Source organism: Cupressus sempervirens, chromosome 5 (assembly GCF_028749045.1).
Source record: "Cupressus sempervirens isolate cs-2001-9-10 chromosome 5, ASM2874904v1, whole genome shotgun sequence".
Lineage (NCBI taxonomy): Eukaryota > Viridiplantae > Streptophyta > Pinopsida > Cupressales > Cupressaceae > Cupressus > Cupressus sempervirens.
This window is the reverse complement of record NC_143122.1, coordinates 713,961,691-714,250,048: the sequence shown is the minus strand read 5'-3', so window position 1 is coordinate 714,250,048 and position 288,358 is coordinate 713,961,691. Positions and strand designations below refer to the sequence as shown.

At 36.6% G+C, this 288,358-nt stretch overlaps 1 protein-coding gene across 4 annotated transcripts; it reads right to left on the bottom strand.

Annotated features, from left to right (window-relative positions):
• Window positions 1–48,990: 48,990 nt before the first annotated feature.
• Window positions 48,991–284,127, bottom strand: LOC149557985 (Protein kinase superfamily protein). 4 transcript variants are annotated; one of them, XM_089832437.1, is made up of 15 exons: window positions 283,792–284,127; window positions 283,116–283,424; window positions 282,325–282,421; window positions 281,812–282,049; window positions 227,317–227,358; window positions 125,699–125,770; window positions 121,859–121,994; window positions 121,541–121,698; window positions 108,995–109,079; window positions 90,892–91,118; window positions 90,424–90,585; window positions 88,470–88,622; window positions 58,323–58,583; window positions 50,219–50,743; window positions 48,991–49,857 (listed from the first exon to the last, which is right to left on the bottom strand). In XM_089832437.1, the coding sequence occupies exons 2-15, from the start codon at window positions 283,174–283,176 to the stop codon at window positions 49,621–49,623; spliced, it is 2,454 nt and encodes an 817-aa protein (XP_089688563.1). In that variant the 5' UTR covers window positions 283,177–283,424; window positions 283,792–284,127; the 3' UTR covers window positions 48,991–49,620. The 4 variants fall into 4 exon arrangements, with proteins under 4 accessions (XP_089688563.1, XP_089688564.1, XP_089688562.1 ...); XM_089832438.1 differs by having other exon boundaries at window positions 283,116–283,398; XM_089832436.1 differs by having other exon boundaries at window positions 283,116–283,179.
• Window positions 284,128–288,358: the final 4,231 nt, after the last annotated feature.

Below are 288,358 nucleotides of genomic sequence, written 5' to 3'. Positions count from 1 at the left end.
ATATTTAATTTGGGTCTCTCAATATTCTCAACATTCTGAAGAACTGACATATCCATGATTACACCAAAAATAAATTTATCAAAGAATTTCTATGCGAAAAATGATAAAATACCTCTTTTTTCGGAGTAAGGTTTTGCACAAAATCAATTTTCTAAATTACTTCTAGGTGCTCTTAGCTTCTGAGATTATTGCAATGAAGAAATAATCAATTTTTTACTCCTTTTATTCATGCATTAATTGTGTACTTCATTCAATCAAAAAAAAGTTGTTTATTTCACTTTGAAATCAAATATCTACTCAAGATCAACTGTCTGATCTTTGAATGCTATCTAAGGTTCACCATAGCTTCCTTCCATCATGGCAATGCTCCACAAAACTTCACATCATGAAATTTTTTGTAGAAACATAGATTCCATCTTCTATCACAGAGTAAATTATCTTTGTTATAACAATAGCTCTTAATTCCTTCCTAACTTGTTCCAATAAGCTCCAAATTGCAAGCGAGCTTAACTATAGTCTAAACATATTATAATACATCTTTTCTCAACCTCGCTATGAGTATCTTGATCTCTAAATGAAGTTTCCAACTCCGATACTGTGAACAAGCTTAATTCAACTTGGTTGAATCAAACTCGATTGCTGACTTCAATTTCCCTGTCTTAGAATCAACGAACTTTTCTTCTAAAATATCTTACCCTTTTACAAATGCCTCATTGAGTTCTTCTTGAAGTTCACTAACTACGTTTTTTCTTAATTGTCTTTCTTAGTTTTGAAGTTACTCTCATGATTCCTTCTATCATAACTAAAGTTCCTCCCATTGTTGCTTCTATTTCTGAAGTTTCTTCCATGATTCCTTCTATCATTTCTGAAGTTTCTTCCATTATTGCTTCTGTCCATTCTGCAATATTTTTTTGTATGTCCAAATTTGTTGCATAACTGACATACTTGGGTTTTGCTTCTAGGATTTTGCTAATCAATAGGTGCTCAACAATTTTGGGCAATGTGTCCAAAGTTGTTAGACTTATAACACATGATCTGCTTTCTTTCTTCATAAGGTCTACTTTCTCTTGATATTATTTCATTATATCTTCTTCTATTTATAGGGTTAGTATTTCCAAACATTCTACTATTTCTTTTATCATTATCATACTTAGGTTTCCTACAATCAATTGCATTATCACCAATACATTACAATTATGATAGTAAAATTTTGTTAACATGATTAAATGATTTGTTTGTACAATCTCTTTTCATATGACCTATTTCATTACATGAAAAATATTTGGCTCTGAATTCATACATGGTTTCCTTAGGAGATTCCACTTTCTTAGGTTCATCCAATTTCATAGTTTCCTTTTCAACTTCTTTGGATTTATTAGAAGATTGACTAGATTCAATCTTATCATTAGACTTATCTTTCTCTTTTGGATCTAATTTACTTTAAGGTTTTTTTGTAGACATGTTAAATAAATAAACAAGACCAATCTTATCATAAGTAGGTCTTTGTATTGACATTGATTCATCAAGCTTTTCTCTGCTAGTGTAAAGCTTCTCAATTTGTTGCTTGCACCGAGTTAGTTTACATTTCACAATAGTGTTGTACTTATGAAGTTCTTTATGATCTTCTTTCAAAGTTTCAAATTTAGATGTCTTCTTCGACAGACTCACTCTAAGATCTGTATTTTTAGTCTTCAAATTAGATTGAATTTTGTTAGGATCATTGTTCAAAGTCAATTTTAGATTGGTAATCTTTAATTCATGCTTCAAGATCTTGTACTCTATTTTCAATTTTGAATAATAATCATCACTAGTTTTAGATTTAGTAGATTTAGGGTGGGATTTGAGATGTTCAATCTTGTCCTTTAATTGTCCAATGTATACTTTAGAGTCTTCATATCTATCTTTTAGCTTATCTCTTTCTTTAGTAAGGAGATCAACTTTTTCAAGTGCCTCTTCAAGGTTCTTCATCAACTATTCCATATCCATAGGGATCTTAGTCAAGTTGTTAAGTCTCTTCTAAGTAATTGTGCTTTGATACCAATTGTTAGAAATAGGGAATACTAAGAGGGGGGGATGAATCAATATTCTACAAAATTTTGTCACCAACTGGATATTATTAATTATTTTGAACCATGCATAAAAAAGTAAACAAGTAATACTTAACATAAATAATAACCATGCATAAAGAGAACTCATAACACCATATTTTGTTAACTAGGGAAACCCTGGCCAAGGGAAAACCCTAGTGGGGATGATACCCACTTGATGATAATTGATATATATGGTCCTTATTAAAGGATGCACCCTATTAGGATTCAATGAGTAAATTCATTATAGAGAGTCCTTGTTAGGAGACTTTGAATCCTTATTAGGAGATTCCAACCCTATTAGGAGTTGTAGTATAGTAGATGCAAGAAGAGCTCACTGCCTAAACAAGTAATTAGTCCTTAGGTATAGGTGTTGTAACTTCTTTCTTGACTAATCTCTAACCTCATCTTGACCTAGGATCACAAAATCAGGTTCTCAAAAATTTCACATATATCGCTTCACAAAAAGTTCACATATCACTTATTACAATACAATTGCGCCCTTATTTTCGTAGGATGTCCTTTGCATAAATATCATGCCTTTACACAAATTTCTACTAGGTTAGCTAAGACCGTAATATATTTTTCCAACTTAGAGTAAATGCCTAGGATGTCAACCCTAATTGGTCAAGTAATTATTTTATAAACAAAATAATTTATTTACCTTTAATTTCATTTTTTTGTTTCACTAGTAAAATGTGAATATCTCTTTTCTGTACTATCTGTACTAATGTCTGAGGTTATACACATCATCATCAACATGTATACTATCTCCACCTAACTTTGCTAGTCATAATATGATGTCAGAAATATTTTACATATAAAACAATGTACTGTTGTAAACTAATTTCATACTTATACAATTTTCTGAGTACCAAAAGCTAAGTATCTTTACTTCTAAGGTTCACCACAAGTGTGTACATCATGTGTTGCCATTAATGACAAAAATTACATCACTGTATATTGCCAATTGTCAAAAATGAAAGACTACATGGTTATTTGGTAAGAATTGGTTTTCAAAGAACACATGATAATAGTAGTTTGTATATTAAAGGACCACAGAACAAGATATTGATAGCAAAAATATTTGTAGATAATATTTTATTTACAAGAAATGATGACTTATGTAAATCATTCATCAAGTAAAGGATGGCATCTACATCACTCAATTAAATTACATCAATGAAATATTGAAGACTTTTGGAATGGAAGATTCCAAACCAGTTGGAACACCTATGTCTACTAGAATCAAACTGTCTAAGAATAATGATTCAATGGAGGTAAATTAGACTACCTAGATATCCATGATTGAGAAACTTTAGTACAAGGTACACACAAGGCCTTATATTGCATTAGCAGTTGGTATAGTTGCAATGTTTTCTACAAATCCTAAAGAAAATCATATCATGGCAATCAAAAGAATTTTGAGATATCTAAAAGGTATTGAAGACTATGGTTTATGGTACAAGAAAGGAGGAAACTTTGAGTTAAAGTTATTTACTGATGTAGATTGAGCTAGAAGTATTGATGACAGGAAAAGGATCAATGGAGGAGCATTCTTTCCTGGAAAGAGGTTAGTTTCATGGACAAGCAAGAAGCATAGTTGCATCTCTTTGTTTACAATAGAGGTAGAATATGTTGTTGTAGTAGTTAATTAATCTAACATAATATGGATCAAGCAACTATTGTTAGGAATGATGGAAGAAATCAAGGAACCAATGGTTATCTATTATGATAACCCTAGTGCAAGACAAAGAAGTGAGATTGGAATATGTGAACACCAAGGAGTGGGTTGCAGACATATTCACCAAGTCACTACCTAAGGATGCATTTTTGTATCTTAGAGGTAAGCTAGGGGTCATCACCTATCTGATGCTCACTAGAGTATAGATTAGTGATGCATCAACCAAGCTTCATTCAAGAATTATCAAGTTGATTCAACGTTGTCAGAACACATTGCATATGAATTGGTACATCGAGTACATTACAATTTCATTGTATGAAGTCTTTGGCATTTGATGTCAAAGAGGGAGAGATTGATGTCATGTCAAAGAAATGAATAAGAGGGAGAGATTTGTATAAGAGCAAGAGGGAGAGATTGATAAGACAAAGTTTGAAGATAGATGATAAAGGGAGGATCTCAAAGGGAGTTCTCATGGATAAAAAATCACAATCAAACTAAGGATATTATAAAATCTTATAAATCATTCTATTGCTCTAAATTTTCTTTGCATAATGACATGTTGTGTTGCCATCAATACCAAAGAGGGAGATTGTTGAAAATAATTATTCAATTTTATATTTTCATTGATGTTACACAAATGTCAAGCTTTAACCGAGCACAGTGTAAGCTAAGCTTAGGATATTCTAGTATTAGCCAAGCAAAAGTTAGTGTTACCTGAGTTTGGTCAGTTAGTGAAGAGAGTTAATGTTAACCAAGTTTGGTTGGTCAATGAAGATAGTTAATGTTAATCGAGTTAGGTCAGTCATCAAAGGAAGTTTTGTATTAACTGAGTGATTAGTCCAGCGTTAGCCTATTGTCAGCAGATTACTTTTGTTAATTTATTGGTTAATTCAATCCGACCATATAGATGTTAAATGTTTGTATGGAAGGATATTAAAGCTAATCTAACATTGAATATCATATATATGAAAGACCAAGTTGTGGATTGAATTAAGAAATTTGGAATAATGTAAAAGAAGCGAAATGAGAAGGATATATGATTAAGGAAAGAGCCTCTGAATTAAAAGACTGAGCTATAAAGAATATTCTAATTAGGAAGGATCAAGATGTTAAACTAGAACAATGATCTAAATCTGCAAAGTCAATTGCTTCAACAATCAAGTCAATCATTTTTACTCTCTAATAATTGTAGTAGTAAAGAAAAATCTTAACAGAGTAGGCTTAACAATCATTGTGTAAATCCTCTAACAAGGTGGCATTTCTTGATTGAAGTGTCTAAAGACCTCTAACAAGGCCACTCCTAACAGGGTGATTCAAATCCTCTAATAGAGTCACACTCAATAATTTATTTTGTAACCTTTAACAAGGCTCACTTCAAAAGAGTGAAAAGTTGTAACTAGTTGCATTGGTGGTTTTCTCAAATTGGGTTTACACATTAAATATTGGTGTCTCATGTGTTCATGTTATTTGCTTAATACTTTATGTTTATACAACTAAGTTACTAAAGGTTAATACACATTAATATCTTAAGACTTCTTTGTTAACCAAGTTTAAGTGAATATCTAATTCTAACTGAGTATAGCAAGGATTTGGTTTATTAAGTGAGAAGTCTGCATTGACATCTAATGGAATTAGAATATTTTTGATGGTAACTGATTCACCCCTCCCATCTTAGTTACTTCTTGCATTTCCAACAACTAGTACCAATATTAAATACTAATTTTTTAATTTTAATATTTTTTTTAAAATAGTATAATTCATATTTTAAGTTTAAGTATTTTTCATAAACAGTGCTATAAAGACAATATACAATTTGAAAGAACTAGTGACAAACCTTAATTTATTTGACCAATTCCATCATATTTGAAGAAAAGGTGAAAGTTGTGAGAGGTTTGAATGGGAAACTCAGTAGACTAATATGACCCACATAATCTGTTTACTTTGACATGGAGCATACATTCATTTGTACATGCAAGGGATGAATATAAATATAAAATACATAATGTAAGAAGTAAGCACATTTTGTTGCAAATACAGAACTCACAGAAGTAACGACACTAGCTAATATGTCGATGCAAATATTAACCTATTTAGCCAGTGCCCTAGAAAGAAATATAGGAGCCACTATGTGGGAAAGGTGACATTATGTGAGCATTGGGTAAGACCCTAAAAACCTATGATGAAGTATGCTCGGAAATGATGTGAAAGTAATTATAAGAGACCCCCCATTGGTGAAACCTATTAATGAATTGATGTAGAGTAGGTAAAAACAAATACAAGTATCAAATAGTAAGAAGGAAAAAAGATAGGAAATGTAGACAACAAGCACAATTGATGGGACCCAACATTCATGTGAATGAAGGACAAAGGTTAAGTGGATATAATAAAGGCAAAGCCATTGAATATAAAATGTGAGAAAGACACACATCATCAAAAAGGGAAAAAGAATCATATATAAAAACTAAGACATTAGTAGCGATTGATGGTAAATAAATGAAATGAAAGATTTTGAATGATGTCCACAAGACCAATGGTCTAAGGGACCAAAAGAAGACCCATTAATCAATTTGTTGAGATTTCTCTAGGATGTCCCTTTTGTTGTGGATCTGTGTAAGTAAGATCGGCCCTTTGTGAAGCCTTGGCCCTTAAAAAATCTCTTTTATGATGTTCACCTATAAAGTTTCTTTGTACTAGTTATGTATATCCTCATACACAATGCAATATTTCACATAATGTCATTCTGTTTCCATGACTCTCTCATTGCAAAACCTACAAATTATGTCCTCCCACTCTTCTTTAGGAACCTTCCATCTGCTAGTTTCACATCTCAAACGGTGTGATCCAAACCTCAATTGGACAATTAAAATTTTTGTCTTTCCTTTGATCTCGGCTCCTGAGTATTATTTGTTGCCATGTTCACATGGAGGGTTAAATTCTTTGACATAGTAAGAATTTTTTCTACCTATCTAATTTTTCCACATGGAAGACCTAATTTTTTCTACCACCCATCTTTTAATTTCTAAGTTGGTTTCTAGGCACTCTTGGTAGTTAATGCTCTATTTGTTGAACCATTTGTTGTTTTGTTTCTTCCATGTCCTCTTCTGATAGCCTAGCTCTTTGTTAGCCACCATTCTAGGCTTGTTTTCTTTTCTCCATTTTACCCACTTTTTTTAGATAGCTCAACGGTTGAATAATTGTTGAGGCCTCCACCGGGAACATGCCTGCTTCTACCAAAAGAATCTCGTAGGGAACTATTGACTTGAATTTGAGATTAGTGGTAATGAAATTTTTTTGTATTCTTTCTATTTGTCATCATTTGTGGTTTGATATGCCAATCCCCCAAACCTTGTTGTTGTAAAGAATAACTGGAATCACCAACAACCTAAAGAGGATTTTCCTAGTATTCTAATCTCATAACTATGCTTTCATACATCTATTCTAAAGAAGGTAAGAGGTCTTCCACCCCCCTGTATTCTTTTTGATCTGCATGCCTCCCAACCTAGCCAATAATGGAAGTCAATCCCCAAATACTTGTATTCTTCTACAATTTCTAAAGCATTACCCTTAAATATGAAAGTAAGCTATTTTTTTCTTTTTTTCAAGGAAAAGACCATGATCTTAGTCTTCGAGATGTTGACTTCCATCCCTACCTCCATGCAAGATTTTTTTAAATTACTCAAATGTTCCCTCAGCCCATGGGTCATTTTAGAAATGAGGATAAGGTCATTAGCATAAAGAAGCAATCTAGTCAAGTAATTAGTTACCCAAATTCCTTCTCCATTGGCTTTGTTTAGTCATTCCTCCATCTTATCAATATAGAAACCAAACAAGGTAGGGGATAATGGACAACCCTATTTGACACCCACATTGCTGCCAAAGCACTCTGACATGCCCTCTTTGGTTCTAATTTTTGCTTTAACCTATTCATAAAGTTGATAAATAGCATCCCTATACTCTGCTAGGACTTCCAATTCTTCCATTTTATTCCATAGTTTATCCCTAGGGATGGTATCGAAAGCTTTCTTAAAGTCAACAAAGAAGAAAAAATCCTCCTCTCCCTATTTCTCCCACTCTCTCAATAAGATATCTTAGAGTAATGCAATGACCAATGGTGGAGTGTTTTGGTCTAAAACCCACCCACCCTTTAGCTCTTTTTTCCTCTTTTTCTACCCAAACGGTGATTCTATGCTCTAACATACTCTTGTAAACCTTGCCCAAAAGAGGGTTCACCATGATGGTGTATTAATTGGAAGGGTTGTTGACATCCCCTCTTATGAAGAGGGATAATTATGTTGGTGGTCCAATCGGTGGGAAAGAAGTCATGTATGGCCTTATTAAAAATGCTCTTGATGTACGAAGCCAACAAATCTACCCCCCACTTTAAAAATTCAACATGTAGTTCATCATATCTTGAGCTTTGTCACTCACTAACGTCCTCATCCCCAAGTTAATATCTTCATCAAAGAATAATTCAATCAAATTGTTGATTGTGGGTAGTGAAACTTTACCCTCTAGTATCTCATATAATATTTTTGTGTATTCTAGCCATTGAGGATCCGTAATATTTTTTCAACATATTTTCAAACTTCTTGTAACTCCCTCCAAAAAACCTTAGGATTATGCTTTCCTAACATGATTAACTCCTTCCTTCAGTTAATCACATATTCATCTTTTTTAGATTTGATCAATTGTTTGTATTCTCTTATTATTTCCTTGTTTTCTTTTCTCCCTTTGAGGTCTCTTTTTCAACCTTGCATTCTTCATCATGCCATGGATTAGCCAGAAAAGTGCTTGAGATGCTCTTCTTTTTTCGTGTTCTCTTACAACCCTTTAATGCTCTCTAAATTAGGGGAATCATTGAGCTATTGCTGATGTGTTCTTTCTTATCATTGTAAACATTGGGATTTATGTTGTCATGGATCAATTGGATCTGTTGCTCAAGGGTGGTGCAAAATAACTCTTTATTCTCATTGTTTATAAGATTTTTTCCCTCTTTATGTCCTTTTGTGTTGTCATCTTGGACCTGATTTCTTTTCATCCTTATAACTCTCATTTTGTATTTAATAAAGAGAGGAAAATGATTTGAACTTAGTTCCATAGGACATCATTCAATCCTAAAATCTACTACCTTGGTGATAGATGAGTGAGAACACATCATATAGTTAACTACACATTTTTTGTTATATGTTTTGCAAATTATTCTATTTGATTTTGATCACATCTTTGTGCCATTACAAACAACTAGCCCATGAAGGCTACATAGCCCTAATAGTTTAGCCCCAAAGTGAGACACACTACCTTTCTCATCTTGTGAGGTCCTTTTACTAATATTGTCTTCATCCTCTTTTAGCCACAAGGATTTTTTGTACTCTATTAAGTCATTAACCAACTGAATAGATTGGTTACTCATAGTCCTAACATTAAAATCCCCTATAACGTGCAAAATAGCATGTTGCCAGCAATGTGATCTCCCCATCATCCTCAATCTTTAGCCATATAAATTTTTTATTTGAGTCCTCTTTCTCAACTTTTATGTTTTTGTTCCACATATCATTTATCAAGATAGTAATCCCTCCATGACCTTTACCTATCTTTGTTTCTTCATTCCACACAAAAAATTTATCATACCCTTCAAAATCTAGAATCCTACACCCTTCATGTTCATGTGTTTCTATGAGGCAAATAATGTTTTTTCCTTCAACTATGGGCCCCAACCCTGGTCCTCTTCTCCATGGATAACTTCTACAATTCCAAATCACCATGTTTAGATACTCTTGTGGGGGCCTAAGTTCCTATTTTTGAGTTGTTGGTTTATCATCAATCTATGTTTTACTATTTTTCATCCAAGCCCATTTGCCTACATCCCTTGCTAATTTTACTTTCTCCCACTCCTTTCTCATTTCCTCTTGTTGGATAATGGTCAAATCCTCATCTAAATATATTTGGGTGTCTTTCAGTAGCTTTGTGTTCTTCATGACAACATTATTGTCCTCTATGCTTCTTAAATTGACTCTCACATGTTTGTTTTTCCTCATTCCCATACTTCTTCCAATCATGTTTTCTTGCAAAATTTTCCCCATCCAATTTAACTTGTCCCTAAGGATGTCATGTGTTAAAATTTCTATTTTTTCACATTCCCCGTAGTCTTTTAAACCTTAAATAATGAGGTTTACTATCTTTTCTTGTATCTCCTTCTCCTCTCTATTTTGTTTCCTAATTTTTTTTTCAATGATTTCCTTTTGTCCCATCAACAGTTTTTTACCCATGATTTGGCCTCTCTTTTTTTCTCTTTTAGATCATTTTCTCTCAGTACCATATCAGCTAGCACTACTTCAACCTCTTTGATTTTTGTTGTGGTGTCTGATTTTTCATTGTTTCTGAGTTGATTTCTAATGTTGTTTTCCCATCACCTAAATCTTGTTTGACACAGATTATCTTTTTCTAACCTCTCAATTTCATCTTGAAGGCTTAAAACATGATTTTTTAGCCATTTATTCTCCGTTTTAATCTCCCAACTAGTTACTGTGACCTCCTGCATCTTTTCACTCTCTTGTTGTCCCTTCTCCTCCAAGTTCTCTATCCTTCTTTCAATGTCCATAAGATCATTCACATGTAGTTCTAATGATCAAAGTAAAGGACAAGAGGAGGGGCTCTAAGATTATTGTAGGAAGCCCCCCTTGTATGTTCCTTTTTCTACCTTAGCCTTTATTTTAGGAATATCTATCATAGTCTCCTGGATTCCCCCTTGGGTTGCTTGGTCATCAATTGTTTGATCCTTTGGAGTAATCAATGAAAGAGATTTAGCTACCCTAGGAAAAATCATCATAAGTTTTTTCTTCTATAGTTATTTTTTCTTCTTTCAAATTTACCTCCATTTAAGTATCCATAGATATTGTTTTTCATTCACAAAGATGAACTTAGTGCTTACAATGTGATATTCCTTTTGTTGAGCCTCTGATAGGATGGGCTATCAATCTAAACTAACCCCTAGTTGTAACCTTCTCCATTGAGGGTTACAAAGTGACCATTGTGCCAATCGTAGGTTGTTCAGACAATAGTTTAAGTTCCCATGCTGGTGACTATCATGGTCTTGGGTTTTTGATAAAGGACACCCTATCCTTAACCTCGTTATGATCTAAATGACTCTAGAGGAGCTAGCAATCAAGCAGACCCTCAAATCTCAACTTTCATGTTTCCCTAGACCCTCATCCTATATGGTTTGGTAGAGAAATGAACCCCAACTTCTAACTATAGTTTGACTTTATGATGAGTTTACGGAGCCTCGGGATGAAGCTAGAAAGTTCAAAACTTCAACCATAAAATCATTCACCACATATCCATCTCACTAGTGTGCATGTAAAATGAAATACCAAATTAAGCATATACATCCATAGCATGAAAATAAATAAACATTCACACATATGACACAAGATATGATTACCCAAAAATGCTCTAATGAGAAGGTAAAACCAAGGTGGGGATGGCACCCACTAATCTTCACTATTGTAGTTGTAAAGTGTATCCAATGAAGGTTACAATGTTTGATCATGAAACATGAACTACCTTGTGAAAGGTCTGCCTTGATAAAGGCTTACAAGATTGTTAGATCTTACCCTATTAAAGAATTTCAACACCTTGTTAGAAGTGTGTCTGGTTAAAGGACTTCAACTTACACTGAAGTAAGCACCCTATTAAAGGATTTACAATAGCCTATTAAGACTACTCTATTATGTAATTTAATTGATTCATCTGTTAGAATGTCTCAACGATGATCCTACGCTTAGCACTCCGCTACTAGATAATAGATCACCACTTGCATGTATCCTTGATCCTCCTCTGATCAAATGTATCTCTTTTTTCCTCTAATTCCTTTCCTCTATTCTCCTCTAACTAATTGTGCAATTCATACAATATGATCACTCTTCCTTAGTCACACTTGAATGTTCTGTTTGCACATGCAAACTTCTCTCTTTTCTCACACCATGTTTTAGATTTTACCTTCCTTAAAAAGATCTAGGTGACTAGGGTTAGGTATGAATCAATGATTGTAATTCATCCATCTAGTCACTCAATTCATCCCTTTAATTGATTGGTTGCATGTACTGCATAGGGATTCTCAATTAAGATTGGTTCTTATCATCTAGGATTGCAAAACAATCCTTAAGTCAACTCCAAAATGGTTTACATAGTAGTTTGTTCCATTACAAATAACTATGCAAAAATTATTTTACTTGGCATCTCAAGACCCTAATGCTTGGCATCAACTACAACTTCAATGTTGTCACTTGACATCTAAATGACTCAACACATAACGAATGCTCGACACTTGAGTGACTTGGCACTAATTGTTTACTCGATACTTACTAAGTATCTCACTCAACATGCACTATCTGACATATTATGCTTAGCATACATTACTTGTTCAGCATGAATTAAGTTCTAACTTGTAAATGACTTAAGTGTATAGACACTCATATCTCAAAACCAATCTATGATCAACAATCTCCCCCTTTGACATGAGTGGCAAAAACACTTGGTCATGCATGAATGATCTTAAATCATGAGCATAACTTAGATACTCACTATCTTTGTTTAGCATATGTACAAAATTTTGAAATTTTGAAATTTAGCAAAACTTGACTTAACAGTTATACCTCAAAATCTTATAACTCCCCCTAAGTTGATTGTGTTGTTCTAAATCTGAATCAATACTCCTTCTGAGTAAATATGCATATGTTGAATTATGTTGTACTCTATTTCTATCTTTGACTCCCCCTTAGTTTGGTCTCCCCTAAAACTGTATTCATTCTTTCCTTGGAGTCATTGTCTCTCTCAAAAACTTATTTCTCCTTAGTATTTCTCCCCAAAATTTATTTTTCCCCCTTTTTGACACTTATGTCAAAGGTTTATACACATATATAGTGTTTTTCCAATAAATTTTTATGGGCCTCAAGTATTATCTTCATAGTTGCATCCCAATTATCACATGCTACCTCCAATGATTTGATTTGGATAGTTAACTCAGCAACAAGGTGAACTAAGTCTTCATGTGTAGAAAGATGGGGATCATTCTTCATCATTGTTTTTGCAAAGGCTAGTTCCTTGTGTAGTATCTCCATGTGTGGAATCAATATGGATTGGATGTTGATCAGTGTGGCATGAATGTTTGCATCTTGAGCATGTAGGGTTGCTAACTAACCTTGGGATTTTATCAAATTCCTAAAGTTCCTTTGACTCTAAGCTGGACAATTGGGTATAGTAGTACATATGTTCTTCATAACTCCCTCAAGATTGTCAATATGTCATTGCACTTCTTGTGTGAATAGAGTTGTATCACACAACTTGGTGTAAAGAGAGAAAATATTCTCTAATACTTTCTTTACACTGTCAATCTTTGTTGTGAATTCAACCTGACTAAGTGCAATGGTACTTGATATCTTTTCATTGACTTTTCTTTCAAATTTCCTTTTAGACCATTCAAGTAGTTTTAAATTTGAATCTAGGTCTATATCATTAATATTTTCTACTATGTTTGCCAACTGCTCCATGATAGGCTTTTTTGCTTCAAGTGCGAGTAGGTTGAATGCATCAAGAAAAATGTTCTTGATATTTTGCAATGCTTGCTTCTTCCTATGCTCCCTTCTGAGTAGTTCTTGGTGCTTTTTCTATGCAAGAGCATACTGAAGTATGCTCATTTCTTCAATAGTGATTGTTGAAAGATCAAACTTTGGCAACATAATCACTTCATCAAAGTTAACACCACCAAGTGATGTAATTTCATCTGCCTTGGATGTGCTAGGGCTAGGCCTTGATGACTATAATGGTGTAGCTTCTACACTTGGCCTATGAAGAGCTTGACTTGGAGGAGTACAAATTTCCGGCAAAGTAACTAGTGCTTTTATTGCTAATTGGTCCTCACGTTTGGTAGTCAATACCGACTCTTCAATCCTATCCTATTCTTTCTTTTCAATCTTAGTTGCACCTTGAGTTTGTGTTGTAGGTACATGAGTATCTTCCTAACCTATTTGAACTTGTGTCCCATCTTTCTCATCTTTTCCATCTTCTTTTTCATTTTCCTCATCCTTTTCATCTACTAAGACTATTGGTATTGGATCATTTTGCACCATTGTGCTGACATTAGATGTTGTTGTCTCCTTCCTTTGATACACTACAATAGGCATTGTAGGTTACACCACTATAAATTGAGGAGGGGCTATAGATATTTCTTATTTTTGTGTTTTCTCCCCTACAAATGCCATGTCTTCCTTCTCAATCTCATCCACACTCACCAATATAGGATGACTGCATAGTTGTGCCTTGGTGGTGGGATCTACCAATATCTTCTTCATATCTTCCTCTATTAGGGGATTTATATTCTAAATGCTAGTATCAAAAACATCCTTGATCTTTATTGTATCTTTTTCTGCATCTAACCCATGTTGTGGACTAGCACTAGACACTAGTATATATGTTATACTTTGTTATGTTTGTTTCTCAACTTCAGTTGTTGCCTATGCATATGTATTCTTTTCAGTGCCTTCCATATGTGCATCTTTTTTAGTTTCATTTGTAGTAACCTTAGTCACTTCTTTCTCACCTTTGTCTACACCTACCTCAACAATTGTTTGTTTAATTTCCTTATGTGTTTTCAGTCCATATATTATATTCCATATTTGGGTGGACTTCTAAACAACATCCTCAATGTGATAATGATTTGTCAAATGCTTGAATTGTACAATGTATGTGTTGTTAAGGGCTACTAAGGGCTTGAAAGCCACAAATATGTAAAGAGCTTCACCAAAGGTTTCCAATGACTCCTAGGGTTTCTCCTAATCCAAACACATTAGTTCAACCCACTTGTAGAGTTTTGATTGGATATTCTATTGGCAAACTCAAAATGCAGATACACTAGGCCTAATTGACAATTAGCCCTCTAGTGATTGAAAACAATTTTTTTCTCCAACATTTTATAAAGAACCTCTAAAAAAATGACCTTTTAGACTCCCATTTGGCTCCAGTCCAAAATGCCAAAAGGTATCTACCCAGTGTTTGGGGCCAAATATCAGAACTAGTCAACTGTGACTATTTTTTTACCTAAAACGAGGGCACATTTACAAAACTATGTACCAAACTTACTCCCATACTCCATAAATTTGTATAGAACCTTAGTTTGATCCTAATTAAAGGATTGTCACATCAATTTCGATCCACAAGTAATCTAGACTGAGAAGCCCCAAAATATTTACCAAACCCTTACCCAAAATAGGGCTTCCTCAATGTCATGGTTTCCATTCAAATTCAAAACACCCAAGGGTTTATCCACCTCATCATTAACATACAAAACCACTTCCAATCATAAAATAGATGCCTCCAACGGTCAAATAGGCTACTGTTATAACCACCCCTCTAATTCATGTTAAAAACATATCGAGAGAGGTAGAGATTGTTGGAACAATTGATTAATTATGTATTCTCTTTGATGTTACACAAATTTCATAGTAGTTTCAGTCATTGTATGTCAACCTCACTCGGGCAGTGAAGATAGTTTTCTGTGTCTACTGAGCATTCCTAAGTTTTCCTAGTTCAGAAGATAGTGTTTACCAAGTTCACTTAGGAGATAAAGGAAAGTGTGCAGAAGGTGAGTGTTAAATGAGCTCACTCGGTTAACGAAGGAAATGTTGGATGGAACTAGTGTTAACCGAGCTCACTCGGTTGCCAAAGGAACTTTTCAAATATGTAGTGTTGACCGAGCTTCACTTGGTTAACATAGGAAATCATTTCTGAGTTAGTGTCTACCGAGTTGGATTGGCTAATGAAGGATTTTCTTATTTTGGCATATTGAGTTTAATGATTTATCTATTGGTTCTAGCTGACTAAGAAGATGAATATAAGTTATTCTAAGTTGTATATGAGCCAACTTGATAAAATGAATGATATAAGGTCAGGTTGTGGATTAAAGTGTGTGAGAAGTTGTGAATATATTGAAGATTTAATGATGAAGACAGGAAGCAAATTTGAAGGATAAGAAGAATATCCTTATGGAGCTGAAAGGATATATTCAATCAGAAAAGATCAAGTATACAAGCCAGAACAGAGTTCCATAATCAGCAATTCAATTGCATCAGAAATCATCTCATCTCATTGTTACTCTCTAACCATTGTAGCAGTGATCTAAATCTGTTAATAGAGTTAGCTTGACAATTATTTGTAAATCCTCTAACAAGGTGGCAATTATATTGAATTGTCCTAAGACCTCTAACAAGGCCACTCTTAACAGGGTGATTAAATACTCTAAGAGGATCACACCTAATAGTGTGTTTTGTAACCTTTAATAGGGTTGGATCCTAACAGGGCTCACTACAGAAGAGTGAAAATAGTAACTAGTTGCAATTGGTGGTTTTTCCCAAATTGGGTTTCCACATTAAATCATGGTGTCAAATGTGTTCATGTTATTTCCTTTATGTGTTTTGCAACTAAGCTAAAGTAATGATAATAACAAATAACATCTTAAGATTTTCAAGTTAAGTATTTACCAAGTTACAACATTTTATGTGTGTTTGTCGAGCATCAATAGTATTCAGTTATCAAAGTTTATTTTGTATTGACATCTAAGGGATATGGGATTTATTTTTGTAGTAACTAATTCACCCCTCCCCTCTTAGTTACTCCTCTTATATTTCCAACAATTGGTATTAGATTTTTTGGTGCTTGCAGAGGAGGTTTCAAGGAACTAAGCTAAAGATCAGGATGTCTTATAGAAGAGAGATTCTCAAGCTGAATAGAGACAATTTTGTAGCATGGCAAGGACTTATGAGACTACAAGCTACTATTAGTGATTTAGATTGCAACTATATTGATGTTGAATACAAGGATCCTATTGGAACATTATCAATTGAAGACATCGTTAAAAATAAGAATCATAACATAATGATGATAAATATTGCATTTGCTCTCAGTTATGTTGAATTTGATGAAGTAAAAGATTGCAAAACAGCTCATGCAATGTGGACCAAATTGAAAGATATCTATGGAGGAGATGACAATGTAAGAAGAGCTAAGGTTGAAAGTCTTAAAGGTCAATTTCATCAAATGAAAATGAGAGAAGATGAGAAAATTTCAAAATATGTGGAAAGAATCAAGGCAAGTGTGAGCACAATCAAGGCATTTGGAGGAGACATTGAAGAGAAAATAGTTGTAAGAAAAGTACTCAGAACTCTTCTTCCTATTTATGCATTTAGTGTGTCTTTCATTCAAGAGATGAAATGTGATCCAAATAATAAAATATCTTTGGATGCTCTAGTTGAAAGATTGACAACTTTTGAATTAGATAACTTTGATAACTATGTTCCTAGCTCAAAAGTTATTGAGTTTGCATTTGAAGCCAAACTCTCACTCAAGAAAAAGAGTATGAAATCAAAGTCCATTCAATCAGGAAGTGAAGGAGAAGAAGAAATAGAAGAAAGTTCAGACAGTGACCTTGAAGTTGTTGAAGCCCTACTTGAAAGGAAGTATTCCAAAGGCAGAGAAAATTACAAAGGTAAAGTTTCTCTGATCTGTTTTTCTTGTGAAGAAGGTGGTCAAATTGTTGCAAGGTGTCCAAATAGAGAAAATAAAGATTAAAAAAAAAAGAAATAAGCAAAAAGGAAAGAAGTATTTCAAAAACCAAAAGAACTATAAGGACAAAGGTAAGAAATATTGTTTTATAGCTAAAAATTTTGATAATAGTGAAGATGAAATGGTGTATATTGTTGTAAAAGATGAATCTAATGATGAAAGAGATAAGATGGCACTTATCTCTCATGTTAACAACAATGATACATGGATTATTGATAGTGGTTGTTCACATCATATGACTAGAGATAAAATAAAATTTGAGAACATGAAACCTTATGATGGAGGTAGTTTGAGATTTGGAAACAATGAACCTTGTTGCATAAAAGGAAAAGGTTGTATCTCACTAACCAATGAACTTGTATGTGACAATGCTTATTGGGTTGGAGGACTAAAGCATAATCTACTAAGTGTGGTACAGCTGAACAACATTAGATTCAAGGTAGAATTCATGGATGGAAAGAAAAAATTACTAGATGGTAAAGGAAATCTGGTTGGATTTTGCAAACAAACAAAAGGTAATCTATTTTATCTTGATCTCAGTGAATGTTCATATTTTATTGCTCAAGTAGAAGAAAGTTGGTTATGGCACAAAAGATTATGTCATGTAAACTTTAATAATTTAGTTAAGATAAGAAAACATAAAAAAGTAAGAGGTATTCCTAGTTTTGAAAAAACCTAATATGGGTCTATGCAAGAATTGTCAAATTGGTAAGACAGGAAATACTAGTTTCACAAGCAAAAACTATCAGTTTGAAGAAGCCTTAGAAATTGTGCATACTGACCTATGTGGACCTATTGGAATAGAGAGCTTCAGTGGAGATAAGTTTTTCATTATGTTTGTTGATGATTATTCTAGAATTATGATTGTAATGTACTTAAAAGAAAAATTAGAAGCTTTTCAAAAATTCAAGTGGTATCTAGCAAAAGTAGAAAAAGAAACTGGAAAGAAGTTGAAATGTTTAAGATCAGACAGAGGTGGTGAATTCGCCTCTAATAAATTCAATAATTTTTGCATTGAAAGAGGGATCAAAAGACAAGTATTAGCCCTTGGTACACCTCAACAGAATGGTACTGCCGAAGGAGGAACAGATCCATCATGGATTGTGCAAAAACATTGATGATAGAAAAGAATGTTGCTATCAAGTACTGGAAGGAAGCTATCAGCATTGTAGTTCATACCTTGAACATAGTATAGCTGAAGAAGGATTCAAACAAAACTCCTTATTAACTATGGTATGGTTATAAACCCAATGTAAGTTACTTGAAAATACATGGCAACAAATGTTATATCTTGAAAGAATTTAGGAAAAAAAAAATTGATGTCAAAGGTGATGAAGGCATATTTCTAGGATACTCCTGCAAAAGTAAAGAATACAAATGTTTGAACTTGTCTACTCATAAAATCATAGAAAGTGCACATGTAAGAGGCTTGCAAAAAATAGTGAAGAAGAAAGCAATAAAGAGCTAGAGGATTACAGAAGATTTGTCTACTATGAACCTAATACTCTGCCAAATCAATCTGAAAGAAAGAAGCTTCACCTCTTGAATCCCCAAAATCTCCAACAATTACTGAGTTGCAGACAATCCAACCCATGCCAAAGTCTAAAGGACTCGACTCACATGTCAAAGGCTATCGAACTAGTTCAAACTAAGTCTGAAGGACCCGAGTCACAAACAATGGGACCCGAGCCTAACATTGAAGTTCATGATGATAACAATGGAACTCATTCCAAATCCAAAGAACCTATGTTAGCAAGATATGTTAGAAGGCATCATGCACTTGATCAAATAATTGGAGACAAATCTAATGGAACAATGACCAAAACAAATTAAAAGGTACATGTTTACTTGTTGAATTTGAACCAAGAAATATTAAAGATACATTGGATAATGAAAGTTGGGTTGAAGCAATGAATGAAGAAATAGAACAGATTGAAAAGAACAAAACCTGAACTCTTGTTGCTAGACCCAAGGATAAAAATATAATTGACACAAAGTGGGTGTTCAAAAACAAGCTAAATGAAGATGGAAATGTTTCCAGAAACAAAGAAAAATTGGTATGTAAAGGTTATTCTCAAGAAGAAGGTATAGATTAAGGTGAAACTTTTTTTCCTCTTGCAAGATTAGAAGGTGTTAGAACTCTTCTAGCATATCCAGCACATGGAGGATTTAAAGTATATCAAATGGATGTTAAATCTGCATTCTTGAATGGAATTTTTGATGAGGAAGTCTACGTTGAACAACCAGAAGGTTTTGTAGATCTTAGCAAGAGAGACATGGTCTGCAAATTACACAAGGCATTATATGGTCTCAAGCAAGCTCCTAGAGCTTGGTATGAAAGACTTCTTAACTACTCATTATAGATTGGTTTTCAAAGAATAAATGACAACAATAGTTTGTATATCAAAGAAGGACCAGACAAGAAGATTGTGTTGGCTAAAATATTTGTTGATGACACTTTATTCATAGGAAATGATGACTTGTGCAAGGCATTTTCAAAATAAATGAGTAAAGAATTTGAAATGTCTATATTTGAAGAGATAAAATTCTTTGTTGGATTATAGATTCAACAAGAAAAGATGGTATCTACATCACTCAATCCAAATATATCAAGGAGATACTAAAGAAATTTTGAATGAAAGATTCAAGACCAATTGGAACCCCTATGTCTACTGGACATAAGCTTTCCAAAAATGATGATTCCAAGGTAGTAGATCAGACCACATAGAGATCAATGATTGGAAAATTGCAATATGTAGTGCATACAAGGCCTGATATTGCATTAGTAGTTGGTATGGTGGCAAGATTCTCAACAAATCTTACAGAAAATCATATGATGGCAATAAAAAGAATATTGGGATATCTAAAAGTTACGGAAGACTATGACTTATGATAAAAAAAAATAGGAGGTAATTTGGACTTAAATGTATTCATTGATGTTGATTGGGCAGTAAGTCTTGATGACAGGAAAAGCACTAGTGGTGGAGCAATCTTTCTTGGTAAAAGATTGGCGTCTTGGACAAGCAAGAAATAGAATTGCATCTCTCAGTACATAACAGAGGTAGAATATATGGCAACAATAGTTAATTGTTCTAATATTGTTTGCTTCAAGCAACTATTGGTAGGTATGAAGATAGAGATCAAACATCTAGTAGTCATATACTATGATAACACCAGTGCAATCAATATATCAAATAATCCAGTGATGCATACCAAAACAAAGCACATTGCTACAAAATATCACTTCTTAAGAGAGTTGGTACAAGAAAAAGAAGTCAGATTGGAATATGTTAATACAAACGAACAAATTGTAGACATATTCACCAAGTCATTATCTAAGGATGCATTTATATATCTAAGAGGTAAGCTAGGTGTCATTCCCCTATCTAAAGATCATTAAATGAAGTTTTGTGATGCATCAACCAGAGTATAATGAAGATCAATTAGTTGATGAAAAATTGGCAAGAGTATATTGCAAATGAATTAGTACTTAAGGTACATTAATATTAACAGAGTTGTTGTCTTTGGCATGTGTTCTCAAAGAGGGAGAAGTTTACTGTCATATCTCAAAGAAATTTTAGAAAGAAAAGTTTTCTATAAGAGGGAGAAGTATGCTATCATAGAAGGGAGAATGAACTTGGCAGAAGTTATCGCAAACAAAAGTTCTCTGATGGAGAAAAAAATTGAAGATAGATAGAGTTCACACTAACAGAGGGAGTTCTCATAGATGAGAATTAGAATGAAACTAAGGATATGTTCTTGCTCTAAAATTTCATTGCATTATGACATGTTGTATTGCCATCAATGCCAAAAAGGGAGATTGTTGGAACAATTGATTAATTGTGTATTGTCTTTGATGTTACAGAAATGTCATATTAGTTAAATAGTTAGTGTATGCTGAGCTCACTTGGGTAATGAAGACAGTTTTCTATGTCTACCAAATTTTCTTAAGTTTGCCTAGTTTAGAAGATAGTGTCTACCAAGTTCACTCAGGAGACAAAGGAAAGTGTATAGAAGGCGAGTGTTAATCGAGCTCACTTAGTTAATGAAGGAAATGTTGGATGGAACCAGTGTTAACTGAGCTCACTTGGTTACCAAAGAAACTTTTTGAATATGTAGTGTTGATCGAAGCTTCACTTGGTTAACATAAGAAATCACTTTTGGGTTAGAGTCCATCAAGTTGGGTTGGCTAACGAAGGATTTTCTTATTTTGGCATATTGAGTTTAAATTATTTATCTATTGGTTCTAGCCAACTAATAAGATGAATATAAGTTATTCTAAGTTGTATATGAGTCGACATGACAAAATGAATGATATAAGTATAAGGTCAAGTTGTGGATTAAAGTGTGTGAGAAGTTGTGAATATATTGAAGATTTAATGATAAAGAGATGAAGAAAATTTGAAAGATAAGTAGAATATCCTTGTGGCTGAAAAGATATATTCAATCAGAAAGGATCAAGTATACAAGCTAGAATAGAGATTTGTAATCAACAATTCAGTTGCATCATAAATTAGGTCATCTCATTGTTATTCTCTAACCATTGTAGCAATGATCTAAATCTCTTAACAGAGTTGGCTTAACAACTATTTGTAAATCCTCTAACAAGGTGGCAGTTTTATTGAAATGTCTTAAGACCTCTAACAAAGACACTCCTAATAGGGTGATTAAATCCTCTAACAGGGTCACACCTAACAGCATGTTTTGTAACCTTTAACAAGATTGGCTACTAATAGGGCTCACTTTAGAAGAGTGAAAATAGTAACTAGTTGCAATTGGTGATTTTTCCCAAATTGGGTTTCCACATTAAATCTTGGTGTCAAATGTGTTCATTTTATTTCCTTTATGTGTTTTGAAACTAAGTTAAAGTAATGATAATCATGGATAACATCTTAAGATTTGCAAGCTAAGTGTTTACCAAGTTACAATATTTTATGTGTGTTTGTTGAGCATCGGCAATATTTAATTCTCAGAGTTTATATTGTACTGACATCTAAGGGATCTAGGATTCATTTTTGTAGTTTTTCATTCAACCCTCCCCTCTTAGTTACTCATCTTATATTTCCAACAGAGATATGTGTTAAAATTAAGGTCAAGTTTGTTTATTAGTGACTCACACTTAGTTAATTGGTTAAGCTACTACTGAGCTCAATAGTTACTACTGAGTAATAGAGTTGTTATCGATTTCTACAATTGCTACCGAGTTTTAGAATCTACATTTAGTTCACGTCGAGTAGTATCTACTGAGTTGATCAATAACATTCTATCCAAGCTTCACAGTATTAACTAGGTTGCACAGTATCAACCATGGCCTCTAGTGTATACCGAGCTCACAGTGGTAGCAATGTTAATCTAGTGTTGACTAAGCCAAGGAGTGTCAACCAAATGATTCAGTTTACACTGAGCTCGCAGTGTTAGTGTTGACCGAGCCACATAGTGTCAACCAAGTGATTCAATTTATATGTCAAGTTTCACAGTGTTCAACAAGTTCAAGCTACTTGGAAGTCATTAGTATGAACCGACCTTCTACGTCTACTGAGTGCATGACTATGCCAAGTGTTGAAAATGGTTGCCAAGTATTAGAACATTACCGAGTTTGTCTTTAGAACTTGAGTGCTAGCAGTTGGGTCAACATTGTGATCTTGATGGAAATCTATGTTGTAGCTAATGAATTGTGATTTGGATTGATATATATGTAATAAATTGTATCATATCCAAACAAGTATGAAGTGAATATAAAGAGAAGAAATGTGAATTTAAAAGGTTACAAGTAGTAAAAGGGATAGCAAAGATTTATCTATCACAACAAGGTGATCTTCACATTTCAAAGGAATCTCAACCAAAAAATTAGAGTTGTAGTTCAAAGATCAATCACTAGTTCATCCTAACAGGTGCATCAGTCAAATCCTTTAACATGGTAGACTTAGCAGTCTTTGACAAATCTCTTTATCAAGTGCATACTTCATTGTATGTTTTGTAAATCCTAACAAGGTGGACCTAGTAGTCCTTATTACTCATAATAGGACAGATCATCAAAAGTGATCAATTGTAAGCCTTAACTAGCCAAATTTATACTACAGTAATAAAACTTCTGGGTATCATCCCCACCCCAGTTTTACTTTCTATTTCGAAGGTTTATGGGTGACCATATCTTGTGTCAAAGTGTTATGAATGTTTTACTGCTTTCATTCTTTCATGCATGCAATTTGATCAGAATATTTTATGAAAGATTAAATGGTGAAATAAGATAAATTTTTATTGGATTCAAGTTAGCTCCTTTAGGAAGAGGATTCAGGTTAGCTCCAAGGGCTAGGGGACCTACTTGTGCACCCCACGGGTTAGTAGCCATTCTTGGTGGGATGAAACTCAAAGGTTGAGCATTAAAATGGGAAGGTACTAGTGTTCTTTGTAAGATTAAGGCTTGGAGGCTTATGGTTACAGGGGTAGGTTTTTTATTAGATGGTCTACTTTTTCTTTTAACAGATTTTTTGCATTTATTAGAGAGATTAGGAGCAAAATTAAGACTCTTCACAAATTTGTAAGACTAATCGATAAACCCCTTCCCTTCTTAACTTTGAGTATACTTCTTACTAGCCAGTTTATCAAAATAAAACAAACATTCAACACTCAAAATGGCCTTGGAACTAGTCTATCGACTATTGCTTCTTCATTAGCAACTCGTATACCTCTAATGAGTTCGGCCCTTTCTTCTTCTCTTTTGAGTACTTGGTTAACTTGTGTAAATTGTTCTAGGCTTGTTATGAGTTTCCTGGCTTGTGCATTTAGATCTGAAATAATGTCCTCTTGAGTATTATCAAACCCTAAGCCTGGTTGAAGTACTAGGAAAATTTCATGATGAGGTAAAACCATTTCTAGTCTTTCCCCAATAGTCACCAAAAAACTATTAGTAAACAGTTTTTCTCAAATGGTGTTATATTCAAAAATAGAGAAAAATGTATACCAACAAATGAATTCCTATACAGGACTAAGGAACTCTCTGCTTAAAGTTTCTTCAATAAAATAGGTGCACCTACCTTTGTTGCAAATAATGATTTTTGATCTTTTAACTCAACAGAAAGATATTTTCAAAATACAATCTATTGACAATGTTGAATCAACTTATTCCATCTCATCAATATAAAATAGAATTTTATGCTAAAGAACCACTCAATCTTAACTAATAATATTATCGACATAATTGAAAATTAAATAATCAAGCAGGTAGATTCAATAAAACTCACTTCCCACAGCTTCCCAAATTTTGAATTGGCAATCTCAGAATCGAAAACAAACACAACAAAAGCCTTTTATATAAATAGTATCTTTAGAAATATTGATTCAAACAAGTAGATAACAATATCTACTTCAAAAAGCTTTTAACAAAATCAAACTACAGAATTTTCTTTGTATTTGATGAAATCTAAAATGCTACTTCTAAAACTTAAGATTAAACCTGAAACAAAAAGAGTTTTTTCTATTGATTTGTTGGAGATTAACCCTATGTCATACTAATTATTACATATTTATGAGGCATGGGCCTGGACAGTTGCCAAAATTACCCCGCCAGGAGTAAAATAGTCTTTTGGTTAACACAACTATGTTAACTAAAATGCAAGAAAAGTAAATCCCCAAAAAAGAACAACTAAGCCTTTCCTCATGTGTTTCCAAATGTTTCAGATTCATTATCAACATGGCTTTAGTGTGGGCTACATTCGAAAAGTCTTGCTTAGTTGGTGTCTTCTTGTCTTGGAGTTCCTAGAATTTCTTCTGAACTTCTTTGATCACTTCCTCGGATTGGGCAATGAAGTCTTCTTCTTTACCTGTGAAATGCTTGTTGAACCATTTGAGGTCTCCCTGAATTATCTAGTGTATGACTTTAAGCTCTTGCAGGGTTTCCCTGATTTCAGTTATGCCTTGTATTTGATCTGAAGAACGAATCTAGACTAATTACAGTATTGAATGCTTAAATAAAATCAAATTAAATAAATCACAACTTAGCGGAAGTCTTAATTCATTTACTATCAATGAAATCAAAACTTAAGATGAGAAACAGAATTGAGAGAGAAGATAAGAAGATGCAAACAGAGTTTGATTTCGGAGTTCGCCACAAACGTGACTACGTCTCCAAGTCGGCTCCAATAGAGTACGACCGATCCGATTAATCTCCAAAATAAATTACAAATGCACCAAGACTTATTCCCTTAAACACATCAGCATAGTAGGCCCTAGACGTGCAAAATAATCTTCAAAAATCTCTTAAACATTCTCCTGTTCTCACCACCTGAATCCCCTTCCAAAAGGCCTAACACCCCCCTTTTATACATAATTTTAGCCAAAATTAGGCTAAAACCAATTAATGTAAATATAGGGTCTTTAACAAAATTTATCTTCGAAATACTCCTTTTACAAGTTTAGGAGATTCGGCACCTTACACTTATGGGGCTAGAAATAACACCCATATAACCAATTACCCTATTTAAAATAAGGTTAGGTGGCGGTTTTCTAACAATATATAGCAAATATGCCATATAAACAATCAAATGCTAAAATGGCGCACCAGTTGTTATGCATTTTACAAGGTCGCCGGTCGGTGGTTCAAACCCCGCCGATGGCTATTTTTAATCCTCAATTTTCGGAAATCACACTTTAAATAGCATTTGCGCCCAATAATTTATGAAGTCTACATATAATGCAACGGCTATCGCTTGAGATTTGGAGTCGGGAAGTCATGGGTTCAAACCTCACTAAAATCCTTTTCTTTTTTTTTCTTTTTGGTCTTTAAACTGCCCCATGACGTCGTGATGACGTCATCAAGATTCAAATGACATTTTTACCTCCAAAATTCAAACTGCCATAACTTTCACATATGAAGTCCGTTTTTGATGAAACCAACGCCGTTGGGAAGCTCTCGACAGGATCTTTGATTTGAAACCAATTGTTGACCACTTTTGAGATGGTCCAATTTTGCCCCTTATCTAGCCCTCTTGTCTACCTATTGACCAGAACTTTGACCAAGCATAACTTCTCCATTCAGACTCCGTTTTTGTCCGTTCAAGTTGCGTTGGAATTAGGACGCTGAGATCTTTCTCATGGTGTAGATTTTGGAGAGAAATGAGACACTTCAATTTTCACTAAAAATATCCATCGGATCAGGCCTCCCCACTGAAGACCTTTTGGACCTCCAAAAGTGACATTTACTCTGACATAAAGTGAGGACTTGGCCTCCCCACTTGTTCTGTATCATCTGTACATCTAAATACCTGGCTCACAAGCACAATGAAGGCTGCAACAACATTGTTGATCATAAACATTATTTTATCACTTCCATAAGCATCTACATCAGTTGTCGTAGCCACTAACCAACAAAAATTGACTAGCATCAAGCTGAACAATAATGCTAAAATGAAAGAGAATAAGTCAACAACATATCGATCCTTCACAATAGGAACATTTTTACCCAAGGAACCATCAATGCTTTCAATCATCATTCCCTCATGTTGTACTGCAGGTGCATCCTGCAACATCTAACCCTGGTTAGCTACTCCAAGTTCAAGTGTAGAACCACCTGTACTGATAGACATAAGAGTTAACTCTTTACTCACATTAATTACCCTCTTTAACTGCCCTGTGTTTGCAAAAGAATGATCAGTCTTAATCCTGTGAGAATGTACAATATACTGAATGCCATCTTTAAACAAGTGATAATGATTCTTTTCCCTATAGAAAATTGCTTTTCAATCATAAAGATAAGGGCTACCAAGCACTATCCCACAAATATCCAGTGGAACCACATCAAACTGTACTCCATCCAAAAATTTACTAGTGATTGTGAATCTTAAGGTGCATTGTCTTGTTACTTGCAACTTATCATTTTCACAAATCCAGCTTAGTGGATAAGGTTTCTTATGTAATGTAGTTTTCAATCCCAAGTTCCTTACAACACTTTCGGAAATCAAGTTCACTTGAGAACCACTATCTATGAGTGTTAATTTTAGTGTTCTTAGAAACAACCCTTAAATGAAACAACTCATTCCTTTTTTTATCTTCAGGGAAATCATTAACTTTAGATGAAGAAGCGCAACTATGAACAGAAACACTAGAGATAGGAGCTTTACCTTTTACACCCATAGCTGTTATCTTAGTCTCATCATCTGAATCTGAACCAAGATCCATAACAACATTTGTGGCTTTCTCCTTACCTTTTTGTTTCTGATTCTGTCTTTGAGCCCACTTAGGCTTCAATTCGGGATGAAACTTCCAACAATGTTCTTCATCATGACCCTTCCTGTCACAATGAGTGCAAGAAAGTTTCTCATCCTTCTTAACTATAGCTGCCTTCTTTCCTTTCTCTATCTTTGCATTCTTAGAAGATTTCTTTACAAAGTTATCATCATCAAACTTATCAATAAAAGATCCTTTACCCCTTGACTCTAAGTGTGTAGCTTGAACTGACACTTATCCAAATTACAAGGGTTTAATACCAAAATAGAATGTCTAAGGTAGGAATGAAGACCTCCTATGTACTTCAACAAAGTATCTTGGGTGTACAAAGGAACATTCAAAGCAATAGCCCTTTTCCTAAATTCATGGGTGTACTCTTGTATAGTTTGCCCTTTTCCTTGCCTAAACATTTGTCAGTCCATCATTAACTGTTGCATATGTCCTAGGGGATAAAACTACTTCTTAAGAGCATTAACAAACTCTGCCCAAGTTAAACTGACTCTACCATGCCGTGAAACTTCTGCCTTAGTCTTACTCTCCCACCAAGTTAAAGTTGTACCTCCTAACTGAAGAGTAGCTAATTGAATCCTATCAATATCATCTAATAGGTTTTGGACTCTACAGTAGACTTCTACTTGCTGAATCCAATCATCCAATTTTTCAGCATTAAGTTCACCACAATACTTAGGCAATTCAAATTTTACATCCAGTTTGATCTTAGGCTTATACCCACTCTTGAAAGGATTAGAAGAAGCAGAATGAGGAGAAGATGGAGAAGAAGGAGAAGAGGGAGGAGAAGAAGAAGAGGGTGGATCTGGTTTCTTGTCACCATCTCCATGATGTATCCCTTTTTTGTCTTCACGCTCTTTCCGCTCTTGCCTCTCCTGAAAAAGAATGTCCACCTTAGCCTTCATCTCGAGGAATGCTCTTCGGAATTCCTGCTCACTAATCTCATCAGGAACCTCCATTCCAGAAATAGACATCTTTGGAAATGTTCTTCGCTTCCCGATCTCAGGATTAAATTCTTCAAGCTTTCCTTCGCCCTTCTGAATCCTGGATCTTGTTAGCATTCAAGAAAATAACTGCAATAATAGTCAACTGGGCTCTGATACCACTTGATCTGAAGAACGAATCTAGACTAATTGCAGTATTGAATGCTTAAATAAAATCAAATTAAATAAATCACAACTTAGCGGAAGTCTTAATTCATTTACTATCAATGAAATCAAAACTTAAGATGAGAAACAGAATTGAGAGAGAAGATAAGAAGATGCAAACAGAGTTTGATTTCGGAGTTTGCCACAAACGTGACTACGTCTCTGGGTCGGCTCCAATAGAGTACGATCGATCCGATTAATCTCCAAAATAAATTACAAATGCACCAAGACTTATTCCCTTAAACACATCAGCATAGCAGGCCCTTGACGTGACGTGCAGAATAGTCTTCAAAAATCTCTTAAACATTCTCCTGTTCTCACCACCTGAATCCCCTTCCAAAAGGCCTAACACCCCCCTTTTATACATAATTTTAGCCAAAATTAGGCTAAAACCAATTAATGTAAATATAGGGTCTTTAACAAAATTTATCTTCGAAATACTCCTTTTACAAGTTTAGGAGATTCGACACCTTACACTTATGGGGCTAGAAATAACACCCATATAACCAATTACCCTATTTAAAATAAGGTTAGGTGGCGGTTTTCTAACAATATATAGCAAATATGCCATATAAACAATTAAATGCTCAAATGGCGCGCCGGTTCAAACCCCGCCGGCGGCTATTTTTAATCCCCGATTTTCAGAAATCACACTTTAAATAGCATTTGCGCCCAATAATTTATGAAGTCTATGTATAATGCAACGGCTATCGCTTGAGATTTGGAGTCGGGAAGTCACGGGTTCAAACCTCACTAAAATCCTTTTTTTATTTTTATTTTTTTGGTCTTTAAACTGCCCCATGACGTCATGATGATGTCATCAAGATTCAAATGACATTTTTACCTCCAAAATTCAAACTGCCATAACTTTCACATATGAAGTCCGTTTTCAATGAAACCAACGTCGTTGGGAAGCTCTCGACAGGATCTTTGATTTGAAACCCATTGTTGACCACTTTTGAGATGGTCCAATTTTGCCCCTTATCTAGCCCTCTGGTCTACCTATTGACTAGAACTTTGACCGAGCATAACTTCTCCATTCAGACTCTGTTTTTGTCCGTTCAAGTTGCGTTGGAATCAGGACGCTGAGATCTTTCTCATGGTGTAGATTTTGGAGAGAAATGAGACACTTCAATTTTCACTGAAAATATCCATCAGATCAGTATTAATGTTTCATTCCTCCATTCAATACAATCTTTGATTACGTATAAGGCTTTCTCATCTAAACCTGTCACAAGACATTCAGCTTGGAATTTCTGTAGTCCAAACTCTTGGATATCTTCCAGCCATATCACTACTTTCGCCCAATTGTTTGTTTCCTTCTCATATCCTTCATTGCTCAGTTCTACCTTTTTAGTAATGGTGGAGATTTCTTTTGAAGCCTTATCCAGGAGACCTATGTGTTTCACAGTGTCATCTAAGACACCTTGCACCCATTCCCCTATTGTCTCCGCGACTGCTTTGCACTTGTGCGGGTTATCAAGGGATTGTTGATTGGTTGCAAAGGACACGTCAACAATCGCTGACATCTCACTAATAGGTTTTTCTTTAGGATGAAGGATGGTGTTGATATCTGTGCCATATTCTTTATTGTCTCCTTCATCTCTTGTTTATCCTATCCATCCTTCCACACCCTATGTGCAATTTTCTTATTAAAGGCTTCAAAGAATTCTATATCCACTTCACTGTTTCCTTTTCCCAAATCAACCTTTGTTATTTGGTAATCCAGAGGAGCCAAGGATTCACATGAGCTTCCATCCGGTTGCATGGCTATTTCAGCCGACCAATGCCCTGAGGTTTTATCAAATCTTATCCTTGATTCTATCCTAGCTTTCTTCACCTTAGGTGTTTTTCCCAAGCATTTACTGACTAAATCATCAATTGGCATCGAAAGGGGAACCATGCTCTGCTTCTTTTCAACAGAAGTCTCCAACCATTTAGGTGTGACTGGTTCTTTTTCGGTGGCAGGGGAAAATTTAGCCAAGGCAAGATTACTCTTCTGGCTCTCAGTATTCACCGGTGACTTCTGGGGTTCAGGTACACTGTCTGCCATACATGGTTCTTCTGCAACCTCAAGATCAAATGTCACTATACTCTTGCTTTTGGTTGTTGATGCCTTCTTTGTGCTCAAATGGGTCACCCTTTTAGTTTTAGTGGTCCCTGCTTGAACTTGAACAAGTGGTTATGGAACTGCTTCAACTTCAACTTCAACCAAACCTACAATAGGATCATGAATATCTTGATTAGTGATCACTTTTGGCTTTTGAGGAGCCTTTTTACTTTTGATTTTTGAAGACTTCCCAGTCGGGTCAGGGGTGGCCACAATTTTTTATTTTATCCAACTTGTAGTCCTAGCCAGCACATCCTTAGTGCGAGAGAATACATCATCCTCTTCTCTTCTTCCCCAATCAATTTCGAGAATAGGTATGCACTCAATCTAGTCAATGTAAAATGGGTAAAGCACCTCTTTAGAATCTTCCTCTTTCAGCCTGCATGTATCAAGATCCACATTAAACATGTTGATTTGTTTAACTATTAGTCTTGACCACAATCTTTTTCTTTCTTCAAACTCATTAGTGCAATTCGCCCAGTAGTCATCTAACTATGGAATATGAACAAGAGAGACCACATTCTACACATTATTCCTGACAAACCCTATATAATCAAAATCTTCCCAAGGGGAGAAGGGTTTAAAGCACAAACGGGTCAATGATGCTTTTGTTAACATGGCTTGCTTTAGACTAGGACATTTATAGTGGATGATTTCAATAGGAAAGAATACAGAAGAAGACCTCTTAGAAATCTCAAAAGACTCTATCATAGAGACAAATTCTCTGCACATTTTAGATAAAACAATAGAGTCTAAGTAGTGACGAGGCAAGTTCAATGGTTCACCAAAAAAACCACCTATCTTGAGATATGTGAACCTAGGGAACTAAATGTATAAGCAGCCATAGACTTGTATAGCTTGAATAGCTTCCTCAAACAGTCTATTGTTTTCGTGACCTTGAAGTTCAAAGACTAGCCTTCCCAGAAAGACATCATTTACCTTTCTGAACTCTTTACACAAAGTAGCTTCTTGAAGGTCACTATAATATTCGTAAATGGGCATTTCATCTATCCATGGTGAATGTGGGAGGTTTTCCCATTCTTTAGACACTGGTAGGACATAAATCAAAAATGAGGACAAGAAAAATGGACCAAAGTTGTTGAAAGCCAATAAACCCTTGTGCAAATTCTCAACAATTAGGTCAACCCAGTCAATGAACATATCTCTTTCAACAATCTTTTGGATGAAGAAATACATCCATGTCTCGCAATGAAATGCATGTTCATTTCCCTTGATTTTGTTCAACAGAATTACAATGTCTGCAATTTCCTTGATGAAATGTTCAATGGTTAACGGTTTAGGCAACCTTGAACCACCCTCTGTCAAATTTAGAACCCAAAACTGGGCTACTTTATTATCATAATTGCTTTTTCTTTCGGCATATAGGTGTTCTACTTCTTCAAACGTCCATGGTTCATAGGGTTCTTTGTGAAGGATCTTAAAGGCCGAATAAACATTGGTTTTGTTGATCTTAACTATCACTTCCCCAAAAAATTTCTTGATACACCTTGTGCTAGGATCATAATGATTTGCGCACTCAATAACTAGCTCTGGGAATGTGATTGTTGCAGGAAAGGTGGCAGCTTCAAGCAATCCACTATTAACTAGTCTTTGGTAAATGGGGCCTGATTGGGTGTTTCTGGCTCTTTCAATGATATTGGTTAATTTTTTATTAACTAGAAATGTGTCATGAATTTTAGGCAAAGTGCTAAGGAGACATGGCTTTTCAAATTTGGGCATTTTGGGTCGAAACAACATCATGGCTTGCTATGGGATGACAGGATCTAAAAGATACAAATGGAAATATTTTAAAACAAAAGCAAGCACAAATAAAATTGCAGAGGGTAATGGCAGTGCACTTACAGTTTGACAGAGCTATATCTTGCGACTCATTCTCCCTACTAGATGACGTTGGAATTTCTTTTGCAAATGGCGGAATGAGCAATGAAATGGTAAAATAAGTGCATTTAAGGGATAATTTATAAAGCAAATTGCAATACAGATATGGCAAGTAAATATAATAATTACTATTTGTGTGTTGCGCATCGGAAAAGACCCTCTGAGTGATTTGTTATAAATGCCCATCAAATATGCATGCCTATTAATGCTCCATGTCATCATGAAATGACAAATTTGCCTTTTCACCAAATCTTGTTGTATTAGAACACGTGCCACCTCAATGTTCTTATTTATTATCTCGCATGCCTTTGGAAATGTCTTTAGTGGGACCCACCTTGCCTTTTTATATTTCAAACATTGAATGCCTGCATGAAAACATGAGGTCAGTATACAAAATCAATATTGAAGTTGAAGATGAAGTTTGAGATGATCAGGCTTCAACTTCGACTTCGACTTCACTAAAATTGACTCGGGTAGAGATTGTGAACTTTGTCATACTAAAGACAGAAGGGAGCGCGAACTTGAACTTGAAGTTAACTGAAACTTCAAGTTCAACTTCACGATTTAAAAACTGACTCACAACTAAATGCCTTTGGACAGAAGAAAAATGTAAGTGGTAACAGTAACAGTGAAGAGTTATTCTCAACTAGAGAGAAGATAATGTTAATGGATTTTTCTTTGGGTTGGTACTGATAGTCAACCATTTTAAGGAATTTAGATAATAACATGATAGTAGTATCTATGATGGATCTCATCTCTCCTTCTCTACAATTCATTTTTTTTCCTTAGAATTTATGTTAGTCTTTCATCAATGTGTGAGTATTTTTAGGTTGTTTGTCATGTCTTTTGTCTTTCTCCTTCAAGAAGTTCTTTGGTTGTGTTTAGTTGCTCATGTTGTTGTGAATGTTTTCCAATGTGAAGCACACCCACCATTTCATATACCTCCAACATTTACAACCACTCCTATCCATCTTTAGTCGGGTTTGAGGTGTAGCATTGCTCCTTGACTCTAGTTATATTACTATTATATGTATTTTATGCTTTGTACTTCTTTAGTATATTACATGCATCTCACATTTTATTAAAAAAAAAAACATAATATAGGAATATAAAGGTCTATGAAAAATCTTAAAAGAAAAAATTTGATACATACTAAATCTAGTCAAAATGGTGGGGGTTAAATTGGGCCATGTATAGGGAGGGGGTGACATGAATGAACTTGAGAGAAATCTTTTTGTGATATTGATAAGCTATGAAAATTATCTCCTACTTAGCAATTGATAAGCTTAAGGGACTTTCTAATGAATGGTTCATAAGGCACAACACTTGGTGAAGGTTTTGCAAATGGGGTTGCAAGCCTTGGGTTTAACTATAAGGGAAACTCTGTAGTTAGTGCGCTCAGGCTGGAGTAGTATTGGGATGGGTGACCTCCCGGGAAGTCCCGGTGCTTCACTCCTGTCAATGAGTTTGACTCAAAATCACACACTTAAATCCTGATAGCAATATCACAATTTGACTTGATGTGGAAATTATCTACTACTTATCAATCAGAAATCTCTTTTTTAAATAAGGGGATATTTTAACATGTCATGAATGCACGTTCACTATGTGAAATCCCTACGATTTAATCATAAATCATTAGAAAATGATAACTCAATATATAGCTCCACCGCATTCCCCATAAACTAGCAGATATATTGCATGATTTAAAAATAACAAGACATTATCTACTGGAGTTCTCCCATCGCTGATGGTGAGAAGATTGTTCTAAACAAACGCAGAAATTAAGATTTGGAACATGAATAAAAAATCTGAGTTTTATTTCTGTTGTAGCAGCGTATTCTGTTCGGGATATATTCTGGTTTCTGCTATTTATTATGAGATTTATGCCTTTGAATATGTGTTGTAGCATATACGTTGAATGGTTATCTTTGATTGTTTAGTCATCTCTGCTAACAAGACGGAAACTTTAAAAACATTGATGAGGAATCAAAAGTATCTAGTCTGAATTTTTTTATATACTGAAATTCCCCATTTTTAAAACAACGAAATGTTGTCTTAAAGAAATCAAAAGGCTTGAATAAAACAGAGATTTCAAAAGCCGCTCAACACCAAATCATCTATGTTAATCTCACTTTTGAATGCTCTTGATTCCGTTTCCATATGCCACCAAATTTGGTACCATACTTCATCTGTATAATCGGTCAACAATTATTTGGTGCAATAAAGCTAGAGCTTTCTCTTCTTCCCCTTCACTCACCATCGCCTTAATCCCTTTATTTTTTCTGACCTTGCCATGTAGCCTAGCTTGAGTAACATGTGGGGTTTGTATAACAGTAATCATTCATTCACATCCAGATGGAAAGTAAAGCCAAGCGCCATAATATCCACTTGTTGTGTGAAGACTAAGATGGAAATGTTTGCAGAGAAGAGGGTAGCGTGAGGGAGGAAGGAATACTTCCATTCAATTTGTTGTTGCTGAGATCAAGAGTGAGGAGTGAAGACAATAGAGCAAATGACAAGGGAATGCCTCCACTCATCTGGTTGTTGTAAACGAATAATGTTTTAAGTGACCGCAGATTGCCTAGCGAAGGAGAGATTGGACCACTGAGCATGTTGCCGCTAAGATCTAAATAAGAAAGACTACCACCATTAGTGTCTATTTCCCCTATGCCAATCAATATGTTATTAGACAGGGCCATATATCTAAGACTCACGAGATTTGTGATAGCCTGGGGCATTCCACTGAGAAAGTTGAATCCAAGGTTTAAATAAGAAAGACTGTGCATTTCCCCTAAATCTGAGAGTATTCTACAAGCAAAGCATATATAGTGATTTCATGTATATGGTGATTTCATTTTATATGTCCATGTAAGTTCATAACTCACACACCTACTTGGAATTTGATATCACCACTGAAATAGAAAGGTATGCAATGTTTAACAGTGGCTAATCTACAAATCTATGATACAATCAATAACAGTGGCTAATCTACAAATCTATGATACAATCAAGAGCATGAGTCATACAATATAGAAGAAATGGGGCACGGAGATCACAAGGGAATGACACGACAACTCCTCGTAGAGAAAGGGCATGGCACGGCAATGATGCAGAGCAAGGGCACAACACAACAAAAAGAACGTAAATCCACACTCGATCGGAGCTCTCCAAACGCTTTCGCAGCTGATCTCCACAATCAATCAAATGGGGAATGAAATGATGTCGTTTTTTCTTTTTTGTTTATAATCAGACAGACATCGCAATTATGACACCAACATCAGTATAACGACGGCATCAAGGACGCTTGCAAAAAAAAAACATCAAAATCACTAACAAATCACACTACCGACATAATTCGACCCCATATGTTGTAGTGTGGTATTAAAGTTAAAGCTTGTTTAAGTTCATGGAGTTTTGGACACAACTGATTCATCCCCTCTCTATCTGTGCCCATATTTCCTTCAAGATGTTTGGTGATAATTGGATTTGTGCTTTCTTTTAAGTTTATCTATTTAAAAAAGATAAAACTTTAGTATTATCATTAAAAAGGGAATCATGGGTGTGCATTTAAGTCATCAATATAATTATTTAAATGGTATAACCACTAACTAATCATCATTTTGTTAGATGGTTGCAGAATTATTATTATTTTGCCTCAATTAGAATGTCATTAGAAAAGGAATGTTAATGTCCTTTGGAAGGATAGAAAAAGCCATTTTTTGGAAAGAGGCACACTTTTTTGATTAGGCGAAAATAGGTTTTAAAGGGTTGCTAAGACCCATTGCACAACAACTTTTGGAAGCGAGAGAAACACAAATCCAAAGATATTCAAGACTACTCAATAACTAAAAATGGACAAAGTCAAGAGTGGGGAAGAAAAACATCTCAACTCACCAAACCAAGAATATGCATAGAAAGACAAAACACATGAAAGAAAAGCATGCAGTCCAAAAAACCCGAACAAATTAAGTTTTATGTACATATTCACCGTTACGAGAAGGAAGAGTCGTATCCAAACCTAATGAGCAAGATCAACAAGAGCCTTAGAAATAGGACCCAAGATAGAACCCAAGAAAGAGGGACATGTTAATGACAATAAGGTAGTAGTTTTTTCTAATATCTTTTCATACATGTTTTGATTAAGTAAAAACAGGTTTTGAAAGGACCCGAAACCTTGTACAAAGGAATAAGAAAAATATAGCAATGAAAATCAAAGACAACTGTGAAAAACCACCCAACAAACTAGAGGGACACACTAATGATCCCAACAAGAGGGCAAACAACCCAAGGCACAAATAGACCATCAAGATTTATATTTTGGTCCTTTCTTATGAGATCGTAAGGCCATATCAAACGAGGGAATGGAGGACTTTCCTTTTTTCCTTTTAACTACAGTCCAACCATCCTCCACCTTCCCCGCCAAATACTGTGAATCCTCACAAACCCCCAAAAACCCCCCAGCCGAAGAGCCAGAAGCAATGTTCTGGACAAGAGGGACATCAACAAAATTCTAACTCAAAGCAGGCAAAGAGTCAAGAACCACAGAGTCAACGGGAGACGTAACATCAACTACACTTTGAGCCAAAACCGTAGAGGGGACACCAAGTACAACATCTGAGATATCAACGGAATCCTCAACCAAAGTGAGATCATTGTGCGAAGGACTATTCAATCCCTCCTCAACCAAGGCAACTTTCTAAACTATATAATGATCATCTGAAGCCCCCGACCACCAAGACGATGATTTCTTCGATCTAACCTTAGCACAAGAGCACCGAGTAGCAAGATGACCAATATTGTGACACTTCCTACATCTAAAGGAGATACCTTCATAATCGAGAAATTTGATCCAAGAACCACTAGCAGAAGGCAGCTTAATCATAGCAAGGAGCCCTTTAGAGATATCCATCTCCACAAGGATATGAGCATACATTGTCTTGAAGACATTGGATGAAACCAAATCAACCATTAAGAAATCCCCAAGGCCTTCCCTCACAGCCTCCAAGACCAAGTCCTGCCATATATGAAGGGGAAGATTCGGCAAATGAACCCAAAGAGGAATCTTATTGAAGGATTCCTTAGTCAGGTCAAAAGCCGGATACCAGGGTTTGGCCATCAGGGGGAACCATTCCTCCCAAGATAATCCACGACATAGGACAACATCCCTATCCTCCACATTAGCAAATTTCACAATAAAAAAACCCTAGCAACAGGGTAGATCTAAACTAAATATGAGATGAGTGGTTCCCAAACTTTGAATATCCAAGCATGCAGCTCTACGAGAGAGGGCCAAAAACCCCTAAAGCGACAGATAGCAGACGTGTTAACCTTATCAACAAATCTTTTCATACATGTTTATGCAACATTGGTCAATAATATTGGAAGTATATGTAAGTTCTCGTATATAAAAAATTGGCACTCCTGACTTTATGAAATTATTGATGTGGAATAAAGTTTTGACATATAAGTTGAAATTACAAAAGGGAGGGACTTCAATAACATCTCTCTTCCTTTCGTAGTTTAGAAAGAGAGCATACCTTTGGTTTGCATTCCTATTTTTGTATATAGAAGTGTCGTTCTTGTGGAACAAGTAAATGTAAGGTTAATGATTGGCAATTTGATAGATTAAATAGGACATTGACAAATATATGGATTGTTGGGTGATTAAGGAATACGACAATATGCATAAGCACTAATTTGATTAGGTTCTGGCATGTTGAAAAAACTTAAGTAGCAAGAAAAATTTAAATTATATATATATATATATATATATATATATATATATATATATATATATATATATATATATATATATATATATATATATATATATATATATATATATATATATATATATATAATGAGACAAGCAAGTTATATCTACTAAAAAAATGACACACCATACAAAGATGCCAAAGCATGATTAGTATGGAATGGTTTACTAAGAAAACATAACACTAAATCTTGAATTTTTTTATACATTTGCATATTCCTTGATTAAAATATGGATGTAGAGTAGAGTAGGAGAGTAGTATCCTCCTTTCTATGTGAGATGAAAGGATTAATTCTCCATCTATACTTTAATAAAATAAAGGCTATTTTTCTTAACTTTATTTATGCAATGCTACGCTGAAGTATTAAAAGCTTTTGATAACCACTTATATGTAATATGTTTCTAGATTCCTTAATTTCCTGTAAGAGGACATTAGAATAATTGTAAGGTTTGAACTCTCTTGATAATAGTTGTTTAACATATTAACCATTTTAAGCTATAATTTAGGGTTGGTAGTTATTTTTTATTAAGTAAAAGCAAGATTTGAAGGGACCTTGAAAATTTGTACAAAAGAGGTTTGAAGGGGGCCTAAAACCCCAATACATATGCTATTCGAGACTACTTGCTACATACAACAACACAACTAAGAAAAACTAAACAAAGATTAGGGTGCCAACCCAACATAGTTCCCCCCCAAAAAAAGGTTGTTAGAAAGAACAAAAGAAAGAAAAGCCCAAATGCAGCCCAAAAAAGACTAAGATCATTAGGATTTTCTCTTTGACTTCCTCTTATGGGGGCGAAGGGTCATGACAAATGGGGGTTCAAGATGTCTAGATTTAACCACTTGACAATTACTTAGCCCTCCACCACCTTGGTAACCTCATTGTGCCACAAGATTGAGTCCAAAATAGAACTACCCCTACCTTGGGAGGGCAGACAAGGTCCTACAGATAAGCCAACCAAAAAGACAGAGACAACAAAATCTAAAGAGTTGGCTAGAACAATAGAGGTATGAGAAATCAAGCCCTCGGAAGAAGCTAGACAAGAAGAAGTATTAGGACCTAGAGGAGAATGTAGAATAGAGCTAGTAGCACCCAAATCAGCCTCCACCCGCACAAGATGTAACATCTATGTGATTCTATGGTAGGAGTAGGTGGGGTTTTAATGCAACTAGAATGCTTTCATTTCATTTTACGAAGGGGAAAACTATGGAGAGACCCATATGCTTCCATTATGATACCAAAGGCTCACTAAGTACAGTAACTATTTAAATGATAATTCATATGACAATCTTATGTATTTGATATTAGCATTCCATCCTAGTTAGGAACATGTCAAAAAAATTTGGAAGGTGTTCCTATGTATTGTGCAGGTATAGGGCCTATGATTATTAAATTAGGACATAATTCCAAAAGGTCACTTAGAAGGTGAAGAAGTTTGAATAAATTCCTAATAGTATTTTAGATGAAAAGGAGCTAAAGTGGAGAACTTGTAATATATCTCCTCTTGTTGTAATATGAAGAAATGGTTACACCATTAACATTATCTTGTAATTCCCTTACAAGTTGATTTTTAAGTAATGTAACTCTGAAAATATTCTATTCTTTTATTTTTATTGGCCATACCAGTGGATTTCTATGCCCAATTCTTTCCTATTGGTGCCTACACTTAAGGGGATTTGTAAATATTTAGAAACAAATAAAATATATCAACTACAACCAATTCTATATCAAACAAAAACAGACTAAATACCTCTTAATTATAAACTATTATAAAGGACGGTGATATATATAAACATATTAACCATTTTAAGCTATAATTTAGGGTTGGTAGTTATTTTTTATTAAGTAAAAGCAAGATTTGAAGGGGCCTTGAAAATTTGTTCAAAAGAGGTTTGAAGGGGGCCTAAAATCCCAATACATATGCTATTCGAGACTACTTGCTAGATACAACAACACAACTAAAACTAAACAAAGATCAGGGTGCCAACCCAACATAGTTCCCCCCCGAAAAAAGGTTGTTAGAAAGAACAAAAGAAAGAAAAGCCCAAATGCAGCCCAAAAAAAACTAATATCATTAGGATTTTCTCTTTGACTTCCTCTTATGGGGGCGAAGGGTCATGACAAATGGGGGTTCAAGATGTCTAGATTTTAACCCCTTAGCAATTATCTAACCCTCCACCACCCTGGTAACCTCATTCTGCCACAAGATTGAATCCAAAATAGAACTACCCCTACCTTGGGAGGGCAGAAAAGGTCCTACAGATAAGCCAACCAAAAAGACAGAGACAACAAAATCTAAAGAGTTGGCTAGAACAACAGAGGTATGAGAAATCAAGCCCTCGGAAGAAGCTAGACAAGAAGAAGTATTAGGACCTAGAGGAGAATGTAGAATAGAGCTAGTAGCACCCAAACCAACCTCCACCCACACAGGATGTAACATCTATGTGATTCTATGGTAGGAGTAGGTGGGGTTTTAATGCAACTAGAATGCTTTCATTTCATTTTACGAAGGGGAAAACTATGGAGAGACCCATATGCTTCCATTATGATACCAAAGGCTCACTAAGTACAGTAACTATTTAAATGATAATTCATATGACAATCTTATGTATTTGATATTAGCATTCCATCCTAGTTAGGAACATGTCAAAAAAATTTGGAAGGTGTTCCTATGTATTGTGCAGGTATAGGGCCTATGATTATTAAATTAGGACATAATTCCAAAAGGTCACTTAGAAGGCGAAGAATTTTGAATAAATTCCTAATAGTATTTTAGATGAAAAGGAGCTAAAGTGGAGAACTTGTAATATATCTCCTCTTGTTGTAATATGAAGAAATGGTTACACCATTAACATTATCTTGTAATTCCCTTACAAGTTGATTTTTAAGTAATGTAACTCTGAAAATATTCTATTCTTTTATTTTGATTGGCAAAACTAGTGATTTTCTATGCCCAATTCTTTCCTATTGGTGCCTACACTTAAGGGGATTTGTAAATATTTAGAAACAAATAAAATATATCAACTACAACCAATTCTATATCAAACAAAAAAAGACTAAATACCTCTTAATCATAAACTATTATAAAGAACGGTGATATATATATATATATATATATATATATATACATGCAAATAAACTATGAACTATCATTGGCAACAAGCCTTTTAGAAATCAAGTAATGCAAGCAAAAAAGGAAAGATAGTTTTGGCGACAAAGATTCAAAACTTCAAAAAAAAATTAGACTAAGATCTAATCATTATCTTGCATAGAAATTTCTTAAAACTTTGTTAAAAAATGCTACAAACCTAAACTAGAACCAAAATCTACACAAAACAAGTTAGAGAAGAAACATGTGCTTCTCTTACAGTAAAACCAAGAAGGATGATCTTCAAAAAGTGTAATGGCAACCTTCATCAACTTTATCTTAAATAAGAAATAATAACTTGCTTTGGTACTATTAAAGGAAATACAAGAAAAAGAAATTGAAAATAAATCAAACTATGTTGTTTGAAATAATATTACCAATATAAGAAAACAACTTGAGAGCAATCACCCAAAGCTTGAAGAGGGGACATCAAAGCTTTTAAAAGGGGAAAAGCAAAGAAAAATACCATATATATATGAATGAAGGTAAACCCTACAGAGACAAAGAGAAGGGAGAATAGTAATTTCATTGCAATAATATCAAAAAGTGAAGAATAAGAAGATTTTGATCTCTTATATAGAGATGGAGAAAAGAGTTACAAAGTAACTCCTATATCTATGAATGTCACAATTCAAAATATGATGTAATCTGCTACCACCCTCATAAGGAGGATAAATTAATAAAATAAAATAAAATAATTGGCATGTCCTTACACATCTACAAGAGAACAAATAATATGTATAGATTACAAAAGAATATTCAAAACTAAATATAAATAAACCTAAGCTAAGTAAAGATTAGATGGTCTAACAATATATAAAAGATAAGTACATATAGAGATGGAAGAATGTGTTGAGGCACAATGAGAAGGAAAGTATATGCAAACTTAAAGAACACTAAGAAGGGCATATAGTTTAAAAGTTTAAATCAAGGAAGATTTAATGAGGAAGAAAACAAGTTTGGTCTCCTTCAAAAGGAAACTTTAAAAGGCAAAAGTTATGATGGATTGTGACTTGTCCAAGGATGGTAATTGTGAAAGGTTGTGAGAGTAGATAAGATAAAGAGGTGACACTCTCTTCACGTAAGACGACATAAAGGGGAGAAGATTTCATTTATGGACATCGAAGGGTGATCAATTTGGGGATAATATGTTAAATCTCAAAGGAAACAAAAAGTGGTGACTCCAGTGGGGATATTGTTGGCCATGATTTCATTATCATCTCTAAGTAGTCAAAATTATATCTTAAACTCCTTGAGTTATGCCCATGTGGCAATTTTCATTTTATCTACATCAAAGAACCAATCGATGGCTACCCCCTGCAAGATCAATGAAAATTGTTTTATCTAGTTGTCTTAGTCTATCACCCCATTGGTTGTCTAAATTGTCGCACGCGTTTTACAGTGTTGCAGACGATCTTCCTTCTCGTCACTTGTGAACTTGGGTAGTTATTAATTTCACACCACAGTAGCTGGTCTAGATACTAATTGTGTTGGTTCCACTAGTTGTGTTAGCACTATTGTGTCCCATAGCTAGAATTGTTTGGCACCCTTGTACTTGGTATCCCCAAACTATTGAAAGTTTTCAAGCCTGGTAGGCTAGTCTAATTATTGTGCCCCTCTATCACTCTGACACTCATGGTGGCACTAGTATCCTCAACTTCTCTTTCCTTCTTTCAAGCCTCCCTTGCCTCTATAAGTGGGGTTAAGGTTAAGTTCCCAAGTAATTTTCTTGTTTCCTCAATAAAATCCTCCTCACTATTCACCTTGATATTCTGCTCTTCACAGTGGAAAAATTTATCATGTTCACTCTCAACGGCCTTGCCTTCACCAACCACTTCCTCTGCTAGTCCCTCAACAAATTTCCTAAACCTTTGCCTTATTTCTACTTGTTGCTGCAATAATATTTCTTTTTGGGTCCCCTTGTGCACTCGTCTACTTATTTATTTGAATTCCTATTTTTATTGAATTGATTTGGCATAAATATTTTCCTTCACATCCACAAGAAAACAACACATGATAAAGTGAAAGAACACTTTTATTTATTATTACTTGTATACAATTTGTCTGTACATACATAATCATAACTATGTGTTCTCATGTAATCATCTTCCCTTTCAAGGTTCACTGCATACTTCCTTGTGGTGGGATTCATCTATCCTCTTCCTCTTTCTATCGCTCTTCCCTTCGACAAAACTTATTGTCGTCAATTCACGTTGCTATTTCTTCACATCGATTTTGCACGATCAAGATTGCATGTGCTAGCAAACATGTGAGACGACACATCAAGTAGTCTACAATTAGACTTACTCCAAGAAAGCTCCAAGTGACACCTTCTAGGATCCCTCGTCATGAGGCTTCTCTTCGCATGTGTGTCTCAATAGATGCTTGGAACCTAGAGATGAAGTCTGTCGTCAATTATCACTCTCCTTCAAATAACTCGACGTTCTCATCTTCGTGTTAGCTACTCTTGTCGTAATCTATTGGTTGCCCCATCACATTATGTTTGTCATCTACTCCTTGCTTCTTCAAATAGATAAAGACAATGGTGCCAAATGTTTATCACCAACAATAAACTAGTTTTTTCCATAGTACTATATTATAAAAGTATAACAAAGAAAGTTAATGCAAATGAATATGAGGAACCCAACATGTATTTCATTATTGTTCTTCAAGTACAACAATCACATGTGACATAATAATTCTCCCTCTCATCTATGGAGAGAGTGTACATATATGATCTGAAGGGGTGTCACTCAACTGTCACAACATAATAGCTTACCCTTCGATCACTACTGACTACTTAAAAACAATCATAATCATTCCCAACAAGTACAATTATGCTAACAACAATGGCCCCAAATAATCTAGTATGAAAGGATAGACATTTGCCTCACTAAGTTGGAATTCTCCAAGAATGAAGCAAATCCTAACCACTACTTCAAGGTAGCTATTCGTGGCATGTTAATCCTTGTTCTTTATGTTGATGATTTACTAATAACAAGTGAAGTTCATCTTATCATGAAATGCAAACAAGATCTTGCTTTTGAATTTGATATGAAAGACTTGGGTCTCTTGCATTACTTCCTAGGACTAGAAGTATTATAAGAAGACAATCGTGTCATTCTAAATCAAGGTAAATACACTATCAATATTCTAAACAGATTTGGAATGGACACAAACCTATGTCTACACCCATGGAAACGAATCTACATAAACTAACAGGTGCAACCTCTAAGTAAGAGCTCGAGAAATAGTATGGTTGAGGAAACTATTGGTAGGGTGGTAGGGTTGTATTGACAAACCGACCCCACTATTATACATTGTGATAATCAAAGTTGTATAAAACTTTTAATGAATCCAATATTTCATAACATATCGAAACACATTAAGATCCACTATCATTATAGCAAGGACATAGTGGAAAGAAATCATACAACTGAGATACATCAGCACAATTGAGCAAACTGGTGACATTCTAACCAAGCCCCTCTCAAAATTAAATGTGGATCACTTCAGAGGTAAACTTGGTACGCTAAAAATGTAATTATATTTTATGAGGTTGAGACTCAACTAATCATGTGAATTAGATTTTACCGAAATATCATTAAAGGTGATGATCTTTCATTGATGTTTAACTATAGTTACTATTGTAAGGTGAGGATCTTAACAATAGTTTAATCTACTATCATGATGGATGTCTATGGATATCATGGTAGTGTACATCTCTTATGTAACTAAGTAGTGGATACTATGAGACACAGTATTATTGGGGACACCATGAGTAGATATCTTCTTCAATAGGAAACATGAGACTTAATGTCAGTGCACATACCAAAGAAGATATAAGTATGGTGAATATCTTATGATTGATATTCATCAATGTAACATACTTCTGATGATACTATAACATAACATCTATATGATGAATATTGTTGTTATTGTTAAAACACACCATCTAAGGGTCTGTTTGGTTTTGGAAGATTACAGGGATTGGCTTTTTCAAAATCCGAATTTGAAATTTTTTGCGTTTGTTTCAAAATTGGCAAAGTGGAATTAGCGTACTGGACTTCCAATTTTGCCTCAAAACCAAGTTTTCCAACTTCCTACTAACAAGTAGGAATTGAAAATAAAAACCTGGTTATGTTTTTTAAGGAGTGTAAAAACAATAGATTAGACTACTTTTTGAATTTTCCTTCAACTCCAAGCTTGTGCATAAAAATGTGTCTTCACATGCATCTTCCAAGTGAAACAAACGATTCAAGAAAAATCCCAAAAATCGAAATGAAGATTTAGAAAACCTTCATTTGGCTAAACCAAGGTTTGTAGAAATTGCAGTTTTTTAAAATCTACCAACCAAACAGACCCTAATATTATATTGGGATGATATTTCGCTACCATAACTCAAGAGTACAATGTGTTGATCTTACAAAAAATCCTCTCTAAGAGAGTGCTAATGTTGTAGCTTCAGTCAGATTAGTTTGATCAAGAGTTAAATTGTTTTAATCAATATATTGAAATCATTATATTTACCAATTAAACATTATTCACAATGATTAAAAACTGTTAGATAATAAACACACACACAATGACAAATCATTGATCAATACTATATCAAACTGAATAACCAATATGGTTGAATTGACTATATAAACTTTGTACACAAATAATCAAATGTTGTTATCTATTTATTGACATCAATATATTTATAAGAACTTCATAACATGACAAGAATGGATCATATTCCCTGATTTAGTAGTTGCTTGTCAACGACTATCGATGTTTTGAAACAACGTTTAAAATAAGGGCATGTTTAGTTCATGGAATTTGATCGGGATTAGCATTTCTCAAACCTGGATTTGTCAAATTGGGTATTTGTGTCCAAAATAGGAAAATAGAATTTAGAATTCTGGGATTCTAATATTGCCTCAAAATCAGGTTTCTACACTTCCGTCCAAATACCCAGAATTGGGAATTGACTTCCAAAATCAGGTTTCTACACTTCCATCCAAATACCCAGAATTGGGAATTGACTTCCAATTTCACTTTTTGAGGATTGGTAAAATAGTAGAAGCTATTTATTTTTTAATTTTGGTAAAAAGCGTTGCTTGTTGTTGCTGGGAATTTCGCTTCCTATGCCTCACATCGAAGGCCTCCCTTCTGGAATCGAAAGCTGCGAGAATATTCCCCTTCATGTGGCCAAAGTTTTCATGATGTCATTCTACAACCTAGCCGGACAATTTGGACAATGGCTGGAGCGGGAGATGAAATATGCAAAGGATTAGACGGAGAATTTCACGTCTGTTCCTGTTTGTTTGATCAACGACATGTTTACTTCCTAGGTTCACAAATCTGACACTATTATGGGCTTCCCACAATGGTTTTTGAGACATCGGGAGCATTTGGCATCTGTTTTGCACTCATTGCATAAGCACAAACCACACAAGAATGTCAGAGGAGACAAGTATTTCCAGGTCCCCAACCTCTTGTTCGATGTCAAGCTGGAGAAACCCAACCTGCCAATAGATGTGCACGATCCAAAAATGAATCCCTTGCAGAGCTGTCTCAGAAGAGTTAAACTGCAGCAAGGGAGGGAGCGGGATGATTTTCAATACGTTTTATGAGCTGGAGCCACTAGGGATTGATCACATCAAGAGCTTGACAAAGAGGCCTATGGTCAAATTCCACAAATCAAATAGGAACCAAACATAGAAGATGTTCTTCCCACTTATCTTCCAAGTGAATCAAACGGGACCAACGATTTTCCCAAAACCCAATTTTGAAATACAAATCTAGATTTTGACAAATTTTGGATATGAATCAAAACCCAGTTTTGCTAATTCCACAAACTAAACAGGCCCTAATTGTTATGAACCGGTGGTATTGTGATCATCACGCACGTCTCATTTAGACACGTCCTTACATGTACTTGTGCCACTACATGAGACATGCCTCCTTGATATGTATATAATAGCGCTTGCACCAAAAACAGGTTCAAGGGTAGCCGATATAAATAAATCATTTTGAAAATGTAACGAAATATATATGAAAATTGATGTTGTAGGAAACATCTGCAACACTTCTTGTGCGCAATCTCTCTATTGATGGCAATTGCAGTGTTCTTGCTATCCCATATTTTTGCTGCAATTATTGTATGTCACACCCTCCTTTTCCACACTTATATTACCCACAATCTGGTAGTACAAATCCACTGTTCTTCCTAGACAGCTGGATTCTCCAACTAGCACATGATATTATCATGTCATAATATCACAAAATCTCTGAAACGTTGATTCTTGTTGCTTGTCACATTGAGCAGCCCAGACCACGATCACTCTGGTATGAATTCATGCATCTGTGACCACCACCACCATTGAAGGTGATGGCGATTGTCGTACTAAGCCAACTGATATTCCGAAAGCCCAAAATTGTGCCTCTTTATCTTATGATATGTAAAATTAAAACGATTTCAGCAATATATAATCATTGTTTCATCAAATTATTACAGACCACTGATTACACAAATCTACTTTGAAAATTGCTCATGTAGACGCTTTTCTTTCGCATCCAGAATTATTACTTATCATATCCACTGTAGTTTTAATCTCCTTGTCAAAACAACTGTGCTCATTAATATTCCAAAGTCTACAGCCATGGACGTGCAAGTTGCGAAAAATCAGGGAGCGAGAGTAGAGGTTTGCTATGACAGTGAAATCTGCAAGGAGATTCTTCTTTACCCTTAAAATAAATCTGCAGATGTGCGAGACACGATTTATATTCCATTGCATGTGAAGTTCACTCTTGTCAACAGACAACCACTTTTCATCAATGGACAACCACTTTTCGATGCCAACAATTCTAATTTTCCGATTGTGTGAGAATATTCTGGCTGCAGGTTGCCCCGATGAAAAAGCCTATCGGCTAATAATCAAATCTGTTGAGTACTTGAAACACAACAAAAACAGTGTTACTGGAAGTTGGAGCGATCTCTAACCTTTGTATTTGCATCTTATATTGAAAGCAAACATACAAATATACTTACAGGTTGGCAGCCCAATCTATTTGTACGAATCTGCAAGAAGAATTTGATCAATCACATCAACAAGGAGATTCAAGTGAGAGTGCATTCATTACATCAAGAGATATATAGATAAAATTAAAAAAGTATTAAATCTAATGCTATTTCCTTAACACCATCGTCACACTCATTTAAATTGATAGATACTCGTTCATATTATTCCAACAAATGTATGTTTTATGTAACATCAGCACTGTAAGTGGGAATAGACTCCAAATTTTACTACCACCCAAAATATAGATGAATGGGATTTTATTATTAAAGAATAAGTTGACCATTACAAAGAGCTTAAATCAACCGCCCATCAAAGGAAGCAAGCTCTGGATTGGTCCAAAAGAACATGGATTAATTGCTAGTTAGCAGAACCGGTTGCATTAGTATTATCAGATGACTGAATATTTATATTTGCCATAAGGCTCCAAGAAATGTTTCTGATGCCATGCATTTACTCTTACACCTGAAGATATATCATCAATCGTGTGCCCAACGATAGCAAGAAATCTTCTATAATTCGATAATTACAGCATCTTATAATCAAAGAATTGCACCAGTTTGTGCTAGGAGCTCGTGCAAGGCTTACAAAACTTTAGAAATCTTGATCGGCTCTCTTAACTGGAAAGAAGCCTGCTAATAAGCTGTATGAGAACAAAGAATACGAAAAGATGCAAAATGATCGACACTCAGAAAAAGGTTCCAAATGAAGATAGACAACACTTTTTATTATCCACGTCTAGAAATGAATTCTCAGGCTATATACATTTTTGGTCATGCCAGCCTGCCTCCATAAAATAGCTGCATGTCCATTGCATCAAACAGTTCAATTAACCAATTTACCTCCACAGCTGTATCAGTTACTTGCTTCAAAGGAATTGTGAATAGCTCTTGAAATATGAAGCCAAGCAGTCTCAGGTACTCTTTGACAGGATTTCTTAGCCAAGGCTTTGAGGACATTTATATAAAATTTACATACCTCAGGCTTAACTGCAGTACTAACTAGCAAAGGTATCCATACCTCAGGTGCAGAATTCACAGCTTTTGCAAAAGCACGTAGACCAGCAATAACCCTAATGAGGAAAAAGCGCTTCTGCAATAACAGAATAATGGGATGCTTAGTGTGTATTCACTCAATTCAATTACATAGTTGTACTAACCACTTTCATAAAATTGTAACAGATGAGGAACTACGCAGACAGGTCCATTTTTATGTACATCATTCTTGACACAGCAGATTGTTTTGTATAATGGCATCTCAGTATTTAGGACAATAAACTTAAACATCAAACATGGTTGTACTATGAAATATTAAAAGCTCGTGTAATTTTCTTTACCGCTATCTACAGATTCAGAACATCCACGTGCATAAAAAATGAACCTAGAAAAACCATATGCACCTAAAATGCAAAAGAAAAGCAGATGTCATTAATTTATTCTAACAGTCTACTGACCTGTTCATTGTCTGCATCACTGTCTTCTCTTGTTTTAGAAGATTTTTCAGATCTTTCTGACCTTTTCTGTCCCCTATTATTCTTGTCTCCATAATGCTGCCCATTGTCTCCCCTTGATGCAAATTTAGAATTTAAGTTACCCTCAAATTTTACAGATTGATCGCAGAATGCATTCCTTCTTTCACCTGAATCATTTTGGGGGACATGTTCACTGTTTGACCAATCTTTTTGATAAGGGGCATTGCTGTCTTCAACAGCTTCAATTCTGTCAAGATTAAAATGATTTATAATTTCTTGCTGGCAAAATGAATCCACTGCACTGACAATATCTTGAATTAGGAATACCCGGACCCTTTCACCTTTGCCTGAGAAAATGAAATCAAGTAAATCTACTGTGGATGCAGCTACGGCCCGCATATCAAAGGATAAAACAAGCTCTCTAACTTCAGAGGATTCCACATTATCTTGTGCTTTGCTGCTTTCATCTTTTTCCATGCCTGAACTTTGCTCTGCAATTGCCATTACCTGAAAAGTGAGCTATGAAATTAATAAAGGTTTTAAGAAGAATCATTTTGTGAGCACACAGTTTAAATCTTTTGCGAATCCACCCTCAGGTGCGAGTTGTAATCTCAGAATTTCCTGAAAGCTCATGGAAACAGTCAGAATATCATTTCTACCCGTTAAGGCTATGGAATGGGTGTAGACAGCCAGATCAATTGGGTGAGAATCTTCAGTCATGTTTGCTTGATCAAATCAAAGCACACATCCTCATGAGCAGATCTTTTCATGGCCTCAATTTTTTTTCTTTGTTTTCTATTTCCATTCTTTCATGATGCAGATTCTCTTACGGATATACTTATCAAAGCTTCTTGATCTGTTGAAAGAGTGGTACTAATTTAGTAGCAGAGGAGTATTCCAATAAACACTGTCAAAATCAATTGAATCCGTTAACCTTGTTAATCCTAGTTTGTGATGTAAGAAAACTACAATAGATCCATGGGCATGTATTCCCCTTAAAATTGCAGAGTTTCGAAAATGGGATGGATGCAGTGATAAATCATCCCCCCACTGCCCCTGTTCTGTATTTACACCACAAATAGAGGGGGGTCATTTTTCAGATGCCCGCTGAAGTAGGGGACATGCTCACCCCTGTTGGGAACACTGCAGGAATGCCATGTCCCAGTCATGGACCTGGCATTTCTAAAAGTCTAAGCCATCTTGGAGATGTCTAACCAGTTTTCTATGTCATGATAATGATAATGATTTTGATAATTTATGAGGACTAACGAGAAATTCTGTGGACCATTGCACCTATGCGCAGATGCTACTGAAGTTTGTGAGAAGATTTCAAGAAGCTATTTGTGCAGATTTGTGGAGGTGGTTTGAATAAAATTCAAGAAGAAGACCAAACAGTTATCCTATTTGGAGGTTGGTGCCTCATTCCAAACACACTAGTAAATCCTTGAAGCAATCCATAGAGAGTGAAGTTTGTAGGACATTGTTTTCTATGGGTGGAATTAATGGGCAACTATGTGTTCGAAGGGAGAGAATTGCCTTACGGTGATACGGCAGAAAGACTTGGTCCTAAGGTGAGAACAACTTGGTCCTACGATGAGGACAACTTGGTCATAGTGTAGGAAGACATGGCCCTATGGTCTGACGGTCCTACATGGTCTGACGATCTGACAGTCCCTACATGGCCCTATGGTCCTACAATCCTAGATGGTTCTACAGTTCAACTGTGGCCGCAGCTCTACAGTGGGACAGTCATATTTCCTATGTGGCCCTATGGTCCTATGCGGCCCTTCTGTCCTACATGGTCCTACAGTCCGTCGGTCTTATGGTGCTACAATCCTATGTTGCTACAGTGCTACATTGTCCTACATGGTCCTACAATGCTAAGGTCCTACAGTGCTACAATGAGAGAGGATAGGGAAATTGTATGACAATGGTATATACCAGCGGTATCAAAGTTGGTGATCTTGCCAACTTGTCGGGAATAAAATTTAATCATGGCACCAAGTGATGGATTGGAAGATGCATTGAGGGAGCTAAGAAGTGAGTACACACTCCACCAAACTTTCAACACAAGTTCATCGATGCTGACCTTTCTAGTGATAGATTGTATCAAGGCAATGTTGTCTTATCTTTCCCTCTATTCATTGTACTGTACTCTAGTGATAGATGTAGTTCTTGAGAGGTATTGTTGATACCACAATACATTGCATGATCTATCACTTGCATTATTTTTTAATTTTTGGAGAGGAGTTTTGTCCCACAAGGTTTTCTCCTCTCCATTTGTGAGAGATTAGTTGCATGATTACATGGGTACCTAACATAGTCAATTGTTTGGGACCCATGCTACAATATTTTTATCAGTCTTGCATAATTTGCATAATTGTTATTTTCCCTAAGTTGCACTAGTGGGGAGGGGGCGAGTGTTCAAGTAAATAAATCTTTACCCATTTACATTTGCCTGAATTTACTTAGGCAACCAATATTTAATATTTAGGTAATTTTGATTTTACTTTTGGTCTATTACCTACTCGCTCATGCTCTTGTCTACATTAGATAGACTATCATACATTATAATATATCCTTTTCACATCAATTGAAACATTTCTTCAAAGTTCAGGTCATTTCTTATATCCTTTCCACATTATAATATATCATTTTTTCTCACATTTACAAATAGTACATTATCGCGACTTGGATAAACCCTCCAGGGGGTCTCTGGTAGAGGATGGCCCTTTATGCTAAGCACTACATGGATATTCAAGACAAGATCATTGTTCACCCTTGGTATCTCACTCGCCATTGGACCACGCCCTTTGCATCTCTTTGGGTTCTTTTACAGTTGGCTCACACTAGCTTCACATTCAAACGGACCATCAGATTGCCAGAGTGGACAAGATTTTTCACATCTATTCTCTTGGGGAGGTGGAGTTGGAGACAAATTTTTTTTTTGCTAACCCATTTACTATGAGATAAGGGGGAAATTCTACTACACATTCAGAGGGTGCAGGAGCCTATTCTCCTCCTTCAGATAAATCGATCAGCAGTGCCTTGCAATTTATCTGTAAGAAGTCATGTGGCTCTGCGTTCACATCCTCAAGTCCTAGTGTCCACCGAGATAGGATTCTTGCCCGAGGGATGAAAAAGGTCGCTCAACCTTTCCTCAAGCTCTTCAAGCCACACCATATTTGTGAGACCTCGCAGTGGGTATGATGGAGCCCAAAAAGTTGTACCTCCATTTTTAAAAATTAATGTTAGAAATTCTTTGCTAAGACTTATGCGTGTATTGACATATTACTTCAAGAGGAATCAAGCATCAGTATAGTAGGTGATTGCAGTATCGATTTCAAAGTGATCAAGCAAAACGCAGTATTGGTTCCTTCCAGCCATCACCTTCAGTCCGGATTATTGGTTGATGGATAATCAAGTGTTTTTCAATTCTCACGTGTTCATCTTAGTTCCCTATTATTGACAAAAAATGGGAATTGTGGAGTTATGGATAAAGGATGATTGGGATATCCATTATATCTACATCGACAAAAAGCTTGTTGATGACAGCCAATTCTTGCAACACTACTTGCAATATTTATGAAGACAATATGAATAGCCCAGCCTTCAGAAGAGGTTGATGAGAATAAGACATCCTACACATAACAGATGTGCATTTATATTAACAAATGTGATATACTCAAAAGGTCACCATGGGTTCCTGGATATGTTATCAAGGAAAGAACATAATCCGCCGTTTGGAGTAACACCATTGCCCTATACTCGACAAGGATAATTTATATCTTCCGACAACAGTCATTGCATATGGATAACTAGACACTAGAAACCGCTATAAGTGATATCATCTATGCAAATAAGAGGCATGAGTGCGTGAACGAGGAGGCCCCGATGGTAAAAGATTAATTTTGTGTCGCATGAAACATATGCCGAATTTTGCCTTCATTGAAGAGTTCCACATCCTACATGTTTCTTGTTGCCCACACTATGATTAAAATCTCAGAGGAAATACTCTCTAGAATCGCATGAACAATGGATATGTCTTATTCATTATTAATCTTATGTTATGTGTTTGATGCAAGTTTGTAACACGTTTATGGGAGCTTGCTTATGGGATAGGAGTTCTTTTTCCGATGCTGTTAAAAATTTGTGAACATTTGCGAAAGAGGAATAATTGTATCAAATCAATTTCAGACCACCAAAGGCCACTCTCAAGATACACGCAGAAGGATGAGCAAATTAAAAGTTTGAAGAGGGGCCCACGGGAGTGAAGGATATGGTTTCCGACTTTATAAGTCATAGAAAACATTAACCATTGATTAATGTTCAATGTAATTCAAATCATAAATATGGATTAGTTTTTAATGAAGAGGTGCAAGGCTTGGAATATAACCGAACCCTTTTCATTCTTTATAAATATGTGATGGAAAAATCAAACCCACCATTCATTACAATTTTGAAAACTCTTGGCATTTCCTGAAGCATACATGTTATTATAATTCCTTTTTTGGAAGATATTGAAGTTGAACTAAGCTCTTGGATAGCGAAATTATTGGGCATATATTTCAACATTGTGTGATTTAAAATTGTGTTGAGTGGAGCATCAACATTTGGGTGTCTTCAACACGAATTTTTCCGTAGTATAATCAGTAAGATTTTTATTTGCTTTAAGAGTTAAATACTATATAGTTCGTCCTTTGTGACCATTTTTATTTTCTATTAATAATTTATTACTAGGATAAGTGGATCAAATTATTCGTTGCTATTTAAACCCGACAAATACAAATATTGTGAAATATTGTTATTGTTTTCTTTATTTGTATCTATTTTGTCCATATAAGGGTTAAAACATTATAGACAGGTTTAAATACACATAAAACGAAATAATTTGATGCATCCTGATAACTGAATTGTTTATAGATTTAATATACATAATATTATAAAGTTGTATGTGAAAACATATAGTTTTGACTCTATTGGCCTTTTAAATTTCAGCACTAATCATTAATTCACTTATATTTCTTAATCTATATGTTGGCAATATAAATTTCTAATCTTTCTCTGTTAAGGGTTTAATATCTATTTGTTTTAGTAATTCACTTTTAATCTTATTTCAGCATTTCGCAAGTTTATTAAAGTAATCATATTTCGAAGATTAATACTCATCATTATCAATTCAGAAGTTTCCTTAAAATCTTGCCATTTCGGGATTGTCTTTGCATTGAATCTATCTGCTATAAACGTCTTGGATCCAAGTTTGTTGTCTAGGATCAGGTGTACAAGCTTTGGTTTTGCAGAGCCAAAAGCGCAGAGGATCTAGATCGAATTGATTGTTCCTGTCAAGTTGGCCACAACCAATTAGATATCCCAACATCGAGCAAGGCAGGCTCGTAGGATTCTAATCTGCAGTTTTGGGAACCAACAGGGTACACTCAACAACTCCACCCTACCTCCAACATTTCCTTGAGACAACCAAGGACAATTACTCACTTTCGCCTTAGGTCATATCCTTCTCTTCTGGGGTACTTCTCGCCTGTGAGAAATACTTATGCTCTTCTTGCCTCTTTCTTTCTCTCCTTGCTTTTTGCTTTTTGCTTTCCTGTTTTGTTCTCTCTACGAACACCGTTTGGTGTTGTTGCTACCAGTTGTAGCCATGGCATAATCTCTTCAATCCCTTAGATCCATTGGTGGTCTCTTGTAGGACATTAATGAATTTATCTTATCTTTACAGGGGCTCTTGCTCAAGAATTCTTCTTCTAGTTCTTTGTGTCCAAGTTTGATCCCGAAAGTCTGCAACTTCATGATGGGTTCCTGAGTTTTCCTACAGATTATAAACTTAAAAGTTCAATTAGGAGGCAAAATGGATTAAGGATGTTATAACAGATTAGCATAAGGCAAAGGAATACAATTCTTTAAAAAAGGAGCTTGAAATTGTTTATGAAAAAAGTTGTAGTAATTCATTGAATAAGTGAATTGAAGCTTGAAATTTGACAAAAGCACCAATACATTGCATGATATCATCAATTCGCAAAGGTCAATATTTGTTAAGACTAAACTTGGTTTTGTTGAAGATCAAGAGAATACAAAGGAAGTTAAAAATTCCAAGGTTACAACTTCGCCACAAGAGGAAATTGAAGAAAAACAAAAAAACAAGTACAAAGTTCTCAAATTTCCACCAAAAGGGATGACAACAAAAGGGAGGAGATAAAGAAACAAAAGAAAAAAGAGGAGAACTATATCCCATAAAAGAACAATCCACCTCCAAAGCCAATGAAGGACAACTTTAAAAGACCATTTCATCAAAGACAACCACATATAACCAAACTCCATCACTCCTTTTATGACCATTGTTTTTCAAGCAACAATTCTGGTGACAAAGCAATAGATTGCAGAACTCTTTCAAGGGATAATACTAGTCTCAGCAAACTTCTACATGTGGATGTGAAATTTGCCTTCCTAAATGGAATCTTGGAGGAAGAATTGTACATTGAACAATATAAAGGATTTCTTCTATCAAAGAATGGGGACTACACTTGCAGGCTATAAAAGGCACTTTATAAGTTTATAGACTAAAACAAGCCTGGAGGGCTTGGTACTCAAAGTTAGACAAGTACCTTGAAGACCAAGGTTTCAAAGGGTAATTTTGGATAGCACTCTTTATATGGAGATAACAGCAACAAGATGTGCCAAGAATTTGACACAAATATGTGGAAGTTGTAAATGCAAATGTTTGGTAGGTTATCTTCCTCCTTGGGTTGTGAATTTTCCAATTATTAAGATATAAGAAGTTATTTTAAACCACGATCACTTTAAGATTGCAGACTAAGTCAGAGGGAAATGCCATTATTTTTAAAAACATGTGATGGGAATTTAATGGATATCATAGTTGTAAAATTCAGCGAATACTTGCAAAACTTGAGAGTACATACACAACTAATGTTATGGTAAATTGATGTTGTTGTATTAAACAAAGGAGATGAAAGCGCCTTGTATAGATTTACAAAAACGATGTTTCTAAGAGAAACAATCGTGAACTAAACACAAAAATAAAAACTGCCTAATAAACTAAAGACTAAGATGACCATTAACGAAACATTACAATATTCTAATACCTTCCTCACCTAAAACATTCTCCCCATTATATCTTCCAATGTGGGGAAGAGACACACCTCTTCTTCATAGCTTCCCTTTATGAAGGTCCCAGCCTTCCACAATTACCATCCTTTGGATCAGTCACAACCCTTCATCATTTATACCCTTCAAAAGAGTCACATCCCTTAATAATTGTCCCTCTTTGAACATGTCCCAAGCCTTCATATTTACCACCTTTTCAAAGAGTCACAACCCTTCATAACTTTTGCCCCTTCAATGAGTCACTTCCATATTTCCTTCTCATTTCTCTTTCCCTCTTCTAGTAATCGTCCTTGATTCACACCTTCCCTTTTCTCTTCCTTCCTCTCTCCCTCTTTCAAATGAAGTTCTCTTCTCCCTTTTTATATCTCATGTTCAAGGGAGTCACAAATTTTCATTTCATGCCTTTTGACCCTTCATCAACTTCACCAGTTTTTTATGTTATATTTTGAATTTTGAATTTAACTTTTATTTTGATTCTTTTCTATTTTAACTTCTTTATTATTTATCGTTAAATCCTATTTCAAAAAGGGGATATCACATATAGAGACAAAAAGAAGCTTCCTCTGTAGTCTCCAAATGTCCTGAACCAACTCCATACACACAATGACAACACATTTCTAGTAAAGGAGATATCCTAAGGATCAAGGTACAAGTCTTCCTAGTATCTATGGTATTATTCTCACAAAAAGCTGTTCACCTCTAACTGAGAAATAGCACTGCGTTATTAGCTTTCACTGCCTGAAGAAACATTGCAATAGAGTGCTTCATACTGTCTTTGCAATATTTGATTCCAACATTAGTAAGTTTCCAGCAAACAGGTGACTTACATCAGTAACAGCATAATTTAGTGGGTTATATTATACCTCAAAAATTGCATACAAGATTTTTTACTTGCCTGAACTTTTATTTCAACGACCTTATTTATTGAAGTGAAACTTGACAGACATACCAGGCGCTCAAGGCGATGCCACCGAATCGATCCATTGTTCCGTATAAGAAGCTCCCTCAATATTTTTCTCATGTCAGGGTCAGGATCTGCAAGTAGTCTGCCTACAATATAAGGATATGCGCTTGCTACAACTTTGAAGTCAGGATCAAGTGACTTTGCTGTCCCTTCTAATGATCCTAATGCTCTTAGCACCAATGCATAGTCAGGAGGCAAAGAAAAGTTGTATTCATACATCACATCAGATAACTGGTTCATAATGCCCTGATAAAGTAAATAAAAAGTATATTAATGAATAAAAGTCTGTTTGTTAATCCTAATAATAAACCTTTCCATAGGGAAGGTACTATAAAATCTGAAAGAAACAAGATCCATTTAAAAAATTTAAAAAGATTAAGAAACAAACATAAAGATGTTCAAGTGCAACCACATTCAAGAGAGACAAATTAACTAGGTTCACAATAATCTGGTACTGTTTTCAATTTTTGGCCATATAATCATTTATGATTAAGAAATTAACACCAAATATACAGAATGAATTATGCCACCATGGAATTGAGCAACCAAAGGTCACAGAAATGATGCAAAAATCAATAAAACTGACTAGTAGAGAATATCAATGTTTTACTGCCCCAAATGGATAAAATTCTTAGACGAGCTTGGATGAAATATACATTTTTTGCCAAAAGGATAAAAGGAAAATAGATTGGATAAAGAATAAATGGCTATTGCCAAGATGATATGAACCTCTCAATGATTCATGTGAATAGTGCTTAAAATTTCAGTGACATTATGGAGGTACATGCTAGTTCTTTCATCTATATGCAAAAGACGTCATTTTCCAAGATTTTTAATTTGGCTACTCTGAAGCCTGGGCCTAGGTTTGGTTTCCACCTGGTCTCAATGCAATTCGAAGCACACGGTCTGCAAAACAGTCCTAGACTTGTCCAGATTTTCTCTGCAAAAAATGTGAGTGAACCCAAGTACATTCTTTAATATCCTCAGAAAACCTAGGAAGAAAAATATATCTTTTTTTTTTTTTTTTTGGACATGCTAAGTTAACTATCAAACCTATATAGATAACCCCTAGCCTTAAAATTGACCCCTAAAGACCTTAAAACACAGAAACAAACTCATTTTAACTCAACTAGAAAACAAAGGACACAAACCAAATGCACTTGCTAAACTTTCATTCTTGCTTGTCATTGCCCAAATAGAGTTTGAAGATTTTGAAGGTACCAAAGTGGTCAGATTGATATCTTTGTGCATGTGTAGATGCCCATTTGCAACCATGAAAATCATAGAGAAATATTCTAGGATTAAATGTTAGTTTTTGTGGTGTAATTTCTTCATTTCTGCTTTATACAACAGTCTTGTTTTTCTTTTCATTGTTCTTCATTTAGATAAGATACTTTCCCTTTTGTTTTCACTTATTCGGGATTTCTTGTTTTCCAAATTTGCTGCTATAAGGATTAAAATGGTCGACAATTCTAGCTCCGTGGGCCAAACCCAGATCAGAATAGACCCCAAATACAAAACTATGAAAGTAGATTGGCATGATACAGAAAACTCTAGGTGGTAGTGTATATATGCTGGTATGCTATGGGTGTAGTGTGAAACATATTATTAGAAATAGTTAGGTGAAAACCCATTTGTGTAGTATTCTTCATATGGGCATCAAACCTTGCATAAATAAGAAAGATGCACTTGTGCCAAAACCTGAATTGTCAGAATATTTTGTGGTAGGAGCAAGCAAAAATAGGTTTGATGCAAAAGCATCCTAAGTTGCCTCGCTATCCTGCTCATCTTTGTTCATTTTGCCTGTTAGTATTGAGTTCTCGTGGTTGCCGAGCTGCAGTTGCTGCCAAGTTGTTCAGTGCTGGCCGAGTTGTTCAGTGTTGGCCGAGTTGCCTAGTATTGACCGAGTGAACCTGATGTTTGCTGATGCTTGGTTCCTTCTTTGACCGAGTTTGCCTATGATTGGTTCCTACTGTGAACAGACTTATGTATTTAATTTAGGTCATGAATTTAATGTAAGGATCTTGTCTTTGGATGTGCGCAGACAGTTTTGGGGTCAACCTTCTATTATGTAAAGATCTAGAATCTTGTGTAAGTCATTTTGGCAAGTATAAATAGGGGTGTTTAGGCTTAGGTTAAGTGTCACTAAGAGAGTCTAGATGGGAGAGTGAAGTGAAGGGAGCTAGAAGTCAGAATTAAGGACCTATAAAAAATTCTAAGGCTGGAATTTCGTAAATTTGGTTGGCCATTACCTAGAAGACCTCGTAGTTGAGCATGTATGCAAACCATTTGATGAATTAATAAAGTATTTGTTGTTTCTTCTCTCCTTGGTGTTGTTCTCTGGGTTGTTGCTTCCATTGTGTTTACTCGGCAAGATGTTTGAATAGTTATGTGTGCCTCTGGCCATAGCTTTTCAAATTCTCCTTGCATCAAGGTTATCCTTTGGCAAGGAGAGGATCTTCAAGAATGAGGCCTTGTCTTTCCCCACCTACACCTAAAGTTGTGGTGGCCATACATAAAGAAAAACCTACTACACATAAGAGAAAACAGGCCCATTGGATCACGCATTTTTAAACCAATCCTCATAAGATTGTAGATCAAAACTGCAAGATTCACCTATCTAAACTAGCATTTGCACCAAAAGGAGGTGCAATATTTAGGCCGAGAGTAAAATATAGTTAAATAACGTTTCGATATGATAAATTTAAAGAATAATGATAACAATTTATGATGTAATGCGCATTTTAACTCTTAACAGTAACCTTCACATTTATACTAATTGTCCCTCTAATTGAGTTGTAAATGCTAACCCTTATTCTGGTTCAACTATTCTGATTATATACCAGCATAATCACTATATATACCCATGTTGAATCAACGTTATATAATTATATTGGAATAGAGATACAACATTTAAATTTTAGTTTTCTAAATGACTATATGAGCCTTGATCTCTTGCCTATTTATATTTATGATATAATTTATTCGTAATTTTTAAATTATTGAAACTTCAACAATTATAATATATTTTAATATAATATTTTAATTTCTTCTTTGATGGGTAATAGATCGAAGTCGAGATTTATTATTATTATATTAATTTTACCTTTAATTATAATACCAATATATTATTTTTAACAATAGTACTATTTTTTTAAAACATTAATATATTATATATCACCAAGTATTTAACAATATTTTATGAAATCCAATAATTATTTACCATCCTACTTTGAAGTAGTCATTTTAAGCAAGCATATTTCTTTAATAATTTCTTATGTCTGTAGCAGAGAAAAAGGATCCTATTGAAAATGTTTTGTGCTCTTTATGTTGATAGGATCATATTTAACATACTACCAAAATTTCTTTGTCATACCATTCACTCACAATACATCCATTGGTCCAATGGCTTTCAGCACGACAATTCTCTCTCAAACTTGGACTCTCAACTGTTTGTTGCTGCAAACCACGAGAATTTCCTGTGACATCGCTTGAACTAGCACTAAAATCTTCTGCACTTTCTTCCTCAAGCTTTGGGGAGGCTAATGCACAAACACCAAATCCAACATTATTTTTACCTTTTTCTGACATTGTCTTTGTTTTTCCCACCCGGATTCTTTTTACATGTGATACATTACACTTTCCGGTTAAAGTCCCCTGTATAATAGCCTATTAGCTAATAATCTGGCTTTCACTGTTTTTTGCTTATCATATTAGCAAGAAATGGTGAAAAAAAATAGTGTTTCTTTAAAAGGGACAAAAGTTAATTTCTTGAGGTTTGTAGCACCTTGTTGACAAAGGAGGTGAGCCTTGTAGAAGATTCATTGAAATCCATTACAAATTCTTGGGTCAAGACAAGTGTGTCCTCTAAAGTAGCGTAATGATCCCTTATTACAACCATTCTTGATTTGTTCTTCAACTCCAAATTAGGGTATGAATTATACTTAGGAATGGCAATTTGTAATGTTTCAAACTAGAATACCAATCCCTAATAACTATTGTATAGAATTACGCACTTAGATCATATTTAGGAACAATACATAGTTAAGCCTCAATACCTTAATCATCACCTAATCACTAGCACTAAGACGGACGGTTGGATAGAGACAGTCTCCAAGAGGCTTCCTCACGAAAAAAGCCTATTTTAGGAATCTTCTCTCGCTATGACTAGATTACTCTCCCCTTCGCAAAACATTTGTCTGCTTGGCCGTATTAGTAAGTGATTAAGGAATTAGCTTAAGATATATATGTATATACAATCCCTTCTTATAAACAATATAAGAAAAAAATTGTATTCTAAATATATATAAAGTCATTGGAATTATATGCTCTTCAATATATATATATACTTTTAAGATTAATGATATAGATAATTCTGATTATATACTTGCATAATCACTATATATACCCATGTTGAATCAACATTCTTTTGCAATAATGAAGAATATAACAAATGGTGTTAACTATTGCTTAAACTTGGTTTTCTATCTTTGACTAAAAAGAAATATCCCTTAGGAGCTATAATACTTTCTTATGTTCTTCGTGAGACTATCAATATTGGTTTATGGACTACTATCGAAGTCAACTAATAATACTTAGGATGTTGTTTTAAGACTTTGTTGTACGCAGGATAGCTGACTGCATTTTAGGGACTTGTTGTTGTCACTGTTAAGGTCTTGTTCCTCTCTTATTTTCTAAGGAATTTCACATCTCCCCCTCTATGCAATACATACTTCCTATTGTTAATTTGAATTATTCAACGTCCATTTAAATATACTCCAAGCTCACTGTGGTTGTTTGTTTGATGCTATGTTTTTGGCAATGTAATCTATATATTTCTAGAAGATAAAGTTCTTGTGAGGAAGAGAGAGAATTCATATTTCTCGCTATTCATAGACCAACACGTATATGTGAGATCTTGTTCCTTTCTTCAAATTGTATGTTGGTTGTTCTTCGTATTTCCCCCCATTCTAATACAGATTATGCAAAATCTAAGCTATTCAATTTGGCAATAATTATTATTGTAGTGTAATAACTCATTCATTTCATATCATATTTGCAAGCGCATTGGGATGAGTATCAATTATACACTAGTTCTATATGATTCTCCATATCACCTTTAACCACTCATCTCCATAAATATATCATTGTCATTCCTCCCTTTTTTCTTCTATTTTTTCTATCCACTTTTCTCTCCTTTATAACATTCTTGAGCTTCCTATTTGTAAGCTTGTCTCTATCAACTAACACAACTATTGTATGTGTGACTAGCCAAAATTCATCAAAATTGACACCATTGTATTATGATAATTCATTGTTTTGCTAATAACATCTACTAGACTATAATTATTTCCATCTATCCATTATTGGGCCAACGAGATTATTTTGTTATTTACATTGTTAATCTTATTAATAAGTTGGGTAATAATATCAATTAATTGATAATATTAATTTCATTGATCATATTATCTAGATCAATATGAAAAGTTACTTGTACATCGATTAATAGAAAGATGTATCAATTATGGGTTCATGACATACCACCCCTCCCAAAATTGCTTGCACTCAAGCAAATATTATAATGATCTTATCTAAAATCATCATTTGTATGATAACAAGCATTGTTGCTCTAAGTTTTCTATATCAAAATTAAGGCCACACATCTAAAAGATACAGTGTAACCCGGATGCGCGCACCCGGGTCAAAACCTCCAAGCACCTAATGCATGTACGCACTCGGTGCAGGTGCATCGCGCACACGACTACCCTCGCTGGCCGAAAAAAATGCAGCCGTGCCTCTGCTGCATCGGTCGAGGGCCTAAGTGGGACATGAGATGCGAGTGCATCGCAAGTGCTCGGGTGCGAGGGGGTGCTCGCGGGGTGCGGCTAGCCGAATGGGCAAAAAAGTTTTTTAAAAATACTTTCTTGCATTTGTTTTTTAATTTGTTTTTTATGCAAGCTAACCCTAATTGGGTGTGGGTCCCATGTGGTCTATTTGAAGGTTTAATAAGACCAATACACCTCATTTTCATTTCATTGTCTTGGAGCAGCAAGGAGCAAAGTGAGCAAAAGAGTTTGGAGGAGTTTGTGAGAGCTTAGTGGGTGATTTTGCAAAGGATTGCAAGATCAAGAGGAGCAAGAGGCACAAGAAGATTTGATTTGGCAAGTGTCTCATCAAGTTCAAGGTAGGTTTTTTTTATTTTACGACTTTTTTGGTTCTAGAAATCAATTTAGCATTTAGCATTTAATTTTACTTTCAGCTTTAAATTTTTGAATGTTTCATTCTTAAATCTTGTTGATAGTAGATAGTTGATAGTTCTATGATTTTTATTATCTATATTTATTTTTTGTTCTTAAAATATGCTGAAACATATTTACTATTTAGCTTCCTTTTTTTTATATATAATATTTTTAAATAGTTAATGCTAAAATTTAATAGGAAAGTTTTAAGTAGGCTGAAACTAGTTTGTTATAACTTATAACTTATTAATTATTTGGGTTGAAATGTATCATGATTCATAATCATTTTTATAATTTTATTTTTATTTTGTGAAATGCAGTTTTATAAATGGCATCTAGATCTGGCCAAAGTGCAGAAGACATAAAAATTAAAAGGGAAGTGTGTCCGATTATGAGCCTGAGCCTGAGCCCGAGCCCGAGGGAAGTAATCATGGGGCTAATGTAGATGATCAATTTGAGGAAGAGCCTCCTTATGTTGCACCAAGGGTGCCTTCTATTGATTGCCCTTTAGAGATTTTGGCACAGTATGCTAGGGGTCCTTATGATCCAAAATCCCCTCTAAGACAGTTTGTTGTGAAATTACATGCCCTACACCTATAGCTAGTCGCATACGTAAATGGAAGTGTAATATATGTGGCGCAAAATGGTTTGGCAGCATTACAAGAGTTAATGCACACCTTTTCTGAACTGGTTATGGCATGAGCCCATGCATATTCTTGGCAAATCCTGAGAATATGAAATACAGGATTGAAGTGAACAAACTATGGGGCATTTCTAATGATATTGAACTCCCAGTGCCTAGATCTTTGGCTGCTAGGCAACAGGTACAGAGTATATAATAGTTACAGGGGCAGCGAGATACATCTACTCATATCTTGCATCAAAGAGCAGGGAGTATGTCACCTACACCATCCTTTTCCTCGCCTACGCACAGTTCAGCAGAGCATAACAGTAGGGGGAAACGGAAAGCAACTACAAGTCGTAGTGGTAGTAACCCCATTGCTCATTTATTTAGCATGCATGCAAGGGACTGGTTAGATGATGTTGGTGATTTCTTCTTTTCCAATGGCATCCCTACACATGGCCCGATTTCCCTATTTTGTGAGGATGATGTCTGTGGCAGTGAAAGAAGGAGAGCCATCATATGTGCCACCAGGTGACCACAAGTTGAGGACCACAATGTTGGATAGAGCCTATGACAAGGTTGGGATCTTGATGGAGCAGATGAAGACATGTTGGATGGATTCAGGCTGTAGCATTATCATGGATGGGTGGACAAACATTAGTCATCATCCACTCATCAACATTATGGTTACATGCACCGAGGGCCCATACTTTTTGAAGGCAATTGATTGGTCAAGGCATCATAAAGATGCTGATTTTCAGTTTCATGTGCTTAGGGAAGCTATTGAGGAGGTTCGACCACAAAATGTGGTCCAAGTTGTGATAGATGCAGCACATGTGTGCAAAGCTGCAAGGAGGCTTGTTGAGGCAGCTTATAGGCATATTTGGTGGACTCCATGTTGTGTACATGCCATGAACAATGCACTCAAAGACATGGGGAAAATTGACTGCATTAGATAGGTGGTTAATGATGGGAGAGAGGCGTAGATGTTTATCTGCAATCACCATACATCACATGCACTTTTCAGGAATTTCACAAAGAAGCAATTCCTGAAACCAATTGAGACCAGGCACACGTCATATTATATTCTCTTGGAGAGAATGATTGAGTTGCAAGAGTCACGACAACTCATGGTTATGACACAAGAATGGACTTGATGGCCTGAGTCCAAAACAGAGCAAGGGAAGAGGGTAAACAGTGAAGACTAATCAATTTTGGAGTGACACAAAATACATAGTCTCCATCATTACTCCAGTGTTTCAAGTGATTAGATTTGGAGATGCAAATTCACCTAGCCTTTAGGAGGTTTATGAGTGCACTGATTCCATGCTTGCGTAGATGAGGGTTGTTGTGCGTAAGAAAGACTCCACTCTAGCATTTTATACGGAGCACATTAAGCCTATCATTCACCGCAAGTGGGAGAAGCTAAACACTCCTTTGCACATCGCTGCCTATGCATTGAACCCGAAGTGGTACATACCTAGGCCTAGTAGAGTCATACCACTTCAGGATGATGAGGTGAAGAATGGGTTCTTTTGATGCATTGCCAAGATGTATGATACTTAGACTGCTAGTGAGATTCGCATCGAATGGTCTGAATTTGCTAGTCTTTCAAGTAATTGTTAAATCTTGATTCAGTGCTCTAAACTCTTTCTAGTTATAAGTTTTTTTAATTGTTACTTATAACTTTATTTAAGTTATTTTAATATTATGTTGTAAACTTGTAACTTGTAGGATACTCAGATATTGCAAAGGTGGATCTCAAAACTATGGCACAAAAGAATCCCATTTTGTGGTGGGAATGTCATGGGTGACAAAAGTCGAAGATCGCCTCACTAGCCATCCAACTGTTTTCTCAGGTTTGTAATTCCACCCCTTTATAATCTTAACTTTAAGAGTTTTACTTTACTGATTTTAATTTATGATTCATTGACTTACCATTTATCATTTGTTACAAATTGTATGAATGTTTGTTTGTAAGTTGTAACTTTCAACTTTGTTATCTCAAGTATCTAGCTCGTCAACTGCAAAGAGTGTTTACCGTACAGGTTAAAAAAGACAATGCATACAGATAATAGAACAGAATAGCAGATAAGAATAGCAAAACTCCTTATTATATTCGCATACGCCAAGATATTACATTATGCTCTGATATGATGATTACAATGATCCCGAAGGGGGTATAAATACTATCCGACGAACCTTCTCGAAGGTATCCGTCAGCCACATACATGTCGACTACAACAATAGAACCTTCTGGATACATCCCGATACAAATACATGTCAACCTTATGGCATACCTCCCAATACCCCAACAATTACATCCCGTTACCCCGACGGGTACATCCTATTACCCTGACGCATACATCTCGTTACCCCGATGGGTACCATCTCGTTACCCCAAAGGGTACATCCTGTTACCTTGACACATACATCTTGTTACCTCGACGGGTACATCCCGTTGCCCCAACGGGTACATCTTGTTACATTATTTCCTGACAACATCATCCCCCTCAAAAAGAAAAGTCGTCTCCCGACGACTAGACAACAAGAAAATCCAACCACTAACTACATTATTCATAAAGCAAAAAGAACATGGATTTATACATCATGAACCCAAATGCTGTGTCTCTGACTGTGAAGACCAATTGCGTCGAAGCTGATACACCTTGATAGCCACCTGTGCTGCTTTCGTTGCTTCCAACTCTGAGTCCACTGAGCCAAGTGTCGCTGAACTGCTTTCAACTGGATGATCAACTCCTCTCGAGCTCTCCCTGCATCCACCAAGACAGCTTCACGGCCAACACCTACTCCGAGTGTAACACCCCTCTTGAAATGCTTATTCTATAGATCTTTTCACCTCTGGCACACTATGCCTACAACAGCTCTAGGTCTCATCAACTGATCACACTTCCCACAACTGATATCCGCAACGACTGGGGGTCCAGGGGGCAACGCCACAAAACTACATGTAACACACCATTTTTGCAATTTCTTCTGATCCCACACTCTTTCTAGTAATCGCTGATAATTCCTTTTGCCTTTGGCATCATCCGTTACTCATTCTGAGCATTCTTGATTTGTCGACTTTTTTTTCTTTTTCTTTTTTCTTTTTTTGCTGCTCCTTCAAAGTTTTTCTTCCACTGCCCCTCTCCTACAAAACTCTTCTCCTTCCCTGGTGTCCTCATCAACGACTTCTGGCTTCTACTATCTTCACAGGAAATGACTATGCCAACGTACAGGGTTAAAATATTGGATGCCGTACAGTCGTGGTGGCCTTCCTTGTTCGTATGGAATTCAAGAATGTGCTTCACTTTTTTCTTGCCGTACAGATATAGGCCACAAACATATGGTGCTTCAATTTTTTCTTGCTCTTTCCCTTGACTATGTACAACGTTAGAGGTATAACAAATGCCGGCGATACACTTGGATCCGCATGGTGCAGACACTCTTCAAGCCGTTCGGTGCCTCCAAAAATGTCTTTTGCATCGTACGTAAGAAGTTTCTTGATATGCCTTGGCACCACCATACCCGTACGGTGATATACTTGCTACTACCATACGGTAATGCGAGCTAGAACGCCGTACAAAATTAAAACTTTATTGCACAAACAAAAAAAAATGCCTTCAATGTTTCAACGAATGGCTTAATACAAGAGACGTACGGACTTTACATAGGAATCTCTATCGTACAGTGTTATGAAGCAAACACCGTACGGTGGTCATTGCTTTTCCAGAAAGCCGTACGGTCGGCAACCATACGGTGCTCTTTTTTTTTCTTTTTTTCTTTTTTCTTTTTCTTCTCTTTTTTTTTTCACTTTTTTTTTTCGCTTTTTTTTTTCCTTTTTTTTTTTAAATTTTTATTTATTCTTTTCTTTTTCTTTTTGAATAACTCTGTACAATATTTACATATATACAGTACTTACAGTCGTTCTTTTGTTTCTTCAGTTGTTCGACCACAGAGGTGCGTTATCATGGTAGACATTCAACTTTGACCTATTCACTGCGTCAGCGACTCCCTTTCCGTCTAGCATCCATAGTTTCATTGCTCCATTACCACCCACTTTCCGAAGCTGATACGGCCCAACCCATTTTATTTGAAACTTGTCTGAGTTGATCTCATTCCGTCTGTCATACCTCAACTCCAACTGTCCTAGTTGGAGCTTGTTCAATTGCAGGTGTCTATCATGCCATGGTTTGCACCTATTTTGTGTCACCTCCATGACCCTTCATGCCTACAATCGTCGCTCCTCAAGTTTATTTAAGGTACATGATCTCTCCACTCGGTTTTCTATGTCGCCCAATTTGTTCCCGAAGCTCAGTACCATGGACTCTGTCAGCTGCCTCTTCAGGCCATCAATAACACCTACAACTTTTATTGAACCCTTCCTCCTTGTTTCCTGTGCAAACCGTATGATGTGTCTTCCTTGTTGCCGGCACCTTTTTGCTATATCTGTGGGTCGATGTAACATGTCCTTTTTGCACGGTTGCACGATGGAATCTTTCCTTTTTATGGGTTCGTACTGTATGTTCTTCCCTTCATCTTCAGTCGTAACCATCTTTCCTTCTTTGGCTTCTCTATGCTCCTTCGGCCATTCATTTCCTCCTTCGGCTTCTCTGTAAGGACTTACATCAGAATTTGAGATAAGGACTTGGGTATTTTACACTACTACCTAGGTTTGGAAGTCTAGTAGAAACTTGATGGTATTCTTCTAAATCAAGGAAAATACACTATTGATATTCTGGAAACATTTGGGGTGTTAAATTATAGACCAATGTCCACACCCATGGAAACTAACTTACATAAGTTAAAAGAGGCAACAACAGAATCCAGATCTGCAGATCCTACTCTTGATAGACAAATTATCGGATCACTAATATACTTGGTTAACACTCATCCTAACATTTGCTATGCAATGAATGTTTTGAGCCAATTTATGTGTAAACCACGGGAGATACACCTTGTTGCTGCAAACCATATATTGAGGTGCCAACAAGGTACTATTTGATATGGGCTCAAATATAAGAAAGATGATCTAGACCGACATGGATACTCAAATTCAGATTGGTCTGAAAGTGTGATTGATCAAAAGAGAACGTTTGGATGTTCTTTCAGTTTGGGATCAGCCATGATCTCTTAGATAAGTAGGCACAAAGTTCTATAGAAGCAGAATAATTTGCAGCCACCATGGGAGCTAGAGAAGCAGTATGGCTTCGGAAGTTGATTGTGGGATTATTTGGTGAATCCCTAAATCCTACTACTATACACTACAACAATCAAAGTTGCATCAAGCTCTGAGTTACTCATGTTTTCCATGCTCCATCGAAACATATACAGATCCATTAGCACTATGTGAGAGATATAGTTGAAAAGAAAGCAATCAAGTTGGAATATATTGGTACAAATGATCAAACAATGAACATTCTCACCAACCCTCTCTCTAGAGTTGAAGTGGAGCACTTCATAAAGAAACTTGGTATGGTTGAAATGTAATTTATTGAGACTAAACCTCAAACTTTGTTCCATTTGTACTAATATATATATTTAAAAGATGTTTAATGTAATGTCCCTTGGTCTTTGAGCTGATGTTCACAAACTCCTGGCTAATAAACCTTCCAGAATGTTTAATCCTTATCTTGTTTATGTTTAGCCTTCCCTAGAAAATGCTTGCCAAGTCCTTCAAAGATCCGTAGATATCTTCCTTAATTCCCAAAACAACTTATAGAGAATTTTCCTATCCTCTTCATCTTTTAAAGGAGTAGAGTCTCTCCTTTGTTGTTTCTTGAAGGTCTTATTACAAGAGATCCAATATTTTTGTGTCAATATTTAGTTTACACTTAAAATATGTAATCAAATGCCCCCTTTAATATATAGATGTTGTTGCTGGTTTTTTGTCAAGTATATTCAGACTAAGGAAGTTGTTGCTAACTTATTTTATATCTTTTTACTGACTTAGAGATGGTTGGTTAAGTTATTTTGTATCTTTTGTCTTTTTCCTTATTTTGTCATGCCTTGTCTTTTCCTTATAAGCTATCTGTGTTGAATAGGATGCTTTCTTTGTAAAGCTCGATGGTTGTTGCCTTTGTTATTTTTCTATTTTGTCCGACTATAGAAAAAATATGTTGTGTTATATTTTCCTCTATAGTTGCATGATTAAGTTGGTGTCTTTTCTATCAATTGGGAATGTTGACTAGACTGTTATTCAATATAAATTTGTGTGATAAGTTAACAGAATGTTGAGTCCAATATGAAAAAAAAAGTTTGGAACTATTGCATTGCTGATTGTAAATGTTTTGCAGTCCCCTATGAATGTTAGGTAGCTTAGTGTATTGTGTAATCGATTGGCATGTGATTCTCCTTATCGTGTCTAATTGTGACCTCATACCAATCTGCATGATATCTGAGCTAACTTTGTTGATTACTTCCTTCTATGCTCGAACGGTAATCGATCACTTAGGACGATTTGAGGTTTGTTGTTTTCACTCACTAATGGATGCATAACACTGACTCAAATCCCGTTAACTCTATCATTGTCTAAATTAATAAGTATTTGATGGGCTAATAAATAAAAAGAATTTCCATTTGTAATCCCTAATTGGTAGCTCGACTTATGCCAAGTCGGACAGTGTAGCACTGAAGCAAAACCCGTAATCTGTGGTGTTTGCTCTGAGCAATCCCTCTAATTAGCTACAATCACTATTCTTGGTCCATAACAATGGAATAGGCCTTGGCTCTGTCACCTTCCTTATCACTGACTGGCTTAATGTCTCTCCTCCACTTCCGACAATTATTCTCCCAACCAATGTAATTGCTGTTTGTAAATGCAAAGTTTCCTGATTGAATGATTGAGTACTGACTAAATTCTCCCTTCACTGGTAGCATATTTCTCCCTTTCTATGTCAATCTAAAAGTGTACTATCCATGCTTGAAGCTACTCAGATAATCCATATATTCTGACAACTGTAATGTGTTTGGAGTGTTCGCCATTTTTCTTTTCCCTCCGTCTAGAGTGAATGATTTGCAGTTCTTAAATGTTTCTTAGTTCTTTTATTAATCCTGACTCGGATTTGCCTTTGTCATTTTTCCCAAAGTCTAAATAACTATTAAAAATGAATGATGCCCCCTTGTTCGATTGACTGGATAATCCATTTATAGTTTAGTTGTGCTGGATGGAAGAGAGAGGCACAGCCTTTCAAAGGTTGTTGCATCAAAATTTAATTGCTTACTTATATTTATCATTTAGAGAAATTATTAGATATCTGGTTGATATTTTATAATATATTTATATTGCAGACTTTCAACTTATGTTAATATTTAAATAGTGATATGTATCATAAGATGGCATTAGAAATATTATTTAATGCATTATATATTATTTATTCGTTGTGATGGAGCCCAAAAATTCAAAATTTTAGGCATCCATTTGAGCATATTTTATCAGTATCAGCGTTCATGATTAAAAGTATGACGATATATATTCTTGTTCCCTACTGATGTTAAAGACTTAAGAGAGAAGTCAAAATATTGCGAGCCGAGAATGAGCATGTGAATGCAGTCCATTTCAGCAATGCATTTGAAGATGATGATGGTTATGTTTACATACAGATGGAGTTATGAAAAGATGGAGAACTCCTTGGTCAAATACTAAAGTCAAAAGGATATAGTCGCTAAAAGGCATCAAATTAATGTTATAGGATTATATGACCACGTGAGAAACAATAATTGTATCATTGCTGAAGCCATATTGATTTCAGACATCATTACATTTATAATAAGGATTAGATTGAGAACGTGTTCATAAAGATGGAACTGACAGTCTAGAAAACCAGAGGATGCCTGAGAAAGTCACTTTGATGGATGTCTCACTATATATACCAGAAATGAAAATATACTACCATCTGCTTCAGTATGCTTTCAGTATTCTAGAAATCATCAACAATATTGAAGTTTTGCTACATACACTTTGCTTATTCTAAAGGAGAGAGGGGATAAGAGATACCTGTTCATTTCTAATACAAGTCATCAAGTCTGCAATGGAAAGCCTCCAGACTACCTTTATATATCACTGACACCATAATATATTCAAAAGTTCCTATTGCTCTTAGGCTCTGAGGGCAGCTCTTGCTTGGTGTAGTGAGGGTGTATTCAAAGAAAGTTACCTACCTCTATCAAGATTGTGATGAAACTTTACTTCAAATTAAATGGGTATTTCACACAACTCGTGTTAATCTGCCATCAAATGCTATCAGGGCACCATTTCATGCAATGAATTTACTCGAGACTTCTGAATTTGAGTTCTTGGAGTTTGATGATATAGGATATGAAAGTGCCAAATATTTAGAGACTCATGTTAGCAGTCATGATGAAATCACATTATGTGGAAGGCCACAACCTTTTAAAGCTAGATCTTGGCTGCGACCATTTGACCAGGTTCATGGTACCAAGGCCACTTATACAACGTTCTCCTTCAGTGAGTTTTTGGGCTTACATGGAAACCAGAGGCAGATATGCAATCATCATCTACATTCATCAAACCAGGAGCCAATACCCGAGGTCAAGAAAGAAAGACGATTCAGAAACATTCGAAGAATATGCATATGGAATTGTCTGCTCTATCGAACGGCTTCCAAAATCACAATCCACGCTCGAAACCTTCATACGCAAATATCTTACATCAGGGGTTCGATGCCATGATTTAAACGCAAGCGAAGTCTTTCATTTTGCTTCGATAGTAACTACTCCTTTGTGTTTGTTGCAAGCTCTCAAGCGGATGAAGTAGGCACAAGATTTTTTAAAGGCCCGCAGGACAGAGACTTATAAACGATAAAAACTCGTTCCGAATGTCAGAAGAAATATATTAGGGAATGTGGTGGATTGTTCTAGAATGATTTAAGTCACCCGATACCTTGAATGCAGATCTTGATCGAAGTCTATGCATTCCAAAACTCGAGAGATTTGAAGGCCACATAAATCATTGCCCGTGATTTTATTGTTGTTCGGAGTATATGAGGATAGTCGGGAAGTATTGGTTTTAATCCCTTACAACAATACCAAATTATAAATTAGAAACCCACACTATGTAGACAAGAATTTAGTTATTTATTTTGAAAGGGTGTGTCATTTGGAAATAACAATATGACCCATTGTTCTCTATAAATAGGAGATTGAAAGCAAATGGACAGACGTAATTCATATTCCTATCAGAATTTTATACTATAGATGCTCATTTGATATTTTCTTTTATTTTCATTGATAAAGAAATGATTTTTTGAACTAAGCCCGTGCATGGTGGATTATCGAATGAATTCTTGTGCGATTTCTGGAGTCGAACTGTATTGGATGGATCATTCGTAAGAGTGTCTTCAGTACAATTTTATTTCCGGATCAGTAAGAAATATTTATTTTATTTTATTTGATGAAGCTTTAGAGTTAAATTATTATATGGTTTCGTTCTTTATAATTATTATTTTAATTTTATAAATAATTTATATGATAGATAAGTGGACGAGATCAATTATAGCATTTTAAAATCGAATATCATACATATTGAGAAATATTTAATTGTTTCCGAATCTATGTTTGGTTTGTCTCCGAACCACATGAGTTAAAATACATTCTAGACTGTTTTAAAATTGCATCCATATATTTGATCTGTCGCATCTTGATTATTAAATTGTTTATAATTAATGTGCGTACAATTTTTGTTTTAAACTTATAATACTGAATCTATCGCCCTTCGGCACTAGTCTTTATATTTTTCATAATTCGCAATCCATACGCTGGCAATTATTTCATATCTTTCCTTTGAAGAGTTAATATATTCATTTGTTGCATTAATCTATACTTACTTTTTCATTTTAAAAACGTTCATACAATCATTTACTTTTTGTTCTTAGTTCATAATTTGCGGGTTAGAAGCTTTCGATAATTCTTGCCATTTTAGAAGCCTTCATTACATTCGCATTCTAATCGATTTGCTTTAAGCATCTTGGATTTAAGGTTGTTGTCCAGGATCAAGTACACCCTCTTTGGTCTTGCAGAGCCAAAAGTGCAAGGGATGTGGATCGCATTCATCAATCCCGTCAAGTTGGCCTTAACCGGTTGGATATCCTAGCATCGAGCAGGCAAGGCTTGTAGGATTCCAATCTGCGGTTTTAGAAACCAACACGTTGATTATATAATTTTATAATAAAATTCTATTGTTATTATTATAATAATTTAATCAATTATATATTATATTTATTCTTGATTTTAATTATAATTATGTTTTTTCTTATTATTTAATTATTTAATATTATATATAATTCTTCTTGTTATTAAATTCTGTGTTAAAAATGGAACATTACATTTAATGTGTGAACTCTTTTGTCATATGTTTGACTCTGACTTTATGGGGCCCTGTGTACAATACTAAAAGGTGATAGTGTTTCTAATAATATACATTTGTATACATCTAACGACTTTACAATGTTCACTATCATGGCAAATATCATGCTGACTTGATATTCATGGAAATGTCTTGATAGTTAACATCTCTTGGACTTATTGATAGATATCATGCTAACTTGATATCGGTTGTGTATCAATAAGCTCTTTATGAGATAATCAATGTCGATATTATGAAAGGAAATATCCATGCACATGCCATGATAAGTTGTTGTAGAAATCATGTGACATGATGTTAGTGCACATACCATAACTAGGATATACAAATGTCATGTGACTTGATGTTTTGTAAACTCCTTGATATCACAAGTTAGGTGACGTCTAAACCAATTCATACTTAGTATTTTCCCTAGCTAAGAGGGAGTGTTACGATATGGTAGCATTGGTTAGAATTCAAGGATTGACCTGGCAACAGTATACATATGTGTGTGCCTGTATGTATACCAGTTCACCATGTGAACTGATATACATGCACACACACATACATAAAAAAAATTTGTCATTCTTGCCATTAGTGAAACAATCCTTGCAATCAACCAAATTGTACATATCATGCTAAGTCTGAAATAAGAACAATCTCTCTTGAATCGAGCATTATTATTTTGCTAAATCGATCAAGCATTGATCGAGTTTATGGTCCTTGCTTAATATAGATCGGTGACCATTTGTTTCTCTAATCACACCTAATTAAGATCTGTGTTTATATATGCTTATTTGGTAAACTATAAACACACGATCAAGATTGCGGTTTTTGGGAATAACCTAAGTTGTCGATTCAAGTTCGGGGACGGATTCGGGTTCGAGGTTCGGTTCGTGGATTCGGGTAATTTTTTATTTCCCCATTTGGGTTCGTGGGTGGGTTCGTGAGTATATATATATATAAACACACACAAGAGAAACATTCAGAGTTGCAAAACAAAGTCATTTCACAATATGAACAATTGTTGCTTGATCATTGATCAATGCCAAATGCCAAAGGGTTTCGAGTCCCTTCAAAACCTGTTTTTACCTGAATCTAAAGGCATTAAATACTCACTCATTAATCTATCTTCATGATTGTAAAGAAAATTATACATTGAATTACTAAATTGAAAAACATAGACTAGTTCATCAAATAATACATTGAATTACTAAATTGCAAAAGTAAGACTAGTTCATCAAGTAATAAAGATTGAAACATGATGATAGATGACAAGTTTTTAGTAGTTTATCAATAATCATAGTATCAAATGCCCTTCAAGGGTCAAATGGATCATCACAAAATGAGGGATCAATGGCTTCATCCCCAACTACAACTATATCTAGATCTTCATCATTGGAACCCAAACTGGTTCCACTAGTCCCATATGCTGCTATATCATCGTCCTCCTCCTTGACATAAGGGATTAGATGAGTGAAATGTTTTTTATTAAGTTCCTTTGAGAGTTGCATAAGAAAACAATTAAAAAAACACTCTTTAATGTTGTTTTAGCCTTGGGTTCGCTGTGGGTTCATCTAGGTTTGCTTCAGCAAGGACCCGGACGAATCCAAAGTCAAAACTACGGACCCTGCCCGGACCCGAACCGAACCCAGGGACGAATCTGGACCCGTACGGACCCGAACCCGAATCCAGGCAGCAAGGGACGAATCCGGCAACATAGGAAATAACAAGTCCTTGTGTCTCTTCAGATTGAATAGACATGTCTGGCCTTGTTATGACCATTGGTGGGTGTATATATATGAACAAAGTCAAGAGATGAGAACCATCAAATCAATAAATAGTTCCATCTCTGTAGATCGTACTTCAGATCATACCCGTAATAAAATCATTAAGACTTATATCTCAAATCTGAATATTTATTTGGTGCATATACATTCTGAATTGCATTCATCTGCAAACAATATACAATAGATTAGTAATCTGGAAATAAGTAATATTACAGTCTGACATAAGTTTATCAATCATTTACATTTTTCGACGGATTTTGGAAGAAATTTCGTAGTGGTTTTTTATTCATTTCGGTCCCAATATAAACCGCAATTATATCAGAACATATTTTTCCTCACGATGTGTTGCAGTTTCGGCGATATACTGCCGAATTTTCAGCTATGGTTATGATTCTCATAAATTTGGTTCTCATACATTTGAAATTTGAAAAACTATTTTGACTCTAATATGAAGGTATAGACCAAAAAAATTAAAGAAAATATTTATTTTTCATTTTCCAATGCCAAGAAACATCACCTGTTGTTTGGGGATGGCAAACAATATTAAAGAAATGTCCCTTGTTTGGGGACAACAAACAAATGAAAGAAACATCCCTGTTGTATGGGCACAGCTAGCCCTCTCCAAATTCTAGGGGATATTTCTTATCATTACGGAGAGTTGGGCAGGCATCGTGGGCATACCATTTGTCCCCAAAATGGTTATGGGATGAGGACACCAAGTTTTGGAGCAGGGGATACATCCCCGTGTATCCTTGGTATATAACACTACCAACTCAATAATTGAAAAGATAAAGATCAGACTAAATGAGAAAGAGCAAAACATTGAAAGAACTTACTTCAAACATATCAAATCAATTCTTATTGACTAGATGAAAAAAATGACCACCCTACTACATGATCTTATCATTACATAGTCTCCAACTACTACAACACTAACATCTCCACAGTACATAGATATGGAACAAATGACAACACAAGTCAGTATTTTCTAAACTCGTCCCCAATATTGACTCAAAGAATGTAGTAGTGAATGGAATTGTTAATTTTGCACACTCCAATGGTCAAAGTAAATCAGCACTTCATTATTATGATTTGAATTTTTGGTTTCTATTTGAAAGTTTTTTAATTTTAATTTTATTTTAATTTTTTGAGATTTGTGATTTCATCTAGTATTTTATCTCCAACTTTGCCACAATAAGTTGCACTTCGTCTTCATGCGAGTAGAACAGGACTAAATACAATTTCATCCACTTAGTAAAAGGTAATTACATGCATTTCAACTCGTGCCTTCTTTCACACAAGCTAGGTTATTACAAGCCGCAGATACAGCATACAAATTTGAATGCTTCCATGCCCATCAATCTACTTTTTTTGAATCAAATAGGTAGGTTACTTTAGTGTGAATATCAATCATAGTTATAGTGGTTCTTCCAATCTACCTACATCATCTAATGTCAATAATAATGATAGTACTCTTTATGAAGACCAATATTACGCTAATAGTTATCTTATTTTAATATTGAATAATGAAGGTCTATCATGAGATCTGAGTTTGACAGGCTAACATCAAAGAATTATTTAGCGTTGATGGCTAAGTTTTGTTTATTTGATACCAAATGCATGTTATTGTTGAAACTAGGGCCCAGAAATCCATGAAAATAATCAGACATAAGAAAGAGACAAAAATTGAAATAGAGAACACCAGAAATATCCTGGGAAAACCATTCGAGAATGAAGGGAAAAACCCAACCATACAACAAAATATATCTGTATTGAAAATGAAAAATTCAAGTGTACAATGCCTATCACTTAATGCGATATATATAACAAAAGAAGAGACTCTTCACATTATAACCTAAAGTCTCTTGAGATTCTTAAAACTTCTATAATTAAATATGACTTCGAATATTCATGCCTCAATGCACGAGAATGACACATGTCATTTACATTTAATATTACAAATTAAAACTTAAGTGTCTTTTTCAGCTGAATGTAACAATAACGGTAATAACATTCATATTTCTAGAGATAAAGATCTCTATTGCAGCTACCATCTTCAACACTCCCTCTTAGCCAAAGAGAGATCTTTAGCTGAACAATCACACAAGACTACAACCAAAATGTCAATGATGAACTTTTATCCCATATATCCTATTAGATTCATGAAAACTACAACAATCAATCATATTCATGAAATTGCTCAACATGAAACCTTGTAACAATTAATCACATTCATGGAATCTCTCAACATGAGAACCTATAACAATTAATCACATTCATGGAATCACTCAACATGAAAAGATTTGTAAAACTCACAACTAAGCCTTTGTTCACGGACTCTCTCAACGTGAACTATCATGGAATCTCTCAACATGACATTTAACTCCCATCACGGAATCTCTCAACGTGATGACATCATGGACTCTCTCAATATGATGTTCACTATCGCATAGTGAAAGAGTTATCATAGCTGATCTTACAATCTCATTTATTAACACAATGATGTAGAGGAATCAAAAACAACAAATTTCTTTGTAAAAACCTTGGTTTTCAATCAAATTCAAACCTTCTATCAAAGATTTTATCATATCTCACACATCCTACCATCTCAAGACTTCAAATCTGATTCATTTGAAAGATATTCCAACCCCCTAAACATTTATGAAGGATTCAAACCCTTATCCTTCCACACAAACATGTGACAAAGCTGGAAACAAGAAAAAAAAACGTGAAGAACAATACCCAGAATTTTAACCACTGTTTAGTAAATTTCAGTTTTCTCCCTCATACGGAAGAGTTAGAACCTCCAACCGGATTCGTTGGAAAGCTAAATCAAATATCTATCCAACCATATAAGTTTCAGACCTTAACCAAGTCGCATATACAAATGGGAACCAGACAGCAGCAAATATTTTTTTTTAAATTAGAAAATCTCTCTTGTTTCTATATCCAAACTTGTCAAAAAGCCCTTTTTTTCTGTTCATACATTTTCCCTATTACATATTTCGACCAACAAAGCATATATAAATGTGACTCTTGGCCTTTTGAGTTCTTGTGTATTTAAAAGACTCTTATACTTACTAAAATTTCTAGAATTTTCTAGTTTTAAAAGTGCAACTTTGTATTATGCAAGCAATATTAAACTACCATGCATTTCTATTTGTGTGACCCCTATGAAACACTTAGATGATCCTAATATTGAATTAAATGAATTAATTACATGCTTATAGGCTAGTTAACAACTTGAACATGATGGCTTATAGGTGTGCCAAATCATGCAAGTGCCTTACACAATAAGCCTTTATTATAACTAAATGCAATTAAAAGACTACATGACATGAACACAACCTATCAAACATGAATAACATGATCTATCCTAATGCATGATGGACATATGTACATGTGGAAATGAAATTTAAAAAAAAATCTTTATGTGGGTGCTCCTGCACCACACAAGAATAGAAATATGCATAAAACAAGACTTAGTTCCATTTAAGTCTCAAATTTTACAAATACCATAAGCATATATGAGAGTAAAGGGGATTTCATAAACACTCCCTCTTAACTATGGAGCCTCCCTCTGAAGCACAAGCTCCCTCTGAGCTTTTTATCTAAATGCAATAATATATTTTTAACAATATCTCCATCTCATGATTTTTTGTTGCATCCTGCTACCAATAGAGATTAAATCAATCTATCATAAAAAGCATATATAGAGATAAGATTTTGAAATAAACACTATAGAATACTTATCTCTCTTTCAAGCTCAACATCTCCCTCTTCATAGATATCTCTTGCCTTCTCAAAAAGCCCACGCCGGATGTACTAATCTGCAAGGCTGGTCCACAACCTGCCAACCTCATCACTAAACTTCCTTATTCTCCCTCTAATAATAGCATCGACCTTTAACCCCTTGGTCAACAAATCGCACAACTCGAGCCACAATTGATGCTTTGTCTTCCCCTTCGGTAAACCCTAAGTGATGTTTTGACTGGCACCCCTTTATGGTTCACGAATTGCAAGTAAGGATCCCAAATCCTATCATGTTGCGTCACAGGCAATGCACGCAAAGCACAATCAAATGTCCTCCTCACCCGCGTCAAAAACTTCTGTTTCGTCAAAATTTGCAAATACATGATCCAAATTCTCGGCATCTTGTGCATTGTAACTAAGGCTCTCTCAAACGTATTGTTGAGATTTTCGTATTTGTTGTGCGTTATGGGTAGCCCTCGCACCAGAGCCATTTTCTCACTGAGATAAGCGTGCCATAGCTTGTAGCTTCCTGGCAGCATTTTGACGGCTCGCTCGTAGATTATGGCCCTCTTCTTGAATGAAGTGTCGTGCCGAGCAATCAGATAGCGCCACCATAGCTTCAAGATGAAAGGGTTTTGCAATATTTCTTCTTCGTACACCAGATCATCTTTGCTGGGCAAAAGGTCATCCATTTCTAACGACTAGAGAATTCTCCACCATGAAGAAAACTTAGAAGCGAAATCCAAATTTCAATTTCTTAACCCTTTGAAAGATTTTTGGGCCTGTGCATTTCTCACTCCATAACAGTCCTAAAGCTTAAACATTCTAGCAAGAAGCCGTTGTTACCCAAGAAAAAAAAATGGTGGCACAATAATGATTAAAGGCACAACAAAATACACTTTTTAGAGTGACGATATAAAATAAAAGAAGTGTCGACTCACACCAAAAAACGGCTGAAAGAAAATATGATGCCATGTCATCGTATGTCCAAAACTCACAGAATAGACAAAATAATCCTAATAATCATAACGTCAGCCTCTACAAACAACTTTCAACAATGTTATGAAAGATATCAAAACACAAACAGAACCGTACAGGTAAAGAAAATGAACGCATACAAACAATGAACACGAACAGCAGAATTATATTTGCAATAGTAGATGAATAATTGATTTACAATGATCCCAGACGGGATATAAATACTCTTGCCGAACCTTGCTGAAGGAGTCCGTCGGCCACAACATTACATCCGCTACAAACTATTTACCCGTCGGCTACAAAATACAAAACACCGCCGACCGTCAATCCGTCGGCTACAGAAACACCGCCGAAACCATCCAGTCGGCTGACACCATCCCCCCCAAAAAGAAAAGTCATCTCCGGACGACAATTACAAAATATCTTAAACAAATTAACAACAAAATACATCATTAGAATGATTACAACAAGAAAAATTTGCTTCTGTCACATCACTTCACTTCGTCCCGTGGTTGTAGCCTCTGCTATCACAATATTGTGCCTCCTCAATGAAGCTGGCCTTGATAGCCACCCGTGCTGCTTTCGTTGTTTCCAACTCCCGGGTACCCCGAGCCAAGTGTCGCTGCACTGCCTCCAGCTGGACGATCAGCTCCTCCCGAGCTCTCTACGCATCCACCAAGACAGCCTCACAGCCAACACCTACTCCAAGTGCCTCTGGTACACAACACTCTATGCCTGCAGTAGCTCCAGGTCTTCATCAACTGGTCAGACTCCCACGACTGATATCTACAACGACTGAGGGTCCAAGGGGCAACCACTCTTTCTGTCATTTTCTGCCGATTCTACACTCTTTCTGGCAACCACTGATGCTTCCCCTTCCCTTTGGCATTATCTGTCACTCCTTCCGAACAACTTGATTCTGTCGTTTTTTTTTTTTTTTTTTTTTAATAAAAAACCTCGCACACCCATGAAAACTGGCCCGGAGCACAAAAACTATCACGACAGCGCCATGCACCTCTGTAGGATGAGACAGTGCAAGGGCGAGCACGTACTGAAAATGCCGTAGCAAGTAAAGTATGCAGCAACCAAACCTTTCACCTGCCCCTCTCAATCTCAAGACTACCGATCGGCAAACCACTCTTAATGCACCCGTGCAACCTGCCGAAGTGTTCTGCTGGCGACGAAGGAATGAAAGAGTTTTACTTTTGGTGAAATCTGTAGACGGCAGAGTTCTTTTTGTTTTATGCCTGCTGACCTTTCCTTTTCTTTACCCGCGGAGACTGCCCGTGGAGTCTTTCTGGCGGAGGAGATTAAGTTAGAGCCCGCGAAGTCTTGCCATTCATTTTCATGCCCGCGGATAGGCTGTTGCCCGCGAGGCCTTTGACTTCACCCGCAGACAGGTTGTCCGCGGGGCCTTTGGCTTTCTCGCCCGTGGACCGTCAATTGCTCGCGGGGCTTTGTCTTTAACGTCTGCGGGCAGACTGTTGCCTGCGGGGCCTTTCTGTCCGCGGGGCCCCTCAACTTTTTATTTTTTATTTTTTTTCATTTTTTCTTTTTTTCCTTTTTCTTTTCTTTTTGTTTTTAATTTTTTTTTTTTCTTTTTTATCAAAAAATATACAAAGCACCTCAAATTTGCCTCTGACCGTCGCCATTCGGCAATGATGAGGGAGTCCCCTTCTGCGACAACGGTAGAGTCTTCCTGGCACCATATATTTTGAATTTGGATCCTTTGATTGCCGGAAGTGCCTTTTGCCCGTCCAAAGTTGATAATTTGAGCGCTCCATTGTCGCTGACCTTCCGAATATGATATGGTCCAACCCATCTGGCCTTAAACTTTTCCACTTTGATTTCATTCTGACCGTCGTACGCCTTACGTCTGTTCTGTGCCACCTCCGTCACCCACTGTGCCTGCGGTCGTCGCACAACTGGATTATTTCCTTGCTGCCGATGCCCTTCCACTAATTTTATGCTGCAGTGTAACCTATTCTTTCCACGTGGTCCATTCACCATGTACCGGACAGTGGGATCTTTGATTTTTTTGTGTTCAAACTGTATGTTCTTCCCCTCAGCTTCAGCCATGGCAGCTTTTCCGTCTTCCGCTTCCTTGCATTCCTCCGGACATTCCCTTTCCTGTGTTTTGTCACGTTCATCGACCGTTAACATATTGCAACTCGGAAACAGTTCGTAGTCTTCTATCTGCCAGTGGAATAGGCCATTCACCGAGTCTAGGTCGTCGTCATTCGATACTCCGTCAAGTCTCAATACTCCTTCGTCTGGTTCCATTCTCCTCTTTGCTTCGTCGTCACTTTCGCTGTCACTTTCTGAATCTGACGATGTTGCCTCCTCACCGACCATTTGTGTATGCAGGTCAATTGTGAATCTTTTGCCTCCGCGCTCCATTGATAGGGTATTTCGTTTCCAATCATGTTTTACTTTTGCTTGCACTAACCAATCCCGTCCTAGAATAGCATCATATCCTTTTCTTTTTAATGGAATGACCACAAAATCCAATAAAAATGGTTGCGTACCAATTGTTACCAGTTGCGCTTTCAAGAATCCCAACGGTTTGATCCCATGCCGGTCTGTCGTGACCAACTGAAATGCAGGTGGCCACAATGTCGACTTTCCCAACTTCTTCCAAGTATCCTCCGGCAACACATTCACGTCGGACCCTCCGTCGACAATTGTGTCTGTCAAAACATTTCCCAAAATCCCCATCTCGACGACCGCCGGGTGCCGTCCGGATGTGAGTGTCAGCAGCATTGGGTCTATTGTCATCACTTCCCTACTATCCCTTCCTGTGTCCTTCGGTGCTTTCGAAAACGGTGTATGATTCAGAATGGCCGTCCGTAACTGGGGCATTGTGAGAAGGAGGTCACTTATCTTGACCAGTATCTTCGTTTGTAAGATCTGTCGTACAATATTTTGTTCTACGAAGTTCCTTGCCAAGGTGTCGGTGATGTCCTTCAACTGAGATGTCCCTATCGACGATGCATTTGCAATTTCCGCCTACGCTTCCCCCACTTTTCTCTTTTCCTCTGCTTGCCTCCGTGTAATTGCCAAAACCTCCTCTACATCCGTGCCAACAGTGATCAAGTTTACTCCAACCTTTGGACACTTGGAATCTTCGTGATCACCGGGTCCACACCATTTGCATAATAATTTCGGTGTGTTTGCTGCTATATAATTCCGCACAAAGTGACCCCACAAATTACATGCTCGGCACTGAACGATCGGCCGTCCATTTGCATCATACTGAGTTCGACTTCGGCTCCCATTATTATTGTTATTATTGTCATTGTTATTTTGCCCTCTGCTATTATTCCTGTATCCTCTGGATGTAGCACCGGCGGTATTTGTGTTTCCGCTACTACCCGACAGGGAAGCCCCCTGTGTGAGAAACACCTGCGGAGATCCTCTTGTCTTCATGTTAAAGGGGCAGTCTTTTGTCGAATGGCCCATGATCTGACAAATGTCACAGAATTGGTTCTTTGGACACGATCCTTTAGTATGACCGTCGGTCTTACATTCCGTGCACCACAGTTCACTACCTTTTGGCTCCTTCTGCATATTTTTAAACTCCTTCATCATGCGCACCATATCCTTCTGTAGGGCACGAACCTTCTTGCTACTACCTTCGTCGTCGCTGCTATCATCTCTGGCAGACTCGTCGTCATCGGAATCAGAGGAGCTAGTTTTCTTCTTCTTTGTCTTCTGCTCGCTTTCAAGGTCCAGTGCTCTGTTATACGCGTCCACATATGACGACGGTGGCACAATTTTCATTTTCCTCCGCAACTTCGAGCATAGGCCATCCACAAACCATCTTTTCTGCAATCCGTCTACCGGCTTGCTTTCCATTTTGTTTATTAAGTCTTTTAATCTCCTGGCGTAGACGGGGACAGTTTCGTGCTTCCCCTGTTTTGTATTGAAAATTTCTGCTACGATTTCATTATCGTCCCGTAAGAGTTTAAATTTCGCCAGGAACTCCTTTTTAATCTTATCCTAGGTATCTAGCTTCTGCAGATCCATATCCGAAAACCAATCAATCGCGACACCCCGTAGGGTTGCCGAAAATTGCCTGGCCCATTCATCAGCATCTGTGATTCCATTTGCCTGCCAGATCGTCTCACATGTCTTACAATGTCAGATGGGGTCGGCTGTACCATCACCTTCAAATTTCGGCAACTTTTCTTTGGGTCCCGCCATCACAACACTGGAGGTTTGCATTGTCACATCGGAGGTCTGCACTCCTACACCGACAATCGGCACTCCCACACTGGCGGTCGGCACTCCCACACCGGCAGTCTAAACTCCCACACCGGCAGTTGGCACTCCCACACTGGCAGTCTGAACTCCCACACCGGCGGTCTGCACTCCCGCACCGGCAGTCTGAACTCTCGCACCGACAGTCTGAACTCCCACACCGGCGGTCTGCACTTCCACACTGGAGATGTCGACAGCTGCGAACCTTGGTGAAGAAGAAGGATCCTCTGAAATTGTTTCCCGCGGAAGTCTATCCTAGACAAAGAGATCACTCCACGCTCGTGCTCCGTCGGCACTACGAGCCGTGCAAGTTGATGCTCTTCCGTCAGAGTTTTCCTCCCTTGGCGAACACAAGTTCAAGAGCTCCTCCCGTGCTTCTTCCACCAATTCCACCCGCTGCCGAGTCTCCTCCAACAATTCTTTCGTGCTCCGGTGTCCGTCGGCAATCTTCTGAAATCTCCGTCGGCGTTCGGCTTGCTGTACCAGAATTAAATTCTCTTGCGTAGTACGGATTCCATCTTTTCCCTTCACCTTATTTCGATCCTTGTTAAGTTGATTTGGCATTAATCTTCATTCCTCCCACCTTCCAGATTCATAAGGCAACGGCGCCAAATGTTTACCATACAAGTAAAGAAAATGAACGCATACAGACAATGAACACGAACAGCAGAATTATATTCGCAATAGTAGATGAATAATTGATTTACAATGATTCCAGACGAGATATAAATACTCTTGCCGAACCTTCCCGAAGGAGTCCGTCGGCCACAACATTACATCCGCTACAAACTATTTACCCGTCGGCTACAAAATACAAAACACCGCCGACCGTCAATCCGTTGGCTACAGAAACACCACCGGAACCATCCAGTCGGCTGACAAACGTCAGCCTCTACAAACAACTTTCAACAATGTTATGAAAGATATCAAAACACAAACAAAAAATATTATCAAATACAAAAGAAAAAACTGGTACACGAACACGGCAAGACGTTAGATGACAACAAAGGTATTCAAAAGATGCAAATCAGAATAAGAGGAATTTGAAATTAGCGCTCAGGCTATTTTCCACAATGAAATAGTTTTCAAAGGGAGTTCTGAACAAGGAAACCATCAATAGCTATCAAAGATAATCAAAGACTTAGAATAATAATATCATATCACTAGTGCAATCCAATAAAACACGAGATCCTTTCTAAGATGTTATCTAAATAGGCTCCGATACCATGTTGAAACTAGAGCCCAGAAATCCATGAAAATAATCAGACACAAGAAAGAGACAAAAACTGAAATAGAGAACACCAGAAATATCCTGGGAAAACCCTTCGAGAATGAAGGGAAAAACCCAGCCACACAACAAAAAATATCTTTATTGAAAATGAAAAATTCAAGTGTACAATGCCTATTGCTTAATGCGATATATATGACAAAAGAAGAGACTATTCACATTATAACTGAAAGTCTCTTGAGATTCTTAAAACTTCTATAATTAAATATGACTCTTCGAATATTCATGCCTCAATGCATGAGAATGACACATGTCATTTACATTTAATATTACAAATTAAAACTTAAGTGTCTTTTTCAGCTGAACATAACAATAACAGTAATAACGTTCATATTTCCAGAGATAAAGATCTGTATCGCAGCTACTATCTTCAACAGTTATGAGGTATTTTGGGCTTAATTTTTCTTTTTAGGCTGAAAATATGTATATAATTAAGGCTTTTGTATGGACACAGCCAAAATCAACCAAAAGCCCCCACATTTCTGACAAAACAACATATTGCCATACTGGTGTACCCCCACCATTAACTTTTCCATTTTCATATTTGACTCTCCACAAAATTAAAAGAACTATCATATAATGACCTTCATACCATGGAATATAAAAAGATTTGATCCTTATACACATAGCATTTCCATCTTACCCCTGTCATACCTACAAGTTATCAACTATAACAATGAACTATGGGATTAATCCTCAAATATTATTCCTAGTAAATTTAAGGGAGGTCATTCTGCCATTAATTTGTTTAAGGCGTAATATCAAAAACCAAATAAAATGAAATCCACGATAGCATTACATCATTTAACAAACTTTGTTAATTAAAAACAAACCTGGAAGTCCAACTGTGACTTTGTTGATTCATCACCAAATGATGCTTGCATAGCATCAGAAATAGTTTGTATATTTGCTCCCTCAGGAAGAAATCCAAGTGACAGGAAGTCATTTGCCAAACCCATGGAGTCGCGATTGACGAAATGGACAAGCTGCATTCAAACCAGCTATTATTACATATATAATGCAACACAATCAAAGATGCTAATATCACATAATAGCAGTAGCGAAGACAGTTATTAAGCTGTTTCATACATACATCATGTTGCATAGTTTATACATCAATCAGTTCATTCTAGTATGCTAGCTGGAAATTATGCTTAGTAGAATGGCCTGATCATTAAGGTTAGGAGGATAATTAGAATAATTTTGATCAAATAAAGATCAGAGTTCCATGAGAAATGTATGTTTTTACCAGCAAAACAAGGAGGCTGAGGTTATTCTCTTCCCAACAAAGGGCTTTTTATGATTGGTATACTGCACCTGAACTTCATTCCCCAGCTCACTCTAACCCCAATGAAGAAAGCATAAGCATAACTCAGATCTTAAAACTGTACTTGTATTCCATGGGACCATATGGTAATAAATAACATATGATACCACATATTTAATCCCACACATTCTAATAATTAACATTCCCAACAACAGGATTAATAGCATAGTTCTCAAAGGAGTCCATCAATCTTTTGGCATAATTTATGCAAAGCTTCTAACCATTATACCACATTGGGTCATCTCAAAAAATAGTTTCTGCAATCATCCTTGATTTCATTCATGTTCCAATTAACATTAATCACATGAACACTCAACCTAGACCGTACAATTGTTTTGGCAAGAATTTCAAATTAATGAATCAAATATATGGCATATACCCACTTTAGACAATGGTCCAAAAAAATTATCGTCAACGCAATTTCGTCTACAGGTTTATGAATAACAATTTCTTATTTTCCCCACTTGTGGCATGATGCATATTGATTATCATCCATCAATCAGTTCTAAATATTATTGAAGAATTACTAAAACGTACTACAGACTCTCTCAATATTTTAAATTTTTGTCAGTGAGTATCAATTGGCATGCCTATGGATCAATGTAATGTATTCCTTTATTTTCTGAGTGGTATAAAATTATAAGTCAAATATGTGCTACTAAGAAAAGGACCATACAAGTTCCAGAAATACCACCTTTAATGATATATGCTGCATCTTGTTATGGGAATACAGTGTTCTCCAGAATTTCAGTTTTAGTAGTTTGTGATGATGGATAATATTTTATATACACTTGTTTGAAATGAACTCCATCTGCTAACAATGTTTGTTTATCCTGATGTTCAATGCCAAGTTTTACACCTGGGAGAGCTCCACAACCTTTGCATAAAACTCATTAAAAAATCTAGATTAGTTGTCCCCCATACACACTGTAAACCAACATCAAATATTATCCATCTTGTTACACTAACTACAATGTGGCCATAATTTTTAAATTAAAATAACATACATAACAAACTGAAAATGACTCTTTAATGATTCTGAGAATTGCACATCTTTGGCAATGATTTGAAGTTTATACATGTTCAAAAAATTTAAAGAAAAAACACTGGTTAAATAAAGAAAATTAAATTTCTCAAAATCTATAATTAACATACATACAATCTTGAACCAATTATCACTAAATTTTGGAAGACTATCCACCAAAATGCAGACATAATTAGTAATGTTAAAGGGCAATTTAGCTTGGAATGAAGGGCTATATCAAATCATTCTTGTGGATACCAAGTGCTTGCACTTATAAACAAATTTTTATTTCATGTACAGCCTTATTCAATATATCTTATCTCTTTAAAAGAGAATCTCTGAAACTAAAGGTTAATTCAAGGAGGTGTTACACCAGTATAGCTCCATAATTAATTCAGATGTTATATTCTCAACAATACTTGAAGAAAAAACATACCGTTCGAATGAGGCCTACACGATACTGCCGTGGTATATTTCCCATCATACCAAAATCAAGGTAAGCAAGTGATCCATTTCTGATAGCCACAAGATTTCCAGGATGGGGATCGGCATGGAAATAGCCCTCTTCAAGTAGTTGTCTCAATGAGCAATAGACACCCTTGTGAAAAAAAATAAAGTTAGCTCTTGGAAAATATTTTAAACATAAGTAGCAGTGACAAGAATTCAAGAACCATTCAGCCTCTGCTTTTCCACTGCAATAATTACCTCATTAATTACAACCTCGATAAACAGTATATTGCTAATTGCTAATAGGTGCCTTAATTATGTGATACACTCAAACTTATAGAATGTGCAATATCTTAACAACCTGTGACCTAAATGTAAAAGTGTTCAATAATTTTATACAGGTATTCAAATATGATTTTTCTGACACGGTTAGAAACATTGATTTCTAATCTCATACCTGATCAACAAGTTGTTTTATATTCAAGTGAGCTTCTTCAATTCCTTCCTTGTCTGTCAATTTAATACCATCTATCCACTCCATTGTGAGGACAGATTTGCGGGTATAGTCCCAGTAAATCTTTGGCACCTTCACCCAGCTTTTACTTTTACCCTGAGAAGAGGCACTTTTTCTTCTTTTATCAGTGCTTTCTCTGACACCCTGGTATTTTAAAGAGCTTTTGTAATCTGAGAAGAAAATCAATACTTCCAATTACATAAAAATGTGGTGAAAACATTTAAGCTACCAAATGGCACAAACCATTTGAGCTGATTTACTATTTAGTGAGATTGTGCACCCAAGAATTAATATAAGAAATCTTCAAGTATGAACAAAAAATTACAATGTATCTACAATAATAATAAAAACTAAATAAAATGTCAGATACCAGTACAATACCCATTAAGGGCATGGTATGTTAGTTAAAACTTGACATGGTGTGGGCCATTCAGTTTGTGGACTTTGGGCTACCTGTGTTAATCCAGGGAATGAGTCTCCTATTTATGACCTCAACTGGCTCAAGCTATTATATTTACAGAAGTAGGTTTGTGCCTATGAATGCCAGGATCTAGCTCTGATGAACCATGTTCAATCTCCAAATCCATTCTGCAAAGGTACAAATTTATTAGCAAGAAAAATTGTGGTCACTCATCACAAGGATCCCTTAGAAGTGGTGAGTGGCTATACAATGCCACCTCTGGACAATGACACAATTACTTGAGTAGAATTCTTGGAATAAAGAATGTGAGAGACCTGGAAGTGCTTCCAAAGAATCTAGCAAATGTGCGCTTTTGATAGATGGAAATCTCCTCCAAAAGGTATGGATCTGCAGTGCTGGAGCTAGCTAGCTCTGTTACAAGAGGGACATCTTTTGCCATTTTTTCTCATTTTCAGCTGGTGATTGCATTTGCGCCATGTAATGTCCCTTTTTTTAATAAGGCAATTATTTAAGATTTTTGCCCCATTCCTTAGGCCCATCCTATTTGTTTGTAACTTGTGGCACCACTGCTTAGCAGGGACCTATTTGTGTAATTCAAATTTGGGTGCCAATCTATTTGGTCCAACTTGCTCAATGGAGAGATGTTCTAACTTTTGACAACATATTTAATTTGCATTCTTTGAGCATCATTAGGATTGATCATTTATCTTATTATATAGTTCCAAATCAAGATTCCGTCTCCTAATTGCAGTTTAAGTGGGAGTAAACTTCTCGTCCTAGTCTGCCTCCTCGTTGTCGAAATTGTAAAGTTTCCTTTGGAAAAAAAATTGTAGCGTTGGAAGATCTAAGGCAAATTATCTATCTTTATTATGAGCATATACAATATTATTTCACCGTCATGTTGTTACTGGAGCTGTGGTTATCTTTATTTCATCTTTGTGATGATTTATACTAGTGACAAATAAATAATGTCATGGGACTTTAAGGTGATATTAAAAAACAGTCCATTCCAGACTTGGGTGATATAACTATTTCATTTTTTAGTAGAATGGCTTATATGGGTAGAGCAATTTTGGAATCACTGATTATATTATGAATTATAATTTTCCTTTTAGAAATTTATTGGAGCGATGCAGCTCAATTACATATTGCAAAGACAATTGTATCAGGCTTTAAGCTAGGTTATTGCTTTGAGGTTTTCACACCATCATCCCATTGCAAATGGGGACCCTCTCTTTTCACTTTAGCAGTAGTAGTAGTCTTAGGTGGTCTTAGTTGGCAACAGTTTTCAGGTCTCAAAGTCGAGGAAGCAATTATCAGCAATTTTGGTCTGCTAGAAAGTATATCTGCATGGGGTGCGAGCAAGAGTTGAGCTAAGTTTGTCAAGAGTATGGAAATGAAAAAAAAAACGATTTTAGATGAAATGAGTTAAAACCTTTAGCCATTCCTTGTTCTAGCTTCAGTTTGACCTTAGAAAACCAAGATAGGATATCAGGGGTAAGAGTGTTGAAGGCATGCTGAATTCTAAATTTTGGCAGAGTCGGGATTTTTTGGAAAACACCAAAATCTAAATTTTGCATCTTAACTCCTATGAAGCTGAAACAGAAGTTCCATCATTGTGAGTCATGCAAGGAGTCCAAGTCGCCGAGCCGAGCAGACATTGTCGGGTTTTTATGACATGGCCCGAGTCATGGAATATGATATATATATATATAATTATGTAATTTCAAGGACTTTTGCATTTTGTCAAGTTTTATTTGCCGCATGAGTCGAGTTAGAATTGTCAGGATCGAGTCTGGGAACATTGGCTAAAACCTATCTCAAACATCCTAACAATATTTATACAAACATGACTTTAATGTATCAGATTCTTATACTTGAATATTATATTTGTATAAATATTATACTACTTAACACACTCCCTTTTCTTTCTGCAAATTCTGTGAAAATAAAAAAAACAATACTTCAATGAAATATCTTTCTATAGCTCCCCCATCTCGTATGATATGAAATCTATCAGAGTGACCATATGTAAGCGCACCTTCTGATATTCAACAAATCACATCAACTAATGAGTTTATCTACTGTCAAGGCCTGACATGAAAGGAACCTTGGAGTTTGTTGTGTGATCTTCAGCAATCTTAGCATACAAACGATTTGATCAAGAGAGGATAAGATACTTCAATATTTTGCTTTAATATTTGGTGACTCATAAATGCACATCAACAATTTGGAATCTTAATATACCAAAAAATGGTACTTGAATCAAAAGAGTGAGCACTTAGAGTCATTTTTCTTGTTTGTATGTTCAAGGTATAGCAAAGGAAATTTTCACTCTTCATATATATTTATTACTAGTGCCCCTTCATCAGGGATCACCACTCCTCACATGTCGCCTTATTACTTATATTACTATATAATATAATAATTATCTCTTATAGTTAATTATATATCATTTTATATAATTAATATATAATTGTATTATCTCAATAAGTAAAATTATTATATTATCAATATAATTATTATATCACAATAATTATATTATCACAACCATTTTGTCATCTATGTCAGCTTAAAGGAATCTGACCATAGCTACAATAACATTAACATTCCTTCTTAGCTAGGGAGGAATCCTTGATACTCGAGTTATGTAGTAATATCCACCATGCCTACTCCCAAAGAGTAGGTCATGTTAAGAAGTAAAATCCACACACAACTGAGTGAATCAGTTGTTACCAAATATAATTAAAACCAAACTTATAAATCTGATCTCCAAAAATTTAAACAATGATGTGCAATAACAAGAAACCATACACCATAACACGATGATTTGTTGCCTAGAGAAGCCCTTGATCAGAGAGAAACCCCCAATGGGGAGGGTGCCCACAAGATAGTATACAAGCATATAAATTTCTTATGAAAGGATGTGACCCTATTAGGAGTGATATACAATCCAATTTGTACAAGAATCCCTAATAGAAGAAAGATCCCATTTAGAAGGCCTTGTACCCTTGTTAGAAGGTTCCAACCATATTAAAGGACGATAGGAAACAAGTAGGCCCACTACTTAAATGCTCCAACAAGTTTGAACGTTACACCTTCGGTATAACATATCCAAAATCATGAACCAACTAATCTGTAACTTGCCAAAACAATTCCTTTCAAGCTCACCTCAATCATCCAACATAACCACTGCTTTGCCTTGATCATCTAGCATACAAGCTCGCATTCATATCGATCAATCACATTCACGACATACCCAACCAAGGAAACCATCTTCCCTTTATACCCTTTACAAATAATTAATTATGTCGGCTTGTTAGAACTAATTACATAGGTCCATGCTAAGGCATACACTCCTTCATAAGCGTCATTACAAATATTACAATAAAGTTTCCTCACATTACAACAAAAATATTATATTTTACAATGATGAAGTATACGCTTCCTCAACACTATCGGCTGATAGTAAAATATACTGCATGTTATACAACAGAAACCTTTACAAAATATCCAAAAATGCTTTCCAATCTTGAACATACTGCACAAACAAGTCTTCTATCATATCCCAAGCCCGTTGTCATTAATTCCTACTCACCAATAAGATATAGCAAAAATACTTTTGTCTCTATCATTATTTCCTATACACTAGTCTACTACCAATCTTCACCAAACAAATTGTAACTCATCCAGAACTAAACATAAGACTCAACATACATAGACATCGTATCTATACACATTCTGCTACACAAATTTAAGCTCACATTACATAACCTATTATATACAACTTCATTGCATTGATAATCAACCCGTGATATAAAGAAATCTGTTATGATCACACAAACATATGTTGTCATCAATGACAAAACTAATCATCAATACAGCATTAAAACAATATATTCAAGTGCCAACAAAGACCTCAATTTCTAACAATCTCCCTCTTTGGCATTCATAGTAAAATATGGTCAAAAACCATCAATCCAAAAAGTAACTTGTAACCTGTTGACAACTAGATACAATTTTCTAAATATCCTCAACATACACAGCCTTCAACTCTAATAGGTTCCTGCATCATTCTTCTCTAATCTACTACTCCCCTTTTCAATTTGATTCACTTTGGTTTCTTACTATTACATCCCAAATTTTGCCCTAAATTTTAAAACTAATTATAGCCATTGAATCAAATTATTTCTTCATGTTCATGTGAAATTGAGTTAGTTAATTATAGCCGTTGTTTATTCCTTCATGATCATGTGAAATTGAGTTAGTTAATTATAGCCGATGTATCAATTTAATTATCATATGAAAGTGAGTTAATTAATTATAGTCGTTGTATCAATCTATTCATGATCGTGTGAAATTTAGTTAATTATAGCCGCTGTACATAAATGATGAGCATATAAAGTTAGTTATTCTGATATTGATGAAATCCCTAATGGTCACTTGATGATTTTTAATTAGCAATTTATAAATCTTGAATTGATGTCTTGGCGAGAATGTTGTTTTGAATGATTATAGGATAAAGACTGAAGAGAGGGGAAGTATTGCGAAACGAGGTCATCAGAAGGGGATGGTCGAATGGTTCAGTCATCAGAATCGACAAGTTTGACCTAAAACTATCTTGGCAAGGTTACTAGGACTTGGCAACACATTTCGTGGTGGAACCGCATGAGCTATAAAGTGAAACATTATAATAAAACTGTAGTGCCTGCGCTCGTTCACATCTTTCTGGACATTGTTGCTATTATTATCAGACTATGTTAGACTAGTGTTATGTTGATGGATTAGTAGTATTGTTTTGAGACTATCAAACATTATGTTATGGATTCAGTTGATATATGATGAGATTATTTAGACTTTACATTTCGTGTATGCATGATGATTAGTTAGATGGTTTATTATCAAATGTGTTTTATTATGGATACTTACCCCATACTTGCATGTGTATGGTGTGCGTATTTGTTCTTATTGTATGGCGTTTCTGATGTGGTTAAGGAAGGGAGTCGTAGTCACCTGCTAGTCGGGATCTACATGATGCACCACTTCCTGCCATTGCCTGTTTAGCTTAGCATTAAATATATTGTATGTACATGCATGGTTTTTATGCAGGTTGTAGGTATCGGGTATCGACTTCCTTGAATTGCCAGGATGAGCGTACCCTATTATACTATCTCAATGATAAGAGAAGGGAGATAAATACTCAAGTCCAAATTCCAAACCCTTAAGCCATTTGTCCTAGTGAGGTAGGACAAGTATCTGAATATTTTACCCACTGAATGTGTCGGATGACATATTTCGTGATTTTTAACCCTTTAGACTGATTTTGTATGAATTGTTCTATGATGGATTTTCATATTTTATCTTGGAGGTCTATGGTGAATTTTCTATTAATTAAGTCTTAATAAATAGATTTAATTAATAAATTAATTATTTGGAGAAAATTAATATAATATCATGACCTTTGATATTTTGATTAATTAAATGAGAATTAATTGAGAAAAAGAATTAAATAAAAGAAAATTATAAATTAAAATTAATAATAATTATAAAATAATAATAAAGTAATAAATAAATAATAATAAAAGTTATAAAAATTAAAATGAAAGTTATAAAAAAATTAAACAAGAGTTATAAGCTTGCTTAGGAGTAAACGCACCTTTTTATTTCTCAAATGTCAACAACACGAGGGTTAGTGCACCAATTAAGCAAATGGTGTCTACAACCTTATGACTCATCTAGAAGGTTGGAATAGACTCATGCTTAGTTGTCTACACCTTCTAGTTGTTTCTAGAGACATTCTAGGTGCTTCCTGAGAGGCCTTTATATTCAGGCATTCCTAGAAGCTTAGAGACAGCGTGGGAGAGTGTTTTGGAGCATTGGAGGACTCGGGAACTTTGGAGAAGGGAGGAGCTTGCTCTACGGATTTTCTGAAGAAAAGCGAATTAGCATCAGAATTCGGGTAGACTCTTGTGATTTTGCTTATGCTATTTCCGCATCTTGCACTTCCTGTCTTCTTCGTGTCTTCCATATGTTTTCTGAGGATTTTTCCTATTCTGGTTGTATGCATTCTCAATATGGGTAGTTAAAATTTATTTGAGAAAACCTTATATGCATAGATCTAAAGAGATTACGGGGCTAGAGGTTAAATTATAACCAAATTCTTTAGAAAATTTAGAGAGAAAATATTTTATAGGAAATTCTTAAAATTGTATATATATTCTTTGTGGAAAATATATATATTTTCAGATCTGCATAAATATACATTTATATATACATATAAATATATATACATATATACATTTATATATATATATATATATATATATATATATATATATATATATATATATATATATATATATTTGTTTAATTGGAAAAAACGAATGTTAAATCGCAATTGAGAAAACCTTATTAAGAAATCGCATTGCGATTCATGTTTGAGGAAAGCGTTTTAAAAACGCTATTAAAAAAAATAATAATAAACATAAATTTGGGCGGGCATATAACCCGTACCCCCTGCATGCCCTATGGCGACACCATACCTGCAGTCGCAGGTACTGCGATTGCCGTCGCAGGCCTGCGACGGCAGGCATGGGATCGCACGGCTTTTTAATAACCGGCGGTGACTGTTATTAAAACAATGTTAGTATGTGATAAAAGTTTTTTTTTATATTATATGATATCAATCGAAATTGTTGTAATTCGATTTTATATTCCGTTTTTTATAAAATGTAATATTAATAATTATTTATATATTTATATATGTATGTGTATATATATATTTATATATATATATATATATATATATATGTATATATGTAAATATGTTATTAATAAATTTAAATTATTATATAATTGATAAATGATTTATATTAAAGGTTCATCTTTTATAATGGCGAATTATTACAATTTAACTATTAAGATTTAATTAATTGATTGAAAGTTATAAAAAAAATATACGAAATTTAATTGGTAGTTTGATGGGGGACGTTTTCAAACAAAATATTGTAATTGGAAGATGGATTTGTTTAGACTTATAAAGGAAAACCTTTATCCATCCAAAACAATACATGTGTTAGGTAAAACGTGCAATTTCTCTACTCAATATCTAAAATTGAAATTGAAAACTGAGACCTCCACATTTAATTCAAAGATGTAATTTTAGCAAAACCAAAACATGTGCTTGCATTGTGTTTTCTCTATGCTATTTGTTTTGGGTTTTGGGTTGACTAGTGTTGACCAGTTATAGGACGTCTACCAGAGGCTTGGGGGTTATGATTGTGATATCGTGATGATGTCTTATTTCCGATCTTTATTAACACAACCATGGTTATGTGATGGAATGCTCTATGTAATATTTGTAATTACTGATTGTTATAGTTGAGATTCTTATGTATGAAACACTTGACTTAACCATTTTTGAGTCATCGATCAGTTATCCTTGGGATATTTTCCAGTCGCCATGATGGGACTGAAATGTTGGTTTATCATGTCATATTGTGACATGTTTTGACTCAACCATTTTGGTGTCTTCGATCAGTATGATTTGAGATATATTTTGGTTATTGACAACCAATGGATACTTTTGATTATCAGTGATGCTTCAGTTGCCAATAGAGAGTTGTTGTGGTCATGATTTTCTATGGATGCTTTTCAGTTGCTCATGGAGGTTTGATGCTTTTATTATGGATATTTGATGTTCTTATTGTGGATTATCTTTTGATATTTCTTTCCAATGGCTTGTATAGGACTGGGGTGCTTTATGATTCCATGAGCTTAGGGTAAGTTATCTGCTTGTAGTGTCGGGAAGTGGCTTGCAATGGGGGTCGGGGCCCTAAGAGGCTGCCAAGGTAACTCATTGTAAGTTGTTTAATAAGTGAAAACATTCACACCTAATACTAACTAAATGAACCTAAAAAGATAATCGTTTTGTTCTCGCCAATGCCTCGAGTGCTAGTACAGACTAGGATGGGAGTAGAGAGAATGCATGGTTGCGACCTTGCATTCCATAGTATGCCTTGTCAGTATGAGAGGATACTAGTGGCTGCATGAGGATCAGTAGGGACCCGTGGAGTTTAGCTAACTGCCAGGGTAACTTCTACATGATATATGCAATGACACTTTCCCGCTTGCATAGTAGGTTTCCTACATGTCATTGTGTGCCTCTGGGGATTAGATGTCAGTTTTGTGATTGGAACCTTTGAGTTAGTATACTTTTAGGATTCCTGGACTTAGAGAGTATTTATGCTATGTGATTTTGTTAACCTGTTTGGGACTTGAGATTATCTCCTCAGCACGGTGGGAGTGGACCATTAGGTACCACGCGGTCGGGTGGTAGTGTTTTTCCACTCTTATCATTTGAGATCCATTTGTGACATCGTGGTTGATGCGTCCTTTATGATGGTGGATATGTATCTTTTCACTGATGATTAGCATATGTTAGATGATGTTATCTTATGCTTTTATTTGCATGTTAGATTACTTTTTGCATATGATGTAGTATATATAGGTGTGACATTCCTATTATGTTAATACCGATGATCTCTTCGGTAGTTTGGAATGTTACACACGGAGGGATGGCTAGGATCCACGATGATCTAATGATGCTATTTACGGTTGGGAGAAACCGTGCACTTAGTTTATTATGTTTGATCTTTTATGATGGATGTATATATCTTCTATGATGATGTATCATGTGTATCATATGGTTATCTTTACTTTGATGTATCATGGATTAGAATAGGATAAAGTACCTTATTCCTCATAAGTATATTCTTTAAAGCTTTTCATACCCTGTGACATGTACAGTGGATGATTGAGCATTTAGAAATGTAACGTATAAACATTGGACTTATCATTATTGTTTCATGTGGTTGTTGTATTAGATGGATTCAATAATGTTAGTTGATTTAGATGTAATTCAACGTTAAGGGATCGTTAAAGAATGTAATCTATTACGTATGTTATGTTTACTTTTAGATGGTTATTGCTATTGCTTCCGTTATTGTGTATAAGTTATATGTGGTATTTACTTTCATGTTTTTTTTTTTTTTTTTTTTTTTTTTTTTTTAAAATGCTGCCAAACTTAGTGAAACTTTAGGTTAATTCTTTGGATCCCTTGACGGGGCATTACAAAAACAATGTAAAATAAACACAAATTCTTGCCTTCAAGAATTATCAAACCTTAATATTATTTATTTATTATTTTACATTCTCAAATATGGTCATATATAAATAATAATAAGATGACACCATTACATTATTAATAATAATCCAATGATGCCACCCTATCATTATGTACACATAAGAATAGACGAGAAAATATAATAATAATAAAATAATATTAATATTTAAAACTACTCATTTTCTTTTCCTCTTTTCTTTCTTTTCTTTCTTTTCTTTTTACTTTTCAAATCGATTTGAGAGTCTTTCGAATGGTTTCTTGTAACGGATGGAAGCCGTAGAGTCAGACTTGGCTTATTTCATAGACACCTCGTAATCATTTGAGGCATGCATTCATTTTCTTTTCATTCCTACAAATCATAGCCACTGGAAATCCCAGAACGATAGCTCAGTAACTCGAATTTGTATTGCCTGAAACCTTCTTATCACTTGCCACGGATTACAGTATTGAAAGCAAGGAATCCGTTCAAGAAGCAGGCTATCCAATACTACTTAAGGAGTCATGTAAGGCGCCCGTAGTTCTTGCTCTTTTTATTTGCCAAGGTTGAATGCACTGTGAATCAAGTTTGTTTCTTTATGAATTAAGATCCGCTGGTTCTAAGTTTCTTCTTCTTTGTAATACTAGTAGTAAGGAGAATGAATATCAGTTTCATGTCATAATAGTCCCAAATCAATTGCAAAGAATGATGGATAGCAATAGATAAAAATACTTCTGTAATCAGCTTCATACAATGTAAACCTTGCTGTGTAGTCTAATAAATATAATTAATTTCAAATACTTTCAGATCATATCTTGTAATGTCCCCATTTTGGAGGTAATTTGATTTAATTAATTTAATTAATTAAGTTGCCCAAAATAATGAACATTTTATGAGGATGACCAATTAATTATTTTAATTAAATATATAAGTGGTATTAAGTTAATTATTTATAAAGTTATCAAATAAATAAATATTAATAAGTAACTTTATATTTAATTAATTTAATAAAGTGACTTGAATTATAAAATATTTTATAAAGTCACTTAATAAATAAAATAATATTCTAGAAGTTTCTCGAGAAAGTGGAGAAAAAAGAATAAATAGGCATCCTGGGCTTCATTCTCAGCAGGCAGATTTGATGTTGATGATTGATGACTTTTTCTTGAGTATTTGTGGAGCCAAGTGGTCTGCAGATAATCAATTTGTCTTTGGGAACGAAAACTCCCATTGATAGCAATTTTGAGGGTGTGAAATAACACCTGAATTATTGCAGTAGTGGGAAAGAATACTTCAATTCTTTCATTTGTACAAATTGGTGAAGTTTTCTACAAGGGTTTGAAGTTTATTGTTGAAGAACATTTATAGCTGGTTGTGAATCATCCTTCTTTGGCACATGGAATTATATCATTCTTGTTGGGAGAGATTATCAACAAATTATTCAAGGTTTTAAGAAGCAGATCACAAGTTTAACCTGTGTGAATAGTGCTGTGCTACAGTAAATCGTGAATAGTAAAATTGCTACAGTGTTCGCTACAGTAACTTGGTGCATCATTCAAAGCATTCTCAGCCTAGGCACAATTTTGGAGAAGCATTACACTCTTCCTTGGCATCAAATATTGAAAGGAGAAGGTCTGATATTATTTTCAGATTCTGAAAATAAAAACTCAGTCACATTAGGGATGCTTGTGGAGACCACGATTTTGTTTGTTACTCCCTCATCTTGGTTTGATTTCCCTTCTTACCTTGGGTGCACTATATAGGAGGATTATTGGATGAAGCTGGTTGCATTTTGAAGCCCATAACAGCTGGGAATTATTTTATAATAATCTTTTATATCAGAACAGGGGTGGCTGCTTCAGACATTTACATTGGGCATTTGAGGCCATCACTCTTTGGGACATTGCTTGCATCTTCATTGGAGAATCAAGGCGACTTCAAGAACTAGGTTCCTTTGTTCAATCCATGGCATTATATGTCATCTAGTTGCATTCTAGGAGGTACTGCTGCAGGTGGAAGCTCATATCAGATTTAAGCATATGTATGTAAGCCAAGAGTCTTGGCGTCTCATCTCATTGACATTGTAGAATTGTTGCATTGTCAATAATATATCTGAAGTTGGGAATTCTCTATTTGAGTTATTGTCTATTTGAAAGTTTAAAAGGGATGTATGCCAACTATTTGATATAATGACTATAGACTGTAGCTGCACATTTAGGTCATGATACTTCATCTATTGCATTTCAAAATACAAAAAGAAATCTACATTGCATCTAAGACCTTGTCTAAACATTATAGGACTCTTTTGCCAGTAGTATATACATTGGATATCATTGGGAAAACAATTATGCACTCAGATCAGCAAGTTACAAGGTTACACATGAATTGTTTGACAAAATTACAAGCAGAAAATTAGGGCAAATTGTGGTCAGTTTGAGCAAGGGTCATTACATATTTCTTAGGGATGAATAGAATATTCCATAAACAGAGCACCAATGAATTCACCAAGCAATGATGCCAAAATATGGTGAAGAAGGTGATATGTACTGTTGCAATTATAGAATGATAGCACCTGGGAACCACCGGCTTGGAGGCCTGAATATGGTGAGGAGGTGTAGAGATATCTGCAAAACAAGAATGATATCAAAATAAAATAAATAATGCATTAGCTCATGCATGTTCCACACGTGAAGAATGTTGTCAAGCCGAGTGGTGGAGATAGGGTTTGTCGACCCACTTTTCTGAATTAGGCAGATTTGCTGAACAAGTGATCTTTGTTGATTGTCTAGACGCTTCAGTTATTTTGTCGAATAACTATTGGGACTTCAACCCACCTGAATACTCTGATGGCTGGGCTCATGAACATCCCAAACCCGACCTCAGGGTAGGGAAGGTCGTTCTAATAAATTAGAATAAGTGAGGATAAGTAATGGTCCGCGATTGGGAGGTTAAACCTATGTCAATGCTTCTCCTCTCACCAATGCCAGGGCTTGGACAGCAAGTAAAAGAAGTTCACAAAATATACTATATGTTCTTTAACCTCTGAATATTTAGATATTTGATTTCAAGATGAAAGCTATTTATTTGCAAATAGTTTTACTTTAATTACGTTTTTGTTACTTAATTTCAGTTGAATAATTAGAAGTAGATAATTGTTTTCATTGAATAATATCTTAGATTGATATTTCTTTTCAAGAACAACTGATATTTACTTTCAGCTGATTATGAAGTTAAATATTAATATTTCATTTTGTAAACTCATAGAATAAGTTATGTATATTGAAAGAAGTTTCAAATTTCAGTTCATACCATTGATGAAATTCATAGTCTTAAGAAATGAAATTGGAAATCAGTTTATTCCTAGATTGAAACTTGATTAGGAAAATCGGTATGTTTCACTTACTGAACTATTACTCCCCCTTTCAAATCAATGGCAAGGATGCCACTATGCTAAATATCAACTAATCTTCTAAAACTCTCACCCTTTTCTGATGATCTTCATCAAAGTACCTGCATTGGATCTAGCCAAAAAAATCATATCAAGTGCCAAACAAACACTATTATGGCAAAAACATTACATAAAAGCTCTAGAATTAGCTCTACTCAATGTGACCTCTCCCACTAAGGAGTATTACCAAGCATCACGTCCAAATGAATAAATATGCTCTAATTATACTGGACTAATGCAAGTATGATTCAATTACTCTACACTAGGTGGGGCCATCACCCCAAGCATACATCTGAGATACTCAAAGGTGTCTCTAGCCAATGGTTTAGTAAATATATTTTCTATATATTCTTTTGTACTCAGGTATTCTGACCTGTTTCCATCCCAACGACCTTCTCTCTCAAAAAATGATAATTGCAATATGTTTAGTTTTAGAATGTAAAACTAGATTCTTAGGCATATTAATTTTGTTGTATTATCACAATGTCTGATAGTAGATTTAGAAAATGTAATTCCAATATCCTTAAGCATTTGTTTCATCCACATTATTTGATTACTATTGTTTGTTGCTGCTACATGTTTTGTTTTTGCTCTAGACTGAGAAATGCGATCTTGTTTCTTACTCAACCATGATACTAAACTTCCCCGAAGGAAAAATGCTCCTCCACTTGTGTTTTTCTTGTCATCTATATTTCCTACCCAATCAACATTAGTATATGCATACATTGTAATATCATTAGATCTATCATACCATAAGCTAAATTCCAACTTCAATTCACTCATCATTTCCTCCAAAAATAATATCATCCACAAATGCTTCAATAATCAATAAACCATTAGAATTAACTCTCAAATACAAATTGCTCTGCATTACCTTTCTTAAATCCCAAACTTAACAAGTTTTTATCCAACCTTGCATACCAAGCTTTATTTCTTTAATCCATATAGTGTTTTCATTAGTTTGCATACAGGTCTTTTTCTTCTACATAGGAATCCACACTAACTGTACGGCCTTCAAGGCATTTTTTGTACAGCCTCCATACAAGCACCACACAACCCTTCCCTACTACCATACAACCAGACCTTCATCCATCGGCTGGTCCGTACATCTTCTGATACCCACTGTACGGCCTATTCCAGCTACACCATACGGCTTTTGGGACCTAGTGTACACATTAATTGGGGTTGGATTCTGGTGTTTGCCAAACTCACACACGGGCAACCCAGTTTTTAAAGATGAATCAGACATCGGAATACTACAAAAGAAGATTCCAATTGGGGACATTACAGATCAATCAATTAATGCCAGTGAAGAAGAAGAAAATGCGAAAGAAAAGAATAAATTATTAATCTATTAGTTGAAAGTTGAAATAATGATACTGAACTTGATGTTATGATTTATCAATTGACATTTTGATATTTTCATGTTGAGCTTAAAGTATATGATTCTATGATGGTATGAACATGTAGTTGTGATTACAAGATTATGATGTTTTTGTTGTTTACATGATTTTACGTAACATTCTATTTTTAGTTTATGTTTGCAAGCCGCATATAAATAGATATATTCAATTTTTACATGTTTTTGTACTAACGAACCCAAATCCCATTTCAAAAGTTTGCCTTACCAATGAACCAATTTTCAAACCCAAACCCAAATCCCAAACACAGACTTTAAGCAATGGGACCTATTTCACACCATTGCCTCATTGCAAATGGGGACGTCCTCTTTTTCCTTTGGCAGTAGTTGTAGTACTCTTAGGTGGTCTTTGTTGGTAGAATTTTCAAGTCTCCAAGTCTGAGATTGAGTTTAAGCAATTTGGGCCTAATGGGAAGTCAAGTATACCGAGGATATAAGCGAAAGTTGGGCTAAGCCAGTCAAGATGATGGAGTTGAAACTAAGTGATTTAAGAGGAGATGAGTTATGATCATTAGAAAATCCTTATTCCAGCTTTAATTTAATCTTAGAAAATCTAGAACTTTATTATATTTTCTATGAAATTGAAGCCTATCTCAAACATCTTGACAGTTTATATATATATATATATATAACTTAATGTATGAGAAAGGAAATTCTTATACTTAAATGTTATATTTATATAAATCCTCCCTCCCCTTAAGCTGTAAAAATGACTAAGTATTGAGAGTAATGATACAAGAGGAAAAATCCTTGGAAGTGGTGAAATTGTGCCACCCCAGAAGATTCCAAAGTCCTCTTCCCACTTAGAATTCCGCCCTAATGGAATGAAGTCTGAAGCTTATTCTTGGGTTTTAAAGACTGCATGAAACAAGATAAAAGAGAGAAAGAGGGATGATGATGTGTTTGGGGAACTGAACTGAGGTTGCCAAGTTAAGAATTCCTCGAGGATGACTGAATTCTGCCATCCCCGGGGAATAATCCTCTTTCCTTTAGGATTTCCACCTAGATTTAGAAAGCCAAGCGTCAATTTAGCACCCATTTATATGGCAAAAGGAAGACAAAGTAAGGATAGTTGCATGAGGTTTCAATTTTTTCAGAGATGAAACAAGAAAGTAAAATGTGATGAGGGAAATTCTTCAAGGCTAGCAGAATTCCACATGCCTTGAGGAATCCTAAATTCCTCTCATCACTGAAAATTCTGCCCTCAAGTTTAATGAAGAAAGGGCAAGGTCTAAGAATTTTGAGCATACGCAAAGTTCAATTCCACAATCTGATCAAACCAGTTGAAAGACAAGACTGAATTGAACTATGTTTTGGTGGAGTGGGGATTGAGGTATGGAAAGGAATCCAAATTGCCTTGATGGGCTAATCTCTACCTTGGATTTGGGAGGCCCTAACATAATGCAATCCCTTCTAAAAATGCAAGAGGAACCAACAAAATAAATTAGAAAGTGATCAAACAAGTTTGGAAGACAACATGTAGGTTGGAGGAAAATCGAGTGAAGTTAAGAATTCCTATAGTTCCTTGTCATTGCACTGAATCCTGATAGTACATTGATTCATCTGACAGAAGAAGCTTGGTTAAGCAAAATATTATGGATGTGACTCCTGAGCACGAGGAGGTTCGATGTTATTGGTCACTCCTATATGCATTAACTATTGACTGCAATCTTCATATTACTGGCACAGAGCACAATAAAATTGGGTGATCTGTTGTTGTGATTTATGAAGAGTCAACTGATGGTCCTTGGCTCTCCTTTCTGTAGCAGCGCTTAATATTGATACTCAGAAAGGTTTCTCTACTTTCTGTAGTGCCAAATTCAGGCATTTGTATTAGCAATACTGAAGATATATGGAGTTGGATCCATTGACATCCTGCCATTAAGCAGATGCAGCAATTGTGTTTGAGACTGCACTTTCTTTCTAGAGGATTATCTGATTCTCCTATGTCAGTTTGCAGCCATTAATTTATAAATCAGGAATCTGAAGTCTTGAACAAGAATCAAGATTGGCATCCAAATGTCATCATGGAATGAAGAATGCTATTAGAAAGCTAAAGGCACGAGCTGAAGACAGGATATTTCATAGTCATAACAGCCTATTATATAGTTTGTTGGCTAATTTCTCAGCCTGTATTAGAGCAATTTTTTGTTGTAGCAGTTGCCAGGCATAAACTTCTTTCTCCTACAACTCTCTTGGTCTGTTAATATGGTTATCCTAGGGCTGGTGTAATGACCCCTGATGATTCAATTTCAATTAACATAATTTAACCTACATTTAATATGCATTGAATTGAATTTCTCTAAAACATACTTATTAACTCATACTATTATATTGTAAGTCATGCTAACCTTATTATTGTCATTTTAGTCTGAGAGGGGTGCACCAATGTAATCAGATTGCTTGGACACCAATCCTCAATAGGCTTCCCTCAAAGTTTACAGAGCACACCCTTAAGCCTTTCTTGGAATGTTACTATCAAAGCACTCAGGATTGCTCCGGATCAACCTATTATAGCCTCTCCCTCAATACATCTCTGATATGCCCTCTTAGATACTAAGTTTAATAATAAATTTAGTATGCATATCTGTGGATAATTATATATATATAAAGTATATTTGACAAGAGATTCAGATTCTCATACATACCTGATATGTACTTAGATACCTATAAACACATAAGTTGACACTTGTTAGGGATGCCTAATTGTTTGCAGAATACTAAGATATATGTATTCGCTCTGTAATATTCTTGAAGACAATTGCGGTAGCCTTTATTCTTTAATACTCCTTTCATTATGTGTCTTGATCTTCCCTTCCTGCTGTGCTGACAATCTTTCCCGTGAAATGGCTGCAACCTTATGGAGTGTGATCCTGACCGGCGTATAGATCTTGGGAAGAAGCACGATAACAAGGGAAATTAATTAATCAAACACTTTGTTCACTTGTTTTGTACCCGATGTGCGCTAAGTTGTCTTTGCCATCAGTCCTACATGAAGGGAAGCAGAAAATCATGGATGCCATGTTTGCCAAGAGTAATGTAAATGCTACAGTCGGCGGTCGATTGATTTATAATCAATACAATGTTTCTGTATAAAGTAATTGTATCCGATGGCTTAAACGTTTGTTACTTTATTAATATCCATTTTTTTTTTTTTTTGATAGGTATTAGTATCCATATATTTGATAAATATTTATTTGTTAATTAATAACTATTTATTTATTCAATATATATTATTTGCATATTTGATTAAATATTCAAAATTGATCAGTAAACACAATAAACTAATTGATTGATTTATTAATTACATGTAGGGTATATAACAGCTGGGATGCCTGAATAGAACACCAATAATATAATCTAAAAGCGAATATAAATCACTAGCCTGTTTATAGTATTATCTTTTCGGTCGGTAATTGCGATCATTAATCAAAAAAAATTCAACCAAATAAAACTTTTGATCATTAATTAAAAAAACTCTGGAAATGTTTTAATAAACTGCACTGTTACTAAAAGACAATGTTTGTATCCTCAAAAGCTGTGTATCAACAAGTTCTCTGAGATGACAGAAGAGAAAGTAAGAGAAAGAGCATCACCTGCATCAAAGCCATACAGTGAAGCAAAACGTTCAGCATTCTGTGCTTCATGGATATAATCAATCTCCTCAAACATGTGCCTAACCTGTCAATAACCATAATTCACAAGCACTCATAAAAGCTGTACTGTAACTTGATCTCCAGGGGTTCAGAAAAGTGTAGGCAATAATATAAACCAAATGTACAAGTTATTTATAAATGATTCTGTGCAAGATACAGATAAGCCAAAACAGTGATAGACTGAAATACAGGTAAATATTGCTGCACAGGGATTTATTACCTAAATATCAGCATTACCATTGAAATTACACTTGTTAAAAAAATTGGCAGATGCAGTTCGGAATTCACAGGTATATGGCATCTGATGTATTTATTTATCATAAATAGGATCAATACTTGACCTATCTTGGCCATGTTTGTTTATTTCATAAGAGGAAAATCTGTAAAGACTAATAAAAGTAGCTAGAGAGGAAGGAAAAACTCATGGGTTGGTAACCATGGATGGGAGACATCATTACAGTTCTCTGAGTCAGAAAATATATAAGATCTCAAAACCATTCTTTGAACTTGTCAAGGACCTCACGAGAGAAAATAGATGTAAGACAATCTACAGTTACAGTTGGCAACATTAGCTTTAGATGAAACAAAAGAAAAGTTCTTAATATTAGTAGGGGTCACAGAAATGTCAAGGACCTCACGAGAGAAAATAGATGTTAAGGCAATCTACAGTTACATTTGGCAATGTTAGCTTTAGATGAAACAAAAGAAAAGTTCTTAATATTAGGGGTCACAGAAAGGGAATCTATAAACAAGTTACGTGGAGTTCCCAACCTATTTAAAATTCAACACAGCCATATGGGAACAAATCAAGCCAACAAAAGAGGTTAACATAGCACAATGGACTGACAAAATAGTTTCATTCACTGGCAGATAGTAGTAACATCTGAACTTCAGTTAGTCCAAGTGTACCTTAATATTCTACATATTCCAGCCTGGGAAGAAGAGAAATTGGTTTTCAATTTAATGGAAATTTATGGCGGGGAACTTATGACACAATCAACAGTCCTTGAGTAGCACGGAAATCTGAACAAGCGATAGGCAGATAGAGCACTGATTTTTTTTTTAAAGCGAATTAAATGTAGATCCAGCAATCAGGCCTGCCTGAAGGTTCTGGCAAATAGGAAACACATCCTGGATATAAACTCAGTCACAGATTTCTCAACTCTCGAAATTATAGCCCAATGATAACCACCTAGAAGCCTTCACTCTCAAAATTGCCAAATATATTGGAAATTGAATTTTCTACATCAACACACTAGATATTCAATTTTGTTTTTCAAGAAAACACATGATTTCACAGAGTTTATGTTCCTTGCAAAAGCTGTATCGATCCAGTTCTGCAGGTGAACTGGGGGCTGAACATGCAATCCAAAACACATTTCAAGTGCAGAAGGCTTATAGCCGATATGCCACTTCTATGAAACTGATAAAGGAAAACAGACATACAAACCAAACCACATTCAAGTGCAGAAGGCTTATAGCAGATAGGCCACTTCTATTTAGATTGATGAGGGGAAATGAATATAATGGTTAGTGAAAATTACTGTGTGCCTTCTTAACTCTAACAAATTTCCAAAGCGTTTATAAAGGTAGGCTGTCAACTAGAAAAGAGCTGGAATGAAATATTTGTTGAATCAAGCGTCACTGATGTCAAAACATGTTAGCAACATTTGTGTCATTCAGATATGGGCCTTTCACAGTAAAACTTGATCAGATACATACCTTTGATATCTACAGGAACTGAATATAAAACAACTTAAAAGACATTGGAACAGAAAACTACAATGAACGAAAATGATTAACATATTGATAAACAGCAATCCATGTTATCAAGGCACTTTTACAAAGCATTACTATTAATTATGTTTGAAAAAAGCTGTGATAGTAAAGACAGATCTTGGTCATAAATGATAAAATTTGTGTTATTCCCGTTTTGTCTCATTCAAAGAACACTGCAGCGATTATGTTTTTGAGTAAAGACAAGTGATTCTTATTAAAAGAATATTCATAATGATAAGTGGCTAGTATTAGTATTCAATAGTAGTCCAAAAATATATATCCCAACCTCAGCAGTGAATAGAAAGGTCAGCCACAACAAATATGTATGTGATAGAGATCTCTAGTTTAGAAGCATCTGCGATTCTGGAGAATCACAAACTTGTCTTATATATAAAGCCTGTCGTATTCACACTATTTGGGATTTAATAAACTTTAATTGTTGACTAGAGTTGTCGTAGACTAACAAGTTATGGGTAGGGAACTCTTCGAGGCTTGGTAACCCTTTAGACCAGCTCATTCAGATTTACCAAGCGTTGATTTGAGCTTGGTCTGATAAAATTTGTATTATGACACTTTCTGGAGCAGCATACGGAATTTGTCCTTTCTTAATATATTTGGTAAGTGACAGGTGGGATACCAACTTGATCAGTTTAGGACGGGGCATTTTTTAGTGGCTAATATTCACCAATTGGCTAATTTTAAAAAGTTTTGACTAATAAATTAGTTCTTAAAAATATTTAAAATAGCCACATTTTTATAAAATTAAAAATTTAGTTCTCAAAATATTTAAATAGTGTAAGATTCGCCAATATTTTTATATTTTTTTCAGGAAGGTGGTTGCTTGCAGTTTACACTAGTTTGGAATTGTCCTATGTTGGGTTGATGATTGCATTTAATGTCAATATTTTGGTATGTTATGTTGTTTAGAGAAACAAATTTAAATAACGTTAATAAATTAATAGTAAATTCAATATTTAACTTAGTGTTATTTAATTTTATAAAGTGACCTTATATGTTGGCACCTTAGGGTATATAAGGAGGATGTTGTAAAAAGATAAATTTAAGTGACTTTCAAAGGGGGCAAACCGTCAAAGTCTTCCCAATCTACCACTCAGATCAAAATTTACTGCAAATGTGGCAAAATTCTGTGCAGGTCCTTCACAGTGAACCCAGTCAATGCAACCGACCCTAGCTGTATTTGGGCCGGACTGCATCCAGACCCAAATTTGAGCCAGGCCGGACAGAAACCTTCAGACTTCTAGGAAGAATTTGGAAACTTAGGAAAATATAATATCACTAAAAGTATCAATCTACATTATTGGGTCCTTTCCTTGAAACCCCCAGGTTCAACTCTGGTTTAAACCATTTTTGGTCCAGGTCTGATCCTCTGTGTGTTTGGCCAAGGTCCTTCCCACAGCCTGTGGGTTTAGCTTGAATAAAACCAGGTGAACCCAAGCCAAATTTCACCTACATATTTGTAAGTTTTGGCATAAAATTTGGCATTTCTCTCTTTAGCAGATTTCTGAGACAAATAATTCAACTCTTGTGTAGAACTATCATATTGCAGCAAGATGTCTTTTTACGTTGATCAGATATTCTCTCTCTAAGACTGCTATTTGAATTACAAGTGACATACTATGCATATTTGTGATCACTAAATTCTGTTAGTTTCTAAATCTGTAGATCCATAGGACATTTTTTATCCTTCCACAACTTGACAGTTGAGACTGAAATCAATCTAACACCAGGACCACAAATATATATTGCTAGAAATTGTATGCCAATCTAGATGATATTTAAATACAAGCAGCATGGGCTAAGTATTACACTTCACAACTCCAATAAAGAGCCTTTGTATACAACATGTGTAAGAACCCCTGCTCATTCCAACTCCATCAGACACCAAATTTCTTTACTTTTCAGATGTTTGACATTTTTACTTTGCATGCAACCTCTATATTGCTGGATTTATTTTCAGATTGTTTTTGCTTGCTTGGAATGGTCCCAAATGAAGTTAAAGAACTAACATGCAAAATGCAATCCTTCTTGCATTTTCAAATGCATAAATATGATTTCTAACTTTCTACATGTAAAATGTGCAACCACAGCTAATGGACGTTTTGTCATACAGTTGGCATGAAAACTAACTGATTTTGAGCTTAGTTACTGGGTTTGGACCCTGCTGCCCGGATCCAGGTCCGGGTTCGCACAGGTCCGGGTCCACGCCCGGGTTCGCTGCGGGTCTGGGCAGGGTCCTTCATTTGGACTGTAATGCATTTTTTTGTTTTGTATATATATATATACATACTCATGAACCCACACACGAACCCAAATGGGAAAAAAAAAATTGCCCAAACCCACGAACCCGAATCTGTCCCCAAACTCAAATCAGCAACTTAGATTTTGAGCAATAGATATATGAATATGAACAATATATCAAGAATATCACATATATTATTGCTTGCAAACCCTAGAGCACTGCTGATAAAAAATTAACCAAGACTAATGGTTTTTTCAATGAATTTCCAGACAATGCCACAATCTAATATAAATGATCACCTACAGCAGTAACAAAAGCAATTGGTACAACGCAAATATAAGGAACCTGGAAGTTATATACAGCTGTGACCGTTTGTAATTCTGAGTGCAATTAGCTGAGGTTATAGCCAAATAATGTTTGGCACAAGGAAGAATTATTCATATCTTGCAATGTCAAATCCACCTAATGCAGCTCAGAACCCTTGTGAATGTTATTGGAAGATGTCGTGTGACATTACGTAGACAACGGCAGCCTTAAACATCACTTACGCAGCTTACTAATAGAAATACAGTAGCTTCAATAAATATCACACAACCTGCAATCACTCCACAAATAAAACGTAGGCCCTCCTGCAATCTCACCCACTGAGTGTAGCTGACATAGAATGCACCATACACCAGCAATGGACTGATTCAAAGTGCCAAGATCACACAACAGTTTATAATTCTTGTAGATGAAAAACTTTGAACCTTTGGTTCCCAGCTCAACACACAAAAAACCAGATTCTCAAATCCACACCTTTTCATTTCCTTCTTCATTGACTTTTATAATAATTCACCCTGAATCTTTGCAAGCAAGGCTCTTTAATTGCTCTTTAATGTATATGACATTTGCATTTGTTGACTTCTAATATATCATTAATAAAGCATACTTTTAATCAAAGAGTATTAATTACATAGTACCCTCAACATGGCCCCCACTATATTACAAAGTCATTTTACAACTTTATTATATATCTTAAATAATTAAACACAATTAAGGCCATTAAAGAAGTAATATCTCATTAAATACTCATTGTTTTGACGAACCATCTGAACCAAGGAGTCAACCACTAGTCCTCTATCAATATGACTACCTTACTAAAGAAAGGGCCCTTCTTGATCAACCTCTGAGGTACCATAAATAATACGTATGGTAACCAGAGCCCTGGAAATACCAAATGACAGCCAGAACTTGAAACCACTTACTGTGGAGACAATACAAGCCTCAGGAAACCCTCTATCCCAGCTCAACAGCCTACGAGGGCCAGAAAAATAGGCTAATCATCCAAAATTCTTGCCTACTAAAAAGGGGACATTATAACATTCTCTATGTACAGATGAACAATTATGAATACTAAAAACCTAAGTTGCAGGTTCGGATTCTAGTTTGGAAGCAGGTTCGACATTCAAGTTTGAAATTCATTCAAATTTTTTTAAGGTTGTGTTTGAGTTCGTTTTGGGATCGGATTTCTCATTCTCAACTATAGATTATACGGAACATTCATGGAATGCCCATTCAAATTTCTCATTCTGTCATGTCCTCTCTTTAGCTCTGTCTAGCAATGACACGAGAGTTAACCTATTATGGAGTCTCATAGGCTGGCAGTGATGATCAGGGACTCAATCAAGGTTTCCAATGTCCGAATTTGGTATTATAGGCAGTAGTAGATCAATTGAGAGCAGTTCCTTGATTTTAGGAGGCAGTTCCTTGATTGTAGGAGGAGATTCCTACCTTTTAGGAGGTGGTGACGTTTCCAGAGTTGAGGTTCTACAAGATCACCCCCTGGTCTCAATTTCGGGAGATTTGGGTGTGTTCCCTATTTTTTAGGAGTATCCCTAGATTTGAGGGTGAGACTGCCAGTTGGCCCAAGTTGTCCGACATCAGTCACAAATAGGTGACAAACTCAATTTCATGTTTTAGAGGGTTTGGGTTGTTCCTTGGCTACTTGGGAAATATTTTAATATATTTAAATATTCTCCTAAGTTAGCATTTTAATACTTTAAATAAGGCTAAGTGTTTAGCCATTTTGGAGTAATAAGGAGTTTTTTGGCTCCATTTGGATCGATTTGCCTATGTGTGATAGCTCGTTGGAAAGAGCTCAGTCTCTACTATTTGATTATCACTTGCTAGGACTTATTTGATGCTTGGAGCTATTTTTCATTAATAAAGTAATGATTTCCTTCTATTTGGATGCCTTTATTGGAGAAATAATGTTATATTATGAAGTTCAAATGAAATACACTTTAGGGTTCTTTTAGGGTTCGATTTGCCTTGGAGAGGGGATATAAGGAGATGGTAACCTAAAGGTGAGTATCTTTTATCATTTTGTCAACCTATTTGGACGCCATTGCTTTGGAAGAGCATTCCTCACCTCGGACACAAACCCTAGTGCTGAGAGCAGATTTGTTGGGACGTAGCCCTCAACAGGATCAGATTCAAAGGTTCCTATGCATACAGTTTGATCAAGGCAGAGGATTGATTTCTAGTATTGCAGCCACACTTTGCAAGCAGTGGATTTTTAGGGAAGGAGGCCACTTTGGTTCAGCTTGGCATTTATTTATAGCAGCTCACGTGAGGAATTCTAAAGTGTTTATTTGCAGCAGACTAGAGTTGTTTTATTGCAGCAGCTTGGGTTTTATCATTTGAATTTGTTTGGCTGTAGCTGGTTCCCATCTTTAGCTAGCATCAACCTTGTTTGAAGTACATCTGTATTGGTACTATTCTGAAATAAATCAGACTTTGCTAGTACGGTTTTAAAATCATTTCCAGATTAGTATGTATTGCTGCATATGATTTCTATCACTTCTATTTTATCAGTTACTATTATTTATTCATTGTAATACCTATATTCTAAAAAATACAAAAAGAAACAACATTCTTCTACAACTTCTGTCTAGCTCTATAATATCAAAGAAAAATCTACAGGAAAATATAATTTATATAATTAAACATTATAGCAGCAGCAGAGCAAATATCCATTTGGGATATTTCACATTCTTGTTACTGTAACTGATTATATGGTGAACAATAATTAGTGAATGTTAAGTTTTAACTAATTGATTTCGGATTTCCCGAACTCTATAAATTTGGTTCAAATTATGCTCGGGCTCCGCTGACATCTAACAAAGTCGCTACAAATTCACCCAAAAACGACTAGGGTCTGAAATAGTGAATCTGCACAAAATTTCGCAGGCATCAAGCAAATTTGAACAAAATTCGAACTGATTACTAATCTCAATGAATCGAATGTCAAATTTGAGGATTTTTGAGCGAATATGGCAACTTGGCTAAAAACCATAAGATGGAAAGATGTGCTATGCAACATTCGCATGCTTATTAACAACACTCTAAAGGAGCAGTATATAGCGTGTTTCCACATTTTTCACATGTAAGAAATCTAGCAATATATCACCCAGCTTAGGATGCAAGAACTAAATTGTTTTATATTGCATGTGTAGTTTGCTATAATATTTGATTAATAGCATAGTGGCATATAGTAAACGTAATTACTGCTGCATATATGCATATATTTTTATTTTTATATGCTTTTTGCATGGACAAACTCAAAACGAACCCAACTTCCTCAAAACAAAAAATTAACAAACTCGCAACTTTGAACCCAATCCCCAATCGGAACCAACAAGTTAATATAAATGCAATTCAACTAATAGGCATTCAATCAGAAAAAAGTCTAGAAAAGAAATCCTGTTTTTTCATCCAACACAAGCCAAAATAAGGTTTATCATTTGCAGCCATAGTCACTTGCATGCCCCATGACATTTTTCATAATTTCACCACTCTTAGTTCAGGTCCAACTTTCAAGAAATGAACTTTAAGGGAGGGATCAGTTTTCCTTTTTTGCCATTTTTTGTCATTTGTAAATTGCTGTTTATCAGTGAGGCCCTTTGGTTTCCAAATGGTATATCTTAGGCCTTACCTGTAATTTCCACATTTTTAGCAAGTCCTTGCAATTGGCTAGGTCAATTCACCATCACGACCCTTGTGAGCTAATAGTGGGATTTGAGGGTTTCAGCTGTGGGGTTATAGGCTTTCCAACAACCTATGGTGTGTTTTGGCTCTGTTTGAGGGATTTACTATTTATAGTAAGTCAAACTGTCGGTTCCAATAAGCTCAGTTGAGTTAGAGGAGTTGGGTGATGATCTCAGTTTTTTTTCGAGCTTTCGATTTGGGCTCCAAGAATCTTGGAAGAAGCATCTATTTATAGTAAGTCACCCCGTTAGGTTCATTCATCGTCTTTCTTCATCAAGATCACTCTGGTAATGTCAGATTTCAATTCTGATGTTTCTTCAGTTGTTTTCGCAAGACAGGTGAATTATCATCTAAGTTACTATATTTGCCCCAAAGCATGGAAATTCAACATCCGATTCGTAGCTAATTCGAAGTCGGTTCCAGTTATTGTCAAATTTGTCAGTTGTCTGAGCAATTCCTTGTGGATTCTCTTTTTCAGACCCTAGACAAATTTGGACGAATGTCGAGTGAAATTTGTAGTTGACGGAAGAGCCTGAGAGGAATGACTATGAATTTGTGCGTGCAAACAAAAAAGTTTGACTTTTTATGTTTTTATTGTTTTGAAATGGTGTTTTTTTGGTTTAAAGATAATCTGATTTATTATCCAACTGACCCAGCCCAAAAACACGCCCGCACTTCATATAGTTATAAACTTATTTGTTGCAGCATATTTTTACATATATATAAAAGAAATTAAAATTAAAAAATCTTGTACAAACAAACCCAAAACGAACCCGAACCCAACCCAAAAAAAATTTGATCAAATTTTGAGCCCGAATGTCGAATCTACATCTAAACCAACATCCGAACCGACAACTTAGATTATTATTATTATTCATCTAAATAAGTTTAAGTTTCAATTTTTGTTGGTGTTTAATGTTGGTCATCTCAATCATAGTTTAAAAAACCGCCAAAATATTGCCAATCTCGCGATATTTCGCAAAGCAAATACCTTGCCGAATATAACGCAGTAGAAACCGGCAACGAAAAATTGCAAAAAATCGCGTCATTTATTTCGAGATATATCGCGTTAAAATCCAAAAAATCGCAAAAGATATCATTGAAAAGTCAGAGCGGGATATTTTAGGTTTGATGTCATGTTATAAATTTCCAACTTTCATTTGTTTCGTTCCAATCCTAATCGATCATTTGTCTGAGTATGTCTGGTCTCCACGAGTTTGGACCCTCATTTGTCTGCGCATGATAGTGGTAGAGGGTCGACAGTTGACTTTGATTTGTCTGGACTCTGCATCCGATGACAGCTTGGAGACTGTAGAGGTGATTATCGGCATTTGACAAGCATTACACCGATTTTACTATTTCTTCATTCTTGCATCGATTTGGACTATTTTAAACTTTTTTGGTAGCACTTCCCAGGTATGTATTGTTTTACCATTTTGTAAATTGTTTTTAAATATTAATATATTTTGTTCATAAATTTTGTTTAACATTTAATTTATTTTATAAAAGTAAAATCAAAATATAATATATTTTGGTAAATAATTAAAAACTAAAAATACATAATAGATTGTTTTAACTTTTAAATTTCCTATGAATTTCACTATATTTTATTAATTTTTAACATATTTATAATGCATTTTAATAGATTTTAGATTTATAATATATATTAATAGATTTATATTAGATATTAATAAATTTTATTTTTCCATAGGTTTTAATAAATTTATAACAGTATTTTAATAAATTTAATGAATATTAAATTTGATTTATTGTAAATTTAGAAGCTTTCTAATTATAATTGGTTATTTTTTGTGCTACAAAGTCTGCCTGTTTCCTCACAAGATGGTTGGTGGCAGAGAGGACCCTTTATGGAAATATGGGACCCGAGGAGCAAACGAAGGACAAATCCAATGTATCTTTTGCCAGAAGCATATGACTTCAAGTGTAAGCCGACTAAAATACCATCTTGCAAAGATTCCAAACAATGACATTTCACTGTGTGATAGATGTCCGGAGGAGGCTTCAAGAGAGGCTTTGACAAGCCTTCAAGAATTTGCACAAAATAAGGAAGCAAAAAAGAGGACATTCGAGGCCATGGCAGCCTCAATGGAGACTTTTAGTTCTACATGATCACAAACAAGTGGAGAGGCTTGATATTGAAACTTGAACCTGATATGGATCCCTAATTGATATTAAAACTTGAACTTAAGATGTGTTGAAAAGTTTTAGTTTCACAAAGTTTGACTTCTATATGCATTGAACGTATTTATAATCAAATGTTGCACTTGTTTCTTGGTATATGATTCTATCACTATGATAATTTACTAAGTTTTAGTTGCTATAGAATCATAGACTATTTTTTTACTCAAAACTTTGATTAATATATGGTGGCTATCTCAAATCATTATATGTCCTACAAATTTGGTGTGTGTATATGAGTTTTAAGAAATTGTATATTTTCAAATGTTCGATAAAAGTGCCGATTTATTGCCGAATTTTTCGCCGAGTTTTTGCCGATTCCGATATTTTCAAAAAAATTGGGCTAGATGAGATATTGCCGAAACCGAATTTTTAAACTATGATCTCAATAACATAGCTTGTTGGAACCAGGTCGAAAAGTTTTAAATCGTGGGCACAAGAAATAGTGGCCTTGTGTGTCAGAATATTATGTTATGGTGGAAAAGGTAATTTTTTGAGTCAAAAGCAATTAATAAAATATATTATAATGGCACTTAATTATATTTTAATGTTGTGTGGAGGAAGCTTCTTAAGTGAAGTTCATTTGGGAAACTTGTGCCATTTGGAGATTATAAATATGAGGCCATTTGATGGGAAAGGCATCCGATTATCTAATTTGAATTTATTTGCCTTTGTTAATTTGGTAAGTTTTTCTGAGGTTGATGATTTCTTATGTGCCCTTGCTGAAGTCTAACGGTTTGGTGTTGGGCTCTACATTAGATACATAGCTGAGGTATTGTGGATTAAATAAATCTGAGGTTCATTATTGTCTTCTTCTTCTATTTCCTACAATAATTGAATGAAGGTTGTTTGTGGGATATCTTCTCATAATGTTTTGGCTGTAGCTGACAAGAGTTCTTTGGCTGAGAGTTGTGAAAGGGAATTCTGGAATTTGATATTTGTATTTTCTGGGAACTGTTGAGTGTTCCAATTCTGTGACTCCTGTAAGGAGGAAGACGTTAGGTTTTGCAGGAGATACAGATTATATTGTATTGCAGTGTTTCCTGTTTTCCTCATTGGTGTCAAGTGTGCTGGTGTTGAAATTGTGAACCTGAGATTTGTTTTTGGTGAAGCCATAATACATTTTGGGAGGCTGTGAATTACTTGTTGCAGCGACTGGGATTTTCTTTCATGCCTGTGATTACAGTGAGCACCAATTAAGGCCTGCGTTTATCTCAGACAGGCTGAGGTTGTATTAGGAGAACCTGTGTTTACTTCAGGTGATCTGCAGTAGTAAATTGAGAGCTGTGATTGGTTTGGGAGCTCACGCAGCTAAGTCTGTAGGCTGCATTGGATGTGGTGGATGGCAGAACCATAATTCTGCCTATTCCTTGGACGTCCAGGGCTGAAAGTGGTTGTTGGCAAATTTGGTGAAGCTGATAATAGGAGCTGGGCAGAATCGGGCTGTGCCTGATTTTCAAGATCATCCTTACCAGGTGCTAATTGTAATAGAAATAAATTAATATAAAATGCTCTAGTTGATTACACACCAAGTTGTTGTCCTATGAATTATAATTTGCTAGTTCCTTGTTTATCACTTGCATATGTAAACATTATTTACAGAATCATATATACCAAAGACTACAAAAAGAAAATACATTTCTAAGCATTATAGCAGAATTGTGTGCCAAGTGTTTTACGGAATGTTAAGCAACTGGAAAGTGGGAAAATTGGTATTGTTGAAGTAATCAACCAGCTAGGGTTATTACATTACCATTCGGTGAACACATGTTGACTACAATAGTCAAAATAAACTTATGATTGTGAAGAATTGAACCATATGGATATTTTCAGTTGCTTTTTGTTTAATGTTTTTGTTATACAACTTTTACATGAATTATGCTAAAGAAAAATGAGTGTTTGCAGGGTATTTCAAAAAAGAAGCATATATATTAGACCTCCTTGCTCTCAGCAATTCATTGAATCAAACACAGAAGTAAAGGAAGGAAACAAACTCTCTTGTCCTCCATGAAATTCAATTTTTCAATTACATATGAACACAAAATAATTTGGAGTCCCACAATCATTAAAACATTACACCTAAACTATAAGAGATTAGGATACTATTATCCTGCCAATAGCTCTCATATGATTTGTAGGCATTTGTATATTGAAAAAAATCCCCATGGAGATCATCCATGGTGGAAAAAAGCAAAGATCAAAAAAGTCTGTCTCACCATTTCATTTACTGCAGCCAACAAGTCTCCTCGTGCCTTTGCATAGTGCTTCAATTGGCCCCCAATCATGTGTATAAGATGTGCATCAAGAGCCAACATCAATGGCATCCTAGGCCTCTGTACTTTCACAGCAACAAGCTCTCCAGTATGCAGATGAGCTGCTTGAGTCCCACGATAATAGAAATAAATTAGTCATCTAAACTAAATGTCAATCTTTCTAAAGTCGCAAAAAATACCACACAAGCTCTTGCACCTTGCGGAAACCAAAAAAGGAGGTAATTTAAATTTTAAACAATTTTTTAATTCAAAAAATCCCACCTTTATAGACCTGTCCCAATGATGCAGCAGCAACAGGCTCTGAACTGATATCAGCAAAAAGCTTTGATATTGGTGCCCCTAGCTGCGATTCGATAGATTGAATTGCTAATCTAGTAGAAAATGGTGGTATTTGATCCTTCCAACATGCATAGGAAAAACAATTACAAAAAGTATAGCAATTAAATTATTAATTACTTCAAAATACAAAATTAGCTTACAAAGCAATGAAACAAATTCTAGGGAGCTAATGGTATTAAATCTTTAAAAATACATTGGTTCCAACAATGTCTCTGTATCATATTTGTTTCAAATGTGGCTGGTGCAGGAGCACCTAGGTAGGTTAAGGGTAGACCTAGGGCTTCTTTGATGTTTTGGCTTGTAGTGATGCTAGCCACATCACTAGATCAATAAGGGTACCAACTTGGTCCTAGGGTGTGGATAGATAGGTTAGAAGGGCCCAAAGTGGCAATGTTGCTAAAATTACTCAAAAATTGCTCATTTGGCTAAATAGGGCATTTTTGGGTTTTGGGGGCTAAATAGGGCAAGTAAGTGTTTGGAGGGCCTTATTAGGTGTTTTGTACCTATCTAAGGCCTTTTGAATGGTTTTGTAACAACTAGAGCAAGTTTGAGAAGCAAATATGCAAAATTGCAAAAATTGCTCATTTGGCTAAATAGGGCATTTTTGGGTTTTGCGGGGTAAATAGGGAAAGTAAGTGTTTGGAGGGCCTTATTAGGTGTGTTGTACCTATCTAAGGCCTTTTGCATGGTTTGATAACAACTAGAGCAAGTTTTAGAAGCAAATATGCAAAATTGCTCAATTCTTGCAAAAGTTGTCATTGACAACTTTTGCAATTTTCTTGCAAAATGAGGAACTTCTTCATGGGAGCTCTTCAACCACTTATGTTAGTTGGGATCGTTTGTGCCAAGCCTATATAAGGCCAAACTCAACCTTTTCAAGGGGTTGGAGAAGTAAGTTATTGCAGCATGCGGACTGTGCTACAACATTTGGATATAGCAGTTTCTTGTTTTGTGTGTCCTAGGTTTTGTACGGATTAGACGCAGTAGATTTTGTGTTAGATAAGTTTCGTTAGGTTCTTTAGGATCTCTGTAAAGCTTTTGTTTGTCCTTTCAATCACTTTGTAGTGTTGTAAATAAATCTTTTGCACCTTACCAGCCTGCTGGTCTGAACAGAGCAGGATGTGGAAAATGGAGTCTTAAGGCCACTTCCCACCATATGCATTGCACGGCCTCTTGGGATTTGGAACTAGACTCCATGTACAGTAATGGAGGGCCCTTGGAATGCACAGCATTGGTTTTTAAAGTGATGCCCTAGACAAGTAAAACCAACTTGGTTAGGGATCACAGTTCAGTAAACGGAGCTATGGAGTGGATTGAAAGGTCTGATTCTTCAATCCAACCACATGGTGAGTAAGAAGAAGGTGTGGGCTAACCCCAATCCGAAGGAGAAGTCTTGGTAAGGACCCTAAGGAGGTTTTTACACCAAACAGCACTAAAACCCTTGAAACCCTCAAAATAAGGCTAAAATTGTGCTTGCACTGTACGGACAAGTTGGGGACTTAAGAATTCCAAAATCTTCAAGATCTCTGAAAAGGGTGTCTGTAATGATTGTTTGTTTTGGCCAGTGTTAAGGGATTTTTCAAGTTATCTTGGTTTTTGTGCATTTGGAGGGCTAATCCTTGTAGCCTTTTTTCAAGCATTTGAGTGCAATTTGACTTATGGATTGCAACTCAATTAGGGTTTTGTCATTGTTTTGGGTTTGGAATGTTGGGAAGAGACCTAAGGCATACCTAGATGTCCATCTCATCATATGGGCAGAGCTAATGAGCATTGTGGTTATTGTGAGTTGTTGGAAGTTATAAGCAAACTTGTACTAACCAATTGATGTGAACCAGTTGAAGGAATAGGATCTATTGGCTAGGATCCTTAGAGGCAATAGGGTGTGTAGAAGCCCTATTTGGTCGAGTGAATGACCTAGTGGAGACCCTAGAGAGCTTGGGGTTTGAGAGCAAGATTGGTTGTCACATCAGTCGCCACATCAACAGTAATCAAAACTATATCTGTGCCATTTAAAAATTTATAATATGTTGTATTTCACCAAATTCATGAAACGTGAAATGCATAAAGTTCACCAAACTTCAAACAAAGTTTGAACCCTTTAGAGACACAATTCTGGATCACTTCAAATTCAAATGTATAATACTTTTCCTTGAAAATGTTGACTTCAGTTAGGTGATTCATGTTCCATAATAGCTATAATCCATATAATTTTACATTTCAAGCTCATGACAAACAATATGCTGGTTATTATAGTTTCTTTTTGTTGGACAAATAGGTGTTAAAAATTGAAGTCCACCAACCAGAATCAAAACCAAAAAAGCCATTATGGCTTGATGATTTATTATTTTATTACAATAATCACATGGGCACGCCATCCACTAACCAAGTAAGCTAATATTTCTAGATTTGATTTGTTTTCTTTTTTGCACCAACATTTTGGATCAAACTCTGTGATTCACCATCAGAATGGGAGAACAGCATAAGGAAAATAGAAATATTGCAGACCAAGGGTGGGATAAAAAGGGGTTTGAGGAAGAGGGGACCCAAGGATTGGGATTAGATAAAACAGGAAGGGAGAAATAAAACAACCAACAAAATCAAAGACAATGTGAAACAGTAAATACTAAAAACTAACAAGAGCAAAAATATTATAGGCAAAAATATATATATGCAAGACAACAAATATAAATGCAAGCATATAAATAAATGAGTATATGAATAAGACAAACCTCTACTTGTATATATATATAATATACAAAAATATGTATGTGTGTGTCTATATACCAAAACTAAGAAAACAAAACAAACCAACTGGCCCTTTATATGTTATTAAAAAAATAAATAGGGGTTAAATTAATGTTTTTTATTTAAAAACCCTACCAAATGGCCCAGCCAGTGCTCAAAACTGATTTACTAAAATTAGTAAGTACTGGAAAAGTAAAACAAAATCACTCTTAAAAAGGGCATTCCGCACATAATCCTGGTGGGAGCCAAACTAGCCATCAAATACTATCGAAACCACTAGACAAATTGCCTCTAAGGTCCCCTCTCCCTAATTCAATAGCCTGAACCGATTGAGTAGGCTAAAGGTCAACCAACTCCACCAGCTATGGACGGAGCATTACACCACTGTCCCAACATGTCCTTGTTCACAAGCCACATAAGCCAAATTGCTTGAAGACATAGATTTTAAATCTCAAAAAAACAAAAAACGCCATTGATGGTGGACTGTCTACTTAAATCATTTGTTGGGTCCAAGAGATTCAGAAACAAGACAGTTCAAGTTGCCATTAACTTTGTAAACATAGAACTCTTCAAATTCCATAAATTCACCCAGATAGCCTTTTTATCCCATGCAATTTGTCAGTCCGTCTTATGTAAAGATAAACCTATGCAGTCATATTCAATAAATTCATTGTTATTATTATAACAGGTCATGCCCTTATACCTTAGTATCGTCGAAACATCACTTACACTTTATTTCTTTTATCTATTCCTAAAAATGTCAGGTTGTACGATCTGGATTTCCATAGTAAAAGCAATGAAGCCTGTTCTTTAAAAAGGCCAGTGATAATTCATTGTTCAAAATATAAGAGCAAAACACAAACATGATGGCATATACAAAGTGTTCTCTCTTATGTTTTCTTTGATAAATAAAATTAGAGGAAAGGCGTAGCAACAACGATACAGATATAGGTCAAAGAATGAGTAAGAAACTGATGATGACATGGAAAAAATAAGAATAGCATATCAATAGAATACCTGTAACTTTGCAAGTTCCTGACAATAAGCATTGGGCAATATATCTGGCCGAGTGCTAAAAGCCTGCCCGAGCTGCAATCTCTCAACATGAACACAAGAAAGCAAAATCAGTAATAAGAAAGAGATGTTAACTTAAAGATCTCTAACACTTCACATTCAATTTAATAACTCAAATTAATAATAAATTTCGGCACAGATATTATGAGATGAAATAACAGGATGGATTTGAGATTAACTTCAGCAGTAGAATAATCTTTACAACAAAATAATTACAACTATGGAGATTTATAGAAATTCAAATTTTCAATAATACATGATCGCATGTTGTTATCTGCATGAGTCTGATGATGAGCTTTGTGGCCTCTTCTGATATTAGCTTTTTATTTGTGCATGGCATTAACTTCTCCAGATACAAACTATCTATGTAATCCTTTCCTCCCATATAAGTTTTGTAATGTCCTCTTTCTAGAGTTCATAGCACGATGTTGTCGTTAGCCTATTTTCCCTTGGCCCCATAGGCTGACCAAGACATAAATGATAAAAGGGACTTTTGAGGCCATTTAGCTTAGGCAGTTTCAGGTACAGTTCATTCTGGGGTGTTCTGAGACAGTTTTGGGCACACTTACTATTTATAGTAAGTCATCGTAGCTATATTGCTCAATAATATGTATGTCGGTGGTAAATTGCTCGATATCTATAGGATCATTTATTTATCATTGATATAATTTCTTACCCATTAATAAAGTCTTTTAAAAAGTTATATTTAATTATTTAACTTCATTAATGCATAATCTATAGTTTGTGGGACATATTTAAATTAAATGGTTCCCCTTTGTTTTATAACACATTGGAGATATAAAAGGTATAGGAGAATATTTAAGAAAAAGCAGTTGCGGAAAACAAAGGTGCCACAGAAAGATGTGCCACGAGAAAATAGAGATAATAGGGAAAAAAGTCAATGTTGTGTTTTACATTTTTTATCCCACATTGACAAAACAAGAGAGAAAACTCATGAGAAAGTGTATAAAAAGGAATAAAGTACTCTCTTTTTAGCATGACTGGATGAAATAACTAAGTTATTTGCTGGAGTTGATCTTTGGATTCTTGAGGACGTCCACTCTCAGGGATTACGTCTTCCTCGCTGTCAAAACTACACAGCCAGGAGGATTTTGGATTGGAATTTAAGATAAAAATCTGAGTCTGTGATTTATGTTGGAAGTGTCATTTACAGTACCAGGAGGGTTCGATTTTGGTTGTCACATATAGATTCTTGCTGGAAGTTTACATGAAGGTTGAATGCTTATTTGCTGGATGTACATGACTTATTTGAGTACCATATAAGCTGAAGAGGCTGTTACTGGAAGGCGTACAGACTGAGGAAGAGCTGTAACAAAACCGTATCTGCTAGAGTTGCCATTTAGGTCTGCCATTTGGACTCATTAGTCAATATCTGTTTGATACATAGGACTGCAGACATAATAGTGCCGTCAAACATTTATTGTTGGTTGTAGTGTCGTTTCATGCCCAAAAACCCTTTGCAGGCAGAAAATATTGAACAAGGGGGTGCAGACTAGTGTTGAGTGACTGAGACTAGTTGTTGCGTGTGATCTGGAAGTGCTGCCATTAGCTGAGATTGAGGAGAGACACCACCGATTTTCTAATCAGTAAATGGCCATGTCTACAATCACGGAGCACATATTTATACTGTATGTACTACTCTAGCTAAGACTATTAAGTTGTGTTCTGATTTGGTGATCGTTTTAGAAATTAATCTGAGATATCTGGAATAAGCTTTATTTGTGTTTAACTATCTCTATTGTTGTGTGCATTCTCAATTATGTCTTGTCAATAATTCCAAAATATAAAACAAATCTGAAAATAGTCCACAACAATAGCACCACATCTTCAAAGGTAAGACTCAAAGACATCAGAAAACTAATTTGCATGCAAACTGTTTGTCAGAAATTCCTGAGTGTCGTACGATAAACTTAGACCAAGAAAACGGGTGGAAGTTTACAAATGTATTTTGTATGTAAAGCATAGATAGTGGAGGGAAGTGAATATTTTATAATTTACATCTATATTGTTACAATCCCTCAAGTCTCTACTTCATTACTGTTGGTCAACACATTGAGCTTTTCTATTTTATCTGACTCTTGCCCTCAAGACCCCTCTGCTACACAAAAGATGTATATTCACATGACCATTTGGAAATTTGATTGCACTTAGATAACTGTATGACAGTAATATTGGGACAGTGAAATGGCACCTCCATGGTTGTACTTACATGATACGATGACAGTGAACATGTTTCAGCTTGTTATAATGATGGACATTAAGTCGAGAATTCAGTATTTTTTTCAAATTTATAGCATTGATATTGTGATTACAAGTGGACATCTCAGACAAATAACATTGACCCTGCGACTATAAGTGAACATCTGAATTCCAAATCAATATACTTACATAGATTTCCATTTCAAAGAGCTTATTAGGCCAGACGTTTTCTCTTTGCATTGAGCTTGAACAGGTTTCATATCCTATAATATCCCCCTCTGATAATGAAATTCAATATTAAATCAAAATTGTCCACATCCCATTGGAAATAATTAAGTAATTGATTAAAGAATACAATGATTATTAGATATCTCAATTAGACATCAAGTGTGGTATTCCCCATCTATAATAAATTATTAAGTACTTCATTATAGAATATATTTAATAACTAAATAGTTAATTAAATATACTAATCAAATTGATCGTGTTGGGTGGATATTTTGCAACCGACAATTTTGCTAAAATCCAGTCGCAAAATAGGTAGACCACCCATAGCATATGAGACCAAGTCTCTCCTACTTTAAAGGGATGGCTCCCCCTTCTCACCGTTCCTTGGATCAACTTGTTGGTGAACAGATTTGTCTTTTAATAAAAAGAAATGAAAGAAAACTTCTACGCCCAAATTCACAAGACAAATGCAATTTCCCAACAGTTGAGGAATCTCAACTTCTTCAATTCCTCTTTGAATTTTGGTAAGGTTCAGCTTCCTTATTAGATGTTCAATCAAAACTACCTCCTAAACGAAAGCTACTTTTAACCAGAAAGTATTAAGGCTTCCCATCTATTCTTAGATAGAGGGATAATCTAATAAACAATAATTAAATAAACAAGAGCACAAACAAAGGAGAGAATGCACAGTTTCTCTATCAATCACTTCTTGAAGAACATTCAAAACTAAAACTCATCTAACACAAAAAGAATTATCCAGCATCAAAGGAATTTCAACAATTCAATACTAAATCAATAAAGAACAAATTCAAAGCATAACATCTTTGAACATTCAAACATTTTCCTTTCCAAAAGAACAATACTATTCAGATACAATGCTGGAAACTTAAAACATTTGCATAGCTATAAAACTTAGATAGAAATGGTCACAATATGATAACCATCAAAAACCACCAACCCTAAATGCCACTAAGTTTCAGACTTAAATAGAAAGCTATCCAAGAATCTCCCTGAAAACTCAATTCTCAGCTAGTTAAAAGTAGTTATGAAAACCAACATAAGGGTACGCAGACCCAGAATTTAACTTTTAAAAACAGAAATTAAATGTCTTGAAAGCATTTAAAAGATAACACTAATCATTCGCCAATTGGTCAAGCGGTTCTTCCACCTTATCTTCAGCATCACCCTGTCCACGTGCCAGCTTCCACATCCTGAACACGTTCATGAATTCGGTCATGGCAGTTGTATTCGGGCTCTTGATGCTCTGTAGTCGGCTTTTCCAAATGTCTTTATCCAGCTTCATCTTATTCACAGTATCTAGGTAACTGGGGAGTCACAGAGTGCACATGCCTGACATTACCTCGCTTTTGGCCACCTTGTAGAAGTCAAACGATGTGAGATCAATTTTATCTTTCACAAACTTCATGTGTTCTTCATATTGTTTGATCATGGTCTCCACATCAAAACCTCCTTCCTTAAGAGGATTGGAAGAGGCTGAGTTGATGGATTGAAAATCCCTGCTTACATGTTCAAGCAATGTTTTGAATTCCTTTCCGCATGATTGCATTCTGGAAATAGCAGAAGTGTAATTGGATACCCTCCAAGCCATATTCTTTCTTAAAACTTGAATCAATCTTGCATCCACCTGCTGCAGCGGATTCTTCTTTAGAAACTTTTCTGGCCCGAAATCTTCTACTTCTACCAATTGAGTTACCATAGCTAAGAATTTCTCGACTTCACCTTTCCAAACTCTTGATTGAATCCGAGATTCATCAAGTGCAGCCCCGGCCAAAGAAACAATCTCATGCAGATTTTGCATGAGTTTAGCAACCTAATTTGTTACTAGGCTAATCCAACTGAACACGGCAGACATCATCATCTTTCCTTTCTTTAAATCCTCTAGTAATTGTTCATTTTCAGCAGCACTGGAGTCAAAGGTGAGCTGCAATTGGTTACCAGGAACCGAATTCTAACCTTTCAGTGAATTTCTATATTCGACCATTGCATCATTTTCAGCTTTTAGTTTCTTCTTTTCAATCCCGTCCTACTACGACTATAGCACGATTTGTTTGGTAGATGCCTCCACCCAGTGTTCTTTTGTTTCACGGTTCATCAGCCCCAAATCTGTGCATGTGATTTCAAAATAGCTTAGATCCAATTTATCAATTCCCTCTTTTTTATTATAGGTGGGTACTTCAGCTATACTCCTCCTCGTTACACTATCAAAAGTTATCCTAGCTGTGCTTTTAGTCCTCTTAGGTTTTGGTGCCTTGTTGGTGTATTTGTTCAGAATGTCGTCAACAGGGAAACAAATAGGGACCAAACTCCTCTTCGTATTTACTGAAGCTATGAGCCAATTAGGAGTGGTAGCATCTTCTCGCGACTCGGTACCTTTTTCAGGAGTGTTTACGACTTGCATCCTCGGAGGAGACAAACCCACAGTCATCTGAACTCTCTGGCTATTATAAATAAGCTCACCACCTAGGTCTTTATCTGGCTCGCCATCTACCTGGATTACCTCGTCAAGTTTTACCGGTACTGACATTTTGGTTTTCTTGTTAGAACGGGCACAAGAGGGGGATTATGGATCTTCTTCTCAGAAATCCTTGACGACCTTCTGTTACCGGCAATTGTAAGACCAACATTAGAAACAGGGTCAATCTGGTCACTAATACATGTGTCCTTTTTCATTCTCAACCAAGACTGTCTTTTCAATCACATTTGTTGATCTTTCAAGAATATTATCCTCTTCTTTAGAGTTCCAATCTATAGCAATTATGTTATAATTTATTGGTTCAATTTCTTGGGGAGCTAGGATATCTATTTTGTCCTCTTCTATGTCTGTCATATCTACACCCAGTTTCAATTAAACAGACTTGTGTAATAGTGAACTTGGATAACCCTCTTCTTTTCACCTCCAACTCATTTGTACAATCCTCCCAAAAATCTTCCATATTAGAGACGTACAATCCTTGCATGAGTGTCAAATAGGCTATGAATAATTCTCTTGCTATCAAAATCCGGTCTAGCCTGATAGAAGCCAAAACCAAGTTTAACCAAGTCAAAGCTTATGCATGTTGCATCTTCCATGCTTCCACATGTCAATTTGCCTAGCTTAAGCAGGAAAATAATATCACTAGCTTTTTCAACTGAGAATTTATTTATTACAACAATTAATTGTCGAGCTACCTCTGCCAAGACAAAGCAATCAAGGGCAAACCTGGGAAGGCGTATAGGCTCTTCATCAAAACCTCCTACTCTCAGATAAGTAAATCTCAGGAATTGGATGTACAAGCTACCGAAAGATTGAATGAGCTTTTGAGACTCAGGAGACAATTTAGGGTGCAAGGGGCTTTTCAATTCAAAAAACAACTTTCCAAAAAAGACATCATGGACACTTCTGAAATCTTCCAAAATTTTATCTTTGTGTAACAAGGGGCAATAATTATCTATGGTAATATTCTCAGTCCAAGGTTCATGTGGTAAATGTTGTAAATCCTAAGTGCTAGCTAGCATATACATAAAATAGGATAACATGAAAAAGTTCTTTTTCGAATTTAGAGCACCTTTCAGCTAATCTTCGAGAGAGCTAGCTATTAATTCTGCACAGTCTAGAAATTGTGAGCCCTTTAACACAATTTGAATATAAAAATACATCCATTCTTCAAAAATAGAGACATCGGAAGACCCACAAATTCTATATAGTAGAACCATTATGTCCTGGACCTGAGTGGACATTTGGCTTTTCTTTAAGGTTTTGGGTAACCTAGAACCACCTTTGTAGAAAGACTTAGTCCAGCTCTTTGCTATGGTGTTCCTATAGACATTTGCTTGTTTTGAAAATCTAGTTGAGGACAAGGCAAGAGTATGCTCAGCAAATTGTTGCTCTTCCAAGTGGAATAATCTAGATACAGTTTCCGTATTGAAACTCAGCAAAATGCTTCCATCTTTCTTCAATATATTCCCCCTAGACACGTTATACATATGAATGCACTCTTGAATCAGTTTTAGACAAGGGTAAGCTATTAGGAAAGTGGAGGACATGAGGAGGTTAGTAACCAACACTTTAGTGGAAAAAGGTTTCACAAGTCTTTCACACAATCTCTCTGCAATACTTGCCAAATCAACCCCTAATAGGTCTGTGTCAAATACTATAGGTGATTTACATTGTAAACTACGAGTATTCTCGAATAGATGCAGTGTAGACTTCATGATTTAGGAATTTTACTCGTATTTGAAAACAAAGAAACAACCACAAATATACTTTGCTCAACAAGCAAAAGAAAAATAACAAGAAACCAAAAAGATTACCTAAAGAGCGACGACCATTACAGATATGGAAGAAGGCATGCTCTCTCCGATTTTCCTATGACTGATTATTTCGAACAAAGAAAAGAAACTTAATGCCCTCTTTTTCAAGGCAAAACCTTCTTTATATGCATCTCGAAAATCGGAAATGATCATTAATTATGTGGAGGACAGAATTAATTTCGGCATGCCGCGAAAGTAAGGTGACAGGACAAATTAATGAGTAACACTAAACCGAGAAACAAGTACTTCAAATGATTACTGCCCTTTACATGTGCCAAATCTTTATTTCCGCACTCCCAAATCAAGGTTTTGGCATGATCAGTTATGATGACCTTACTTCAACCATTAATTACTTGCACTTAGCCTTAAAATATGACATCACCCACGATTGCGTCATACTTGACGAGGCATCTAGCTGTTGTGTGTCCTCCACATATGTATATACACGACATGTTGATTGGGCCCACCAAGAAACATTATCTTTCAGAACCGGACGAAGCATTGAACTTGTGGACTAGTTCATTTGGTATAAAGGGTTCAAGACGACTTCGTGCTATCCGAACTTGGTACAAGCGGTACAAAAGGTTCAAGGGGTACAAAGAAGTTTACATTTTATACCAAGAAACTTTTGAACTTTTTGTAAGATGGTTTCGAGATAAATCACTCCTGATCAAGACTTTCTAAGGGAAAAACTTGGTCAACAATTAATTTGAGAGAAGGATGAATTGAAGAGATGAGGTTGGAGAAAGATGAATATGTTATCATACCTCAAAATACATTTGACTCTTAACAAAATCAATGGTTCAAACAAAAACGCTTGAAAACAAAAGTGAACAAAAAATAAAGAATAAAAATGGTGACTCTGAAAAATCACGAACTAACACAACTCAAGGTAAGCAAGAAGTTGAGAGATTTTGTGAGGGGTGTTACCATTATCCTTTCCTCTTGTTTTTCAAGAAAGAATTCACTTACCCGCAGAGTGAGTAATGGGCAAGATTAAATCTCTAAACTACACTTCTATTTAATAGTTGGAAACAGTGATACCAATAAATCAACACCGGCTCAAAGGCTAATTAAAAGTGTATCAATCTGGCTTTGAGTCATGTTTGTCTAATTTATAAGAAACCTCACTACCATTGGGGCGCAAAGACTTCCAGAAGTAGATAATTTCTATTCTATAAGAAAACCCTCTACCATTGGGGTGCAAAGACTTCCACAAATAGGGAAATTCTAACTATTTTTTGTGAATTTGAGATGGACATACAAGCTACAGTCAAAGCTTCTAGGCTATGTATCAACACAATCGCTCCTAGTCAAAGCTTCGCCTCTGATTGCTTCTTAACTCACTATGCTCTATTATTGAACACGCAATAATAACATGAATTAAAGACAATAGGCACAAATTACAGTCAAAGATTATAATTTGCTCTATCACAATTGCTTCCAGTCAAAGCTTCAAATCCAATTGCTTCTTTTATTCACTTTTCTCCCAAATTAGTACTACACAACCAAAGTTATGCTTGTACAAGTTTGGCAGAGCTTTCTTGCATACAACAAAAGATGACTTTTACAATAAGAACGCATTCCGTTATATAGGCAAAGGAGTTGAGAAAAAAGTAGAGGACAATTTGGCAGCAACTCAGCCAACTTTCACCCGGTCATGTTAATATTATATGAGGTAACACTGATATTATACTGATCTGAATCTGCAAATCGTACAGATCTGGTAAAGCATGAAGATACTTAAGTGGATTGGCCTCTTAAATACTTTAAGTTATTAACCTGATCGGCGTCTTCCTTGGGAGCATTTAATAATGCTTTATTGCATGGTTATAGTTAGTGTAATTACTAACTAATTGCAAATCCTTAGAGATGCCGATCTTGACAAAATATTCCTTAGTTTATATATACGACCGACCTGGAAACGGTCATGTCCTTTCTAAGGACATGCCTCTTGGGTGCTATATACATAAGAGGTAAGAATGTGGATAAAGGACACATAAAATACAAGTCTGCTACTTTAGCATTTGCTGTTGTATTTGATTTATAACAAAGATAAATATTTTATTTGCAGAACTATACATCATAGCAAGAACACTTAATATACAAACTGGTATATTTAAAGACTGGCTTCAGCAAGAGTAACGGTATTAAATCAGTATTGGTTGATCAGAATTTGCAGAAAACTTACAAGTCAAACTAGATCAGAAAAATCATTGGATTACATGTCATAAGGATATTGATGCAGGAGCATCCTGGGTGTAAGAGCAATCTTGCATCACCCAAAAATATTTTCATTTCAGTCTTTTCTATTTTAATAAAGACTAGTAGACAGAGTGGTTACTATTTATGGGAACTTGCTATTCTTAGTAAGTCTCTCATTTGAGCTCGGAATGTTCTCATTTTCTACATGAAGGTTCATTTTAGAGTTATAAGGCTACCATAACAATCTCATTGCTCCAATTTAAGTATCAGAGAAGTTATTGCGGATTTTCAATGGAAAAATTTGTAGAAAAATCTTCAAGCTCATTGTTGGAGGCCTTTGAGTGCCCGGATAAAGTCTGAAAACTCGATGGAAGAGCACTTGCGCAGTTCTTAGCCTGTAGATCATGAGCTGGTGTTTCCAAAAAGTGGTTATAATAGCCAATCAGAGCAACAGTTTGTGAGTAATGGCCTTCAGAAGTTGGGCTAGAGAAATTTCAAAAAAAATTTGTCAAAGGTGTATTTAGCCGACTATATGTATTGTTAGCTATATGTATTGTTAGAGTCTGTCGGCCCTAGGTATTAAGTTTAAGCATCTAGAACCTTCCCAAGTGGCATAAAATTGCCTATTTAAGAAAAACCTAAACATTGTCTAAGACAGCTCTAGGTGATAGTTCGTTGCTTCTCTTGCAAATTATTGTAATGAAGGCGCCCATGTAGGTTAGCATATTGTACTTGTGAATTCTGTAATTCAGCATTTGCATCGCAAATAAGAAGTCCATATTTTGTTCTTGCATTTGTTGTTGTTTCTTTGTTTTCTGTTATGGTTTATAGTATTAAGGGGAGCACACTTCATCAAGTGGTATCAGAGCTAGAGTTTTTGAGTGTGTGGATAGATCGCCAACTAAGAGGCAGTTCGCACCAAGACCATGGTTTGGGCTGAGCGTGTAGACAGATTGCCGATTATGAGGCCATTTGGACTAGGGTTTCAACCGAAGCACGAAAATGCCTCCACGAAGAGAGTGTGGTGGAAGAGTTATAGGTGTTACACCTGAGGGTTTTAGAACCCTACAAAGAGAAATGCAAGCATTGGAAGAACAAATGCGTGGAGGAATAAATCTTCCCGTGAGAGATGAAAGCAAGGATGAGGACGAAGTAGAAGAAAATGCCGAAGTAGAGGCAGTTCTAAACCCAGAGGAACAGAGGCTTTTTAGGGTCATCTCCAAGATTGGAAAAAGACCTAAGTTTGAAGTTCCCACATTTTCGTGAAATCTTAATACAGAGAAGCTGACCGATTCGATCAATGAACTGGAGGAGCACTTTGAGCATGAAGATATTGTTGATCCTAACAGGGTCAAGTTTGCGAAGGCAAAACTGAAGGGACATGCAAAGATTTGGTGACAGGAGGTTCAGTTGGAGCGAAATAGAAAGGGAAAGGACAAAATCACCAGATGGGAACAGATGATAGCTAAACTGAAGTGACAATTCATTCCCGTAGATTATGAGCTTGATTTGTTGAAGAAAATGCAAAGGTTAAAGCAAGCGGGAAAATCTGTTCAAGAGTATATCGAAGAGTTCTACCAAGTTCTCATTACCAGCGGCCATGCAAAAGTTGATAAGGAGAAAGTGGCTCATTATCTTAATGGGTTAAGCCCAAGTATTCAAGATGAGGTAAGTCTGGTCCGAATCAATAGTATTGAGGAGGCATATCAGTTTGCCCCAAGAGTTGAGGAGCAACTGAGCAAGAAATTTGACAACAAGAATAGTGGAAGAGGTCGCGGCGAAAGATCTAGTGGATGATCTTATGGCGATCGTAATGATAATCAAAAGAATAAGGATGACAGTGGAAGTAACAATCAGAACCAAAGGGGAAACAATTCCAATCATTTCCATGATCAGAACAATAGAGATCAGAGAGGAAGAGGCAGAGGGCAAGGATCTAAAAGAGGAGGCTTCCGTGAGAAATGTTTTCATAGCGGAGAAAAAGGGCATACAGCATTTGAATGTACCCAAGGCCAAGGAAGGACAGATCGAAGAACAGGAGGCCAGGCCAGAGTTGCCCATGTTGATGAAGATGTCGGATCATCAAATTCGGAAGATGTTGAAACAGAAGTCTTAGTTAACAGAAGAATCCTGCTGAGTAGTGAAAATGAACCTGATCAAAGAAGGAGCTTGTTTCGCACAAGGTGCAGATGTGAAGATAAGTGTTGTGATGTGATCATTGATGGTGGAACTAATGACAATCTGGTGTCAGAAACGATGGTCAACAACTTGAAGTTGAACGAGGCAGAAACACCCGCGTCCATACCGTATAGCTTGGGTGCAAGATGACCACAAGGTCATGGTCAATGAGCAGTGCTAAGTGAAGTTAAAGATTGGAAGCTACCAGGATGAGGTACTATGTGATATCATACTATGGAGATATGCCATATGTTGCTAGGTAGGCCGTGGCAATTTGACAAACATATTGTACACAATGGGTGAGCAAATACCTACACTCTAACCAAGGATGGAGTGAAACATAAGTTGATGTCGTTTAAGGAGAAAGAAGAAAAGGTATGTAGTACTACCAAAATATGTTTTGTTGATGGAAAAGAGTTTCTCAAAGGTATGAAGCGTGAGCATATGTGTTTTCATATAATTCCTAAAGATAGTAAAGAAGAAGTAGACGAGGTAACTGCAGAAGTTACAGATATGTTGGGAGAGTTTTCTGATATTGTATCAGATAATTTACCTGATGGATTTGGTTCCAAGAGCCAGTTTGCCAAACAAGGCAGCACACAAAATAACACTAGGAGAAAGCGAAGAGTTGAATAGGCAATTTCATGAGTTGTTGCAGAAGGGGTTGATTCAAGAGAGTCTGAGTCCATGTGTTGTACCAGCAGTATTAGCACTAAAAAAAAATGAAGAATGGAGGATGTGCACAGATTCTTACGCTATCAACAAGATCGTGATCCAGTACAGATTTCCATTGCCAAGGATGGATGATATTATGGCCTATTTGAGTGGAGCTGAGTATTTCACAAAGATAGATCTGAAGAGTGCATACCATCAGATTCATATCAGAGAAGGTGATGAGTGGAAGACTGCTTTCAACACCAAAAAAGGACTGTAGGAGTGGTTAGTCATGCCTTTTGGGCTAACCAATGCACCGAGCACTTTCATGAGGCTCATGAATGAGGTACTGAAGGAGTTTCTGGGTAAGTTCATCATTGTTTACCTAGATGATATTTTGATCTTTAGTAAGACATTGGAGGAGCATTTGATCCATATTCGCAAGGTGTTTGATAAGTTGAAGGAAGAAAAGTTTATGATAAACCTGAAAAAGTGTAGTTTTGTAAAGAAGGAATTGGTGTACCTAGGATTTGTAGTCTCAGCAGAAGGTCTGAAAATGGACCAAGAGAAAGTGAATGCTATCCTTGAATGGCCTATTTGACTGAGTGCGACAGAGGTAAGATCTTTTCATGGACTGGCTAGTTTTTACAAAAAGTTCATAAGAGGTTTTAGCAGTATTTGTGGACCCTTGACTGAAACAATGAGAGGGTATAGGAAACAATTTAAGTAGACTGTAGGAGCAGATAGAAGTTTTAATCTGTTGAAACAGAAAGTTATTGAGCAGCCTGTTTTAGCACTTCCTGATTATAACAAGATGTTTCAAGTAAACTATGATGCTTGTGGTACTGCAACAGGACTTGTTATCAGCCAAGATGGTAGACCTGTTCCTTATTTCAGTGAGAAATTGAATGATGCAAAAAGAATATATTTTGCTTATGATCAGAAATTTTATGCTATAGTTCAAACATTGAAGAAGTGGAGACACTATCTTCTTCCTAAGGAGTTTGTTTTGTATGCTGATCATCAAGCTTTGCAATTTTTGAATAGTCAAGGAAAATTGAACCAAAGGCATTTGAAGTGGGTTGACTTTTTGCAGAGTTATACATTTATTTTGAAATACAGGAGTGGGAAGTCTAACAGAGTCACAGATGCTCTTAGTAGAAGACAACTTTTGCTGACAGAAATGCAAATAGTATGTTCTTTAAAGGAAGCCAGTTGTGTATTCCCAAAAGTTCAATGGGAGACAATCTCATCAAGGAGAAGCATAGTGGAATATTGGCTGGACATTTTTGCAGAGATAAAACCATAGCTTTGGTTGCTGAGAATTATTATTGGCCACAGTTGCAGCAAAATGTGAAACAGTTTGTACAGAGTTGCAACGTATGTCAAATAACGAAAGGAGTAAAGTAGAATACAGGGTTGTATCAGCCATTACATGTACCAGAGAAGCCATAGGAGGATATCAGCATGGATTTTGTTCTTGGTTTACTGAGGACGCAATGTGGGCATGATTCTATTTTTGTGGTGGTTCACAGGTTTTCAAAGATGGCACATTTTATTCCTTGCAAGAAGACTACTGATGATGTTCATGTGGCAGAGTTGTTTTTCAAAGAAATGGTGAAACTACATGGTCTGCCAAATAGTATAGTTTCAAATCAAGATACCAAATTTGTTGGGTATTTCTAGCATACATTGTGGAAGAAGTTGAAGACAGATTTGAAGTCCAATTCATCACATCATCTACAGACTCATGGACAGACAGAAGTTGTGAATAGGAGTTTGCAAAATTTGCTGAGATGCTTGGTTGGAGATAAACCAAAAGGATGGGATATGATTTTGCCGTAGGCGGAATTTGCATATAATAATTCTGTCAACAGGAGTACCAGTAAATCACCATTCCAAATTGTATATGGGAGTAGTCCTAGAAATGCTTCTGAATTGAGGCAGTTGGATAAAGGAGAGATAAATAATGTTGAAGCAAAAGAATTTGTTGAACATTTGAAGAACATCCATGAGAAGGTGAGGAAGCATATCATAAAGATGAATACACAGTATAAGGCTAAGGCAAATGTGAAAAGGAGGTATAAGGAATTTCAGATTGGAGATGAAGTCATGGTTCATTTGAGAAAGGAGCGTTTTCCAGTGGGTACATATAATAAGTTGAATATGAAGAAGTTTGGACCATGCAAGATAGTGAAAAGGCATGATTCTGGAAATGTTTATGAAGTGGAGTTGTCTATTGAATTGAATATTTCACCAATACTTAATATTTCAGATTCGACTAAGTATTATGGAGGTGATGGAGATGAAGTTGAAAAAGCACAGTGGAGTTTTCTAGCAGCTAGTTCAGCTACAAAGGAGATTGAGGAAATATTGGACAATCATGTTAGTAAAAGTACCAGGAACAAAACTTATGAGAAATATCTGCTCAAATGGAAAGGGAGGCCAATAGAGGATTCATCATGGCTAGCAAAAGAGGAGGTTAACCATCTTGGTTTTCCTCTGAACACCTGAGACATGACGGAGTCACTTCTCAAATTACCATGGGTGTCTGATGCAAGAGCATCCTGGGTATAAGAGCAATCTTGCATCACCCAAAAATATTTTCATTTCAATCTTTTCTATTTTAATGACTAATGGACAAGGTGGTTTCTATTTATGGGAACTTGTTATTTTTAGTAAGTCTCTAATTCGAGTGTGGAATGTTCTCATTTTCTACATGAAGGTTCATTTTAGAGTTATAAGGCTACCCTAAAAATCTCATTGCTCTAGCTTAAGTATCGATGCATTATTGAATCAGCATTTCAAAATTTTCAACTTTTCAATGCATAAAACCACACAAAAACCTAAAGAAACCAACCCTCAAGATGCAAACACTAGATTTCTCGTGAACAACCCTTTCGTGCAAAAAAACCGTAGCATAAAATAGCTTACATTAAAAAAACATGCACACCAACCCAAATTACAAAAGTGACTACCAACTCTGATCAACTAAGGCCAATCTCTTTATTTTTGTTTATCTCTTCTGTAGATTTATTTCTACTTTTAAGAGACTCCTCTTTTATGATTCCATATTCTCTCTTTGTTCAATCTAGAATCTCTCTTTTTGTTTCTCTTCAGAATGTTTCTAATTCTCTCTTTGTTTGTTCTAGAAACATTCTTGTGTATACTTCAATATATAGATCGTTTATGATTTCTATTTAATAACACATTCATTATTTTACCACAACATGGTATCAGAGCTATATTACTGAAACATTTTTAGTTATTTTCCAAAATAGGTTTTGAAAATCTTTGATTTCTTCGAAAAATTTTAGACTCCTAAGAAATTCAAAATATTTTTGCTAGACTGTGTTCAAGAATCAACTTGACCTATGTCTCTTTGTCAAACCTCAAGTAGGGTTTTTTCGAGGCCTTTTTTTTATGCACAATTGTGTTCATTATTCAATCATTTTCTATCTGCAACTTGTGTTCGGTGTTGGGCGTCATTTTTTTCAAACTTCCACTTCTTACATTCAAATTACGTTTATTTTTAAGTCACCCTTTTTTCCAAGGTCTACAAATCGCGTCATTTTCCTAGCACCACGCCTGCTCATTTTTTTCCAGCTACCATAAACGCAATCTGATTGTGTTTTTCATCATACCTCTGTCTGTTTTTTATTGCAGACATTCTTCTACAGCTCCTATTTGCATTTCGTCCACACTTTTCTGCAATTTTTGGCTAAAATAATGGTCATTTTCATCTATTTTGGCGTCGTCTAGGATTTCTAAAAACCATCCATATTTGGTATGTAGCCAAAGCTACAACTATTGTTTCAAATCTCTACAAAAAAAGATTGGGGGTGCTTTTCAAAAACAGCTATGATTTCTTTCGAAACTCTCAAATTATTTGTCATTTTGAAAACCTACTTACAAATTCTTGATGAGTTTTTCAAGGGCTCAATTGGATCGGTCTCTAAATTTTTTGGGTGCTTCATTTTTCGTGCCTCAAGTTTTGAGCCTACAGATTAGGAATTTGACATCAGACTCTAGGCTTTTTTAAGCTCTCACTTGAGTGTCTTTTCATTTTTTTTGTGTCTTCTATCAATTTGCCTCAAAAGTTTGTGCCTTTTTTCACATTTTCATGCTTTTTGATCAAAAAATGTGTCATCGCATCTCTCACCAATCTTCTCTTGGAAGGCAAGTAGTGATTCAAGGTAAAGAACTTCAACACCTAAAAGCAAACAAAGATGACAACCTTCGAGTACCATTTCCCTGAGGCAATTGTTCTGGGTACCAAGACGTCTCCTACCAAAGTCGATGCTACTCAAGAAAAGTTTGAGGAGCCTAACCGTCAAGTTGTTATATTCACTAAGCTTTCAACTACTGATGATCAACTGCATCAAGTGTCATCTAGTAAGATAGCTGAAAAGATTTGGACTACACTAAAGGACCTTGACAAGACATGAAAAAAAAGTAGAGCTTTCTTTATAAAGAATCAATTATTATTTATTGTTGTGGATGGGCACATCCTTAGAGGAACATCTTCTAAAGATTAAGGACATCAGGGATCAACTTGAGGCCATTGGTCGTACAATGGAGGAAGAGCATATGGTAGTCATTGCTCTAAAAACTCTACTGTAGTCCTATGAGCACTTTATTGAGACACTCAATATTGCTGTAACTAATGATGACCTCAAATTTTCAGATCTATGCACCAAACTTCTGCAACAATATCACTGGAAACATGTAAGGAGCCCTACTGGTTCTAGCCTCAAAACTCAATTGTAGGAAAACAAAGTCAAGTTCTGATTTTTTGTGTGTTTGCAAGAGTTTGTTTTTTGTTGTTTTCCAAATAATGAAATTGACAACTAGAATCCAAGAAAATAACTAACTTGCCAACATAACTTCAAAATTCCTAAGTACATACAATTTGCAAATATCAAACTTAATGTTATTAAAAGAGCTTGGTTCTATTGATTGACGTTGGGATAACAGAGCAGAAATAGCTTGGAGCAGTTAGAAAAACCCGCGCCAATATTTATTAGCAGTCCCTTGATGTAGAAATGTAGCCAACATGTAAATGTTGCTAGAAAGGTTTAATGCATACAGACAATAGACAAGAACATGTAACACAGTAGTACTCCTTTTATTATTCGCATATATGCTGAACAGTTTACAGAGTGCTTCCAATGATGATTACAATGATCTCGGATGGTGTAGATATACTTTCCGAAGAACCTTCCCGAAGGGGTCCGTCAGCTACATAACAATTACCGAAGAGCCCGCCAGCTACATAACAAAGAACCTTCCCGAAGGGGCCCGTCGACTACTCAATATTTACCGACAACATCATCCCCCCCAAAAGAAAAAGTCATCTCCGGACGACAATTACAAAATATCCGAGACAGAATAATAAAATGGGATACATTAACTAACTAACTACAACAAAAAAGATCTGTTTCTGTCACACCACTTTCACATTCGTTCCATGCCTGCACCGACCTTGTCTCCAAACCACTTGGCATCTGTAGCCTCTGCTAACACAATACTGTCTCCTTAGTCAAAGCGTATCACCCTATTTGAAGGGCTTGCTCTATTGTTTTCTCACCTTTGGTACACAGACGATGCATGCCTGTAGCAACTCCCGGTTTCATCAACTAGTCATACTTCCCACTACTGATAATTGAAGCCACTAGGGGTCTAGGGGGCATCGCCCCCAACGGAAATTGACTACAAAACCTCCAACCAAAATCAGCCTCTGCCGATGCAAGCCCGTACGACGGTACTGTAGCTATCGTTCGGCAAAACAAATTATAAACTACCCGTTTCTACTGTACCGTACGGTGTCAAACATCCTCCTGCAAGCTAATTTTCATACAGCGGTCTTCTTCATTCACGCTAGGCTAATCTCCCTGATGTAAATATAAGTCGTACGGGTCTTTGTAGAAGGTTTGATAAGCGCTGAGTGCAGGTAGATTTAAGGAGGCTGAAAGTGCTACCTGTAAGAGCCGTACGGATAACACCACTGAATACGTCGTTTGATGGTTTTATCAACTCTTTTCTTTTCTTTTCTTTCTTTTTCTTTTGCCAACTCCTTTTTTCTTTTATTTTTTCAATTGTTCGTCGACGAGGGACTATTCCCTTCATGATAGATTTTTAACTTTGACCCATTCAACGTGTCTAATACTTCCTTCCCGTTGAGCGTCCATAACTTCATCACCCCGCTATCACCAACTTCCCGTATTTGATACGGTCCGACCCATTTGACTCTGAACTTTCCCGGCCTAATTTCATTCCATCCGCTATACTTCAACACTAGCTGTCCCGATTGAAACTTGTTTAGCTTTAGGTGTTTATCATGCCACGCTTTGCGCCTGTGCTATGTCACCTCCATGGCCCATTGTGCCTGCAATCGTCGCTCATCAAGTTTATTTAAGTTACATGATCTCTCCCTCAAGCTTTCCATATCTCCAAGTTTGTTCTCGGAACTCGGTACCATGAATTCCGTCAACTGCCACTTCTTGCCGTCAATAACTGTATTATTGATTTTAGAACCTTCACTCTGTACTGCTGAAGTTTTTATTAAGCCCTTCCCTTTTGTTTCCTATGCAGACCGTACGATGTGTTTTCCTTGCTGCCGGCACCTTTCTAGTAAATTTGTGTTGTGTTGTAACCTTTTCTTTCTGCATGGTCCGTTCATTGTGTACTATATGGTGGAATCTTTCCTTTTTCTAGGTTCGTACTATATGTTCTTCCCTTCAGCTTCAGCCATAACCACCTTTCATTCTTTCGCTTCTCTGTATTTTTTGGACATTCATTTCCGTCTTTTTTCTCACTTTTATCGACCCTTAGCATATTATAGCTCGAAAAGAGCTCGTAATCCTCCATCTACCAATGGAAAAGGCCATTCACCAAATTCAAATCATTGTTCGTCAATCCACCTTCCAACCATTGGACTCCTTCCTCATTGGGTTCCAATTGCTACTTTCCTTCATCCCCTTTAGAATCAAATGATATGGCTTTTTCACCCACCATTTGTGTGTAGTAAATCAATAATGAATCATCATCCCCTGCTTTCCATTGATAGTGTATTCTTCTTCCAATCATGCTTAACCCTTGCTTGTACAAGCCATCCTCAGTCCAAAATAGCGTCATATCCTCTCCTCTTCAACGGGAGGACGACGAAGTCGAGCAAGAACAGTTGTGTTCCAATAGTCACTGGTTGTGCCATCAGGACGCTGAGAGGTTTAATGCCGTGTTGGTCCGCCGTCAGTAATTGGAACACAAGTGGCCACAACGTCGGCTGTCCCAACTTCTTCCAGGTATCTTCTAGTAGGACGTTTACCCCTGAACCTCTATCCACAATTGCGTCTGAAAGGACCATTCCTAATATACCCATCTCTACGACCGCAAGATGCTGTCCGGATGTGAGCGCTAGCAGCATTGGGTCCGCTATACTTGCTCCACTTTCCTTCTCCCTTCCGTCCACTGTAGTTGCTCCACTTTCCTTCTTCTTTCCATGTTCTCACGCTGGTTTAGCAATCAGAGCGATGTTTGTGAGTGCCGATCGAAGTTAAGGCATTGTGAGCAGCAAATCGTTTATTTTGACTGGTACTTCGATTTGTAATATCTGTTGTATGATGTTTTGTTCCGCGCAGTTCCTTATTGAGGCCCACGTTCCTTTCTCAATTCCCGCCCGTGCTTCTTCCAATCTCTTCTTTTCTTCTATCGGGTCGAGGTACAGTTTTGTTTGTTTCCGTGTAATTGCCAAAACCTCCTCTTCGTCTGTCCCGATGGTGATCAAATTCACTCCTAATTTCGGGCACTTGGCATCTTCATGATCTCCCAGACCGCACCATTGGCATAACAACTTTTGTGTATTCACTGATGTATAGTTTCATGCAAAGTGGCCCCATGTATAACAACTGAATGCTCAGCATTGAACCATCGGTCGACCGTTCGCATCGTACTAAATCCAGCTACGGCCCCCATTGTTCTTGTTGGTATTGTTGTTGGTATTGTTGTTTTGCCCACTTCTATTGTTTGTGTACCCACCAGAAGTGGCACCATCAGTGCTAGTGTTTCCGCTCCCTCTAGACCCAGAAGCCTCCTCTGTCAGGAGCACTTGTTGAGGTCCTCTCATTTTCATATTGAAGGGGCATTCTTTATGTAATGTCCTATAATTTGGCAAATCTCACAAAACTGGTTCTTCGGACAGGATCCCTTCGTGTGACCTCTTATCTTGCATTCGATGCACCATAGCTCGTTTCCCTTCGTCTCTTTCTGCATATTTTTAAATTCCTTCATCATTCTGATCATATCCTTCTGGAGAGCTCAGACCTTCTTGCTGCCCTTTTGTCCTCACTACTATCTTCTTCTGAAGCCACGTCATCTGAGTCGGATGAGCTACTCTTCTTGTTTGTTTTATGTTCACTTTCTAATTCCATCGCCCGATTGTATGCTTCAATGTATGAGATGGCGGCAGAATTTTCATTTTCTTCCTCAACTCCGGGCGTAGTCCTTCAATGAACCATCTCTTTTTTAGCCCATCTGTCGACTTACGTTCCATTTTATTTATTTATTCTTTGAGCTTCCTCGAATATATACGAATGGTTTCATTTTTCCCTTGCTTTGTGTTGTATATTTCTGCTACAATCTCATTGTCGTCATGTAACAACTGAAATTCGGTGATAAACTCTTTTTTAACTCTCGCCCAATTAGTTAATTTCTAGGGATCCGCATTGGCAAACCAATCAATTGCTACACCCATTACAGTTGTTGGAAATTGTCGGACCCATTCATCTGTGTCCGTTATGCCATTGGCCGTCCAAATTGTTTCGCATGTCTTACAGTGTTTGATTGGATCAGTCGTTCCATCACCATCAAACTTTGGCAATTTTTCCTTGGGACCTGCCATCGCTACTTTCTTTTGATTCTTAGGTAGTTGTTGAGAACCCGCGCTGTTCAAAGTACCCGCATTGTTCTGAGCACCCGCGTTGTTCTGCACAACACCCGTGTTGTTCTGCACAACTGCGTTGTTTTTAACACTCGCGTTGTTTTAAGCACACGCGCTGTTTCGAACAGTTGTTTTATTTCCGATAGTCGTGCTATTTGGGGAAGAAGGGTTTTCATCAAGCGAACCTATCCATTCCAAAAGTGTATCTCGGACGAAAAGTTCACTCCACGCTCGTGCTCCCTCAGCACTCTAAGCCGTGCGAGTTAATTCCCTTCCATCTGGATTTTGTTCCCTCAACATATACAAGTTAAGAAATTCCTCCCTTACTTCTTCCACCAAATCCAACCGCTGTTGAGTCTCTTCCACAAACTCCTCAGTGCTTCGATGTCCGTCGGCAATATGCTGAAACCTCCGTCTGCGTTCGGCCTATTGTGCCAAAATTAAATTCCTTTGTGTTGTGCGTATTTCATCTTTTTCCTTTAGCTTATTATTATCCTTGTTAAGCTGATTTGGCATTAGTCTTCATTCCTCTGCCTTTGTTCCAGGTCCATTGGGCAACGGCGCCAAATGTTTACCGTACGGGGTAAACAGTTTAATGCATACAGACAATAGACAAGAACATGTAACACAGCAGTACTCCTTTTACTATTCGCATATATGCCGAAGAGATTACATAGTGCTTCCAATGATGATTACAATGATCTCGATTGGTGTATATATACTTTCCAAAGAACCTTCCCGAAGGGATCCATCAGCTGCATAACAATTACCGAAGAGCCCGTCGGCTACATAACAAAGAACCTTCCCGAAGGGGCCCGTTGGCTACTCAATATTTGCCGACAACAAAAATGACCAAAGAGCCATGTCACCCTATACTCAGATTGCAAATGTATGAAATGTAAACGTGGCTTCAGCAAATTGGATCGCAACAAATATCATTGACTCCCAACGATAGTATTCAGAATAAATTCTTGTTCTTGTACAGAACTAGATGCCAAGTAAGCTCTTACTCCTCACTCCAAAATAACTTGCAGAATCAATTAATAAGCCCTTAGTTGAATACCTTCATTCCTTATATGGAATATAGATAAAAAAAGTCACATGATTCATTGTCAGGTTATTCAATGTTGTCATTGCTAGAGAGAAATAGTTGGTCTTGATTGTGTAATTACAATGCCAAAAACAAGAATGGTTGCCTCTAGTTGTTGATGCCCAACTCAAGGATATTCAACGCATCACACAAGAACACAATTCATCAATTAAATCGTTCACTCAAAGTGAAATTATTTCTAGAGAGAAAAACACCAACTTGAAGAAATATTCTCAAACCCTTATCACCTAATTTCATCGAAACATAAGCATCATGAATGAATTGCTTTCTCACAAAGCATTGTTTTTATAATAATTAAAAGATGCCTTCTTCAAGACACCAAGAACAAGAGGCTTCTCTCACACACTTTGTACTAAAGAACCTTCATCAATACACTTTTCAATTGGCAGCCTTCAATTAACAACTTTGAAGTAATAGTAGATTACTCCCAAGCTTAAAACTTCATGAAGACACTTTACACTTAAAAGGCTTTTTCAATACACCTTTCACTTAAAAGCATTGCTTTTAAGACTTAAGATTATATTCCATGTGCATTAATGATTAATACCCCCACTACGAACCCAAAAACAATTTATAAAACTTAAACTCAATCTATAGGAATAAAAGTGCCAATATCGCCACCAATTAAATATAGCGCCTAGGTACCTGCCAGAAAAAGAAACCACCATCACTGACTTACTAAAAAAAGTGAGTCGATCACCATGGACCCTCTAAACACTCTGTCAAACCACGAGGATCACAATGATGGACTTGTCTCATTGACTACCTACCAACTACTAAAAATAGGGTACATTACAATCCTCCCCAAGATTGCTTGTCCTCAAGCAATTGTCGAAACTAACTTGCAAATAGCCTCCTACAAACTTGCAACTACTAACCCCATCAATTGCAGATGATGCAAACTCATCCCATAAAGGGTGGAATGAAGCTAGTGCCAACCCACACCTACACAACCAATTCCTCTATCTGTGGGTCAAAAAAATAATAATGAGCACTCTCGCTATATAGCTGCAGTAAACTATGTTGATCTCTGTCAGAGGTTCATCATCATCAAACCAAGGATCATCAAATCGCTCCAATATATATCCCCGAACAACTGGTTGGTCAGGATCCAAGGTAACCCTGTCAACAATCCCAACCAAAAAATCCTTGTCGGGAAGCATTATAGCCAAAGTCACTACAATCTTTCCTACCAGACATCAAATACTGCGAGAACCACGAATGGGAGTACCCTCAAAAGCTTTGTATGGTCCCTCATGCGATTCCGGACTCTAAAGAAGTTACTCCATAAATCACTGTGTGCAGAAGAAATTATATTAAGTATCAACCTACTCCCCTATAATCGACGGTTGATCCCTCAAACTGTGGCACTACAAACTATCTATTGCTATCAGTTGTATGAGATGAAGTGATAGATTTTCTTCCAACAAGGAAACAAATCCCCATGAGAGCTCATCTCCAAATCAGATAATCACTTGCCTAAGTCCTATGAAGAAGTGGAAGTACTGTTAGGAACTGACACATAACTCTCTAAAGACTCCACTAATATAACATCAAGACTCTTAATAACTTGTTTCGTATCACCTGTCAGTGTGCTAACTACTGGGGGGACCTAGTACAATAGGAAGTTCTTTGCTACAAATGCACTCGTCTCCTCTGTAGCTACCGCACTCATATCAAGGATTGATGCTATTGCATCATCATTATATCCATCATACCTATCCGTGGAAGCCAACTCACCACCAACCACCACTATATAGCTCAATTGGATCCGGGTCTAGCGTAGATTGTACATGCTCCAACTCCACAACCGCCTCTCTCAATTGCAGTTGTGACTCCTGAAGAACCAACTCGGTACTCTCCAACACTCTCGAAGTCACGTTAAGCTCATGGGTGAGTTCAACCACCTCCTCTTTCCCATACAAAGTCTCATAACATATACAGTCTTTCTCAAGCAAGAAATCAAGATCTGCTAACTTTATAAATAGTTATGTCTCATAATCCTGATAACCTCTTGAAGAGCATGAAAATCCTCAAGGGAAAAACCACCATCATAGTGCTCATCTGTCACAGGAGTGCTCCAAACATAGGTAGCCAACATATATTGAGCAACATCAAAGTGTTCTAAAGTTGTAGCAATCATGCTATCGCTAACCCTTAGCCGCTTAATCAAATGATAAGGAACTTGTAACCACTCACTCCAACGCATGTACTCCAACCCAAACTCAGCACTAGGATAGGAAATTGTATCTACACCACTCACCTAAGACACATAACATCATGTGTGCTATCATTCTCGCACACATCCACCACCAAGGTATTGTTACCGGGTACCCTAACGAATGTCTCATATGAATAAGTAGAAGTTGCTGCTATATTGATCACCTCGCATGCTTCCACTCCCCATAAAACTGCAAGTCCGTGTGAGTCACGATCCTGGGACCTATCATCAACCAATGAGTCCTCTGAAGCATTTGCTAAAGTTTGATATAACAAATCAAACTCACTGCAACATGGGTCATCCTCATAAATAACATCAATAGTACCAAGATCACAAGTACCCAGCTCATCCACCTATAAAACCTCTATTGTCTCAAGTTGTTGCAGTATGGCTCACTGTTGTCATAAAAATCAGAATCATTATGGCACAAATCTACATTATATGACTAACTTCTAACACTGTAATCCTAAGTGTCAACAAAAGGGAACATTATACAACCATCACCTCCATATGGAAAAGTCGCTCTCCTGCATAGGCTCATCGTTATGATTGTTGTCATAAAAATCAGAGCTATTGGAGCTCATATTTTCCATGTAATCCTCAAAACTAACACTCATCATGTGAGTCAAAACTCGTAGTGATACCAACAACGTTCTCCACAATTACCCTATCATCAAGATCAACAAGAGCCTCAAAAACAATACTGTCATAAAATTCAGACCCTGTATGACTAACATTTCCATTACTACCAACTAATTTAAAGCTGTCACAATGGTGGCTATCATCGCATCAACATTTTCTCGATGACTAGCCCCGATATCATGTAATTGTTGGGACTCGATGCAACTGTCCAACATCATGCAAATGAGAATGACTAGTAGTTGCCCCACAGCGCAAAGGATCCACCACTTGATGGTTGTTGGTTGCTGAAGCTACACTTCTACAATCCTCTTGATTCTCTTCCTTCTTTCTTTGAGAGGACGTCTTCTTTAAAATGGAAGCCATATGCCTTGCAAAAGTGTCTATAGTTGTCGGGTTTGAACATAATTCATCCATCCTTTTATGATTTTGTCTAAGTATTTCCATACTTTCCATCAGGGCATTTGTTTGCTTCTTGAGATTAGCCCTGCTATTCAATTGGTTTCTTTGTTTACTAGTTTTCCAATATTTATCCATAACTGAACAACTACAAGAGTGTAGGTCAATCAATTAACAAAAACATGACCAAATAATAATATTTTCCCAACTGCACAAAATAGCAGGAAACAACTCTAATACCACTGTAATCAGCCCTGTCGGCTCAAGCATCAAAATTCAATTTTGTTTGTTTGACATTTCGTCAAACAGCTGGAAAACAATATAAGTTCTGATTTTTTGTTTTTATGCAAGAGTTGGATTTTTTTTTTTTTACAAATAATGAAATTGACAACTAGAATGCAAGAAAATAACTAACTTGCCAACTTAATGTCAAAATTGCAGAGTACACAAAATTTGCAAATACCAAACTTAATGTTATTGAAAGAACCTGATAATATGGATTGATATTGGCATAATAGAGAACAGAAAACTTGCAGCGGTCATAAGATCCACGCCAACATATATTAGCAGTCCCTTGATGTAGAGATGCAGCCAATATGTAAACGCTGCTAGGAATAACTAAATTGCAGCCTCTAGAAAGAGCCACCCCACCCTATACTTAGATTGCAGATGTATGAAATGTAAACACTGCTTCAGCAAATTGGATCACAGCATATATCACTGACTCCCAATAGAAGTATCGGGAATGAATTCTTGCAGAGAATAGATGCCAAGCTCGCTCTTATTCCTCACTCCAAAATAACTTACGAAATCAATAAATAAACCCTTAGCTGAATACCTTCATTCCTCAGATGGAAAACAGATCAGAAAGACACGCGATTCATTGTCAGTTATTAAATGTCATCAATGATAAAGAGAAATCATTGGTCTTGATCATGTAATTGCAACCTAAAAAACAAAAATGGTTGCCTGTAGTTGTTGATGCCTAACTTGAGGATTATATTCCGTGTGAATTAATTATTAAAATTCAATACCCCCACTAGGCACCCAAAAGATATTTATAAAACTTAAACTCATATATACCACTGAAAATGCCAATATCATCATCGACTGAATATAGCACCTAGGTGCCAACCAGAAATAGAAACCGCCATCACTAACTTACTAAAAATTGTAAGTTGATCACCATGGACCCTCTAAACACTTTGCCAGACCACAAGGATCACAATGACGGACTGGCCTCACTAACTACCTGCTAACTGCTAAAAATAGGGGACATTACAAAACAATAGTGTGGTAGCAGTGTTCCTTCATCCTCCTTTGAACAAGCATTTACAGCCCAATACTTTAACAAGGATAAAGGGCCCATCTCAGATATCATCAGGATAGCTCATAGAAGAAAAAAAATCAGTGCAACTATTGCCACAAATTTGGTCATGTGATCTAAGATTGCAGGACCTGCATTGCTTCTGAACAACAGAAGCATGAAAGATCTCAGCCACAAACCAACATTGCACAACATGCTAAGCTCACTAGTCAGTCCGAATCTACCTTTTACACCTTCTAAGGATTCACTTGTTGACTTTTGTTTTGAAGTTTGATTGACCATTTAGGGAGGGCATTAGAGTTAAATCTCTCTATTTTTGTTTCTCTCTCTTCCATAGATTTATTTATATTTCTAACGGTCACTCCTCATCTATGTTTCCATATTTTGTCTTTGTTCAATATGGAAACATTCTCTTTATGTTTATCTCTTCCAAAATGTTTCTATTTCTCTCTCTTTTTCGTTATAGAAACATTCTTGTGTATACTTGTATACTTGTATATATAGATCGTTTATGATTTCTATTTAATAACACACATTATTTTACCATAATAAGGCCAACCTCAGTTTGAGCACCAAGTCAAGTTCAAACTCACTTACTTTTTAAGAATACTTTGAGCGCTTCAAAGAGATACAAATATTACGCAACTCCCTTTTGTTCTTCATTCTCAATCTGAAGTATTCTTTTTACCATGAAATCAATTTTTGACTTTCCAACTTTAAAACCAACCAAACATGAGAAGGCAGTTGTAAATATTTACTTCAGAAAATGAGAACAATCCCACCACTTCCACACATCCTCACTCTTTAGTTTACATTCAACTTTGTCAGCAAAAGAAAAACACATCTTACTTACTCGACTCAATATTAAGACACAACTTATTTAAAATCAATGGACACTTCCCAGACCAAAAAAACATTGTGTTGCTTTTATTCAAATGCACAACTCCTCAAATATGCATACCATGCACCTGCCCAGCAAATTAATCATAAAACCAGAATACAAAAATGTTTCAGAATGCTATGCGCATCTCCATTTTTGCTGACACTACAGAGTCGTAATTCGAAATGCTTGAAGGACTAAAGCTGCATGTAATTTAATGCCTCCACTCATGCCTTCCACACTACAATTACTTACGCCTTCTCAAAAAGGAATAACTCATGCACTATCTTGTTGCTCGATTCCTTGCATAACTTGTTCAAGTGCAGCTAAACTCCAAAAATATATTGCCCCGTCACACATAAAATAAGTATCGCACCACACTTTGCTCATATCATATTGTCTAAGATCATTGGTTCTCAGGACATATCTCTAAAAACAAATGTGTGATTTTATTCACACGCCCAGCTGAAACATCATCTTACAACTCCATTGCATCAACAGTTGTCAACAATTAGAAAACAACCTACTATATATATCTCCAATGAAATGCACACTCCCATTAATTTGAAACGTTAGTTTGCCACTTTTTCATTAATATCGAGGAGGAATTAAATTTGTTTTCCAAATGACAAGCTAAGCATTAACAGAAAAATGTGTGATCCAAATTAAATTAATAGTTCAGCTTTTGGATTATTCTGTGGAGACATGTAATAGTTGAACTTTTTAAATATTCGATGGGGACATGTCATGATTGAATGTTTGGAATACTCTATGGTGACATGTCAAAGTTGAACGTTTGGAATATTCTATGGTCACATGTCACATTAATTTGAATAAGCATAAGCAAGCAGCCAACAAGTAGCTGAAGTACCACACAATTAGCTGAAGAAGACAACTGAGTATGTAACATCCACTTTTCCCGGGTCCACTTTTCCCGGGTCTTAACTAACATCATGTCATATCAAAGAAATACAATTAATACTTCATATTCATAGGAAGATAGTTTTAACAGTCATGTTCATGTGATAACTAACAATTTGAAAACACCATCAGTGATTTTAACTAGGGAAAAATCTACATACCGTAGAATTCAAAACCGAAATCCATCTAGGGAGGTTTCTACAAAACCCAAGTTAATACATATATGCCGCTTAGGAACAAATAGCTATGCCATTTTATCGAAACACCATTACCTTCAAATACCATTATATCATTTAGGGCATTTAATACCACTGTATCAAATAGGGCATCAAATATCGTTGTATCATTCAGGACATCAAATACCACTGTATCATTTAGGGCATCAAATACCAATGTATCAATTAGGGCATCAAATACCATTGTATCATTAGGGACATCAAATACCACTGTACTTTTAAGGCATCAAATACCAATGTATCAATTAGGGCATCAAATACCACTATATCATTTAGGGTATCAAATACCATTGTATCATTTAGCACATCAAATACCACTGTATCATCCCTTCTTCTATTGCTAACTATGGCAATAACATTTAGTTAGAGAATACGCTCATATTTATTATTCACATAAATGGAAGACTGAAATAACAATCCATTAGATAAACCTATCTCTTGCATTTAGATATATTCCATGTTCAGTTGGAAAATCAACCGATTTAACTGGATATAAATTACATTGACAAGAAAAGTTACTTTCATTAAAGGAAATAACTAAATCATTGATATGAATCAATCCATCATATCTTCTACTTGTATAAACATCATCAAAGTAAAATACATGTTACTAACAAATGTTTGTATGCATAACTCATCTTTGTCTGATGCACGTCTCAGCATCTTGTGGAAAGGGTAGACATTGTCAGGGGCTTAACCTCCCAACCACAGACCCTCAAAATATCCCCACAAATATCATTCGAGAAAGGCCCTCCCTACCTGGAATAGACATGGAACACCTTGTCCAACCACTGAGCATTCTGGTTCTTAATTCCATCACTCGACTTGGCAACAGGGTACATCTTGGACAAACATGAGCTTATTGAATAGTTCTTTAAAAATAAAGTTATCATATCAAATTATGATTCTTGTTCTTTGTTTTTGTAGAACTTCTTTTCCACCTCTTCACCCTCTCTCTTGGCCATTCAGCCGACGTGACTCCTGGGTGTCTGTTCATAGAGGATATCAATTCATTTGTTGAAACTTAGATGATGGAAAATAATATTTTAGTACTAGCATGAAGCCATCCTTAAGACTCAAGGACTTCTCTTAAGAAAATTCAAAGGATTATAATTCAAATTTAAAAGACAAGCTGATTCGAGAATGGAATCATAACATGACATATGTATTCGGTTTCAAACTTAACATGGTTAGACAACTGGGTATGCTCGATCGAATGAACTATTCGATAGTCTTATTTTACTTCACAGTCAAGCATTGAGCATTGGAAATCCTTGAAACTACCTTGCATCTAGATTTTTGGGTGCAGTAAATATACCAAAATAAAGAATAGAAACTATTCACATAACCTGATAGATGAGGGATTGGAACTTTGTAAATCCCGACTGGCCGGCTCTCACAATCTGGATTGCCAACACGGATTTCAAAATGTTGAGTCCCTTTGATAGTAGAAACAACAAGCTTGGTTTCACTCCAATATCGGCCATATGAAAAAGAGAAAGGAATGAGAAGAAGGAATGGTGAAGGAAAACAATGTCAATGATCATTGCAAGACACACTATTGAACTTTAAATGTAAAACAATATAGAAGGCTTCAATTGAAGCCGCAGCTCCTGATGGTTGTTACAAGAAAGATTATCGGCTTCTTGGTTCATTGATTCAAAAGAAGGAAAATCGCCAAGTGTACTCATCATCTCTTATAGAGACTTATAATTTTAAAAGATAGAATTCGAAGGACCCCATATTTAAATAATAATTTATAATTTTATATATATATATATATGTATTATTGCACATAAATATATTATTTTCGAATAGTGTCATCATATTATTATTTTGTCCAAGGTTATAACTATTAGAATACGCATATCTATGTACGTGCATAACTGGGAGAATAGTTTATCTTCATATCCTCTGAATGTATATGCATATATATGTATATGTATGTTAATAGAGATGAGCTTGAATAATTTAATACCATGGTGGCACCCTATCTTTATACTTATATGCATATATATACCATGGTGGCACCCTCCCTTTATACTTATGTGCATATATATATATATATATATATATATATAATGAAATGATGAGAATACCAACATAAACCATTTAAAGGTACGAATTTTGATTATGTTTAAATATTTAAATGTTTTAGATGTTATCTAAGTAGCTCATGGTATTGTCTAATGTACACCCTTGCTTGCCTAGTCATTTACCCTTAGCCATGGTGATTCAAGATTCACACCTATTTGCCTAGTGATGGTGGTGCCCCTATGCCCAATTCTTTTCTGACAATGCCTCCACCCCTTTGACGTGCTCCCTACAAAGAAATTCTCCACAATTAAATCATATTACCATAACAAGCTATTAATCATAAACGATCATAACGGCTAACCGCCTTTTCAATTCCAACAAATTCATGATAAATAATCAACTTTCCAAAATAGCTTTAAAATATCGTCATAACGGTTAACTAGCATTTCATCTTCATGCGAAATTATAACGATTAGCCATCTTACCATTTCACATGATTGTAACAAATTTTAACTGTTAACTAACTTCACATGAAACCTCAACAACTATATGAACATTTTAAATTGGGTCAAAAATTGGGATGTAACAGAGTAGCCCAGCCAGGCAGCCGACCAACTCAAGCACCTAAAGAAGACAACCAAACGACTCAAACCAAATCTCTATTATTTCAAATAATTCTCCAAGATTTATATGACCTTAATCATCTAACCTTTGGCATTAATGACAAAATATTCAATAAAAAGCCAAAATCCCATTGGTGTGGAACATCTAGAAAAGGTATGACAACTTGCCATGAAAAGAATGGGGTACATATGGCATCAAAGGCAATGATACGACGTATGGAGCAAGAAGGAGATGACCAGGAAGCCCATAAATCAAGTTGCCTCATATTCACAAAGGATCAAACAAAATCCAGCCCCTCATCTAATCACAATGTTTTTGTAGATAACTATTGTGACCACCAGTCACAACACGCCCATGCCTGGGACCTCCCTTTTGTTTTATTCTGCCAGTTTTTCCTTTTTCTGTGGAGCGCAAGTAAGAAGGAGTTAAGAAATATTGCGCTAGGGAAAAATCCTTCACTCCAAAGTAATCTCGCTTTCCACAAAAGCGTTTAAGCGCAGTTTTAAGGGAGTCATGGAATGTTGGAAAAGGGCAAAATCATTCATTCCTCAAAAGGTCCGATTCCGAAAATCATGTAGCAAAGTTTTGAGGAAATGGAGGAACATTGTGAAAAGGATAAAATCCTTCACTTCCTAAAAAGCCCGCTTTCCATTATATTCAACGTTCAAACATGGAGTGTGGTTATGAAGTTCAAAGGATCTTGGCGCTGTGCCTAGAGGAAATTGGAAATATCTCTCGCCTTGCAGAAATCCCGAGAAAGTTGCAAGGGAAATAGAACAATCTCCGTAATTGGTGATACGTAGGCTGGTGGACTAATACCCCAAACTTCGTTGCTCTTAGCATATGATGCCTCATAAGGATCCCTATCTTCACTCAAAAGCTGCTAATAAATGCAACAGAATCTTAAACGGGTGTCCTAGGGCGTATGCAATGAAAAACAGAAGAGAGAAAAAAAAAGTCCTTCATTTGAGAAGACACCGACCTCCTTAAAGCGTGGAGCGCAGTTTTAAATCAATGAAGAAAAAAAATAAAATCTTTCATTCCATGAAAACACCGACCTCCTAAAAGCGTGGAGCGCAGTTTTAAATCAGTGAGGGAAAAAGATAAAATCTTTCATTCCATGAAAATCCCGACCTGCAAATCATGGAGCACAAATTAGCAGGAGTCGTGGAATAATTTGAAAAAGACAAAATTCTTCATTCATTGAAAAGCCCGCTTTGGACTATGGAATGCACGAGGAGGAGGTGGCAGCCGGATTTTCTGCTGGAGAATTTATGGATTCCACTCTGCATGATAGAGCCAAACATCCACTCAGACAGCTTGCTCTGGAGAAATGAATTATGCACTACTCTAACTTCCATTGCGTTTTATTAGTAGGGGAAGGAGATTTTTTTCGTTTTCTATAGCTTTGGCCAGAGCATATTCAGCTAATGGTGATACAAATCAAATGCTTGAGGCATGATTCAATAATCAACAATTTCGTGGATTGGTTTTTTCTCAAGTTTCACTTTACATCATTGCTGCATTCCGTCAAATAGTTTTTTTAACCAACCCTGCCCGTTCAACATACAACCCAATGATACATGAGCAGGCGATGTTTCATCCTCCACACCTAGAGAACAATGCTTTGTTTGTGTAAATAGCCACACGCCATGTTGGTGAGATAAAATATGTCAGGACTGCTTTCATCTCGAAATTGTGACCACGCTCTTTATTTTCCACTTGTCAATGAACTTTTCCCAATGATGAAGCGACTATTCCTGTCGGGATCAAGGCGAATACCAAAAGCCAAATTTAGAGAAAAAGCGAAAAAATGATTTTTCTTCAAAAAAGTTTTTTTTTGGATTTACATTAAAAATTAAATATTAGTTTTACTAATATTTAATTTGATTTTTTTTTAATAACAATCCAAAAAATAAAAGTGGAGAAAAAGTTGCAAATAAAATTGATTTTTTTAATTGATATTTAATTTTAAAAATTAAAAAAAATCAAACTAGAAGAAATACTTAGCTTCATCATGAAGTTAAGAGGATCAAAAATAGCAACTTTTTGAATCAAACAGCAAAAAACCGACAAGTGGCGAAAAAGATGGAAACTTTGATGGTCAAGTAAAGCAGCTGCCTAATTTTAGTCTGCAGCTTTAGAGGCATGTTTTTTTGAAGAATGATTTATATAAGATACCCTCTCATTCATTCAGGGTCACACAGAAATTTGAAGAGCAAATCGAAAATAGAAGTGAGATTCAAGAAGTTCGGAAGCAGATTTTCTTGGGAAATTTTCTAAGATTGTTGAGGAATTTTCCGGAATTCACGACAGAGGATTTTGAATCCTATCAGAAAGGAATTTTCTTTGCAGTAAGTTGTGAAATTTCATATTTTTTGCTTAAGTGTTGAAAAGTGAATCTTGAAAGGAGTATGGAAATTTTGGCAAAAATCCAAAATCTTTGTCTTATGGACAAGTTGTATCTGTTGTTAATACTTTTCTTGCATAGTCTTATGTGTGTACATTTTCTATTTTGCAGGAAAGGAGAATGGCAAAGCCCAGGGGAACAGGAGAAACGCAAGGACAACTGATAAAGAATGAAAGGAGAGGATTCTACCCTGAATCCAAAATTGTGTCAAAGTGGGCAGAAATCGGAGATAAAAGTCTTGGTGGCCTTGATTTGAAAGATTTCAACCGGAGAATGCTCGGATATAATGACTATCACCCAACACACCTGGCTACAAAAATTGTGAGAAGTGGAATTTTTGCTGCAGCTGGTTTTTCTCCTTCTTTTCAGCATCCAGAGGTAATCGTGGAATGTACCAAGCACTACAGTCCTAGAGACAAAACCATCCAGGATTCTGAACAAAATATTCTGGCAGATTTTTCTCCGGCATCCATTTCTGAAGCATTTGGAATTCCTTCAAATCCAAGGATGGTCACAAAAACACAAGAGCAAGCACTGAGAATCTATACATCTAGAATCAATTTCTGTGACAAAATAATCAACAAAAGATGGTTGAAAAAGAATAGACCGCATCATTCCAAGATTCCTAAAGAAATAGTATGGCTCGACTTGCAGAGGGAATATAGTGATATCGTCATGATGTTGAATCGCATATTTGGCATGCCTTATTCTTATAGGTTTGAATCTTGGATGCGGTATTTTGTTGAGCAAGTAGTGGAGGAAGGCGACAGAATAGATTGGGTTGGGCTCATAAGTGATAACCTAAATGAACAGTTGATGAATCTAGAGCATACAAGGAGATTTTAGATGAGCTCCTATGTCATCTACATGCTAGCACGGAGGACAAATTATGATGGACTACGATGCAAAGGACCGATTGGAAGCGAAACCCAACACCTCAAAGTCCATGAATGTTACCCACAATTGCATTTGTATTCAAAGGATGATTACATGAGGGTTAATGATATATTTGCCATGCGCATAGTAAGAACACTACAAAAGAGGCCACATATACGAATGTCAATGGGTGCAATGAAGTTGGTTCAGGAATATGGTGCCTAGTTCATTCAGTTTCCTACCTTTTCATACATCCGAGTTGAAGGATTCTCCACAGAGCCATACAAACTTCTCAGGTATCCAACGGATAAGATGGTCTTGTTAGAGCTTACTCGACAACTTACTGCCTATGACAAGATTCAGAAAGGGAAGAAGAAGTTGGGATAGCAGTTTTCAATTTCCATAGGAGAAGGGAAAACTGAGGTATGCCCATGTCTAAAAGCTGCAGAGAAATCATCAGATGAGCTCCACTTCTTCCGCCTTCTGCTTTATCCAAAGAGGAATGATTTTGATCCTTACAATAAAATCTCATCAGTAGGAGGATCAAAGTACCAACACAAGGTTCACCTTGAAGACTTTTGGGCAAATGCAGTAGACGAGAACAAGATTACAAAAAGGTTGCATTCAAGACTACCATTGAACATTATTAGAACATGCAACATATTCAAGGTTCCTGATCAAATGGAGGAGGACCCAAACGTGATCCGAAAGGGATTCAATCCAAAAATGACAGCTCAACCATTTGATTGGAAGAAGAAAGAAATTATAGATCTCGAAGCTCTTTCAAAACCAGTCTTAGATTTTACAAAGTGGTGGATCGAGCGTAAGCTTGAAAAATTAGTTGCACTAGCTAATGGATTTACATATGGGTTGCTTGGCCATAGACCACTTAGGGATGAAAGATCAGGACAAATATCTGAAGGGACTGTTGAGGAAAGAGGAACTCCATCCGAAGATGTAGGAACCAAGAAAGGGAAAGAGGTACCTCGAGAAAAGCATTATAGGATTGAGGAAGTCATCTAGGAATCTCAAAATAAGAAGCAGAAACATGGAGATGCTCCCTCTTCTCCGAGTCGAACTCCAAGTGTCCAAGAGATAGAAACATTTGAAAGGCAAGATGTAAGGACAAGTATAAGGAGATTTGAGCAAGAAGAGAATTTGGATAGGTCAATTCATGATAGGCTGAGTATAAATGCCTATGAAAAGTCCATGCAAGAAAGAGGGAGAGATCAAGATATTGCTACAGAAGAAAGTCTCGCTACGATCTTAGAGCGAGAAATGATTAATGATGGAGATGGTCCACTAAAGGAAGAAACTCCAGGAGTAGCAATACATCTTCCAAGTAATGAGGCCATAGTTCCTGAGATTACAACGGATAGTCCAGGAGGTGAAGAGGAGATTGACATTCGAGCAGTCCAAAGGAAAGAACAATTGGTAATTCCAGGGGACCAAAGTATACCCATTCCAGAATGGTTGAAGCAATGAATTCAATTGCGTCAACAAAGGGAGGTTGATCCAACAATTGAATTACAGGAAATTTTGAACCGATCAAACTGATCGGAAGAACAAGGGAAAGCAAAAAAATTTACTAAAATCATCAGAGGAGAATCAGGATCCAAAATCTTGCAGATTGCGACTCCCACAGTTGACAAAGGAAAAAATCAAATTGCTCTAGATGAATATCATGTTACGGAAGCAAATCTTGGTCGGGCCTCCCGAGAGCAAATATTGGAAGAATTTGATGACTCCACACAGGCTTTGAAGGATAGGCTAAAGAAAGTAGAAGGGTATAAAAAGCAGAAAAGAGAAATTTGGACCTTATGTCAGTACATCAATAACTTGCCTCATCCAATAAGAGAGGAAGGTCCATCATTTGTCCCTCCAACAGGTGTTTCCAGTGAAGTGGTAGGTGATATTGACAGAATCAAGTGGATTGCTCAGGGTGCAAAGATTTGGATCAAAGGAATTTAGGAGGTAGCCTTCAAACATGCAGAAGAATTAGTGCAAGTGCACAATAGGGCATTAGCTGCAATCTCTAGGATCCAATGCATGGAGGAATCATGGGTGGATGAGCATATTTACCAAGAAGAGGTGATTGCTGACATTCAAAATCTGATGGATACCCCAAACCAAGAATTGATTGATGGTCGAGTTATTAGCGAGGGGGATGTCTATGATTTTATTCGATGGTACAATGCAGTGATCATGGCTAAGAAAATGTTTGAGAGCTTTACCAGGGAATCCAGTCGATGGAAAAAGATTGTTGATAACATCAAGCAAGGAATATCAAATGCAGTTACATCCTTGTTATCACAAAGATTGGGGGAAGAAGAAATGACAACTGATAATCTGAAAGTCAAGATAGAGGAATTCTTTCAGCTAAATGTATATGGAAGAGATGATTTTGAGAACTTCTCCATCTTCTCAAATACAATGCACACTACTAAGGACTTACTACCAGATTGGGATGAAAGCTTGGGAAGAGCAGAAAGAGCAATTGCAGTTCTAGAATTCAAGCAAGAATCTGCACCAAGCATCAGTACAGAGGAGTTGGAAATAGTGTTAGATCGATTTCAATCTTTCAGGCGAAAAAATCAAGGATAGATGCATTAAATGCATAGTGGGTGTGCATAGGGATCATTTATTACACCCCACTCCTTAAACGAGCATGCATAGTGGGCATTAATTACCCACTACAGTAGTGGATTCCTTATGGCATTAATGTAGATTCATTTCCATTGCTCTAACCCTAATTAGGGCTGATGTGGCACAATCTTGGCCATCGGTTATTGTGATCATCCGGGCCACTCATTGTAATCGAAGACCTATATAAAGGCCTCATTTCTCATTTGTAAAGGGGAGATTTTTATGAGATTGTTGCTATGAGCTGCTGAGATAATAAAGTTTTCATTGGAGTTTGGTGAATACTTGAAGTGTTAGTGCTTCCTTGTTCTCCTAAATTTCTTCAATTAGATTAAGTTTAGCCTAGTTAATGTGTGGTGATTACAATGAAGAATATGATGGTGTATTGATGAATTCTTTTGGTTCATACTTTTGATGTTTTAGTGATTCTAACTTGTCATGCAAAGTTAGCCTGAACCCCTTTCATGCATATGCTTAACTTCTATCATTCGTATACATTGTTCTTTATGATGGCATATAAGGTGATATGAAAATCTTTAGCATAACCCTTGAAGATTGCACTAGTTCACACGTAGTTGTAGTATAACTTGGCGAAGCGGAATTCGCTAAATTGAGGAATTTGTCCACTAGAATACTATTTGTTGTTATCACTACCCTTAGGATTAGAATAGAATTCCTGAACCCCATCTTATTTAATTTCTGCATATTCTGTGAAAACTCCCAAAAAGCACTTCATTGCAAAACCTTAAGATAGCTCCCACATCCAGTATGGCTTGAAATGAATATGAATAAACACGTAAGGCCCCTTCTGATCATCAGCCAATCACATCAACCACCGATCTTATCCACAGTCAAGACCTGGCACTAAAGGAACTTTGAAGTCATTGTATGATCTTCTAGCAATCTTAGCATACACAAGACTTTATTCAAGAAAGGATAAGATATTTCAGTATTTTGTTCTACTGTTTGGTGAGTCATAAAACACACATCAACAATAACCACCTGCTTTTTGTCTCTCTTCATCTTCAAAGTAAACAACCCATTGTAGTAAAAAAGATCAAAGGGGCCTATGGAAAATAAAGTTCAAATGACAGTCAACACATTGTCAACCAACATGTAACACAATGTGGTATTCATTCACCATATTGGAAAGACGTGGTTTAAAACGTTAATGAAGATCCACAATGTACAAGGGCCAAAGATACCAAATGGCGTGTGGCACCTAATTAGAGAATGATATCAAGATGGTTGACATTGAAACCCATCAGGGTTTCATAGATTAAGATGGTAGCATCCATTGTTTCAAATGGGTGGAAAAGTTCACAATAATCATCCCATATCAATATCTAGTGTCCCCTAAAACTTTAATAAACAAAAATACATTGTATAAAACAATGCACATAATATATAGACTTAGCGTGCCCTACAAAAAGTGTTAGCTAAAATGAAAAGTAATCTAAATAAAGATCTCTAAAACAGATTAAGATAATTAACAATAAAGCCTAAATGACCATGTACTAAGGTTCTAGTATACCGACCTAAATATAGAAAGAATGTAGGAAACTAAAAATATTCTAACACACTCCCTTAATAGTCAATATATCAATTACCCTGCAAAAGAAATTACATGTCTTGCAATTACAAATCCTTCATTACATTTTGTTGTTGTTGAGAGTAACTTAAGACCCTCCTTAGATCTGGAGAATGTCAATGACCAAGAATAGCCAAAAAAGAAATCAAGATTTTTACTTCTTCAAGATGGTCTACACAAGAGATAAGAGCTTGTCGTTGACTCTGCCATTGACATGACTCTACTACTAACCCTCTAAGAATAGGCAAAACCTCTAATCAAAAATATCACAAAATGTTCAACCTAATGTTGGATAATGAAATTGTCCATCCCTAGATACAGAGATGCACACTAAGAATGGTTCTCATGATTTTGAGGAAAAATCAGCAAACCCTCCAAACTATTGCAAATCAATAGGATGCCCCAAACAAACTGCAAGTTACCATGTTTTGAAGTTTACAAAGCTTAGTTTATTTTGGAAAGGAAAAAAAGGTAAAAAAGATAAAAAAGAAATCCCCAACATAAAAGCTCATGCAAACTTCACGAATTACAGAAACTAGAAATGATTTTTGAGGTGAAAAACTGTTCGAAACCAAACACAATTTTTCAGGTGAAAATTTGAGCAAAACCAATCAAAAAGTCTGGGACAAAGATTAGAGAATACCAAGGTTGCATGGGGATAGGGGTACTTAGAGTACGGGTATGTGTACAGGTACGATTTTTTTACAAAATAGGGGACAGCGGTACTTGGGTGCATCAAGTTTTTTTTAAATATTTATACAAATTTTGAAAATACGAGTCATGCCAACAGTTTTCAAAACAAGAATAGTGATAAAATTTGCAGATGTAATGTATTGTTTTCAATTTCAAATTTACAATATGTTTGTAATAATAATATATGTTAAATGTATAGATGCATATTAGAGAAGGCAGACTTTAAACATGAACAAGATCATAAATCATATAACTATGGTATATTGACTTGAACAAAGATAAAGTTCATTGTTAATTGCGTATCGTATTTGTTGGTTCTCAAAACCACAAATTGGAAATCCAAGAGTTTGCCAATTCTCCTACAGAATTCCACAATCAGTTATGGCCAACGAACAGGAATATTTCTTGATTCCCCTACACTTCAGGCTCCGCTAATCCTGGGCAAGTAAACCTTCACCTCAAACGTTGACTGCTTGGTTCAAGGCTTTTCTACAGTAAATTTAAGCTTTGGGAGTTCTCCAGTTGGCAAGGTCTTCAAACTCGATCAAAATGAGATTGAATGTTGAATGTTTGAATTGAATGAATGTTGTGTCTAATATTTCTCAATAATGGATTTGATGCCTATAAGAAGGAAGGTATAGATTTTTTGACTTCAAATATAAATCCAATAATAATACTTCAGTGATTCAAAAGACTGGTACTTGCTTATTTGGGCAACAAAGTCGACTACAATGAAGATTTTCACGTACAACTTTATAAAGTTTCTATGCACTTATACTGGAAACAAATTAATAATCCAGACACGACAGATCAAGTATATATACACAATTTTAAACTAGTTCAGATTGGGCTTTAACTCCTAAGGTTGGGTGACAAACTGGACATAGATACAGAAACAATTCAATATTTCACTATATTTGTGATGATCGAGTTTAAAATGCCATAAATGACCCTGTCCACTTGTCTGACAATGAAATTGCTTACAGAATTTAGAAAATAATTATAAAGGACGAATCAACTACAGTTTAAATCTGCATGCCTTAAATATAAACAAAAGGCTTTTGATTTATTAACCGACCATAAAAAAGGCTTCTTATTTAACATTAAAGTAAAAAAATTGAATTTTTAACTCAAAGCCATATTTTTGCTCCTTATTCCTCCTTAAAAGTGAATGTAAAATACTTTTACTTGTCGAATATCTTTTCTAAATGTGTCTTGTTTTCCTACTTGTTATTTCCCTTGATCCAAATGAAAGATCTCTTACTTGTATCTGATATGGTGACCCTTCGGAGATTCACGTCTCTTTTAAATGAACGTAACTAAGAAATTGTAAATCATATTTTTATAAATCACATTAAATATGATATTTGTATAAATTAAATTAAATACGATATGGTATTCCTGATTAATGTGTTCCATTTGAAACACGTGATAATACTCCTTTGAACGGCTTTTGAAAATGATACTCCTAAAATATAAGAAGACTCAACACCCATCAAATTTCTTGCACGCGTGACTCGTTCCAATTTGGAAACATTTTTTATTATTTAATCTCAACCAATGAATATAAAACATTCGAACTTGTCCAAGTAATCAACAACATCTCAATGTTAAGATGCAAAACCATAGATGGACTACTGGCAAAGTACTCTCCGAGTTGCAAAAACTGGACACGTATTCTAGCTTGGTGAGTTTTATGACTTTTACTGGCGACAAAACTTGCAGAATTTTTGGCAAGAACTTGTCAAATACTTGTTGAGTTTTCGTTAAAACTCAATCGTAGTTTAATAACAGCAGTTAACAGGAAAAAAATGGCCCAAATCAGTTTTATTTCTCATTTCTTCACTTGTATTTTGCTAAAAGGGGAAAAGTCCTCCAAACACTTGCAAATTGATTTTGGTCGATTTGAAGCAGACTTGAGGCGGGTTTGAAGCACATTTGCAGCAAGTTTGGAGCAGAGTTTATAAAGAGGATGACATCAATGATTTGAAGAGGCAAGCTATGGAGGAAGACATGGATTTGGTTTCATATTGGATGACATTGAGTTGAATGAGTAGGCACTGCTAGTGCTGGGAGAAGCTAGAAGCAAAGCTATATCTACGATTGAGGACAAGCCACAAACTAAGTTAGACATACTGAGCCAGAAGGAAATCATGGTCAGTGCAGAGTTTTAAGATTAGACCCTCCAGTTTCACCTCTCCCTTAGTTTTTACTAGAATTGAGAAGAGGAAGATGTAATTGGAATGATGTATTTACTTTTAGTTTTACATAAATTATTTACTATTTTCCTTTGATTCATGAGTCTTCCTCAGGAGAATGCGATTTTTTACCCACTTTCTATTTAAATATATCTAGACTCAACTTGTGTCTTTTGATTTCTCATTTATTGACTCATTGGATGTATCTTCATTGAATATTGCAAAAAAGTGCATTTCTAATTAAATTTAAGAAATTTTTAAATTGTCGAGTTTTCGCTAAAAGCTGGTCGAGTTTTCCCTGAATTTATTTTTTAGACCTTGGCAAGTTTTTGGCTTTGGTGAGCTTTCCAACTATGTGCACAACAACTTCAACGTTGCTTCATTCTACATCATTTGCTCAAGCCAAATTGCATCTATCATTTTGCATCAGAACTTTGGTCACACGATTTTTGCTGAATGGAGTCTACCGGACACTAGTTTGTGATATTTCGATGCCTCCTACATACCACGAAGTTTGCACTTCAACCATCTGTGCAGACCTGAATCTCATGCCTCTGGACAATGCCACCATATCCTGTTGTTTGGCAAAACTCCCAACTGTTATTATTGTTGTTTCGTGTGTTTTCAACATTGTATCCTTCCTTTTATATGTTTTCTTCCGTATCAATTATCCAAAATTCCCAAATTAATTCCATTGTTTGACAAGAATATGTGTGATGTTTGCCAATATATTCCACATCTATCTTTGCACCATCTATAATGGCTCAATACAAGTTCAAATGCCACATACTTCTCCTCAAGCTAATAGTACTCATTGTTCAACAAGTTCATTGTTTCGCGTTTACTATAACTACCATTCTCAATTCTTGTTCATTCTTTCCTTGGCATGATTTATCTAATCTTGTGCATATTAGAGTGGTTGCTGCAAATTGCTCGAAAAATATATGAAGTGCACTTTGTCCAAGTTTATTGCTTCAATGCCAATCTGTTTATCACCATCTGTTATACATATTTCCCATGTTCTTCTCTTATTTTTCTCACTAATCAACATTGGATAGGTGTGAAATGACCTTTCATCCATTATTTGAGCATAGAAACTTAAAACAGGCTTCTTCCTTTAACTCGTAATATGCATGTAACCTGCCATACCTAGTGACTTTAATATGTGAGACAGTAGACAAAACAATAATATCTTATTCCAGAGTTATTTATTCATGGATAAGTGTTCAGAGGCTTTTCTCTCATAAAAAATTTGCTCTATCTTTTCAGCAATATGCAAGTTTGACTCCATCTTAATATTCTCATTTTTCCATCACTCTTATACGTGACAAGTCTTAATCAAGATTCCAGCATTACTTTGCAAATGAAGGGCTTAAATTTTGCGAAAATTTGGGTTCCATTAGTGGCTCTTATTGTGGACATGTGCTCCTTGTGAGCATAATGAGATTCCAGCTATATGTGGAGGAGCAAACGGAGCATCCATGCTTAACATGATGTAAGGTGAAATTAGGTGGACCCAAGCCCCCCAAAAAATGCACATCAATTCTTCCCTCTATCAAACACCCAATTCTGATTGTGCGACAATTTCTTTCTTCTGGTCATGGTATGCCTTTCTGCTTCTGCTTCATCAATGTCATCTTTGGTATCCAACTTTTGTTTAGCCTTCAAGAAATCATCAGGTGCTTTGTGGTCTTTGTTGAATAGAAGACTCTTTTGCATTTGATCAATTATACCAACATCTAGATCATTTTTTTTCTGCTTGGATATGTTCCTATACATAATCTGCCCCATCTCCATATTTTGGATATTGTTTCTCCGTGTTAAAGTTGTAGCTTCAGTCGGATTGATTCGATCTGATATACATTATTGTTATTGGTAAATCATCATTTCCTATATATACTTATCCATGTTAAATAATATATATTATTGTACATAATACATATTATATATGTATATATATATATTATTGTATATAATATATAATATATATTGTATTATATACATATTATATATATATATATTTATATATATATATATATTGTTATACATATTATTATTTATGTTAATATAATATTATTAAGTGATGATTATACCATAGAGACATGTCTCCTCTCATGTTTATATGGGATCCAAATATGCATTTGGAACATATCAATACCATATTAGTACATTTGCAGAAAAGATCCATGTTAAATAACATGGTATCAGAGCCCGATTGCAAATGTAAGGAAATCTGAAGACAGCATCATCCAGTCACCAAACAATATATCATACAGAGGACAGAAATATTGAGGACTTGTCAGCAGTAAAAACCAATATTTTGTTTCTTACTTATCCTTCCATTTCGAGGATTATTGCTGAAACTTGTGTACAACGTCATTGCTGCAGAGAAATAAAAATTGAATATTAAAGACAATGATGGTCTTCGAAAAGGAACTAAACAATATCTAGTCCTTAAAATATCATAAGAACCATAGTACATATAATCATAATAATGAGACATGTCATAGTTAATCAAGAGAAACCGTCGTGAATGAAACAAAGTAGTGTTTGCAAATATTTCAAAACTTCAGGAAGAGAGATAATAAAATCAAATACTAGAATATCAATATCACTGATGATAATTGTTCATTCACTATGGTCGGAATAGAGCCTACCATCAAATAATTAACAGTTAACGCTGAGATGAAAGCAACGAATCATATATATGCCAAAACACTTTTCCTCTGTTCAACTCAATAGTTTTACTAGTATACCATTGTCAATAAATGTACTCAATCTAGTGTCATCATTTGCTCGAAGATACACTATATTTCGTGACTAATCTTGTGTTCTTCGAACTATGAATGTTTAGATGCCAACATGGACTTCATTAGTGTCCGGTCCAACTTCCCTTTGCATACTATGTTGAGTTTATTGGTTCCCAAAACTGTAGATTGGAATCCTACGAGTCTTGCCAACTCGATGCTAGGATATCCAACTGGTTATGGCCAACTTGACGGGATTGATCGATCTAATCCAAATCCCCTGCACTTCTGGCTCTGCAAGGCCAAGGCGGGTGCACTTGATCCTGAACGAAACACTTACGTCCAAGACACTTATAGTAGATTGATTAGAATGCGAATGTTATGAAAGCTTCCAAAATCGCAAAAATTATCGAAAACTTCAAACTTGTGATTTATGAATTAAGAATAAAAGTAAATGATTGTATGAATGTTTTTAAAATAAGAATAAGTATAGATTAATGCAACAGATGAATATATTAACTCTTCAAAGGAAAGATATGAAATAATTGCCAACATATGAATTACGAATTATGGAAAATATAAAGACCAGTGCCGAAGGGCGATAGAGTCAATATTATAAGTTTAAAACATACAACTTTATAAAATTCTACGCACATTAATTATAAACAATTTAGTACTCAAGATGCGACAGATCAAATATATGGACGCAATTTTAAAATAGTCTGGAATGTACTTTAACTCCTATGGTTTGGAGACAAACCAAACATAGATTCAGAAACAATTAAATATTTCTCAATATCTATGATGTTCGATTTTAAAATGCTATAATTGATCCTATCCACTTATCTATCATATAAATTATTTATAAAATTAAAATAATAATTATAAAGGACGAAACTATATAATCTTTTAACTCTAAAGCTTCATGCAAATAAAATAAAATAAATATTTCTTACTAATCATGCCGGAAATAAAATTGTACTGGAGACACTCCTTACGAATGATCCATCCAATACAGTTTGACTCCAGAATCGCATATGAATATATTCAATAATCCACAATCCACGGGCTTAGTTCAAAACTTCATTTCTTTACCAATGAAATAATAAAATATATCAAAGCGCACATGCATAACTTGGGTATGTAAAAGTTTTGGAATTGTATATGTATATCCAATATAAGATTTTACATCTTATATTTATAGAGGATCAAAAGGCATCGGTTGCCTTCCCAAACTTTGCACCTCTTCATAAAAAACTAACCAATAATTAATATTTAATATGATTTTAATTATATTGAAATATAACTAGTGGCCTAATGATTCCTATGCCTTATATCCTTCATTGTCGTTAACCCATGACCTTTGCGTCCACCGCTTGAATATGTATCCATCGGTTCATGAAATGTATGTTCTAATTTCCTTAGTGCTTGCAGAATTGGATGTGATCTTTTGGAGAAAATTGAGACTCCATGCTCACACACACATCTCCGACTACGATGGAAATAGTGATGATACATCTCTCATTCTGGAAATCACGTTGATTCAAAATATGAATATACTTCGAGTCTCCATGTTCCAAATGTGTGCAAGCTTTCTCCTTCATTGCACATCACATAGGCCTGCAACCAAAACAGAATAACATTAGAGATGTAAAATATTAATCAAAACTCTTTAACTATCGATGCAAATCTGCTTGCTCAAGCATCTCTGTTCCTGCTGAGCGGCAAACAACCATCCACTTGTCTTCATTGTTCCTCAAACTGCCAAACATCCTCAACGGTATAACTCTCTTCATAGCCTCCAAACATCCGCAATTTTTATAGCAATTGAACACTGTCTGACTTTATCGTGAATATCCATGCAAGTTACTAATGATTATAATCCCAAGACATTCACGTCCCTTCTGAATTTGGAGCCTCACGGCAAAGATAAGGATAGGTAGATAATTTCTGAACGCACTCTCTTATCGGGCCTCAGTTATATAGTGATTCCACAAATATTATACTGTTGCCTTAATAAATATTTTCCTGTGGATGAACATATTGTTGTCCTGTTACATACATGTATATTTCAATGGAGATGTTGAATGTTAAAATAATAGTCTTTCTGTTTGACTCTGCTGTATACATTCATGCAGATTTGGAATCATGGGTGAGTCTCATGGAGGATATTGCTGAAATCTTATCACCATGAAACCATTATCTAGGCCTCTACAAAGAAAACATCTTGTCATCCTGAATGATGACAATCATTCCCGTCTTCAAAGTCTGATGTTTCTTCCATTTTATGTGCAACAAAATCGTTGAGTTCAACAAGATATGCTTGTTCTTGTTCCACATGGTTAAGCATTCTCTGTAGCACTTATATGTGAGTATATTATTCTGATATGTGACTTTTGCCTTCTTTTCATCTGCTTTTCTGTAGTATAAATAGTGTGTGGCTTCGTCTCCAGAACACTGGTTCTAGTATAATCAGATATTTACCCATCTTCTTTTGCAAATACAGTAACATATCTTTTGTCAAATAGCCTGCATATTTTCTCACAAATATGTTTAACAAATATTCTAATTATTTCTAGATTTTACACGTTGGGTGAAGCTTCCTCGACTCTGATCAAAAGGCCTCTTATGTGCTCAAACACTCTTCAGAATTCTGCCTTGAAGGCTCTGATAAATCTGGTAATCAGTACCTCATTATTTGGCTCATATCCACTATGTTAGAATGCTCACATTTTCCATGAGTCTTATCAAAGTCTGCAATCAAATTGATGAGATGAATGCTTTTTTATGATTGTTCCAAATTCTGACTCAAACCTGCTCTGCATCCAGCATAATGTCTACTGTAAATTTGCAATGAATTCTTCAAAAGTATTTGCACACTTGGATGCCTTTAGTCCAGTATCCTTCATTCCATGATTGGATCTTTTAATTTCCTCATTATCATTTTTTTTACACAAAAAAAAACTTTCCAACATAATTTCACACATAGAGATACAAATTTGGGCTCTATCAGACCTTGTATTAGTTCATCCTTATTATTTTCTGTTGGAAGTAATTCATCAAGTCTTTCATTGATTATAATAAGTGTCATGCCCTCATGTTTACCTTTTTTCTCGCTGTCATTGCAGTTCATTTTGTTTTGCTTTTTGTGCTTTATTATTCCTAACGAATAAGGGAAATGACATATTTTATTGTTTAAGATTAGATTAAGCAATTAAAGATTTACACGAGAAATTATATAAGAAGAAAACAATATAAAGGGAATAAAATATATGAAACAGCAACGTGGACCCCAGCATGTCATGAACTATATCAAATGTTCAGGAATCAATGCAGTCCACTACAAATTTAGCCGAAGATCCAAAATAGGTTTAGCGGAACAAAATCAAGATTGATAAGCATTGAGCAATTACACAGTTTGATAGTTGTTAGACCACATAATTAACGACGACCTTGACAAGTGGAAACATATGCATAATACAAAATAATATTTATTAGCCATACCAAATATGAATCGATAATACCTAACCATTGTAAATTTTAGTAGATCGTGGTTGGTGTAGACTTGTCAAAGTGTTTTGATATGTATTCTAGATTGTAGCAAACTGGTGTCTTCTTTAATGTCAGACTTTCTATGTTCTTGTTGTGATAATATATTATCCTTATCCGAGATCAGTATGCCAAGTTATTGATATGATCTGCAGACTCAGATTGAAACTAATATATATACATGTTGAAACATAACTTAATAGGGTCATGTCCCTACGTGGTCATGCCTCAACATGTACACACACTAGCACCGATTCACAATCATTTTAGTTACATGATAACAGTATTAATATAAGCCACAGGTATAATTTAGACCCGATAACTATAACATACTTAACACAATGCAAAGGGAGTCACCCGATAATATAATCGGAGTGAAGGAGATACTGATTCAATAACAATTTCAATGGAATCGGATTATAGTCTGCCGTCATAATAAGACTATGATTATCGGCAGAGAATCATTTGTCAAATATAATTCATATCTAAACATTTAAATGTATAAGGTTATACAGATAAAACATTTAATATAGAAAACACTGCACTATTAAATTGATAGCAATTTTATATATATATATATGAATATTAATTACTAATTAAAGCAGATGTTTCAATACTTTTTAACTGCTAACCTTCTTAACACTCCCTCTTTAGCAATGAGGGATTTAAACCCTTTTTTACAATTAAGTAAAACTCAATTATATCTGATGGAATATGGTATCCGGGAAAATCCAGTCTAAATAACCATAATAGCAGATTTTCATGGTGTCCGTCAAAATCCGGCCTATAACCATGATAGATATCAATGTGTCCAGCAAAATCCAGCCTATAACAATGCCACCAATAATTTTCATGATATCTGGCAAGATCCGGCCTATAATCATGATGGATATCAATGTGTCCGGCAAAATCTGGCCTATAACAATGCCACCAATAATTTTCATGATGTTTGGCAGGATCCAGCCTATAATCATGATGGATATCAATGTGTCTGGCAAAATCCGGCCTATAACAATGACACCAATAACTTTCAATACTTTTTGTATTTAAAGGTTGGTCATCTATTGATAAGATCGTCACCTTATAATAAAGACCTTTAACAAAATTTGAAAGATCATCACCTTCCATTTAACACGTTTGCAAACAATAATTTAATATAATATTCATGAATAAATTTACAGAAAAATGTAATTACATATTTGTCATACCAAGTTTAGATCTAAAATACTCTATTTTCACTCTTGCAAGGGGTTTAGTGAAAATGTAAACATTTTGATCATTTGTCTTAACATAGATCAGCTTGATCACATTCTTGTCAACCATGTCTCTGATATAGTGGTAAGGAGTCTCAATGTGCTTTGACCGATTGTGGAACACTAGATTTGCTGAAAGTTTGATGCAACTCTGATTGTCACAATGGATCACAATGGAATCTAACTTCTTTCCAAATAATCCAAACAATAGTTTCCTTGACCAAATTGTTTCATATGCACACATGGAGGCTGCCATATATTCTGCTTCAGTAGAACTCAAAGCAACTATAGGTTCTTTTCTACTGAACCATGATACCATTGTTGATCTGAGACTGAAGCAACATCTAGTGGTACTCTTTCGATTTATGGAACAACCAACCCAATCAGAATCAGTATAGCCTTCAAGTTTGATTTCAACATTTCTATACTTTAGTCCAAGACCAATAGTGCCACATAGATATCTCAAAACATGTTTAGCCACCATCAGGTTTATTTTCTTAGGTTCACACATAAAGTGACTTAGTACATTCATGGAATAACAGATATCAGGTCTAGTCTTTACCAAAAACATGAGAGATCCAATAATTTGCCTGTAGAAGGTAGGATCAATAGATTATGAATGTTGTTGCTTCCTCTTTTAGCTTGTGTAGATTGGTTTCCATTGGAAAGTAGCTTGTTGTCCATCGTCCTAAATCTATTCAAAATATCCTAGATTCTTGAGTATATTTTCCTTGATTTAAGAATATGTAATCTTCCTTTTGATATACTTTTAAGCCCAAAAAATAGTGTAGCAAACCTAGGTCTTTCATGTCAAATTCACCAAATAGGTCTTGTTCGCATTTAGCAATAAGATGGTCTTCACCTATCATCAAGAGATCATCAACATAAAGAAACAATATGATCATATCTCCATTACAGATTTTAAAATAGATATTAGGATCAGCTTCATTTTTACAGTACCCTAATTTGATGAGATAGCTGTCAATTCTTTCATATCAAGCTGGAGGAGATTGTTTCGAGCCATACAACGCTTTCTTTAGTTTACATACATAAAGATTTTCATTTTTTATCACAAAACCTTCAAGCTGTTCAATGTAAACTTCTTCATTTATGACTCCATTTAAGAATGCAGTTTTCACATCCATTTTATGCACCTTCCATCGTTTTGTTGTTGCTAATGCAAGAATTGTCCTAACTAAAGTGAAACGAGCAACGAGGGCAAAAGTTTCTTCATAATCAATACCTGCCTTCTGTGATAAACCTCGAACAACAAACCTTGCTCTATGTTTCTCAATGCTCCCATCTACTGCATATTTGATTTTATATAGCCATTTAGAAGAGACAACAGATTTGACTTTAGCTATTGGTACAATGTCCCAGACATTATTTTGTAGTATTGATTGGTATTCTTCAACCATAGCATCTTTCCAAGCTTGGCAAGTTACAGCTTCTTCAACAAATGTAGGTTTAGATTTAGTGAACTCAATTACTAGTGCAATACAACATGATTTGTTTTTGGTTTTCTTGACTTCTTTAGTAATTTCATCTGGTTCAATATCATTTTCTTCAATCATTATTCTTGCCCACAATGGTCTCTTTTTGATATTTGAGATGTTTTTAATTTCTGTATTTTGTACTGAACTCGTTTCTTCTGATATATACTCCCTCTGAATTTCAGATTGTGGATTTCATCTAAGTCTGTTGAAGGCTCATCATTTGTGCTTATAGATAGTTTTAAGGCAGTGTTTTCTTCGAATATGACATCTCTGCTTACTTCTACTGATCTTTGTCCAAGAACATAGACTCTGTATCCTTTTGAGTTTTCACTATACCCAACAAATATTCCTTTCTTTCTTGATGGTTCTAACTTAGTTCTTCTTTCTTTAGGTATATCTATATACACAGGACAACCAAAGATCTTGAGAAGACTTAAGTCAGGTTTATTTCCTGTGAAGACTTCTTCAGGTGTTATATTTTCTAAAATGGAGTGTGGACATCTGTTTTGTATGTATACAACAGTATTAGTGGCTTCTGCCCAAAATGAAAGGTGTAAGTTTTGATCATGAAGCATAGCTTTTGCTGCCTCAACAATAGTTCTATTTTTCTTTTTGCTACCCCCTTCTGTCGAGGATTATAAGGTACTGTATACTCCCTCTTAACCACAACAGATGTACGAAAGGCTTTGAAATTCTCAGAGGTATATTCTCCCCCATTGTCAAATCTTAGAGTTTTAATTTTCTTTGACACTTGATTTTCCACCAATTCTTTGAATCTTGATAACACTTAATTTGATTCTTTAACTTTTAGAAAGAAAATCCAAGTCTTCCTAGAATAATCATCAATGAAGGTTATGTAATAGGAGTAACCTCCTAGGGAGAGAGTTGGCGTGGGCCCACATAGATCAAAATGAATTAGTTCCAGGATTGATTTAGACTTGTATTCACTAGGAGGGAAAGGTTTTTTAATGTTCTTTCCTGGAGCACAACCTTTACATATACTTATATATTTAGAATTCAGGTTTGGAATTCCAGAGGTGATTTTTCCTATCTTTGGTAGTGAACTGAAACCAATATGCCCAAGTCTTTTACGCCAAATTTCATTAGAATTTGTTATTTCATGATTAAGAGCTTGGTTTTGAATGTTACATAGTTTATATAAGGTCCCATCTCTAGTCCCTATGGTGATAGCATTTTTTAGACTTTTGTTTTTAGGCCAGTGCAAGACTTTGTCTTCGTCGAATGTAACTTGAAATCCTTCGTCCGTTAATCTAGAGATTGAAATTAGATTTCTTTTTATTCTAAGTACAAATAGAACATCTTTCAACCTTAATGTAACTCCAGTCCTTAATTGAATAGAGCAAGTCCCACTACCTTTGACTAGATGAGTGGAGTTGTCTCCAATAGTAACTCCTTCATATCTGTAATTTTCAAGTGTTTCAAATTTGTCCCTGAATCCTGTTATATGTCAAGGTATGATCAATGCTCGACTTTTGAGGAGTTTTCATTTCCGTCAAAATTTGAAGCATATGAGGAACACCAAGGGAGATTTCCCCCCGAGTCAGCAAACGAGCCAGTTGATGAGGTAATGGATCAAAAGGGGTATAACAATGGGTCGGATTTTTCTTTCCCACCTTTGGGAGACACTGTCCTAGTTCAAGGAATAGGTGGGAACCAAACATTTCAACAATCAGCTAGCAATGCAAGGTTCTATCAGAGGAATAACAAGAGGAATCATGGACCCTTCACATTCTCCATACCCCCAAATAATTTCAATACACCACAACCAAATGCGAGTAATGTGTTGAATGCTTCAAGAGATGCACCTAAGTACAAACAAGGCAACCATAACAATGGGAATGGACAACGAAGTACACAATAGAACAATCAAGGCACTCAAAGAGCACAGAATGTCCAGTCAACACAAGAAGCAAATCGAGGAGGAACAAGAAACAATGCCATGAACAATGAAGAGTTGAAGAGATTAGGACAAGGTGTGACAGAGGAGATGAAGAAGGTCAAAATCAATCTCCCTTTGTTCGAATTATTGAAGGTAGCGGAGATTAGAGATACGTTCCTTGACAGTTTGAAAGATAATAAATCACAAGGATCTCACACTCAAAGTGCGACAACACATACTCAAGGGAGGCCTCCTCCTAACTCGATGCACATGATGCAGGACATTCCAAAAGGGAACATGACAAACTCACCACAAGACATTTTATACGAAAAGATGGAGAGCTTTGCACAAGAGATTGCATATGGCAACATTAGTGAGTTCAATTGACAGCCAGGGCCTCAACCAGTTTATGTTGCCCAAGGATCAACACCTATGGAACAACAAACTCAAAGGAGTCAAGGCCCAACAAACAATAAGGAAACCGTGAAGAAAGAAGAGGCAGCTCAACCAACAGATTTTGGAGTAAAGCCAAAGCAAGTACATAAGACACCTGTGGTGTATTATCAAGGGAAAGATGAGCCAGCCCCATTCTTGCTATCAGTAAGGATATTCCGAAAGTTACTTCACAATTGCCTAATAGATTCAAGAGCATCAAGTAATGTCATGCCTTTAAACATTTGCACAAGTTTAGGAATCACGCCTTTGGGATCAAACAGAACAGTTACTCAATTGGATAAGACAGAAGTGCCAGTGGTGGGTGAGCTACACAATATACATATGCAGTTGGCATTTGATCCGAGGATGGAACACATGGTAAATATTTCAGTGGTAGATGTGGCCGATACCTATGGATTGATCCTAGGTAGGGATTGGGCTAGAAGGTTGAATGGATACATGGCAACTGACTTCTCTCACATGTGGCTTCCGTAGAAAGGATTGGCCAACCAAATCAGAATCGACAACACCAGAAGGTTAAGATTGACAGTTACTGAATATGGGGAACCAAATGAAATATTGTTTGTAGAAACAAATATGAACACTTATAGACCAAAGAAGACAGAGTTGTTGACAATGAATATCATAAGTGAAGGAAGCGATTCCACTGAGATCTTGATTGAGTCAGATCCAGATGCTTCATCTAACGAGGGTGAAGGCATGTTCGAGAATTTTAAAAACATTGTGACTAGAATTGTACAACAAGGAGTACAGTCAGGTAACCGAACATCAATGAGAGACTTATTATTACCCAACTGGTGCAGGATTCACAATGCATTCATTCGGAGTTATCTTGCTCCTTGTGTAGAGTGGCTTTGGAACAAGTGGAAAAGAGAATCCCAGGGGCACTAAAACAAGATGATCAACATGGAAAACAAAAAGTTGAAACTCTACAAGCTGATGAAGCAGAGAGTAGCATGATGGGTGAAACAAAGAACCAAATTACACCACTCAATGCGGAAATAAAAGAAGATGATGAATCAAAGGAGTCGAGGAATTTCCAAAAGGAGTATCTAGAAAGAAACGGGGTATGGACTCTAAGGTTTGATGATTCCAAGACTAAGCAAGGTGCTGGAGTGAGATTTGAATTAGTCAACCCAACAGGGGCAACATATTTGGAGGCATATAGATTGCAATTCCCATGCACCAACAATATCGCAGAATATGAAGCTTGATTTTAGGCTTGTTGTGTGCTATCAAGAAAGGTGCCAGGATACTTCATGTACTTGGAGGTTCATATTTAATAATTAAGCAAATAAAGCAGAAGTTTGCTTGCCATGACAAGAGATTGAAGAGATGTAGAAACAAAGTTTGGGATTTGATAGAAGACTTCGATGCCTTCAATATCAAGTTTAGCTATAGAGCATACAATCAGGTGGCTAATGCCCTCGTACAAACTAAAAGCTCACTAGCACCAATAAAGTTGGATGGTTTGAAGAAATTATGAGTTGAGTTGGCATCGGTCCCATCAGTACTAGACAATGTCAAGAACTTTGAGGTGTTTGAAGATGATAGACATATACTCAAATTCTTGACCAATTCAGATGTCTTCACAGCACAAATCATAGATGGCAAAGTGGTCGAAGAAGCAAAAATCGACTTAGGAGTTATGAGCTTAAAAACAAACAATATTCTAAAGGGTATGATTGAGCTAGAAAGAATATTCGACATGGACCAATTCAACAAAGTACAATATCAACCCACAGGGGTTGATGAATGCGAAAAGGTAAATTTGGGAACAGAGGATTGTCCCAAACTAGTTCATATTGGGAAAGTTTACACACCTCAGGAGAAGGCGGATACACTGAGTTTGATGAGGGAATTCCCACATGTAATTGCTTGGGCATATGAAGATTTGAAAACATATGATCCTTCCATTATCACACATACAATTCCACTGAAGGAAGGAAGCAAGCCATTCAGGCAGCGACAAAGGTCAGTCAATCCTTTGCTAGAACCATTGGTATATCAAGAAGTAAAGAAGTTGCTAAATGCGCAGATCATCTTCCCAGTAAGACATTCAACGTGGGTTGCCAATCTTGTCCCAGTAAAGAAGAAAAACGAAGAAATAAGGTTGTGTGTTGATTTCAAAAATTTGAATAGGACATTAGAAAAGGATAATTATCCAGTGCCATCACTAGATGAGGTCTTGCAAATTGTTAATGGAGCACAGATGATGTCATTTATGGATGGATATTCGGGGTACAATCGAGTGATTGTTGAAGAAGAAGATAGATTGAAAACAGCAAGTGCAACATTTCAAAGGGCCATGGATTATGCTTTCAAGGACTTAAAAGGCAACTGCATCATCATTTACGTGGACGACATAACAATATTTTCAAAGAATAGAGAAGATCACATTCTAGATTTGAGGAAAGTTTTCACGAGATGTAGAAGTTTCGGAATTTCTTTGAACCCGAAGAAATGTATGTTTGGAATCACCGAGGAAAAACTTTTGGGACATGTAATTTCAGAAAGAGGTATCATGATAGATCCGGAGAGAGTGGAAGCAGTCTCCAAACTTGGCATACCAGCTAGCAAGAAAGAGCTCAAATCATTCTTTGGAAAGATCAACTTTGTGAGAAAGTTCATATCTGCATTTGCTGAGATTGGAAAACCAATGAATGACATGTTAAAGAAGGATGTAAAAATGGATTGGACTCTAGCAGCAAAGAAGGCATTTGAAGAAATAAAGCATGCTATCGTTAATGCACCAGTTCTAGTAAGCTCGGATTATGAGAGGCCATTCAATATATATTCTTTCACCTCTGATCATGCGTGTGTGGCCATTTTAACACAGAAGAATAAGGAAGGTGAAGAGCAATCCAATTGCATTCATGAGTGCACCTTTCAAAGAGACCGAATTGAATTACCCAAACGTGGAGAAACGAGCTTATGCCTTGGTGAAGGCGGTGAAGAAATTCAAGCATTACATCTTGAGAAGCAAAGTACAAGCAATTGTGCCTAACATAGCAATGAAGACTCTTTTAATGCAAAACGAGCTTGGAGAAAGAAGAAGCAAGTGGGTCGCCACTATCCAAGAATATGACATAGAGATCCAACCGATGAAATTGGTCAGACAACAACAATTGGCACAAACCATGGCATCAGAGGGGCCTGGACATGTGCAACAAGTTTATGAATTGGAGGAAGTACACCCTGATGAATGGTATCAAAACATAATCAATTATTTGTTAAATCGTCGATGCCCTCCACATTTGAATCCAATACACAAGCGGGCATTGAGATTTAAGAGCAAAAGATATATGCTACAAGGAGCAGTGTTATACAAGCAAAATCATGAGGGCATATATTTGAGATGTGTTGGAAAGGAAGAAGCTAGGAACATTTTGAAGCACTTTCACGATATATGGGGAACAAGACATGGATCAGATTTGGCCACAGCACATTGGATACTAAGAGCCAGATACTACTGGCCAACTTTGTCCAAAGACACCCACAAGCATGTAAAGACTTGTCATATTTGTCAAACTGCAGCGAAGAGAGAAAGGAACCTAGCAATGCCTTTGCGACCAATTATTGAGGTGAGACCTTTCGCGATGTGGGGACTTGACTTCATTGGTCCTATCAATCCACCATCCTCGCCACAAAACAGGTATATTCTAACCACAACTGACTACTGTACACAGTGGTCAGAAGCTCAAGCTTTCAAGAATTGCACTATTTAGATTGTTATCAAGTTCTTAGAGGAAAAGATCACTGCCAGGTTTGGGTGTCATGCATTTGTATGTGATAATGGTTCTGCTTTGAAATTTCATACTTGGGTATTTGAGCACGGCATCATATTAAAATTTTCATCAGGTTACTATCCCCAGGGAAATGGCCTTGCAGAATCCACAAATAAGAACCTTTTGACTGTGATAGGAAAACTTTTAGACAGGAACCCAAGAGATTGGCACACTCAGTTAAGATACGCTTTGTGGGCCGATAGAACAAGAGTTAGAGTCAATAGGAATCACACCTTATCATTTGGTTTATGGACAGGACCCTATTTTCCCGATTCAATTGAAAATTCCAACTATGAGATTCATACAGGAATACTATGATGAGAACGAAGACAGAGTCCAAGTCAGGTTGGCTCAACAGATGCAATTAGATGAGAAAAAGAGACGAAGCCCCAGAGAAATTTTCAAAACATCAAGGGGTAGTAAAATGTTGGTTTGACAAAAAAGCGCAAAGTAAGGCCTTTAGGATTTCTGACTTGGTCTTCTATTGGGAAAAAGCCCATGAAAGGAAAGGACAACATAATAAATTTGACAAACTTTTGAAGGGTCCTTTCCAAATATCTGAGATCATTGGAGATAATGCATTTAGACTTAAGACACTCACTAGCGAGGATGTCCCATTGCCTGTCAATGGACAATTACTCAAGCATTATTTCCAAGCCTAGGACTCCGTCCGGAGCCCTTTTTGTACATAGTTAGAATAGGTTTGCTTTCAGTTAGTAGTTTAGTTTGCTTTTGTTCTTTAGAGTAGAGTTTGTTTTGGACCATTTGGCCCAAAGGATTAGAGTAGTTTTCTTTCAGTTGCTTAGTTTAGGCACTGTGAGGGAGATCAAGTTTGATTTGCATCAAGTCACTTGACTTGAAATCTTTTAGCTTCCTTTAGTTAGTAGGCCGTTTTGGTTTTGGGTCTTTGCAAGTGCAAAGGGGGTCCATGTTATCACTCGTGGGCGAGGTGTGTAGACTTTACATTTTTCAGGACAAAACGGAGTCTGTCTTGTTCATTTCTCGAATACATTTAACGAGGTTCAGAGGTTAAAGGATGTGTTTAGTTGTTGGTCTATGGTACGACTTATACTAAATTTGGGTTAGACTCGATGGAGGTTCTTAAGTTATCTCTGGCATGGTTACAACATTCTACTCACACTTAATTGCTCTAAGTTCTTGGTGTTTTCAAATGAAGTTGGACTTAGTAAAAATCATACACCTGCTTCAGCGCCACTGTGGTCTTCCAAACCCTCCGCAAGCTTCATTGCCTGCAAACCAAACAAAAGATTGAAAAAAAAAAAGGAAAAAAGAGAAAAATGTCACGAGAAAAAAAGAAAAGCAGTATCAAAGCGAAAATAAAAGATGAAATTTGGTTCAAAGGTGTGCAATCATCCCTACCGGTACTATAAAAATAATCACTAAAGGTAGAACCATGATTGTGGTGCCGCAACGATAACTCCGTTGAGACTATAGACGCTTGGCCGGTAGTGGGGCTCTATCCAGGTTGCTTTTGAAGTAAGGATATTATAAAAGCTAAGTTTAATGGATCTAAGAAATTATCAAGTTCTTGTCGAGCGGGGAATGAATCATTTGCACACACATGACTAACTTATCGTCAAGCTACTTAAGTTCAACTAGAGAGTCTTTTCCCTTGTTGAGTGCCTATCCTTAAGTAGATTTTCAGGTAAGCCATCCTGAGATTTTTGCTCTAGGTTATTTATTCTTGAAATGTTCAAGAACATTTCACCCGTGGAGTCACCAGATGTTGCAAGGTTTTCACACCATCACCCCAAAACTTTGGGGAACCCCCTTTTTTTTAATCGCCTTGGCAAATTTTTGAGTTATCAAAAAAAATTTGATTTGATTAAGTGATAGGACACCTTCGGGCCCAGAGAGAGAGAGAGAGGTTAGGTTTATTTTCACCCGGTTTCTTGATTTTCCAGAACAACCAATTTCACCCTTAGGCCGGACAAAATTCAAAGAGTAGCACTTGGCAAAATAAAATTGTAAAATTTGTACTTAGACGATTTCTTTTGAAAATTTGGATATAATTGTATAAATTTGGATAATTTTCAAAAGGTGAAATTTTGTTTAGATTTATTTGTTTCGAAAAATCTTGAATTTTTTTTGGTAAGAAAATTTCTTTTGTGAAGATGAAATCAAATTGCAAAATCAATTTTAGACTTTAGAAATGATTTTTTTTTTGTCAAAAATTAAAATTGCTTGGCAAAATCGATTTGAATTGAATTGCAAAAAATTGGCTTTAATGGATTAAAATTGCCTTGAAATTTTTTAAGCCTTTAATGAAATTGGTAATTTAATATTGAAAAATGGCTTTTGGCTAGCCAAAATCCGATTTTAATGACATATTAATTACTAAGTCATCATTAAATGGAAACATTTAACATCTACAAGGCATTATTTACTTTCTTTTTGCAATCTTGGTCTAATTGGCAATTTAGAAAAGGTAAATTTTCTTGGCAAAGTTAATATTTAGTTAAGCATTTAATTGGGGGCCATAATTATGCATTAATTATTGTTTTTCTTGCTCCTAGGGTCCTAGTCGGCCAGCTATGGAAGGTAGGAAAATTGGGTATAAGAGGAGGCCTCTTCCCGCTTTCTTCCTCACTTCTCACTCTTCCTCCTCAAAGTGTTGGTGATTTTGGCAAAGGCAGTCCTCTCTTCATTTTGGGCGAATTTAGACTTGGAGCAGCTCTTCTCTTCCTTTGGCGATTTCTCTTTGGAGGCAGATTTTAGCATTATTTGGTGATTTTTTTCCCTCTATTAGGGCTGTGATTTATGCCCTAGGTGATTTTTGAAGGGCAAATTGGAGAATTTCCATGCTTGGGCAAATTGGTTTGAAAGCAGAATTTTCACTCTTGACATTTTTTTTTAGGGCAGACCTGATTTTTATGCCCTAGGCGATTTATGATGGAGGTCTGATTTTCTCCATTTGGGACTGTATTTTTATGTCAAACTTGGGCGATTTTAATTTGGAATTTTGGAGAACATCATGGTGAAAATCTGATTTTTGGAGCACAAGGTGGACAATTCCAAAAGGATTAAAATTCTGATTTGCAAGGAATTTGAAGTTCTTGAAGTCTGATCCTAAAATCCAAAAGAAGATCCGGCTATTGGTAGAGGTGACTTCTAATCATTTAGAGTTGAAAGGGGTCCTTAAGTTGACTTCCTTCTTTCGTTCTTGTCTAGATATTGTCTCCCTTGGTTCTTCTTGCATTCATTGTCCACCACTTTACCATCCCGTAAGAGGGCAACAAGATGGAGGATGGTAGTGCAAGCAAGAATCCTAAGGAAACAAATACTAAGAAAGACAAAGAGGATATGATGCGCAAAACAGCTTTCTTCTCGAAAATGAAGCAAATAACTGATACCAATGTCGGTACAGTAAACATGATACAAGTAAAGGACAGACTAAAGGAAGGTCAATCCCCCTTGGCAAAGAAGATATACAGAAGTAGAATTGTACACGCGACAGCTTTTCCTCCTACATTGCCCTGTCCGGAATTGGTTATGGAATGCGCATCCCGGTTTGATCTGATTAGTAAATTCATCATTTTTGATGAAGGGAAGAGAGTGTTGGCCACTATTGGCAGACAAGCAATTGAAGAAGCATTTAACATTCCCTAGTACAAGAGCATGATAGTAGTGATGCTAGATCAAGCAGCTAAATCATCTTAGGATAACCAGGAGGCCTATTTCACACATCTAAAGCAGAATTGACTACACGAGGGAAAGAAAGGCGTAACTAAATCATCAAAGCTTACAGTGGCAGACTTCAAATCAGAATATGGGGATCTCATTGTGCTTCTCAGCCGTATCATGGGTCTAGCTCAAGGTATGCAATTTGAAAACCAGATGTATTTCTTCATTGATGAAATTGAAAAGGGAAAAAGAAGATTTGATTGGGCTAGGATCATAAGCGAGAATCTAGAGTTGCAGCTTAGAACCGTACAAAACCAAAAGCAATTCTACATGGCATCCTATCTATTTTACCTAATTGCTAAATTGTATAAGAGTCTGAGACTTAAGGCTTTAGGGAAAGTTGGCAGTGGGCCAGGGCAATATTTGGTGCAAAAATTCTATTCGCAGCTTGATTTGCACAACAACAAGGATTACAAAATGTTTTGTGATGCCTTCGCCATGAACACAATAAAGGTATCACAAGGAACACTTGCTAAGAGACTCTCATTAGAAGAAAAGGCAAAAATCAAGAAGTATGGGAATTGGTTCATCCAATTTCCGCAATTCACCTACATTAGAGTGGCAAGGAACACAGTTTGTCCCAAGAGGCTTTCAAGATACCCACCCAACAAGGTAGTTTTGATGGAATTGGCTAGGCAACTTGAGCACTATGATAGAATAATGAGAAATGAAGGTAAGACAAGGATTACCTTCTCAATCTGAATTGGCAATGATAGTTGCCCCAATTGGACCGCTTTTGCAACTGCAGAGAAAGAATGGTATCATCCAAGATGGTATAGAGCAAGGCAAGGATTCAATCCTAATGGTCTTATCAAGGTATCTCATGGAAATGAATTTAAGCATGTTCCCAGTATAGAGGACTTTTGGGCCAATGCCAAGGATGACTTTCATGTGAGAAAGCTAGCTTTCTCAAGATTGTCGGTGAACATGATGAGAGATATCAAATGGAGAGGCTTGGATATTTTCGATCAATTGGAAGATGATGGTAATGTGTTGAGAGGAGATTATGATACAGTAGAAGGAACAGAGTTGAATCCAATGGATTGGGATGACCATCAGGATCCTTCCTTGGAGGCAGTCACTAGGGCAGTTGATTTGCATACCGAGTCGTGGCATAATGGAAGATTAAGGAGGCTACAAAGACAAAGGATTCCCCTTACCTATGAGAAGATGAAGCCAAAAGCGGATCCAACAGAATCAATCAGATAGAAGGGTGAAGGAGGTAGTCGACAACAGAAAACAATTAGAAGCAAGAAAAGGGTTTTGGAGGTTGAGAAAAGCAAAGAACATTCGGAACCTCCAACCAAGACACAACATGCAATGCCGTCAAGGGAAAGCATAATTGAGGCTAGAAGCCAGGAGGTCAATTCAAGTGATAAAGGGGTCACGGTAGAGGTGAGCTCTGATTCAGAATCAAGTGGTTATAGTGAGAGCACCAAGTACTCCCCTCTCTTAGAGAAACAACAAGGATACGATATGGCAGTAACTAGTGGAGAAGAAGATGGGCCGATTGACATCGAGGCAATAAGTCCGGCACCAGAGGCCGTTGGTGATGCTTTGTTAGTAGAACCAAATCCAGATTTGGAGAGATCCACTACACCACTATGGTTAAGGCAAATGCTTATGCCGAGAGGCGAACTAGTAGCCGTTCGAACAGTTGAAGACATCCAAGGATTAATAGAAAAGGGTGATAGTGAGAACCAAAAATAAATGGCAAAAATGGTGGCAAAGGTAATCAAGAGCAACAATGATGGTCACCGAAAGGTTCAGATTGCTATACCAACAGTCAACAAGGCATTGGATGAGATTGCGGCCCAGGAATATGAGATAGTGGAACACAACTTGGGAAGGAAACCGGATGATATGGAATGTGAGGAGATCCAGAATGGTATAGCCTCAATAAGACAAAGGTTGAGGAAGGCGAACGAAAGAATCATGAAATTGGAGGCTGAAAACAAATATTGGAGAGATAGCCAACCTATCCAGTAGCTGCACCAGGCAGCCCTTCCTCAAGATAGCGGGAGTAGACTAGAAGAGATATTAGCTCAGCTACATGAAGTCAAGGATTGGATCCATGATACAATCTAAGAAGGGCGAAATTTCTTGCCCTCCTTCATCTCGACATTCCAGTCGTTAGTGGCTGTTAGAAACAAATTCAAAGTATTTGAAGAGGAGTAGAAAGATTTCCTTCCAGTCAAGGATTTAGGTATTCCCAACCTACAGGCATTCATTGAGCTACCAGAGGCATATTTGGAGAGGACCAATTTAGTTGATGAGAGAGGTTTGGGTATGGTTGAGTCTTGGTTTGTCGCCTTGACTACCAGATTGAGAACACTCAAAGAGATACAGAAGGCAGTTGCACAGCACGGCCCAAGCGTCGACGCTTCTATTTCAACCATGATGAGCGACGTTGGGATGGCGCTTGATTTCGAAGACATCAAAGAAGAGGATATCAATTAGACAAGACTTGGATCAAGATTGGATAAGTTAGGAAAGGTTGCTATCAAGAAGAAAGATTTGGGCACGCTTTCCTCCCTAAATGCTTTTATCAGATTTGCAAAGGAATATGAGAAGGATCATGAGAAGACACTATAGGCAACAAGCAACATGATGAAATCAGCTAAGCTCGAGATAAAGCATACACCTTGTCCTCCCGTGGAAGAAGTCAACAAAAGGCTAGCTAGGTTCATTGCCTTAGCTAAAAAGATGAAAGAAAAAGGGAGATTTATATTAGAAGATCATTTGATGTAAGCCCAAGTGGCAATTTCTCTTTCTTCTAGGCTAAGTCACAAAGTTCGAGTTCGAGTTCGATAACTATGAAGTTCGGATGAAATTCGACAAGTCAAAAAAATCAAAAAAAATTCGACATTAAATTCGCCTTATGCTATTTAAAAAAAAAATGTTATTTACTATTTAAAAAAATAAATATAATTTAATATAAATATGGAAAGATTTCAATATAAAATAAAAAATATAACTTCTACAGTTAACAATTTTATAGTTTATAAAATTTTTTAAATGTCTTGTATCATAATAAAAATTAATTCTAATATTTTAATACTATAATGTTTTAATACAAATATCAAACTATTTTAATATAAAATCATTAAAATAATAACTTATTACTGTTAACAATTTTATAGTTTCTAAAACTAAAAAACATATAAAATATATAATTTTTCTATCATAATAAATTTACTTTAATATTTCAATATTATAAAACAAATGACAAAAATATAAATTAAAATAAATTTTGAAACCAAAATAACCGAGCAACTTAGGAAAACAAAACAAAATCATGTGAAAGAAATGAAATCATTCGGAATGACGAATGGGCAGCAATGGCAGACGAACAAGCAACAATGGCGGACGACCAGAAGGAATCACTCGCTGTTGCTACAGCAACCAACTTCTTAGCCGCCGTCACTGCACCTACAATCTTCTCACGATTCTGAACAACTGATGCATTCCTCCCATCGTCAACTGATGCATTCCCTCCGCCATCGAAAACCCTAAAAAACACAGTAATAAACACTTTTTTTTTCCTGCCATACGAATTTATGGCGAACTTTGACGAATTCATTTATTTTTTTATGGGTTCGCCGAATTTCGAACCTGGAGCCGAAAATTCAGCGAACCTTGTGACACAGCTTCTAGGATAGGACAAGTGTCTAATTCTGATTGGCCACCATTTTGGTGCCTTCTCATTGGTTGCCACTTTTCCACTTTTTTCATTGGTCCATTGACGAGGTGGCGTCTTCTCATTGGCCGATGGAGTGGCAGCCCTAATTAGGGTTTCTAGGATTCAATTTGGATCGTTGATTTTGCCTCTTAATCTCTACTGTCGGTTGTAAATTTTGATAAGGCCATTTGCTCTTATTTGTAATGGTTGGAGAAAATTGTTGCTAAGATAATGTCAAAATCGTTATTTCTTTCTCATTGTTGTGACTTGCATGGTGATTAAGAGCCTTTGGTATTACTGCATGGTTTCTACTTCCAAATATTTAGAGTAAAATTTCCTTTCAAGTTGGTAAAGTTGGTTGCATTTCAAGTTGTTAAGTAAGAGTAAAGTAGATGGATAGTTTCTTGGTAGCATTAGTAGATGTTTGATAGGGATCAATACTAGGCCACTAGCATCTTAGCTACTAGTTGGGAAGCCTCGTGTGGCAAACTAGTTTACTTTCCTTTGAATCATTGCATCTATGGAGGTGAGGCCACTGGTTAACCTTCATTAGATACAATCCCCATCCATTTGCTAACCTTCCATTCATAGGAGTAGGATTAGAATAGCAAGTATTTGGTGAAGTTTCATGCCGGAGTATTCATCGTTGTTACAGAATTGTATTGTACATTCCACATAGGCTAGTGGGATGTGTTGATGGTATTTACTATGTTAGCAGTTTGGGTTATCTACTCTACTTGGGCTTTGATATTTCGAGAGCTTCTTTCTCATGGGTTCCTGACTTTGGAGTTTGGGTGAGTTGTATTCGCCAATTTGATTATGGATTCCTCTTGGTTAATTTTCAAAGGTTGTTGCAGGAGCCTACGTTGACTGACAGCAGTATAGTTCATGACTACATTTGGGATCTAGGCGGATTGATTGGGTTGTTGTTCGACCATTGCTTGGAACAAGCAATTTTGGGAAGGGCGGACTATAATGTCCCCTTTTTAGCATTCATAGTATGATGTTGTCGTTAGCCTATTTCCCCACGGTCTCGTAGGCTAACCAGGACATTAAAGGGGCTTAGAGGCCATTTGGCCTAGATAGTTTCAGTTGCAGGTCTTTCTGAGGGGTTTTGAGGCAACTTTGGGCATATTATTTATAGTAAGTCATCTTGGACATGGGCGGACATCCAGTGGCAACGGTATGTCGATGGTAATTGTTTAAAATCAACAAGAAGACTTGTTTATCATTGATAAGATTTGTTATGCATTGATAAAGCTATTTATAAAGTTAAATTTAAATATTTAACTTTATTAATGCATAGACTATAGTTTGTGGGAAATATTTAAATTAAAAGAGTCCCCTTTATTTTATAATACATTGGAGACATAAGTTACATAAAGGGAGTTATGTTTTATCCCACATTGAGAAAACGAAGAATTGAGCTCTTGTGAGAACACTATAAAAGAAAGGGAAGAGCTTCTTTTTAGTATGCTTGGAAATATCAAAAAAATTGAAAAATTTTCTGGAGATTATGTCTCAATAGTTTGAAAGACGAAATCCCTTCAAGCTGGAAATCTTAACGCCATTGAAAGATATGGTCTTGAGATTTAACATGGTAGCAGTCTAAAAAAGCAGATACGAAAAAGCGGAACCGAAAAAGTAGGCAGAAAAAGCAGTCCGTAAAAGCAGTTCAAAAAGTAGATCCGAAAAAGCAAATTGGAAAAGCAGAGCAGAAGGGGCAGCATTGATGGAAATTATTACAGCCATCTACAACCAGGTTCCCTTGTTAGTATTGTATTTAAGATATTATAAGTTTCAGCTGTAAGTGTGCATTATACCAGCATTATCATTTTGTAATCCATGTAAATGCCAAAAGTCTTGGCCATATTTCATGAGCATTGTATTGCAATTAAGAAGATAATAGTTGCTGGTGTCATTTAAGCAATTCAATATCATTATTTATCAGTTAGTTAGTTTGCATACCAACTGTTTGCAAAAATGTCAGTTGGCTGTAGGTATTCATTTCTCATGTTTAGATTATATATATACACTGAATATTGTCAAAATTAGTAGCACACTCATGTTAGGTCATTGTGTAGTCCATTTGGAGTCTTCTAGCACAAGATTCTCATTGATGCAAATTGAATAAAGAGTCATTTAAAGCCAGCTAAAATACTATATCAGTCATACGTCCCTTGCATGTGAATTGTTTGATGAAATTCCTTGAGCTTTCATCAGCATTTTTTGAGAGTAGATTTGAGGAGGGCCATTACAGTGGTATCAGAGCTTGCTTGCAAAGTGTTTGACGAAATGTCAAACAACTTAAGTATAAAGATTTTGGTGTTTGAAGAAGTTATAACCTGTTGGGGTTATTACAGTGGTATCAGAGCGGTTTCCTGCCAACCTGATAGGGTTATTTCAGATTGAATTCAATTATCAGCATGGCTTTAACAGGAGACAAGGATTTGGAAGAAAGAATGCACAATGTAAAGAAGAAATTAGATTGTCCATTTCAACAAATAGAGGACCCTCTAAGAACTTTGGAGGAGTTGGAAACTTATTTAAGCAAGTTTGATCAGTCAAGACCCAATGCTATGCAAACAGCTTTATCTGCAGCATTTGGTTCGTTGGTTAAGCCTCGATTATTGAGACATCATGATGAGGTAACAAGACTTACAGCTCTCTCTTGCATTAGTGAAATCATGAGGATAATAGCTGGCCTTGATTCTTATGACGATCAGATTATGAAAGAGGTACTTCATGCCATGGTAAAAAGCTTTGAAAAGTTGGACAACATTTGGGACCCTTATTTCACAAAGTGGGCAAGATTACTTTAAGTATTTGCAAGGTGTAGGTTTGAAAATATTATGCTGGCAATTGGTTGTATTAGTGACATTCGCAGGATGTTTAATACATTTTGGAATATTATGGACGAGTTTCATCCCAGCAGAGTATTGGCATCGATGCACTCCATCATGTTCACAATCTTGTTTGAGGGGGAGGATGAAATTTCTAAACTTTTGACAGAAGACTTATGGTATGTTTGGACAAAAGAGAGGAATTTGTTACCTATGGCATGTACGTGGTTAAAGGGCCTGATTGATAGGCCTAAGGAACGTACCTTCCCTATGACAGGCAGAAACTTGTATGAGGAGTTTAACAGACATGCGGATTCCATACAGGGAGACATTAGCACATCTTCAGGTAATGGTTTATCTGCATCATCTTCACAGGCAGAAGGGGTTACAAATGTTGTGCAAGTTGAGCCAGTTGCATCAGAAGGTGATATCACAGACACACCAGATTGCGTGATTGACACAGATAGTGATTCCAATACAGTTGGGCTGGATGAAGTTACTGCAGTTGAGGATACTGTCATGTTTGAGGATAGTACAGTTGACCAGAAAGTGAGCATTCATGACTTTGCTGAGAAAGAGTACCAGGCACAGTTAGATCCTTCGTCACATGAGGTTGAGGCTGGTAGAACTCCGCATGATTTGTCCAGCCAACTGAAGGTGAGCAAAGACAGTATTGTGACTTCATTATCTCATCATGACAGAATGCGGGATATGATAGAGGATCACATTCAGATGATTCAGTTACAGGGTAGACATAAGGGAGTTCAGGCAAAGTCTTCTTGTGTTGACTTATAGGCGATTAGGGAAGAAATGGGAACGATGAAGTTGAGTTATTTACATCTTCTATCAGATCGTGACCATCTTCTTAGCTTTGTCGGAGACTATTCAAATGCCTTGAGGAGGAAGGAGAAGGAAGTTGACAGGCTTTCTCGCGAGCTTGAGGACACTCGAGCTTCTTTGGTGAATACTCCATTGGCATTACAGGACTGGGAGAGACATGGGGATAAGCATGGCATAGAGTTGAGTTTAGTTTCATCTTGCACTCCTGATACTCAGCTTTCTGTGGCATGTAAATCATATGTGGTCGTTGATAATGTTGTGCGTTCATCTTGCATTCACATCCAGGATACAGGGACAATGTCAGATAGGTATGTGGAGTTAGTTGGTATTGGTCATATTACCCAGGTGAGGAGTTTGCTTGAGTTACCAGCTGATTCTAGTTTACGAATATGGACTCAAGATTGTTATATTGGCGTTTGGGATTCAGTTGACTGGAGATCTTTATCACTTTTTGGTAGTAGTGATTGTTTGGGTGCTATCATGGATTTGATTGGCAAATTGCACAGTGTTGTCTTTTCTTGTGCCAGCAGCTTGTCCGATGTTGGTATTAGGTTTTATACACCAGTGTTGGGCGTTGTTCATATATCCAGTCGACCATTCTTGCTGGAATGTGTTGATGATCTTTCATGCTTGGCAATGTGTACAGATGAGTCCCAGGATCATATTGGCATTGATGACATCTAGGAGGATGCAGTGGGCAGTTTTGAAGACTTAGTTTCCTTGGCAGTTTCTTTTGGTACAAAGGAGTTGGATAGCAGTGCTACACTTTTTGATACTCTGTATGTTGATATGAGCTTTGGAGTTGATTCGCACGATATGGATGGTAATACTCTAGAGACCAGTAACTTTGAGGATACTCCTTTAGACAGTGCGTCAGAGGAGGTTTGTAGGAGACAGTCTAGCCAGTGCCATCATGTGTCTAGTCAATTGAGAGTTAGTGAGCGAGACATTTCTATCGCCTGCCAACATTTCGACGCTGCTCGTCAGTTGTTAGCAGTTTATGGATGGGGTTCTCCTACTAGTGATGAGCAAGGAGGTAGTTATCTTTCCTTGACAGAGATCCACTCTTTATGGGAAGCTATTCGGATTTTGAGACAGAATTATATGCAGTTGGTAGCTGACAAAGATTATCTTATGGAGTGGGGGAGTACAGCATACGATGCATTATTGGCCAAGGAAGATGAGGTGAGTGAGCTTACTCAATAGCTCGAGGTGACTTCTGAGATTCTTGAGAGTACACAATTGGCTTTCGAGGAGTCATAGTTTCATTTGGCTAAGGTGACCATGGATTTAGAGCGATTGCAATCTTTACCAGATTCTGTACAATCACGGACCGTGGTGTCTGGTGATCTGCAGATGTCCATGGTCGAGGTTGATAGAGGTAGTGGAGATGAGGATATATCTCTCCACGACACTAGTATTGGCATATTTGGTCCATTTCCACTAGAGGTAGGTTCAACTGAGTTGGGCGCTGCAGCCGAGCATTGTGATATGTTTGACTTGGAGGGAACAGAGACTAGTGATGTTGTTGTTGATTCTGCACTCTTGGCTATATCATCCTCTAACCTAGCTGATGATCAGTCACAGTTGGTTGTATCACGTCTGCAGGTTGAGTCTTTGACTGGGATTGGTTCTTTTTACGGGCATTATACTGTAGGATATGTTCATCGATTTGCTTTTGATCCATGTGTTGAGGAGTTGATGGCAGACAGGTTTGGTCTGGGCTCTCATTTTTGCTATCTACCGTGTAATGACTATTCACCATCAGCAGTGCATGGGTGTTATGGTTATGAGACAGTGACCGATGATCTACAGAGTTGTGTTAATTGCAGTAGGTGTGCAGTGTGTGGATTCTCTGTATTTGGTGCAGTTTCATGCAGGAGTATTCATCGTTGTTCCAGAATTGTGTTGTACATTCCACATAGGCTAGTGGGATGTGTTGATGGTATTTACTATGTTGGCAGTTTGGGTTATCTACTCTATTTGGGTTTTGATATTTCGAGAGCTTATTTCTCATGGGTTCCTGACTTTTGAGTTTGGGTGAGTTATATTCGCCAATTTGATTATGGATTCCCCATGGTTAATTTTCAGAGGTTGTTTCACGAGCCTATGTTGACTGACAGCAATATAGTTCATGACTACATTTGGGATCTAGGCAGATTGATTGGGTTGTTGTTCGACCATTGCTTGGGACAAGCAATTTTGGGAAGGGTGGACTGTAATGTCACCTTTTTAGCATTCATAGCATGATGTTGTCATTAGCCTATTTCCCCACGGTCCCGTAGGCTAACCAGGACATTAAAGGGGCTTAGAGGCCATTTGGCCTATATAGTTTCAGTTGCAGGTCTTTCTGAGGGGTTTTGAGGCAGCTTTGGGCATACTTACTATTTATAGTAAGTCATCTTGGACATGGGCGGACATCCAATGGCAACGATATGTCAATGGTAATTGTTTAAAATCGACAAGAAGACTTGTTTATCATTGATAAGATTTGTTATGCATTGATAAAGCTATTTATAAAGTTAAATTTAAATATTTAACTTTATTAATGCATAGACTATAGTTTGTGGGAAATATTTAAATTAAAAGAGTCCCCTTTATTTTATAATACATTGGAGACATAAGTTATGTAAAGGGAGTTATGTGTTATCCCACATTGAGAAAACGAAGGATTGAGCTCTTGTGAGAACAGTATAAAAGAAAGGGAAGAGCTTCTTTTTAGTATGCTTGGAAATATCAAAAAAATTGAAAAATTTTTTAGAGATTATGTCGCAATAGTTTGAAGGACGAAATCCCTTCAAGCTAGAAATCTTGACGCAATTGAAAGATATGGTCTTGAGATTTAACATGGTAACAGTCTGAAAAAGCAGATACGAAAAAGCAGTCCGAAAAAGCGGAACCGAAAAAGCAGTCCAAAAAAGCAGAACCAAAAAAGCAAGCTGAAAAAGCAGTCTGTAAAAGCAATTCAAAAAGTAGATCTGAAAAAGCAGTTCGAAAAAGCAAATCGGAAAAGCAAAGCAGAAGGGGCAGCATTGAAGGAAATTATTACAGCCATCTACAACCAGGTTCCCTTGTTAGTATTGTTTTTAGGGTATTATAAGTTTCAGCTGTAAGTGTGCATTATACCAGCATTATCATTTTGTAATCCATGTAAATGCCAAAAGTCTTGGCCATATTTCATAAGCATTGTATTTGAAATTTCATTCCAATTAAGAAGATAATGGTTGCTGCTGTCATTTAAGCAATTCAATATCATTATTTATCAGCTAGTTAGTTTGCATACCAACTGTTTGTAAAAATGTCAGTTGGCTGTAGGTATTCATTTATCATGCTTAGATTATATATATATGCACTGAATATTGTCAAAATTACTAGCACACTCAAGTTAGGTCATTGTGTAGTCCATTTGGAGTCTTCTAGCACAAGATTCTCATTGATGCAAATTGAAAAAAGAGTCATTTAAAGCCAGCTAAAATACTATATCAGTCATCGTCCCTTGAATGTGAATTGTTTGATGAAATTCCTTAAGCTTTCATCAACATTTTTTGAGAGCAGATTTGAGGAGGGCCATTATAGTGGTATCAGAGCTTGCTTGCAAAGTGTTTGACGAAATGTCAAACAACTGAAGTATAAAGATTTTTGGTGTTTGAAGAAGTTATAACCTGTTGGGGTTATTACATAGCCATACTCTTGTGAATCTTTGTCCCATATTTTACTAGAAGGGATAAAGACTTACGAAGAAAACTTTAACCTCTTCCGATCTCTGAAAGATTGAAAACTCTATAAAGATGAAAACTGTGGGAATTTTACATTGGCCAGGGCGGGGGGGGTGGGGTGAGAAATCACCTTAACTGATGTTTCATTCCCATTGAAGACATTGTCTGATTTGATGCATATGGATCTTCGTTGGAGAAATTAATATCAAGCATGTTGATGTACAGATAAGTATTACTATTCTTAGGTATTACATTTATCTATTCATTCAGTCATTTGCAATTTCATATGTGTCATATGAGTTATTTTTTCCTTGATCTTTTCCTTAGCATCTAAACTTGATCTTGCAGGAAAAGAAGAATGGCAGATGGGGCAGCTTATGACAGTAGCTTCAAAGAAGTTGTGATCAGGTTGGATAAAGTATGGCTCTTGAAGCAAAGATCTTTTATATTATGAGTGTCCTTCTACATTAAGAGGGAGTATGACACTTCTTCGAAGGTAACACAGGAGCTTAGAAGATTGATACCCAAAGGGAGTCTAGAAATACATGTGTGATTGCATGATTTTGATGGGCCTAGTCTTGAGTGCATCATGAGGAAGATTGAATCAGATTTAGAGTGAGTCTGACACGAATTCTTGGGGGAAGAGAGTCTCTAAAGGAGTAACTACTAGACCTGACTTGCCCGGATCATTGTTTAGAGGGAGAATCTTCAGGTGCAATCCTTTGTAAATGATATCTTCTCTATGAGAAGTTCTAAATGAAATTCCTTGTAATGCATTCTTCTCTATGAGAGAGAATTAAGGTGAAACCCTGAAGAGCACACGATTATACTGAGAGGGGGGGACAGCTGAATTAGTATAATAACAAATTTTCCAATTTAAAACTTTTATCCAAGTAATTAACTTCAAATGCTAAAATGAACAATTGTGCACAGGAACACATTAACACAATGATTTACGTGGAAACCCAATGTGGGAGAAAACCATGACAATTAATGTTTTTATATAAACTTTGTTCTTTTACAATATTTGTAGGCTGCGACCTACTAGAGGCTCCAACCTCTATGTTTATGAGCACCGACTCACTGGAAGCTCCAACTCCCTCACTTCGCAGGCACCGACCTACTGGAAGCACCAATCCCCACTGCTTGTTTTCGTGACCACCAACCCACTGCACACAATTTGTTCTTCCACTTGAAAAATGTTGCTCTTACAACTGATAATGTTGCTCTTACAACTGATAATGGAAACTTTAAAGCTCCTCTACCTTTGAAGTCAGCCAATACTTTTCAACTCACCCTTTCGCTATCTCTTTTAATGTTTATACACATAAGTATATATATCAGATTGTAAATCTGATTATATAATATTTCTTTTACAACACCTTTACTCTGTTTGTATTTATATATACCAAATTTTAAAATCTCAATATATAAATCATTCAGTCCCTTCTTTCTTTTCTGCAAATGCTGACATCCTTCAAGTACTTAATTCATTTTCAATTTCATTCACTGCTAACATATTCCTTTTTTCAATGCATACACTGTATCTTCTGCCCTATTCATTCATATCCTTATTGATTCTTTCTTTTAACTCATCTCTCTCTGATTTTATACGTTCAGATATGCACTTCTATTCTTGCTTATTCATACTTGACGTTTCTCACTTTTCCAAAATGATATGTATACATATTTATATCTCATGAAAATTCATGCCTCTTTTCAAATTTGAATTGTACCTTTACTTTAAATAATCGCACCTCTTTAAATAATTATCTTTAACATAATTGCAGCTCTTCTTATAACTTTAATCATTTAATATTATTTCCCAAACCAACTAGTTATTTTACTTCAAGCTGTTTATGCTTGTATAGCCTTTTATTTTCATATTTATCGGCTCCTTTAAAAATAATCTGTCATTGATTCTTATCGCTCTGTCTGTATATTGTCCTTAGTTTTGGTTGCTCCTGACAACTTCTGAGTCTATTGTTGCCACATATCATTATCACAGATTTTGTCTCATAGGCTTATTTAAAATGTCTTCTATCGGGCCCATTTGTTTGTATTATTATTGCTGCATATAAATATTTTGTAGCCGTCACACTCTCTATTGTGGAGTCCTCTCCGCTTCATTGTTTAACTTTGCTTGTGTAACACTCCTTTGTCTTTACCTCAAAACTTTTGATATCGCAGACCTGTCAATTGAATAAGACAAAATAATTTTGTCTTTAATGCCAACACAGCCTCACATGAATTGCTTCTTATTAGAGTTTTCTTGTTCTTTATCAACCGCAGCACTTTTATTTTTTGTCTTTATTCTTATTTTGTCTTTTCTTTAGTTTGTACGGTTGCTGCTTGCAGATAGGACAATTTGTCTTCTCTTTGCTTCTTGTCTCATTTCTATTTTTAACAGTATCACTAAGAATTAATCTTTGCACACAATAAAGTATAAATGAATGGTGTCATTGCATAAGCCTTTATGTCATCATTGCTGCTGCTGTGCATATTTAAACTCCAATTTCTTTACTTAATGTCTTGGTCTTGCTTTTTATGATATCCAACTACTGTTGTGAATAAAAATAGTTGTTTGAATGCATCTATAAGCTCTATTGCTGACATCGATCAGCATACCACCAACTATATGCCATTTTGACTTCCAAACAAACCATTTATCGTGCCTCATTGCAGACCACCACAAACTGAAATGTACAATGACTATGCACTTCAAACCCAATGATGTTTCTGTAGTATTTGTTCAATTCTTTAGCTGCTCTATATATGATTGTTTAACATACTGGGTAAAGAAATCAATGCGTACAGACAATAGATGAGAACAGCAGAACTTTTTTTTTTTTAGCAGAAAAAAAAATAGAATTGCTCAGTTTTCCCTCCCGACCTCACCCACCTGCGATGACGAGGGAAACAGTCGGGCTGGATCATTCTACGATGACGATGAGCTCTTCCTTGCCCAGTACATCTTCAGCTCCGACCCGTTGACTCCCTGAGGCACTTCTTGCCCGTCCAAGGTCCACAATTTTATTGCTCCATTGTCGCCTACCACCCGAATTTTGTATGGTCCGACCCATCTAACTTTGAGTTTGCCCGGTTTGATTTTGTTCCTGCCATCATACTTCAACACCCACTGACGCAGTTGGAACCTATTCAGTTTTAGGTGTTTATCGTGCCACGCCTTACGCCTGTTCTATGTTACCTCTGTCGCCCACTGCGCCAACAATCATTTCTCCTCGAGCTTGTTCAATTTATATAGCCGCTCTCTTAGGCTTTCCATGTCGCCCAACTTGTTTTCCAGTGCTATCCTTAGACTCGGAATCATGAATTCTGCTGGTACTACTGCCTCCTGGCCGAACATCAATCGAAACGGTGTGTGCCCCATCGTCACCTTGTACGTCGTACGGTAAGCGCAAAGAGCAGAGGGTAATTTTTCTTCCCAATCCTCCCCTTCGACAGCACAAGATTTGTAGATAATGAACACCAAGATTTTGTTGGTAGCCTCGGCCTATCCGTTCACTCTTGGGTAGTACGGGCTTGATAATGAATGATAAATCTTGAACTCCATGGTGAGCAATCAGATAACATGGTTTACAAAATGTCCACCTCTATCACTTGTTAACTGCAACGAAATACCGTACCTGGTAATAATTTGCTCGTAGATAAATTTTGCAATGCTTGCCACCAAGTTATCTGGTAGTGTGCATGCCTCCACCCATTTGGTCAGGTACTCTGTCGCTACGACGATGTATCGGCACCTCCTGATTTTGCTCACCTTCAGAGGTCCGATGAAATCCAGCCCCCATCTTTCAAAAAGTTCCAAAGTGTGCGACGAGTACAGTGGCATGAAGTCTCTCTTGAGCGACTTCTCAGCCCATTGGCAAGTGTCACACCCAACAACCCATTCCCGTGCGTCATTGTACACTGTTGGCCACCATAGTCCTGCGAGCAATATCTTCTGCGCCGTGATATCAGGTACCATGTGTCCTCCTGCTAGACCCTCATGTGCTTCCTTTAGTACCCGTGGTATTTCTTCCTCTAACACACCATCGTAGAATGTGATCTAGCCCCATTTTGTAGAGTAATTCATTGATCAACTAGAAGGTACGGCTCCTGATTATTAGCTTACGCCTTTTATTTGGTGCCATTTCACTTGGGAATTGGCCTATCAAAAGGTACTCTCCAATGCTTTTGTACCATTCCGACAGTACTGCAATCTGAAACAACTGCGCATCGAGAAAGTCATCGTTCACTCCATCTGCCGGTTCCCCTATTTTGATTCTCGACAGGTAGTCTGCACTGACGTGTTTCTTCCCCAATCGTACAATGATCTTGAAGGTAAACTCCTGCAACAAAAGTAACCAGCGGCTGATTCTTCCTTGAATAACAGGTTTATTGATCATATATAGCAGGGCCTGATGGTCGACATAGAACACGAACGGAGTGGCCAACAAGTAATGACAAAATTTCTACACAGCATAGACCATTCCCAAAGCTTCCCGTTCGGTCGTATTGTAATTCTGTTCGGCTTTTGATAGTAGTCAACTGGCAAAGTAGATCGGGTGATCCAGCCCGTGGTTACCTATCTGCGCCAAGGTTGCTCCAATTGCATAGTTGGATGCATCGACATGTACATGAAACTCTTTGCTCCAATCCAGATACGCCAAGATGGGTGTCGTAGCCAATCGTACTTTGAGCCCTTCAAATGCTTCATCTTGTTCCTTCTCCCAACAGAACGACTCTCCTTTGCACATTAACCTATCCAACGAGTATGCTATCTTGGCAAAAAATTTGATGAAGCATCTGTAATAGCCTATATGCCCAAGGAAAGATTTTACCTCCGATACATTGGTGGACGGCTGCATCTCCAATATGACTCTCACCTTATCTGGATCAACCTTCCCTGCGAAACCATAAACCTACACTTCTTCGAGTTCAGGGCTAGGTGCGCGCGTCAGCATCTCTCCATACACTCACCTAGAGCTGCAAGATGTTTGTCCTCGGCGCTGAATACCAACCAATCATCCAGAAATGCCTTGAAGTTTCTAACGGACATCTTGTCAACGATGTGCAATATGATCCGCTGGAATGCTGCAAGCGCATTGCACAGGCTGAACGGCATCCGGTTATATGCGTATACTCCCTCTTCAACAACAAATTTCCTCTTTAGTTTATCCTCCTCTGCAATTGAAATCTGATTGTATCTGGAAAATCCATCCATGAATGAGTAGATCTCATGTCCCGCTACCTCCTCCAAGATGTTGTTCGTAAATGGAATCGGAAACGGATCCTTGATGGTGACTGCATTAAAGCATCTAAAATTGACGCATATCCAGATCTGTGTGGAGTTCTTTAGTGAGATTACTATTGGCGACACCCATTCACTAGTCTGCACCTTGAAAATAATGCCGGCCTCTAGCATCCGATTGATTTCCTCCGTAACCCGTGCTACGTAGTTCTTGTTCATGTTGTAGGGCCGCTTCCGTACAGGTACTGCTTCTTTGATTAGCAGGATACAGTGCACACACAACTCCGGTGGTACCCCTTTCGAGTCCTTGTATGTCCATGCAAACACATCCTTATATTCCAAGAATATCTTGAATGCCATTGTCTTCAATACTGGATCCCAGTTATCTCCCACCAATATGTTGCGTGGTTCGACTCCATCCCCTAAATTCATAGTCTACAGCGTGGCTTCATTATATTTGATGGGTTCCCCCTTAGTGAATGTATGTGCAGGTGTCACATCCAGTGGCGCATTTCCTCCCTTTATCTCGATGAATTCCCTTGGAAATTCATCAGCGCTGTGTCCTTCCTCTATCGTCAGTACGTTGCAACTCTGAAATAGTTCATAGTCCTCTATCTGCCAATGGTAAAGACCGTTCACTGAATCCAAATCGTCATCTCCTTCCAATCATAGTACTCCCTCCTAATCTGGTTCCATACGCTGCCTCCTTTCATCCTCTTCTTCGGAATCTGACGACAAAGCTTCTTCTCCGGCCATTTGAGTGTGTAAGTCGATGACGTATTTCCACCCTTTGCTTTCAAGTGATAAAGTATGTGTCTTCCAATCGTGCTTCGCTTTGGCTTGTATCAGCCATCCCCAGCCCAAAATAGCATTGTATCCTTTTCGCTTCAATGGGACCACAACAAAGTCCAACATGAACGGCTGTATTCCAATCGTCACTGGTTGCGCTGTCAAGACTCTGAATGGCTTGATTCCACGTTGATCGGTCGTTAGCAGGTGGAATGTAGGTGGTCACAATGTTGGTTGTCCTAAGCTTTTCCAGGTATCTTCTAGTAGCACATTGACACTAGACCCTCCGTCCACAATTGTTTCCGTCAACACAGTCCCGAGAATTCCCATTTCGACAACTGTCGGATGGCATCCGGATGAAAGGGCTAACAACATCGGATCTTCCGCACTTGTGCCACCTTGTTTCTCCCTTCCTTGCTCTGCTGGTTGCTTAGCAATTGGAGCTATATTCGTGAGTGTCGTACGGAGTTGAGCCATAGTGAGCAACAGATCATTTATCCTGACGAGTACCTCAGTTTGTAATATTTGTCGTACGATGTTCTGTTCTACGCAGTTCCGTGCAGAGGTACTAGGCGTACCCTTCAGGTGTGTCATTTCTACCTGCGTTGCTTTCTAGATCTCTACCCGCGCTTCCTCTAGTCTCCTCTTTTCCTCCGTTGGGTCGAGGTATACCTTCGCTTGCTTCCGAGTGATGGCCAAAACCTCTTTTTCGTCTCTCCCGACGGTGATCAAGTTTACTCCCAACTTCGAGCTCTTAGCATCTTCATGATCGCCGGGCCCGCACCATCTGCATAACAATTTCGGTGTGTTCGCCTTTGTGCACTCTTGGGTGAAGTGGGCCCACAAATTGCATGTGTGGCATTGAACTATCGGCCGGCCATTCGCATCATACTGAATTCGACTCCTCCTGGCATTATTGCTCTTGCCACTGTTGTTGTTGTTATTGTTTTGACCGCACCAATTATTTTTGTATCCTCCCGACATGGCACCCTCCGTACTAGTGTTCCCGCTCCCTCCTGACGCCTCCTACATGAGGAATACTTGCTGCGGTGCTCTTGTTTTCAAGTTGAAAGGGCATTCGTTTATCAAATGTCCCATAATCTGGCAAATCTCACAAAATCGATCTTTCGAGCAGGATCCCTTCGTATGGCCTTCTTTCTTGCACTTCGTGCACCATAGCTCATTGCCCTTAATCTCCTTGTGCATGTTCTTGAACTCCTTCATCATCTGAATCCTATCCTTTTGGAGTGCGCGAACCTTCTTGCTGTTGCCTTCATCATTGCTGCTTTCTTCTCCTGAAGGTGTGTCGTCATCTGAATTGGATATGATGGAGCCCTAATTTAATAAACTAAAGCCACCATTTATATACCCTCTGTCACTCATCTTTACCATCAATTTTATCTTTTGGGTCATTAACATATTGCCATGACGATAAATTGTTTTATCTGATTAGTTATGATACCCTTATCCCTTATATTCCCAAGTTATATTTTCATGTTTCATACACCACAGTCATATGTAAACACAATTCCAAACAGGCCATCCTTTTTAGTTCAACATTTAAATCATTTTGTATAACCTTTTTTCTCCTTTTTACTAAGAATCTATATTACTCTGCATTTACAATTCAATTGGAATCTAGTCTAGACAAGATATGTTGATATTCGGCAGAAGAACCTACTGGATGTCATGGAACATTATTGGAAGTTACAGATGCCTCTTTGATAAGAAGAGAAATTTCTCATTCACATTCATTTGCTCTCATGAATCTAGCCCTGATCTATTATTGTTAAATCCAAGCTCATAGATGGAAAGTACAAGTTGATTGAATGAAAAATATTCTCCTTCCTCTGATGTCCGCTATGTTGAATGTGGTTTTATGGATTCTATGACTATTGATATTATCCTTCGCATATATGGTGCTATGACAAAGAAGTCTTTGCGTGAAATTTCAGGCCAAAGACCACGTTACTGATTTGTGTATAGCAAAGGCAGGAGCAACTATCATCATTCAATATGGATAGAACTTTAAGAGAAATCTGGGGTATTCATGATAATACGTTGCATATTGGAGAGCTTCAGGAGTAGGCTCACGAATTTCTTCAGGAGTCGAATGGTAAAATCTGAGACAAGAGCCACACAACTAGAGGTATCGTCCACATCAGAATGAGATAGTATTATGCCATGGAGATTCGCGGCAAGAAGAAAATGCTAAATACCTCCAGACATCGCACTCGCACAGGGCACAACCAATAACCCAATGAGCGATGAGAATAAATGCAAATTCGAAAAGATTTATTCAAGCGATAACTATGAATGGAAACAATATGAAATGGAAAATATATAGAGAGAGCTACACAAAGGGGGAAAACGACAAATGCATGTACCAAGAAATTATTATTATCAAATTAATTGACGGCTTGCTAACAGCGTTACATATTAATAAAAGGACAAACAAAGAGATCATATTGTATTAACAAAAGGAGTTAATGCGCTGAACAGGTGCCGATATAATTCGGAGAGTATAATGGTAAAGGGGCGTGACTTTTAATTTGAAAAGTCATATCTTACAAGGAATAAGATATAAATTAAACTTATTCCATTTTGGAGAGCAAGACACATCCGAACATTTTACATACACAAGGAGTATTTTATATTTATTGTACGGAGGAATAAGGGGCTTATTATGGCTTTGTAATATAAATTTCATTATTTTATTTTTAATAAATAAAATAAAATATTTTTTACTTATTATTAAAGGCGTGGAGATTTAAATTACAACCGAATCATCCTTTGTAATTATCTTTTGAAATTCTGTATACATATTAAATATTGGATAAGTGGATACGATCATTTACCATTTTAATTTTGATTATCACAGATATTGTGAAATAAATAATTGTGTCCACATCTGCATCCAGCTTGTCTCCCTACCAGAGGAGTTAAAATTCAATCTAGACTAATTTAAGATGGCATAATATTTGATCTGTCGCATCTCAATTATTTAATTGTTGGCAGTAAAGTGGGTAAAACATTATAAAGTTGTACGTGATAATTCACTAAAGTTGACTCTATTGCCTGGATGAGCAGACGCACTAGTCTTTTTATTGAAGTCAGAAAATCTATAATTTCCTTCCTACAAGCATCAATTCCATTATTTACAAAATTTATACAAAACATTCAGTTATCAAATATTTAGCATCTAGTTTCAGTTTCATCGAGTTCGAGGACCTTAACAGTCGAAGAACTCCAAGTTTAAATTCGCTATAGAAAATCCTTGAAGTGGACAGTTAGCGTTTGAGGTGAAGGTCTACCCGCCTGGGTGTAGCGGAGCTTGAAGTGCAGGGGACTCGAGAAGTATTCTCGTTCATTGGCCAAAACTGATTGAGAAGTTCTATCGGAGAAGTGGCAGCCTCTTGGATTTCTAGTCTGCGGTTTTGGGAACCAACAGGATGAACTATTCTTCTTTTCCTTTTTGGTCTTCTGTTGACTTTCTAGGTTCATTGCCCGATTGTACGCTTCAGTGTATGTCGATGATGGCACGATCTTCATCTTCTTTCGCAGCTTCGGGTAAAGGCCTTCAATGAACCATCTTTTCTGTAGCCCATCAGTCGGCTTATTCTCCATTTTATTGATCAAGTCCTTCAGCTTCCTGGCATAGACTCGGATTGTTTCATTCTTCCCCTGCTTAGTATTCAATATCTCCACTACAATCTCATTATCGTCACGCAATATTTGAAATTTTGCGATAAACTCCTTAATGTTATCCCAACTGGTTAACTTTTGTGGATCTGTATCAGTAAAGCAATCAATCGCAACACCCCGTAGGGTGGCCGAAAACTGTCAAACCCATTTGTTCGTATCTGTTATGCCATTTGCCCTCCAAATTGTTTCACATGTTTTATATTGTCAAATCGGATCGGCAGTTCCTTCACCATCAAATTCAGGCAACTTTTTTTTTGGTCCTACCATTATTACCGGATGTTGTGGGTTTTGTTGCACTCCCGCGCTGCTGTTCTGCACACCCGCGTTGTTCACACCTACGTTGTTCTGCACACCTATGCTATTTCCAACACCTGCGTTGTTTCCAACACCCGCATTGTTTGGTGAAGAAGGGTTTTCATCAACCGAAGCTGGAAGTATATCTCGGACGAAGAGTTCACTCCACGCTCATGCTCCCTCGGCACTTCAAGCCGTGCGAGTCGATCCTCTTCCGTCTGGATTCTCTTCCCTCGGCATATTTAGGTTCAGAAACTCCCCTCTTGCTTCTTCCACCAAATCGAGCCGCTGTCGAGTCTCTTCCAACAATTTTTTCAGTGCTTCTGTGTCCGTTGGTAACTTGCTGAAATCTCCGTCTGCGTTCAGCCTGTTGTACCAAAATTAAATTTTCCTACGCGGCATGTATTTCGTCCTTTTCCTTCAACTTATTCTTATTCTTGTCCAACTAATTTAGCATTTAGTCTTCATCCGTCTGCCTACATACCAGGTCCATCGGGCAACGGCGCCAAATGTTTACCGTACTAGGTAAAGAAATCAATGCGTACAGACAATAGATGAGAACAGCAGAACTTTTTTTTATTCGTATATGCCAAGACATTACATTGTGCTTGATAAGATATATTTACAATGCTTCCCGAAGGGGGTATATATACTCACCGAAGGGCCTTTCGAAAGGTTCCCGAAGGAACCCGTTGGGCACAAGTCGGCTTCATAACAAATAATGCATACTAACCTACCCGTTGACTCATTTACAATTATTTACCAACTACAATGATTATGGTAATCATATAGTCATCATTGAATTGTCAACCACTTCTACTTTTGTACACCTTTACTTTTACATTCAGGACTCTCAGATTCTGTCTACTGTATGCATGACCCATGACCAGTGTAGTATTATCTTCTTTATGTATTCCTCATCGTTTCTAAACTCGTCATCTTTTCAATTGTTCATATTATATCTTCTTGGTCTAATATCATTGAATTTGGATTATAGACTTCATATATTCCCTCTTGATTGCTTTCTTGACTTCAATCGCAATTTTCTACTTCATACCTATGACATTGGTGATGCTAAGTGTTTTGTCCATCTTTCTAACCCTTTGATATCAATGACAACATTTCTATCAAAGCCTTTATACCGCCCTCTGACTTGGTTCATGGTGGTTACTATTTCGCGTATGATATGTAATGAAGGTGACAATCTTTCATTGACATATATACAAAGAAGGTAATCATTGTAAGATGACAATCTTATAAATGGTAGACCTATTATCATGACAAACTTCATTAAGTTGTAATAGAAAGATTAAATTTTTGCAATTGTGGGTTATGAAAGGTGATGATCTTTCATATGTGTGAGGTCACTATTGTAAGGTGACAACTTTATCAATTGTTGATCTATCTCCTAACACCAAAATGTGTTGGGGCAAGTGTTATCATGGTTCTTCGGGCTGGATTTTGCCAGACACCATGAAAATCAATTGTTATGGTTCTTCGGGCCGGATCTTGCCAAACACAATAACTTAAATCTGTCATTGACCGCACTTAAAGTGGTGTTCAAATCTTGTATTATAATTGCTTCAATTCTCTTTTTGCTAAAGGAGTGTTGAGAAATTTAGCCTTATAATGAGTTGAATATCATACTGAAATGATATCTCTTTATATACTTGAGAACATAATGTGTTCTACAAATCCTCCCTAGCTAAGAGGGAGTGTTAAAGTTGTAGCTTCAGTAGGATTGATTTGATCTAATATACATTATTGTTATTGGTAAATCATCATTTCCTATATATACTTATCCATGTTAAATAATATATATTGTTGTATATAATACATATATATAAATATATATTATTGTATATAATACATATATATACTATTGTATATAATATGTATATATATTATAATATATAATATATATCTTATATTATATATTATAATATATGATATATATAGTTAAACATATTATGATTTATGTTAATATAATGTAATTAAGTGATGATTACAACATAGAGACATGTCTCTTCTCATATTTATATGAGATCGAAATTTGCATTTGAAACATATCAATAACAATGGCCATATTAGTACATTTGCAAAAAAGATCCATGTTAAACAACACTCCTCATGAAAAGATTTTGAAGATAGTTCATATTCAAGAAATGTTACCTCTCTCTCATCAAGAATTTAATCAGATAGTACATTTCAAAAAAATTCAGAACCTATCTCCAATCCATTCTCCTCATTATACCTATCTGACTCCATATCTTCTTCACATGTTTGAAACAACCCCTTCTCATGAGATGAACTAATGCTTGTCTCACTCTCCAAATATACCTCTCCACACATGTTTTGAGTTTCAACACCTTCATGCTCCTCATTAGGCCTACCATCCTCAACTTGTTGTTGATGGATTTGATTGCATAGAAAATCTTCTTCAAATAATGGATTTAAGAACACAGAGAACACAGACATATCTTCATCTTCTTCTTCGTCAAACAAGGGATTCAAGAATATAGAAAATTCAAGCATACTACTATGAGAGCTTTCATTTGGATCATCATGTTTTCATCAATAACACTAATATCTTCATTATCTCTTGAAACTTCTTCCTGCTCATACACTGTATGCAATTCTATATCATCTTCACTATATGATTCCTGTAAATTACCATCTCCTTCTTCCAGTACCCCTTGAGAATGCACTAATCCATCAACTTGCTCACCATGGTGAATTGAGAAAAAAATTAGAACATTTCTTTCAACATGTTTTTTATATTCCAAATCTAACAAGGCTGAAATTTCTTCCACACCAAGAGAATCATCCTCTTCATTTCTACATTTGTTGTCATCTGTTGTAATATGAATATCATCATAATCGTGTTCCTCCTCAGACTCTCTACAAATTTCTTCACCATTCAAGTCTAAAACATCAATTGACTCATACGTTACTTCAGTCCTGCATTCATTCTCTTCAGCAACCAGTTCATTATCCATAAGTTTGAGAAAGATAAGAAACTGATGATCATATAAGAGACCTAGTTCTCGCATTCTCTAGAGAAGATCAAAGAATGGAGGTCTATATTCCGAAGGTATTTCTTGATAGGAATTAAACATCCTCATTAAGAATTGTACTACACATTCTTCTTGTTTCTCTAAGTTCAAAAATGCATCCAAAGGAGATATATAACTCGAACTTTCTTCCTCTTCTTCTCATATTTGAAAGAGAAGCTTCAAATCCAGGTCATATGGCAAGATTCCCAAGCCATGAAATTTTCTTATGAATTCCATGCATGGAGGTATGATGTCTAAAAGTACTTCCCGAAAAATATTCATCATCCTTATAAACAAATATGTTGTGGTTTGCCTTCATATATTTCCAAATTGAAAAATATATCTAAGGGGTGTACGTGTGCTTCCTCCATGGTGTAACATAGATCCCCTTCTTGTTCATTATACATATTCTCCATAGTACATGATCAAATCTTTTCCCTCAGCAGAGCTACCAACTGAAATTTATTGAACAATGTGGCCACCTCTTTCGAGGAATGCATCAATTGTGTTGCTCTTACGGGTTCTCACTTCCAACAAAGTATGCTTCCAAACAAATTATTACAACTGTTTTATGATTCTGATCTACGAAATCTTTGGGTAATTTCACAACACTTGTTGCGAGCAACTCTACTCAGTAGGGTCGCCAATATATTGGTTCCCAAAATCGCAGATTGGAAATCCAAGAGTTTGCCAATTCTCCGACAGGATTCTACAATCAATTATGGCCAACGAACGGGAATACTTCTTGATTCCCCTGCACTTCAGACTCTGCTACACCTAGGAAGGTAAACCTTCACCTCAAACATTGATTGCTTGGTACAAGGTTTTTCTACAACGAATTTAAGCTTTGCGAGTTCTCCAGTTGGCAAAGTCTTCAAACTCGATCAAAATGAGATTGACTGTTGAATGTTTGAATTGAATGAATGTTTTGTCTTATATTTCTCAATAATGGATTTGATGCTTGTCAGAAGGAAGTTGTAGATTTTCTGACTTCAAATATAAATCCAATAATAATACTTCAATGATTCAAAAGACCAGTACCTTTTCTTATTCAGGCAACAGAATCAACTACAATGAAGATTTTCACATACAACACTATAAAGCTCTACGCACTTATACATAGATACAAAAACAATTCAATATTTCACTATATCTATGATGATCGAATTTAAAATGCCATAAATGACCTGATCCTCTTATCTAACATTTAAATTGCTTACAGAATTTAAAAAATAATTATAAAGGACAAATCAACTACAGTTTAAGTCTCCATGCCTTAAATATAAACAAAAGGCTTTCCATTTATCATTAAAATAAAATATTTGAATTTTGTATTACAAAGCCATATTTTTGCTCCTTATTCCTCCTTGCAAGTGAATGTAAAAAAAAAAATTCTTGTCGAATATCTTTTTGAATGTGTGTTGTTTTCCTACTTGTTATTTCCTCCTTTTCCAAATGAAACATCTCTTACTTATATTTGATATGGTGACCCTTCAGAGAGTCATGTCTCGTTTAAATGAACGTAACTAAGAAATCATAAATCATATTTTTATAAATCATATAAAATATGATATTTGTATAATTTAGATTAAATACGATATCTTATTCTTGATTAATGTGTTCCATTTGAAACACACGATTATAATCCTTCTTTGAACAACTTCTCAAAATGATACTCCTAAAATATAAGAAGACTTGACTGCCTTCAACTTTCTTGCACACGTGACTAGTTCTAGTTTGGACACAATTTTTATTAGTTAATCTCAAACGGCAAATATCAAACATTCGAACTTGTCCAAGTAATCAACAGCATCTCAATGTTAAGATGTGAGACAACTTCAACGATGCTTCCTTCCACGTCATTTGCTCACGCCAAATCGCATCTATCATTTTGTGTAAGAACTTTGGTCACACGATTTTTGCGCAATAGTGTCTACCAAACACCGGTTTTTGATATTTCGATGCCTCCTGCATGTCGCGAAGTTTCAGTTCAACCATCTGCGCAGACCTGAAACTCATGCCTCTGGACGACGCCACCATATCTTGTTGTTTGGCAAAACTCTCGACTATTATTGTTGTTGTTTTGTGTGTTTTCAACGTTGTATCCTTCCTTTTATATGTTTTCTTCCATATCGATTATCCAAAATTCCCAAATCAATTCCATTGTTTGACAAGAATATGTGCAATGATTGCCAGTAAATTTCACATCTATCTTTGCACCATCTATAACGGCTCAATACAAGTTCAAATGCCATATACTTCTCCTCAAGCTAACAGTACTCACTATTCAACAGGTTTATTGTTTCATTTTTACTTTGACTACCATTCTGAATTCTTGATCATTCTTTCCTTGGCACAATTTATCTAATCCTGTGCATATTAGAGTGGTGGCTGCAAATTGCTCAAAAAATATATGAAGTGTCTTAATATTCTCATTTTTCCATCACTCTTATACGTGACAAGCATAGTAACAAGGGGATGCGTCCCCCCTCTTTTTGCCCCACGTCCCGAAGACTTGGACGCAACGGGGACTTGGGTGTTTACCGTACTGGGTAAAGAAACAATGCATACAAATAATAGAATAGAATAACAAATAAGAATAGCAGAACTCCGATGATTATATTTGCATACCCAAGATATTACATTAGGTTCTAATATATCATCATTACAATGATCCCGAAGGGGGATATAAATACTATTTGAGGAACCTTCTCGAAGGTACCCGTCAGCCACATACAACATATCAACTACAATAATAGAACCTTCTAGGTACATCCTAATACATGTCGACCTGACGGCATACATACCGATATACTGACAGAAACCTCCCGATACCTCGTCAGGAACCTCCTGATACACCGTCAGGAAGCTCCTGATACCCTGTCGAGAACATCCTGATACACCGTCGTGAACCTCCCGATACCCCATCGGGAAAATCCTGATACACTATCGGGAACATCTCAATACACCGTTTCCTAACAACATCATCTCCCCCAAAAAGAAAAGTCGTCTCCCGACGACGAGACAACAAAAAAACCCACACTAACTACATTATTCATAAAACAAAAAGAACATGGATTTATACATCATGAAGCCGAAGGCTGAGTCTCTGACTGTGAAGACCGGCTGCATCAAAGCTGATACACCTGATCTGTTTGTATCTACAAATCAGCTCTAATCTGTGAGTTCTCCTCCACCATTTCCTTCAGCATCAATGCAACCTCCTGACACTCAGCTTCCTTCTAATCGTGAACCTGCTGCACTGAGTCCTCCTGAAGTGTTGTTGCCAACCACTGCTCAGTTGCTGCTCCACTGTGGCTAACTGTTGTTCTGCCTGTTGTTTCCCTCATGCACTCTCCTTGAGTTGTGCTAGCAGGGCTGTCCGCTCTGCTTCCCATGCAACTGTTGGGTGGTAAGTCGGTCGGCCATCCCCTGCCGAGCCTTCTCTATCGTCTCCCGAGCCTTCTGTCCAGCCTCTGCCCTTCTTCGCTCTATCAGCACCATCTCCGCTAGGGACTTGCTCTGCTCTGCAATAACAGCCAGGCGAGAATGAATATCCATGTCCTTTGCCTCTACTGGTAGAGGATCTAACGCCTGCATTCCTGTAGCCACTTTCTCGGCTGCCACTGCACTCTGATCCTCCACCTCTGGTGATGCCAATATCTCGACTATCTCGTTGTTGGACCAATTGGCCTCCAAGGGCATGTGCTCTCTCATGGGAGACTGAATGGAATGACTTTTGGTGATAGGGGCAAGTAGTCGGCGCCTCAGGTACTCACTTGCCTGACTTGCTACACTTGTTGCTGGCGCCTAGGGTGCCGCTACAGGAATATTGGAATGAGCACCCTGATCCTCACCCAACAGAGTGTTTGCTACAGTGACTACCGCATCTGACCCAATCACCTCCAACTGAACCTGCTCCTGCGTGCCTCCCTCACTGACTCCTTCCTCTGTCGCTGGCTTCACCACAGGAAGTGGCTGAGGCAAACTCTCTACTACAGGTATGGGAGCTGGTTCTTAAACTGTTGGCTGCGTACTCGTGGCTACAGGTGATGCTGTCCGCTGGCGCGCTGATGGTTGCACAAGTGCTACCGTTGTTCGTGATGTAGGATGTAGAGTGACTAGGGTCATCACCATTGGACGCCGAAACTGACCGAACCCTAGGATGTGAACATTTGCCATGGTGTGTATGTGTGGCGCCAAAATTACCGGAGCTGAAGTAGTAGTCACAGGTGCAACTGTCAATTGTCACGGGAAGCGAAGTGGGACTACTGAAACTACGCTACCCTCCTCATCTTCTTCCTCCTCCTGTTCCACCTCCATACCCTCAGAGTTGTCATCCTCGTCACAGGATGTGTCCTAACGGCCACTATCTGTGTTACCCGATTCCTCCATCTCTTGCCGTGTCCTCTTCTGGCCCACACTCTTCTGACCTGTAGGTGAATCCAAATGCTTCCATTGCATTACCGGAGGCTCGCCAGGTGCTGCCGAACTCAGCTTAACTTCCAGCTGCTCATGGGGTATCGTCTTGGCCGTGGCTTCCAAAAAGAGTCTGATGGCGTAGTGCGGCATATAGAATGTTTTGTGTTGTAGGGTCATGAACTCCATGCGCATGGCTAACAATGAAGCCCAGTCATAGAGCTTTTCGTTCATGATTCCATTCATCATATTGACCAAGGGGAAGGAAATGTCAGATGCCTTGTTGGATCCTGTAAGCCTACTTTTCACCACATCCATCAAGCACTTCCAATGTCCTTCGCGAATCTCAGACCTCCGCAGCCCTCTTTTCTTCGAAGCGTCCATGAGGGTATCGATGTGCTTCTGTACCTCGTCGTTACACACCATCCGTATCAGCTGCAACTTCATCTCCTTGCTCATCTTTTTGGGTTTACCATCAATCTTGGCTCCACCTTGCGCCGCTCCTGGTATACCAAATACTCTCGTAAAATCAGTTGGCCGAAAAGATACCACGATGTCATACCCCAGGTATGGAATTGAGTATTTCCGAGAATGCCTGTCATAAGCCTCAATCATCGGTCGCAAGATGCCCTCAAAATCCCGGATATAGAACATTGGCATTCGGATAGCCCACTCCACTTGCGTCTTCCTAATGCTTGCTTTAACCAGGTGAGTATCTGGATGTTCATCCCACCATTTTCGACAATCCCAACCATTCAATCCTTCAAAGACTACCGTCCATGGTTTTGTCTACACATCGAACTGATTCTGCACTTTTGCCCTGTGTTTGCCTTTGTCCTTTCCTCGCGGTTGTGCGTGAGAGGGTCCTGCCTGCACATCTTGATTCATGGCTGAATTCTACTCGAGGTGCTTCCTCCAAGCTCTCTTACCGGCTGATTGCATACTATGTCTTTTGCTGAAAAGAAAGTCATTAATTTAGTTACTTGTCCGTACGGCTTGCACAAATTCCCTTCTTAACGTGAGTGCGGATGCTTATTATCCTTCCTCTGCCGGCTGTATGGCCATACGGATTCCCTTATCTCTGTACAGTTATAACAAATGAAAACGTGTAGCTTTGACTCTACAAGAAAGCTGATGATGGGTCGCTTCTTTCCACCACGCAATTTTGCCCCAAGTATTCATTCCAGTTTTACAATGACCTGCTGATTGGAAATTGCTTTTCCTGACACATATTTTTTAATGGTCTGTGGTTTTTCCTTGATTTGTTGTGCCAACTGGACTTGTGTAGCTTTTTGTCCAAACAGGCTTGCATAATTTTTTTTTTTTTTCCTCAATTCTGATGGAACTCGTGCATGAGAGGGAACTTCTGTCTCATCGTCAAGTTCTTTGTATTCAAGCTGGGTATGGATACATGCCAGCAGATGGTTTACTTGCCTTGACGCCTTGCAATGTCTCTCCTACACCTTTGTAGAAGTCCTCACACCATCACTTCATGCTTACCCGGCTTTGAAGAAAATTTGTGTGAAAAAATCATGCCGCCTGATACAAAACAAAGGATTTGTGCAACCATACCATCAATTTCGCCCTAAGAGCACTGTAACTCTTGCTGCGTGTGCCCTCCGATCAAACCCTTCAAAGCAAAACTTCCAATATATAGTCTAGACGGCTTTCAAATGACCATTGACGACCCTCAACAAGTGCAGAAATGGATACACCGGCAGGATAGGCAGCCACAGGTATGCAGAGTGTAGTGTGATTAGAACAATGCTGGTCTGTAGCTTTCAGTTGGAACATGAAAACGTTAGAAAATCTTCACCAAGGCTGTCGTACGGTGATATAGCCATATGCCTTCAGAAACCTAACAATTGCCTTCAATAATAATAATGTCCTTTTATCATCCCTGCGCTTCATATTGCCTTATTATCCAACCGTACGGTACATTCTGCTTTTCCACAAGGCATCGTACGTGCCAAGTCCGTACGGACAGGAGGGTCATATGTTGTACAGCCAAGAGATCGTACGGTGTTTTTCTCACCTTTTTTCTTTTTTTTCTTTTTTTTTTTGTTTTTGTTTTTTTTTTTGTCTTTTTTTTTTTTTTTTTTTTTTTATTATTATTATTATTATTTTTGATTCTTTTAAAGAACAGTAGATATAATACTATTGCTCGTTGACAGTTCTGGATGGCAAAGGCTTACCCCGCATGCGATAAATTTTTAACTTGCACCCATTGACCGTGTCCGGAACTTCCTGTCCATCGAGCGTCCACAACTTGATCACTCCGTTGTCGCCTATCTCCCGGATTTGATACGGCCCAACCCACTTAACCTTGAACTTGCCTGGCTTGATCTCATTCCGGCCGTCATACTTCAACACCCATTGTCCAGGTTGAAACCTGTTCAATTTCAAGTGCTTATCGTGCCACGCCTTCCGCCTGTTCTGTGTTACCTCAGTCGCCCACTGTGCCAATAATCGCTTCTCTTCCAGCCTGTTTAGTTTGTACAGCCGCTCCCTTAAACTTTCCATGTCGCCCAACTTGTTTTCCAATGCTATCCTGAGGCTCGGAATCATAAATTCCGCTGGTACTACTGCCTCCTGTCCGAACATCAGTTGAAATGGCATGTGCCCCGTTGTGACTTTATACGCCATGCGGTAAGCCCAAAGGGCAGAGGGTAATTTTTCCTCCCAGTCCTCGCCTTCGACCACGCAGGATTTGTATATAATCGACACCAGAACTTTATTGGTAGCCTCAACGTGTCAATTTGCTCTTGGGTAGTACGAGCTTGAGAACGAATGATAAATTTTGAACTCCGTGGTGAGTAGGCGGATAACATGATTTACAAAATGTCCTCTATCACTCGTTAACTGCAATGGGATCCCGTACCTAGTAATAATTTGTTCATAAATAAACTTTGTTGTACTTACCGCCGAGTTGTCTGGTAGTGCGCGCACCTCCACCCATTAAGTCAAGTACTCCGTCGCGACGACAATGTAACGACACCTTCAGGTTTGCTCGTCTTCAAAGGTCCTATGAAGTCCAAACCCCACCGTTCAAAGAGCTCCTGAGCATGAGAGGGATTCAGAGCCATGAAGTCTCTCTTCAAAGGTTTCCCGGCTCGTTGACATGTATCGCATGCAACAACCCATTCCATAGCGTCATTGTATACCGTTGGCCACCATAATCCTGCCAGAAGTATCTTTCGTGCAGTTGTGTCCAGCCCCATGTGTCCTCCTGCCGGTCCTTCATGCGCTTCCTTTAGTACCCGTGGGATTTCTTCCTCTAGGACACAACGCCTCAGGATCTGATCGGGTCCCATTTTATACAACAGTCCATTAATTAGCTGAAATGTTCTCCGTATCACCAACTTTCGTCTTTCATTGGTGGCATGTTACTTGGAAATTGTCCTGTCGACAAGTACTCGCTGATGCTTGTGTACCACTTTGGTAGTGCCGCAACCTAAAACAACTACGCATCGGGGAAGTCATCATTCACACCGTCTGCTGGTTCTCCCATTCTGATACGTGACAGATGATCCGTGCTTACGTGTTTCTTCCCTGGTAGTACAATGATCTTGAAGGTAAACTCCTGCAATAGGAGTAACCATCGGCTGATCCTTTCTTGAATGACAGGTTTGTTGATCATATACAATAGAGCCTGATGGTCGACATAGAAGACGAACGGTGTCGCTAATAAGTAATGACGAAATTTCAGTACTGCGTAGACCATCCCCAAAGCTTCCCGTTCGGTCATACTGTAATTCTGTTCAGCTTTTGATAGTAGTCGACTGGCAAAGTAGATCGGGTGATCCAGCCCGTGTGTACCTGTTTGTGCCAAGGTTACTCCAATTGCGTAATTGGACACGTCGACATGTACATGAAATTCTTTGCTCCAATCCGGATATGCCAGGATGGGTGTCGTAGCCAACCGCACTTTGAGCCCTTCAAATGCTTCATCTTGATCCTTTTCCCATCGGAATGATTCTCCCTTGCACGTTAACCTGTCTAGCGGATATGCTATCTTGGCAAAAAATTTGATAAGCGTCTGTAATAGCCTATATGCCAAAGGAAAGATTTTACCTCCGTTACATTGGTAGATGGTTGCATCTCCAATATTACTCGCACCTTATCCGGCTCTGTCTTCAATCACTCGTTACAGACGATGTGTCCGAGCAACCTTCCCTACGGAACCATAAACCTACACTTCTTCGGGTCTAGGGCCAGGCGTGCGCGTCGGCATCTCTCCATACACTCGCCCAAGGCTGCCAAATGTTTGTCCTCCACGCTGAACACCGACCAATCATCCAAAAATGCCTTAAAGTTTCTGACGGACATCTTATCAAAGATGTGTAGTATGATCCGTTGGAACGTCGAAGGCGCATTGCACAGACTGAACGGCATCCGATTATAGGCGTACACCCCATCTTCTACGACAAATGTCGTCTTCAGCTTATCTTCTTCTGCGATTGAAATTTGATTGTATCCGAAAAAACCATCCATAAATGAGTAGATCTCGTGTCTCGCTACCTCCTCCAAGATGCTGTCGGTGAATGGGATTGGGAACGGATCCTTGATGGTGACTGCATTCAGGCATCTGAAATCGACGCATATTCAAATCTGAGTGGTATCCTTCTTCAGGGAGATCACTATCGGTGACACCCATTCGCTAGTTTGCACTTTGAAGATAATGCTAGCTTCCAACATCCGGTTGATTTCCTCCGTAACCCGTGCCGCATAGTTCTTCATCCTGTAGGGCCGTTTTCGTACACGTATTGTGCCTTCGATCAACGGGATGCAGTGCACACACATTTCTAGGGGTACTCCTTTCAAGTCCTTGTATGTCCATGCAAACACATTGTTGTATTCCAAAAATATCCCGAATGTTGTTGCCTTCAGTACTGGGTCCCAGTTATCTCCCACCAGTATGTTTCGTGGTTCGGCTTCATCTCATAAATTCATGGTCTGCAGCGTGGCTTCATTATATTTGATGGGTTCCCCTTCGATGAACTTATGTGCGGGTGTCACCTCTAGTGGCGCATCTCCTTCCTTCATCTCGGTGAATGCCCTTGGAAATTCATTAACACTGTGTCCTTCCTCTATCGTCAGTACGTTGTAACTGTGAAACAGTTCATAGTCCTCTATCTGCCAATGGTAAAGACCATCAACTAAATCCAAATCGTCATCTCCTTCTAGTCTTAGAACTCCCTCCTGATCTGGTTCCATACTCTGCCTCTTTTTATCCTCTTCTCCTTCAAAATCTGACGATAGAGCTTCTTCCCCGACCATTTGAGTGTGCAGATCAATGACATACTTCCGGCCTTTGCTTTCAAATGATAAAGTATTTTTCTTCCAATCGTGCTTTGCCTTGGCTTGTATCAGCCACCCCGACCCAAAATAGCATCGTATCCCTTCCGCCTCAGGGGAATGACGACGAAGTCCAACAGGAAGGGTTGTGTTCCAATCGTTACTGGTTGCGCTATGAGTATTCCCAATGGCTTGATTCCATGTTGATCGGCTGTTAACAACTGGAAGGTAGGTGGCCACAATGTCGGCTGACCCAACTTTTTCCAAGTATCCTCTGGCAGGACATTGACCCAGACCCTCCGTCCACGATCGTGTCTATTAATACAGTTCCGAGAATGCCCATTTCGACAATCGCCGGATAGAGTCCAGATGAAAGAGCTAATAGCATTGGGTCTTCTACACTTGCGCCCCCCTGTTTCTCCTTTTCTTGCTCTACTGGTTCCTTAGCAATCGAGACTATATTTGTGAGTGTCATACGGAGTTGAGGCATAGTGAGCAACAAATCATTTATCCTGACGGGTACCTCGGCTTGTAATATTTAACGTACGATGTTCTATTCTGCGCAGTTCCGTACGAAGGTACCAGGCGTGTCCTTCAGGTGTGCCATTTCTGCCTGCGTCACTCTCTGGATCTCTGCCCGTGCGTCCTCAAGTCTCTTCTTTTCCTCCGTCGGATAAGGGTAGAGCTTCACCTGTTTCCTAATGATTGCCAGAACTTCTTCCTCGTCCGTCCCGACAGTAATCAAGTTTACTCCAGACTTCGGGCATTTAGCATCGTCATGATCGCCAGCTCCACACCATCGGCATAGCAACTTTGGTGTGTTCTTCGTTGTGCACTCTCGAGCGAAGTGACCCCATAGATTGCATGCACGGCATTGGACTATCGGTCGGCCATTCGCATCATACTAGATTTGACTCCTCCCGCCATTATTGTTGTTGCCACTGTTGTTGTTGTTTTGACCGCACCAATTATTTCTATATCCTCCCAACGTGGCACCCTTCGTACTATTGTTCCCGCTCCCTCCGGACGCGGACGCTTCCTGTGTCAAGAACACTTGCTGCGGTGTTCTTGTTTTCAGATTAAAAGGGCATTCCTTTACCGAGTGTCCCATAATCTAGCAGATCTCACAATATTGCTCTTTCGGGCAGGATCCCTTCGTATGGCCTTCCTTCTTGCACTCCGTGCACCACAGTTCATTACCCTTAGTCTCTTTGTTCATGCTCTTGAATTCCTTCATCATCTGAATCATATCTTTCTGAAGGGCACGAACCTTCTTGCTGCTACCGTCATCATCACTGCTATCTTCTCCTGAAGAGGCGTCGTCATCTGAATCGGATGAACTATTCTTCTTCTTCTTCTTGGTCTTCTGCTCGCTTTCCAGGTTCATTGCCCGGTTATATGCTTCAATGTATGTCGATGGTGGCACAATCTTCATCTTCTTTCACAGCTTTGGGTGAAGGCCTTCAATGAACCATCTTTTCTGTAACCCATCAGCTGGCTTATTCTCCATCGTATTGATCAAGTCCTTCAATTTCCTTGCGAAGACTCGGACCATTTCATTCTTCCCCTGCTTAGTATTGAATATCTCTGCTACAATTTCATTATCGTCGCACAAGAGTTGAAATTCGGCGATCAACTCCTTTTTAATGTTATCCCAACTGTTTAACTTTTGTGGATCGGTATCAGTAAACCAATCAATTGCAACACCCCGTAGGGTTCCGAAAATTGCCTCATCCATTCATTTGTATCCGTTATGCCATTGGCTCTCCAAATCGTTTCACAGGTTTTACAATGTCGGATGGGATCAGTTGCTCCATCACCATCAAATTTAAGTAACTTCTCCTTTGGTCCCGCCATCCCGACGCTCACACTTGGTATTCCGATGCTTACACTCGGTATCCCAACAGCTGTGTTTGGTGAAGAAGGGTCTCCGTTAAGTGAATCTGTTCCTTCTGGAAGTGGATCTTGGACGAAGAGTTCACTCCACGCTATTGCTCCTTCGGCACTCCAAGCCATGCGAGTCGATTTTCTTCCATCTGGATTGTCTTCTCTCGACGAACACCAATTCAAAAACTCCTCCCTTGCCTCTTCCACCAATTCCACCCGCTGTCGCATCTCCTCCAACAATGCTTCCGCGCTTCTGCGTCCGTCTACAGCAATCTTCTGAAACCTCTTTGTGCGTTCGGCTTGCTGCACCAAAATCAGATCTCTATGTGTTGTGCGTATTTCGTCCTTGTCCTTTAGCTTGTTCTTATTCTTGTTCAGCTGATTCGGCATTACTCTTCATTCTCCTGCCTTTCCAAGTCCATTGGGCAACAACGCCAAATGTTTACCGTACTGGGTAAAGAAACAATGCATACAGATAATAGAATAGAATAACAAATAAGAATAGCAGAACTCCTTCGATTATATTTGCATACCCAAGATATTACATTAGGTTCTGATATATCATCATTACAATGATCCCGAAGGGGGATATAAATACTATCCGAGGAACCTTCTCGAAGGTATCCGTCGGCCACATACAACATATCAACTATAATAATAGAACCTTCTAGATACATCCCGATACATGTCGGCCTAACGGCATACATACCGATATACTAACGAAAACCTCCCGATACCTCGTCGGGAACCCCCTAATACACCATCGGGAACCTCTTGATACTCCGTCGGGAACATCCTGATACCCCGTCGAGAACATCGTGATACACCGTCAGGAACATCCCGATACACCGTTTCCTGACGACATTGGGGCCTCTGTTCCTTCGTCCCCAAGGCGGTGTAACTATGGTGACATGTCTTCATCAAGATTCCAGCATTACTTCACAAATGGAGGTCTTAAATTTTGCAAAAATTTGGTCTCCATCAATATCAAAGTTTCAAATTGATTACATATTGAATAAAGCTTGATAACCAACAAGTTGATACGCAAACAAAACACCGAACAAAAATCAAAAATCTTAATCAAGGTCCCTAGCTATGATGCTCTCCATTGAGTACCCAATACTTAGGGCGAGTGGGTACAAATCCCAGGGATGTGGGTATGCATACCCATGCAACCTAGGAGAATGCATAATTTCATTTTTAAAGAAAAATTGTAAAACCTTACAAAAATTTATCGAAGGAAAAAGAGTGAAATCCCACGAGATAATTTTTGAGGAAAAAATTATTAAAACACTCCCACAAGCGAGTCATACCCAGACCAGCTCCCACTCTAATACCATTAAACTATTTTTTTTTTAAATACATTGTATTAACAATACACATAATATATAGGGTTTACAGACTCTATAAAAGTGTTAACTAAAAAGAAAAGTTGTTTATACAAAGACGACATCTAAAAGTAGACCAGATTAAGTTAACTAAAAATAAAGCCTAAATGGCCATTAACTAAAGTTCTAGAGTAACAAGCTAAATATAACAAGAACCTAAGATACTAATATTTGAATATCTCTTGAAGTAGGAATGATTTTAAAGTTGTAGAATCTGAGGGGCAAGTAAAAGATGGACAATTTATTGCTGATTTTATCACCACAGCCATTTAAGGCAGTAGACACAAGTTATTTTGTTCAAGTCATAATGAATAACTTAAAGAATTTTAGAGTTGTTAGGCTACTGGCTAAGGAATGATATCAACATATCTTTTTGGACAATTTGTGCAGTCCACTCAATCAATCCTATGCTACAAAATATTGATACTAAAGAGATCCATGCAATTTATTATTGATATTCTTGCAGCAACCAATGATGAGAGGAAGCCCATAATTTTGTTCAAGTCATGATTAATAACACAAATTGTAGAGCTGTTGAAACATGGACAATTTATTGCCAATTTTCTCACTGCACCCATTGAGGGAGTGGAAGCCCGTAATTCTGTTCAAGATATAATGAATAATACAAAGAACGATATCAACATATCTTCTTGGACAACCTGTGTGGTCCACTCAATCAATCTTATTGCTAAACAATATTGGCAATAAAGAGATGTTTGCAAAAGTTGAGTATATCCAGATGTTCATCACCAATCACAACATGTAACAAAGACTCTTTAGATTATTTTAAAATTAGAGCTATTGAAGATAAGTGAAGTAGTACAAAATTTTACGTTTTTATAATTTGATTGTGTATTCTAATTCTTCTTTAAAATTTGTTTTTAAATTTTAAATAATTTTTTAATTTGTTAGACAATGTGCGAAAGTCAAAGAGGCCCTTTCTAACACAGTGATTACATATGGAGGCAAAGAGCACTGGAAAGACAACAAAAAATTAAGGAAATGATATTAGATTACTCATGCTAGTATCTTGTGGAGCATCTTCTTAATTTCATCAAGCCCATTACAGGCATGATTTGCTATATTGACATGGACAGGCTTTACATTAGAGGGAGATATGATGGCATTGACTCAATGTTGAGAAGATTAAGTGCATGATAAATGTGAAAGAGCAAGACCCTAGAGAGCTTTTCTTCAAACTAGTGCAAGCAATTGCTGAACAAAGATGGAACAAAATGACAATACCATTATTTTGCTTCATATGCATTATCTCCAAAATACTATACTAGTAAGATTCTTTCTATACTAGGAAGACTTTCCCCTTATAGAAATTTTGAAGTGGCTGAAGGGTAGAAGGCAGCATTCTGCAAAGTCTTCCCTAAAATAAATTGGAGGATAGAGTCCAATATAAAGGCTCTTCATGGTAGATTCTTAAAAGATGCTCATAGTTGGTGGTACTTCTATGGCCAATTCTTCCAACACACGCAACCCCTCACAATCAAAAATTTATCACAAGTTTAATAAAAAAAAAAAAAATCTTTTAAAGTTTCCTTTTTAGTTCCATAAACTGAACTATTTGCTTAGTCTTCATATGTTGCTTGGTGATCTGCATCTAAGAAGTATTTGATCCCATATTCTTTCATCAACTAGCTTTGTTAAGTGCAATAAACTCAAAAAGAGGGGACTAGTTGCAGCTCCTTTTACGCAAACATGATTACAAGGAGCGATGAAGTTGCCAGATATAGATCCAGAGCATACTGAGTTGGATGCTTCCACTTCCTAGTATATTGCATTTGACAAGTCTGAAAGCTAATACACTTTTAGTACAAGTGGCACTACTTGAGGTATGTCTGATGTTCCTGCATGGTAGAATGTAAATGATGAGGATGATGTTGATGATTTAGAAATTCCTTTTGAAGATTAAAAATTAAAACTAATTGTTAAACATGAAATTATTATTTTAACATTGAACTTGAAGTTTGAATGATGGAATCTTAATATTAATATTTTAATATTTAGATGACATTCAAGTTTATAGTGATTTTGTTGTTTACCCTAATCTTTTTTCATGCTTCTAAGCTGCACACACACACACATGATTTTACATGTTTTTTGTATGAACAAGTCCAAACCCCCAAAACAAAAAAAAGCTGAGCACAAACCAAATTCTTGCACACAACCCCAAATCAGTATCAGAACCAACAACTTAGATTTTGAGCAATTGTGAAAGTGAGATTTTAGAGATTTGTTTCTGTATTTTCATTATTTTTGGTTATTTTTCAGGTCTTTTGAGATGTTTACTTTTACATGTATATATATTTACATGCATTGGAGTTAGTCACTTATAGCTAGTGATTGCATATATCAATGTTTTTTTTTATCCAAATCATGTTCTACAACTTATTTATTTTAATGCTGGGGCCTGCTACTATTAAACTTTTTTTAAATGCCATGGTTTGCAAATTATATCCAGTGGCATCAAGAAGTGAAAGTGGAAGCCAAAGTGTCAGCGACAAGGATTCCTCTTGGAACCGTAGCTTAGCAACACTGATCATTAGCCATGCAATCAGTAATCTGCAAATATATTGGGTATAAACTTAGTGAAGGTATCAATTGCTTTGAATGTCACTCTGCACACATTGCATATTACAACATCATCTTCTGCCCAAACATTGACTCAAAGTTTCAAGAGATAAATGTGGCCCTCATGCTGACAGAGCAAAAAGATCGAGCAGGGACAGCCATAGCCATTGCATTAGTGATGACGGTTAGAAGGGGTGGGAATAAAAGGCAGACATATAAAAAGGTTTTGGATCCCTCAGCTGGTACAAAGAATACGCCAATTTACAGCCTTTGCTCACAGTTGCATATTGGAGAAGAGTGAAGCATAACAAGGTAAGCACAACATTAGAATTTTACTATTTTAGTACTATAATAATTTGTTCAATGTGGCAAGAATCCCATATGGGGATAAATTACTCACAAGCATGGTGAAATGAACAGAGGCATAAATTGCCTAACCTACCATCTTGCACAGATTGTTGGTTGCAATGTTATTTTGTATCTGAATGCCTCCCTTGCTTTGACAGAGAAAAAATAAAACAAGATGAGGGCAGTCACAGAAATTTACAAATATGCAAAACCAAAATGGACCAAGGGATTAAAGAAACAGGACAAGTTCTTGAAACAATAGATTGCTGTATCTTCCCTTCAGATATCTAGTGCACTAGCCTGTGCTGCTCTGTCTTACTAATATATATCTCTATTTGTTTCTGGCAAAGTTTTTTGAGCGCGATCTATGTCGTCCCCAAAGCTAAGGCTTTATGATTTCATATTAAAACAGACTATTATTATGAACCATTTGGTTTATTATCAGGTCATAGACTTTAATTTAAATCTTTTTTTCAGTTTAGTTCTCAGTTCATTAAAATTCCATCTATAGAATACGTCCAGGCAAAATTAAAACTTTCTAGAAGAATTTACTTTACAATGTTCATTCAGTAATTAGTACAACATATTTTAGTTGATAAAGACAACAAAAAATGTATAGCACGAAAGAAGAAACATTTATGATATCAAAGTTTCAAAAATATTTACCTGCAATTATGTTCAACTTAGCAATGACCATGACTGTGTTTAGGCCCTTAAAAAAGGCATGCATACGGGACATGAGATTTCTCAATATAGCTGAATATTCATTAGTCTTTGATGGACACTAAAAGTTTTTTTAAAAACTCTTAGCTACAAATTAACTTTGTATAACTATGTACTCCTTAAATTAATAGAAGAAAAAGGTGTTCTGCATATCTGAGCTATATTGTTCACATGAATCGAAATAAAGAATTGAACAAAATATCAACAGTTCATAGTAATGAATACTCATATTGAGTACCTTTTTCAATTGAATGACTAATCTTTAACCTTATTTAAAATAGTGCATTTTTCTGTTATCTCACCTTAATATAGAATGGTCCCAGTTGAATAAGAATCCTTCGAAGCTAGCAGAGAAAAAAAGCTGTAATAAGTAACCACGCAATTTGAGGAATGAATAAAAGACAGTAATATTACGTCAAATCCATAAAGATTAAATAATTACTACAAATATTCAAATATAAAATCATCTATTTCGTTGATGTTGGATGGAAGAAATGTATCACGCTAAAAGCATCAATGTTATTCTAATATACAGTAATTATTTTGTTGTCAAACCTTCAAACCTAGAAGTAGAGCAGTCTGCACCAATTGTTTCTACTTTGAAGAACCATATTTGATCAATTTCTATGCTCTTGTATATGAATTATGTTGACTGTTCTTTATCAACTTCATCGTTGTTGATGATGGGGCCCTTTTTTACTGGTACAGAAACTGAGAAAAATAAATGCTTGAACATAGTGCTTAATACCTATGCACTCAAATTATGAAAATGTTCATAAGACCCCTCTCTTAAATTCTAGATCACAGGATAGTCATGGATGTCGATATAATATTTATATTTACATGTTTTAGAATATTTGACAATTAAATGCATTGTTGAAATAGAAAGTCTTTTGAGTGTCTAGAATTTCACCATAGATTAGAAGGCTGCTTGGGTAAAGGTTTGGGCTGAATTTGACTATTTATTCCTCTTGAAGAGACTGAGTGATCAGGGGTGGCTGTGAAACTCTTTCATACAAGTTGCTGTCAACTACTACTTCCCCACTTTTAAAGCTACTGTCCACTGGGGCATTTCTTGTAGTAACCCTCAGCCGGTTATAGCTAAAACAAATATCAATTTCCTTTACTAATCAACAATTTAGCATTTCGTCAAATACTTAGCAGTCATACTCTGCTATGGCTAAAAAAACTGATCTTAATTTTTTGTTTTGGCAATCTGTATTTTCCTCATGTTTGTGTACAGTTGATTCTTCAAGTTTTGAGAGATAGATATATGTAAGAAATGACATGCACTAATATAGCTAAAGCGAAATTCAGAATTCCCTTTGCCATTGATATTCAGCCATAGTTTCAGAAATAACAGAGGAATATGATCGTTATTACAATTGAACTACACACTGGAATGCTTAACAAATAAACTGAATTATAAAATCTAGGGCCCAGACATTTATTACATCAGAATTTGTAATTCAAGAGCACCTGGTATAGACCCAGTCATGAATGCCACCTCACAAGGAAACAACAGGCCTGTTTGTATGCACAACAGTCTCCAACGCTGGCTGCAAACATTATATGCAAGCTCCTAACACAAATCGCAGACTAACACAGATTTGAACACAAGCTTCCAGAATGATGTGCATTTGCCCATATCAATCAATGTGGCCTTCATACACTAAATGCAGGTCCTTCCAGCCTCCATGCAGGTCTCTGAAACGTGATGGCAAGCCCTTTAACATGATTGCAGCCCCTCTGAATCCCACTGCAGGCCCTCAAGTTGGTAGAAGGCCTCTTTCCAATCACATACCCTGCCCCTGAATGCAGATAATAAACTAGGAGAAACGCCAAGAACTGTAATTGCAAGCACCAGGTACAGATTACCAACGTCCAGCAGCAGAAAATTCTTAACACCGGCTATCAGCAGGTTAGGCATTCTCAATGCAGATGTATAAATACTAACTTACAGACCCAAATCCACGTTCAACAGCAAAGTTTATTCCTCAACATTCATGGACAACAGATGTCCAGATAGCACGACTTTGACACCAAACTCCACAGTCAAACTCAACACCCCAACAGATATTAATGGCGTTCAAACTCAGACCTCCAATAACAACTTTAACAAGCAAATTTAATATTCCCTGATACAGTAAAAACAGAAGGGAATCTTAACAATTCAATTGGAACAAATTTTCAATGCACTTCTCAATTTCAAACCCTTATACCTCAGCAAGGGAATCAACCTCAAAAACCTTCACAAAGATAACAAAGCAAAATAGACAATTACATGATTTTTCCTTCACAATGGGCTCATATTATAACCCCAAATGGCACTTAGCTGCTTCATCACACCTTTTACTTAAGAAGCTATTTTATAACATTAAATATAATAAAGTGTCATTATAATAATGTAACCTTGAAAATTGATTAATAAGTATGAAACTATGCAATAAATAGCCTCATCCAATGCAAGTGATGACCAAGTGCCAACGCCACCAACTGCACTACCAAATATGGCAATTGTCCAAATTAGACTTATTGAAAATAGTAAGTCCACAACTGAGACCCTGAAATCTCACTGTCATCTCACGAGGGTCGCTATGATGAACTAACTAAATCAACTGCAAAGACTTGCCAAAAATGGGAACATTACAATCCTCCCTCGCCAAGATTGTTTGTCCTCAAGCAATCCGGCAACACAACGAAACCTCCACCAGGATCCCATACGAAACACATGATATCACTGTCATCACTAAACCAACTATATGCCAATAACATCATCAAAACCAACAACATAACCTACAACACAGCACCCAGTGCTTGCGTTGATGATGTAGAAGTCAGGACATCACTAGAAGACACCCCCATAGGAGATCTCAACGCACTCTCCTTCACTGTATCCACCCAACCATCTTGCCAACATTCCAACTTAGGCATAGACCAACTTTATACCCGATGCAAGTCTTGAACATGTGGGTTGAATAGGAGGTTGTAAATACTCATCATTGTATACACTCTACTACCACTATGACCATCCCTATCCTCATCCTCAAGCCATTGCAATGACTCCACCTCAACCTCATCAATATAAACCCGCATGCTATAGTTTGTTGCTTCCTTGGGCCTCAATGCACAAATATGACCTTTAGTGAAAGGCCCCTTGCACACATAGAAAAGTTGTCTCCTCCTCAAGTCTTCTCTAGAAGTACCATCAAACTTCCCCGCTCACTTGACCTTGTCCTCAACAATTGGTGGGGACTCCTCATTAACAGGCAAAGGAAAAGAAGATTTTGAAGTAAACTTGCCTCAAGAAGATGCCTCTAGATCCCTCGCTTTCCTCATAGACTCTTGTAAGGAAGGTGGGTCCAATAATTGAACCCATCCTTGGAGTGGCTCAACCAATCCCTCCATGAACAACATCACTCGTATGCACTCTGATATATCATTGACCATAACTAAGAGCCTCTATAACTAAACCATAACCATAACTACACCTTTGTACTTTTCCAACAGTTCTTGTCATGTGGTTATGGTCTATGGTATATAATGTCTTCTGCAACTACACCCTTGTACTTCTCCAACAGTTCTTGTACTTCCTTAGCAACCTCTATTTCTACACCCTCCTCTTTATCCTTGGGCTTTAGGACTAAAGCAAACCCCACTCCATCCTCTTTCTTTAGTGTATCCATGAATTCTTTTTCTTGCACCATCATCATGCTACACCTAATCTGTTTTGAACTATCTTCCTCTACCAATGACTACATCTTATAGATCACCCCATCCTTTTGAAAGGAGTATTGATTTTTTCTCCCCAACGTGATCACTCCTATCAAACTTCCAAGGCCTACCAAGTACAAGATGGCAAGCATCCATTGGAAGGATGTCACACAAAATCTTGTCCTTATATCCCCCCTTACAGAACTCTACCCATGCTTCTTCATTGATTATTACATGTTGCCCCATAATCAACCAAGTTACCCTATATGAACAAGTACGAGGTATCCTTTCTAATTTCAATTGGTTCACTGCTTCCAAAGACACAATAATATTAGTAGAATCAGAACTAATAATAACTTTACATATTTTACCTTCGATCTGCAGTAGATCCTGAACATGGCTCTCCATTGTGGTCGATCAGTTCTAACTGGTTCCTTGAGCAAAGTCCTCCTAATCATGAGGCTCTCTCCCACTTCTAAAACCATCTAAACTTCAGGTGAGGTCACACTTCTTGCATCTTCTTAAATCAATATGGTTTTCCTTTCACAACCAAGAGAAGTTGAAGCCTTCTTTAGACACATATAGGTCAGGTCTTCTTTCACTACCATGAGAAGTTGAGACCTTCTCTAGACACCGATAGGTCAGGTACCCTACCTGATTACAGTTGTAGCGCCACATACTAGAGAAATTGGATCATATTCCTCATCCACCAGACCTTCCTCTTCCATTAAGCCTCCTTCCTCTATACCCTCTTCTGCCTCTTGAGTCCCCAACTTGCTCTCGTTGGCTAAACTCTTCATTAGACCTATAGCCTAGGCTTCTACCTCCAAAGCTACCTCTGCCCTTAAAGTTTCTTCCACCTTTGCCTCTACTACTCTGCTCCCCTTTCCTTTTCAACTTGTCTTCTGCCCTCAGAGCCAATTGAAAGAACATATTACTATGTTTGGTGCTAACATACTCGCTTCATCTTGAATACTCATGCTGAGTCCATTCAAGTATCTTTGCTTCCTTTTCTGATTCATCCTCTTGTCTCTTTGATCTGAGACTCAATTTATAGAACTGCTTTGCATAACTACTCACATCTAGATCTATCTGTCTGAGATTTTGTAATCTTTTGTGCATTTAGACTCCATAGTCAATCGGGAAGAATCGACTCTTAATCCTGGCCTTCATTTGCTACCATGAGTTTATCATACTTCTTCCTTCCTTAACCCTCTCCCCTTGTACAAAGTTCCACCATGAGAGGGTGGACCCTTTCAACTTAGCTTTTGCCAATTTAACCCTATTTTCTTGGGAGACTACCTTGTATTAAAAATGGTTGTACAAGGAGGATTGCAAGAGAAATGAATGCTTCATATTGCTCTTAAACCAACAATATTGACTAAATCCAGTTAATGTTAGTGTATTTAGCACATTAAAATGTAAATTATCACTTTAACACATTAATGAGGCTAAATTTAAAGATAGAAATTGCAGACCACATTCAGCATTAACATCAGTCACCATATGCATTAACAGACTAACATTAAGTAAGCATGATTCATTGATTTCAAATCATAACTTATGCTTTCTTTTAATTCAGGAACTTAAATTGGAAAAGACAAATACCAAACATTCATGAGAGGCATTCGTTGATATTTCAAACTTCAGGCCCATCAACTTATGTTAATCTTCAAAAAGTTTGCATCAGCACAAAGTAATTGATACCAGTTTACAATCTTGCAAATTCTATGTCAACCGCAAATACTTGACTCTTATCTGTGCAAACTGTCCTTTCAAATGGCTTTGAAATCACTTAAATTGGACACTTTTGAATTTTACTGACTCCTATGCCATTTGAGAGCTACAGTTTTACTGTGACCCCAATCCTTACATTAAACTAGTTTTTCTGGAAAGAGGTTAGATCTTTAATGATATACAAATGTGATGGAAACACTAGGCTATGGCAATAAGATTTCAGAAGGTGGACTATTTTAATTATTAAAGGAAGTTTAGCACCACAAGCAATGTCATAAGCTGAGAAAATAAAGATAGAAAACATTACAAAGTAGAATTGAATGGCACAAATAATGTACCAAATTACGACTACAAGAAAAATTATGATCAGAATAGGGCATAACAGTTATTTATCGAGGTCCAGTCCCATACCATTTTTATCTCCCAGGACTTCTTTTAAGTTTCATTGGATTCATACACTCTAACTTGTCTAGGGGTTATGTGAAATGTTAAGTTCCCGAGGATCTGCTGCAAAATGTATTAACACTGCCATTGTATTTGGTATGTGTTTTCCAAAGGCAGCTCTCTTCATATAAATAAGAGTAATCGATGAATAGACAGGGACATGTCTATTTGTTAATTAATAATTAATATTATAACAAATATAACCATAGTTATTTGTTATTATTATATTAATTTATAATTAATAAATTCATAATTAATATATAACCATAGTTATATATATTATTATTACATTAATTTATCTCATATAATAATAAACACATATATAACTATATCTCATAGGTTTATTCAACTAAAGCTATCACACATCAACACTCCCTCTTAGCTAGGGAGGATAAACAAATGATCATATATCACCACAATATAAGAATATCTTTGTGTAGTCACCCTGCTCAAATCTGACCTCAAAATGCTGATTGAAAGCTCAAGGAATTTCATCAAACACTTTGCATACAAGGGTCATATGACTGATATAACATTTTAGTTTGCTTTAATGGCCCTTTCCTTCACTTAACATCAATAAGAATGCTTGCAAGAAGACTCTAAATTGACTAAACAATGTTCCAACATGAATGTGCAACTGGCTTTGACAATATTGAATGCATATATGAGTTCTAATCATAAAAAAACGATCACCTACAGCCAACTGGTAATTTTAACAAACAGTTGGTATGCAACCTATATGCTGATAAGAACATCTACAGCCACTGACATTATGTCAAACAGTTGGCATGCATAAGCTGATGATATTTGATCACACAATTGCAACATGAATTTAAGAAACTACTTGTCACTCCTTGATTGCCAATGTTCATTCAATACAAAGCTGATTACAAATTGGCCAAGACTCTTGGCATCATACTTATGCAACTTAACAATTTATGAGTACAAATTGCAGCCTCTTACACATGTTCATATATGCATAAAATAGAATACAACACAACATAAAGAACCTGGTTGAGTCGCCTTGTTTGGGAGATGAAGTAGCCAGCATATATCAATAAATGAACACCTTGTATGTGATGAATAATAACCCAAAGCTGAGCCGCACCTGCTGTAACTTTCAGACCTTCAAAATAAATATATCACAGCTGCAACCTTAAATTACTATCATCAATCTTCATTGCCAAGCTTCAAGAAAGGATTCGCCCAAATACCCACGTGCCAAAGATGTGTGAATGAATTTCTATGAATTTATTTGTGCTCTCATGCCCAAATCGCCCCTGTATCGCAGACCTCAAAAAATTAATTATTAATCAGCCTCTAAAGATCTCATGAAGCTCCAACGATAGTCTCCAGCTCTTTGGAATTCTAGTGCTCTAACTCAAGATCATAATTGATGAATATTGCAGATTCAATAAACAAAATCGTGGCTTTATGCAGGCTTAAAGATAACTGAAACAAATATATCAGAAATTTGGAAATGAAGAATGCTGCAAATCAAACCCTAATATGGCCAAAAGATGAAGACGTTGATCACCAAAATATCTCCAACAATTCATCAAATCGAGTCATACAAAAACTTGGCCAATGGACACAAAGTTTTTACAATGAAGCTCAAATAGAAAGTCTGAAGTAACTTTCTCCCAACTGCAATAATTCAAGTGATATTTCACACCCTCAAAATTGCTCACCAATTGAGAGTTTTCGTTCCCAATGGCCAAAGACAACTGCAGAAACCCTAGGCTCCACAACCATCAAACATCAACATCAACAACAACAAATCTGCCTAGTGAGAATGAAGCCCAAGATGCCTATTTATTCTTTTTTCTCCACTTTCTCCAGAAACTTTTAGAACATTATTTTATTTTATTTATTAAGTGACTTTATAAAATATTTTATAATTCAAGTTACTTTATTAAATTAATTAAATATAAAGTTACCCTTTTAATATTTATTTATTTGATAACTTTATAAATAAACTTAATACCATTTATTTATTTATTTAATTAAAATAATTAATTAGTCATCCTCATAAAATAATCATTATTTTGGACAACTTAATTAATTAGATTAATTAAATCAAACTACCTCTAAAACGGGGAGATTACACTTTGATCAGAAGATATTCAATATTTTGACATCACAAGTCTTGGTCTACCAGAATATCGACATTCGATATCCACCAAGTACTCAAAAAGTTTGATATCACATATGATATCATGAGTATTGGCCTCCCAAAATATCAACGATATTCACCAAATACTCAATAAGGTTTGATATCATATTTGATATCAAGAGTATTGGCCTCCCAGAATATCGACAATCGATATTCACCAATTACTCAAAAAATGTTTGATATCACCTCTAATATCAAGAATATTGACCTTCCAGAATATCAATGATATTCACCAAGTACTCAATATAAGGTTTGATCTCACATCTGATATCAAGAGTATTGGCCTCCCAGAAGATCAATGACATTCACCAAGTACTCTTTGAGTAATGGCCTCCCAGAATGTTGAGATGCAACACATTCATCATATACTCAAATGTTTGATCTCGTAATGCAAGTTATTATAAGATCGTCACCTTACAACAACTTCTCCAAATACAAGTGAGGATCATGTGGAAGTTGTCACTTCCTCATGATGTAAACAGGGGGTAGGCCCATTAAATTCACATGGTCATGATGTATGAATCACAATCCTCTTGACTGCAACAATTTATTGATCTCTGGAGAATCCATCTCATCATGGTGTACTCCCTCTGAATCAATATGATCAAAGATCACCAAGGATTGACTAAATCATTTCCTCTATCTACTCCTTTTTCAAGTTTGCCTCTACTGAAATGTCAGGCTCCTTCCAAATCCAATATCATCCTTAAACATATCCTCTATCCACTCCATTGTGTCAAACTCCTTTTTCCTGAAAGAACATCCTTAGAGGAAAAGATCAAGGCAAATAACTCTTGTAGCAATGTTAAAGAAATAAGAGAGAGATTACTATAATACTCAAGAATAATAATAATTTTATGAATAATCAGATATTAGTTATAATAATAATAGTGTAATATTATTCCTTTAGAATAACATAATTACTCTTTTCAAGATGACATTCTTATTGGATGTTTTATAATAAGAATATTGGAAACTCACAATGTATTCATTCTTACTTTATTGTGGAGCCCACTCTCCCATAAAAATTGTATTAATATCTTAAGCATATTAATAAAAGATAACTTAAAATAATGTTTCTCATAAATCATTTTGTAGGGAAATATAAAGATCTCCTTATACTAAATAACTTAACTCTCTAAGTATCATTCATAATTTAATACAAGGTATCTTAATAACAAATTCTTATATTATTATAGATTTAGTAATTGCATAATATCAACTTAAAAAATGTCTTACCTTTCCTACCTATTTAGGCGTAGTTATATGGCACCTAAACCGATCGGTATTAACATGTTCTTGTTACCTGTGGTCAATGGTCACTTCTTATCCCAATCACTTTTAATGCCACCTTTATATTGTGATTGTCAATGCTGTTCATCGGCTTCTACTTCCTTTGTTTTGCTTTGACTTCCTGTGATGATTCTTCCCTTCTTTAATAGCCTGATTTTCCATTGTTGACACTATTTTCACTTCCGCTTGAATCATGCAGAGAACAAGTTTAATCCCTGTCAACAATAACGTGCTGAGACAGATCTTTCGGTGCCCTTTAGGAAGTATCCAAGTGGATGAGTTAATAGCTATGTACAAAACTTTCTTCTTCTAAGGTGCGAGGTCGACATTCCCATATATAGAATGATGATGACATCGATAGTTGGTTCAATTATCAGATTCTGTGTGGTGTCTAAGACGTGGCAGACATGGATAAATTTATCAATCCAGCCCAATTTAGGAAAGCGTGACAAGGGGTAATGTGGGGTTGAGAGCACAGACGTATTTCCCTTTTCATTCCTTCTTTTGCTTGTTCTATGGCTTGTACTTTTTCAAGGGTTGAATCACATATCCTCTTTTCTCTTTAAAAACATTTTTACTCGTTCATCCGTTGTGATGTAAGTTCACCCGATAAATTTGCAGGAAGCCACGTACTGTCTATTATCCACCCTTGAGCATCATCGACAGTCATGCATATTATCCACCCTTGAGCCCGATTGTAAAAGCCCAACAACAATGAGCAAGTAAATCTAAGGAAGCCTTTAACGATGTTGTCTAGAGTCCACCATACAATGCCAAAATCTTTCAAGTCATTCTCAGAGGCAATGCACAAATGAAGAGTTTATTAATCATGGAACGATATAGTATCGGGTATCAAATGTACAAAGGCATGATTTATAAAATGAAACATTTATATGCAGCGATTAAGGATAGAAGAATTCGAATATGAAAAGTGCCACCGTGATCCATGAGAAAATGAAGCAAGATAACGAAGCTTGATATTACAAAACAAAGGACATGCATTAAACTTTAGTGATAAACCATTTGGACTTGCCGTGAGGAGGAAATATTGTATGTCAACAACTTTTGAGATATATAGTCAGAAGAGCCACTTCACGTTTGACACACTGGTTCAATCACAAATCCAAGCCTTTGACCTCATGTCTGGGCTTGTACTTTCCTCAAATCAACCACTTACGATGATTGGTCGCAGTGATATCAGATTGGATTATTGGTCGAGTTTGGTTATAGACATTCTTCGATCCCAAGATCTGTGGAACAAGTATCGATGTGCGGTTGAAGACATTGTGCATTTCAAGAGCCACCCTTCTTATCATCTAACTAGACTCACCTTGCAGTAATAAGCTTAAGTGTATGAACTTGCATTTGCAGACCTTGCTCTAATACCATGTTAAGTTCCTGAGTATCTGCTACAAAATGTATTAATGCTGCCATTGTATTTGGTATGTGTTTTCCAAAGGCAGCTCTCCTCAAATAAATAAGAGTAATCCCTTAATATTATAATAAATATAACCATAATTATAAATATTATTATTATATTAATTTATCTCATATAATAATAAACACATATATAACTATATCTCATAGGTTTATCCAATTGAAGCTATCACACATCAACATGAAATGTCCCCAATTAAGTATTTTGTAGTACTTTAAATTCTTGTGTTCATTTTGTCTTGATTTTTCATATGAAAACAAACTGCGATAGAAAAATAACTTGCCGGGCAATCAATTGAATATACTAAAACGATAGATGTACTAGTAGCAAAGTACTCACTGAGTTGCAAAAGAAGGACGAGTTTTCTGGCCTAGTGGATTTTTATGGCTTTTACTAGCACCAGAAACTCGCCGAATTTTTCACAAAAACTCGACAAGTACTTATTGAGTTTTTGCCAAAAACTCGACGAATTGGCCATAGTTTTATAACACTTAAAGGCAAACCCAAACTAATTATGTTCCTCATTTCTTCACTTCTTTTGTTGAGAGGGAGACAATAGTCTTCCAAACTCTTGCATTCCAAACGCTTACAAACTGATTTCTATCGATTTCAAGCGGATTTGAGGTGGTTTTTCAAGAGGATAACAACAATGATTTGGAGAGGCAGGCTATGGAGGAGAGGTATGGATTCAATTTCACACTGGATGACATTGAGTTGAATAAGTAGTCATTGCTAGTGCCAGGAGAAGCTAGAGGTAGAGCTACATTCATGATGAAAGATGAGCCATAGACTGGGTCCAACATACCAAGCGAGGAGGCATAGTCACGCCCAGTGCAAGCTTCTAGGACTAGACCCTCAACTTCTACCGCTACCTTCTCTTTTACTAGAACTAGGAAGAGGAAGATGTAATTGTAATGATGTATTTAATCTTAGCTTTACATTAAAAAAATAGTGTTTTGCTTCCACCCATCAGCATTCCTTACAAGAAAGTGATTTTGTACCCACTTTGAGTTTGAATATATCTAGACTAAGCTTGTTTCTTTTGTGTTCTCATTTACTGACTCATTTATTGAATTTTGCGAAAAAAATGCATTACTGATTAATTTTAAGCAGTTTTTCAAGTTCCCAAATTTTTTGCCAAGTTTTTACCAAAAATTAGCTGAGCTTTTCATGAATAATTTTCAGGCCTTGGCGAATTTTTGGCTTTGGCGAGTCTTCAAACTATGACCCAAACAACCCCTTAGACACGTCAAAATATAAGTCTGAACCAAAGAAATCAATTACACTTGCTGGTACAAAACCTACAATAGAAATGATCCAAAGTCTGATTTTATTGAGATATGTGATAGTTGTTACTGATTTACAAGGCTGAGAACATATTCATAGAGTCCAGGTTTGATTCTTACATGCCATCAATATGAACAATGCTGATCATAAATGAATTATTCAGACTTTCAATGCCAAACCAACTTTTAGTTCACCTGAAAATGCTGGTCAGACCTATGTAAATGATGATAAGGACCAATCTAAGCCTGAAATGACTCATAAACAGAAAACAAGAGGTGCGCAACTTGCTACACCAGCAGTGAGGCTGCAATAATGGCTAGAAAGGATGGAAATATGATGGTGTACAGCAAATACAGCGCTGACAAAGATCTTGAAAATATTATTCTATAATGTTCCCATTTTTGTGAGAATCAGAGTGTGTACAAATTGACCTATTAGTGGCCCTTGTGGGCTAAGTCGGATAGAGGGTCTCAATTGGAAAAGCCAAAGGCCCATTCGCACTCCAGAGGTAAGAGATGTTCAGGATTTCTCTTCATTTGAGTCTGAATGGCACACTTTCTATTTATAGGAAGTGTTTGTTTCACAGAAGACAGAGTTTCTATATTTAGCAAGGCGTCTAAACAGCCTGGTGGAAGCGTTGGGATTCAGTATCGTTGACTGGAGCAGTTATTTAGAGACTCGCTATATATAGTAAGTCATTGTGAAGGAGTCTCTATATCGAGCGAAGGCTCCCAAACTCATGGTATGCACAATGATTGACTCATTTGTTGGTTGGCTCAATTTGAGGGGCTTAATATTTATAGTAAATAAATTATGCCTATGTTGCTATTTTTAGCAGTGCACCTCGACTTCATATTAGCAAACTTCATCAGTTGACGAAGTGGAAAAAGTTTATTGGCTCATGTTTGAGGTATTAATTATTAATAAATGATTCTTTAATAATAATTAATTATTGAAAGTTGCATTATAAAGTTATTTAATAAGTGGGGCCAAGTGACTTCAAAAATACATTAAAGGATTACAATAATAAAGGGGACCAATTGTTTAAAGATTTCCTAAGTCAACATGAGCACATGAAAAGCAAGTATCACTTAATGGTTCAAAACAAAAGCCAAGTAGGATCTCACAAAAGGGACATTTAATGAATTGATTATTACAAGTGAAAGTCAACCTACACCAAAAGCCAATGCAATTAAGTTATGTGAAAAGTGAAAGAGAAGCTACTTGGTCAATTCGTGAAGAGGAAATATTGTAAAAGCCTTCATATGAGAATATCAATTCATTCTATGACTTGTGCATTTGCTTTTGTTTGTGTGGAGAAGAAATTGAAACAAGGATTCAGACTTCAAGCTTGAAGAATTGCAAATTCTTCCATGTTATTTCAACATAATGAATTGGTAAAACACCCAATTGTGCAATTAGAATGGCTTCAACCAAAAGTCATCATTGAGCTTTCTTGGATGAGATTGGTGTGGAATTACTCCAACTTTGTGTAATGTTCCTGAACGGGTTCGGTAATGTTCTCGAAAGTTTCGGAGATGCTCTCGAACGGTTTTGGGAATGTTCCTGAAAGTTTCGGAGATGCTCGCGAAAGATTTTTGCTCTAATACCACTATAATGTTCCCGAACGGTTTTGGTAATGTTCCCAAAAGTTTCAGAGATGCTCCCAAACAGTTTCGGTAATGTTCCCGAAAGTTTCGGAGATGCTCCCGAACGGTTTCGATAATGTTCCCAAAAGATGCTCTCGAAAGGTTCCTGCTCTGATTCCACTATAATGTTCCCAAACAATTTCGATAATGTTCCTAAAAGTTTCAGAGATGCTCCCGAACGATTTCGGTAATGTTCCCAAAAGTTTAAGAGATACTCCCAAATGGTTTCGGTAATGTTCCTGAAAGTTTCAGAAATGCTCGCGAAAGGTTTCTACTCTGATACCACTGTAATGTTTCCGAACAGTTTCAGTAATGTTCCCAAAAGTTTCAGAGATGCTCCCGAACAGTTTTAGTAATGTTCTCGAAAGTTTTGGAGGATGCTCCTTAAAGGTTTCTGCTCTAATACCACTGTAATTTTCCATTCTAGAGTTTCCTTATGAAGTCCTGTAGTATACTTCAGGTAGTCTTGTCGTGGGCTCCAGGTAGTATCCCTTAGTGCTTCGGGTGGCCAAAGCTTTAGGTCATTGCTTCAAGTTGTTCTTCCTCAGTGCTTCGGATGGCCAGTGCTTCAGGTAGTTCTTCCTCAGTGCTTCAGGAAGTTCTCCGTCAGTGCTTCAGGTAGTTCTCCGTCAGTGCTTCAGGAAGTCGTACGGTAGCTGCTAGTAGTCGTACGATTGTTTCTTGGAGGCTGTACGGTTGTAAGGGGAGGCCATCTGGAACTGATTTTGAATGGACATGGAGATAGAGTTGGAGCAGAAGCATGTGAAAATATTGACATATCAACAGCTTCTACCTTATTTATTGAGCCATTTGTTGAGGTGACTGGCAGCAGTACCTTGATTTTTTATGTGTGCGTTGATGATAGCACACATGATGTTACTTTTTATGAGGTGAGCAATGCAGACACAGCCTCATATCACAGTGTACATTGTGGATCAGAGAGTTTGCTGAAAGATCCCTGATAGATGCCCTTGCTGATCTGCTGTAGTTTTTAAATTAATAAACTATATTTTCCTGTGATTTCTTTGATGGTCTTTGAGAATAGACAGAAGTTGCAGAAGGTTTTGTTTTTGTTTTGTGTTTTTTGATAGTTTTCACAATAGTAATGAATAATGAACAATAAACATGAGAGGAAACTGAAAATAAATAAGAACATAGAGCCAAATCAGAATTGCTATAAATCGTACCAAGCAGATTTCTGATTTATAAAGCCAAATAATAAATCCAATGCAGTTCCAAGAAGCTTACATCCAACAATGATGCCAAACTGCTGCAAATGGCAGCCGTAAGACTACAAGGAATCACGTCCTAGCTGAAAGAATCAATCTATAACGCTGAAACCATAAATCTGCAACCTGAATGCACAATAAAGAATGGTGTACTCTATCCCTGATAGCAACGCACACTGTCTAAAGAATCCAATGCCAATAACTGCTGAGGGCTACGTCCCAGCCAGTCCAGAACCTAGGGTTTGCGTCCCAGATGAAGAATTGCTCTCTCAGAGCCAATTCACAAAAACAAGTTTTTCAATATGCTAAAAGATAATAAGAAATTAGGTCTCCATCTCCTTATATCCCCTTCCAATTGTAAATTGAACCCTAAAGGGAAATTACACTTTGCCCTTTAAATAAAATATAATAAAATAACATTTTCCCAATTAAAGTCGTCCATGCTATAGGAAAAACATTACTTTATTAAAATTCCATAGTTGAAGGCACCAAAAAGTCTACAGATAGTAAAAATCATGTATAATAATTCGAGACCTTTCCAACGAGCTATAACACATAGGTGTACCTGATCAACTGAAGCCAAAATCCCCTTATTACTCCAAAATGGTTATATTATTAACCTTATTTTAATTTATTTAATCACCAACTTAGGAAATATTTAAATATATTAAAATATTTCCCAAATGGTCCCAAAAGGCCCAAAATGACCAATCAAACATGAATCTGATCTTGTCACCTGTCTATGACTGATGCCGGACAAGATGGGTCAACTGGCAGTCCATCCCTAAAATCTAGGGATGCTCCTAAAAAGTAGGAGACAACCCCAATCAATCAAAATTGAGTCCCAATGACTCCCCTGCTATGTGCACCTCTGAGAGAATTGTCACTAAACTAGGAGTTCCTCCTAAGAAATAGGAATGCCTCCTAAAAAATAGGAGATGCACTCTAAGTCTCCAAAATGTTTGCCGAGGTCTCAAAATGCCTCCTAGACCACTCCTAGTCAATCCCTACAAATTAGGAATCCCTCCTAAATTGTAGGAAACTGTTGTCTACTGCTCCAAACTACTTGGGAAGCTCATGCATGACTCTTAAAGCCCCTGGGTTGGTTCCCTCTATGCTCTGTTGGCCTCTGGGAACCAGATAATAGACCAACCTTGCTAGAAATGTTGTCACTAAGGAAGGGCAGAAATTGGGGACATGACATTTGCATGGTAGTCATGGATTTCAAAGACATCATTTTGTTGGGAAACTAAATGTGAATGACAGCTAGATTGCCACAACCATTAAACATTTGGTGTTGTTTGACAGATCTTGGATACCTATGGTTGGATTACTCCTATAACAACTGAGCATTGTGATGGTAGTCTTTACCTTACAGAGTTTCATGCACTTCAAGAAGCCATTGGAATAAAGAAACAAAACTATCTACAATTGTTGGTTGATAGAGACCATCTTCTCGAGTGGGGTTGTATTTACTATAATGCATTGAAGGGGAAGGAAGAGGAGGTTGACAAGCTCACTCATGAGCTTGAGGGGACTATGGACTTATTGGAGGGCACACAGTTGGCCCTACAATAGTTAGAGTCACAATTTGAGGAGCTTACTGTGGAGTTGAGCCAAGCACAACCTTCACCAACTACAATTATAGTACAAACTCTAAGTTGTCAATTCAGGTTCGGGGACGGATTCGGGTTCGAGGTTCAGGTTCATGGGTTTGGGCAAAAAAAAAGTTCCCATTTGGGTTCATGAGTGTGTACGTGTGTGTGCGTGTATATACAAGAGAAACATGCATAGTTGCAAAACAAAGTAATTTCACAGTATGAATAATTGTTACTTGATCATTGATCAATGCCAAATGTCAATGATAAACATTAAATACTCGCTCATTAATCTATCTTCATGATTGTAAAGAAAAGCATACATTGAATTACTAAAATTGCAAAACATAGACTAGTTCATCAAACAATAAAGTTTGAAACATAATGATAGATGACAAGTGTTTAGTAGTTTACCAATGATCATAGTATCAAATACCCTTCAAGGGTCAAATGGATCATCAAAAAATGAGGGAACAATGGCTTCATCCCCGACTACAACTATATATAGATCCTCATCCTTGGAACCCAAACCGGTTCCACTAGTCCCAGATGTTGCTATATCATCATCCTCCTCCTCAACATGAGAGATTAGATGAGTGAAATGTTTTATATTAGGTTCCTTTTAGAGTTGCATAAAAAAAAAAATTAAAAACACTCTTTAAAGTTGTTTTATTTCACATTTTGGACCCTACCGCCCCAGGTCCTCCCAGTTTCATCATGGGTTCATTGTGGGTCGGCTCGGATTCGCTCCAGCAAGGACACGGGTGAACCCAAAATCCAAAATAAGTATCCTACCCGGAAACATAGCAAGCCCAGACACGAATCTGGGCAGCAAAGGACGAATCTCGCTTCTTAGTGTAACAGACTTCTACAGTGGCAATTGGTGATGACCTTTTATCCATGGGTTATGGTGATGGATGTCTTGAGGATGTTGCTACATCCATCACAAATTCGAGTGCAATAGTCTCACTTGGGATAAGTACTTGGGTTGAGAGTTGTAGAGCCATTTTGCATCAAATTCTCTCGAGATCAACACAATGACAAATGATTCTAGTGAGATCGTTGGTAGCTCTAGTGTTGCAATGGTAGATTCTCGCAAGAGTTGATATCAGCACATGACACTAATCCATCATCTTCTCAAGAGATTTACATGGTGTCATCTAGTTGGGAGTATGGCTTTCGAGTTGATTTGTTTCTCGTCCCTAGAAGCAAATCAGCTACTTCATCTCATGCAGTTGATGATGGTAAGCAACTTGATGTGTCACCAAGACACAATGATCAGCCAATGGTTATAGGAGAAAAGGTTAATTATGCCTCTTATTGTTTCTGCTGCACAAATTCATTTACTACCTACCTTAGAGACCAAAGTTTCAGGAGAGGCTATTTGCAGTCATCGAAAGTACTCTCATTTGAGGTTCTTGCAAGATTCAGCATTTGGTGGGAGTGATTGTAGATGCTCTAACTACAATGCTCCCTCATAGAGATTTCGTGGTTGGGTTTGCATAAAGTGTTTCCAAAGGCCCTACCCAATCAAATGTTTGGGGTTAGAGACTATAGTCATCTTTCGATTCCCAAGTTCTCAATGATGAGTCGTTGACAAAGAAAAAGCATTTTATCATGACTACAAAACAAGGAGTACTCATCATATTTCTTTTGATCCACATGTGGAGGACTTGATGATGCATCCGTATGGATTGGCTCGAGGATCATATCATCCTCTGTGAGATGGATATTTACCATTTTTGGTAGATGGTATCAATGGTTGGTAGTTGACGGGAAACTACTTGCAAAGTTAATACATCCATGGGAGCTTAGAAGAGGACAGATATCACGGCTGTGATACTGAAACCCTTGAAAATCTTTATCTTCATAGTACAATTGTATTTCATACCCATGCGGGATTGGTAGAGTCTAGAGGCAGATTTGGTGTAGAAGTAGATTCAAGATATTCTTACCTCCCTATGATGGATGGATGTGAACTTCATTTATACTGGGATACAGGTGATGGTAGGGTTAGCACTGCAAGTTGGATGGATACCACAGGATGGCTTCACCATTGCTAGCATGTTAACAGTGTGATCAGATTACTGCAACAAAGGTCTAAGATTATTCTTCTTAGCGGACTTCAATTCAAGATTTGGGATCCAGGTATATTTTGTTGCAAACTCTTCAATGTGTTGTGGGATCTTTCGTGTGCATCAAGGTTCCAAGTGGGTTCACTAGAGAACATTGCGGTGGGTAGATGATTTGGATTACTTACAGGTTCACTTTTGATCCTTATGTACATGTTTGTTTAAGACGCACAGATTTAATACAAAAGGATTGGATAGATCAATTATTGTTCATTTCTATGCAGTTGTGGTTATTCTAGTGCTTTAGCAGTGTTGTTGCATTGTTGGATGTCTCACAATTTTCTTTTGGACCTCTAGGTTGGTGTGCTTTCTTTACAATCATGATTGCTTTGGGACAAGCAATCTTAGGGAGCACAGACTATAATGTTCATATTTTCATAAGCATCAGAGATTGTTTGGATTAGCCTATCAGTGGCCTCCATAGGCTAAGTCAAATGGATAAAAGGTCTCAATTGGAAAACCCCAAGGCTAATTCCAGTCCAGAGGTCATAGATTTTCAGGATCGCTCTTAGTTTTAGTTAGATTAGCACACTTTATATTTATAGTGTCTATTCCAGGAAAGTTGGAGGTTCTATCTGTAGCATAGTGCCTGAACAGTTTGATGGCAGTGTTGAGATTCAGTATCCTTGAATCGAGCAATTATACTTACTATTCATAGTAAGTCATTGTGGAGGAATTGCTATATCTGGCAAGGGCTCTCGAACTTATTGTATGCATAGTTATTCACTCATTCGTCAGTTGGCTCAATTTGGCAGACCTACTATTTATAGTAAGTATTTTATACCCATGTTGCTATTCTCGTCAATGCACTTGGACTTGGTATTAGTAGACTTCATCAACTGATTAAGTAGAATAAGTTTTAGCCTGCTCAAGTTCAAGGTACTAATTATTAATAAAGGATTATTTGTTAATGATTAATTAATGAACGTTATATTATAAATTATTTAATGAGAGGGGCCAAATGACTTTTAAAGTACATTAAAGGTGTATAATAATAAAGGGGACAAATTATTTAATGTTTCCTAAGTTAAGGTGAGCACATGAAAAGCAAATATCATTTGATGATCTTAACAAAAGCCAAGTAGTAACTCATGTGAGTGGCATTTAATGAATTAATTATTAATGGTGAAACTCAACCTACATCAAAAGCCAATGCATTTAAGTTATTTTTAAAAGTGAGAGAGAAGCAACTTGGTCAATTTGTGAAGAGGGAATATTATAAAAGCCTTCATATAAAAATATCAATTCATTCTGACTTGTGCATTTGCTTTTGTTCGTGTGGAGAAGAAATTGAAACAACAATTTCAGACTTCAAGCTTGAAGAATTGTGAATTCCTTCAAGTTATTTCAGCATAGCAAATTGGTGAAACGCCCAATAAATTGTGCAATTAGAATGGTTTCAACAAGGAGTCATCATTGAGCTTTCTTGGATGAGACTGGTGTGGAATTACTTCAGATTATTGATAATATATACCCAGAATTAAGAGATGTGGCTCATAGTGGCTGAGATTAGCATTCCAATTAGTACTTGTACCTGAATTATACCAGCCACAGGTTATTTGTTGTTTCCATGAGGGTTTTAGGAAGTAACGTGAGTTAAAGGGAATTTGTTTGACATTTGGGGCCTCTAAATCTTCAATTGTTTGCATTTGTAATGTCCCTCCTTATAATGCTACACAATTTGTTCTAAAATTTCTCAATTCATATTTTAATTTGTAATGTCCTCAAAGAAATCACTTATGTTTATCCTTCATGATATTGTGTGGAATCATATTCTCTTTCTCAAATCTTTGGAAATCAGTAAAATTATATTTATAAAGTCACTTCTTGAATAGTTGACTTATATGAGAGACATAATCTTTCAATTTCCTAATTGCACCCCTTTACCCTATATCCACCACTTTCTATAATTACTCGTTTCAAATAGAATACTCTCTCCTTAGTGTTGGAGGATCGTTGCAAATGTACTAACCACTGCCATGTTGTTGGTTTGTGTTTTCCAACTACAGCCTCCCCGTATATTTATAAGAGAGTGAGAGAATAGATGTCCTTTCAGGGGACATGTCGATTCATTATCATATATATATATATATATATATATATATATATATATATATATATATAATGTTTGATATCACATCTAATATCATGAGCATTAGTCTCCCAAAATATCAATGATATTCACCATATACTCTTTGAGTAATGGCCTTCCAGAATGTTGAGATGCGGGATATTCACCAAGTACTATGAGTAATGGCCTTCCAAAACATCAAGTTGTGTGATATTCACCAAGTACTCCATAAGTAATGGCCTTCCAGAACATCAAGTTGCGTGATATTCACCAAGTACCTTATGTAATGGCCTTCCAAAATATCAATTTGCATAACATTCACCATGTACTCCAACAATGTTTATAAGGTATGTGCACATGCGTTCTCAAAATGCCTAAGATATAAACATTCACCGTGCAAAGTATAATCTATCATGATCTGTATAGACATCGTAAGATATCCATCATAATAGAAAATAAAGTTATTGTAAGATCATCACCTTTCAATAACTTCTGCAAATACAAGTGGCATCATTTGGAAGTCGTCACTTTCTCATGATGTACACAAGGGTTAGGCCCATTAAAATCACATAATCACGAGGTATATTTATGAATCGCAATCCTCTTGACTGCTACAATTTATTGATCATTGGAGAATCCATCTCAACATAGTTTACTCCCTCTAAATCAATATGACCGAGATTACCAAAGGTCGATTGAATCACATTCTCTCTTTGCCCCCTATTTTTCAAGGTTGCCTCTATTAAGTGTCATTGATGTCAAATAGACTCTTTTCTAGATGAATATCAAACCATGAAATGATTATCTTGTACATAACTGTGTGAATCTGAATACTCTGTTCTTCACATTACTGTTTTGTATAGACTCACAGCAAGCTTTGTATCTAAACAAATATGCGGTGGCTGGAAGATATCTTGTTGATATTATACATAGGGTTGCATATCAGGTGATAGAACAATGTTATACATACTGGTTATGAATGAAGAACTTACAGCAACTGTTGCATCGTAGTTGGATAGCAAAAGATACATTGGCAGCCTCATGAATATTTAAAAATAAACCTTGTGTGATAATCATTCTTCAAAATGTTTAACAAAGAACTACAGGAAACGAATTTTGTTTAGAATTGTCAATAAATATATTCACAAGGCAATACAGATGTAATTTTATTTGGTCACGTAAAATAAAGCAATAAAAGACAAGGTTCAGAAAGGACAAAAGACAAAACTGGGAAAAGACAAAATTGGGAAAGGACAAAAAAAGTTTGTCTTAATATTTCCTAGTATGAGTTGTGGCAGCCCGATGATAATGAAATAGTCCTATTAAAGTTTTGGTGACACAAAAAAATTATTGAAACGGTGCATCAGTTTATTATTGGTGACGTGTTCCATATTAATATATTTAATATTTGGTTAGAGGACAGTTTTATTACAAAGCAAAGGAAGTTGGAACGAATTTCAACTAAATCATCCTCTATATATATTTCGTATTATTGTGTCCATTTTGGATGGCACAAAAATAGAATATGTTTTGAAGAAGAAGCCAATTACATGAATAGAAAATGTATTGAGAGTATATATTATTAGAAAAAGCATACAGATGAAAACAAGTTTTTGAAATTGTATAAAATCAGAGAAGCAGATACATCAGGAACAGAGATCAACACAGAAGTTCAAAAGAAGATTTGTGACAATGTACAAGGGCAGGTATATTTGATTTAGTTGTATGTTGAGATTTGACATGTCACAGGATTTGAAAATTTTATGTTGAGATTTTGAAGAAAATGTCTGTGAAACAATTGTTCCTAGTTTGACAGTTATCAGAATGTTTTGATGTTCAGTAAAGTGATATCAGATCAAAGCCAAACTTTCAGAAATTCAATTAAATCTTTGTATAGAGATAACATAATGTTTTTTGGATTGTGTTTTGGATTCTAATTTGTCAATGAGTTAGATACTCATACAGATTAGGTGGGTGCTCAGTTTAAAAGAGTTGTAGCTCTAAAAAAGGGGTTGTTGCTCCTAAGGGTTGAAGCCCTTAAAGTTGTATTTGAAGAAAGATTGGTGAGACTGGATTAGGACAGTAGCTCCTAGCAGTCTGGGTGTTGGTGGTTTTTCTTGAGTTGGGCTTCCACGTTATATCTTCTGTACTCTTCTTGTGGATTGTGTTTATTTGATTACTGTTGTTGATATTATGGTACACTGATGAAATATTTAACACAAATTTAGCAATAAATTAAATTGGCAAAAGATTTTAGTATAATCCTAATTCACCCCCCCCCTCTTAGGATTATTATTGTGTTCTACAGCCTCTAATGAAATGTCAGACTCCCTCTTGTTCAAGGTTGCCTCTAATGAAATGTTAGGCTCCCTCCGAATCTTAATCTCCATCTTTCTGCAAGAACATTCTCTGAGGAAAAGATTATGGCACACAACTCTTATTGAAAATAAAAAATAGGAGAGCGACTATAATAATACTCAAGGATAATAAATACTTATCTACGTGTAATGTCCCCGATTTAGCAGGTTTCTAAAGTGTGGTTTTGTCAGCTCATCATTGCGACCCTCATGAGTTGACGTTTGGATTTGAGGGTCTTTGTACGGATATTGCTTTTTTTTTACTTACTATTTTTAGTCACTCTTGGACAGTTACTATTTTGGGTGTCCAATTTGCGCAAGGTTATCGTCTGGTTTGTTATTTGATCTCTCATTGAAATATTGTGGAAGTCATATTTATTTGGAGGATTCGGTTCAATTATTATTTACAATACACTTTATTATCATTGTATTTTATAATATAAAGTGTTATAACTTTATATTATAAAAGTTGCTTTTAAGTGAAAAGTGTGAGCGTGAAGCTAACTGGATCACCTGTCTATTATAAATATGGCTTTTTCGAGAAGGAGAGATCATCTTGATTTCATATTTTATCTCTTGATTATTTGGTGAGGGTTTTTCTAAAGTTCTGAGAACTGTTCTAAAGGTCGGTTCTGTAAATTGTTGTTGTATAGCAATTCGGTGAATTCTCCTACTGTTGTTTGTTGTGTCCTGGAGATTGTTTATTAGTTCTACACTGAAATTGAGAAGTAAAGTCGTATTACTATTATTCTGGTGTCTGCAAACAAGGAGACGAGTTTTGGAAGTAGAGAAGGGGTCAAGTTTCATCTAAAGGCGACGTCCAACAACAATCATTGCTTCCAGTATAGTTTCCTGAGCCGTACTTACTATTTTGAAGAATTGGACGACAATTACAATCAACTAGCAACCCACTCCTGGCCATGTGAGAAATTCAAAGGTTGCATTCAGTTTTTGGAGGTCAATTTGGGGTGCGTAATCATTGTGAAGGAGTCGAGTTTGCAACCATACCATCTATGTCACCATTGAAGGGTCATTAGCATACGTGGTGACTTGGTGAAGCCTGTTGACTGCCTACGGCATAGTACTGAACCCATATGGGCATTGGTCTTTGGACGCACTCCCATCTTCAAGCTCATGTCGTTATATTTTAAAACTAGCTTCCTTCAATATTGTACTTTCTTGGTTTTGCGCAAAACAATAATATAAATCATTCATATTTCTATTCTGTTCAATATAATCTTTTTCCAAAAGCAATTTTATTATCCAAACCCAAACTCATAGAAATTGGAAAACTGTATAAAACAAGGGAAAATCGAGTCTACGTTTCAAAATCACAACAGAGATCAGTTAGTCTCTTTACAATGGTATCAGAGCTTGCTTGCAAAGTGTTTGACGAAATGTCAAACAACTGAATTATAAAAGAATTTGGTGTTTATTGAAGTTATAACTGGTTGGGTTATTACAGTGGCACCAGAGCAGTTTCCTGCCAGCCTACAGGAATTTGGCTCAATTAAATTTTGAAGTAAATTTTGTTGATTCCGCATTTTGAGACATGGATGGTGATTGAAGATGTGTGCCAGGTATGCATTATAACAGACGGGAACCTAATTCGCCTCCCAAAGAAGGAAAGCCGAAGATTCAATTTGGTACATTAGGTAGCCTGGGCGGTTTTGGTGGCAGTGGACAATGGGTCCTAGATGCTGAGGTTGATAGAGATGCCCTGTAGGCATTTAGGAATATCGCAACCGGGTAATAACAAATGACAGGTGTTCTCCAACAATTGTTTAACACTTTACAGCAATTAGCTTTACCTCAAGATCAGGGTAGAGAAAGAGCTCAAGATATTTCTGTTGGTTCCCATAGATCACGTGTGGATGCGGGGCTCAGGGCTGATGACAGGCACAGGATCTAAGAGGAGGGTTATGCTATTCATTGAGGGTCTTGCTGAGCCACTCAGAGGTTGGGTTAAGTCATTAGATCCCCCTTCATTGCAAGAGGCAATGAAAAAGGCCCATAACTTAGAGGCCTCGACACCCAGAGGCAAGTTTGCCTCGAAGCCTGCTACGTCCTCCTATGATAGGACACCTCCTCGAAAAGAGGAGAAATTTGAGGGTAAGCATCCTACTGCAGCACCTTTGGACCGTGAAACAATTAATGATTTAAGGAGGAGGAAGTTGTGTTTCTACTGCAGAGGTCCCTATGATGTTGACCATGATTGTCCTCTGAAGCCTGAGGGCAAAAATAGGATGATGGAGTGGTTCTACGATGATGATCGCAGTGCTGAGTTTCAAGAGTAGTATGAAGATTATGATCAGGATCAGCATAGGAGTGATGATGTTGAGGATGAGGTGGATGACTCCAACCACAAGGTAACTTACTTATCCATTATGATGAAGGAGGGAGCTTTTAGGATGCATGGGCTCATAGCTGGATAGGGTATTGTTGCTTTATTTGATACTGGAGCTACTCATAATTTTATTGATGCACGTTTGGTTACTAGGAGAGGTATACAGACTGAGGATTTTAAGGGCCTGTGGGTACAGGTAGCTGATGGTTACACCTTGAAGTGTAACATGATGATTTATGATCTTCCTATGAAACTTAATACATATGCTTTTACTGCAGATTTTTATGTGGTAGACATGGGGGGAATAGATATAGTTCTTGGTATGGCCTGGTTACATACACTTAAGGATATCTACTTAAGTACAGAGAGGATGGAGATGAGATTCATTAAGGATAGGCAGCCTCAGGTTCCTAAAGCAATTTGTAAAGAGGAGTTAAAGTAGATCTCCCTTAGGCGCATGCAGCACTTGGTTCGTCATGAGGATATTATTGATTGCGCAGTGGCGTGCAAGATTATGCCTACTCAAAAGAATATTAAGGAGGTAGATTATCATCCAGATATCCAACAGTTGAGAATTAAACACTCTAAAGTGTTTAATGATTTACCCCCTGGTAGGCCACCGGATCATGGGATTGAGCATATCATTGAGTTGGAGAAGGGCACTAAGCCTATTATGATCACGCCTTATCGCCATCCGAAGAGGCTCACGGATGAGATTTAGAAGACCATACAGGAACTACTTGATCGGGGGCATATTAGGCCAAGTATGTCCCCATTCGCTTCTTCAATTGTTCTGGTGAAGAAGAACGATGGCACCCTCTGGATGTGCATTGATTATCGGATGTCAAATAAGACCATTAAAAACCAATATCCCATTCCACGGATTGATGAGCTCATTGATGAATTGCACAGGGCAAAGTATTTTTTGAAGGTTGATTTGAGGTCCGACTATCATCAAATCTGGGTTAGAGAGCAGGATATAGAGAAGACAGCATTCAAGTATCACTGTGGGCATTTTGAGTTTTTGGTCATGTTGTTTGGTCTTACCAATGCTCCTGCCACTTTTCAGTCTACTATGAACAGGGTGTTCCACAATCAGCTCCACAGGTTTGTGTTGGTTTTCTTTAACGACATTCTAATTATAGCAAAACTTGGGATGATCATGTTGTTCAATTGGATACAGTTTTGGTTATATTGGATCAGGCTTCCTTCTATGCCAAATTGTCCAAGTGTGCTCTTGGTATGACAGAGTTACTTTATCTGGGGCATATTATTGGTACTAATGGAGTACGCATGGACCTAGATAAGATTTGTGCTATTGTGAAGTGGCCTACACTTGAGACCTTGACACAGTTAAGAGGGTTTATTGGTCTTTGTGCCTTTTACCATAGGTTTGTAGCTAGTTTTTCACGACATGTTGCTCCCCTTGCAGATCTAACACGTAAGGGTGTTTTTCAATGGTCGGCCTAGGCACAGGAATGTTTTGAGAAATTTAAAACTATCATGACTTCATGTCTCGTGTTGGCTTTACCTAATTTTTCTAGGCCCTTTGATTTGCATTGTGACGCTTCCGGAGAGGGTATTGGTGCAAATTTGTCCTAGGATCAACATCCTATAGTCTTTGAGAGTAGGAAATTGTGGGGTCCTGAGAGATCTTTTAGTGTTTATGATAAAGAGATGTTGGCCATCATGCATGCTTTGGCCAAGTTCAGGCAGTATTTAGTGTTTACCATACAGGGTAAACGGATTAATGCATACAGACATGTAACAAGAACAGCAGTACTCCTTGTATTATTCGCATATGCCAAAGACATTACATTATGCTTATCATGATATGATTCCAATGATCCCCGAGGGGGGGTATATATACATCTCGAGGAACCTTCCCAAAGGTGTCCATCGACTACATACATGTCAGCTACATAATAAGAACTTTCCCAATACGGATGTAGAATCTTCCCGATATCGACGACATACATCCCAATACACACCCTATTGGCCGATACCAACGACATACATCCTGATACTGACGACATACATCCTGATATCGACGACATACATCCTGATACCATATTTACTGACGACATCATCCCCCCCAAAAAGAAAAGTCGTCTCCGAACGACCACACAACAAAACTCAACAACTAACTACATTTATTCATAAAACAACATAGACTTAGACATCATGAACCAGAAGGCTATGTCTCAGACTGTGAGGACCGGCTGCGTCGAAGCTGATACACTTGCTCTGTCCAAACCTTCAAATCAGCTCTGATCAGAGAGTTCTCTTCCACTAGTTCCTTCAACATCAATGCAACCTCCTGACACTTAGCTTCTTTCTGATCATGAGCCCTCTTCGCTGAGTCCTTCTCCTGAAGAGCTTCTACCAAAGGTTGCTCTGTTGTTGCTACTTGTTGTTCCGCCTGCTGCTTACCTCATGCACTTTCCTTGAGTTGTGCTAACAGAGCTATCTGCTCTGCTTCCCATGCAATCTACTGGGTGGCAAGTCGGTCGGCCATCTCCTCCCGAGCCTTCTCAACCATCTCCCAAGCTTCCTGCCCAACCTCTGCTCGTCTTCTCTCTATGAGCACCAACTCTGCCAGGATCTTGCTTCGCTCTGTGATCTCTCCACCTCTAGCACACTATGCCTACAGCAGCTCCAGGTCTCATCAACTAGTCACACTTCCCATGACTAATAACCGCAACGACTGGGGGTCTAGGAGGCAACGCCCCCAGCAGGGTTGGGGGGTAGCGCCCCTTGCCGCCAAGACCAAATTAGCACTTTTGAAGACACCGAAAACACCATTTTTGTGATTTTCTTTTGATCCAACACTCCTTCTGACAACTGCTTATGTTTTCTACCTGATTATGTATTTCTCTACCCTTTGGCATCATGCGTTTACTCATTCTCAACATTTTTTATTTGTCGTCGTTTTTTTTTTTTAAACCTCCTGCCACCCTTCTTCTATATCTGCTTCTGAACGTTGTGCAGCTACGCTCCTCTACTTGCCTTCCTGATTGCATCAATTCACAACTTCTAGTACGGTGCTTGTATACTAGCGAATTCTTCAATCAGTCCCTACGGTATTCGTTACTCCCGTGCTCCTTTCCTGTGTGTCAGGGTGAACCGTACGGTGATGAAATGAATATATCCTACTGTTTGATGATGTCGTACGGTAATCTCCATATCCCAAATGTCATTCCAAGATGGCCATACGATAGCATTTTAAAGTGTCATACGGTGACACTGAAAACACCGTACGGTATGAAGCCGTACAATCTCCTCCTGACGTCATGTAGTGGTACACAAGGTTATGCCAATCACATGTTGTACGGTGTCCTTCAGGTACCGAATGCCTCTAGAACGAATGCTTGAGCACCGTACGTAGCCTCTTTATATTCCTGACGCTGCCTCTAGACGTCCATACGGTGCTTGGTGTGATACAACTAATGTTGTACAGTGGCCACTTAAAAACACCGTACGGTGTTCATACCCACAGTACGGTTCCTCCAAGATGTCGTACGACCACATGACCATACGATGCCTTTTCTCTCTCTCTCTTTTTTTCTTTTTTTTTTTTTGTAACTATCCTTACTGATCTTACATATGTACAATATTTACCTATATACAGTATTTATAGTCATTCTTTTCTCAGTTCGTCCAGGGAGGTGCATTATTGCTTCCATGGTAGACATTCAACTTCGACCTATGCACTGTGTCAACCACTTTCTTTCCGTCTAGCGTCCATAGTTTTATTGCTCCGTTATCACCCACTTCCCAAATTTGGTACAACCCGACCCATTTCACTTGTAACTTGCCTGGGTTTATCTCGTTCCATCCGTCATACTTCAACACCATCCATCCCAGCTGGAACTTGTTCAATTTCAGGTGTCTATCATGCCATGCTTTGCGCCTATTCTAGGTCACCTCCATGGCCATTTGTGCCTACAATCGTCCCTCATCAAGTTTATTTAAGGTACACGATCTCTCCCTCCGATTTTCCATATCGCTTAGTTTGTTCCCAAAGCTCGGTACCACGGACTCCATCGGCTGCCCCTTCTTGCTGTCAATAACACCTCCACTCCGTATTGCTGCAACTTTTATTAAACCCTTCCTCTTTGTTTCCTGTGCAGACCGTGTGATGTGTCTTCTTTACTGCCGGCACCTTTCTGCTATATCTGTGGTTCAACGTAACATTTTCTTTCTGCGCGGTCGTACGGTGGAATCTTTCCTTTTTCTGGATTCGTACTGTGTGTTCTTCCCTTCAACTTTTGTCATAACCGCCTTTCCTTCTTCCGCTTCTCTGTATTCCTTCAGACATTCATTTCTCTTTTCTTTCTCACCTTCGTCAACCCTTAACATATTACAGCTCAGAAAGAGCTCGTAATCCTCCATCTGCCAATGGTAAAGACCGTTCACCGAATCCAAATCGTCGTCTCCTTCCAACCACACGACTCCCTCCTAATCTAATTCCATACACTGCCTCCCTTCATCCTCCTCTTCGGAATTTGATGACAGAGCTTCTTCTCCTACCATTTGGGTGTGTAAATCAATGATGAATTTTCGCCCTTTGCTTTCAAGTGAGAGTGTTTTTTTTCCAATCATGTTTAACTTTGGCTTGTATGAGCCACGCTCAGCACAAAATGGCATCGTACCCCTTCCTCTTCAGCAGGACCACGACAAAGTCAAGCAAGAATGGTTGTGTTCCAATCGTTACTAGTTGTGCTGTCATGACTCCCAAGGGTTTGATTCCGTGTTGGTCGGATGTTAGCAACTAGAATGTAAGTAGCCATAATGTCAGTTGTCCCAACCTTTTCTAGGTATCCTCTGGTAACACATTCACACCGGACCCTCCATCCACAATCGTGTCCGTCAACATAGTTGCGAGAATTCCCATTTCAACAACTTCCGAAAGACATCCGGATGAGAGGGCTAACAGCATCGGATCTTCTGCACTTGCGCCACCTTCTTTCTCCCTTCCTTGCTCTGCTGGTAACTTAGTAGTTGGGGCTATGTTTGTGAGTGTTGTACAGAGTTGAGGCATAGCGAGCAACAAATCGTTTATTTTGACGAGTACCTCAGTTTGTAATATTTGTCGTACAATGTTTTGTTCTGCGTTGTTTCGTGCAAAGGTACCAGTAGTGTTCTTCAGAAGTGCCTTCTCTACCTGCGTTGCTTTCTGGATCTCTGCTTGTGCTTCCTCTAGTCACTTCTTTTCTTCCGTCGGGTCGGGGTATACTTTCGCTTGCTTCCATGTGATGGCCAAAACCTCTTCATCCGTCCCAATGGTGATCAAATTGACTACCGATTATTTTTGTATCCTCCCAACGTGGCACCCTCCATACTAGTGTTCCCGCTCCCTCCTGACACAGAAGCCTCCTATGTCAAGAACACTTGCTGCGGTCCTCTTGTTTTCAAATTGAAAGGGCATTCCTTTGTCGAATGTCCCATGATCTGGCAAATCTCGTAAAATTGGTCTTTCGGGCAGGATCCCTTCGTATGGCCTTCTTTCTTGCACTCAATACACCATAGCTCGTTTCCCTTGTTCTCCTTGTGCATGTTCTTGAATTCTTTCATCATCTGAATCATGTCTTTTTGGAGCGCACAGACCTTCTTACTGCCCTTTTCGTCATTACTGCTTTCCTCTGCTGAAGATGCGTCGTCATTTGAATCAGACGAGCTACTCTTCGTCTTTTTCGTCTTCTACTCACTTTCCAGATTGATTGCTCGATTGTACACTTCAGTGTTTGATGATGGCAGTACGATCTTCATTTTCTTTCGTAGCTTCAAGTGTAGGCCTTCAATGAACCATCTTTTCTGCAGTCCATCAGCCGACTTATTCTCCATTTTATTGATCAGGTCTTTCAACTTCTTGTCGTAGACTCGGACTATTTCATTCTTCCCCTGCTTTGTATTGTATATCTCCGCTACAATTTCCTTGTCATCACGTAACAGTTGATATTCCATAATGAACTCCTTTTTGATGTTGTCCCAACTGGTTAACTTCTGGGGCTCTGTATCGACAAACCAATCAATCGCAACACCTCGTAGGGTGGCCGAAAATTGTCAGACCCATTCATTTGTATCTGTTATATCGTTCGCCCTCCAAATCGCTTCGCATGTTTTACAATGTCGGATGGGATCGGCTGCTCCATCACCATCAAATTTAGGCAACTTCTCCTTTGGTCCTACCATTCCATCACCGACGCTTTGTATCCCGACACCGACGCTTGGTATCCTGATACCAACGTTTTGCACTCCAGCACCAACGCTTTGTATCCCGATACCAACGGTTTGCACTCCGGCACCAACGCTTTGTATCCCGACACCAACGCTTTGTATCTCGACAACTATGCTTTTTGGTGAAGGGTCTCCGTTAAGCGAATTTGTTCGTTCTAGAAGTGTATCATGGACAAAGAGTTCACTCCACGCTCTTGCTCCCTCGGCTTTCCGAGCCATGCGAGTTGATTCTCTTTCGTCTAGATTCTCTTCTCTCAACGAATACAAATTCAAAAACTCCTCCCTTGCTTCTACCAACTCCACCCCCTGTTGAGTCTCCAACAATTCTTCAGTGCTTCGGTGTCCGTCGGCAATCTTCTGAAACCTCCTTCTACGTTCGACTTGCTGTGCCAAAATTAGATTTCCTTGTGCTGTGCGTATTTCATCCTTTTCTTTCAGCTTATTCTTATTCTTGTTCAGCTGATTCGGCATTAGTCTTCATTCCTCCGCCTTTGTACCAGATCCATCGGGCAACGATGCCAAATGTTTACTGTACGGGGTAAACGGATTAATGCATAGTGCATACAGACATTTAACAAGAGCAGCAGTACTCCCTGTATTATTCGAATATGCCAAAGACATTACATTATGCTTATCATGATATGATTCCAATGATCTCAGAGGGGGGGTACATATACATCTCGAGGAACCTTCCCGAAGGTGTCCGTCGACTACATACAAATTGTCGGCTACATAATAAAAACCTTCCTAATACCGACATAGAACCTTCCCGATACCGATGACATACATCCCGATACACACCTTGTCGACCGATACCGACAATATACATCCTACTACTGACGACATACATCCTGATACCGACAGCATACATCCTGATACCATATTTACTGACGACATTTAGTGGGTAGCAAATTTTGCATTAAGACTGATCATAATAGCTTGAGACATTTCTAGGGTAGAGGGATTTAAATGAGAGGCAGCAGAAGTAGGTCAACAAGAATTTTGATCTCTTATATCAAGGGAACTCAAAATGTTGTTGCAGATGCTCTTTCGAGGAGACCTTATCTCTATATAGTTTCTGATATTTCAGCAGATTAGAGACATTTAATTATTGATGAATATGCCAAGGATCAGTGGGCCTTGGGTATTGTGGATGGTAGTATTTAGGATGATAGATATGCGCTTTTGGGGGAGTTGATTATCTACAAAGGGAAGATATACTTGATTCCAGAGTCAAATGTGCGTACGATTATCCTGCAAGCATTCCATGATTCTCCTATTGTTGGTCACCCCGGGTTTTTCAAGACTCATAAACAAGTTTGAAAGAGATTTATATGGAAGGGGTTGAAGATTGATGTTCATCACTATGTCCAAGAGTGTTCGGTTTGTCAACAGAACAAACATGAACACACATATCCTGTTGGTTTATTACAGCCACTTCCTATTCCTGAAAGGAAGTGGGAGGGAATTTCCATGGACTTCATTGTGGGCTTGCCTAAAGCTCAAGGACGGGATTGTATATATGTGGTGGTCGACACGCTCATGAAGTATTGTCATTTCTTCCCTATTACCACTACTTATTCAGTTGTACAGTTAGCTGAGTTATTTTTCAGGGAGATTTTCAGGTTGCATGGTTTACCCAAGACCATCATGAGTGACCGTGACAACAGATTTACGAGTCATTTCTAGCAAGAGATTTTTAGATTGTGTGAGACTAAGTTGACCCCTAGCACAAGCTACCACCTGCAGACTGATAGACAAACGGAAATAGTGAACAAATAGGTTGAGGGATATCTGTGGAATTATGTCTCTTCTCAGCATAAGGCTTGGGTAAAGTGGATTCACTTATGTGAATATTGTTACAATTCCACTCATCACATGACTACACAGAGGTCGCCTTTCAGGGCTTTATACGAGTATGATCCACCTAGTTTTATAAACTTGTTATGTGGTGATAGCAAGGTACCGAGTGCAAGAGATTTGTTGCGAGACAGTTAGAATGCAGTAAGGTCATTAAGAGATAATATATAGAGAGCATAGAATCAGCAAAAGCAATATGCTGATCAGCGGAAAACAGCTCGGACTTTTCAGGTGGGTGGCATGGTCTACTTGATGTTGTAGCCGTATCGGTAGTCTTCGATCAAAAAGAGTGGTTCTGAGAAACTTAAGCCACGTTATTATGGTCATTTTCATATTGTACGACAAGTTGGAGAGGAGGATTATGAGTTGCATCTACCTGAGGATAGCAAGGTTCATAATGTATTCCATGTTTCTTCCCTTAAGGGAGCCTTGGGCAGCCATGTGATACCATTGTTAGGATAAACCACAAACAGAAATAAAAAACTATATGCAAATATGACCAATAACGGAAAATTATAGATCACACAGAAATGAACACAAGGCACCAAGATTTAACGTGGTTCACCCAATCCCTGGGCTACGTCCACTAAATAGCAAGTCCGATCTTATTATAATCCAGTGATTACAACATGATTACAGTTTGTAATCCCTTACAGCTCAATACCGCCGAAAGAACCAATTTCGCATCACAACATAATGAAAATACCTAACCCTAAACCCTTTTATACAAGTATTTTATCCGTTTTAGGGTTACAACATGTCGGCCATATGTCGGCCATAATATGTCGGCTACAACATCGACCATGGCCCAAAAATTTTGAAGTATGAAGTATGTACAGTACTTTCCTGATCAGTCACCATAATCTAACAATCTCCCACTTGGGGATTGATCAAGCTCCACACTAAACGTCAATCTCCCACTTGGAGACTGATCGTGTAGCAATACCACTACCACATGGGGCGCCCACTGGATCAAACCACCTTGGACTCTGTTGTTCTGTGATTCATGTTCAGTCTAAAAGACCAACCGAAGCTGAAAAGGAGTTCAGCTTCTCCCTTGTTACAACCTTTGTCAACATATCTACTAGATTGTCATTTGTATGGATCTTCTCTAGCTTTAACTTTCCATCCTCCAAAACTGACCGAATGAAATGGTACCGCAACTGGATGTGTTTGGTCTTAGAATGCAGAGCTGAATTCTTTGCAAGACGAATGGCACTCTGACTATCTGTGAACAAATAATTATCCTTCTAAGGATGTCCCAATTCTTCCAAGAAGAACTGAAGCCATATCATCTCCTTGGCTGCCTCTGTAGCACCAACATACTTTGCCTCTGTAGTGGATAGAGCATTAATCTTCTGTAACCTAGAAACCCAGCTCACGGCTGCCCCACCAACAGTAAAGACATAACCTGTAGTACTCCGCCTGGTATCAATATCCCCTGCCAAATCTGAGTCAACATAGCCCTGCAAATCAGTAGTAGTGCCCCCAAAGTGTAAACACTTATTGGATGTTCCTCTCAAATATCTGAAAATCCACTTGACAGCATTCCAATGCTGAAAACCTAGGTGACTCATATACCTGCTAACAACTCCCACTGCATGTGCAATATCTGACCTAGTGCATACCATAGCATACATCAAGCTTCCTACAGCTGAAGCATAGGGTACCTTGGACATCTTATCCTCCTCTTCCTGTGTCTTAGAACACATCTCCTTAGTCAACTTCAAATGACCAGGTAAAGGTGTGCTAACAACTTAGCATTCTCCATAGAGAAACGTTGCAACACATTCTCAACATAATCAGCCTGAGATAGCGTCAATGTTCTATTCTTCCTATCTCTACAAATCTTCATACCAAGAATTTGTTTTGCTGCTCCCAAATCCTTCATAACAAATGCATGTGCTAATTGGCATTTTAGCCCCTTAATATGATCCATGTTAGACCCAGCTACAAGCATATCATCAACATATAAACATAAAATAATATAGCTATCATCATCCAACCTCTTAAAATAAACACAGTAATCTGAATAACACCTATTATATCCATGCTCATGCATAAAACTGTCAAATTTCAGATACCATTGCCGAGGTGCTTGCTTCAAACCATATAAACTTTTCTTCAATTTGTACACTAAGTTCTCCTTACCTTTGACCTTAAAACCCTGTGGCTGAGCCATATATATTTCTTCATCCAAATCACCATGAAGAAACGTTGTTTTAACATCCAACTGCTCTAAATGCAAATCTTCAGTAGCCACAAGACTTAAAACAGTACGAATAGAAGTCATTTTAACAACAGAAGAAAATCAATTCTCTTTTTCTGTGCAAATCCTTTTACAAATAACCTGACCTTAAATTTGTTCTTACCTTTGACCTCAAAACCCTGTGGCTGAGCCATATATATTTCTTAATCCAAATCACCATGAAGAAAGGTTGTTTTAACATCCAACTGCTCTAAATGCAAATCTTCAATAGCCACAAGACTTAAAACAGTATGAATAGAAGTCATTTTAACAACAAGAGAAAATATCTCAAATTTGTTCTTACCTCCTTCCTCTTCTTTCAACCTGTAAACCCACTTATATTCTGTAAAGCCTTTTTACCTACGGGCAACTTGCATAGATCCCATGTCTTATTCTTCAGCAAAGAGTCCATTTCATCTTTCATTGCAGACTCCCACTGAATCTTAGTATTCACCTGCACAGCGTCATCATAACTTTCAGGTTCACCAGCATCAGTAAGTAAAATAGAATACAAAGAGGGAGAAAATCTTTGTGGAGGTCTAATTTGCATCGTTGACCATCTAACATTCACCGGTGTGTGTGGTATTTGTTGTTGCAGTTGTTTCACATCATGAGGAATGGCTGGAACATCAGCTTTTGGAGTATCATCAAGCACTACATAATCATCTTCTTTCTTCTCATGTTGCTGCAACAGATCTTTGTACAACACTTTTTCATTGAATATGACATCCCGACTTCTAACAATTTTATGATTTTCAAAATCCCAAAGCCTATAACCAAATTCATTAATGTCATATCCAACAAAGACACATTTCTTTAATTTAGCTTCTAACTTGGTTCTATTTTCAGAGTCTGTATGAGCAAAAGCTTCACAACCGAAGGTCTTGAGAAAAGAATAACTCACTTTCTTACCAGTTCATGCCTCCTCTGGAATACCACAGCCCAAAGGAGTAGAGGGACCTCTATTAATCAAATATACTGCAGTATTGACAGCCTCTGCCCACATATGTAAGGGCAACCCAGCATGCAACCTCATGCTCCTTGTGCGCTCCATTATAATCTTGTTCATGCATTAAGCCACTCCATTTTCCTATGGAGTCCTTAGAACAGTTTTTTGTCTATGAATACCATCAGTGGAGCAATAATCTTCAAATTCATGACTGCAATACTCACCACCATTATCAGATCTGAGACATTTTAATTTCTTACCAGTCTCATTTTCAACCAAGCATTTCCATTTCTTAAAAGTTTGAAATACATCAAATTTTTGTCTAAGGAAATAAACCCATACTTTTTTAGTTGCATCATCAATAAATGTAACATAATAATGAGAGCCACCAAGAGAAGATACCTGTGCTGGTCCGCATACATCTATATGCACAAGCTCTAATTTCTCTTTTTTATTTTCCTTTCCAATCTTTACAAAACTCACTCTCTTTTGTTTTCCATACACACAACTTTCACAGAAATCCATATTAACACATTTCAAACCTTGTAAAACTTTCTTTGAATGAAGTACTTTCATACCTTTCTCACTCATGTGCCCAAGTCTGTTATGCCACAGCAATGTATCAGAATCTACAGCAGCTATTTGTTCTCCCTACTCAACTGCAGCAATTGTTCTTGAACATTCATTTTTCTCTGAAACAATCAAAGTAGAAGGAACAGTATGATCTGTACAAAGATATAAAGTGTCTACTTTCACACCTTTTGCTACTACAAGGGAACCTTTTGAAACCTTCCAATTTTTATCATTAAAAGTAACTACACAACCCTCATCACCGAGTTGCCCCGCTGAAATTAAATTCCTACTCAGCCTTGGAATATGTCTTATCTCATGTAATAGCCAATGATTCCCATTCTGCAACTTAATCTTAATTTTTCCCTTTCCAACAATTTGACAGGGTTCATTATCCTCCAAATAAACAAGCCCAAAATCCCCTTGGACATAATCAATGAAATAACCTCTATGAGGTGTAGCATGAAATGAAGCACCAGAATCTAAAACCCATGAATCATCAACACTTTCTAAAGACAAAAGCAAAGCATCCTCTTCGGATTTGTTACTTACCACATTTGCCTCCTTGTCTCCATCTGATTTTTCTCCTTCATTTTTCTTTCGATTCTAGCAATCTTTCTTTTTGTGCCCTGGTTTTCCACAGTACCAGCAGTCGTTCGGTCCTCTTGATTGAGACCTCTTCCCTTTTCCTCTTGATTTCCCACGATTCCCAGAGTTACTTCCTCTCTCAGTCGTTCTACCTCTGCTTTGTGCATTCAAAGCACTTCCTGATGTAGATCCACCTGAGGATTTCCTACGAGTTTCCTCACTCAAAACAACACCGATCACATCATCATATTTTAGGGTACTAGATCCAGGAACAAAATTACTCACCGCCATTACCAAGCCATTCCAGCCTTCAGGCAAAGAACACAAAATCAAGAGAGCCCTAATTTCTTCATCAAAATTGATACCCACAGAAGATAACTGACTAGTACTTGTATTAAACTCATTTAAATAATCTGCAACAGATCCACCTTCTACCATTTTCATATTAAATAAACGCTTCATGAGAAATACCTTGTTTGAAGCGAAGGGCTTTTCATATAGTGTCGCTAGGGTTTTCATCAACTCTTCTGTCGTCTTTGCTTTTGTAATATCAAAAGCCACCGATGGTGCCAAGCATAACCGAATGCTTTCGAGTGCCTTTCTGTCCAAAAGATCCCATTCAGCATCTGACATAGATCCCTTATTCTTGGCTTTACCTTCCAACGGTTTCCATAAATCCTTCTGATACATATAGTCTTCCATTTGCATCTTCCATAATTGGAAGTTCTGCTCATTCAACCTATCAACCCTCAGTTTACCCTCATCTGCCATTGCTCCCACTCAACTGTGAGACTCCCACTCAACTGTGAAACTTTCCTACAAAGGATAACTGAAAAAACAACTAGGCTCTGATACCACTTGTTAGGATAAACCACGGACAGAAATAAAAAACTACATGCAAATATAACCAATAACGGAAAATAATAGATCACACAGAAATGAACACAAGGCACCAAGATTTAACATGGTTCATCCAATCCCTGGGCTACATCCACCAAACAGCAAGTCCAATCTTATTACAATCCAGTGATTACAACCTGATTATAGTCCGTAATCCCTTACAGCTCAATATCGCTACAAGAACCAATTTCGCATCACAACATAATGAAAATACCTAACCCTTAACCTTTTTATACAAGTATTTTATCCGTTTTAGGGTTACAACATATCGGCCATATGTCGGCTACGACGTCGGCCACGGTCCCAAAAAAAATTTCGAGGCGATGCCCCGAACCCCACTAATTATGAAGTATGTACAGTACTTTCCTAATCAGTCACCATAATCTAACAACCATCATCACCTATATTGCCTCCGTTGGAAGATGAAGGGAGATTGGAGTTGATTGCGTAGGCGATTCTTGATACTAGAGAGAGACAGTTGTGACGGAGGACCATCCATGAGTTATTGGTTAAGTGGCAGAACCTACCAGAGGAGGATGCTACTTGGAAGCCTGAGGATATTCTACAGCACCCTAGATTGCGATTGCTTGAGGACAAGCAATCTTGGGGAGGGACGATTGCAATGTCCCCGAATTAGCAAGTTTCTAAAGTGTGGTTTTGTCAGCTCATCATCGCGACCCTCGTGAGTTGATGTTTGGATTTGGAGGTCTTTGTCCAGAATTGCTATTTTTGGACTTACTATTTTTAGTAAGTCACTCTCGGATGATTACTATTTTGGGTGTGCAGTTTAGGCAGGGTGATCAGTTGGTTTGTTATTTGATCTCTTGATGAAATATTATGGAAGTCATATTTGGAGGATTGTGATTTAATGATTATTTATGATACACTTTATTATCATTGTATTTTATAATATAAAGTGTTATGACTTTATATTATAAAAGTTGCTTTTAAGTGAAAAGTGTGAGCGTGAAGCTAAGTGGCTCAACTTTGTATTATAAATATGGCTTTTTCGAGAAGGAGAGATCATCTTGATTTCATATTTTATCTCTTGATTATCTGGTGAGGGTTTTTCTGAAGTTCTGAGAACTATTCTGAAGGTTGGTTCTGTGAATTGCTGCTGTTGTATAGCAATTCGGCAAATTTTCCTACTGTTGTTTGTGTCTTGGAGATTGTTTATTGGTTCTACACTGAAATTGAGAAGTAAAGTCGTATTACTATTATTCTGGTGTCTGCAAACTGGGAGACGAGTTTTGGAAGTAGAGAAGGGGCCGAGTTTCATCTGAAGGTGGCGTCCAGCAATAATCATTGCTTCCAATATAGTTTTCTGAGTCGTACTTACTGTTGAAGAATTGGACAGCAATTACAATCAACTGGCAAACTGCTCCTAGCCGCGTGAGAAATGCAAAGGTTGAGTTCAGTTTTTGGAGGTCAATTTGGGGAGTGTAATCATTGTGAAGGAGTCGCGTCTGCAACCACACAATCTGTGTCACCATTGAAGGGTCATTAGCATACGTGGTGATTTGGTGAAGCCTGCTGATTGCCTGCAGCATAGTATTGAATCCCGTATGGACATTGGTCTTTGGACATGCTCCCATCTTCAAGCTCATGTCGTTATATTTTAAAACCAGGTTCCTTCAATATTGTACTTTCTTGGTTTTGTGCAAACAATAATAAAAATGATTGCATATTTCTATACAAATTTTGTTCAATATGATCTTTTTCCAAAAGCAATTTTATTATCCAAATCCAAAGTCATAGAAATTGGAAAACTGTATAAAAACAAGGGAAAATCGAGTCTACATTTCAGAATCACAACAGAGATCAGTTAGTCTCTTTACAGTGGTATCAGAGCTTGCTTGCAAAGTGTTTGACGAAATGTCAAACAACTGAATTATAAAAGAATTTGGTGTTTGTTGAAGTTATAACTGGTTGGGGTTATTACACTGCGCATCCTTCATACAAGTTCTTTTATAGTTTTGGTGCTTTTCCAGCCTTGAACCCTTGATGCTGCAAATGTTATGTGGCTTAAAAATAGTCTGACCTACCTTAAAGATGCACAATGTGTTTAAGCTTCTCCTTATTAATTTGGGTGGCAAGCATATTTATCTCCTCTTATGATTTTGACTTGCTTTTCTTTTATATTAAACACTTTGTAATTATAAACTTGTTCCTTGCTGTCCATGTCACCTTATTGGGTGTCCAACCAACCTTTCTATCTCCTTGTCGTTTGCCGCTAATATGTTTCATCTCATAGTTTTATATTCAACACTTTCATATTTAAACCGACTTTGAAGTTGACATCATCCTATAACATATGCATATATAAATGATTTATATTTTATGTGAGTTACAGGTTTACCCATGAATAAATTAATTGTTCAACAAATGAAGGCTATGTCCCTTTAGAATTCCTTTTTAATTCTTTCCTTCTTCTTTATACAATGATAGGTCGGACTAATGAAAGTCATCCTTTCAACATGCTTTGATTAATCTTCTTTTCATGTGCCCCAGTTCTGCAATGACATGTTGTAACTTATTCTTCTCTTCTCGCATTTGACATAATTAGCGGCAAGGTCATAAAGGTGAAGAACATCATCCTTTCCAGGTGTCGGTTGATGATTGCTTGTGCAGAATTGTATTATATGTTTCGTTCCACTCTGTACGCCTGTCAGCTCTGGCCAGCATGTTCGAAATATGATTTGATCCCTGGATAACTGTCTGACCTAGTCGCTGCCATTGTGATGCCTCGTTTCAATAATGGTCCATCATTGATCAGATCCTCTTCAGTGTGTATTTGATACCATTCTGAACCTTCAAGCCTAATACTCAAGTGAATTGTGGAAGGAAATTTCCCAACAAGGGCTACACTGACCATACAATGATATGTGAATATTCCTTAGCAACACAGTAACAACCCATACTTCTCCTAAAGACACATGATATAGTGATGGTTAATGGAAGGCTTCAAACAAGTTGCAATGCATAATTGTAGATATCAATCGCTGCATGTATCTTCTTATAAGCTCAGAAGTAATTTGGGCCAATCAAGGATGTGTAAATATTATTGAAGTTTACATGCAAGCCCAACAATGACATACAGAGAATATTATCACAAGAACCTTAAGCGCCAAGTATGATGAGGTTGTTAATATTAGTCATCAGCGACACAATATAGCCGCAAGATTGTATGTAATGTCTCTTCTAATATGAGGCTTTGTTCTCATGTCGTGCTCACAAGATTATGAAACTTGTTGATGATACACTGATTCCATAAATCAGTTTTGACATTGCAATTAACCTGGTTCTGATACCATCTTAGTGTTGGAGGATCGCTGTGAATGTACTAAGCGCTGGCATGTTGTTGGTATGTGTTTTCCAATTGCAGCCTCCCCGCATATTTATAAGAGAATGAGAGAATAGACATGTCCCTTCATGGGACATGTCTATTCATTATCATAATTAAACTCTTATGGTGTTTTATATATATAACTTGATGTAATTTATCCGAGTAAAGCTACAAAACATCAACATCTCTTTTACCTGTATTACACCTTTATATTTTCAAGATAGCATCCACTAACATAATTGATAGTTTCATTTTCTAATTGCTGCTTAACATTAAAACTTGTTCTTCCTTTTAGTAAGAACATGCAGATCGTGGTCATCATTGACTATAGTCTTTCTTAACATTCTGCCGACAGTCGGCTTGATTAAATTGAATCATCTATCACACCAATATAATCACTGCTCTAGTCTCTTAGTAAGACAAATTAAATATTGTCCTTTCCTCATAATTAAACTGGGCGCTGGTTACTCCTTCACAGACATAAAGAAGTGTTATGTAGTGTTATTTTCATTGTTGTTGCTTTATTCATTAATCATTTTATGATTCATTCTATGTGAAGCCAAGCTCTACACCTCATAATCATATGCTGAATACCTTCCTTGTTAATTCAATAGCCTCTGTGCTCTCCATTCCATCTGAAGTGAATGTATTGTTGCTCTTCATTATCTCCCGTAGATTGCTTAGTCTTGTATATGATAGTGCAAAGTACAAAATTTATATTGTTTTTCTGAGATAATATTATCCTCTGTGCTAATGGTATTGTCTACTCTTCATCTCCGTTCTTAGATATTTGACTGGGTTCTCCCTGGTTCCCAACCATCTTCCTGGATTGTGTTCTCCATTTCAGTTCTACCATTGCTTCTATATGCAGTGTCCAGAGATGGAAGGTGGCATCTGAATCTTCACGTCTACTGGATCTCTAATATTTTATTTGTTTTATATCTTTTCATGCTTATCAACTCGTATAATAGTTGTGATAATTAATTACTATTTCAGAAAGATTATATATTGTGTTATAATGGTGCATATTATCATTTAATGTTTATATTGACTTGTTTCATAGTTTTCTATTTTATTATTAATAACTAAGAATTTCAATGGCTACGCATTATTATTAATATTGTTATTTCGTATGGTCATAATATATTTCAAATTCAATTACAATATAGTGATTTATTATATTTATGTAATAATTATAGTTAAATTATAATAATGTCAAATATATATATGTTATTATGACATAAACATATTAACTATATTTATTTAGTTTACATTTTGATATAATTATTTGTTTGAATATTTTATATCCAAATTTAGGTTATAATCATCAGAAATATTTCATTTTTAACATTGATAAGTATATTTATTAGACAATATTATAATTATATTATTATTTATACAATTATATTATTTTCATATCATCACTATATCAATTGATATAATATTATATTACATCAATTTGATAATAAATTAAACTATAATATTATTTATTAGTATTATTTTTATTTTCTTACTAAAATCTTGTAATTTAATGATTATTATTATTGATTTGTGTCTCAAAACGGGGGCATCACAGCATTGGAAGGGATTTTTATTTGTATTGAGACAATTCTATGAATGTTAAAGAAATAACACAGCCCATGCTTGCCAGGTTTTTATATTATTTGCTTGATAGTTTAAGGTCTTCATAAACTGAAAATTGATTTATTGTAAATAGTTTGCGAAGTGTTTGTGGAAATGTCCATTGGCTGTAGGTGCACATTTTACATGTAGAATCAATATACATGCATTCAAAAAGACACAAAAGATTGCACTTGCATTGTAATTATTTGCCTAGATAGCTTAATAATCATTTGCGAACATTTAAACTTCATTTGAAACCATTCCAAGCAAACAAAAACGATCTGGAAATAAAAGATGGCAGGATAGAGCTTGCATACAAAGTGTTCGACAAAATGTCCAACATCTGAAAAGTAAAGCAATTTGGTGTTTGTCAAAGTTAGAAACTATTGGGGTTCTTACAACTGAAAACCCTTCAATTGGTTTAAGCTGGTAATTTGCCCTTCGAGAAAATCTCAAAAAGCACAAATAATTAATTTCTTGCAAATCTAATCTATAAATGCCTCTAGTAATCAAAACCCATTCTCCCTGATCATTGAAAACGGTCAAGGGTTTTCGACCTTGGATGCCAAATTCAAGTGCCAATGCTGACAATGAAAATGCCCATAATGAAATCCAGAAACTATATGAGGCTAGGTGTAATGTCCCCTCTACTGGGGTTAGCAAGAAAGGATATAAAGATCGGGTTTTCTAACCCTTAGTGATTCCACCATCTTCTCTCAAGTGCACCCCTCAAGGTTCATCTTGGACGGGACATCCTTTATCCAAGGCCAATCACATATACATATGTTGACATCATCAGAATATTTGGCACATCAATCTCAGGCATGTCAGTCAGATGGAGATTATTAATCTCACATACCACCATTGTAGAGATTTCATTAATTCTCAGTCATGTCAATCAGATGGAGATCATCAATCTCTCATATCGACATTATAGAGTTTATATTAATTTCTAAACTATGTCAACCAAATGAGGATTATGCTCATCTCTGATATTGACACTATAGTATTTAAGATCAATCTTTCCTCCTTAAGAAGTTATGTCGATCCTTTCATAATAACATTCATATATTATGCATTTGCAAATTTTGACATATATATTCACCTTATATATATAAATAACAAATACAAATATATTTCTTTCTTTCAAGACTACTTAAACTTATTTATCAATTACTTCTTTACAATTGTATTTAAATTATTCCATATTCATTATAACAGAAATTTATTATTTACTAATAAAAATATTTCATAACTTATTATGATCCCTGCCCGTATAAAAAAAATATCGGATTATTAAAAGGTCATGTGACTTTGAATGTGAAGGATGAAAGAAACATTCAACATAATACAATGACCACTCCAAAGCAACATACCTATAAAAAATGCTAATAAAAAATATCCAATGTCTAAACAGCCATACCCACCTTCCTACATATTTCAAAATTTGGCATAAGACAGGTTGCCAATTACATATAAATCCCCAAAAAAGCAAGTCTGCTGACCTCCTTGCCCAGATATGTAATTATTGAAAAGGAAAGGGTGTGGAAATATCAAATGAAAAATGCAACAAGAAGCCTAAATCACTGTCACACCCATGTTCAAGGAACTCAACATGTATGATCAGAGCCATGCAGAGCCATGCAGAGTCAAGATTGACCTCCAAATGGTTACAACATACAAATTACCTCCTACTATCTGCTGGTGTCAACATCCGCAGGCCTCTGATTGATAATTTGATTGATATGTGAGCCAACATCCTCTTCTCTGGACTTCGAATTGCAGTAGATATGACTGTTGGCAGTGAATTGTATTGATTCTGCCTCGGCAAATCAAATCAGCCTCCATTCAGATCTAGAATGCACTGATCTGCAATAACTTATAAATCCTCTTCTGAAGCTCAGCTGGAAATGCAACAATCTGCTCACAATACCTGGTGTTATCTGAAATTCAACCCTCTTAAGTGCCTAGCACGACATCCAGCATCCGGTCAACATTCAATGTGAGCCTGAGAGCTGGAAATTAAAAGCTTGGCGCTGCTGTTTTGTCTATAACTGGATGATCTGGTATCACTTCTGTTAAGAATCTGCTCTAAAGTCCCCTTCACTATGCTTTATTGTAATGTGTTTTAAAAAGCTTTCTAGATTATTTGAGTTACCCTCAAATTAAAAATTGTTTGGTCCACCTTAAAACAATATTAAAATTTATCTACCAATATTCTTTTGACTACGAGAGGCTACAAGTCTTTGTGGGCATACAATTTCTGAAAAAGGGACATGGCATTGCATGTTTTGGTTAATCAATCCTATAATTTGGTTTTACCAGTATCTAATTACAAGGAATATAACATTGTGTGTTTTGGTTTGCCAATCCTATAATTTTGTTTTACCAGTATCTAGTTACACTGTTAGATACTTCATGTTTTGCTTAAGTGCACTTTGCTCCTAATATTATTACCAAGGACCTGCTTTTGTGCATTCTTGGTAATTAATAAAGTTTTTCCTTTCTTTATCATGTCTAACTATCATATGAAATCAGCAATGGTGTGAGAATATATTGCAAATTTTTTTCTCAAAGTAATCAGCCACTGTGGACAGCAACATATTTGCATATGTGCAGAAGAAAAATCCATATTGATGAACTTCTACTGGCTAAAAATAATAGACATCTTACAGTATTTACATCCCAAATGTTTCCAAACAATATCACAAGCCACTCAAACAGATCAGTCCATATCATACAAAATTTTCCACATAATTTAAGCATCAATATGTACTAGGATTCTTATCTTGGATATTTTTACAATTGATGCAAGTAAAATACATAGCAGTCCCATACAAAGGTTTATTTATTTCTAGGCCACCATAAGCATCATAATCACAAATAATTCAACCATGGAACATTTTCGAACAAGAAGAAAAGAACATTCCTGATATAAGGAAGTTAAGAGCATCTTAATTTTATCAGTTACTCCCAAGTTGGTCCAAGTATCACATATAGGCAGCAGCCTCATAATCTCATCATCCGTCTAAAAAATATGGTAGGAAACATATTGTTGGTGTGTATATTGTTGCAATGATTTTCGGTTGTTTTAACAACTCACTAATATCAGAGTGAGTGGTCGAGATGCTTGGAGAAAATTAAGGAAAATTCCTTAAAATATAGATGTGTTGTCCCAAATGATTTGTATGGTGTAACAAAATACAATAAGCTCTATGTGCTGAATATGCTGTTGATTCCTTTAGGCTTTTATAGTATCAGAGCTGGCACAGCTGGCTGTGCAAATTACACTTGGTGTTGATGTTTAAGAGCTTGGAATCCGACTTGTGGTGTTTCACCTATGTCCAGAACAGAATCCTTTTGCAGATGATGTCTTGAATAGTTGAGCATCTGTTGTATATTGTGATTTCAGCACAGCAAAGCAAATCTTCAGTCAAAGATCTGTAGTTTCTTGTGGTGCTTAGGAAGAGAGTGGAATTAGATTTTCACTTCGTGAATTTTCTTTGCTAGACCATTACTCCACGCAGAGTTTCAATGCATTCTAGAATTCTACATTCCACATATCTAGCAGCAAAAGCAGGACTTTCTTGCTGTTTAATGTGGTAATCCGAATTTGTTGCACTTAGAACTGTATTTTAGGTTGGAAAGAACAGAGATCATTTTTAAAGCTTCAGTTAAAATACGTACACGAGCTTTTCTTCTTCCAGTCGTAAGGATCATATGACCTAGTGAAATAAGTCTTGTTTATTTTTTGGGCAGCTTGTAAGTGCTAGAAAAATATCAAAGCTTGTGAATTGGCAATACAATTGATGGAGAATATAAAGGTATTTTTGATAGGAAACTTCATTCTCAAGTTGTATATTTTGGGGTCAAAGTTTGACTTTAATAGTTGAAGAGTGGTCACCTGCTGGCCTGGGACTATGTTCCAAATTTTTTTGAATGCTGAAATCTATACATTAACAATCTACTTCCGATAGTGAAATACATTATTCAGTCCACGACATCTTAGGTAGCAAGAGCTTCAACACAACATAATTATGGATAAGTTAAGTTTCATCAAGAAATTTGAGGGATGAGTTCCGTACATGGCAAGTACAGATGCAATTCCATTTGACTGAAAAAATCCTCTGGTATGCTGTCAAATTGAACTCAATCTCACCAACTAATGCAATTGAACTCGGTAAGTGGAACATCGAAAAACAAAAAGATTTAGGAGTTATTGACCTCAGTTGTCAAAAGCATACTCACACAATGTGGATTCACGAAGTCTGCAAAAGAGATATGGGAATCACTAAATAAGCTATTTGGATGTAGAGCAGAAAGTGCCAAGGTGACACTGAAGAGGAGATTTAAGGGATTGAAGATGGACAAAATTGCAAATGGCAAATAATATAAGTTTCACTCTCTTCTAGATCAGCTAGTTGGGTATTAATGAAAAAGTAAGGATGACAATCCCAGAAGAGCAAGACTTTTGAATAGTTTGCCTAAGAATATGTCTAGTATGATGTTTACATTAATCAAGGTGAATATTAGTCTTGAAGGAGCAGTCCCTACTCTACTTGATCATAATGAAGACTCAGAACCTAGATAAGTCTTGTATGTCCATACATAGCAAGTTCGCTTCCAGGAAAGGGAAATTACAAGAATTTTTTTCAGAAAGGAAAACTAAATAATTATATCATAATGAAATATGACATGTAATTTTCAATTGTAAGAAGACAACTAGATGACAAAATACATCAACATGCTTCCTTGGATGAAGAAACTGATTGGGAAAACTATGCCAATGATCAAGTGTTATCATGTCCTAGAGATGAAGAATGTGTGTTTAGATAAATTTCAAGCTTGGATGCAAGAGGTAATGGAAGGAGGAAACTCAGCATTGTCTTCCTAGTTACCAACAATGAGGCCACTAATTAGCTTTGCTTGCATCTTATGTTCTATTGTGGTGGGTTTTTATTTTGTTTCTAACAATTAAAAATTTCACATCATGAGGGGAGGATTACAACACTAATAACTCTAGCAGCAGTTAAAAGTTTCCTATGTTATTGGAGATCAAGTGATGGGATCAACAACAATAGCTATTTCCTAAGTTGCCTGTTCGGATTCTAGTTCAGATGCGGGATCAACATTCGGGTTCAAAATTCATTCAAATTTTTTTTGGGCTGGGTTTGGGTTCATTTTGGGTTCATCCGTACAATATATATATATATATATATATATATATATATATATATATATGTACACATCAACACGCTCCCTTGGATGAAGAAACTGATTGGGAAAACTATGCCAATGATCAAGTGTTATCATGTCCTAGAGATGAAGAATGTGTGTTTAGACAATTTCAAGCTTGGATGCAAGAGGCAATGGAAGGAGGAAACTCAGCATCATCTTCCTAGTTACCAACAATGAGGTCAATAATTAGCTTTGCTTGCATCTTATGTTCTATTGTGGTGGGTTTTTATTTTGTTTCTAACAATTAAAAATTTCACATCATGAGGGGAGGATTACAACACTAATAATTCATCTCTAGCAGCAGTTAAAGTTTCCTATGTTATTGGAGATCAAGTGATGGGATCAACAACAATGGCTATTTCCTAAGTTGCCGGTTCGGATTCTAGTTTGGATGGGGGTTCGAAATTTGTTCAATTTTTTTTGGGCTGGGTTCTGGTTTGTTTCGGTTTCGTCCATACTATATATATATATATAGACAAAATATATCAACACACTTCCTTGGATGAAGAAACTGATTGGGAAAACTATGCCAATGATCAAGTGTTATCATGTCCTAGAGATGAAGAATGTGTGTTTAGATAAATTTCAAGCTTGGATGCAAGAGGCAATGGAAGGAGGAAACTCAGCATCGTCTTCCTAGTTACCAACAATGAGGCCACTAATTAGCTTTGCTTGCATCTTATGTTCTATTATGGTGGATTTTTATTTTGTTTCTAACAATTAAAAATTTCACATCATGAAGGGAGGATTACAACACTAATAATTCATCTCTAGCAGCAGTTAAAGTTTCCTATGTTATTGGAGATCAAGTGATGGGATCAACAACAATGGCTAATTCCTAAGTTGTCGGTTCAGATTTTGGTTCGGACGCGGGTTCGACATTCGGGTTCAAAATTTGTTCAAAGTTTTTTGGGGCTAGGTTTGGGTTCGTTTTGTGTTTGTCCGTACTATATATATCTATGCTGCTTGTAAAGTGTTTCCTGTAGTTGTAACCTGTGTTTGTTGAGTATAGACAATGCATCTATCAAAAATTGATCACAAAATGCTTGTTGTAGATTGTCCACAGAATGCAATAAGAAATGCCTCTCGTGGATCATGGATGCCCTGCAATGTGTTGAAGATTGTAGCTGCGATAGAGATCTTTATCTCTGGAAATATGGATGTTATTACCTTTATTGTCACCTTTAGCTGAAAAAGGACACTTAAGTTTAATTTGTAATATTAAATGTAAATGACATGTGTCATTCACATGCATTGAGGCATGAATTTTCGAAGAGTTGTACTTAATTATAGGAGTTATGGGAATCTCAAGAGACCTTCAGTTATAATGTGAAGAGTCTCTCCTATTGTTATATATTCGCATCAAGCGAAGCATATTGTACACTTGAACTTCTATGATCAACAAAATGATATTTTTGTTGTGTGGCTGGGTTTTTGCCTTCATTCTAGAAGGGTTTTCCCAGGATATTTCTGGTGTCTAATGTTTCAATTTTGACTCCTTATTGTTGTTTATCTTCTTTGATTTCTGGCTAAGAGATTCAACATGGTATTAGAGCCAGATGGACCTGTGTCTTTCGTCTAAGACTCTTGGGCGGATGTGTGTAAATGGTGCCCAGTTTGATTAAGGGAATTTTATTTTTGTTATCATTCATTTCTAAGTGATGCCTCGCTATGACTTCTTAAGCATTTTGTCTTATGCAATTTCCTCTTCGATTTGCTGATGTTGTCGCTTGTATTCAAATTTATTTGTGATTGTGTTTTATTCATTGCTTCTCCTCTTTGCAGTCCAAGCGTTACTTATATTGGGGTAACTTTTGTTCATTTCTTTACTTGGTTCGACCTTTATTGTCCTTAATATCTTTTGATTGCATGGGTTTTAGTTTTAGATTATTTGAGTATTTTCATTTCCAGGCATATCTCAATTACTGTAGAGATTCTCTTTTCTTCGCATCTTTCCGTAATAGTTTGTCGCATATTGTGCGTGGTGTTTCTTCGATATAAATTCCCTCTCATAAGTTTGAGGCGTTATGCGAGTCTTTGCTATGCATAATTAAAGTGCTCGAGCCAATTTCTTAATAGATGTGCCAATTGCATGTGTGTAACATCTTATATCATTCTGTCTTCCTCTTCATGTTGCTACCCTTGTCGAGATTTTTTTGTCTCCTGTGTCGTTCAAGCTCTTTCACGTGGTGTTTTTATCATGAACATGAGAGGCAAAAAATTCCAAGCCTTTCGACCCTTACCGTTACACTATGGTTGCTCTTTCTCTGGCACGATGAGGGGCTGTCGTGCAAGTATCAATATAGAGTATCCACTAAAGACACCATTTCAGAGTTGCCAAGAAATCCACATGGCACTGAAGGGAACTCATCAATCATTTGAGAGGTGTCAACCACTACAGTCCTGAAGGGCATGTCCTTATAACAAGGAGAGGCTCATGTGAAAGGAGTTTTAGTAGGGTGGAGTTTTTGTACAACTCGTGGAGTGAGGGAGTTGGAGAAAATTCAAGGGTGATCGAGTTTTGTGTGACCCGACTTCGTGATCGACTAAACAGTAATAAGGGAGTAAGTCTTTGAAATTAAAGCACTGAGCATTATCAAGAACATGTTTATTCATATTTGTGTCTGCAAGTGTCATTCATGCCAAGATAGGGGACGTTGACAATTTTCCCTTGCCGGTTGTATCATAAAGATGGCTAATAATCTACACTCTGCACTCATGAGTTCAAAGATGAAAGAATCTTGTCAAGTTGTGTTTGCATGGGTATTTCTCATAGTAACACGGAGACGTGTCCCCCCCCCTTTTTGCCCCACGTCCTAGAGACTTGGACACACCGAGGACTTGGGGACTCCGTCCCTCTGTCCCTAGCGGCGCCACTAGATTCCGCCACCTCCACCAAGAATGGGGGACATCCCAATGTTGATTATTTGCTGATTTGAATATTTATGTTCAATGTTCCAATTCCATCCAATGTTCAAGTATTTGCTCTTTTACATCTTTATATCTTATGTTGCAATACATCTTTTCATAACTAGCATTTAAAGTACCATATGTATATATATACACACCCTCTCCTATCCCCCACCACCGTCCCCCTATTGTCCCCAAATTAAGGCCCCTCTATCCCCCCGTCCCAAAAACTTGTCCCCCCATTCCATCGTCCCCTAGGGTGGTGTAACTATGGTATTTCTTGTAATTGACACCTCCTAATCGCTTCTTCTACACAGTTTTATCATTCCATGAATTACCTGCCACTGGAAATTCAATGATGGAGCATACGTCACTATTGTTGCCATGATGTATTATTCTTCAGTTACGACTGTCTGAGGCGCATAGACACTGGTCCAAGCAAAGTATATGGTCTATTGGTTTTATCGAGCAGTCATTTACTTGGAAGATATTCTCTAGGTAATTCTGTTGAGCACTCATTGCTGTCATATGATCACAAGCCGAAGCTTGAATTTGATGACCATGATAGTATGTTTGATCTTTGACACTCGCAAGGACATTCTCTGGCTTCTCAGGTAGGAGTTGTAGTTGTGTTGGATTGCACTAAGGGTTGAATATGTGGAAATCCCAAGGATTGGGGAGATAAGTATTTTTGTTGTTGTTTGATTTAGCATTACTTATGATAAGTTGATTTTATTTATCTTTCTTGGTTGCAGGATGCATCGAGATTTAGGGGGGGATTTTAGCTTCAGAGGAAGGCTTCCTGATTAAGAGGGAGTATTTATGGAATCCCTGCCTTTATTAAACATGCTACAATGCTTGTAATTTTGAGAATCGTGTTGGAAAAGAGTTTGAATTGTGAGTTTATGCATATCAAAATCTCTTATTTTGGAAACAAGCTAGATATGGTTAAATTTGAGACTTAAATGCAATTGAGTCTTGTTTTTTTTGTTCTTGTGTGAATGAGATTGTAAGATCAACTATGATAACTCTTTCACTATGCAATAGTGAACATCATGTTGAGAGAGTCCATGATGTCATCATGTTGAGAGAGTCCATGATGTCATCATGTTGAGAGATTCCGTAATGGGAGTTTGATGTCATGTTGAGAGATTCCATGACAGTTCACATTGAGAGATTCCGTGATTGCAGCTTAGTTGTGAGTCTTACAAATCTGTCATGTTGAATGATTCCATGATTATTAACAATGAGCATTTGTTACAAGTTTTCATGTTGAGTGATTCGATGATTATTAACAATGAGTAATTGTTACAAGTTTTCATGTTGAGTGATTCCATGAATTTGATAGGACCTATGTGATGAGATTGAATCATTGACATTTTGATTATAATCGTGTATGATTATTCAGCTAAAGATCTCTCTAGCTAAGAGGGAGTGTTGAAAATGGTAGCTGCGATAGAGATCTTTATCTCTAGAAATATGGATGTTATTACCGTTATTGTCACCTTCAACTGAAAAAAGACACTTAAATTTAATGTATAATATTAAATGTAAATGACATGTGTCATTCACATGCATTAAGGAATGAATTTTCGAAGAGTTATAATTAATTATAGGAGTTATGGCAATTTCAAGAGACCTTCGGTTATAATGTGAAGAGTCTCTCCTATTATTATATATTCACATCAAGCAAAGCATACTGTACACTTGAACTTTTATGATCAATAAAATGATCTTTTTGTTGTGTTGTTGGGTTTTTCCCTTCATTCTAGAAGGGTTTTCCCAGGATATTTCTGGTGTCTAATGTTTCAGTTTTGACTCCTTATTGTTGTTTATCTTCTTTGATTTCTGGCTAAGATATTCAACACGATAAATAGTTCGGATTTCTCATTCTCAACTATAGATTATACAGAACATTCGTGAAATCTCCGTTCGGATTTCTCATTCTGGTTACCGTAACTGATTATGTGGTGAACGGTAATTAGTGAATGTTAAGTTATAACCAACTGATTTTGGATTTCCCAAACTCTCTATAAATTCGGTTCAAATTCCACCCAGGCTCCACTAACATCTAACAAAGTCGCTACAAATTCCCCCAAAATCGACCAGGGTCCGAAACAGTGAATCTGCAAGGAATTTTGCAGGCATCAGGCAAATTTGAACAGAATTCGAACCAACTATGAATCGAATGTCAAATTTGAGGATTTCTAAGCGAATACGGGAACTTAGGCTATTTCTATTCATGTGTGATATTTCATTATGTAATCTTCTACATTAGAATACTGTAATGAACAAAAGCATTACAGTAATGTAATTCGTGGATCTTGAAAAGCTTAGTGGTAGTCTGGAAAACCACAAGAGCTGAACAGATAAAGTGTGTTCGTGTTCATGTCCAAGTTTGTGGTAAACCTGTGTGAAAATCATGAAAGTTTGATGAGAGGTTCCTTTTGTTTGAAACAAGATTATGACACAAAAGAAATGGTATTAATGTAGTGAAAAAGTGTAGTTTCTACGATTTTCACACTAACGGGGGGAAATGTTACTAAATATATTGTTGTAGGTATATTGCTATGATAATTTTGGGGTATTTAAACAACTCACCAATATTAAAGTGAGTAGTAGAACTGCTCAAAGAAAATTAAGAAAGATTCCTTAATATATAGATATATCGTCCCAAATGATTAGTATGGCATAATATAATACAATAAGTTTTATTTGCTGAATATTTACCATTGATTCCTTTTAGAATATACAGTCAACTAATATTCAGGTCACTGTTTACTACAAATACAAAAATTATAATTCTGCAGAATAATAGACACTAACAGCAACAACTAACAAAGTTGGTCATACCTTAGCTGCCCGCTTGTGGATATCTGTAACAAACAAATGCCAGAAACTCAGCACAGCAACTTTAGACAAGATTATTGTAGCTCTGTACAATGCCAAGAAGGGACCAAAACGGTGATAGACTGAAAAAGCTTTTGAGCCATGATTGCCTAATGCATGTCCAAATTGACTCTCCAATATTGCTCTTCTAGACTTTGCATACTCAGCAGATGGCTTATCACCATGAACACTTGTTAATAACCTGCAGTACCACCGAAAACTTTTTCTATCACATATTACGTTAAAACTGATAAAATCTAGATAAGCGTTTTCAATTTCTCCTCTTTTTATGGGTTTATAATTAAAAAAGAAGACAAGACCATATCACAAAATATAGGCCCAAACCTAACAGATAAGTCTTAGAGAGGTTTTGTATGATCAAATGGATCAAGGCAACAAAGAATTTATTAGTTTAAAAGGGCGTCAAAATCAAATACTCTTCATGGCGTGATGCGTTAAAGCTGAATCAATACATACCTTTTTTGGTTTCGAAAACCTTTCAGGGAGTAGGGAAATGCAAACGCTCCCCTTCCACTAGCTTCATGATTGACTGGTATGCACTTTGTCTCTATTGCTGCAATAGGAGTGTAACAACACATCATAAATTGTTTCATCTAGAGATATAGAAGCAACAGAAACAAAATTATTTCATACTATGCTCTCTCTCAAATGAGAGGTATTCAAAACAATTAGCAGAAGAGTTTGTCACCGTGTGAAACATAGTCATAAGTGACTGGTATAGAAGTACTTAAGAAAAACAGTCTTTTCTTATAACAGTTTTGCTTGTGTGTACACATACATATACATATATGCATGTGCATGTACAGATATTTGTGTACAATATAAATATATATAGATAGGTAGACACAAATACATATATACACACAAAAACACACACATATATATACATGTGATGTCAGATTTTTGTAACACCATCCCATAAGCTCTTAAGTGTCATATTAATTTTTAGAAAAGTTCAGAGAATAACAAGAGAAAGAACTGTTTTTTCAGAAGATGGTTAATGAACAGCATTTTTTCCTTTCATAAATAGACAAGTATAGGAAAAAAAACAACAGTTTGCATCATATACACATTAATAGATTGCTTTACCATTTTGACTACCAATAAGCAGGCACATCGCTTCTAAACAAAGATTCAGTCCCAAATAAAACGTGCCTCAATGATAATTGTCACACTGAAGATCGTTCTAAACCCAACCAACTAGGACAAATTACAATATTCGACTAACTAAGATAATCAGTACATACCTTTACAATGGTGTCCACCGTTCTCCGCATACCTCCAGAGGCATATGGCAGTAATCCTCATGAGCTAGCTTTTCAAAAGAGCGAGGTATACACGTAAACTTCAAGCACAATTTTATAAAATCAGACCTACATTTGTGTAGGAAACCAGAATCCAACGAATACAGATGAACTCGTTCCTCGGATAAAAATTATTTTAGCTATAAGAAGCTTAAAATCCTGGCAATGTCAATAACTCGCCGAAATTGCCCTTAAATTTCAAATGCAGCAAATTGCAAACGACAGCCTGTCTCCAACAAAATTATAATTGTTCTTGCAACAACAAAAGCAAGGAACTAATTAATTTGATTCCGGCTAAAACCCTGCCTTAGCTAACAGAGAATATTCTCCTATACATTCATTCGATACAAAAATTCTTGTGCTAATTAGAACACGAAAACGGGCGGGAAAACGCAATCATTCTTCCTGCACCTCAATTTTAACTAAATCGAATAACTTCAAAGTAATTTAACCACAAAACCCTCCTGCAACTATAGAAATCCAAAACCAAAATAAATAACTCGACCTAGTATTATTTTATGCAATGTAAACAAAAATCCAACGCCATAAGAAAAGAAACAGAAATAAAGCATTCTTCCATTTCTCAAGATGAACGTTATTTAAGATAGAAACACCTTACCTCAAAAAAAGCATTTTCTCCTCTCCACAAATTTGAACTTATAGTCGATTCTTCAAGAAGACTTTCCATAAATGCATCCTATCTGGTATTTATTATAGACTTATTAAGGGATATGTATACAATCGTTATTTCTGGCAATGGAACTGCAAATTTTGAAAGTTTTCACTGAAAGTACAGAAAAAAAAATTTCTCTGTTTTCTTTTCCCTCCCGTAGTTCGGTTTGTTCTTTATTTATTTATTTTATTTAGAGATGGTTTTATTCAGAGATCAGTCTTCCTTATGTATAATGTATGAAGCTCCCACGTGTTCCGACAACAGACACGCTGCATATCGAATGAGGTTTGTTTTCGGAGGAGTTTAAACTAAATAAATAAATAATTTCAGCTGTTTTGCGGTGATCGTTAAAGTCACGCAAAACTAGAAACATGTAAAGGTGTAGATTCATTCCAAAGGGCTTGGATCTACGTTCCATGGAGCTCGGAGTACGTGTACGCCGTTCCATGCAATATTTCTGAAAGTCGAGTTGCTCCACGTTAGGCGATTCTGCCTTTTTTTCCTCGCTCCTTCGTCCGGATTGAAATTTGTATTTAAAACATTAAGTTTGTAAGCGCTTTGTTCGGCGTTTGGTTGAGGATGAAGGTATTTTAACGTGGAGATTCAGCTATCCAAGGGTTTCAGAACATTAAATCAGATAAGTTTTTGTTAAAATATTGTGTTATAAATTTTGAATAAGAAATTAGTTGTTTGTGAAATCTTGGTTTTTTTTTTTTTTAAATAGAGTTTATTTAGCTTGTTTACTTTTAAATTGTTCTCATATATTGTATATTCTGCTATGAAATGTCATTGCATTTTCACCTCTCTAGCAATAGATGAAAGTTTTTCTTTTCAGTCTTCTTCACACACCTCTCATTCACGTCTCAAATGATGAAAGTAGTCCTTAGATGTGTGATTCAAATTTTAGCCTTTCTCTTAAAAGTAGATCTCAAACAAACTTTTCCATCATTTTGCCACACGAGGTTAAATTCTTTGATATAGTTATATTTTTTTCAAACTACTTATTTTGTCCATATGATATTCTTGAATTTATTTATCACCATTATTGGTCTTCTCATTGGTATTAGGACAGTCACGCAAATTATTTTTTCCTTAGTTCATCCACTTGTTATACTTTTCCCTTCCAAGTCTTTTTGTTACAACTTAGTTCCTCTCACACAATCGTTTTGGGCCAGTGGTGCAAATTATGTTTTCAACCTTTTTCAAGTCACATAATAATTGATAATTGAAACCTCAATCGGGAAAATACTTGCCTCTACTAAAAGAACATCATAAGATGTCGATTTGACTTTACAATAGCTAGTGATAAATGTTTTCGAATTCTTTCAATTTGATCATAATTGTGATTTGGCATGTTACTCCTCCAAACGTCACACAATAGATGATAATTGATGCTACTAACAAGGTGAAAGGGTTTTTCTTAGTCTTCCAATCCCACAATTTTGCTTTCCTAAACTTATTCTAAAGAAGATTAAAAAAACTCTCTACCCTCCTTAGATCCCCATTGATCTAAATGTCTCTCAATTGAGTCTATTATGAAAATCAATTTCTTGGAACATTTATTTCACCACTGCCTCCAAGGAGTAGCACTCAAAGAAAAATTAACCTGTTGTTGTTTCTTTTTCAAAGAGAGGATCATGAGTTCAGCTTTTTTCGTACTTGCATCCTAACCTCTTGCTAAAAAAGTTCAAGCATGTTTAGATGCTTTCTCAAACCTTATAAAAAATTTCCAGTAATATTAAAGTCATATGTATGTTTTAACAACCACTTTTTCCGAGTCTTAATTAACAACTAACATATTCAAAGAAATATAGTTATTACTTCATTTTCATAGGAAGACAATTATATCAATTATGTTCATGTGAATGAGTTTAACAGTTACAATTACTTAAATGGAAAACTCATAACTAACATCTAAAAACACCATCAACAAATTTACTACGGAAATTAAAATCTACATACCATGGAATTTGAACCAATAAATCATTGTAGGGATGCTTTTGCAATCACCCAGATTAGTCAACAAATATCACTTAGGATAAATTGACGATTACTATCAAATACCACTATATCAAAATCAAATGACGATTACCATTAAATACCACTATATCAAAATCAAATGACAATTACCATCAAATACCATTATATATTTTAGGGCATCACATACCACTGTATCAATTAGGGCATCAATTACCATTGGATCATTTAGGGCATCAAATACCACTATATCATTTAGGGCTTCAGATACCATTGTATCAATTAGGGCATCGATTATCATTGGATCATTTAGGGCATCAAATACCACTGTATCATTTAGGGCTTCAGATACAACTGTATCAATTAGAGCATCAATTACCATTAGATCATTCATTTCCTTCTAATTTCTTAATTGTGGCAATAACATAAGATTAGAAAATATGCCCATAATCATTATTCTTATAAATGAAACACTGAAATAACAATTCATCAAATAAATCTATCTCTCGCAAATGAATAAATTCCACATTCAATTAGAAGATCAATCCATCTAACTGGTTGCCAACTATATTGACGATAAGAGTTGTTTTCATTTAAAGAAATAATTGTAACGATGATACAACTCAATTAATCTTACCTTCTACTTGAATATACATCATAAAAGTAAAAATACTAGTTTCCAACAAGCGTTTGAATGCATAACTTATTTTTATCTAATGCACATCTGACATCTTGTGGAGAGGGGAAACATTGTCAGGGGCTTAACCACCCAACCTCGGACTATAACTTATCCCCACAAAATCTCTGACGAGAAAGGCCCTCCCTACCTGGAATAGACATAGAACATCTTGTCATCCACTGAGCATCCTGGTATCTAATGACACCACTCGACTTGACAGCAGGAGAATACAATAAACATGATCATGCGTGAGCTATTAAATGATATTATTCTAGATTTAATGTTTCATATCTAACTTTTATTTCTATGTCATTGTAGACTTCATCTCACCTCTTCAACTTTTCCATGGCTATACAACCAGTGAATTCTAGGTGCTTGGATCTCAGAACAATCGGCTCTGTCTGTTGATTCTCAACTAATTCATGAATATATATATATATATATCAGCTTATCATGTAATCTGTGATTTGAAAAAGATATTCTTAAATATTTGCAGCAAATATTGTGTTAATTCCAATGGCCTAATGATTCATGGATTCATATCATAGTTACTTGGCTTTTACTTGCCATGAAAAATTATAAATTAAAGAGGATTAATCCTATAATATCAAACAAGACATAATCATGATAAATATTGTAGCTTACTACTATGTAATTTGATGTTATTGCACCATTGGTCAAGAAAAACTGTATTTGAAAGATTGGATTTTGGGTATTCCACATAACCCGGATTAATTCGTAATTGTTGTCTTGTCGGATGCTCAAATACTTACCTCTCCTTTGCTTGCAAAACATCTATTGCAGTCTTAGCATAAAAGTGCTCATGATTTCTGACAAAATAAATATGAACAAGGTAGTCGGGTGTTGTAGGAAATAAGAATAGAGTGCTGCTAAATGATTTTGTATCAACTCTTATTTGATTTGCTTCTAGGCATAATCACAGTATGTAAATACAACATCAATCTTCAGCATAAAAGGAACAACATGCAATAGACTGTATTAAGAACGACATTGTTATAAATGCAAAGGTTTTCGAATGGAAATTGCAGAAAATTGATTGGTTTTTGCAAGGTATCGATTGTGGAAAGAAGCCGGAATGAGCTAGGAAAATGCTAGAAAAATAATGGAAGTCAGAAATGTGATTTCTTGTCTCTCATCTCTCTCGACCTCATGTTATAAAAAAGAATTAAAAAACTCTTTGGCTTCCAAGAAGTCATAACATCAGGAAATGTATTGGCTCTTGGACACCAAATAAATGAGCCAAGTGTTCAATCAGTTTTCAACTAAGAAAAAGAATAAAAAGATGGAAGAAGATTGAAGGTTATAATTCGGAAAATATTATGGTTTATATCTATCTACACATATGTAGATATATATTAATGAGGTGGCATCATTTTATTATAAAGAAATAATATTATGGTGTCACTTTAATTTATATCTATGTGTACTTACATAAGTATATATATAAATAATATAGTGAAAGATCATTTAAAATCCTTTTAGGTACGTATTATATTTTAATTCAATTATTTTATGTTTTAAATTGTTTATTTAATAGCTCATGTGGTTCCATCGATTGTATCCTAATGTTTAGGTCGCTAGGTCCTCAACCATGGTGATTCACGATTCATACCTATTTGCCCACTGATGGTGATGGTCCTGTGCCTGTAAGGAAACTCAGGTGCGGAAAGAACTTCCTACACTAATCTCTTAAGAGAAGTATGGTGCAAATCCTATTAAAATCTTTTACACTTATAGATTGAATATCATGTAAACAACAATATTTTAGCCAACCAAGCATAAAGAAAATAGATAGAGAAAGAAACACATAACACAAAGATTTTTCAGTGGGGAAAA

Excerpts from the sequence above, each read along its gene's own strand:
- LOC149557985 (XM_089832436.1), bottom strand. The coding sequence starts at position 283,860 with ATGGAAAGTCTTCTTGAAGAATCGACTATAAGTTCAAATTTGTGGAGA. Across the intron at positions 58,584-88,469 it reads AGTCACAGTTGGACTTCCAG|GGCATTATGAACCAGTTATC; the intron begins GTTTGTTTTTAA and ends TTACTTTATCAG. Across the intron at positions 50,744-58,322 it reads GGCATCGCCTTGAGCGCCTG|GTAATGGCAATTGCAGAGCA; the intron begins GTATGTCTGTCA and ends CTCACTTTTCAG.